The 288,358-nt window shown below is 45.6% G+C and overlaps 6 protein-coding genes and 1 long non-coding RNA gene across 7 annotated transcripts; 4 read left to right on the forward strand and 3 right to left on the reverse strand.

Annotated features, from left to right (window-relative positions):
• Positions 1–17,625: 17,625 nt before the first annotated feature.
• LOC141078135 (uncharacterized) lies at positions 17,626–29,667 on the reverse strand (the record flags this gene model as incomplete). Its single annotated transcript, XM_073564967.1, has 6 exons — positions 29,632–29,667; positions 18,612–18,761; positions 18,303–18,482; positions 18,096–18,219; positions 17,915–18,012; positions 17,626–17,716 (listed from the first exon to the last, which is right to left on the reverse strand). Coding segments are annotated over exons 1-6 (679 nt in total), but the record flags the coding sequence as incomplete, so codon positions are not given.
• Positions 29,666–221,808, forward strand: LOC141078137 (uncharacterized). The gene is made up of 15 exons (XM_073564968.1): positions 29,666–29,677; positions 31,947–32,096; positions 32,226–32,405; positions 32,488–32,611; positions 32,695–32,792; positions 151,787–151,936; positions 152,066–152,245; positions 152,329–152,452; positions 152,536–152,633; positions 205,280–205,429; positions 205,559–205,738; positions 205,821–205,944; positions 206,028–206,125; positions 206,324–206,414; positions 220,753–221,808. The coding sequence occupies exons 1-15, from the start codon at positions 29,666–29,668 to the stop codon at positions 221,601–221,603; spliced, it is 2,610 nt and encodes an 869-aa protein (XP_073421069.1). The 3' UTR covers positions 221,604–221,808.
• LOC141078141 (uncharacterized) lies at positions 33,433–40,182 on the forward strand. Its single transcript, XM_073564972.1, has 2 exons — positions 33,433–33,482; positions 39,181–40,182. Exons 1-2 carry the CDS (start codon positions 33,433–33,435, stop codon positions 40,127–40,129), a joined length of 999 nt encoding a protein of 332 aa, XP_073421073.1. The 3' UTR covers positions 40,130–40,182.
• On the reverse strand, positions 90,922–91,764 carry LOC141078134 (uncharacterized). Its single transcript, XR_012227664.1, has 4 exons — positions 91,594–91,764; positions 91,390–91,511; positions 91,209–91,306; positions 90,922–91,010 (listed from the first exon to the last, which is right to left on the reverse strand). It is a non-coding gene; the product is annotated as an uncharacterized lncRNA (long non-coding RNA).
• LOC141078139 (uncharacterized) lies at positions 127,264–135,405 on the reverse strand. Its single transcript, XM_073564970.1, has 6 exons — positions 135,262–135,405; positions 134,953–135,132; positions 134,747–134,870; positions 134,566–134,663; positions 134,277–134,367; positions 127,264–129,312 (listed from the first exon to the last, which is right to left on the reverse strand). The coding sequence occupies exons 1-6, from the start codon at positions 135,337–135,339 to the stop codon at positions 127,439–127,441; spliced, it is 2,445 nt and encodes an 814-aa protein (XP_073421071.1). The 5' UTR covers positions 135,340–135,405; the 3' UTR covers positions 127,264–127,438.
• Positions 152,843–160,695, forward strand: LOC141078140 (uncharacterized). The gene is made up of 2 exons (XM_073564971.1): positions 152,843–152,922; positions 158,765–160,695. Exon 2 carries the CDS (start codon positions 158,917–158,919, stop codon positions 159,871–159,873), a length of 957 nt encoding a protein of 318 aa, XP_073421072.1. The 5' UTR covers positions 152,843–152,922; positions 158,765–158,916; the 3' UTR covers positions 159,874–160,695.
• Positions 221,809–228,230: 6,422 nt separating the features above from the next.
• Positions 228,231–251,866, forward strand: LOC141078138 (uncharacterized). The gene is made up of 2 exons (XM_073564969.1): positions 228,231–228,272; positions 250,337–251,866. Exons 1-2 carry the CDS (start codon positions 228,231–228,233, stop codon positions 251,480–251,482), a joined length of 1,188 nt encoding a protein of 395 aa, XP_073421070.1. The 3' UTR covers positions 251,483–251,866.
• The last annotated feature ends 36,492 nt before the right edge of the window (positions 251,867–288,358 follow it).

Genomic DNA, 288,358 nt, shown 5'->3' on the forward strand with positions numbered 1-288,358 from the left:
ATGAGACTTCTGCACCTCTCGACAGGTATTTTGGCCCACTCTTCAAGAGCAAACTGCTCCAGTTGTCTCATGTTTGAAAGTTGCCTTTTCCAGATGACATGTTTCAGCTCTTTCCAAAGATGCTCATTAGGATTTAGGTCAGAGCTCATAGAAGACCAATTCAGAATAGTCCAATGTTTTCCTCTTAGCCATTCTTGCGTGTTTTTAGCTGTGTATTGTGTGTCATTATCCTGTTGCAAGACCCATGACCTGCGACTGACACCCGCTTTCTGACACTGGGCAGCACATTTCTCTCTTGAATCCCTTGATAGTCTTGAGATTTCATTGTACCCTGCAGATTCTAGACACCCTGTGCCAGATGCAGCAAAGCAGCCCCAGAATGTAACAGAGTCTCCTCCATGTTTCATAGTAGGGACAGTGTTCTTTTTGTGATATGCTTCATTTTTCCATCTGAGAACATAGAGCTGATGTGCCTTGCCATAAAGTTCCATTTTTGTCTTATCTGTCCATAGGACATTCTCCCAAAAGCTTTGTAGCTTGTCAACATGTAGTTTGGCAAATTCCAGTCTGTTTTTTATGATTTTTTTTCAACAATGGTGTCATCCTTGGTCATCTCCCATGAAGTCCACTTTGGCTCATACCACGATGGATGGTGTGATCTGACACTGATGTTCCTTGAGCTTGAAGTTCACCTTTAATCTGTTTACAAGTTTTTCTGGGCTATATTACCATTCATATTATGTCTCTTTGATTTGTCATCAATTTTCCTCCTGCAGCCACGTCCAGGGAGGTTGGCTACAGTCCTATGGCGCTTATGGGTCGCCCTCCCAGGGCTGTGGGGTACTCCGTACCGGGCCGATGTCAGGGGGATGTGTCACAGCAGCAGTGACCCGGTCCGTGGCCCTGGGCGCCCAATAGTGGGGTGGTTGTTGTAGTGATTTATGTGAATAGTTTGTGACGCTACCTGTGGTGTTCGGCAAGTATGGTGTTAAGCCGACGCTGCATGCAGATCCTCTGGGACTGATGGTGTGTGCAGCATAGATGGAGCAGCTCCCCACAGGTGGAGCTGTAGTCCCAGCGCAGTGTAGATGCTGGTGCCCAGATGTAGCAGGGCTGAGTGTGTTGGCTCAGGATGAATGGAGGACATCAGAGATTGTAGTTCCAAGGCTTTACTCACAGTCTGTAGTGCACCCAGGTGCCTGCCTCCGCACTGTGTCCTCTTGGTCAGAGACTCAGTCAACCTCCAGGCAAGATGGAATGCTCTTTTCCAACACTCCGCCAACATGTGCCTTCCTGAACGTCTCCTCTATCGCGCCTTTAATTGTGAAGTACTCCTGTCCTAAGTTACTCTGAAGTGCCTCTGTCCCGGGTTCCTAAGACCCTTTTTGTATGACAGACAGCTGTAGCCTGATCAGGGATCCTCTACTCCGAGGTCCTGGCTCTCTGCATCCGTGTTGCTGTTGTGTCCCAAGTCTATGATGGGAGTAGTGCATTTACAGCCCACTACTCCACCGGTGACTGCTGCAGAACCATAAGTGTTCGTACAACCTCAGGGACCAGGCCCCGGCCTTGCGCTGGAACCTATAGGCTGGGTTCTCTCTCTCTATCCCACGTCCTCTCTGTTCCCTTCTCCTTCGTTCCGTACTTTATCCTTCTTTCTTATGGAAACTGCAGTTACAGGTTGTATACTATGAGTTATTTTTAATGGTTTCAACACTCCAATTAATTAATACCAACTATTGATATAGTTTCAATCAGTTATACTCAGCTCTTTGAACCTTCCTAGAAGGTCATTGAAAATTGTTTCAAGGAGATGTTCAAATTGTCCAAGCAGAGCAAACAACTGGCTTATACTTATCTACCAACAAAGGACCTTCATTGCCATAATTAGATTATCTTGTGCTCCGAAGCCCCTCCTCCAGTTTGCTGTATTTCTGCCATGTGGCACATAGGATGCCCCCTCCTCTAGCTTCTTGTATTATATACTGGTTAAAACAGGTATTGAGGGGAAGTGTTTATAGCCAATGGACAATAGACTTGTGACATCATTCCCCACATGGTGGGGCTGGACACACCTTTTAGCTGGACATTTTAAAAGAACTAGGACACATGTGCTCAATCTCTCTCGGGCTCATGGAGGATGACTGGTCGACATCTATCTGAATAATGTAACGTATGAATAATGCTTGTTTCTGATTAATGCATTTGTATTTATAGTTTTATATTGTTTATTATTTAATCTTATCATTTATTAAGTAAATCAATTTAGTAAATTCAATTCTTGTGTGAGCATTTTCTTATTCATCACAATCCATTGGAACCCTTTACAATACAAATTGATGTCAGAAGCGGGATTGTTTTGAATAAAAATGTTTGCAAAATTGAATAAGTTTGTTAAGAGTAGGAAAGCAGTTGAGAGTAGTGTCAGATCTTTGCCAGAATGGGTGTTACCAGGAAAGTGGACTGAAATGGCACAGGAATGTAACAAGTATATGGAGGGACAGCAGTTATCAAATCCCCAGGAAGTGGCTGCAAAATTTGATCTCTCAAGGTATGATGCAAAAGAGCAGAAAGCTGCAGCAGCCGTTGGATGGATTTTTGTGCAAGTGTCCCAAAGATTACAGGAGGAGATAGACACCTTGCGTTTAGAGCTGCATACAGCTATAGAGCAAAGGATTAGCTTGCAATCAGCCTTGAGAGACCAAATGAAGCAGCATGACAATATGCAAAGGAATTTTGAAGCTTATGTAATGAAAAATGTGAATAAGAATAGGCGCAGGAGGAGACAGCGGCCAGTGTCAGATATTCATACTGCACAGATTAGAACCATGATTGCACGTGAGAAATGGTCAGATTTGCTAGAATGGGATGGCTGTGAGACAAATGAGGAAGAAAAGCAAGCCAGACCGATTGTGACTACTAAAACTAGGAGAGAAGTCACACAGCGTAGTGGAGATAGGATGGATGCAGGAAACGCAGCTACAGGAGCAGAAGCTTCAATGACTGAAGAAACTAGGAATTATACAGCAGGAGAATTATCAGAATTAGCTACTAGGTACAGGCAGCAAGCAGGAGAACCTTTGTTAGCATGGATTCTCAGATTATGGGATCAGGGAGCCGATACTATAATTTTGAACCGTCTTGAGGCAATAGGACTTTGTAGTATTTGTACTGATCCTATGGTACATCTAAAAATGAGACGTGCAAGGGACACTACAGAGACTTTCTCTTTGCTGCATTTGGTGAGGGATTCTGTGGCACAAGTGTATGACTCTCCCATGGAATTAATACCACAGACACGATGGGAGACTTGCAGATGGAGTTCAGAGATTGATAGAAATCGCAGGTATAGGTGGCATAACTCGCAATCCTTTGCCAGACCTGAATGATCACTTTGCTGTTGTTGAGGATTGGAAGGGACCAGATGCTGCAATATTGACAGTATTGATGAAGAATAAGTGCATAGAAGGTGCCCCAGCGTCATACAAAGCCCCATTGTTCACTATGTTCAGTGCACTTATGGGAAATTCCACTACTGTCTACACAGCATGCAATTTAATCTCCCAGCTATCTGCTCTAGAGAGAGCAAAAGTATCAAACAATAGTACAGTAAAGAGAGTAGATCAAGAAAGGAGAAAAGAGGATGATGCCCAAATTAGAAAGAGCAGGACGGAGTTGTTTTGTGACCTGATAGCTAGTGGGTTTCCATTCCAGGAGATAGATGGGATCTCTACAAGTGACCTGTTGAGGAGATGGCAAGATCTGAGGAGAAAAGGTAAATTGCAACTTGCCAGACCCAAGAGGGTGGCGACAAATGAGATATACGGGTTGGAAAGATAGAGGTGGGACACCAGATGGAGGCATGCAAAGCCCCCACTGTAACCGCCCCTTGCACTCTTCCAATACCATGGCATACTACACCCCCTGCCAAGATTCCCTCATGGACCAATTATAAAGGTAATTGAATATCCCTGAAAATTGTTGTTTGAACAGTTTTGCCATTTTTTGATGTCTAATGATGTTTGTTTTCATTCTAGAGTTTTTTAGAGAATTACTCCTGTGAGCATACTGTGACGTATGCGCTGGCTGATATATGATGATAAATACTCTTGTGAGCATACTGTGATGTATGCGCTGGCTGATCTATGAATTGGGTTTGGTCTTGGTGATGCATAAATGTGCATTCCTCACCTGAGGGTTTGTAATAGACCTTGATGATTTAAAAGGCAAAAGACCACAGCAGATATAAGATGATTCTGTATGTGGGAGCCATGTGAGAGGAACATACAAGGCAAAGAGGGAGTGGCAGTACAGACAATGAATGTAAGACTGACCTAAAGTTAGATGACTGATAATATACTGGGGGGTTGACAAGATAAATAGATGACTTATTTGTACTAAGTGTTTGTCTTTGTCACTGTATGTGCTTTGTGTATTTGTCATGGATATCCCTTGATTAAAATTGGTTCACAGCCAAAGAAAAATCCACGTGGTGTTTTTTATTTTTATTTTTATTTGGTATATTTTTATGAGCTCATTTTCTGAATTCATTCTTGGTTTTTAAAGGAATTGTTTTTCCTCTTTTCAGTCATTTGGATTGGGGGGTGGGGGGTGTAATTAACCTTTTGTTTGTTTGCAGGAGTGAAAGAAGAAACCTTGTCCATTTAATTAACATGTAAATACAGTGCACAGTAAATTGTTCATTCCTGCAGTAGTGAAAAAGGAGTCCATCTGCCTAATATAAGATTATATTTTATGACTTATTTTTGAGTTTTAACATTTTTTATTTTTTTTTGGGAGCTCCCGTGCAAATTGGGTTTGAAGAATATATATGTTAAATGATTTCAATGAATGCTAGTTTGTTAATGTCTTGATATAGCTTTGTTCACCTACACCTGAGTCATGCAATGCAAATGTGTGGGCACCCAAAGTGTTTGTCTATATGTAAATGAGAATCTCTTCTGCTTACTGAATGAGTGCATTAGGTTTAGCCAGAGTGTGTGTTGATGTAATGTGTATATTATGAAAAAATAATAATTTGTTAGAATTGGGTTAATAGCGAATTGGTTTGGGTTCGGTTTTCCTTAACATGTAATTGTTCTGATTCTGATTAGTAGTAACATTATTTTGTGATCTCCATGAACATAATTGCACTGGTAATTATGATCATCGTTCTTATGCAAATGTGATTGACATGAATTTGATGTGTTTGATCAGTGTATAAGTCCATACACATGATATATATTTTATGTAGTATTATTATCTAGAGTAGAAATATTTGCTACAGTAGAAAATTTCAAAGGTCATTCTGGGCACAATTAATTTGGACCAACAAACCTACGGTAACTTTGTTTGATTCATTTGATCAAGGGGTGGAAAACAAGCCACCAGGACTGAGCTATTTTGGACTGTTGCTTTGGACTGAGTTAGCTCTGCCAAGACTTTGGAACTTTCAAGTATGATTGTGAACTTCACTTTCCCTCAGTGCAGGTTGTGTCTTGTGTGTAGACTGAAGATGTCCAATTGAGCGCTGAGACTGAGCCCAGATGATGCTGAACCGTCAGCCAGGGTGAATCCTCATGACTGACAGCTGATGCATATGGCATATAAAGTGAGGCCCTAAACAGCTGCAGCAATAGAAGATGAAAGGTACTCTTATGCTCAGCCATGGACACCTGCACTCCCCTCACCCATTGCTTTGGAGAAACGAGGGGTTAATGTCATGAAGGGCAGGGACAGATTGCTCTTTAAAGTCTGTTCTTTTGCTAACCAGGGAAAGTAGTGAAGTCACCCCAAAGTGATGAGGGCATAATAATCCCCGTGCTTTCCCTGCAACAGAGACCCATTTAAAAATTGTGGTCAAGAAGATCCGAAGAAAGAAGATTTCTACAGACATTTGATATTTCATTACCTGTTGGTCCAATGTTGTTTTTGTTTTGATTTTTTCCGTTTTAAGCCCAGGATGTTATTTTTTACCAAGCGGTTTTCTATTGGTAGCAAATAAATAAATATATATATATGATCAATGAAAATAATGATAAATGGTATAGTTTAGTGACAGGTTAATTAATTAAAGTGATTGAAACCAAGGGGTGGAATGTATACTATGATTTATTTTTAATGGTTTCAACACTCCAATTAATTAATACCAACTATTGATATAGTTTCAATCAGTTATACTATATTCAGCTCTTTGAACCTTCCTAGAAGGTCTCTGAAACTTGTTTCAACCAGATGGTCAAATTGTCCAAGCAGAACAAATAACTGGCTTACACTTATCTACCAACAAAGGACCTTCATTGCCATAATTAGATTGGGTGTGTTAACTTTCCCCATGGATTGTCAACTGGTGAAATCTCATCTATTTGGCCTCAGGGGGTCGTCTCACTGGCATCCAAGGATAGATACTGTTTAAGTCTCACATTTACTTTGGGACATCAAAGGCTTGAGAGAAGTTTTTACATATAAAAGGAGGGTACTGATTAGCAGAGGGAGAGAGAGACACAGGGAGAGACACAGAGAATAGAGATGGGACAGACCAGAGAGAGGACATGGAGATGAGAATATATGAATAATGTAACGTATGAATAATGCTTGTTTCTGATTAATGCATATGTATTTATAGTTTTATATTGTTTATTATTTAATCTTATCACTTATTAAGTAAATCAATTTAGTAAATTCAATTCTTGTGTGAGCATTTTCTTATTCATCACAATCCATTGGAACCCTTACAATACAGGGTGCCAATACTTTTGTCTGGCCCATTTTTGGAGTTTTGTGTGAAATGATCAATGTTTTGCTTTTTGCTTTATTCTCTTTTGTGTTTTTTCATTTAAGACAAATTAAATGAAGATAATAATACCAAAGAATTTGTGTTTGCAATCATTTTCAGGAAGAAACTGAGTATTATCTGACAGAATTGCAGGGGTGTCAATACTTTTGGCCATGACTGTATAGGCATATAATATAAATGTATACACATATGCCAGTCCCCAATAATGGGTGACAGAAAAGTGATTCAGGCTTAAAGAAAAATCCAAACTATAGATCAAAAAAATTGGAAAAAAGGCAAAAGAAGGGATTCAAATAAAACAATTAAAATTGATCTGTTCATTGAGGCCTTTAGGTGTTACAGTATCCAAGTAGAATATCCACTTAGCCTCACGTTGCAACAGCAATTGATCCCAATTGCCGCCTCTTTGTGGTTTAGAGACCCTATCAATGGCAGTAAAAGAAAGGTATGAAATCTGCCCCTCATGCATACCATGAATATGCCTTGAGATTGGAGTGTCCCTCTTATGTGTTATGTCTCCCACATGTTCGCCAATTCTCCTCTTAAATTCTCGAATCGTTTTTCCCACGTACTCCAATCCGCGCTTACAAGTGACTTTATAAATAACACCTTTAGTACTGCAATTCATGAAATGTCTAATAACATAATTTTTCCCGGTCACATTGCTTACAAAAGTCTTACTCACACCAATATGCGAACATGCTACACAATGGCCGCATTTAAAACAGCCCATGACGTCACTGTGGAGCCATGTTCTATTTACTGAAGGTGAAAAATGACTACGCACCAGTCTATCCTTCAAGGAGCGTGCTTTCCTATATGTGATCATAGGCGAATCACTCAAAAACGGAGAAATGTTATTATCCATCTGTAAAATAGACCAATGCTTTTTTATGATATTTCTTACAGGAATTGCACCATTGTCATATGTTGTGATGAATCTGAGGATATCACTATCCGGGGGCTTCCCATTGTCTGTAGTCAATAAATCACAACGTCTGCTTTCCTTAGCGCCTTGATAGGCCTGCTTCAACACATGCTTGGGGTAGCCCCTATTCAAAAATCTATCCCTCAAATCCCCAGCCTGTAACTCAAAACTAGATGTCTCAGAACAATTTCTGCGAATTCTGAGATATTGTCCCTTAGGGATTGCTTTCTTAAGGTGTTGAGGATGATGACTACCCCGGTGTAATAGGGAATTGGTAGATGTGGGTTTCCTATAGGTAGAAGTCCCTATCTCCCCTTTCTCGTTCTTCTCAATCAATATATCCAGAAAGGGCAGTCTCCATGTCTCAATGACTGAAGTGAAAAACAGGCCTATATCATTGTGGTTAAGAGCCACAACAAATTCATTAAATTCCTCAACGGAGCCTCTTCAAACAATAAAAATGTCGTCTATGTACCGCGTCCACAATTCAGGGACACGGCACACAGACGACGCCCCATGCTCATCACCACCAAAAACCAGAATCTCCTCCCACCAGCCGAGGAGGAGATTCGCATATGCCGGGGCACAAGGGCTCCCCATAGCGGTCCCCCCTCAGCTGGTGGTACACCTTATGGTTAAAGACAAAAAAATTCCTAGTAAGACAAAATCGAAAGAGTTGCAGGACAAAAAGGTTATGTTCTCGGTATTGACATCCTCTCGTATTCAAAAAATATGCCACTGCCTCCAAGCCATGTGTGTGCGGAATAGATGAGTATAATGCTTCAACATCAATACTTGCAAGATAGGCCTCAGGATCAATGGTTAGCCTGGGGATCAGTTAATGGTTAGCATGTAAGGGAATTGACAGGGTATTGTCTTCCCATCGCTACCTTCCTGTTGGTATACAGAGTATCCCTGGTGACTCCTGACCGTCTGCATAAACCGGTGAGATTGTTCCTTTTTTGAAATCTCGTTCCTTTTTTGAAATCTCGTTTATGAAAGGCTATGAAGCTGTGGTCTGGCCTTTAAAAAATATACATGTGTATACATGTGCAATTGGCTATAGCATTGTGCTACCTTTTCATTCATGCTGTATCCATTATATAGGTTGTTCTCTGTTTTATCAGTTACATTCTATATCCCTTATGTGATGCGTTTGGGTGCTTGCAAATATCCTCTGAGGATCACCCATTTATCTTGCATCTTTTTTTAAATTCACTTGTGGGTGACATTATTTTTGGTATTTTTTAATTGGTATATTAAAAGTTACATTTTATCTCATTTGCTGCTTTACATTGTAAATTTGGATGGGAAATAATTCTCATTTCGGATTGATATTGGCTTTGCTTTATTTGATCACTCTAACCGTCAAAAAGTTTTTTCTAATATCTAATCTGTGTCTCCTCCCATTCAGTTTCATCCCATTGCTTCTAGTCTTTCCTTGTGCAAATGAGAATACAGATGATCCTTCTACAATGTGACAGCCCTTTAGATATTTGTAGACAGTTATTAAGTCTCCTCTCAGTCTTCTCTTTTGCAAGCTAAACATTCCCAAATCCTGCAACCTTTCCTCATAAGACAGGGTTTGCAGACCGGTCACCATTCTGGTCGCTCTTTTCTGAACTTGCTCCAATATGTTGATGTCTTTTTTAAAATGTGGCGCCCAAAACTGGACACAATATTCCAGATGAGGTCTGACCAAAGAGGAGTAGAGGGCAATAATGACTTCACATGATCTAGACTGTATGCTTCTGTTAATACATCCTAGAATTGCATTTGCCTCTTTTGCTGCTGCATCACACTGTTGACTCATATTCAGTCTGTGATCTATTAGTATACCCAAGACTTTTTCACATGAGCTGTTGCTTAGCCCTATTCCTCCCATTCTTTATATGCTTTTTTCATTTTTATTGCCCACATGTAGTACTTTGCATTTTTCCCTGTTAAAAACCATTCTGTTAGTTGCTGCCCACTGCTCCAATTTATTTATATCTTTTTGAATCCTCTCTCTCTCTTCTCTAGTATTAGCTATCCCTCCTAGCTTTGTGTCATCAGCAAATTTAATCAGTTTACCCTCAATTCCTTCATAAAAATCGTTGATAATGATGTTGAACAATACAGGGCCCAGGACAGAGCCCTGTGGTACCCCACTTGAGACATTCTTCCAACTGGATGTGCAGTCATTTACGACTACTCTTTGGGTCCGATCACTAAGCCAGTTATAAATCCACCTAACAGTTGCCTTTCGTGCTGATCAGGAACCCTACGCACCTTATAACCAGGGCTGGCGTTAGGGGCAGGCAGACCAGGCATCTGCCTAGGGCACCCGTTCCACCAGGGGCCCCCAGCTAGCAGCACATCACACAGACGCTATGGGGCCTGTGAGGCAGGGGAGCCCGCCAGCTGCCAGCACTGACCCCCCGCCACCACCACACTGAACTATACCGGCATCTATTGGTACAGTTCAAAGCAATGCTGGAGGAGAGAGTGTTAGCTGATGCTCCCTCTCCCATCATTCCCCGCTCTGCCTCTGACACTGCGGGTGCACGATGATGTCATCGTGCACTCACTGTGTGCCAGGCAGCGCATCGGCAGCTGCTGAGACAAGAGCCAGGAGCAGCGCAGGCATGAGAGGTGAGGATAGTGTTTTTTTTACTATAACAGTGACTACTGGACTTTGGGGCCATTCTCGGGGGGGGGAAAGATATGGGCTGTGCTATATACTATGCAGGCTGTGTTACATACTGTGCGTGCTGTGTTACATACTATGCGGGCTGTGCTATATACTATGCTGGCTGTGCTATATACTATGAGGGCTTTGCTATATACTATGCAGGCTGTTCTATATACTATGAGGGCTGTGCTATATGGGCAGTGCTATATACTATGCGGGCTGTGCTATACACTATGTGGGCTGGGTTATATATGTGGGCTGGGTTATATACTATTGGTGGGTATATTATATTCTATGGGGGGAGGCTGTGTTATATACTATGGGCGGTATATTTTAATCTATGGGGAAGCTGTGTTATATACTATGAGGGGCTGTATTTTATTCTATGGGGGGGCTACATTATTTACTATATGGAGGAGGGCTGTTTTATATTCTATGGGGGGCTACATTATATTCTATTGGGGCTGTATTAGATTTTATGAGGGAGGATGGCATCATCCTCTTTGAAGGAGCTACATTATATTCTATGGGGAGGTGGGCTGTATTATATTCTATTTGGGGCTACATTATATTCTATGGGGTGCTGTATTATATTTATATTCTATGAGGGGTGATTGCATCATACTCTATAAGGGGGCTACATTATACTATATGAGGGGGGCTGCATTTTTTTCTATGGGGGTTACATTATACTCTGTGGGGTGGCTGCATTATGCTCTATGGGGTGGCTGCATTATACTGTATGTGGGCTGCATTACACTGTATCAAGGACTATGGGGAATACATTATGCTATATGAAGAACTATGGGGTGCATTATACTATGGAAGTGAATTTTACTACATAGATGACTATGGTGGTGTATTATACTATATGGAGCACTATGAGGACTGAGGAGGACTGAGCAGTGTATTTTAGTATATGGAGGACTATGAGGAGTGTATTATACTATATGGAGGACTATGAGGAGTGTATTATACTATATGGAGGACTATGGGGAGTGTATTATACTATATGGAGGACTATGGGGAGTGTATTATACTATATGGAGGACTATGGGGTGTGCATTTTACAATATGGAGGACTGTGGTGCACATTATAATATATGGCGGACTATGGGGTGTATTATACTTTACAAGCAAAATGCTGCATATTCATCGAGTGATTGGATTGTTTATGCCGGAAGAAAAATCATTGTTCTCAGCAGCAAATCGCCGGTGTAAACTGTAGATGTGCTGCTGATAACATGATACTGTCTGGGGACAGATTCATCTAATAGTGATTGTTCTGTCCCCATCATTCTTTCTCAGACGGTGGAAAGAGGCCGGGAAACAAGTGTGGAACGATTTCTATATTGACGATCACAATCATTTAGCGTCCTGAACTCAGCGAATGTAACTACAACCGAAATGCTTCTCTGTGATGTGCAATATGTGAGCATTTGGGCCCCATTTTACACTTTGCCTAGGGCCCCACTTTGCCTAAAACTGGCCCTGCTTATAAAGAGGGGATTCTGGCGCACAACGCTTCCTGTGACCCCTGACCTCATCGAGACCTGATTGGTTCAGGTCCTGATGACATCAGCCTCACACCAGCCAATGAGACAAATCACTAGAAAAGTTTGTTGTAGCAGCGAACTTTCCCGGGTGATCTGCCCCATAAAAACGCAGTTTCTCCTCAGATCTCCTGTCAGTGACAGATTAGAGGAGAATCAGTGTTACAAGTGCTGCTGCCAACAGCTGTGTCAGGCTAGTTTCACACTTGCTTTTTTTTGCAGCGCGTTTTTCCCGCAAAAAAACGCATTGAAAAACGCATACAAAAGCATACAACTGCTGCGTTTTTTTCAAGCATTTTTATGAGCATGCATGAAAAAAACGCAGCGTTTTTAAGCGTTTGTATGCGTTTTTAGTGCGTTTTTACCGCGTTTGCGTTTTTTTCCAACATTAGGTGGCCACTCACACTAACCCAAACCATGACTTTACTAACCCTAACCCTGACCCTAACCCTAACCCTGACCCTGACCCTAACCCTAACCCTTAACCAAACCATACTTAACCCTAACCCTGACCCTAACACTAACCCTTAACCAAACCATACTTAACCCTAACCCTGACCCTAACCCTGACCCTAACCCTAACCCTTAACCAAACCATACTTAACCCTAACCCTAACCCTGACCCTAACCCTAAACCAAACCATACTTAACCCTAACCCTGACCCTAACCCTAACCCTTAACCAAACCATACTTAACCCTAACCCTAACCCTGACCCTAACCCTTAACCAAACCATACTTAACCCTAACCCTGACCCTAACCCTAACCCTGACCCTAACCCTTAACCAAACCATACTTAACCCTAACCCTAACCCTGACCCTAACCCTTAACCAAACCATACTTAACCCTAACCCTGACCCTAACCCTTAACCAAACCATACTTAACCTTAACCCTAACCCTGACCCTAACCCTAACCCTGACCCTAACCCTTAACCAAACCATACTTAACCCTAACCCTGACCCTAACCCTAACCCTAAACCCCCTTAACTAACCCTAACTTTACCCAAACCCCTAAATTCCATTGTCTAAACTAATGGTAAAAAAAAAACGCATGTGCAAAAAAACGCATACATAAGCATGCCAATGCGCACATATGCTCACCATAGACTTATAATGGGTGTCTTGCTGTAAAAAAACGCATTGCGCGCGCATGCGTTTTTTTGAGGCAAATCGGACGCACAAAAAATGCAACAAGTTGCATTTTGTGCGCCCGAGCGCATACCGCAAAAAAACGCATGCGCGGTAAAACGCGTACAAACGCATGTGTATGCGCACATAAGCGCATCCCATGCAAAGTATAGGAAAAAAAAACGCATGCGCTATTTAGCGCTAAATTACCGCGAAAAAAAACGCAAATGTGAAACCAGCCTAAGTCAGCGATTGTGCTATAAAGTAACAATACAGATAAGGCAGGTTAGGGTTAGTGCTATAGTTAGGGTTAGTGTTGGGCCTAAAGAATTAGGCTTTTCTCAAATGTTTCCCCAATAATTTGGTCACGTCAATCACGTCGTAGTTTTCTATTTCCGGTAAAAAAAATAAAAATAAATAAAATGGCCCGTCAGTATTATAGTGCAGAGGAGGCTCAGGCTGGTTTCACACTTGCGTTTTTTTGTGCTGCTTTTTAGCCCCAAAAAACGCATGCATTTTTTCTCCTATACTTTAACATGGGTGCGCATACATATACTCACGTACGCGTTTGTATGCGCATGCGTTTTTTTGCAGTGTGCGCTCGGGCGCACAAAATGCATCCTGTTACATTTTTTGTGCGTCCGACTTGCCCCCAAAAAACGCATACGCACGCAATGCGCTTTTTTACAGAAAAACACCCATTGTAATGCGCACGTATGCGCAAAAAAACTCATGCAGTTTTTTTCAAAAAAATGCACCAAAACCCACAAAAAAACGCAAGTGTGAAAGTACCTTATGCACTTTTATGTTCTGACAGCGAAGAAAGTGCAGGGTCAGATGGAGATGCGGATTTCGAGGGCTTTAGTATTTTTATCCTGAGCTCGATCCACACAGATGCCACAAGGGCCACTGCAGACCCACAGGGATCCACTACTCCAAACCCTGTGTCTGTCACTGACTACAACAAATATATGGGGGTGTGGACCTTAGGGATCAGGTTCTACAGCCATACCAGGTATCAAGAAAATCATATATCTGGTATAAAAAGTTAGTCATGTATTTGTTTCAGGTGGCCACATATAATTCTTTTGTGTTATACAAAAAAGCCGGAAATGCAGATACTTTCCTTGATTATCAGGAAAAGGTCACTGAAAATCTTGTTTTTGAAAATTCTGTCCCCGCCAATCCTTTAGAATGTGAAGATGTGAGAAGACTCACTGAGCGACATTTTATTGCACTCATCCCAGTAACTGAGACAAGAAAGATCCCCCAGAGAAGATGTCATGTATGTTCCTATAGGGGAATGAGGCATGATACCCGCTATTATTACCCACAATGCCCATCACTGCCAGCCTTATGCCTCCATGACGGCTTTACAATCTTCCACACAGAACCACGTTTTTGAACTGTTTTGACATTCAAGTATTTGGTTTATTTAGTGACAGACACATTTCAGTAGAGCTGACTTAACAATTTCCGGGGGTAGGTGGGGGGAGGTCTCCAGAGACACAAGCTGGGCACAATATATTGGGCACTACAATGATATTTTTGCAATTTTTGCTCCAAAACTTCCACTACGAGTTTCTGGAAATCCTCCATGTAGTGAAAATGGTCACTATAATAATAATCTTTATTTTTTATATAGTGCTAACATATTCCGCAGCGCTTTACATTTTGCACACATTATCATCACTGTCCCCGATGGGGCTCACAATCTAAATTCCCTATCAGTATGTCTTTAGAATGTGGGAGGAAACCAGAGTACCCGGAGGAAACCCACGCAAACACGGGGAGAACATACAAACTCCTTACAGATGTTGTCATTGGTGAGCCACCGTGCCGCCCCCTGTCCATAGATAAATTCCCAGAGGGGTGTCATTTCCAAAATGGGGTCACTTTAGGGGGGATTCTGTTGTTCTGGCACTTAGCGGCTCTCCAAAGTGCCATAACAGCAGAATCCCCCCTGAAGTGACCCCATTTTGGAAATGACACCCCTCTGTGAATTCATCTATGAGTGTAGTGACCATTTACCTATCTACCTACTTTCCTATGTAACATCTGGGGGTAAAACAACATTTTACTGGTAAAAATGTAATTATTTTGTCTTCACTGCCCAATGGTATAATTTTCTATGGAACAGCTGTGGTGTCAGTATGCTCACTGCACCACTAGAAGAATTCATTCAGGGAAATATTTGGTAAAATGCAGTCACTTTTGGGGCTTATGCTGTTCTGGCACCTCAGGGGCTCTGACAATGTGACATGTCAACCACAAACAATTCCAGCAAAATCTGCTCTCCAATACAGCGCTCCTTCCCTTCCAAGCTCTGCCATGCGCCCAAACAGTGGTTTACCCCCATATATGGGGTGTCAGAATACTCAGGTCGAATTTCACAACAACTTTTGGGGTCCAATTTCTCCTGCTACACTTTGAAAAAAAAATGGAGGGCAAAAGGATCATTTTTTGTGGAAAAAATATGATTTTTTATTTTCTCGGCTCTACGTAATTAACTTCTGTGAAGCACTTGGTTGTTCAAAGTGCCCACCACACATTTCCTTGGGGTGGGGGTTTAGTTTTCAAAATGGGGTTACTTGTTGGGGGGGTTTCCACTGTTTAGACTCGTGGCTATTTTGAGATTTAGAAAAAAATGAAATCCAGCAAAATGTCACCGGCGATGGCGGCACCTGTGCAGTAGTATCTATAAGTAAGAGATAGAGGCTACTGCACAGGGGCCGCTGGTGTCATTTTGCTGGATGTGATTTTTTTTCTAAGCCTCACAATAGCCACAATATTATAGGCATTATCACCAATAATATCAATGCTATTATATGCATTATGTAATAATGGGGGCAGGTCAGTGAGGGGTCAGCGACCTGTCATAAGCCAATACAGATGAATATGTAATCAGAGCACCACATAAAGCCCCGCCCACAGCCCCGCCCCAGAGCACGAGAATCTCATTACTGAAAACTACAAATACAGATTACACAACAGTAAACCAGAGTTGCCCTCATTTATGGTGGACCATTGGAGCTACTATGGATCCTGAGCAGAAGATTAGAGAAAATAATATTGCTCCCCATTTCAGGAGAGATTGTGCAGTAATCTGAATTCCTTAGGATCAAAAACAATGTAATGTATGACGTGGAGTGACTCCAAGACACCAGGGCTGGAGCCAACACATCTCCTGCAGGCGGGAATAAATGTATATTACAGCCATCAGCCACGCACAGCTTAGAGATCTATCAGGGCACAGGTGGAATGTTTGTCCTGGAGATTATCACAATCCTCCCTGAAGTTAGTTGGTTTTAATACAAATTGAAAAGTCAGGATAAAGGGAAACTCTGCTGTTATTGGACAGAAATTGTGTCTTTCCCTCATCCTTCAAACATGCCTCAATCACACCCATCCTCATAAAGCCCTCCCTTGATCCATCCTCTGTGTCTAACTATCGCCCGATATCTCTCCTCCCTTACGCCTCAAAACTACTGGAACAGCATGTATATCTTGAACTGTCCTCCCACCTCTCCTTCTGTTCCCTCTTTGACCGGTTACATTCTGGCTTCCGACCGCATCACTCAACTGAAACTGCCCTAACTAAAGTCACTAATGACTTACTAACTGCCAAGAGCAAGCGACACTACTCTGTCCTCCTTCTCCTGGACCTGTCTTCTGCCTTCAACACCGTGGACCATTCCCTCCTGCTACAGATTCTCTCATTTCTTGGCATCACAGACTTGGCCCTATCCTGGATCGTGTTGCATTTTGGTGTGCTCGGCGCACCCTCAAAAGGACGCATGCGCCAGCAAACGCATACCTGCGCATGGCCTGCGTACCCAATGCTAAAGATAGGGTACGCAGGTCACATGCAGCGTCTTGCGCCCATAGGCGGAGCAGCCGGGAGGAGGCGCGGCCTGGGTTGGAGCTTAGGGGCGGCCGTGCGCAGACCGACGCAGGTCAGTGAAACGCTAGTGTGAAACTAGCCTAAGTCAGTTCTATACCAAAATGGCGTCTGTGTCTTCAGACAATACCCTGGAAGGAATCCTTGGAATGCAGAAGCTGAGATACTGGATACCATATATGGAAGTGAAGCTGAAATGGACCTATCATAGACTGACAGTGGTTACTCAAAAGATTGTGTGACACCCATTTCCTGTCTCTTTGTCTTGAGAATAAACTTCAGTTGTGTGCAAGCCTTTACTGAGAAAGGAGTAGACATCTAACTCTGTGTTCAGTGTGACTCTTTAAGCGTGCACTCGGCCTATATTGGGTCAGGTACAAGCAATCATATAGATCTTGCTTTAAGGGATCACCCTCACACTAATACCAGGGGGTAGGTGGATCCTCCAGGTGGAAAGTTCTATAGAAAAGGGCTTTCAATGCCCAAAGTCATTTGAACAGTTTTGGGTGGAGGAGAATGTTGTGGTCTAGAGGCAAAATGGTGATCATGGTAATACGGCCGGACTACACCACCGATAAAGCAGCCACAGCCGGTGACTGAGAGGAATCTGTGACTTCTCTGCATTCAGTGGTTACTACTCACCTGGGTAGTCATATGTGGGAATCTCCTCTTTATACCACTCATCACCCCTCACATATGTCTCTGTAGTATTAATATGGGTCAGATCTTCACCCTGAAACAAATATTGTAAAAGTCACAGACAGATGGAGAAGTCCCATCTATGATCAGCTCTAATCCTGCCATCTCCACCGTTCTCATTACACAAGTATAAAACATATAATACTGGTGGATAAAACAAGACTGAGCCCAAGACCTTCACAGCCGTCTACACATCATAGGGGAGATCTCCTGACACCTTCTCTCCATCTACCTGATGATCCTGAGGAGCACTGGGATCTTCTTGGTTACAGTCCTGTGGAAGAAGAGGACGGGGACATCTCTCTGGGGTTGTCCTCTTACTGGATAGATCTGGAGGAAACACATACAGGGACTGAATTCATTCTCTACATACAGATAATTATAGGCTGTGTGTATTTAGTCCTGTCTATTACCTGGTGATGTGAGGGGCTGGGGAACCTCCATTATGACGTCCTTGTACAGATCTCTGTGTCCTTCTAAATACTCCCACTCCTCCATGGAGAAATAGACAGCGACATCCTGACACCTTATAGGAACCTGACACATACAATGATACCGTCATCCCCCCGATCCCTTCATAGTGTTACTGTATAATGTCCCAGCATTCCCAGCAGTGTCACCTCTCCAGTCAGCAGCTCAATCATCTTGTAGATGAGTTCTAGGATCTTCTGGTCATTGATGTCCTCATGGATCAGGGGGTGAGGTGGAGGCCCCGTGATTGGGCTCAGGGGTCTTCCACATCCCTCAGACACAGGGTCCTGACAGCGATCACTAGAGGTCTTCTTCACCACTGTGTAATCCTGGTTATGGAGAGACACATTAATAAATCTCACTACAGACATTCCCAGAGTCCTCACCTCTCCAGTTCTGTCCATCTGTTATTCCCATAGATAAGAATGATGTAATGTGACGTCATCAGAATCTCTCACCTCTCCAGTGAGACGGAAGAGGATCTCTAGGGTGAGGTGTAACATCCTCTCCGCCATCTTGTCTCTGTCCATATCCATCCTTGATGGGGAAATCAGGAAAATTCTCTTCTGTAGAAGATCTTCACTGAGAGGATCCGATATTGTAGAGACCTGAATGAGAAGAAGATGATCCGATGTAACATCATAAGAATCCTGTGTAATAATACAATTACTGGAGATAATAAGGGAAACATATGAGGAGATTTATTATCTTACAGGGTTTAGTTTTCTCCCCTGACATCTACTAATAAAACCTATATATTTAGGCCACAGACAACAAGCAGTTTCCTCCTCGGAGTCGGCAGCTGAACACGTTCCTCATAGACTCATCTTCCATAACGCTAATTCTCCTCTCATTACCGACACTGGAATCGGCTTTAGCAATACTGCAGGAGATATTCATTACACGCGACATGAGAAATAACTCCTTCATGATGAGGACGACATCTTCATCTTAAGACTTAAGACTTCTCCCGTGCTGCACCAATCCTCTGGAATGCTCTACCCCAAGATATTAGGACCATCCACAATTTGCATAGTTTTAGGCGCTCGCTCAAAACACATTTGTTCAGAGCGGCCTATCACATTCAGTAATCAAAGTCATGTTTGTGTGTGTGTAGCCCATTCACTATCTCCATCTAACCCCCACCCCCTGAAGATGGCTGGACCGTCATTGTAAATACATCATTGTAAATACAAACCTGTGCTTTGTATCTCCCCCACCTCATTGTAGATTGTAAGCTCCACGAGCAGGGTCGTCTTATTTCGCTTTAATTATTGTATTGTTAACGTTGTTACTTATGACTGTTGTGTTTGAAACTGTTCAACTGTAAAGCGCTGCGGAATATGTTGGCGCTATATAAATAAAGATTATTATTATTATTATTATTATTATTCATCTTCTACTACGGCTCTAGAGACAGATTTAGCCAGAGTCGGTCACTGCCTCCATCCCCACCGGCCGTCTATATGAAGGTTTCCCGTCTTCCCCGCACTGGAATCTTCTATCTATATGTAATATATGGGTACAACCCCAAGAACACAGTGGGGGAAACATCATACTTTGGGGGGGCTTTTCTGTAAAGGGGACAGGACAACTGCAACGTATTGAAGGAAGGATGGATGGGGTCTTGTATCGGGAGATTTTGGCCAACAACCTCCTTCTCTCAGTAACAGCATTGAAGATGGGTGGAGGCTGGGTCTTAGAATAGAACAACGACTCGAAACACAGAGACAGGGAAACTAAGGAAAGAATAACACAGGGACCGAAAGGGTTAATAGGACTCACAGGAGGAACCAGCCCAGAAAGCAGAAGGTCCAGGAGCGTCAGCCATATATATGACTGCTCTGTGCACACAGGACCTGTGATGAGGTCACAGGAGGGGAGGAGTCAGGGGTCACATGATCAGGGGCCTCAGTGTGTGCAGGACTCTGCTGTGCTGGTTGTCATGGTGCTGGATGAGGGGAAGTTTCTGTGTGGGGTCAGGAGGGGTTTACAGGGTGGATGTAGCAGTGCCGTGTGTGTACGAGGTGTACGGAGCGGAGCCGTGTGTGTACGAGGTGTACGGAGCGGAGCCGTGTGTGTACGAGGTGTATGGAGCGGAGCCGTGTGTGTACGAGGTGTACGGTGCGGAGCCGAGTGTGTACGAGGTGTACGGAGTGGAGCCGCGTGTGTACGAGGTGTACGGAGGGGAGCCGCGTGTGTACGAGGTGTACGGAGTGGAGCCGTGTGTGTACGAGGTGTACGGAGCGAAGCGTGTGTGTACGAGGTATACGGAGCGGAGCCGTGTGTGTACGAGGTGTACGGAGCGGAGCCGTGTGTGTACGAGGTGTACGGAGCGGAGCCGTGTGTGTACGAGGTGTGTGGAGCGGAGCCGTGTGTGTACGAGGTGTACGGAGCGGAGCCGAGTGTGTACGAGGTGTACGGAGTGGAGCCGCGTGTGTACGAGGTGTACGGAGGGGAGCCGCGTGTGTACGAGGTGTACGGAGTGGAGCCGTGTGTGTACGAGGTGTACGGAGCGAAGCGTGTGTGTACGAGGTATACGGAGCGGAGCCGTGTGTGTACGAGGTGTACGGAGCGGAGCCGTGTGTGTACGAGGTGTACGGAGCGGAGCCGTGTGTGTACGAGGTGTACGGAGCGGAGCCGTGTGTGTACGAGGTGTACGGAGCGGAGCCGTGTGTGTACGAGGTGTACGGAGCGGAGCCGTGTGTGTACGAGGTGTACGGAGCGGAGCCGTGTGTGTATGAGGTGTAAGGAGCGGAGCTGTGTGTGTATGAGGTGTAAGGAGCGGAGCCGTGTGTGTATGAGGTGTAAGCGGAGCCGTGTGTGTACGAGGTGTACGGAGCGGAGCCGTGTGTGTACGAGGTGTACGGAGCAGAGCTGTGTGTGTACGAGGTGTACGGTGCGAAGCCGCGTGTGCACGAGGTGTACGGATCGAATCCGCCTGTGTACGAGGTGTACGGAGTGGAGCCGTGTGTGTACGAGGTGTACGGAGCGGAGCCGCGTGTGTACGAGGTGTATGGAGCGGAGCCGCGTGTGTACGAGGTGTACGGAGCGGAGCCGCGTGTGTACGAGGTGTACGGAGCGGAGCCGTGTGTGTACGAGGTGTATGGAGCGGAGCTGTGTGTGTACGAGGTGTACGGAGCGGAGCCGCGTTTGTGTGGACCCCTCTGTGTACTCCCAGCTTCGGTCGCAGACGCCTCTGTGTATGCTGTATAAGCCCATATACCCCCAGCTCCTGTCGCAGACCCCGCATCTCACACTGTATACATCCGTATACCCCCAGCTTCGGTCGCAGACACCTGTGTACGCTGTATACACCTGTATACCCCCAGCTTCGCTCACAGACCCCGCGTCTCTCACACTGTATACACCCGTATACCCCCAGCTTCAGTCTCAGACCCCTGTGTGTATGCTGTATACACCTGTATACCCACAGCTTCGGTCCCAGACCCCTCTGTGTACTCTGTATACACCCGTATGCCACCAACTTCAGTCGCAGACCACTCTGTGTACACTGTATACACCCGTATACCCCCAGCTTCGGTCACAGACCCCTGTGTTCACTGTATACACCTGTATATCCCCAGCTTTGGTCGCAGACCCCTGTGTACACTGTATACACCCGTATACCCCCAGGTTCGGTTGCAGACCCCTGTGTATGCTGTATACACCTGTATACCCCCAGCTTTAGTCACAGACCCCCCTGTGTGCGCTGTATACACCCGTATACCCCCAACTTCAGTCGCAGACCCCTCTGTGTACGCTGTATGCACCCATATACACCCAGCTTCGGTCTTAGACCCCTCCGTGTATGCTGTATACACCCGTATATCCCCAGCTTCGGTCGCAGACCCCTGTGTACGCTGTATACACCCGTATACCCCCAGCTTCAGTCGCAAACCCCTGTGTATGCTGTATACACCCGTATATCCCCAGCTTCAGTCGCAAACCCCTGTGTATGCTGTATACACCCGTATACCCCCAGCTTCGGTCGCAGACCCCTGTGTACTCTGTATACACCCGTATAACCCCAGCTTTGGTCGCAGACCCCTGTGTACTCTGTATACACCCGTATACCCCCAGCTTCAGTCGCAAACCCCTGTGTATGCTGTATACACCCGTATAACCCCAGCTTTGGTCGCAGACCCCTGTGTACTCTGTATACACCCGTATACCCCCAGCTTCAGTCGCAAACCCCTGTGTATGCTGTATACACCCATATACCCCCAGCTTCGGTCACAGACCCCGCACATCTCACACTGTAGAACTGACGCCGGACACACACGGTAAAACTGCGGTCGTCGGTCTCTCATCTCTCGCACTTATACTGATAACATAAGATGGAGTCAGACGAACCCTCCTACAAAACGTGAAAACAAAGTCATTACTACAGGACTGTGTGAGAAAGGGATTTATTCTACAAGAAACGCTGGGGCCACAAATGAGAATAACATAATGTCGTTCATCTTCTCTTTCACCATAGATATTGACAGTGAGGGCGACTTCCACTTTACCGCAATGTGGATTTTAGTGGCCATACATAAGTAGTTTACTAGCTTCTGAAAGCTTTCTGGAAGCCGGGAAGGCCTGGTTCCCAGTGAAAGGGTAGAAGGTTCCAGACCAACCGGTCAACCATACATCTGTGCTATCAGAAGCTTCACCTTCTCCCAAAGCCCAGAAACCACCGTACAAGACCACCAAATATGTCTCATGTCACCAGATATTCCACAGCCCCAAAACAGTCTCCCGAGATTTTAGGAAAAATGCTGTGAATTTTTTCCGGTACATAATAGACTCTGTCCAATAGTTTTAAGGAGGTCTCCACAAGGGAAGTCTGGTGACTACCTTCTGATAGGGTATCACAGCTACGATACCATTCATCAATTGACTGTTCAAACCCCAGATCCTCCTCCCACTGTAACATATACTTCAATTTTTTATCATTTTGTGGAGAATTTATAGCATAGTAGATCAATGAGATCGTTCCCCTGCCCAAAGGGTCATTTAGACATTTTTTTTCAAAACTGGTTGCCCTGAGAGTAGTACCGCTCGGGAGGATCTGCTTTGCAAAGTGGAAGATCTGGTTCAAGCGCATTACCTCCCTAACTGGAGGTTCAAATATTTGAACAAATTCCTGTCTGTCAAGTAAGATATTAAATGGGGACACAAATGTTGAAGTATATGAATACCTTTCAGCTTCCACCAAGAAAAAAATTGTGGCTCAAGGCCTGGTGGGAACATGGGGTTTTGTAATATAGCTGTCAGGGGAGAAGGGCTTGATTGTAAGTTATATTTAAACCGGACTTTCCTCCAAAGAAGCAACGAGTGGACTGTAAAAGGAGCCACATTCATTAACCCCAGTGGAAGTCGGTCTGTGGTCCACATTAGGCCTGATAAAGAGAATGGTTTGGAGAGAAATGATTCCAGAATAACCCATCTCGGACTATTGGGATATGAACACGCACTTATTAATGGAGCAATCTGTGCCGACTTGTAATAAAGTGTAAAATTAGGGAGGGATAAACCCCCTTCTTTTCTGTGACGGAACATAAGGTTTTGCACAATTCTGGGTTGTTTTCCTAGCCAAAGAAACTTAGACATCGTAGAGTGTAAATGAGTGAACGTTCTGGCTGGTACCATAATTGGGAGGGACCTAAATAGATATAAGAAGCGAGGCAGTGACACCATTTTTAATGCCTGTATTCTGCCGAGCCAGGATAACTTTGAGGAAGCCCATCTATCCAGGTCCCTCTGGAAGTTTTGGATCAGTGGAGTGTAATTCCACCGAAACAGAGGTGACCTGTTGGCTGTTAAGTTGATACCCAGATATGTTAGATAATGTTCTTTGTGTATAAACCCAAAATGGGAGGCTATATTAGTTTGCTCTGTCTTAGGAAAATTTACAAATAATGCTTCGGGTTTATCAATGTTAATCTTTAACCCTGAGATCTTCGTGAAGGTGGGAAAACAAGTGAGGGAGTGTAGTGTGGGGACGTATTAATGTTAGCAGGAGATCATCCGCAAAGAGGCTGACTTTATATTGGTCTCCCATATTCTCAGGGCCCAGGATATTCTGATCTCTCCTTATTGCTTCCACAATGGGTTCCATTGCAAGTGCAAAAAGATCCGGAGATAGAGGACAGCCCTGCCTGGTACCCTCTGAATATTAATTGGAGGGGGATGTGGTGACGGGAGTTTTACATAAGCGATAGGGCTATCATATAACAATTGGAGGCACTTTATAAGTTTAGGGGAGAATCCGACTTCCGATAGAACCGTAAAAAGATATGTCCAGGACGCCGAATCGAAAGCCCTCTCAATATCTAATGCAAGCAGGAGAAGTCGCTTTCGTTGTAGGTTAGTTGTATGAATAATATTTAACGCTCTCCTAATATTATCTGGGGCCTGTCGCGCTGGTATAAAACCAACCTGATCCCGATGGATGAGGTGAGGGAGGATTTTATTGATCCTGTTAGTCACAATGGATGTAAAGATTTTGAAGTCAATGTATAAGAGGGATATAGGTCTATAATTTGTTGTGAGATGATCTTTCTTAGGATTAGGGATTACGGTTACATGCGCCACGTAGAACTCAGGGGGCAGCTGTGAGCCATTTAGTAGTGAATTACAGAGGTTTTTATATGTGGTGTCAGCACATCGCTGCATTTTTTATAATATATTGCTGTAAGACCATCCGGTCCCGGGGCCTTTCCTTTTTTTAGTTTTTTGAGTGTTGAAACTATTTCCTCCTCAGAGATGTGTAAATGGAGTTGTTGTGCCGCGGACTCAGTCAGGTTAGGTAGATGTAGTGTGTGAAGGAATGACTCCAGTAGTGAGGGGGGGGTGATTGTGGGGGCGAATACAAACTCTGGGAGTATTCATTATAAGTGCTATACATAACATCAGGGTGGGCTGAGATCTGACCCTTAGGGTCTTTTATAGAGGAGATTATATTCAGTGTGTTATGATTGAGTCACCGTAGGAGGCAAAAACAGAAATGCTCGCTAAGTCCAGAAAAACCAGAGAGATTGGCAGCTATCGGATTGCAGACCCCTGATCCTATCACAACAACTAACAGTAGCCGTGGGGGGTTCCTGCGATGCCCTAGACCCCTCGATCACAGCCGGAGAATTAAATAGGCCTAAAGAAAGAAAGGGGAAATCTAAACTGCCCCAGAGCAGACCCCAAAGCAATAGGCAGCCCCCAACATATAATGACGGTGAAGCAAGATGAAAACACTAACACAGACAGAAAGATAGACTGAGCAAAGACGGGGCCCAAGCTAACTAGATAGGAAAGGACAGGAAGGCTGCTGTCTGCAATCCGTGAAAAACCCTATGAAAGTAAGAGCCAACAGACTGACAGTGAAAAAGGCCCTGAAGACGCTAGGCTTCAAAAAAGCTATGTCAGTACTCAGGAATATTCTGAAGACAGAGCAATCGGCAAAAGGAGATTCAGCTCACCCCAGCAGGGAATGGCAGAATCCAGAAAAGCAAGGAAAACAAAAACAAAACACAAATGCTAACAGGCAAAGCAGAAAACTTAGCTTTAGAGGAGCAGGAAACAGACTGGTGTCCTAGAAGTCCACAGAGAAATCACCCGCAGGGCAGAAGGGTGTCGGCAGCCTTATATCCAGTCCGTGACTCCACTCAGCCAGTCATCCTCATTAGGCTCAGGTGCCTGATAATCAGGCTCATTACCTTCCTTTACCAGAATAGGGAGTTCACCAGACCTCAGTGACGAAGGGGAAAATGAACTCACAACACAGTGACTCTCTCATTCTGAGCTTACGAGCTAGCATCTTATTAGGCTTATTGGCATGGTGATAAAACGCGGCTTTACTCCAAGTTAGCGCCTCTCCGTTCTGGTGGTGAGAATGGCGTCTAATTGTCATTTCATGTCTTGTATTTGTGCAGATAAGTATAGGGGTGAAGAGCGCTGATTGGCCAATTCTAACTCCTGCAGTTTCTCCTCCAGTCTGGGCTGTAATTCAGACCTTTCTTCTTCCTGTTGGCCGATAACTTAATCACAGAACCGGGAATAGATTTTCTGTGCTCGAGTCACATTGCTCCAAGTGAGGCCTCCTCCGCTGTGTGAGTTTAGGGGAAATTTGTTATATCTTTTCTTATAGCGGTTACATTAGAGATTTGGGCATTTTAGCTCCTGGTGTGGAGTCGATAGCACAATCATATGCCGCCATATAGTAGACGGCCGGTAACTGGGGAGAATTCCCTCCTGTGTGGGGTCTATTTCCCTCCAGAGAAATCACACGTTACATTCCACACATAACACTGTGTAGAGAAGGCGGCGCGGGGTAATTGTGCCAGTAGTGAGGGGCAAATAATGGCGGGAATGTCACTGAGGAGAAGGCTCCATGGAGGTCTGCACTCCGGAGATCATGTGACCCCTGACTCCTCCCCTCCTGTGACCTCATCACAGGTCCTGTGCACAGAGCAGCCATATATGTGGAGTGCGACTCTGCAGGTTAGTGATGGGCAGTCCAGCTCTTCTGGCTCCTTTCCCCACTTTTATCCCTCCTGTCCCTTCACTATAAAGCCTGGGCCTCATTATACAGCTGTACAGGGGTCTAGTGAAGGCTTTTTAGCCCTTTCCTCAGACTGTAGCTCCTGGGCACAGGCCCTCACTCCTGTCCCTTCACTATAAAGCCTGGGCCTCATTATACAGCTGTACAGGGGTCTAGTGAAGGCTTTTTAGCCCTTTCCTCAGACTGTAGCTCCTGGGAACAGGCCCTCACTCCTGTCCCTTCACTATAAAGCCTGGGCCTCATTATACAGCTGTACAGGGGTCTAGTGAAGGCTTTTTAGCCCTTTCCTCAGACTGTAGCTCCTGGGAACAGTCCCTCACTCCTGTCCCTTCACTATAAAGCCTGGGCCTCATTATACAGCTGTACAGGGGTCTAGTGAAGGCTTTTTAGCCCTTTCCTCAGACTGTAGCTCCTGGGAACAGGCTCTCACTCCTATCCCTTTACTATAAAGCCTGAGCCTCATTATACAGCTGTACAGGGGGCTAGTGAAGGCTTTTTAGCCCTTTCCTCAGTCTGTAGCTCCTGGGAACAGGCCCTCACTCCTGTCCCTTCACTATAAAGCCTGGGCCTCATTATACAGCTGCACAGGGGTCTAGTGAAGGCTTTTTAGCCCTTTCCTCAGTCTGTAGCTCCTGGGCACAGGCCCTCACTCCTGTCTCTTCACTATAAAGCCTGGGCCTCATTATACAGCTGTACAGGGGTCTAGTGAAGGCTTTTTAGCCCTTTCCTCAGACTGTAGCTCCTGGGAACAGGCCCTCACTCCTGTCCCTTCACTATAAAGCGTGGACCTCATTATACAGCTGTACAGGGGTCTAGTGAAGGCTTTTTAGCCCTTTCCTCAGTCTGTAGCTCCTGGGAACAGTCCCTCACTCCTGTCTCTTCACTATAAAGCCTGGGCCTCATTATACAGCTGTACAGGGGTCTAGTGAAGGCTTTTTAGCCCTTTCCTCAGACTGTAGCTCCTGGGCACAGGCCCTCACTCCTGTCCCTTCACTGTAAAGCCTGGGCCTCATTATACAGCTGTGCAGGGGTCTAGTGAAGGCTTTTTAGCCCTTTCCTCAGACTGTAGCTCCTGGGAACAGGCCCTCACTCCTGTCTCTTCACTATAAAGCCTGGGTCTCATTATACAGCTGTACAGGGGTCTAGTGAAGGCTTTTTAGCCCTTTCCTCAGACTGTAGCTCCTTGGAACAGGCCCTCACTCCTGTCCCTTCACTATAAAGCCTGGGCCTCATTATACAGATGTACAGGGGTCTAGTGAAGGCTTTTTAGCCCTTTCCTCAGACTGTAGCTCCTGGTCACCATGTGATCTCACCATAACCCTAACAAGCTAATTAAGGTGTGAAATCTTGATCAAAATTATCTCAGTACACAAATCTCTAAAGGTGCCCAAAGTTTTGCATCGCCCTTTTTCCTTTTTGCAATTATGAAATTGTAAAAAAGTCTATATATATTTTTTATTATTATTTTTGCCTAAAATACAAAGGCCATGTGTCATCTTAGAGGTTCGGCCTTTTAGAGATCATTTCATCTTCATCTTACTGCTGCTCACAATAACGGTCATTTTGACCCGGGGCGCAAACACTTTTACATGCCGCTGTCAATGCTTCATCCCACTGGTGCTCAATATTTAATAGGGTCTTACTATTAAACTTAATGAAAAGTTCGGTGAATTTCTTTGAGCTGTTATTACTAGAGATGAGCGAATATCCTCGGAGAAGTTGTTATTGGCTAATATCACTTACCGAATAGCTGCATCGGGACCCCGGATCCCTGGAGCGCTCCCGATAATCAGCTGCATGTGTCGCCCTCCATGCAGGTGCTGTGACTATCACACAGCGCGACACACGCAGCTGATTATCGGGAGCGCTCCAGCACACTGAGTCCTGCACACACTGAGGCCCCTGATCATGTGACCCCTGACTCCTCCCCTCCTGTGACCTCATCACAGGTCCTGTGCACAGAGCAGTCATATATGTGGCGGACACTCCTGGACCTTCTGCTTTCTGGGCCGGTTCCTCCTGTGAGTCCTATTAACCCTTTCGCCCCCTGTATTCTCCTTTCTGACAGGAGAATATCTGAATTCGGACAGTGTGACAGGAATATAAGCAATGTGGAAGGAAAAAATGACAATTTTACTTTTTTCCTCACAAAAATGTGACTTTAGCCCCAGAATTGGTAGCGTAACAATTCCTTATTTCCCCCACTGTAGTTTGTAGACTCCATATACAGATCCCTTAAGTGCAAAAAGAGCTGAATTCCCCACTTAAGTTATTGCATTTTGGAAATTGCCCCCACTGGGAATTTATCTCCAGGTAAAGGCACAATTGTGTCTCCATGGGGGTTGTGCTCACAGCCCAACATCGTGTGGCCTCCAAAGAAATGCCACCCCGCACCATTACTGACCACTGCCAAACCGGTCATGCTGAAGGATGTTGCAGGCAGCAGATCGCTCTCCACGGCGTCTCCAGACTCTGTCACGTCTGTCACATGTGCTCAGTGTGAACCTGCTTCCATCTGTGAAGAGCACAGGGCGCCAGTGGTGAATTTGCCAATCCTGGTGTTCTGTGACAAATGCCAAGTGTCCTGTACAGTGTTGGGCTGTGAGCACAACCCCCATCTGTGGACGTCAGGACCTCAGACCATCCTCATGGACTCAGTTTCTAACCGTTTGTGCAGACACATGAACAATTCTGGCCTACTGAAGATCATTTTGCACGGCTCTGACAGTGCTCCTCCTGTTTCTCCTTGCACAAAGGTGGAGGTAGCGGTCCTGCTGCTGGGTTGTTGCCCTCATACGGCCCCCTCCACATCTCCTGGTGTACTGGCCTGTCTCCTGGTTCCACCTCCAGCCTCTGGACACTACGCTGACAGACACAGCAAACCTTCTTGCCACAGCTCGCATTGATGTGCCATCCTGGATGAGCTGCACTACCTGAGCCACTTGTGTTAGTTGTAGAGTCCGTGTCATGCTACCACGAGTATGAAAGCACAACCAACATTCAAAAGTGACCAAAACATCAGCCAGAAAGCATTGGTACCGAGATGTGGTCTGTGGTCCCCACCTGCAGAACCACTCCTTTATTGAGGGTGTCTTGATAATTGCCAATAATTTCCATCTGTTGTCTATTCCATTTGCACAACATCATGTGAAATTGATTGTCAATCAGTGTTGCTTCCTAAGTGGACAGTTTGATTTCACAGAAGTTTGATTTACTTGGAGTTATATTCTGTTGTTTAAGTGTTCCCTTTATTTTTTTGAACAGTGTATATAGATAGATAGATTTTTTTTTCTTTACATTGGAGGGTCCAATTCCAGCTATTGCTGTCGGATCTGTAAACCCCTCTGATCAGTGCGATCACACATAACATACAAGCCTCTGATGGCTCCGGTGATGCCCTGTACTACTGTAGTGCCGTGTATCATCACTGCCTGTCAGTGTAATACTAACGGCCCCATACACATGAGATCAGAGTTGGCTGAACGGTCATTTGGCAGACGGCGATCTCTCCCAACTCCCCCATACACACAAATATTCCAGCTTTCCTGTGGTCTGTATGAGAGAGTCGCCTCCAGACTCCTCTAGAGGAGGATTATCTACAGGAAGAACAAACGGATAATCCTCTGAAATTCAGGATGCCAGATCCTTCTCTGCCCTGACATCATCTGTCGGGAGGCCCCCAAATACATTATATGGTTGGCCAAACCCCCCGAAATCAGTGCTTTCATGGAACTTTAGTCTAATGTGTATGGGGGCGTTATAAGGTAACTTATTGGACGCTGCCTCTGGCCCGGCCTAATAGACCTTCATACATTGCAGCCCAGACCCCATTATTAGGCATGTAAGTATCATAGTAACTAGGCCGCCCCATACTATCGAGTACTTGGAGGCGGGGGGCATTCAGCCAAACTCTGTCACACCTTCTTAGATGCCATATTTGCTTTTCACAGCAGCAAGGGGTTAAACTGCCAGGGTTTTTGTTGCAGCCTCATCTGTGCCGTCCCTGCGGTGTACATCTATGTTCTGGGGACGAAAAGAATTAATTTGCAAAAAAATTGTTTCACTTGTTGAAATATAGTAAAATGTGTCTTCTGCTTTTTCCATGTTATTTTCTTCTTGCAAGAATTTTTGGAGCCAATTTTCTTTAGAAACATTTTAATATCGGCTTTTTCTGGAGTTTTTCTTGTAATATAGGAAAGCCTAAGGCCAGAAATAATCCCCATAAATCACTGTACATGGAGACTTTGGGATCAGATCATTTCTGTCCATTGTGTTTGTGGAAACAAAAAATCTTTTCTAAAAGCCTCAAACTTCTGTGTGTGACTCAGAGCTGAGATCTAACGTGATGGAAGATTCCAGTGCGGGGAAGACGGGAAACCTTCATATAGACGGCCGGTGGGGATGGAGGCAGTGACCGACTCTGGCCAAATCTGTCTCTAGAGCCGTAGTAGAAGATGAATAATAATAATAATAATAATAATAATAATAATCTTTATTTATATAGCGCCAACATATTCCGCAGCGCTTTACAGTTGAACAGTTTCAAACACAACAGTCATAAGTAACAACGTTAACAATACAATAATTAAAGCGAAATAAGACGACCCTGCTCGTGGAGCTTACAATCTACAATGAGGTGGGGGAGATACAAAGCACAGGTTTGTATTTACAATGATGTATTTACAATGACGGTCCAGCCATCTTCAGGGGGTGGGGGTTAGATGGAGATAGTGAATGGGCTACACACACACAAACATGACTTTGATTACTGAATGTGATAGGCCGCTCTGAACAAATGTGTTTTGAGCGAGCGCCTAAAACTATGCAAATTGTGGATGGTCCTAATATCTTGGGGTAGAGCATTCCAGAGGATTGGTGCAGCACGGGAGAAGTCTTAAGTCTTAAGATGAAGATGTCGTCCTCATCATGAAGGAGTTATTTCTCATGTCGCGTGTAATGAATATCTCCTGCAGTATTGCTAAAGCCGATTCCAGTGTCGGTAATGAGAGGAGAATTAGCGTTATGGAAGATGAGTCTATGAGGAACGTGTTCAGCTGCCGACTCCGAGGAGGAAACTGCTTGTTGTCTGTGGCCTAAATATATAGGTTTTATTAGTAGATGTCAGGGAAGAAAACTAAACCCTGTAAGATAATAAATCTCCTCATATGTTTCCCTTATTATCTCCAGTAATTGTATTATTACACAGGATTCTTATGATGTTACATCGGATCATCTTCTTCTCATTCAGGTCTCTACAATATCGGATCCTCTCAGTGAAGATCTTCTACAGAAGAGAATTTTCCTGATTTACCCATCAAGGATGGATATGGATAGAGACAAGATGGCGGAGAGGATGTTACACCTCACCCTAGAGATCCTCTTCCGTCTCACTGGAGAGGTGAGAGATTCTGATGACGTCACATTACATCATTCTTAGCTATGGGAATAACAGATGGACAGAACTGGAGAGGTGAGGACTCTGGAAATGTCTGTAGTGAGATTTATTAATGTGTCTCTCCATAACCAGGATTACACAGTGGTGAAGAAGACCTCTAGTGATCGCTGTCAGGACCCTGTGTCTGAGGGATGTGGAAGACCCCTGAGCCCAATCACGGGGCCTCCACCTCACCCCCTGATCCATGAGGACATCAATGACCAGAAGATCCTAGAACTCATCTACAAGATGATGGAGCTCCTGACTGGAGAGGTGACACTGCTGGGAATGCTGGGACATTATACAGTAACACTATGAAGGGATCGGGGGATGATGGTATCATTGTATGTGTCAGGTTCCTATAAGGTGTCAGGATGTCGCTGTCTATTTCTCCATGGAGGAGTGGGAGTATTTAGAAGGACACAGAGATCTGTACAAGAACGTCATAATGGAGGTTCCCCAGCCCCTCACATCACCAGGTAATAGACAGGACTAAATACACACGGCCTATAATTATCTGTATATAGAGAATGAATTCAGTCCCTGTATGTGTTTCCTCCAGATGTGTCCAGTAAGAGGACAACACCAGAGAGATGTCCCCGTCCTCTTCTTCCACAGGACTGTAACCAAGAAGATCCCAGTGCTCCTCAGGATCATCAGGTAGATGGAGAGAAGGTGTCAGGAGATCTCCCCTATGATGTGTAGACGGCTGTGAAGGTCTTGTGCTCAGTCTTGTGTTATCCACCAGTATTATATTTTTTATACTTGTGTAATGAGAACGGTGGAGATGGCAGGATTAGAGCTGATCATAGATGGGACTTCTCCATCTGTCTGTGACTTTTACAATATTTGTTTCAGGGTGAAGATCTGACCCATATTAATACTACAGAGACATATGTGAGGGGTGATGAGTGGTGTAAAGAGGAGATTCCCACATATGACTGCCCAGGTGAGTAGTAACCACTGAATGCAGAGAAGTCACAGATTCCTCTCAGTCACCGGCTGTGGCTGCTTTATCGGTGGTGTAGTCCGGCCGTATTACCATGATCACCATTTTGCCTCTAGACCACAACATTCTCCTCCACCCAAAACTGTTCAAATGACTTTGGGCATTGAAAGCCCTTTTCTATAGAACTTACAACCTGGAGGATCCACCTACCCCCTGGTATTAGATACCAGGAGAAGCAAAGGAGCACGCAGTCATTTTAATATAAAAAATATCAAAATCATTTTATTAAATACCAATAGTACAAAAACACCACTATCTCCTCCTTGATAAAGCGGCGGGGGACGTCGCGAAATGCGTGTCGGGGGTTCCAACGCTTGGCTCTCCTCTCCTTCCCCTCCCTGGTAAGTTGCCGTTCTTGATCTCTCTGCAGCCTTGGGGGAATTTTCCTTATGATACACTTGTACTGTGTCCTTATAGCAGGTATCACATATTCAGGGGAATTTGTAGTTATATTCTGCGCTGCCGCAAGAAAGTATTCCAGGAGATCGATGTCAAAGATTCACAGTGGTTTATTCTACGCGTTTTGGTGGTCTCATGCCCCCTTCATCAGGAAATACCACACAGTATGTACAGGCATCACACGTATATATAGTTGAGACAGGATGCTGGGATTCAAAAAAACGAGCGCCAACAGATCAGATGACACAGTGTCAAAGTTCATAGTCGTTATAGGGTTAATGGTTCACATGGCTTGTACCACATAAAAATGTACAATAAAACAATTATTAACTGAGGACATAAATGGTGTATTCATTTATAGAGACAAATTCAATTAACAAGAAAAGAAAAAGATAAAAAGAGAGAGAGTGAAAAAATGCCGACTTTCACTGAGTGGATAAGAACTCATACTAAAATGAACCTTCAAGCGTGGAAGCGGACACCTTACATATGGACTGAACGATGGAACAGGGTAAACTTACTTATTTTTGGAAAGTCCAATGAAATCGTTATATTAGATGTGAAAAACCTTCCACGCTTGAGGGTGTGAGGGTGATCCCTTAAAGCGAGATCTATATGATTGCTTGTACCTGACCCAATATAGGCCGAGTGCGCGCTTAAAGAGTCACACTGAACACAGAGTTAGATGTCTACTCCTTTCTCAGCAAAGGCTTGCACACAACTGAAGTTTATTCTCAAGACAAAGAGACAGGAAATGGGTGTCACACAATCTCCTGAGTAGCCAGTGTCAGTCTATGATAGGTCCATTTCAGCTTCACTTCCATATATGGTATCCAGTATCTCAGCTTCTGCATTCCAAGGATTCCTTCCAGGGTGTTGAAGACACAGACGCCATCTTGGTACACCATATCTGAACTGACTTATATAAGGGTTAATAATTGATTTCATTAGCCATTCTGTCCTTCACATTAGGAGACGCTGACCGTTACCTGCCCAGATCTGTAACTATAAAGCCAAATGACAGCGTACGTAGAATGTGCTGACAAGATAGAAAATCACTTGAAGAAAAATCTTATGCTGGGCCTGTAAGAGAAAGCGGAGGGTAATGATGCTGTTGGCTTCCTAGTTCCCTGAGATCTTATCGGATGAATCGTCTCTCCCTTCTGTGCTGCTGAATGTCTCATGGTCCCTACAAGACCAGGTCCAGTCTTTCTGGCCAAACTTCCCTTTTATGAGCGACACCAGTAAATGTGCAGTGAGGCCAAGTGTGAATTTCTGTCCAATAACAGCAGAGTTTCCCTTTATCCTGACTTTTCAATTTGTATTAAAACCAACTAACTTCAAGGAGGATTGTGATAATCTCCAGGACAAACATTCCACCTGTGCCATGATAGATCTCTAAGCCGTGCGTGGCTGATGGCTGTAATATACATTTATTCCCGCCTGCAGGAGATGTGTTGGCTCCAGCCCTGGTGTCATGGAGTCACTCCACGTCATAAATTACATTGTTTCTGATCCTAAGGAATTCAGATTACTGCACAATCTCTCCTGAAATGGGGAGCAATATTATTTTCTCTAATCTTCTGCTCAGGATCCATAGTAGCTCCAATGGTCCACCATAAATGAGGGCAACTCTGGTTTACTGTTGTGTAATCTGTATTTGTAGTTTTCAGTAATGAGATTCTCGTGCTCTGGGGTGGGGCTGTGGGTGGGGCTGTGGGCGGGGCTTTCTGTGGTGCTCTGATTACATATTCATCTGTATTGGCTTATGACAGGTCGCTGACCCCTCACTGACCTGCCCCCATTATTACATAATGCATATAATAGCATTGATATTATTGTTGATAATGCCTATAATATTGTGGCTATTGTGGGGTTAGGCCGGGGTCACACTGGAGAGGAATACGGCCGAGTGAGAGGCACTAAAAGCACGCATTAGACACGGACCAATGATTCTCTATGGGGTCCCTCGCACCAGCCGTATATTTCTCATCCGTATTCTACGCTCCGTGCCAATCACAGCATGCTGCGATTGTCAGCGTACTACGGCCGTAATACGCCAATGCAAGTCTATGGGTGCGCAAAAAATACGGATTACACACGGACCACACATGTGACTTGCGAGAAATACGCACCCGGTGTCTTTTAGAAAAGCCGGCAATTCAGTGCGCGATACAGTAAAATCACACTGACAGGTTTAATAAAGAAATGAAAGAATAGATATAGACACATAGAATACATTATATATATATATATACACACATGTCATTGAGACACACACATATATATATATATGCATTCTATGAGTATATATCTATTCTTTGGTTTCTGTTAGAAACCCTGTCATAGGGCTCCATTATATGTCCATTTTGCAAGCCTGCGAGAAAATCTCACCATACGGATGCCATACGGATTACATACGGATGCTTACATGCGCAAAATACGCGACCACACCTTGATTACAGATGACATACGGAGCACTATTTAGGGGTCATTCATCCGTATTACTCATGTAAAATACTGACCGTATTTTGCGTCGGTTAGTGTGACCCCGGCCTTAGAAAAAAAATACATCCAGCAAAATGTCACCAGCGGCCCCTGTCCAGTAGCCTCTGTCTCTTACTTATAGACGCTACTGTGCAGGCGCCGCCATCACCGGTGACATTTTGCTGGATGTAATTTTTTTCTAAGCCTCACAACATATTGTGCCCAGCTTGTGTCTCTGGACACCTCTAACCCCACCTACACCTGGAAATTGTTAAAGGGAATCTGTCCCCCTTTTTTGAGATATCCTATAATGATATCTTTCAATTGTGTGTCACATAAGGATTCTCTTAGTACTTTTGCTTCCCCCTGATCCCGCACCTTTCATGCATAAATACCTTGTTTATATCGGTTCAGATGTATGTAAACTGCCGCTGTCCGGTCCGCTGGGCGGGGCTTATTCACCTGCTCCCCCCTCCCTGTCTTGCTCTACACAAAAAGAAATGTGTAGAGCAAGACAGGGAGGGGGGAGCAGGTGAATAAGCCCTGCCCAGCGGACCGGACAGCGGCAGTTTACATACATCTGAACCGATATAAACAAGGTATTTATGCATGAAAGGTGCGGGATCAGGGGGAAGCAAAAGTACTAAGAGAATCCTTATGTGACACACAATTGAAAGATATCATTATATGATATCTCATAAAAGGGGGACAGATTCCCTTTAAGTCAGCTCTACTCAAATGTGTCTGTCACTAAATAAACCAAATGCTTGAATGTCAAAACAGTTCAAAAACGTGGTTCTGTGTGGAAGATTGTAAAGCCGTCATGGAGGCATAAGGCTGGCAGTGATGGGCATTGTGGGTAATAATAGCGGGGATCATGCCTCATTCCTCTCTAGGAACATACACGACATCTTCTCTGGGGGTTCTTTCTTGTTTCAGTTACTGGGATGAGTGCAATAAAATGTCGCTCAGTGAGTCTTCTCACATCTTCAGATTCTAAAGGATTGGCGGGGACAAAATTTTCAAAAACAAGATTTTCAGTGACCTTTTCCTGATAATCAAGGAAAGTGTCTGCATTTCCGGCTTTTTTGTATAACACAAAAGAATTATATGTGGCCACCTGAAACAAATACATGACTAACTCTTTATACCAGATATATGATTTTCTTGATACCTGGTATGGCTGTAGAACCTGATCTGCAAGGTCCACACCCCATATATTTGTTGTAGTCAATGACTAAAAACAGGTTTTGGAGTAGTGGATCCCTGTTGGTCTGCAGTGGCCCTTGTGGCATCTGTGTGGATCGAGCTCAGGATAAAAATATCTTTTTTATCCTTATACTTAAGGACAAGCAGCTCTCCATTGTGTAAAGCCCCTGACTGCCCCTTTCAGAACTTTTTTTTGACCAATGATCGTGGAAACCCGTGATGGTTTTTGCGAATGGTCCCACAAGCCCCTATGTTATGTTCAACCAAACTTTTAATTAGGGGTATACTGGTGTAGTAGTTGTCAACATACAGATTGTAGCCTTCTTGTAAAAATGGAGTTATCAGCTCCCAAACGATTTTTCCAGATGTCCCCAGATAAGTAGGGCATCCTGGTGGGTTTAGTTGGCTACCTTTCCCCTCATACATGCGAAAAGCTTTCATAACAGGTCCTAAGAAGAACAGAAGAAAACATAGGGGTGGCTTGAACAGGGTGGTTGGACCAATAGGACCGAAGGCTCGTTTTTTAACAAGCCCATAGCGAATGTAAGTCCTAAAATGTTTTCATTTCTAGGACATTAGTTGGTGTCCATAAATGTGACCTAGCATAATAGGATCGTGGATTCTGGCTGATGAATTGGGACACATATGAATTTGTAGGACAATATGCTCTAGCAAGCTATCTGTAATAAACAAATTAAAAAAATAATTGGTGCAAATTTTTCCACCTCCACATTTATACCAGGAATGGCATTAAAATTAGGGATGAATGGAGTAGCCGAATCCGAAGCCTCCCATCTGGGAAATGCTACATCAAGAAGCAAAGCCCCTTGGACATTGGTGTGCGCCAATTCACGAGCACTAGGGACAGCGCTAGTACTGGGCATTGTTCCCTGAGTTGGAGACATTTCTCCAGAAGCGCTATTTGTCCTTCTTGTTGTACTGGTCCTTGTGTGTGAGGATGGACCAGAATCACTGCTCATTTCTGAGCTATCACTGTCGCTGCTACTAAAGCCCTCGAAATCCACATCCCCATCTGACACTGCACTTTCTTCACTGTCAGAACATAAAAGTGCATAAGCCTCCTCTGCACTATAATACTGACGGGACATTTTATTCGTTTTTATTTTTTTTTCCTGGAAATAGAAAACTCTGACATGACTGATGTGACCAAATTATTGGGGAGACAATTGAGAAAAGCAAAATTCTTTAGCCTAACCCTAACTTTAGAATAAACCCTAACCCTAACTTTAGCATAACAGTAACCCTAACTATAGCATTAACTCTAACCTGCCTTATCTGTTTTTCCATTGACAAATGATGGACCTGAGTGGGGACTTGTTTTTTGTGAGATGAGAATTGGTATTATTTTCGCCTACATAACATTGATTGGTTTCTTTTTATTCGATATTTGGGAGGCAGAATGAACCAACAGTTGAACACCGCACACTACTGGCTCATCCAACAAGGTTTTCTATTAGACTGTGAACTGTCATTGTCTTGGTAAATAATTAAACTTTTTTACATAGCTTGCCATTTTTATGGACAGTTTAAGTAGAAATGTTCAAAAATATAAAACTCAAGGATATTTTATTAAAAATAATTGTGTTTTTATCTTAGCAGATGACTGTACCAGGAGATCAGAGGGACAGCTGACATCTTCAATTTTTAAATCTGATGATCTTGAGATCCTACAAGACACAACTGAAGTGATTGCTATTACTCCAGATATATCATCAAATATTCACAGCAAAGATCTGTCATCTGATCCTATGAAACAGGTCCCATCTCCTGATTCATTACTGACTACTAAGGAAAATCAAAGTCACAAAAGAGGCAATAAAAAACACACTGCTCCTAAAGCAAAGAAGTCATTTTCATGCTCAGAATGTGAGAAATGTTTTGCACATAAATCACATTTTGTTAGACACCATAGAACTCACACAGGGGAGAAGCCTTTTCATGTTCAGAATGTGGGAAGTGTTTTGCACGTAAATCACTGCTTGTTACTCACCATAGAACTCACACAGGGGAGAAGCCTTTTTCATGTTCAGAATGTGGGAAGTGTTTTGCACATAAATCACTGCTTGTTACTCACCATAGAACTCACACAGGGGAGAAGCCTTTTTCATGTTCAGAATGTGGGAAGTATTTTGCACGTAAATCACTGCTTGTTACTCACCATAGAACTCACACAGGTGAGAAGCCTTTTTCATGTTCAGAATGTGGGAAATGTTTTGCACGTAAATCAAATTTTGTTATTCACCATAGAACGCACACAGGGGAGAAGCCTTTTTCCTGTTCAGAATGTGGGAAATGTTTTAATGAGAAATCTAATTTTGTTACACACCACAGAATGCACACAGGGGAGAAGCCTTTTTCCTGTTCAGAATGTGGGAAATGTTTTAATGAGAAATCTCATTTTGTTACACACCACAGAACGCACACAGGGGAGAAGCCTTTTTCCTGTTCAGAATGTGGGAAATGTTTTAATGAGAAATCAAATTTGGTTAATCACCATAGAACTCACACAGGGGAGAAGCCTTTTTCCTGTTCAGAATGTGGGAAATATTTTAGCCGGAAAATGATTCTTGTTAGACATCAGAGAACTCACACGGGGGAGAAGCCTTTTAAATGTTCAGAATGTGGGAAATGTTTTAACTGGAAGCAAAGTTTGGTTGATCACCATAGAACTCACACAGGAGAGAAGCCTTTTTCCTGTTCAGAATGTGGGAAATGTTTTAACCGGAAAGGGAATCTTGATGAACACCAAAGAACCCACACAGGAGAGAAGCCTTTTTCCTGTTCAGAATGTGGGAAATATTTTAACCGGAAAGCGCTTCTTGTTAGACATCAGAGCAGTCACACAGGGGAGAAGCCTTTTTCATTTTCTTAATGTGGGAAATATTTTACTAGGAAATCAACTGTTAATAAATATCAGAGACGTCACATAGGGGAGAAGCCTTTTTTATGTTCATAATGTTGGAATAGTTTTAACCAAAATTGAATCTTCTTAAATGGGTTGTTTCTTGTCATTCCTCATGTTTGCTAAAAAAAGGATAAAACTAAACTTTATTAATTCCAAATGTGAATCTATACCCATAATTGACCCCCTGAAGGTTAGTCAGTAGGTGACCAATAGAAAAAGCATGTACCCCACATCTCAGTATATAGGGTGAGGTGACGTATATACACTCACTCTCCAAGACTCTCATTTCAACGGGTTTCATCGTCCTCACAAAAGGCGACTCATCAGGAGACTGTTTAATATTGACCTGTATTCAAGCGAGACTAGACAAAAAGACTAAAATCATTTATCATGTTATCCGAAACAGTCAGAAAACTAGCCACATATTGGCAGATCGCAGGCTTCAAACTGTATAATTTGTAAGTTTATAAGCCCCTCCAGTGTCAGGAATAGATAGTATGTGACAATACACTATAATTGTTGTTTTTCTCCTATAGGGACTGCCCTAGTTTGGTAATGTAACTGCTGTTAATTAGTAGTGCAGACAAATTGTCCTAGACTAAACTCAGTTTTCAGACTGCCCAATATGTACCACTCAGGGAAAACTTACCTGCTCCAAAGATCATTAGCAGCTTATAACTAATGGCCATGCTGCGGTCTGTCAGGGAATGAGTGCAATATTATTATAAAGACTAGGGATATGTGCAACCATAATGTCTGGGAGATCTGTGCCATTATTTAGTATGAATATGGAAATTATCTCTGAAAGTAAAGTGTTCCCTGAGTGGTATATAAGGTATTTTCACATACTATCTATTCCTGATACTGGAGTGGCTTATAAACTTACGAAGTATATACACTGCTCAGAAAATTAAAGGGAACACTTAAACAACAGAATATAACTCCAAGTAAATCAAACTTCTGCAAAATCAAACTGTCCACTTAGGAAGCAACACTGACTGACAATCAATTTCACATGCTGTTGTGCAAATGGAATAGACAACAGATGGAAATTATTGGCAATTATCAAGACACCCTCAATAAAGGAGTGGTTCTGCAGGTGGGGACCACAGACCACATCTCGGTACCAATTCTTTCTGGCTGATGTTTTGGTCACTTTTGAATGTTGGTTGTGCTTTCACACTCGTGGTAACATGAGACGGACTCTACAACCCACACAAGTGGCTCAGGTAGTGCAGCTCATCCAGGATGGCGCATCAATGCGAGCTGTGGCAAGAAGGTTTGCTGTGTCTGTCAGCGTAGTGTCTAGAAGCTGAAGGCGCTACCAGGAGACAGGCCAGTACACCGGGAGATGTGGAGGGTGCTGTAGGAGGGCAACAACCCAGCAGCAGGACCGTTACCTCAGCCTTTGTGCAAGGAGGAACAGGAGGAGCACTGCCAAAGCCCTGCAAAATGACCTCCAGCAGGCCACAAATGTGCATGTGTCTGCACAAATGGTTAAAAAACAACTCCATGAGGATGGTCTGAGTGCCTGACGTCCACAGATGGGAGTTGTGCTCACAGCCCAATACCGTGCAAGACGCTTGGCATTTGCCACAGAACACCAGGATTGGCAAATCCGCCACTGGTGCCCTGTGCTCTTCACAGATGAAAGCAGGTTCACACTGAGCACATGTGACAGACGTGGCAGAGTCTGGAGATGCTGTGGAGAGCGATCTGCTGTCTGCAACATCCTTCAGCATGACCGCTTTGGCAGTAGGTCAGTAATGGTGTGGGGTGGCATTCCTTTGGAGGGCCGCACAGTGTTGGGCTGTGAGCACAACCCCCATCTGTGGATGTCGGGCACTCAGACCATCCTCATGGAGTTGGTTTCTAACCGTTTGTATAGACACATGCACATTTGTGGCCTGCTGAAGATCATTTTGCAGGGCTCTGGCAGTGCTCCTCCTGTTCCTCCTTGCACAAAGGCTGAGGTAGTGGTCCTGCTGCTGGGTTGTTGCCCTCCTACGGCCCCTTCCATGTCTCCTGGTGTACTGGCCTGTCTCCTGGTAGTGCCTCCAGTCTCTGGACACTACGCTGACAGACACAGCAAACCTTCTTGCCACAGCTCCCATTAATGTGCCATCCTGGATGAGCTGCACTACCTGAGCCACTTGTGTGGGTTGTAGAGTCTGTCACATGCTACCACGAGTGTGAAAGCACAACCAACATTCAAAAGTGACCAAAACATCAGCCAGAAAGCATTGGTACTAAGATGTGGCCTGTGGTCCCCACCTGCAGAACCACTCCTTTATTGAGGGTGCCTTGATAATTGCCGATAATTTACATCTGTTGTCTATTCCATTTGCACAACAGCATGTGAAATTGATTGTCAATCAGTATTGCTTCCTAAGTGGACAGTTTGATTTCACAGAAGTTTGATTTACTTGGAGTTATATTCTGTTGTTTAAGTGTTCCCTTTATTTTTTTGAACAGTGTACTTTGCAGAGGTCATTTTCACACCTTCAGGAACCTTAAAGGGCCCTACCAGCTGTTTCCCCATGATTTCGGCCCAAAACTTGACTCCTCCACCTCCTTGCTGATGTCGCAGCCTTGTTGGGACATGGTGGCCATCCACCAACTATCCACCACTCCATCCATCTGGACCATCCAGGGTTGCTCGACAGTCATCAGTAAACAAGACTGTTTGAAAATTAGTCTTCATGTATGTCTGGGCCCACTGCAACCGTTTCTGCTTGTGAGCACTGTTTAGGGGTGGCTGAATAGTAGGTTTATGCACCACAGCAAGCCTTTGAAGGAACCTACACCTTAAGTTTCGAGGGACTCCAGAGGCACCAGCAGCTTCAAATATCTGTTTGCTCTTTTGTAATAGCTAGCCGACCCCAGACTTCAAACTATATACTTTGTACATTTATAAGCCCCTCCAGTGTCAGGAATAGATAGTATGGGAAAATACCGTATATACCGCTCAGGGAACACTTACCTTTCAGAGATAATTTCCATATTCATACTAAATAATGGCACAGATCTCCCAGACATTATGACTGCACATATCCCTAGTCTTTATAACAATATTGCACTCATTCCCTGACAGACCGCAGCATGGCCATTAGTTAGAAGCTGCTAATGATCTTTGGAGCAGGTAAGTTTTCCCTGAGTCGTACATATTGGGCCGCCTGAAAACTGAGTTTAGTCTAGGACAATTTGTCTGCACTACTAATTAACAGCAGTTACATTACCAAGCTAGGGCAGTCGCTATAGGAGAAAATCACAAGAATTATACTGTATTTTCATATACTATCTATTCCTGACACGAGTGGCTTATAAACTTGCGAAGTATATAGTTTGAGGTCTGGGGTCTGCCAATATGTGGCTAGTTTTCTGACTGTTTTGAATAAAATGATACATGAATTTAGGGTTTTCTTCGTCTAGTTCCGCTTGGATATAGTTCAATATTTAATAGTCTCCTGATGAATGAATGAATCCAATGAATATTGATTTCTCTTAAGTAGCGGCACACGTGACCGCCGGCAGCAGCATGAAGCCGTTGGCTGACACTGCGCGCTACTGAAGAGCAATGAATACTCTCCACGATCTCCGATGAACAGTCCCGGTGACTACTCCAGCACCTGTGCTCTGCTTGGGAGCAGTGCATGACGTCCCTGCCATGTGCTGCTTACAATCATAAAGCAGTTGCTGGCAACGGAGCAGGATGCCGTGAGGGAGCGCCGGGTAGGTAAGTGTAAATTTTTTTTAATGTTTTCTGGTGGGGCCATGTATACGAGAATAGGGGTGGGGGCAATAGGGATGGGGCCGTATATACTAGGATGAGATGGGGAACCCAGCATACCAGGATAGGAATGGGGCCATGCATACTAGTATAGGGATGAGGGCGATCATTCCTGCCAGGATAGGGATGAGGGGGCCATGCATACTAGGATAGGGATGAGGCATCCATGCATACCAGGATAGGGATGAGGGGGCCATGCATACTAGGATAGGGATGAGGGATCCATGTACACCAGGGTAGGAATGAGATGACCATGTGTATCAGGATGGGGGTGAGGGGACCATATATACCAGGATAAGGCACACTGTATTAGGTACAGAATTGACCACATTGTTTGCTTTATTTTTTTTTTCCTAATTTCCTGCACTAGAACCTAGGTGTGTCTTATACTCCAAAAAATACGGTATATATATCTTTTTTTTTTCTCAGTGAACTCCTTCCTCATGTTTGGCCTCATTAAAATAACAACACTTATACTCCGCTGGTGTGCCGGCTCCACTTCAGCGGTGTGGAGACTCACTGTCTTGGGGCTTATGTGAGGTTCTCACATCACACGAGCCCTGCACCCAATCAGCGGCAGCTTCACTGTTCCTTCGGACGTATTGAACATGAAGCCAGGGCTGCGGCTGCTCTCTGACGGCCTCATGATGCTTGATTTGTCCGAAAGTGGGGACATTGATGTCAGCGCTGATTGGGCACAGGGCTCACATGACGTAAAAACCTCAAAAGAGCCAAGAACACAAGTGCCGACACCACTTAGACGGTGCCAGAATTGGAAGTTTGTGTAAGTGTTTTTATTTTAACAGGACCAAACATGAGGAATGAGAAGGGGTTGTCCAACTAGTTGTCAACCTTTTTATCAAAAATCCCACACAGGGAAAAGTCATTATTATACCTAGATCATGAGAAATGAATTACAGGAAAATCGTATTTTGTTGACCTTCAAAAATAACTCAGACAGGGAGAACCTATATATATTATTCACAAATTGTACAAAAACATGATGCACGCGGCGTGCGTTCAAGATGGAATATTATATGGGAGTTTTATAGGATAAATTCAAGGTGAGAATATTATATGGGAGTTTTATAGAATAAACCAAATACCAGCAGAAAATAAACGACCCAAAACAAACATTTATCAGTAAAAATAACTCAACTTTATTAGGTAAAGTATAAAAGAATTGCACCATTTTCTGATACTTGTCGCGTCTCCATTTTTCATGATCTTGGGTTGGGTGAAGGTTTATTTTTTGTGTGCCGAGCTGACTATTTTAATGGATACCATTTTGATGCAGATACGATTTTGTGATCGCCCGTTATTGCATTTTAATGCTATGTTGCAGCGATCAAAAAAACACTATAAGACGCACCAGACCATAAGACGCACCCCAAATTTTCAGAAGGAAAATAGAGAAAAAAATAAAAATGTGTCAAATGGGGGTCCGTCTTACAGTCCGAATTCAGCTTACCAGGGAAGCGATCCGGCACGGGTGGAGGAGTGGTCACAGGGGTCATTCAGTGGTCCAGGCTGGTACGGTGGTGGCGGCTCTGTGCTGGGGCAGTTGGGCTGTGCTGGGGCAGGTTCGTTGTGCTGGGGCTCGTGGGCTTTGCTGCGGCAGGTGGTCTGTGCTGGGGCATCTGTGCTGTGCTGGGGCAGGTGGGCTGTGCTGGGGCAGGTGAGCTGTGCTGGGGAAGCTGGGCTGTGCTGGCGTAGGTGGGCACAGTAGTGTGGTGCTGGTGGCGGGCTGTGCTCCGGTGCAGTGGCGGCGGCTCCGATGCAGGAGCATCGGCTCCGCCGGCATGTCTTCAAAGCCCGGAGGCCCCGTCAAATCCATTGCGGGCTGCTGCCATGTTGCGGTGGCCCCCGGGAACATGGACGCCGGGAAGATGGCCGCCGGTCCTGGGACGGCGCATGCTCAGGTTCAGATCTCGTCCCGAGATCTCGGGAGACAAGATTCAAATCTTGGCAACGAGATCTGAACCTGAGCATGCGCCATCCCCGGATCGGCGGCCATCTTCCCGGCGTCCATGTTCCTGGGCTTTGAGGAAATGTCGGCGGAGCCCCCCACGGAGCACAGAGAGCCGCTGCCACTGCACCGGAGCACAGCCCGCCACCACACCACAGAGCCCTGCACCAGCCTCCAGCCATGATCGGAGGTTAGTATATTGCGACCATAAGACACACCACCCATTTTCTCCCAAAATTTTTTGGGAAAAAAGTGCGTCTAATGGTCCGAAAAATACGGTAATTCTGGCATTTGGGCTTTTTCTCGTTACGCCGTTTAGCGATTGGTTTAATTCTTTTTTCAAATTGATAGATCAAGCGATTCTGAATGCGGTGATACCAAATATGTATATGTTTTATTTTCTTTGTATTGTTTTAGTTTGAATGGGGGCGAAAGGGGGTGATTTGAACTTTTATATTTTTTTATATTTTTAAAAACAATTTTTTATCTTTTGGCATTGTGAAGACATACAGCATTGTTCCTTAATTAACCAGACGACTATTTTTTAGCAAACGAAGAATAATAGAATGTTATCTGTATGTTGGCTTTAAATTTAAGTGTTGATTTCTAGTTGGTCAGGAAAACAGACTTTTGTTTGTGTAAGCCAGTAATATTGACTTTTATTGTGCACTTATCCTTGATCACTAGTGATGAATGCTGATATGCTAATTATGCATTGTGTTATGGAGCCAGTTTGTTGACTTCTAAAGCAGAGAGGGAAAAACTATGCAAATAGTTTAAATAATCAAGTAATGCTACTTGATCTCATCTCCATTCTTACCCTTTATGGAAATACTGAATGAGGGACACTTGTTAAGTCTAAAAATAGGTTACAGGCCTCTGTATAAAGAGACTGAGAGAGAGAAACAGCCAGAGAGATTCTGCCAAGACATCTATACATCCAAAGGACAAGAGACAGGACAGCAGCCACAACATCATCACAATGGACATGGATCTATCATTCTATAGGAAACAACCTAGGGGTTTTCAGCCTCGGTTGGAAGAATACAAGATCTGCTCCATTGACCATCACTGAACCATGAATACGTTTGGAGCCAGGTTGTGATCCTCAGATCAATTGACCTTGTACCTTGTATGGACTCAATGGACTGTCATCTTCGTACACTTGTTGTTACCTCCTCTCTGTGTGCGTGCCACAGGTGGAGTAACCGACTCTGGAAGATGAAGCCAGGTTGTGATCCTCAGTAGATATGAGCGACTTTGCCTTTTTTTGAGTCGAGTTGGGTTTCGCGAAACCCGACTTTCGCAAAAGTCGGGTCGAACGAAATCGTCCGACTATAGTGAAAAGTCGGGGGTCCGACTGAAACACGAAACCCAATGTAAGTCAATGGGGAAGAACAGTCGGCAGTGAGAGGAGGACAGGAAACACACCTACAGTGCCCAACATTGAAAACAATGAAATAATTCTCGCTAGGGAATCCCTGTACTAGTCTGGACTCCTCGTCGTCCCCATCTTCCATCTCACTGCACTTGGCTGTTTAGGCAGAGGGCGTACAGACGTGATGTCATTGCGCTCTCTGATCAGAATATCACTGTCAGGAAACGCGGAAGACGTCATGGCGGTGGAGCAGGGAGAGGTAAGTATTTCAACCTTGCAACTGCTGTGATCCTGAACAAGCAGGGGGCCCACTCGTTGGCACTGGCACAGGGTGCCTGATAGTACGGTAGTGTGTCTGACGGCGGGTGGGCCGAACCTGCACTTTCATCTGCAGCTTTCTCTTTGTCACCGTGTAAGGTGGAACAGTATATGGGAAGGGTAACCAGTTTCATCAGGGTCAGATTCAGGCTGTGTAGAGTGCGAGGGGAATGTAGTGGTCTGGGTCAATGTACCAGCAGAATCATCGAGCAGTGGCTGGGCATCAGTGCACTTGTGTCGCCCCCAGGAGTACGGTCGCCACAGTGGCATTACCTTCCTCCTAGGGAGTGTGATGTCATGCTTGGGAGCAACGAAGGATCTCTCTAGCAGGTTAACTGATTGGGCGGCGTTATTCCCACGAGTCACGACCCTCCAAACAGCGTCCATGAAGGCAAAGTGTTTGTTTTACGTGGCCAGTATGGTTGCAAAGCTGAACCTTAAAGGAATGACCAGAAGGGCACCACCAGGAGTGGAGCCTGCGGCGTAATTTGACTCAACACGGGCAACCTCAACCATCCAGCAACCGAAAAGATGCACACATTGCAAGCTTAATTCCGTTAATGAACGAGACTCCGTCATGCCCCCGCGGTCCACGTCCAGCTTACTAGAGGGACACGCGAGGCTCTGGCACGTGAGATTGGCCAATAACTGGTGTGTCATGCCCTTACATGTCCATGGCTGCATGTGCGCTACACTGAAAGGGCCAGCGTGTGTCGCTTACAGGTGCAGATAACCCGCTGAACAACGTTAGTGATGGGGATCTGGGATTACAATTATTACCCGCGAACGATGATTTCCCAGTAAGTGCAGGCCCAGTATGGATTACACGTAATTGCACAAAGGTGAGAAAGGGTACCGTATCACCGGATAACATGTATGGATAGCATAGTTTACACATTCAAAATATATGTGTATAGATCAGGAGGCAGGCTCAGACGGTGTCAGGCCCAGTATGGATTTGACAGGCCAGACTACACAGCGGAGGAGCAGGGAGAGGTAAAGACTGCAAATGCTGGGGCCCTGCCCAAGCAAGGGGGGCAATGGCAATCGCACGGTTTCGTGCGCTAGGTAGTGACCCCGGCCTTGGCGGGGGGGGGAGGCAGAAAAGTTAGGGATGTTTACAAAGTGGCATATGTTGATGTTGGACATTCAGCTGATGCAAAAGGCGAAATTGGTCAAGTCCCAGGAAGAGGAGGACCAAAGCAAGCCATTTTTCTGTCAACCTATGTGTCATCAGGGGAAGGTGGGACAAAATCCTTGGAAACCCATGAATGGTTCATTTTAATGAAGGTTAGATCATCCACATTTTGGGTCGACAGACGGGTCCTCTTTTCTGTCAGGATTGATCCAGCAGCACTGAAGACTCTTTCCGATAGCACACTTGCAGCTGGGCAAGCGAGCTCCTGTAGCGCATATTGTGCCAATTCAGGCCAGGTGTCCAGTTTAGCGGCCCAATAGTCAAAGGGGAATGACCTGTGAGGGAGAACATCGACATGGGAGGAAAAGTAGTTTGTAACCATAGTTGACAAGTGCTGTCTCCTGTCACTTTCCATCGATGCAGTATTACCATTCGTGTGAGCGGGACTTGAAAAATCAGTCCACAACTGAAACCCCTGTCTCCAACTCCACTTCTGATGTGTGCACCACAAACACCTCTTCCAAGTTGCCCCTGGCCCCTACGGCTCGTGTGAGAACCATCACCGCTGCTGTGTGCTGGGAATGCCTCAACCAACCGGTTTACCAGAGTAGCTTGTTTGTTAGCCAATATTAGGTCAAGGTTCTCCTGTGGCATGATGTTTTGGAATTTGCCTTTATAGCGTGGATCCAGGATGCTGGCCAACCAGTAGTCGTCATCGTTCATCATTTTGGCAATGCGGGGGTCCCTTTTTAGGATCTGCAAGGCATAATCTGACATGTGGGCCAAAGTTCCCAGTGTCAATGATGCAGTGCAACTGCTTGGTGGAGGAGCACTTTCTGGCAAATCCACATCCCTCCTGTCACGCACAAACCCTGTACCAGACCTTGCCACGCCAACATTTTCTCTGGACACAAGAGAAGCATCCTTCTCCCCTAAATAATCATCCCCATCATCACCCTCCTCCTCCTCTTCTTCCTCCACCTCGTCCAGGAGAGGTCCCGGAGCAGACAATGGCTGACTGTCATCAAGGATTTCCTCCTCCTCTTCCTCTTCGTCAACCTTGGCTGCAGACGCCTGCTCCTTAATGTGCGTCAAAGTTTGCATGAGCAGACGCATAAGTGGGATGCTCATGCTTATGATGGCGTCGTCTGCGCTTACCAGCCGTGTGCATTCCTCAAAACACTGAAGGACTTTACAGAGGTCTTTCAGCTTTGACCACTGCACACCTGTCAACTCCATGTCTGCCCTCAAAGTGCCTGTCCGGGTATGCTCCCACAAATGCATTACGGCCTGCCTCTGTTCGCACAGCCGCTCAACCATGTGCAGGGTGGAGTTCCACCTTGTTGCAACGTCGATAATTAGCCGGTGCTTGGGAAGGTGTAGCAATCGCTGCAGCTTCTGCATACGACTGGATTGTACGGACGACCGGCGGATGTGCGAGCACAGTTTTCGAACCTTCTGGAGCAGGCCTGTTAACTCTGGATAATTATTGAGGAAGCACTGCACCACCAGGTTCAAGGTGTGAGTCAAGCAAGGTATGTGTCTGAGTTTTGAAAGGGCTATGGCAGCCACAAAATTCTGGCCGTTATCGCTGACTACCTTGCCTGCCTCAAGATGTAGACTGCCCAGCCATGACTCAGTTTGTTGCTGAAAGTAGTCGGCCAGTACCTCCGCGGTGTGTCTGTCGCCCAAACACATCATCTTCAACACAGCCTGCTGACACTTTCCACTAGCTGATCGATAGGGGGACACCTTGTGTGCAACACTGGCAGCTGCGGATGGAGTGCTGCTGCGACTCTGGGGACGAGCTTTCGCTTCTAGAGGAGTAGGAGGAGGAGGGTGGAATGCCTACAGCCAACTGTTTCCTATACCGTGGGCTAGGCAGCACAGTCCCACCACCGCTGTCCCCTGTGGACCCTGCATCCACCACATTAACCCAGTGCACAGTGATGGACACGTAACGGCCCTGGCCATGCCTACTGGACCATGCATCAGTTGTGAGGTGCACCTTTCCACTCACTGATTGCTTGAGTGCATGGACAATGCCGTCCTTCACATGAAGGTGGAGGGCTCGGATGGCTTTGCGAGAAAAGAAGTGGTGACTGGGTAGTTCATAGCGTGGTACTGCGTAGGCCATGAGTTCGAGGAAAGCTGCGCTTTCCACCAACCGATAGGGCATCGTCTCTAACGAGATTAGTTTGGCAATGTGGGCGTTCAAACCAAGTGTACGCGGATGAGAGGATGAGTACTTTCTTGTCCTACTCATAGTCTCTGGCAGGGTGAGCTGGACTTGAGAGATGCCTATGGTGGAACTAGCGGTGGACAGGGCGGACTGAGAGAGGGTTGATTATGGTGATGGAGTTGGTGTTCTTTCTGATGGCCTAGATTCAGTCTTTCGTTGATATAACATTGTGATTCCCTGACAACTTTGGCCTTGCAACGACACCTCAACATTTGCTGCTGTGCTAACCGGTGGGCTTACAGTGGGGGAAACAATGTAGCGTTGCTGACTACCTTCTTTGGGAGCATTTGCACATGTGGTACTTGAGGTTTGGTGTTCCGTCCACGCTTGCAAGTGCATGGTGGTTAAATGTCTAAGCATGCAACTGGTATTCAAATTTTTCAGATTTTTCCCTCGGCTAAAGGTCTTTGCGCACTTCTTACAGATAACCTTGGCCTGATCATTAGGATTTTGTTCAAAAAAGTGCCACACTGCACTCTTCCTACTATGGAAGACATTTTGCGTCCTTGCACGCTGTGCTATTTTGACCGTCTGGCCAAGCAGTCCAGCAACTTTTTGGCTTTTTGTAACCCGTTTTTGGACTGCTCCGTGCCTGCCAGATAACAGCTGTTGCGATGTCGATGCCTGCTGCGGATGCTCCTCCTCCTCTTTGGAGCTATTGGCAGCGGCACCCTCTTCCCCCAATGGATGCCAATCTGGGTCAACAACTGGGTCATCCATCACCTCCTCTTCAATGTCATGTGCACCTTCCTCTGTGTCACCGTGTACGGTGGTATAGTATGCGGGAAGGGGCACCTGAGTTTCATCAGGGTCAGAATCTGGCACAGTACACTGCGAGGACAATGTCGTGCTCTGAGTGAATGTACCAGCAGAATCATCTATCAGTGGCTGTGCATCAGTGCACTCCATGTCAGATTCATCTTGGCCTGGGTAATTCACCATTTCACTTGATAACCCAGGCATGGTATGTGAAAACAGCTCCATGGAGTAATCTGTTGTGTGGCCTGCCGCATCCTTCAATTTTGGTTGGGGTGAAGGACACAAAGAAAGGTGTGGTTCATGACCATGAGCCTCCAAAAAGGACTCAGTGCTTTTATTTTTTAAAAGTTCAGAAGAGGAGGCAATAGAGCTGGAGGCCGAGTCAGCAATCTAGGTCAAAACTTGTTCCAGAAGCTCCGGCTTTAAAAGCGGTTTACCTACTCCCAGAACAGGGAGCCTTCGAGGTCTTGTGGAGCCAGACGATGACGCAGGCTTAACACCTCCTGCATTAGGTGTTATTTTGCTTTTGCCACTACCAGCAGATCCAACACCATCATTAACAGCTGGCAACCCCTGCCCACTAACACAGCCTCTTATACCACACTTCCTCATTTTTTTGAAAAATGTACCCACAATTCCACCAACGATATGGAACTGTAAAACAAGGTACAAGGTGTATATAGGACAGGGGAGAATTTAATTTTCCTACCACTTCTGGACACTGATGTATTGTGTCAGGCCCAGTGTATATCACACCGCTGTATGACAGGCTGAATTTGGCAGGTGTGAAAAATTTTATATGGGACGGGAGAAATGGAATGTCCCATATAAGGAAACACTTAGCTAACCTAAATGAATTCAAGTCTCCAGGTCCAGATGAATTACACCCCAGAGTACTGAAGGAGATAGCAGAAGAAATTTTTGAACCCCTCTCCATAATCTTTGAAAATTCTTGGAGAACAGGAGAAGTGCCAGAAGACTGGAGAAGAGCAAATGTTGTTCCTATCTTCAAAAAGGGGAAGAAGGTGGACCCAGGCAACTATAGGCCGGTGAGTCTGACTTCTATACCAGGAAAGATCTTTGAACAAATTATTAAACAACATGTACAGTGCCTACAAGTAGTATTCAACCCCCTGCAGATTTAGCAGGTTTACACATTCGGAATTAACTTGGCATGGTGACATTTGGACTGTAGATCAGCCTGGAAGTGTGAAATGCACTGCAGCAAAAAAGAATGTTATTTCTTTGTTTAATTTTTTTTTAAATTGTGAAAAGTTTATTCAGAGGGTCATTTATTATTCAACCCCTCAAACCACCAGAATTCTGTTTGGTTCCCCTAAAGTATTAAGAAGTATTTCAGGCATAAAGAACAATGAGCTTCACGTCTTTGGATTAATTATCCCTTTTTCCAGCCTTTTCTGACTATTTAAGACCCTCCCCAAACTTGTGAACAGCACTCATATATGGTCAACATGGGAAAGACAAAGGAGCATTCCAAGGCCATCAGAGACAAGATCGTGGAGGGTCACAAGGCTGGCAAGGGGTACAAAACCCTTTCCAAGAAGTTGGGCCTACCTGTCTCCACTGTTGGGAGCATCATCCGGAAGTGGAAGGCTTATGGAACTACTGTTAGCCTTCCACGGCCTGGACAGCCTTTGAAAGTTTCCTCCCGTGCCGAGGCCAGGCTTGTCCGAAGAGTCAAGGCTAACCCAAGGACAACAAGGAAGGAGCTCCGGGAAGATCTCATGTCAGTGGGGACATTGGTTTCAGTCAATACCATAAGTAACGTACTCCACCGCAATGGTCTCCGTTCCAGACGAGCCCGTAAGGTACCTTTACTTTCAAAGCGTCATGTCAAGGCTCGTCTACAGTTTGCTCATGATCACTTGGAGGACTCTGAGACAGACTGGTTCAAGGTTCTCTGGTCTGATGAGACCAAGATCGAGATCTTTGGTGCCAACCACACACGTGACGTTTGGAGACTGGATGGCACTGCATACGACCCCAAGAATACCTTCCCTACAGTCAAGCATGGTGGTGGCAGCATCATGCTGTGGGGCTGTTTCTCAGCCAAGGGGCCTGGCCATCTGGTCCGCATCCATGGGAAGATGGATAGCACGGCCTACCTGGAGATTTTGGCCAAGAACCTCCGCTCCTCCATCAAGAATCTTAAGATGGGTCGTCATTTCATCTTCCAACAAGACAACGACCCAAAGCACACAGCCAAGAAAACCAAGGCCTGGTTCGAGAGGGAAAAAATCAAGGTGTTGCAGTGGCTTAGTCAGTCTCCTGACCTTAACCCAATTGAAAACTTGTGGAAGGAGCTCAAGATTAAAGTCCACATGAGACACCCAAAGAACCTAGATAACTTGGAGAAGATCTGCATGGAGGAGTGGGCCAAGATAACTCCAGAGACCTGTGCCGGCCTAATCAGGTCTTATAAAAGACGATTATTAGCTGTAATTGCAAACAAGGGTTATTCCACAAAATATTAAACCTAGGGGTTGAATAATAATTGACCCACACTTTTATGTTTAAAATGTATTAAAATTTAACTGAGCCACATAATTTTTTGTTTTTTAAGATTTATGCATCTGTTAATAAATCCTGCTCTTGTTTGAAGTTTGAAGCTCTAACTTATTTGCATCTTATCAAACCTGCTAAATCTGCAGGGGGTTGAATACTACTTGTAGGCACTGTATGTCAATACCTGGATAAGAATGAAGTGATTAAACAGAGTCAGCATGGGTTTCTAACTAATAAGTCATGTCAGACTAACTTAATTTCCTTCTATGACGGTATCACTGATTGGGTGGATCAAGGAAATGCTGTAGATATAGTATATCTTGACTTCAGCAAAGCATTTGACAAAGTCTCTCATACAATCCTTATTGAAAAAATGACTAAGTATGGAATGGACAAGGCAACTGTTAGGTGGATTCATAACTGGCTTAGTGATCGGACCCAAAGAGTGGTCGTAAATGGCTGCACATCCAGTTGGAAGAATGTCTCAAGTGGGGTACCACAGGGCTCTGTCCTGGGCCCTGTATTGTTCAACATCTTTATCAACGATTTAGATGAAGGAATTGAGGGTAAACTGATTAAATTTGCTGATGACACAAAGCTAGGAGGGATGGCTAATACTAGAGAAGAGAGAGAGAGGATTCAAAAAGATTTAAATAAACTGGAGAAGTGGGCAGCAACTAACAGAATGGTTTTTAACAGGGAGAAATGCAAAGTACTACATCTGGGCAATAAAAATGAAAAAAGCATATATAGAATGGGAGGAATAGGGCTAAGTGACAGCACATGTGAAAAAGACTTGGGTATACTAATAGATCACAGACTGAATATGAGTCAACAGTGTGATGCAGCAGCAAAAAAGGCAAATGCAATTCTAGGATGTATTAACAGAAGCATACAGTCTAGATCACGTGAAGTCATTATTTCCCTCTACTCCTCTTTGGTCAGACCTCATCTGGAATATTGTGTCCAGTTTTGGGCACCACATTTTAAAAAAGACATCAACAAACTGGAGCAAGTTCAGAAAAGAGCGACCAGAATGGTGACCGGTCTGCAAACCCTGTCTTATGAGGAAAGGTTGCAGGATTTGGGAATGTTTAGTTTGCAAAAGAGAAGACTGAGAGGAGACTTAATAGCTGTCTACAAATATCTAAAGGGCTGTCACATTGTAGAAGGATCAACTTTATTCTCATTTGCACAAGGAAAGACTAGAAGCAATGGGATGAAACTGAATGGGAAGAGACACAGATTAGATATTAGAAAAAACTTTTTGACAGTTAGAGTGATCAATGAGTGGAACAGGCTGCCACGAGAAGTGGTGAGTTCTCCTTCAATGGAAGTCTTCAAACAGAGGCTGGACAGACATCTGACTGGGATGATTTAGCGAATCCTGCTTTGAGCAGGGGGTTGGACCAGATGGCCCAGGAGGTCCCTTCCAACTCTACAATTCTATGATTCTATACACACTTCTGGACACTGATGTATTGTGTCAGGCCCAGTGTATATCACACCGCTGTATGACAGGCTGAATTTGGCTGGTGTGTAAAATGTGATATAGGACGGGAGAAATGGAATGTCCTTACACGCTTCTGGACACTGATGTATTGTGTCACGCCCAGTGTATATCACACCGCTGTATGACAGGCTGAATTTGGCTGGTGTGTAAAATGTGATTTAGGACAGGAGAAATGGAATGTCCTTACACACTTCTGGACACTGATGTATTGTGTCAGGCCCAGTGTATAACACACTGCTGTATGACAGGCTGAATTTGGCTGGTGTGTAAAATGTGATATAGGACGGGAGAAATGGAATGTCCTTACACACTTATGGACACTGATGTATTGTGTCAGGCCCAGTGTATATCACACCGCTGTATGACAGGCTGAATTTGGCAGGTGTGAAAAATGTAATATAGGACAGGGTAGGATTGGAATCTCCCTAGAATGTAGGTCTGTAAGAACGGAACAACTCCTCGACTTATCCTTACAGAGTCACACACTTAGCTTCAATTTTGCCGTGATAACAGTCGTTACACGGTACTGAGAGAGCAGCGTGCACGTACACCGCTGTCCGGTGTATGGTAAATTGTCAAGCTCTGTGTTTTTGTATACGGACTGACACACGCTGTCTCTCTATAGTTTTGAATGTAATCAAACAGCAAATAGACTAGACTGTTTGAAAAACAGACAAAACTATAAGGTGTAGGTCTGTAAGAACAGAACAACTCCTCGACTTATCCTTACAGAGTCACACACTTAGCATCACTGTGGCCGTGATAACAGCCATTACACGGTACTGTGTGAGGAGCGTACACCGCTGTACGGTGTGAAAAAATGCACGCTCAGTATCTCACCAGGACAAAAAAAAAAGGATTGCTTTTAAAAAAGCAGTTTGCAGAGCAGTGTGAAACCAGCAATGCAGCTATCAGGTAGCCTTATAAGGCAACCTAACAACCAACAGAGCTGATCCACCAAAATAAAGCCTCCCCTTGCACTGCACAGTGACTGGTGTGTTGTACAGGCAAAATCGCTAGCAGCAGCAGCTGATTTTTTATCTTCTTCCCTGCCTAATGCTCTCCCTACAGAATCTGCAGCAGCAGCAGCTAGCCCTATACTGAGATCAGCAGAAGTAAGATGGCGGTCGGCGTGCACGCCCTTTTATACCCCCTGTGACGCCCCCCAAAGCAAGCCAATCACTTGCATGCCCTTCTCAAAGATGGTGGGGACCACTGCCTATGTCATCACATTGTCCACAGTGTCCGTTCTTCCTCACTGGCTGAAAAAGGGCGCTGAAGCATCTTTTGAAATGCGACTTTGGCGCTAAAGTCGCCGACCTCGTGGCCGACCTCACGCTGAGGTCGGGTTTCGTTTCATGAAACCCGACTTTGGCGAAAGTCGGCGACTTTTGAATTTTTTTGACCTGTTTCGCTCAACTCTAATCCTCGGATAAACTGGCCTTGTATGGACTGTCATCTTCCTACACTTGTCGTTACCTCCTCTCTGTGTGTGCCACAGATAGGGTAGTGACCCTGGAAAATCTGTAGTCACAGCTGCTATTATCCTGGAGAGTCAGTGGAAGGGTGTGACTCTGTAATGTGCCCCATCTTGGGTATTTTACTGGGACTGTTCTATGTGTTATCTGCCTGTTCTGTGGTACAATAAAGCATTGCCCATACTTTTACCCTCACCCTGTGTTGTCTGAGTAGCGTTTTGCCAATGTTAATAGGAGAGCGGGAGTTCGGCGGGATGATCCCTGGTCCATGCAGTTTTGGCTAGCGGGCGGCGCTCATAGCATTCCGGCAGTGACAAGCATAGAGGTCTGCTGGAGATTTCTGGTTGTCATGCCAACCCATTGGTGACCCATGATCCTTTGATCGGGTCACCAATGGGTGGGATTTCTGACTCGCTTGCTGGAAGTGTGCATTAAATGCCGCTGTCAGAGGCTGTTAGGGGCAAATGGCAGATGTTCAAAACAGCTGATGTGCCGAAAAAGATGTGATCTCACCGCCGGAGCCCGCATCAAAGGGAGGAAGTACATTTACACCCGATGTCAGAAATGGGTTAAAGGGGATTGTTTTTTACAAGGACAGAATTGGTAATCAATAGTGTTGAGCGATACCATCCGATACCCTAAAATATCGGAGCGGATGGTATCGGGTATCGCCGATTCCGATACCGGAAGTCCCATTCAAGTCTATGGGACTTCCAGTATCGGATTAAGAAAAACCCGTTTCTCTCCTTGTACAGCCTCTCGGGGGGGTGTACGGACCTTCCGGGGGTCTGTGCCGACTACCCGGGGGTCTGTGCGGACTGCCGGTGGTCTGTGCCGGCCTGCCGGTGGTCTGTACCGACTGTCCGGGTGTCTGTGCAGGCTGCGGGGGGCTGTGCCGGCCTGCCGGTGGTCTGTACCGACTGTCCGGGTGTCTGTGCAGGCTGCGGGGGGCTGTGCCGGCCTGACGGTGGTCTGTACCGACTGCCCGGGGGTCTGTGCGGACTGCCGGGGGGCTGTGCCAGCCTGCCGGTGGTCTGTACCGACTGTCCGGGGGTCTGAGCGGACTGCCGGGGGTCTGTACCGGCCTGCCGGGACGCTGTGCCGGCCTGCCGGTGGTCTGTACCGACTGTCCGGCGGTCTGTGCAGGCTGCGGGGGTCTGTACCGGCCTGCCGGGGGGCTGTGCCGGCCTGCCGGTGGTCTGTACCGACTGTCCGGGGGTCTGAGCGGACTGCCGGGGGTCTGTACCGGCCTGCCGGGGGGCTGTGCCAGCCTGCCGGGGAGCTGTGCCAACTGTCCGGGGGTCTGTGCCGACTGCCCGGGGGGTCTGTACGGACTGCTGGGGGTCTGTACCGACTGTCCGGGAGTCTGAGCGGACTGCCGGGGGTCTGTACCGGCCTGCCGGGGGGCTGTGCCGATTGTCCGGGGGTCTGTGCAGGCTGTGGAGGTCTGTGCAGGCATCGTCCAATGGGACTACAAGTCCCATCGGGCGATGCCTGCTACCATGACGGTGATTGACACACTAGCCAATGATGGGACAGTAGTAGTCCCATCATCTGGCCTATGTGTTGAATGTAAGAAAAAAAAAAATACATACTACATGCTACATACATTTTACATACATGCTACATACATGCAACATATATACTACATGCATGCAACATACATTCTGCATATATACCACATGCATGCAACATGCATACTACATATATACCACATATATACTACATGCATGCAACATGCATACTACATATATACCACATATACCGGGGGGCTGTACCGACTGCCCGGGGGTCTGTGCGGACTGCCGGTGGTCTGTACCGACTGTCCGGGTGTCTGTGCAGGCTGCGGGGGGCTGTGCTGACCTGCCGGTGGTCTGTACCGACTGCCCGGGGGTCTGTGTGGACTGCCGGGGGGCTGTGCCGGCCTGCCGGTGGTCTGTACCGACTGCCCGGGGGTCTGTGCGGACTGCCGGGGGGCTGTGCCGGCCTGCCGGTGGTCTGTGACAGTAGTAGTCCCATCATCCGGCCTATGTGTTGAATGCAAGAAAAAAATAAATAAATACATACTACATGCTACATACATACTACATACATGCTACATATATACTACATGCATGCAACATACATACATACTGCATATATACCACATGCATGCAACATGCATACTACATACAGTCATGGCCAAAAGTTTAGAGAATGACACAAATATTATATTTTCACATGATCTGCTGGCCTCTGGTTTTTATGTGTGTTTGTCAGATGTTTTTATCACATACAGAAATATAATTGCAATCACATTATGAGTAGCAAAAGGTTATATTGACAGAATGAGTTAATGCAGCAAGTCAATATTTGCAGTGTTGACCCTTCTTCTTCAGGACCTCTGCAATTCTCCCTGGCATGCTCTCAATCAACTTCTGGATCAAATCCTGACTGATCGCAGTCCATTCTTGCAAAATCAATGCTTTTATTTTGTCTGAATTTGAAGGTTTTTGTTTGTCCACCCGTCTCTTGATGATTGACCAAAAGTTCTCAATGGGATTAAGATCAGGGGAGTTTCCAGGCCATGGTCCCAAAATCTCTATGTTTTGTTCCCTGAGCCATTTAGTTATCACTAGTGTTGAGCGATACCGTCCGATACTTAAAAGTATCGGATCGGAATGGATCGGCCGATCTAAAAAAAATATCGGGTATCGCCGATTCCGATACCGGAAGTCCCATTCAAGTCTATGGGACTTGGGGTATCGGAATAAGAAAAACCCTATTTTTGCCTTGTACAGCCTCTCTGGGGTCTGTACGGGCCTTTCCGGGGTCTGTGCCGGCCTGCCGGGGGTCTGTGCCGACTGCCCGGGGGTCTGTGCAGGCTCCGGGGGTCTGTGCCGACTGCCCGGGGGTCTGTGCGGCCTGCCGGGGGGCTGTGCCGGCCTGCCGGGGGGCTGTGCCGGCTTGCCGGTGGTCTGTGCAGGCTCCGGGGGTCTGTGCCGGCCTGCCGGTGGTCTGTGCAGGCTCCGGGGGTCTGTGCAGGCATCGTCCGATGGGACTACAAGTCCCATCGGGCGATGCCTGCTACCATGACAGTGATTGACACATTAGCTAATGATGGGACAGTAGTAGTCCCATCATCCGGCTAATGTGTTGAATGTAAAAAAAAAATAAAATTACATGCTATATACATGCAACATACATGCTACATACATACAACATGCATACTACATATATACTACATGTAACATACATGCTACATACATGCTACATACATAATACATATATACTACATGCATGCAACATACATACAACATATATACTACATGCATGCAACATGCATACTACATATATACTGCATATATACTACATGCATGCAACATACATATATACTACATACAATACATACATATAGACATGAGAAACTGGGTCTGAGCAGAAAAAGTAAATTAATGTGCATGCAAAATGTAATTGCATATGAACACATGACCTTTACACAGAGAAAACCAAAAGCAAAACATAAAACAAATATCCTGGAATAAAAAAGTAAAAAAGTAAAAAAATATATTGCAAAAATTGCATGAAGGTAGTAATAATAGTAATAATAAGGGTATTTAGTTAACATTATTTTGATCAAAATAATGTAGAAGCCATCCCGCCACGTCACGGCAACCCTTGTGGGACAGTCCTAACTCTTGTATTTAAAACCAGTTTCTCATTTGTTTCATTGTGCATTCTGTGCATATAAGGGTGTGACCGCCCTGTTTCTGAGTTGGAAAATCCATCCTGTCTGGCCTATACTATTACTGGTGGTTCAGTCCCTCTGTCCTTGTTCACATTTACGTCACTTGACAAGTGGAAAGGTTTTAAATACAAGAGTTAGGACTGTCCCACAAGGGTTGCCGTGACGTGGCGGGATGGCTTCTACATTATTTTGATCAAAATTATGTTAACTAAATACCCTTATTATTACTATTATTACTACCTTCATGCAATTTTTGCAATATATTTTTTTACTTTTTTACTCCAGGATATTTGTTTTGTGTTTTGCTTTTGGTTTTATACATATAGACATACAGTACATATAACATAGAGTACATACTCACCGTCACTTGTCACTTTGATCCCCGAAGCCATTGTCGCCTGAGGAGTAAATATCAAAATAAAAAAACACCAATATACTTACCCCGATCCGCAGAAGTCCACGAGGGTCCCACGTCCATCTTGCGTGGAGAACAGCAGCATCAGCTGATGCTACCGTTCTCTACCAGCTCCAGGAATACAATGACGGAAGGTAGGTATCCTTCCGCACTGTATTCCTCCACCACTGTAAAAAAATAAGTCCCCAGTCTCACTTTATGCCATTGCTGCGTGGGAATTTCTCACGCAGCAATGGCATAAAGTTAGACTAAGGACTTTTTTTTTTTACAGTGGTGGAGGAATACAGTGCGGAAGGATACCTACCTTCCGTCATTGTATTCCTGGAGCTGGTAGAGAACGGTAGCATCAGCTGATGCTGTTGTTCTCCACGCAAGATCGTCGTGGGACCCTCGTGGACTTCTGCGGATCGGGGTAAGTATATTGGTGTTTTTTTATTTTAATATTTATTCCTCAGGCGACAATGGTTTCGGGGATCAAAGTGACAAGTGACGGTGAGTATGTACTCTATGTTATATGTACTGTATGTCTATATGTATGTATTGTATGTAGTATATATGTATGTTGCATGCATGTAGTATATATGCAGTATATATGTCGTATGTATGTTGCATGCATGTAGTATATATGTATTATGTATGTAGTATGTATGTAGTATGTATGTAGCATGTAGTATGTATGTAGCATGTATGTAGTATGTAGCATGTATGTAGTATGCATGTAGTATGTAGCATGTATGTAGTATGTATGTTGCATGTAGTATATATGTAGTATGTATGTTACATGTAGAATATATGTAGTATGCATGTTGTATGTATGTAGCATGTATGTTGCATGTATGTAGCATGTAAATTTTTTTTTTTTTTTTTTACATTCAACACATTAGCCGGATGATGGGACTACTACTGTCCCATCATTGGCTAATGTGTCAATCACTGTCATGGTAGCAGGCATCGCCCGATGGGACTTGTAGTCCCATCGGACGATGCCTGCACAGACCCCCAGAGCCTGCACAGACCACCGGAGCCTGCACAGACCCCCGGACAGTCGGCACAGACCACCGGCAGGCCGGCACAGCCCCCCGGCAGGCCGGTACAGACCCCCGGACAGTCGGCACAGCCCCCCCCGAAGGCCCGAACTGATGGCGCATCATGATGCGCACAGACAGCGCATCATGATGACGTCATTTCGGCAGCCAATCAGAGCCACAAAAGTGGCTCATTGCATTTTGGACTTCCGATTCCGGTATCCGATACGAAAAAAGTATCGGTACTCGGTATCAGAATTCCGATACGGCAAATATTGGCCGATACCCGATACTTGCGGTATCGGAAAGCTCAACACTAGTTATCACCTTTGCTTTATGGCAAGGTGCGCCATCATGTTGAAAAAGGCATTGTTGATCGCCAAACTGCTCTTGGGCGGTTGGGAGAAGTTGCTTTTGGAGGACATTCTGGTACCATTCTTTATTCATGGCTGTGTTTTTAGGCAAGACTGAGAGAGAGCCCATTCCCTTGGCTGAGAAGCAACCCCACACATGAATGGTTTCAGGATGCTTGACAGTTGGCATGAGACAAGACTGGTGGTAGTGCTCACCTGGTCTTCTCCGAATAAGCCGTTTTCCAGATGTCCCAAACAATCGAAAAGGGGATTCATCAGAGAAAATGACTTTACCCCAGTCCTTAGCAGTCCACTCCCTGTACCTCTTGCAGAATATCAGTCTGTCCATTATGTTTTTCCTGGAGAGAAGTGGCTTCTTTGCTGCCCTCCTTGAGACCAGGCCTTGCTCCAAGAGTCTCCGCCTCACAGTGTGTGCAGATGCACTCACACCTGCCTGCTGCCATTCCTGAGCAAGCTCTGCACTGCTGGTAGCCCAATCCCGCAGCTGAAACACTTTTAAGAGACGGTCCTGGCACTTGCTGGTCTTTCTTGGGTGCCCTGGAGCCTTTTTGGCAACAAGGGAACCTCTCTCCTTGAAGTTCTTGATGATGCGATAGATTGTTGACTGAGGTGCAATCTTTCTAGCTGCGATACTCTTCCCTGTTAGGCCATTTTTGTGCAGTGCAATGATGACTGCACGTGTTTCTTTAGAGATAACCATGGTTAACAGAAGAGAAACAATGATGCCAAGCACCAGCCTCCTTTTAAAGTGTCCAGTGGTGTCATTCTTACTTAATCATGACAGATTGATCTCCAGCCCTGTCCTCATCAACACCCACACCTGTGTTAATGGAGCAATCACTGAAACGATGTTAGCTGGTCCTTTTAAGGCAGGGCTGCAATGATGCTGAAATGTGTTTTGGGGATAAAGTTCATTTTCTAGGCAAATATTGACTTTGAGAATAAAAGGACAATGAGTCCAGAGCTACAAACAAGGTGAAAAACTTTATTGAGGCAACAAAGGAGAACAGGACAATACATGAAAGGATTAAAAATGTATGGTAAACAAACAAGTGTCAAGAGATAGCCAGATGCAAACAAAACTCCTGTGCAGCAATAACAAATGACTACAATGGGTGAATAGCGTAGCTGGCATTATGCACTAAACACAGGGCAGAACACATGTGTGCAGAGAAGTGTAGTAGTATGCATGTTGCATGCATGTAGTATATATGTGGTATATATGTAGTATGCATGTTGCATGCATGTAGTATATATGTTGTATGTATGTATGTAGTATATATGTGGTATATATGTAGTATGCATGTTGCATGTAGTATATATGTAGTATATATGTATGTTGCATGTATGTAGTATATATGTGGTATATATGTAGTATGCATGTTGCATGCATGTAGTATATATGTTGTATGTATGTATGTAGCATGCATGTAGTATATATGTGGTATTTATGTAGTATGCATGTTGCATGCATGTAGTATATATGTAGTATATTTGTATGTTGCATGCATGTGGTATATATGTGGTATTTATGTAGTATGCATGTTGCATGTAGTATATATGTAGTATATATGTAGTATATTTGTATGTTGCATGCATGTAGTATATATGTGGTATATATGTAGTATGCATGTTGCATGCATGTGGTATATATGCAGTATGTATGTATGTTGCATGCATGTAGTATATATGTTGCATGTATGTAGCATGTATGTAGTATGTATGTAGCATGTATTTTTTTTTTTCTTACATTCAACACATAGGCCGGATGATGGGACTACTACTGTCCCATCATTGGCTAATGTGTCAGTCACCGTCATGGTAGCAGGCATAACCCGATGGGACTTGTAGTCCCATCAGACGATGCCTGCACAGACCCCCGCAGCCTGCACAGACCCCCGGACAGTCGGCACAGCCCACCGGCAGGCCAGCACATCCCCCCGGCAGGCCGGCACAGCCCCCCGGCAGGCCGGTACAGACCCCCGCAGCCTGCACAGACCCCCGGACAGTCGGTACAGACCACCGGCAGGCCGGCACAGCCCCCCGGCAGGCCGGTACAGACCCCCGCAGCCTGCACAGACCCCCGGACAGTCGGTACAGACCACCGGCAGGCCGGCACAGCCCCCCGGCAGGCCGGTACAGACCCCCGCAGCCTGCACAGACCCCCGGACAGTCGGTACAGACCACCGGCAGGCCGGTACAGACCCCCGCAGCCTGCACAGACCCCCGGACAGTCGGTACAGACCACCGGCAGGCCGGCACAGCCCCCCGGCAGGCCGGTACAGACCCCCGCAGCCTGCACAGACCCCCGGACAGTTGGTACAGACCACCGGCAGGCCGGTACAGACCCCCGGGCAGTCGGCACAGACCCCCGGACAGTCGGCACAGAACCCCGATATATGTGGTATATATGTAGTATGCATGTTGCATGCATGTAGTATATATGCAGTATGTATTTATGTTGCATGTATGTAGCATGTATGTATATATGTAGTATGTATGCAGCATGTAGTATGTATTTTTTTTTTTTTTTACATTCAACACATAGGCCGGATGATGGGACTACTACTGTCCCATCATTGGCTAATGTGTCAATCACCGTCATGGTAGCAGGCATCGCCCAATGGGACTTGTAGTTCCATCGGACGATGCCTGCACAGACCCCCGCAGCCTGCACAGCCCCCCGGACAGTCGGCACAGCCCCCCGGCAGGCCGGTACAGACCACTGGCAGGCCGGTACAGACCCCCGGACAGTCGGTACAGACCACCGGCAGGCCGGCACAGCCCCCCAGCAGGCCGATACAGACCCCCGGCAATCCGCTTAGACCCCCGGAGAGTCGGTACAGACCACCGGCAGGCCGGCACAGCCCCCCCGGCAGGCTGGTACAGACCCCCGCAGCCTGCACAGACCCCCGGACAGTCGGTACAGACCACCGGCAGGCCGGCACAGCCCCCCGGCAGGCTGGCACAGACCCCCGGGCAGTCGGCACAGACCCCCGGACAGTCGGCACAGCCCCCCGGTATATGTGGTATATATGTAGTATGCATGTAGTATATATGTGGTATATATGTAGTATGCATGTTGCATGCATGTGGTATATATGCAGTATGTATGTATGTTGCATGCATGTAGTATATATGTTGCATGTATGTAGCATATAGTATGTATGTAGTATGTATGTAGCATGTAGTATGTAAGTAGTAGGTATTTTTTTTTTTTACATTCAACACATAGGCCGGATGATGGGACTACTACTGTCCCATCATTGGCTAATGTGTCAATCACCGTCATGGTAGCAGGCATCGCCCGATGGGACTTGTAGTCCCATCGGACGATGCCTGCACAGACCCCTGCAGCCTGCACAGACCCCCGGACAGTCGGCACAGCCCCCCGGCAGGCCAGCACAGCCCCCCGGCAGGCCGGTACAGACCCCCGGCAGTCCGCAAAGACCCCCGGGCAGTTGGCACAGACCCCCGGACAGTCGGCACAGCCCCCCCGGCAGTCCGCTCAGACCCCCGGACAGTCGGTACAGACCTCCGCAGCCTGACAGACCCCCGGACAGTCCGTACAGACCACCGGCAGGCCGGCACAGCCCCCCGGCAGGCCGGTACAGACCCCCGGCAGGCCGGTACAGACCCCCGGGCAGTCGGCACAGCCCCCTGGTATATGTGGTATATATGTAGCATGCATGTTGCATGCATGTAGTATATATGTGGTATATATGTAGTATGTATGTATGTTGCATGTATGTATGTAGCATGTAGTATGTATGTAGTATGTATATATATTTTTTTTTTTTTTTTTACATTCAACACATTAGCCGGATGATGGGACTACTACTGTCCCATCATTGGCTAATGTGTCAACCACCGTCATGGTAGCAGGCATCGCCCGATGGGACTTGTAGTCCCATCGGACGATGCCTGCACAGACCCCCGCAGCCTGCACAGCCCCCCGGACAGTCGCCCCCGTTACAGACCACCGGCAGGCCGGTACAGATCCCCCCGGCAGGCCGCTCGGACCCCCGGACAGTCGGTACAGACCACCGGCAGGCCGGCACAGCCCCCCCGGCAGGCCGGTACAGACCCCCGGCAATCCGCTCAGACCCCCGGAGAGTCGGTACAGACCACCGGCAGGCCGGCACAGCCCCCCCGGCAGGCCGGTACAGACCCCCGCAGCCTGCACAGACGCCCGGACAGTCGGTACAGACCACCGGCAGGCCGGCACAGCGTCCCGGGAGGCCGGTACAGACCCCCGGCAGTCCGCTCAGACCCCCGGACAGTCGGTACAGACCACCGGCAGGCCGGTACAGATCCCCCCCGGCAGGCTGCTCGGACCCCCGGACAGTCGGTACAGACCACCGGCAGGCCGGCACAGCCCCCCGGCAGGCCGGTACAGACCCACGGCAGTGCGCACAGACCCCCGGGCAGTCGGCACAGACCCCCGGCAGGCCGGTACAGAACCCCGGGCAATCGGCATAGACCCCCCCCGGAAGGCCCGAACTGACAGCGCATCATGATGCGCACAGACCGCGCATCATGATGATGTCATTTCGGCAGCCAATCAAAGCCACAGCAGTGGCTCTTTGCATTATGGGAACTTCCGATTCCGATATCCGATATTTGCAGTATCGGAATGCTCAACACTAGTAATCAATCATGTATACATACAAATAATTACAGAAATCCACAGCTTCTAATGTTATAGTATATAGTTAAGACCAGAAAATATAATTTGTGTAAATCATGTGTAGATATAAAAATGCAGGCAAATGTCAAATGTAGCTCCATCTAGTGGCCATGTGCAGAAGTGCCATCATAGAGTAACATGTATCCTAAGAGAGCGTCACTATCAAGGGGGAGATGAGATAAGTGCACCGTATTTACTGAGTGTAAGATAAATCCATACATAGATATATGTAACCGGATTGTAGATCTATCACTGGATATCAGTGTATAAGGGGAATAGATCCTGTGCACTTATAGATGAATAGCTTATATAATGAGAGGACACAGAGCAAAGGGTATAAATAGTGAGAGAATAAAGAGCTGACAGCGCATTACATCCCTGGAGTACAAATAGGAGATATAAAGTGCAGCCAGTGCTATATGGGATATCCCAGGAATACAGCACAGCCCATATAGTGTAAAGGAGGAACCATCCTAACAAGAGATGGAGATTACAGATCCTACAGACGACATGCCGGGAGTGTACAGAGAAAGATGGCAGAGTCACCACTATTCCCTCTTACCGGCGTTTCGCCCCGTCAGCTTCCTCAGAGGGTACGGATAAGTGTTTCCAACACACCAAGGTCCTGCACTAATCCAGGCAAGGGGAGTAGCTCTGGGGTAAAGTGGGGGTGCTCCTAAAGGAAATGGGGCTGTTCCACAGTCACATCTTCCCCAGTGAAGCAGGAGGATCAGGATGAAAACCTGTTGGTAAGACCAAGATGAATAATGCTGCATAGAGCTATCTGGTAGCGATCAGTCAGGTAAAGTGATAGTGAGGGGGGTCCGGAAACAAAACAATGCAGGTGAAAAGAGCCAAATGTGACCCCACCGAGTGACCAGTGAGAGTGCAACTGTGCAACGGGTAAGAAAAGAGAATAAACAGTGATATGGTAAAGATATAAAGAGAAAAGCAGCTTAATAACAGTGATGATAATAAAATCTATGGGAAGTGTTTGTGGTGAAGTGTATACACTCCTAGAAATGTTTCCTCTACAATATAGAGATATAAATGATCAGTATTAGGACGTGTAACAAAGAGGAATCTGTTATTATATAGAGAGAATGTAAAGAAACCACTGGAGCCATAGGCGGAGGAGGACATGACTTGGGGATGGGTGGACCTTTACTCCTGCAGCTTTTTTGGTATAGTGGTGTAGATTGTTAAGCACGAGGGATGTTGCTTTAACCCCTTAGTGTCCAATGATGGACACAGTCCGTCATCAGACATCTCCCCTGCTTTGATGAGGGCTCCGGCACTGAGCACGCATCAAAGCCGGGACATGTCAGCTGTTATGAACAGCTGACATGTGCCCTCAATAGGCGCGAGCAGAATCGCCGTCCGCCCGCACCTATTAACTAGTTAAATGCCGCTGTCAAAGCTGACAGCGGGCATTTAAATAGCATTTCCGGCCGCCGGGCCGGAAATGACGTCATCGCCGACCCCCGTCACGTGATCGGGGGTCGGCGTCATGTTGCCTGGACAACCATAGAGGTCTCTATGAGACCTCTATGGTTGTTCCAGGCATATGGCTTTCAGCGCCACCCGGTGGTCGGCGCTGAAAGCACAGCAGTAAATCTGCTATATATGGGCGATCTGCTCATCGCCCATATGTAGCAGAGCCAATCGGGTTGTGCATGCTTCTTGAAGCATGCCAAAAGTAAAAAAAAAAAAAAAAGTTTAAAAATAAAAAAAATTAAAAAAACCTAAAAGTTCAAATCACCCCCCTTTCGCCCCAATCAAAATAAAACAGTAAAAAAAAAAAATCCCACATACACATATTAGGTATCACCGCGTTCAGAATCGCCCGATCTATCAATAAAAAAAGCATTAACCCGATCGCTAAACGGCGTAGCGAGAAAAAAATTAAAAACGCCAGAATTACGTTTTTTTGGTCACCAAGACATTGCATTAAAATACAATAACGGGCGATCAAAAGAACGTATCTGCACAAAAGTTGTATCATTAAAAACATCAGTCTGGCACGGAAAAAATAAGCCCTCATCCAACCCCAGATCATGAAAAATGGAGACGCTATGGGTCTCGGAAAATTGCGCAATTTTTTTTTTTTTTTTAGCAAACTTTGGAATTTTTTTTCACCACTTAGATAAAAGAGGACATAGACATGTTTGGTGTCTATGAACTCGTAATGACCTGGAGAATCATAATGGCAGGTGAGATTTAGCATCTAGTGAACCTAACAAAAAAGCCAAGCAAAAAACAAGTGTGGGATTGCACTTTTTTTGCAATTTCACCGCACTTGGAATTTTTTTCCCGTTTTCAAGTACACGACATGGTAAAACCAATGATGTCATTTAAAAGTACAACTCGTCCCGCAAAAAATAAGCCCTCACACGGCCATATAGACAGAAAAATAAAAAAGTTATGGCTCTGGAAAGAAGGGGAGGGAAAAATGAAAATGCAAAACCAAAAATACCCCTGGTCATTAAGGGGTTAAGAGTAAGAAGCCCAGTATGTCTGTGCCTGGGGGTCACTGTGAGGAGGGTGAGATTATATAGAGCAGGAAATCTGTGTCTCCCTCTTTCTTGCACAGGATGAACAGGAGGAAGCATGTCTGCAGTGTCAGGGAGTATAATACTGGGGTCATCACCTCACATTACAGCTGATAGGAGCACAGTCACCTCAGACATCATGTACTAGTGTAGTATCAGCTCCTACATCATGTATGGGATCACTATTACCTCAGAAATTCATGTAGCTGCCATGTCCCTCATGTGCACGCTACATTTTCCTCACAGACTGTGAGACAACTTCCATGTGACCTCCCTGCAGACATGTTTGATATACTACTCTGCATTCACCTCAGACATTGTGTAGTGTGTACTAGTGTAGTATCAGCTCCTACATCATATCTGGGATCAAGATTACCTCAGAAATTCATGTAGCGGCCATGTTCCCTCACTTATTGCAGAGGCAGCTCTTGTGTTTGCTCCCTGCAGACATTGCTGATATCCCACATTACTGCTGTATTATACAGAGTCTTCATGAGTTCTGGGTTTATGTATGATAGGACAGAGCAGGGACGCAGTGTCTGCCATTACTATGGTGGAGCTGGGCAGTCCCATGTATTAGAGACACTGGTGAGAGGAGCAGTCGGGGGATGGTATATGTGTGATGTGAGAGGCTGCACTTCATGTCAGTGCACTGTATACTGACCCTGCTGTGTGCGGATTATCCCCCCTTCCCAGGAGTCTGATGATCTGTATGAGACCTCATCTCTGTTACACACTGTGAGGCTGGGTGTGCAGATCCTGTGTAACCAGGTCACTCACTATATGTGGTATCTGTGTAAAGGCTCCATCCCTGTGCTGTATACTTCACCTGTACCACAGGTCTGTATACATGATATCACTCCTCACTGTGCTGTATACGGATCATGCTGGGTATAGACATCCTGTGTCTCCAGGTCATGTTCCTGGCTGTACATATAATCTGCACATGACTTCCAGCTTAGTGCTTGATTTCTGTAGCTATTGCTGCCTTTAGTCCTCCCCCTCGTATGTTGCATGATCAGAGTATACCCACCAAGAGCTTATTGTATATTACCTAAGATGGTGGATGGAACAGGCCTGAATGGATTATGTTTTATCATGTGTAAAATAAATAATCGGGGAGTAACTCGGCACATTTGAGTGGGCACTAATAACTCAGCACATGGCGGGCAGTGAGTGGGCACTAATAAATCAGCACATGGCGGGCAGTGAGTGGGCACTAATAACTCAGCACATGGCGGGCAGTGAGGGGGCACTAATAACTCCTCACACGGCGGGCAGTGAGTGTGCACTAATAACTCAGCACACGGCGGGCAGTGAGGGGGCACTAATAACTCAGCACATGGCGGCCAGTGAGGGGGCACTAATAACTCAGCACATGGCGGGCAGTGAGTGGGCACTAATAACTCCGCACATGGCGGGCAGTGAGGGGGCACTAATAACTCAGCACACGGCGTGCAGTGAGTGGGCACTAATAACTCAGCACATGGCGGGCAGTGAGTGGGCACTAATAACTCAGCACATGGCGGGCAGTGAGTGGGCACTAATAACTCAGCACACGGCGTGCAGTGAGTAGGCACTAATAACTCAGCACATGGCGGGCAGTGAGTGGGCACTAATAACTCCGCACATGGTGGGCAGTGAGTGGGCACTAATAACTCAGCACACAGCGTGCAGTGAGTGGGCACTAATAACTCAGCACATGGCGGGCAGCGAGTGGGCACTAATAACTCAGCACACAGCGTGCAGTGAGTGGGCACTAATAACTCAGCACATGGCGGGCAGTGAGTGGGCACTAATAACTCAGCACACGGCATGCAGTGAGTGGGCACTAATAACTCAGCACATGGCGGGCAGTGAGGGGGCACTAATAACTCCTCACATGGCAGGCAGTGAGTGGGCACTAATAACTCAGCACACGGCGTGCAGTGAGTGGGCACTAATAACTCAGCACATGGCGGGCAGTGAGTGGGCACTAATAACTCCACACATGGCGGGCAGTGAGGGGGCACTAATAACTCCGCACATGGCGGGCAGTGAGTGGGCACTAATAACTCCGCACATGGTGGGCAGTGAGTGGGCACTAATAACTCAGCACACAGCGTGCAGTGAGTGGGCACTAATAACTCAGCACATGGCGGGCAGTGAGTGGGCACTAATAACTCAGCACACGGCATGCAGTGAGTGGGCACTAATAACTCAGCACATGGCGGGCAGTGAGGGGGCACTAATAACTCCTCACATGGCAGGCAGTGAGTGGGCACTAATAACTCAGCACACGGCGTGCAGTGAGTGGGCACTAATAACTCAGCACATGGCGGGCAGTGAGTGGGCACTAATAACTCCGCACATGGCGGGCAGTGAGGGGGCACTAATAACTCAGCACATGGTGGGCAGTGAGTGGGCACTAATAACTCAGCACATGGCGGGCAGTGAGTGGGCACTAATAACTCAGCACACGGCGGGCAGTGAGTGGGCACTAATAACTCAGCACATGGCGGGCAGTGAGTGGGCACTAATAACTCCGCACATGGCGGGCAGTGAGGGGGCACTAATAACTCCGCACATGGCGGGCAGTGAGGGGGCACTAATAACTCAGCACATGGCGGGCAGTGAGTGGGCACTAATAACTCAGCACACGGCGGGCAGTGAGTGGGCACTAATAACTCCGCACATGGCGGGCAGTGAGGGGGCACTAATAACTCAGCACATGGCGGGCAGTGAGTGGGCACTAATAACTCCTCACATGGCGGGCAGTGAGTGGGCACTCCTAGTGTGAAGCGGCACATTGCTCTGGAGGACACCTCATGGGCCCAGTCTTCAGCCCTGTCTCTCGTCTATTGTAATTTTATGTAGTAGAGTGACTGGGATACAGAACTTGCAGTTTTCTGCTCACACACCTATGGCTGCAGGCAGCTTATATTAGACCTACATACAGTGGGGCAAAAAAGTATTTAGTCAGTCAGCAATAGTGCAAGTTCCACCACTTAAAAAGATGAGAGGCGTCTGTAATTTACATCATAGGTAGACCTCAACTATGGGAGACAAACTGAGAAAAAAAAATCCAGAAAATCACATTGTCTGTTTTTTTTTCATTTTATTTGCATTTTATGGTGGAAAATAAGTATTTGGTCAGAAACAAAATTTCATCTCAATACTTTGTGATATATCCTTTGTTGGCAATGACAGAGGTCAAACGTTTTCTGTAAGTCTTCACAAGGTTGCCACACACTGTTGTTGGTATGTTGGCCCATTCCTCCATGCAGATCTCCTCTAGAGCAGTGATATTTTTGGCTTTTCGCTTGGCAACACGGACCTCACTTATCTCACATCTTGTGCAGTTGGAGGGGTCCTTGAAGTTGGTTAAATATGGTCTTGGGGATCTATTGGGATATGGTTTCCTCCTTTTGGAATTTAATATGGTTCTGGATCTGGTGAAAGGTGGAGGGGAGTTTTGGCAAGGGTTTGTCGGATCCCTAGGAAATTGAAGTGAACATTGGAACCCTTGTGGTTATGGTGCTCCCGAGCCAGTGGGGTAACGGCTGGGAGTAATTGTTGGTACATTTTATGTTCACTTTATGTTTGGTAATCACCAGATTTTTGGGAGCTTCAAGGACTCCTACCAGCCTGTTAATATTATTTATGTTTGATGTTTTATGGTGTGTTTGTTTTAATAAAGGTGTGAATAATAATTATATTAAAAAAAAAAAAAAGGGGGATCAGTGTATACCTACCAAGTGCTTATTTTATATTACTTAGGATGGCGGATAGCACAGGCCTGAGTGGATTACCTGGAGCCTGGTGGTTGGGGGGGTCCTTGAAGTTGGTTAGAAATTGGTCTTGGGATCCATTGGGATACGGATTCCTCTTTTTGGAAGTTAATATGGGTCTGGACCTGGTGAAAGGTGGAGGGGAGTTTCGGCAAGAGTTTGTCGGATCCCCAGGAAATTCAAGTGAACATTGGAACCCTTGTGGCTATGGTGCTCCCGAGCCAGTGGGGTAACGGCTGGGAGTAATTGTTTTTATGTTTGGTAATCACCAGATTTGGGAGCTTCAAGGACTCCCCCCAGTGTGTTAATGTTATTTATGCTTTGATGTTTATTTTATGTATATTTTAATAAGAACATGAATTAAAAAAAAACAAACAGTTATTTGTTTTCCTTTTAGTGGGTCCTTGGAATTTATTTATAAATTGGTCAGTAGGGGTGTAACCATATTAAGTATGAACCTCTGGGGTGGGGTTCTTGGAGTTGACGCTGAATCAGCGAAAAGGAATTGGAAGTTAAAATTCTGGATCTGGCTTTTGGTTACGGCTCTGGACGGGTAACTCTGGACGGGGTGTTACCCGGGAGCTTTTAGTGGTTGGACTTCCCAGAACGGGATGTTTGGTGCCCTCGAGCTGGTGGTTTACGGCTGAGGGTAACGTGGATTTTTAAGTTCTTGTGTTTTGCCAAATATTTAGCCAGAATTTTTGGGGCTCCAAGAACCCTCCCCTCATGTCTTTTAAGATTGTGTATTTAATACTTATTGTAAATGTTTGTTATTTGTTAATAAACTGGCCGCTGACCCCCCCTGGGTTTGGAAGGGTAACCATTTCAGGTATGGCACCCTGGTTTTGAGGGGTAATCATCTCAGGTATGGCCCCCTGGTGTGGAGGGTAACCATCTCATGTATGACCGCCTGGTGTGGAGGGGGTAACCATCTCGGGTATGGCCCCCTGATATGAAGGGGTGACCATCACGGTATGGCCCCCTTGTCTCCAGAAGCATTTATATTTTATAGGACCCTGTTAGGGTAAAGTCCCTGGGGTCATGGCAATCATATTTTGCATGCCTACAGAAGAAATTGGCTCCTCTGAGCCAGGAACAGCGGCTGGAGGGGAGAAGAGAACAAGGTTGTCGTCTGGACAATGCAGTTATCTAGTGCATGAAACTGAAGAGCAATGTACCTAATCTGTGTGCCCTTGAGTCAGTGGGAGTGACTAAGGCTGTGTGCACACGTTGCGGTTTTAACGCTGCGGAACCGCAGCGGTTTCCGCAACAAGGTACAGTACCATTAAAGTTAAAACGCAGCATGTCAATTATTTCTGCGATTCCGCAGCAGTTCTGCACCCATAGACTTGTATAGAGTCTTTACAATCTGCAGCAAATTCGGCATATGTGCGGTTTTTGCTGCGGATTTGGGTGTCAAAACTGCTGCATAGGGAAGTGATGTCAGGCGGGAGGAAGTGTGTGGGCGGAGTGTAGAGTAGGGAAAAAGCAGGAAGTCGCTATCATGGAAGGCTACCGTCGCATGGGGATCGATGTGGGGCGTCTGATCGATTTGGTATGTATGCATGTATGTATGTTTGTGTGTCTGTCTGTAGTGTGCGTCAGTCTGTGTGCGTCAGTCCCCATGCCCCACAATTGTGCTCAGTCGCCGTATGGGCCTGCTACCCCCATCCGGCTATAGGATGGGGGAGTAGTCCCTGCAGTGACCGAGCACAATTGTGCATGTAAAAAACAAAAAACAAAAGTACAATGCATGTAACATTACACACATGTAACACATGACATACAACATAAAACATACATTACATACTCACCATACAGCACATGTTGTTCCCCGAAGCCATCGTTCCCCTACAATAAAATGAAAAAAATAAACAAAATCTATACTCCCTGTCCGCAGAAATCCATAATCGATTGTCCCACGGCGATCTCTTCTGTCCTCGGGCGATGCACTAGCAGGAGCGGTGCTCCTGCAGTGTATCGCCGAGTTTCCCGGTGTTCGGCGGCTCCGGGACCTCGCTTTACGGCCCTCTTGCTGCGTGTGAAGTTTCCCACGCAGCAGTGCCGTAAAGGAGGTTACTTGAGTCACTGAACTCAGGTAAACTCTGGGCACATGCGCAGTAACACACTGCAGGAGCAGAGCTCCTGTCAGTGTGTTTCTGCAGGCATGGAGAATGGTCACATCACCTGATGTGACCGTTCTCCATGTCAGATCATCGTGGGACACTCGTTTTATGGACTGCGACGGAACGGTAGGTATAGAATTGGTTTGTTGTTTTATTTTTTCTCTAGGTTGATCGAGGGCGTCACATAGGATTGCGCGCAAAATACATTTTTGGTCAAAAAAACTTTTATTTCATTAAAAAAAATTTTAAAATGTGTCTGTTTTTTTTCTCAAACTTTCACTATGGGCTTAATAATGGATCGGCGTCTTATTGACGCTTCTCCATTATTAACCGGGGTTAATGACACCTGTCAATCAAAGGTGGCATTAACCCCTTTATTACCCCACATCCCGCCGCCGCGCCGCGGGAGTGGGAAGAGAGGGGCTCCCAAATCTGGTGATTATAGATGCGCCATTTCTGGGGCGGCTGCGGGCTCATATTTGTAGCCGGGGGGGGGCAATATCCATGACCCCTTCCTTGGCTATGAATATGAGCCCGCAGCTGTCTGCGTAGCCTTTCTGGGCCCAAAATATGGGGGAACCCCACGTCATTTTTTTTGGGGGGGTCTCCCTTTTTTTGGAGCCAGAGAGGCTACGCAGACAGCTGCGGGCCCATATTCGTAGGCTGGGAAAGGGGACATGGATATTAACCCCTTCCCAGGTTGTAAATATCAGCCCGAAGTTGTCTGCTTAGCCTTTCTGGGCCCAAAATATGGGGGACCCCCACGTCATTTTTTGGGGGGGGGTCTCCCTTTTTTTTGGAGCCAGAGAGGCTACGCAGACAGCTGTGGGCCCATATTCGTAGGCTGGGAAAGGGGACATGGATATTAACCCCTTCCCAGGTTGTAAATATCAGCCCGCAGTTGTCTGCTTAGCCTTTCTGGGCCCAAAATATGTGGGACCCCCACGTCATTTTTTTTGGGGGGGTCTCCCTTTTTTTTGGAGCCAGAGAGGCTACGCAGACAGCTGCGGGCTCATATTCGTAGGCTGGGAAAGGGGACATGGATATTAACCCTTTCTAAGGCTGTAAATATTGTCCTGCTTGTTTTTTCTTTTTTTTCTGGCCCTCTCTTTTTTCTTTTTTTTTCCTTACAATTATTTTTATTGATGTTGGGGTTATTTGCTTTTGAACAGTTTATGATTTAATATGGATCTGCGTCTTATTGACGCTTATCCATTCTTAACCGTGCCTAATGTCACCTATCAGAAAAGGTGACATTAAGCCCTACTTTACCACATATCCCGCCGCTACATGGTAGTGGGAAGAGAGTGGCTAGGCCCAAGTATTTCCGCATCTTATAGATGCGGACTTTCTTTGGCAGAGACGGACTCATATGTACATGCGGGGGGGGGGGGGGGATCAAGATCCATCCATATGCAAACATCGGTGGCATATCTAGAGCATGGCAGAATGCTGTAGATAATCCTCTGATGGCGGTACAGGCAGGTGATTGTACTCAAAATCGGTGTCATATTCCCTAAATTTAAAATATTAACTTTTGTGTTGGTTACAGCATGTTAACACATTACTGTCTATACATTTTAGGTCCGGGACTATCCAGCTGTCTGGGACCAGGCAGAGGAGACCTACAAGGACCGATATTATAGGGACCTGTTCTGCAAAAAAATTTGCCGCCAGATGTTTCCCGACTGGGATCAATTTACGAATGCCGTACAGTCTCAAATTGGTAATTTGCAAACTTTTTATGATGTCTAATATAATATATATGTATTCGAAAATGTACTCAAGTTTTTCTTTTTGTTTGTTCTGTAGAGAAAGATCTCAAGCAGCATTGGCGGTCGGTAAGGGACCGTTTTACCAAGTTTCTGGTTAACTGTTCCAAAAGTGGATCATCGCCAAGCAAGAGGCACTTTCCCTTTTTTGAAGAACTCCAGTTTGTTATATCAAGCAGGAATGTGCGGAGGTATTTTTTTGAAAAAGCCCCCAAAAAACTTGTAATGTGTTTAGCCATGTGTACAGTAAAAATTGGGTGCGTTGCGTAATTAACGCTGCGTCATGTTACATCGTTCAATTGCCAGGATACAGATGTTCCAGGACATTAAGTGTATTTCCGTAAATGCTTTCAACACTATGCGTCCAAAGATGTAGGGATGAGGCCTTCGTAGCACGACATGTTGCACGTTTATTGTACACCGCAGCATGTCTAGCTAGCTTGCGTAGGAGTTCTTGCTACGCAAGCTAAGTTTAAACGTCAAATTATAGCATCATGTTATTTGTCATGTCTTCATTGAAAACAGGCTTTATTACCACGGTGCAAGAAAAATGGAGCAGCACTTTTCGATGAGTGGGATGTTGGCTGTGTCCAAAGTGTAGCTTCTATGCCGCAAGGCTACATACCATGCTAATGTATTTTATTTTTTCTTTCCAGCACTCAAGGGAACATTGAACCGTCTAAACAGACCGGACAAGAGTCAGAAGATGGAGCAGGATCCTCTGGAGCTGGGGAGATCTGTTCACCAAGTGTCGAACCACCTTCTGCCATTGCCACATGCTCTGCATCTGATGAAACATCTGCAACACCAGCTGCAGGAACATCTGGTTCGGCAGAACCTGTTGTTCGACGCCAACCTGCCTGTCCGGTGGCAGGAGAGCCGACAAAAAAAAAAAACAAAAAAAAAAATGAAGATCCTACTGTCAAGGCAGCGACGGATACTCTGGAGTTGATTAAAAAATCCATTTCAGAGGACCAGTATGATTTCTTTGCGCTGCAAATTGCAAGCCAAACTCGATCATTGCCACCGGACAGGCAGTCAATTTTCATGAGTGTGGTCCAGATGTCCCTAACGGCTCTAGAGGACCCTGCTCCGATCTTCAACTATGAACAGATTTGGACGGGGCTTTTTGGCCTATTCAGGGCCAGACAACAAGGCCCGCAACCTCCAGCCCCTGTGCGCCAAGACAGTGAACACCACATCTTCACCCAGCAGTTGCAGGCAGCGGGAGACTCCACATCAGATTGCAGGCCTGGGTATGGCTATTACCCCCAGTACTACAACTTAAATTAAAGTTATCTTTTTGTTTTATCAGTTTTTGTTCTGTTGTTCTGAAATGGACTCATTTGTGTCCACAATGTTTTTTGAAATTGAAAAAAAAGAGGTTGACATGTTTGTCAAATGGTATTTATCCATAAATAAATTTATACGTTTCCAAAATTATTTTGTTGTCCTTCTTGCTCCTTCCTATGATCTGTCTTTTCCAGTCTCTATGCTCTACCTTACGTTATGCTTATTTGTCGTAGACTCTGCTCTGTTCTTCAGATTACGTTCCCTAGCTATTGTACCTTGCCTGTGTTCCTTGTGTACTTTTTGTGTATGCTTTTGAAGGCACGTGCATTTTCACTTTCAACTTTTGGAACAAGCTTTGCCGTGACGTCTTGCACGCGTCTTCTGTACCTTAGCCCTACGTTGTCGCTGTGCCCTCCTCTATGTGCCTCAGCCGGGTTTTCCATGCTTTCTTGCACCCACAGTGTTTCTCGCACTGTGCATTTTGTGCTTCTTTATCAGAAGGCTTTTTTCGCTTATTGCTACCTTTAATGTCTGTTGTGTTCTGATCTGTATGAGCTGCGTTGAAACCTTTCGTGTTGTCCGTACCCACCTGTTACTGCCTATGTTCTACTCTTTGCCCAGAAACCTGCCCCTGGCATGTGTCTCTTCAGGACGTTGTGTTGAATCCTGCCTTACACCATGTCTTGAACTGACGCACCTCCTTGAATGAACCCTTGAACCCTGGCTTGCCTGCCAGATGCACGTAGTCTGGCGTTGGCTGACATAGGTCCGGAGAGTGATGACTGCGGCCTGATGTCCGGAGATGATGTCCGGACCGGTTGATCGTTGCCAGATGTCAGGAGTCATATGCCACCTAACCCTTGTCTGAACCCAGGCGTGCCACCTAGCATAACATGCCTTGGATGTTGGCGTGCAGTCGCACGCACCTTGATGTGTATCACTTTGTCCTCATCATTAAGTATTTTCACAGTTGTTACCCTTAATACAAGCTTTAATGAAGAGAATAATAATCTTTAATAATAATCTTTATTTTTAGATAGCGGAAACATATTCCACAGAGCATACAGTTTGCACACATTATCATCACTGTCCCCAATGGGGCTCACAATCTAGATTACCTATCAGTATGTCTTTGGAATGTGGGAGGAAACCGTAGAAGCCGGAGGAAACCCACGCAAACAGGTGGAGAACATGCAAACTCATTGCAGATGTTGGCCTTGGTGGGATTCGAACCCAGGAGTCCAGCGCTGCAATGCTACAGTGCTATCCACTGAACCACTGTGCTGCCCTGTGTCCACACTAGGTCTTGTCTTGTATGATGCACATACTCTTTTGTCAGACACACTTGTGTCTTCCTTGAGCCGGCCTTCTAGTTACAGCAGTCATAGTGCCTCACACAACTTTTATTGCCCCTGAGACACTCCATGTATTGGTGGTGGTTCCTCACAGTGTCAGCTCTCCCTGGTTGAGTGTGTGCCACAACCTAGATCGTCAACAGCAAAAGAGACCGTCATATTAACCTTAAACTATGGGATGTGTCTAAGTACATGTGTGAGTACGTGTGTAAGTACGTGTGTGTGAGTGCATGTGAAGTTCATGTGTATGTGTGTGTGAGTACGTGTGTGTGAGTGCATGTGAAGTACGTGTGTGAGTACGTGCGTACGTGTGTGTGTGAGTGCATGTGAAGTACGTGTGTGAGTACGTGCGTACGTGTGTGTGTGAGTGCATGTGAAGTACGTGTGTGAGTATGTGCATATGTGTGTGTGAGTACGTGTGTGTGAGTGCATGTGAAGTACGTGTGTGAGTACGTGTGTATGTGTGTGAGTACGTGTGTGTGAGTGCATGTGAAGTACGTGTGTGAGTACGTGCGTACGTGTGTGTGTGTGAGTGCATGTGAAGTACGTGTGTGAGTACGTGCGTACATGTGTGTGTGAGTGCATGTGAAGTATGTGTGTGTGTACGTGTGTGTGTGACTGCATGTGAAGCACGTGTGTGAGTGCATGTGAAGTGTGTGAGTACGTGCATATGTGTGTGTGAGTACGTGTGTGAGTGCATGTGAAGTACATGTGTGAGTACGTGCGTACATGTGTGTGTGTGTGAGTGCATGTGAAGTACGTGTGTGAGTGCATGTGAAGTAAGTGTGTGAGTACGTGCATATGTGTGTGTGAGTACGTGTGTGAGTGCATGTGAAGTACATGTGTGAGTACGTGCGTATATGTGTGTGTGTGAGTGCATGTGAAGTACGTGTGTGAGTACGTGTGTGTGAGTACGTGTGTGTGAGTCCATGTGAAGTACGTGTGAGTACGTGCGTACGTGTGTGTGAGTGCATGTGAAGTGTGTGAGTACGTGTGTATGTGTGTGAGTGCATGTGAAGTACATCTGTGAGTACGTGCGTACGTGTGTGTGAGTGAGTGCATGTGAAGTACGTGTGTGAGTACGTGCGCATGTGTGTGTGAGTGCATGTGAAGTACGTGTGTGAGTACGTGTATGTGTGTGAGTACGTGTGTGTGAGTCCATGTGAAGTACGTGTGTGAGTACGTGCATACGTGTGTGTGAGTGCATGTGAGGTGTGTGAGTACGTGTGTATGTGTGTGTGAGTACGTGTGTGTGAGTGCATGTGAAGTACGTGTGTGAGTACGTGCGTACGTGTGTGTGAGTGCATGTGAAGTACGTTTGTGAGTATGTACGTACGTGTGTGTGAGTGCATGTGAAGTACGTGTGTGAGTACGTGCGTACGTGTGTGTGTGAGTGCATGTGAAGTACGTTTGTGAGTATGTACGTACGTGTATGTGTGTGTGAGTGCATGTGAAGTACATGTGTGAGTACGTGCGTACGTGTGAGTGCATGTGAAGTACGTGTGTGAGTACGTGCGTACGTGTGTGAGTGCATGTGAAGTACGTGTGTGAGTACGTGTGTATGTGTGTGTGAGTACGTGTGTCTGAGTCCATGTGAAGTATGTGTGAGTACGTGCATACGTGTGTGTGAGTGCATGTGAAGTGTGTGAGTACGTGTGTATGTGTGTGAGTACGTGTGTGTGAGTGCATGTGAAGTACGTGTGTGAGTACGTGCGTACGTGTGTGTGTGAGTGCATGTGAAGTATGTGTGTGAGTACGTGCGTACGTGTGTGTGTGTGTGACTGCATGTGAAGCACATGTGTGAGTGCATGTGAAGTGTGTGAGTACGTGCATATGTGTGTGAGTACGTGTGTGTGAGTGCATGTGAAGTACGTGTGTGAGTACGTGCGTACGTGTGTGAGTGCATGTGAAGTGTGTGAGTACGTGTGTATGTGAGTACGTGTGTGTGAGAGCATGTGAAGTACGTGTTTCTAAGTACATGTGTGAGTACGTGTGTATGTGTGTGTGTGAGTACATGTTAAGTACGTGTGTGAGTACATCTTTGAGTACGTGTAATGTGAGTATGTGTGTGTACATGCGTCTGACTATATTTAGCAAAGCAAAATTGCAAACAAAAGGGTTGGACCAGGAAATTATCCTTTTTTTTTTGTTCAAACAAGTCTACTTGTAAAACTTTATTGATATGATGCTGTTGAAAACGCAGACAATTCCAGATTCCAAAAACGCAGCTAAAAACGCATGTTTTCCACAGCAAAACCGCATCAAAACCGCATCAAAACCGCACCTGCGGTTTCTGCCAGCATATGCGGTTTTTAGTGCGGAAAAAAACGCGGGATAATCCGCAACGTGTGCACATAGCCTTAGGTTGTTTCCTATAGAATGATAGATCCGTGTCTCTTGTGATGATGTTGTGGCTGCTGTCCTGTCTCTTGTCCTTTGGATGTATAAAAGTCAATATTACCGGCTTACACAAACAAAAGTCTGTTTTCTTGACCAACTAGAAATCAACACTTACATTTAAAGCCAACATACAGATAACATTCTATTATTCTTCGTTTGCTAAAAAATACTCATCTGGTTAATTAAGATACAATGCTGTATGTCTTCACAATGCCAAAAGTAAAAAAAAGTTTTAAAAAATATTAAAAAAATATATAAGTTCAAATCCCTCCCCTTTCGCCCCTTTCAAAATAAAACAATAAAAAAATCAAACATACACATATTTGTTATAGCCGCGTTCAGAATCGCCCGATCTATCAGTATAAAAAAGAATTAACCCGATCGCTAAACGGCGTAGCGAGGAAAAATGTCAAAACGCCAGAATTACTTTTTTTGGTCGCCGCAACATTGCATTAAAATGCAATAAAGGATGACCAAAAGATCATATCTGCAGAAAAATGGTCTTCATTAATAACGTCAGCTCGGCACACAAAAAATAAGCCTTCATCCAACCCGAGATCATGAAAAATGGAGAAGCGACGGGTATCGGAAAATGGCGCAATTCTTTTTTACTTTACCTAATAAAGAGGAGTTATTTTTACTGATACAGTGGGTACGGAAAGTATTCAGACCCCTTTAAATTTTTCACTCTTTGTTTCATTGCAGCCATTTGGTAAATTCAAATTCATACTATCTATTCCTGACACTGGAGGGGCTTATAAACTTCCGAAGTATATAGTTTGAGGTCTGCGATCTGCCAATATGTGGCTAGTTTTCTGACTGTTTCGGATAACATGATACATGATTTTAGTTTTTTATTTAGTCTCGTTTGAATATAGGTCAATATTAAATAGTGTCTTGATGAGTCGTCTTTGGTGAGGACGATGAAACCCGTAGAGATGAGAGGCTTGGAGAGCGAGTGTGTATATGTCACCTCAACCTATATACTGAACGGTGGGGTACATGTTTTTTCTATTAGTCACCTTCTGACTGACTAACCTTCAGGGGGCGAATTATGGGTATAGTTTTATATTTGGAATTAATAAGGTTTAGTTTTATCCTTTTGTCAGCAAAGATGAGGGATAACAAGAGACAACCCATTTAAGAAGATTCAATTTTTGTTAAAATTATTCAAACATGAACATAAAAAAGGCTTCTCCCCTATGTGACGTCTCTGATGTTTATTAACAGTTGATTTCCAAGTAAAATATTTGCCACATTAAGAAAATGAAAATGGCTTCTCCTCTGTGTGACTGCTCTGATGTCTAACAAGAAGCACTTTCTGTTTAAAACATTTCCCACATTCTGAACAGGAAATAGGCTTCTCCCCTGTGTGAGTTCTCTGTGGGTAACAAAATTTGATTTCTGTGCAAAACATTTCCCACATTCTAAACATGAAAAAGGCTTCTCCCCTGTGTGGATTCTCTGGTGCTTAACACAATCTGATTTATTGTTAAAACATTTCCCACATTCTGAACAGGAAAAAGGCTTCTTTGCTTTAGGAGCAGTTTGTTTTTTATTGCCTTTTTGGCGAATTTGATTTTCCTGTATCTTTGGATCTTTGCTGTAAATGGATGATGATGTATCTGGAGTAATAGCAATCACTTCAGTTGTATCTTGTAGGATCTCAAGATCATCAGATTTAAAAATTGAAGATGTCAGCTGTCCCTCTGATCTCCTGGTACAGTCATCTGAAAAGATAAAAAAACAATTATTTTTTAATAAAATATCCTTGAGTTTTATATTTTTGAACATTTCTACTTAGCTTGCCATTTTTATGGACAGTTTATGTAAAAAACTTTAATTATTTACCAAGACAATGACAGTTCACAGTCTAATAGAAAACCTTGTTGGATGAGCCAGTAGTGTGCGGTGTTCAACTGTTGGTTCATTCTGCCTCCCAAATATCGAATAAAAAGAAACCAATCAATGTTATGTAGGCGAAAATAATACCAATTCTCATCTCACAAAAACAAGTCCCCACTCAGGTCCATCACCTGTCAATGGAAAAACAGAGGTTCCCGCACTATTAGTGGCTCAAAGGCTGCTGAAAAGCAACAAGGTTTCTATAAACCAATCCAGCAAAATCCGCTCTCACTTCTGAGTCTTGCAGTGTGCGCAAACAACATTTAGGATCCCTGTATTTAGCAATATTATAGTGAGAAGAACCCACTTAATTTGCGGTGTCTCCTGGAGCACAATCTGGGCACTATGTGCTGGGTAAGAAAATGGCAAATGTGTAATTTTCACTCTCCAACATCCACTGCGTGTTAATTTCCAGAAAGTGGCTGTGGAGTCAAAATATTAACTCCTCCTAAGGATTATAACCCTCAGTGAATTAATTTATAAAATGGAATCACTTTATGGGGATTTTGACTATTCTGGTTTTCTGTCATTTAGTTATATTAGGGCTTCTGCATATGGTGTGTCCAATCTCATCTGGGATCTGTTCCTGCTGTCCAGCTGGAGTAATCTGCTCCCTACTTCAGCCAATTGGAACGTACCACACCCTACTAAAGCGCAAAGCACATGGCCGGAATCTGCCAGATACAGCGCTGTTCTCCTCTGGTTCAGTCCTCTGTGCTCAGCTTGCGGCTTGTGTATCTGTTTCCTGCTGTGACCGTGGCCCGTTTACTGACTACTCTTGTGTCTTCTGATTCTGTCCTTCTGGTTCTGAACCAGCTACCTGACTATTCTTCTTGCCATCTAACACCACAGAATAGCAGGTAACACCATGGGCCAAGCCTAGGGGTCCCTGTGTAAGTCCAGATCCATGTAATGGTGTTAAAGGGCGATGAGCAAGGCAATCCTTGGGATATGGAAAGCAGAGAAGATAGAGCCAAGCATGTTCATGGTGGACATCTTTTGAGCTGCCAGGTGACCATGAACAGTGCTCCCAATACATTGTGTCTGCAAACTATTCCAGCTAGATCTGCATTCATATAGCTAAATGGCGCTCCTTCCCTTCTGAACACTGCCATGTGCCCAGACAGTAGTGTACAACCGTATGTAGGGTATAGTGCGAAGCTCGAAAATAATTTGTAAGATCCATTTGTTTTCTATTATCCTTTGTGAATAATTTATCACCACATAAAGTGACACACGTCAAATATTAATAATGGGGCCTGATTAAGAACTACTGAAATGATCAAACTCCACAGTCTCCATCAGTAATAAATGAGTAACTAGTGGTGAAACCTCTCTGGGGTAATTCGCGTATGGATCTCGGAGACTTCACAATCTATACTATCGTAAGCTCCAATATTTTCTGTCAGATGAGTTTCAAGAAATGTTAGGCATTTAAAGAGAACTGTGTATAAGGCCGGATTCACCTTGTCACATGTGTGACAACAGTGTGCAGCATCAGTACCACATGGACAGCCGGCAAGGAATAAGCACTACGGTAAGTGCTGTTCCCCGGTGGCGTGTGCTGAAGACGCTCTCATCATTCTCCCCTGCTCTGTCGGCGGGGAGAATGATGAGAGTTATATTAAGGTCAGAATGATGACAGCAGGTGGGGGCTTTTGGGAGTATTACTCTCATCATCCTACACCTGCTGCTAAGAACAGTGACAGCAGGAGCGGATGATGGGAGTATTCCTCACCCGCAACTTGTGCTATAACTAAAAAAATAAATGAAAAAACGGCGTGGGTCCCGCTGTATTTTCAATAACCAGTCTGGCAAAACTCACAACTGGGGGCTGAAACCCTCAACTGTCAGCTTCAGCAAGGCTGGTTATCAAGAAAAGAGGTTTCCCCACACTGTTTTATTAATTATTTAAATAAATAGTTTAAAACAACGACGTGTGTGCCCAACATTTTTGACAACCAGCCTTGCTAAAGCTGAAAACTGGGGGCTTGAGTTTTCAGACTTGTAAGGGGCCATGGATATTGACCTCCCAGCCTAAAAATAGCAGCCCGCAGCTGCCCAGAAAAAGCACATCTATTAGATGCGCCAATTCTTGCCCTTTTCCCGGCTCTTCCCACTTGCCCTGTAGTGGTGGCAAGTGGGGTTGATGTCAACCTTGTATTGTCAGGTGACATCAAGCCCACGGCTTAGTAATAGAGAGACATCTATAAGACACCTCTCCATTACTAATCCTAGAGTTATATGGTAAATAAAGACACAGCCAGAATAAAGTCTTTTATTAGAAATAAAACAAAACACAGATTTTGTTTTTTACTAAAAAATAACACAGAGAATTCTCACGGTGATCTGCTGTGAAGTCACTTAGCTTGAACTGTGGTGACCTCATCACTGACTTTTTCCCACGGTCCTGAGGTCACTGCAGTTCAGCCTGGCTGGAAAACTCGATGATGTCACTGCTGGTCAATGGTCAATGTTGCGCTTGCAGCAGCTCATTCACCAGTGGTTCTCTGCCTGCATGGTCACATCTTGGCACCGTCCAGGTTGAAAACTAATTACCGCCAGACATGGATTACGGCGTGGAACAGAGCGACAGACAGGTATGGTATATTGTTGTTTTATTTTATTATTACTACAGGAGAACGAGCTCTTCGGTGGAAATAGGCGTTAGGTGAGTATAACGGTGTTTGATATTTTTAAATAAAAAGGAAAACTGTTTAGTTTTATTTCTAATAAAAGACCTTATTCTGGCTGTGTCTTTATTTTCCGTGTAACCAGGGCCGGACTGGGAGTGAAATTCAGCCCTGGCATTTGTAAGACCACAGGCCCACGTCTTGTACCCTCTGTAATCTTGCTCTCTAGATCGTCTAATACAGGTCAGCGGCCTACAATCACAATGTTTAGTGTTGTGATCTGCAGGGCTGACAGCCACTGAATTATGGCCACTTTAGATGAGCCGATAATCATGAAATGTGGGATTGTAAGAGCGCGGCTTCCTGATTATCGGCTCATTTCAATAGGTCAGTAATCACCTGATGGAAGGAAAAATGATTATTAGTCACGGCTTAAAAATCCAGGTTCTTGGTGGCACATTGCTCGGGGTAAACAGGACATGCGCTCCTGAGAACAGGACAGTCTACGTGCACAGAACATATTACCAGTCGCTGTGTGCACAGAGAAGTGCGTCCTCCTGTGTGAACAGGCCGTAGAGGCCACTGACTGACGTGTATATGGCTGGTCGGTGGTCGTGGACATGCTGGAGCACAGTAATGACCGGATGTCTCAGTCAGACGGCCGTTTCTCACGTCCATGTTCTCTCTGTGGTTTTCATTAGTTCTCTCCCATTATAGTCTATGGTGCTGCTCACAGGCTCATGTTCTTTGAGACTGTGTCTCCCCAATAAAAATCAGAGACATTTTCGTTTTTTATCGTTGTCACAGACACAATCCCCTCCACAAGTCTCTGAACCTGCGCCGATCACAGACCCCACATAGATCGCCCCAGTGCACACTCTGCGCGGATTAACACTGTAATGTATAGGAGAAGATTTTCATTCATTTAGTTTTTTCAAACGTGAAAATCACTAAAGTTCGAGTCTGGGGGCCGCACCCATCACCGGCCCATGTGTAGTGACTCATTAACCAGTTTATCGCTGCCTTGCCTTCCTTATAGAAGCAGCAGAGACTGGACAGATGGTTTTCATGCTGGGATGCCTGTATTTTGTGGCTGCAGAACCAAGGTAAGGGGATGTGCACACATCTTTGTCAGGCGGATTGAAAAAGCGCCACAAACCTGCCGCTAAACATGAACTTAGTGCACGGCAATGGAAAACCACATTGCTGTACCCGCTCCATCTGTTACGTCTTTTATCTGCTTCAGTGCTTGGAAACTGAGGCCATTAATACAAGTAGCACATTCTGTCACCTGCAACTATAATAGAAACTATCGAGAAAAGACGCCGGTGGCACAAAAGACATGGCGCCTTCAGGTAAAAGACCGGAGACACTTTCCTGAAGCAGCTCTGCCCCCGGAAATAAAACTGTGTGCACATACCCTAGTTCTCCACAAGGAGAAATGATACTTCTAGGATATCGGTCAGACGCCTCTCACACAGACAAACCAGATCTCACACTTTGCACTGATGAGGGGCAGTACCCCGAAACACAGTGTCTGCAAATTGAGATTCTGGCTTGGCTTTTATCCTAAGTCATGTAACAAGGCTCGTTAAAGGGTCGACCTTGACTTCTAGGATTGCTACCTCCAATAGGTGGCACTAGAGTTCTAGTTCTCTTCCTCTCTGGAGACAATTTGCATAATTAGCATATTCTAGTTACAAACACTAGGCTACAGCATCCGGCAAACGCTGAGTACAAGAATCATTCTAAGGCCGGGGTCACACTAGGGTGTGTGATGCGAGAAACAACACCCGGCACTGCCCCCGGCACTCGGAGCGGAGCGTGCGGCTACATGGATTTCTAAGGGCCAATGCAGACGGCCATATATATTCTCTGATCTGAGAGAATCGGCCAATTATACTGTACAGCTGACACTTGGATCAGGATCTGACCCGAGTGTCAGCACAGTGTGGTCCGATTGTCTAGGATGAGAAAATCAGAGAACACTGAGGAAAAGATGGAGAACAAACTCTTCTCCATTGTGTCATCGGAGTGCAGTCCGGTGTTTTCCACGCACTCATTGTATTGCATTACTGAGCGTGATCGGAATATCATACGTTACCAATATATAACATATAACGTATGTTCCAACCCCATGGATAGAGACAAACACCTTGGTCGCCTCAGAAAGACCTTTTTGAGTCAGGGCTACCATCCAAGAACAATAGAAAACCAAATTACAAGAGCCACCAGAATGTCAAGGAATCACCTGCTACATTACAAAGCTAAAGAAGAGAATAACCGGGAGCCTCTAGTGGTCACCTACAACCCAAATCTGGAGGTGCTAAGGGGAGCGGCACGGAAATTACAACCTTTACTTTACCTTCATTTTTCCAGACACCCCACTGCTGTGTTTTAGGCAGCCCCCAAATTTAAGAAGCGTCATTGTCAGAAGCTCCCTGTCCTCCCCAACAGCTGCAGGAACCTTTCCTTGCAACCAGAAAAAAATGTAAAACCTGTCCATTTATATGACCACGGACAAGATAAAGATCCCCAACTCACATCAGGACTACAAGATCCCAGGTACTCTCAGCTGCATCACAATGGGGGTCTGTATGTGGGAGAGACCGGGCAAACACTGAGAACAGTTACTAACTTTTGACAGTTAGAGTGATCAATGAGTGGAACAGGCTGCCACGAGAAGTGGTGAGTTCTCCTTCAATGGAAGTCTTCAAACAGAGGCTGGACAGACATCTGACTGGGATGATTTAGCGAATCCTGCTTTGAGCAGGGGGTTGGACCAGATGGCCCAGGAGGTCCCTTCCAACTCTACGATTCTATGATTCTATGAACAAGGATGAATTCTCATCACCACACAATAAGAGAAAAAAGAAGGGATCTACCTGTGGCAAAACATTTTTGTATCCCCGGTCATAGCATGATGGACATTAAATTACTTGTATTAAATAGTAACTTCAACTCTCAGAGAGACAGGCGGGTCTGGGAGTATAAATTTATGACAACTTTTGACACACTCAGTGCAGGAATGAATGTGTCGCTTAAATTTATGTCTTTTACATCAATTAAGGAATTTGCTCTTCAGAACTTCTGGGGTCATCACACAACACAGAACTAGACCCCAATCAGAGGGCAATAAAACCTTCACACTCCTAATCTATAAACTGTTCCAATATTTATGTTTATCCCTCTCCCATAATGACAATTCTGCTAAATGTCACTTGTCTTATCTATTGTTATTTTTGTGCTGTTTTGTGTATAAATATGTGATTTTTCAGATGTTGCATTAGTCTAGCCTGATGAGGAGACCTGAGTAATCTCGAAAGCTTGCACTGTACTACCACCTTTTCAGTTAGCCATTAAAAGGTATCAACCACTGAGGACTCTCAATTCTAAATATTCTTTTATATACTGGCTAACAAGGTACAAAGATATATATCTTCCCTGTATCAAAGTCATTTGAACAGTTTTGGGTGGAGGAGAATGTTGTGATCTAGAGGCAAAATGGTGATCATGGTAATACGGCCGGACTACACCACCGATAAAGCAGCCACAGCCGGTGACTGAGAGGAATCTGTGACTTCTCTGCACTTAATGGTTACTACTCACCTGGGTAGTCATATGTGGGAATCTCCTCTTTACACCACTCATCACCCCTCACATATGTCTCTGTAGTATTAATATGGGTCAGATCTTCACCCTGAAACAAATATTGTAAAAGTCACCGACAGATGGAGAAGTCCCATCTATGATCAGCTCTAATCCTGCCATCTCCACCGTTCTCATTACACAGATATAAAACATATAATACTGGTGGATAAAACAAGACTGAGCACAAGACCTTCACAGCCGTCTACACATCACAGGGGAGATCTCCTGACACCTTCTCTCCATCTACCTGATGATCCTGAGGAGCACTGGGATCTTCTTGTTTACAGTCCTGTGGAAGAAGAGGACGGGGACATCTCTCTGGTATTGTCCTCTTACTGGATAGATCTGGAGGAAACACATACAGGGACTGAATTCATTCTCTACATACAGATAATTATAGGCCGTGTGTATTTAGTCCTGTCTATTACCTGGTGATGTGAGGGGCTGGGGAACCTCCATTATGACGTTCTTGTACAGATCTGTGTCCTTCTAAATACTCCCACTCCTCCATGGAGAAATAGACAGCGACATCCTGACACCTTGTAGGAACCTGACACATACAATGATACCGTCATCCCCTGATCCCTTCATAGTGTTACTGTATGATGTCCCAGCATTCCCAGCAGTGTCACCTCTCCAGTCAGCAGCTCAATCATCTTGTAGATGAGTTCTAGGATCTTCTGGTCATTGATGTCCTCATGGATCAGGGGGTGAGGTGGAGGCCCTGTGATTGGGCTCAGGGGTCTTCCCCATCCCTCAGACACAGGGTCCTGACAGCGATCACTAGAGGTCTTCACCACTGTGTAATCCTGGTTATGGAGACACATTAATAAATCTCACTCCAGACATTTCCAGAGTCCTCACCTCTCCAGTTCTGTCCATCCGTTATTCCCATAGATAAGAATGATGTAATGTGACGTCATCAGAATCTCTCACCTCTCCAGTGAGACGGAAGAGGATCTCTAGGGTGAGGTGTAACATCCTCTCCGCCATCTTGTCTCTGTCCATATCCATCCTTGATGGGTAAATCAGGAAAATTCTCTTCTGTAGAAGATCTTCACTGAGAGGATCCGATATTGTAGAGACCTGAATGAGAAGAAGATGATCCGATGTAACATCATAAGAATCCTGTGTAATAATACAATTACTGGAGATAATAAGGGAAACATATGAGGAGATTTATTATCTTACAGGGTTTAGTTTTCTCCCCTGACATCCATTATTTATTTATTTATTTATAATCTTTATTTATATAGCGCCAACATATTCCGCAGCGCTTTACAGTTTAACAGTTTCAAAACACAAGTCATAAGTAACAACGCTAACAATACAATAATTAAAGCAAAATAAGACGAAATAAGACGACCCTGCTCGTGAGAGCGTACAATCTACAATGAGGTGAGGGAGATACAGAGTACAGGTGTGTATTTACAATGGTGTATTTACAATGAAGGTCCAGCCATCTTGCGGGAGTGAAGGATGGATGGAGATAGTGAATGGGCTACACACGCACACTTACACAGAGAATGACTTTGATTAGTGAATGTGATAGGCCGCTCTGAACAGGTGTGTTTTGAGGGAGCGCCTAAAACTATGCAAATTGTGGATAGTCCTGATTTCTTGGGGTAGAGCATTCCAGAGGATAGGAGCAGCACGGGAGAAGTCTTGGAGTCGGGAGTGGGAGGTACGGATTAGTGCAGAGGTTAGTCGAAAGTCGTTTGCAGAGCGCAGCGATCGGCTAGGCCGATAGACAGAAATGAGAGAAGAGATGTAAGGGGGTGCCGCACTGTGGAGAGCTTTGTGGGTGAGAACAAGTACTTTGAAATGGATCCTATAATGAATGGGCAGCCAATGTAAGGACTGGCGAAGAGCGGACGCGTCCGAGTACCGATTACCCAGATGGACGATCCTGGCTGCTGCATTGAGTATGGACTGGAGAGGGGATAATCGAGTGACGGGGAGGCCAATTAATAGAGCGTTGCAGTAATCCAGGCGAGAGTGGATCAATGCAACAGTGAGGGTTTTTGTTGTTTCCATAGTGAGAAAAGGGCGGATTCTAGAGATGTTCTTTAGGTGTAAGCGGCAAGAGCGGGCAAGGGATTGTATATGGGATGTAAAGGAGAGATTGGTGTCAAACATAACACCCAGACAGCGCACCTGCTGCCGGGGTGTTATTGTGGTACCACCCACGGAGAAGGAAATGTCAGATTTAGGGAGGTTAGTAGACGGCGGGAGCAGAAGAAGTTCAGTTTTGGAGAGGTTGAGTTTCAGATAGAGAGCGGACATGATATTGGAGACTGCGGACAGTCACTGGCGTTCTGTAGTACAGCGGGGGTAAGGTCGGGGGAGGACGTGTATAGTTGTGTGTCATCAGCATAAAGATGGTACTGAAAGCCAAATCTGCTGATGGTCTGTCCAATTGGGGCCGTGTAGAGAGAGAAAAGAAGGGGGCCAAGGACTGAGCCCTGAGGTACCCCGACAGCAAGAGGAAGAGGAGATGACGTGGAGCCAGAGAACAAAACACTGAAGGGGCGGTCAGAGAGATAGGAAGAGAACCAGGAGAGTGCAGTGTCCTTAATGCCTAGTGACTGGAGCCTAGAGAGTAGGAGATGGTGGTCAACAGTATCGAAAGCTGCAGATAGGTCAAGAAGAATGAGCAGAGAGTGGTCACCGTTACGTTTTGCTGTCAGAAGGTCATTGGTCACTTTGATGAGTGCAGTTTCAGTCGAATATAGGGGGCGGAAGCCGGACTGTGAAGGGTCTAGAAGGGAGTGAATGGAGAGGTAACGGGTAAGGCAGGAATAAACTAGGCGCTCCAAAAGTTTAGAGATGAAGGGGAGATTGGAGACTGGTCTGTAGTTGTTTGTGCAGGATGGGTGAGAGACTGGAGGAGATGTGAGGGAATGGGGTCGGTAGTGCATGTAGTCGGACGAGAAGAAGAGAGGAGTCTGGAGACTTCTTCTTCTGTTATGGGATCAAATGTGGAGAGTGAGCCAGGGGAGATGTAGGAAGGGATGGGAGTCACAGCACTTGGTGGTTGGGAGCAGATTTCTTGACGGATATTATCTATTTTTTCTGTAAAGTGGGAGGCCAGGTCATCAGCACAAATGTCTGTGATAGGGGCTTGTGCTTTTGGCCTGAGGAGGGAGTGAAAAGTGTCAAAAAGTTTCTTGGGGTTGTTGGCTAGTGAGGAGATCAGGGTGGTGAAGTAGGTCTGTTTGGCAAGGTGAAGGGCAGCGTTATAGGTTCTTAACATAAATTTGAAGTGGATGAAGTCTTCTGGTGTGCGGGTTTTTCTCCATAGGCGTTCAGCACTCCTGGAGCATCGCTGGAGAAGTTGAGTTTGCGATGTGAGCCAGGGCTCTTTTACTCTGTGTTTGGAGGTTCTGAGGGTGAGGGGAGCTACTTGGTCAAGGGTGCTTCTAAGCCAGATTAGGACAGGAAAGAGAGGAGATTGGGGACAGAGATGAGTGTAGGGAATCTGAAAGTGTCTGAGGGTTAATAGCTTGTAGATTTCTGACTGTGTGGTAGGTAGGAATGAGCTGGGGTGGGCGAGGATTTGTGAGCGTGAAGGAGAGAATGTTGTGGTCAGAGAGTGGAAGCGGTGAGTTGTTTAGGTGGGAGATTGAACAGAGCCGGCAGAAGACCAGATCAAGGGTGTTACCGTCCTTATGTGTCTCAGAGGTTGAAAGCTGTGAGAGGCCTAGAGAGGTTGTTAGTGATAGAAGCTGGGATGCAGATGTGGAATTAGGGCTGTTAATGGGGATGTTGAAGTCTCCCAGGATGAGGGTTGGTAGTTCTGAGGACATGAAGTGTGGCAGCCAGGCTGAAAAGTGGTCAAGGAAGAGGGTGGGTGAGCCTGGGGGCCGGTATATGACCGCTACCCTGAGGGAGAGGGGACGGAAGAGCCTGATGGTGTGGACCTCAAAAGAAGGGAATAAGAGTGATGGGACTGGGGGGATGACCTGGAAAGTGCATTGTGGGGACAGGAGTATGCCAACTCCACCACCAGGTCTGTTTGTGGGTCTCGGGGAGTGAGAGAATTGTAAGCCACCGTAGGAAATGGCAGCAGGAGAGACAGTGTCAGAATCCTGAATCCAGGTTTCAGTGAGGGCCAACAGATTAAGAGAGTTGTTCAGAAAGTAGTTGTGTAGGAAAGGAAGCTTGTTACAAGCAGGCCGTGGATTCCAGAGGGCACAATTAAAAGATTGAGATGAGGGAGTGCAAGTAATGTTAATCAGATTATTGTGGTTTCGATATGAGGTAGGGTAGGGGTCGAGGTTGGGGGATGGTGGACCAGGGTTGGGGGAGATGTCCCCTGAAATCAGTAGGAGAAGGAAGATAAAGAGCCAATAGTTGTTGGAATTGTAAGTAGTTTTTTTCTGCGATGTGTTTGGGCAAGATGGGCTGAGGTTTCTCAGGAAGGTGAGGAGTGTGTGGGAGCTGTACATGGGAGAGGGAAGTATAGAGGGGCTGATGTGTATGAGTCGTGATGGAGGGGGGATAGGGTGATGAATGTGGATGGCAAGGGAACACAGGAGGATAAAAATAAAGCACATGGTTAAAGGGGAAGGCAAGGTGTGGGTTACCTGACTCCTGCCCTGACTAACTGCCATGTATAACTGCTGTTTTGCTGGATGCTTATCTTCTGTGATGCTTTGCTTATGGGATGCTTGCGTGCTGTACCCCACACTGCGTGCTTCCCCTTAGCAACTACTACATATATAGGCCACACTACAGGGTCAAGAGAGAGGGATTGTGGGAGATGGTTGGGTATAATTTGGCAGCTGGGGCCAGCACACCAGGGGATGGTTAGATGATCAAAGGCACTAGACCAAGATGTGGCAAAATGCTATAGCACCTTCCACCTGATAAGATCTAGAAAGGCCCCAGTCACAGATCTAAAGCAGAAAGTATTACATACAGTGCAACAAATGAATTATACCAAAGCTTTAGCAAGCACATTTAAATATGTAGCAAAATGGTCAAGCAGCAGAAGTATGGAGTTGTACCATTTGGATATATTACAGCAGAGAAATAGAGGCAGCAGAGGTGGGAAGTTGTATCATTCAGGCTGCTTGCTGGCAGTGAATGGAGTAAATACATGCAGGGTGGCTCAGTTGATTACCATTTGGATATATTACAGCAGAGAAATAGAGGCAGCAGAGGTGGGAAGTTGTATCATTCAGGCTGCTTGCTGGCAGTGAATGGAGTAAATACATGCAGGGTGGCTCAGTTGATTACCATTTGGATATATTACAGCAGAGAAATAGAGGCAGCAGAGGTGGGAAGTTGTATCATTCAGGCTGCTTGCTGGCAGTGAATGGAGTAAATACATGCAGGGTGGCTCAGTTGATTACCTGTGTGAAGAGAGAAGATGAATGTTAATTCCATGCCATGTATAACTGCCGTTTTGCTGGATGCTTATCTTCTGTGATGCTTTGCTTATGGGATGCTTGCGTGCTGTACCCCACACTGCGTTGCGACATCTACTAATAAAACCTATATATTTAGGCCACAGACAACAAGCAGTTTCCTCCTCGGAGTCGGCAGCTGAACACGTTCCTCATAGACTCATCTTCCATAACGCTAATTCTCGTCTCATTACCGACACTGGAATCGGCATTAGCAATACTGCAGGAGATATTCATTACACGCGACATGAGAAATAACTCCTTCATGATGAGGACGACATCTTCATCTTCTACTGCGGCTCTAGAGACAGATTTGGCCAGAGTTGGTCACTGCCTCCATCCCCACCGGCCGTCTATATGGAGGTTTCCCGTCTTCCCCGCACTGGAATCTTCTATCACGTTAGATCTCAGCTCTGAGTCACACACAGAAGTTTGAGGCTTTTCTGGAAGAACAGGACAGGAGAGATCTGAGGCCGATGTCTCCATGTACAGGGTTTCCCCTCGGGATAAGAGTCCTGGGGGGTTTTACTCGGTAACGTGGACGCTGGACAAACGTCACCATCAATTCCCATCAGAGTGAAGGAACATCGCTCCTCTATTCAGCTCTATGGATCCAGGATGAAATCCACTGCGGCCCCTGCAAGAAAAGAGCGAAGTCTGGTGAGACCCCCGAGGCCGGAGATTTCTACAGCTGCTCTGCGCACAGGACCTGTGATGAGGTCACAGGAGGGGAGGAGTCAGAGGTCACATGATCAGGGGCCTCAGTGTGTGCAGGACTCTGCTGTGCTGGTTGCCATGGTGCTGGATGAGGGGAAGTTTCTGTGTGGGGTCAGGAGGGGTTTACAGGGTGGATGTAGCAGAGCCGTGTGTGTACGAGGTGTGTGTACGAGGTGTACGGAGCGGAGCCGCGTGTGTACGAGGTGTACGGAGCGGAGCCGCGTGTGTACGAGGTGTACGGAGCGGAGCCGCGTGTGTACGAGGTGTATGGAGCGGAGCCGCGTGTGTACGAGGTGTACGGAGTGGAGCCGCGTGTGTACGAGGTGTACGGAGCGGAGCCGCGTGTGTACGAGGTGTACGGAGCGGAGCCGCGTGTGTACGAGGTGTACGGAGCGGAGCCGTGTGTGTACGAGGTGTACGGAGCGGAGCCGTGTGTGTACGAGGTGTACGGAGCGGAGCCGTGTGTGTACGACACGGGTGTATCAGCGGACGGAGGGACGGGACACACTGCCGGCACATGGCTATCACAGGCACAGTTGGGGCTTATCTTAGTTATCCCACCGCTGGCACCATGTGACCAAAATATCCAGCAAGCTACTCTCGCTCTACAATTTGCCGCAGGGGGAGTTTAATTTGGAAGCCCCACCACTGCTATCAATCTTCCAAGTACTGCGGGATTTATGTATATCCCACTTTCTCAGTTCCACTTTGGAACTCGCAGCTCTCCGGCGCCCCCCTTACCCTCAGGTCAGTCAGGGAACTGCACCTAGGATAATTAGTCGCCGGACGGGCTGCCTGTTGTGAACCGGCAATCAGGCTTCTGCAGTAAGGGAATTATCAATGCTGTGGCCGCAGCCCCTCATTCAGCAATATAAGACCCTTCTAAACTGCCAGCAAGCCGCAATAGCCGTACACAACGCGCTGCCACCAGTTACGGTTACTTAATTCACAGTGTTAAATTAAGAGGGTCCGTGGCAAACCCCTTGAATTAGTAGCGATTATCTATCAAAGGCGTATAGTTCGATTCTTAGAGCATGGAGACAAATCTAAATAATTAAATCATTTATTTTCCGAAAGAGGACAGTGATTACAGATAAAAGTTGCTATAAAATTGAGACATAAAATAGGTACAGTACAGATATAAAATAAAAGGATTAAAAGGGTAGAAAGTCACACTCACATGTGGTCAGTTGGCATCCCATGTGGCTTTAAGGGGGGTGAAGGCGGAGCTGCACTTCTCTGCTCATCTGCGGGTCTTTCTAGCTCGACGACTTGAGCTGTTCTGCTCTGGTTTTGTCCAGGGAATGCTTTATAGACTTGCTATGTGACATCACGGAGAGATGCATGCTGGGTTAATCCCACCTCTCCCTTTTGGATGTAGAATTACACTAGAAAACTTATACTTATCATAACTCCATGGGGGCAGCCCGCACAGACACATATAGGGCATCATTGGTTGTGATTTGTTGAGTACAATGATTCAAGACCAAATATGCAGTAGTTCTGATACACTGTTTAGAAGGAACCCATATTTCAGGTTCTGTAAGTCTGAGAATTACGCCACAGGCGCCGTAAGGACGCCGGGATCGCGAAGATCACAAAAATATGATTGTTATAGCTCTGCTGGGTATGGTTTTCGTAATATGACTTATTTTTATGTTTCCCATATACCGGCATACAGCCTGTGTTTTTCCGAACAAAGGGATCCCTTCCCCCTGCTCTTCGAGAGGAAGTTGGTTTAAGGTTTCAGAGCTAGCCCAGGCAGGGGGGCACTGGTCAGTGTGTGAGTGAGCCATGGGCGAAAAGAGGAGGGGGGGCTGCATGAGCTGACAGCCTGCATTGTATATCACACCTCCCCCCTTAAGAGGGCGCTAAGGAGGCATTACCTCTCGGTAATCGGCCATGCGCACCTCCGCGGGTTCGCCCCGGCGGGACAACCCATCGGCATTGCCGTTTTCACTGCCCTTCCTGTGTTTTACAGTAAAGTCGTACTGTTGAAGGGCAAGGCTCCAGCGGAGCGATCTTCCATTGGTTCCGGACACTGTGTGCAACCAGCTCAGAGGGTTGTGGTCAGTTACCACCGTGAAGGCGCGCCCGTACAGGTAGGGCTGCAAACGCTGCAGTGCCCACACCATGGCCAGACACTCCTTCTCGATGGTCGAGTATGCCACTTCCCTCGGCAAAAGTTTCTGGCTCAGATACAACACGGGGTGCTCTTGGTCCCCCGAGTCGACCTGGCTAAGCACAGCACCGAGGCCAAACTCGCTGGCGTCGGTCTGTACCAGAAACGGGCGACTGCTGTCGACTGCTCTCAACACTGGAGAGTTGCACAGGGCTACTTTCAGAGCTTGGAAAGCCGCCTCACAGTCATCTGTCCAGTTGACTGTTTGGGGTAGCCTCTGCTTGGTGAGGTCAGTCAAGGGTTTGGCAAGGGCGCTATAGTCCTGTACGAACCGCCTATAGTACCCTGCAGTGCCCAAGAAGGACTTCACCTGTTTCTTGGTCCTGGGGGTGGGCCAGGACACGATTGCGTCCACTTTTCCTGGCTCCGGACTCATGGAACCCCCGCCTACCCGGTGCCCCAGGTAGTGGACCTTGTGCATGCCTATCTGGCACTTCCCCGGCTTGATGGTCAGGCCTGCCTGGTGAAGACACTTGAGCACCTCCTGGAGGTGCTGAAGGTGTTCCTCCCAGGTGGAACTGAAGACGGCAATATCGTCTAAATACGCCACCGCGTACTCCTCCAGTCCCCGAAGCAGGTGGTTGACCATCCGCTGGAAAGTGGCAGGGGCATTCTTCATGCCGAAGGGCATGACCGTGGACTCGTACAGTCCAAAGGGGGTGATAAAGGCGGATTTCTCCTGCGCCTCAGGGCTCAGGGGAATCTGCCAGTATCCCCGACTCAAATCCATGATGGATATGTACTTGGCTTTTGTCAACCGCTCGAGCAGATCCTCGATGCGCGGCATTGGGTGGGCATCAGAGGTTGTGATGGCGTTGAGCCCCCTGTAGTCCACGCAGAACCACGTGGTTCGATCCTTTTTAGGCACGAGGACTACAGGTGAAGCCCACGCACTTTTTGACCGTCGAATCACCCCCAGCCTTAACATCTCATCGATCTCTTGGCGCATGACTTGTTGCACCGCTTCAGAGATCCGATAGGGTGTTCACCGTAATGGGGCGTGATTCCCGGTGTCCACCTCATGAACCGCTAACTCCGTCCTCCCCGGTTGGTTGGTGAACACGGCCCGGAAGGGTTCCAGGATGGCCATCAACTGCAACCACTGGGATACGGTTAGGGAACCACTTATCTCCATGTCCTCAATGGACCCATCGGCCTTGGCCTGGGCCAGTATGTCCAGGAGGGGATCTTCCTCCCCATCCTCTGGCAGATTGCAGACCGGTAGGATGCAAGCTTCACGTTCGTAGTGCGCCTTCAGCATGTTGACGTGAAAGGCCTTGCGCCTACCCCGAGCATGGTCAAGCGTGACCACGTAGGTGACCGGGTTGAGCTGTTGGTGGATGACGTACGGGCCTTCCCAGGCTGCCTGAAGCTTATCCGTTGGTACTGGGACCAGCACCCACACCTTTTGACCCACATGGTAGGTCCGCTCCCGGGCGTTCTGGTCGTACCAGCGCTTCTGGTCAGCCTGAGCCTGCGTCATGTTGTCATGCACCAACTGCGTCAAGGTCTGCATCTTGTCACGGAAGCGCATGACATAATCCACGATGGACACTTCTGTGGGGTTTGGCTCATCTTCCCAGGATTCTCTTATCAACCCAAGGGGTCCCCGGACTTGCCTGCCATACAGGAGCTCGAAGGGGGAGAACCCGGTCGAGGCCTGCGGAACTTCTCTGTAAGCGAACAGCAGGTGTGGGAGGTACCGCTCCCAGTCGCACCCTTGGGTCTCAACCAGTATGCGGAGCATCTGTTTGAGGGTACCGTTGAAGCGTTCACACAAACCATTAGTCTGTGGGTGATACGGACTCGATACCAGGTGCGTCACCTGCATTTTCTCACAGAGAGCCTCCATTAGGCGAGACATGAATTGGGGCCCTTGATCGGTAAGCATCTCCCTGGGAAATCCTACCCTTGAAAAGATGGTCACCAGTGCGTCAGCCACCTTATCTGCCCTGGTTGAATACAGAGCTACTGCCTCTGGGTACCGGGTAGCGTAGTCTACCACGGTGAGAATGTAGCACTTTCCGGAGCTGCTGGGGACGGCCAGCGGGCCTACGATGTCCACCGCGATTCTCTGGAGAGGCTCCTCTATCACCGGCAAAGGAATAAGGGGAGCCTTAAGAGCAGGCCCCGCCTTACCCACTTTTTGACAGGTGGCACAGGAGCGGCAGTAGTGTGTTACATCTGTCCCCATCTTGGGCCAATAGAAGTGTTGAGACAGCCGTGCCTTTGTTTTGCCGATCCCCAAGTGTCCAGCCAGTGGAATCTCATGGGCAATCCGCAACAACGCAGTTCTGAACTGATAGGGGACGACCAGCTGTCTTTCCCTCAACCACTCCTTTTTAGGATCTCCGGGTACTGTCTCCCGGTACAACCTTCCTCGTTCCCAGAACACCCTCTCCTTAACAGACTCGGAGGTGGGCGTCTCGGCGAGACCTCTCAATTTCTCCAGGCTGGCATCTGAGTCTGAGTGCAGAGCAGCCTGGAACTCCATGCTGGAGGCTGCCAGAAGTGACGTCAGGGTCCCCTCTTTACTGGGACCCCCTGGAACCGGCTCTGGGTTCACCTCTGGTTCAGTCTCTCCTGTAGCAGCAGAGGGTCCAGAAGACAGTGCGTTACCTGCGATCTGGGCACTCTGACTGCGTGTGACAGCTGCTATGTATGCTGTCTCCCTGGGGATTTCTACAGACCCACCAGCCGGTGCTGCCCTGGGCTCTACCTCCCCATCCACCCCCAACACTTCAGGAGCAGTGCAACTTATGGGCCAGTTACCTTCCTCGGTGGCACTGGTCAGCTGCATGGCATTACCTTCCTCATGGTCCCCATGCACCTCCCCATTTCCTTGAGCACCGTTGCTTGCTCCTGCCAGGGGTTCCTCAGCCGTCTCACTCCGCAGAGTGGCCGGGCTGAGCACTTCGGTACCTGTGGACACATCTACCGCTTCAAAGAAAGGGTTAACGGGTTCAGTCAGCACAGATACATCAACATCATCATCATCCTTCCTAGGAGAAGAATGTTTATCAGTTTGCTTTTGTACATTCACATCAGCATCAGCATCATACCTGGGGAAAGAATGGTTGTTAGTTGCATCAATACTCATCAAGGCATTAGCAGGTAACACATTCAGTTTCCCCTCATCATCATCATCATCAGGGTTAACGTTACCCTTATTATCAGTTTGGGGAAGGGTGTCAGGGACGTAGTATGCAACCATCCGCCCCAAGTCAGTCCCCAATAAAACATCAGTGGGCAGGTTTTCAGACACTCCCACCTCCCTCAACCCGCTCCCGGCACCCCAGTCAAGAAAAACTCGTGCCACTGGCAAGGGACAACGGGTGCCTCCAATCCCGGTGACAGTCAGGGTTTTCCCCTCAACAAACTCTTCAGGGGCCGCCAGTCCAGGACGGATGAGGGTTTGTTCAGCCCCGGTGTCCTTGAGGCCTGTAGCAAGACGGGCCCCCACCTGAACAGGTTGAACGTTGTCGTCAGCCCTCCCAACCACACCTCCCACCAAAAGAACAGAGGCGTTGGGCCCGGGGACCTTGGCTGGGGGGTTCTTCGGCCTATCCGGACAGGTGTAAGAGAAGTGACCAGGCCGCTTGCAGTGGTGACACAGGCGACTGTCAGTAGCCGGCCTGTTGTTGGCAACAGGGACTGGGCCTCCGGAGGGACGGCTAGCTGGGGCACTGGGGTTGGTTGCCGGCTTACCCCCTCTCCAGCTGGTGGTGACTGTCCTCCGCGTCTCGGGCTTCCGGTTGGCCTCGTAGTTGTCAGCGATCTGCGCCGTTTTGTCCGCGTTCGTTGGTTCGTGGTCCAGGATGAACTGTCGGACCTCAGCTGGGCAGAGATGCAGGAACTTGGTCTTTGATCATCAGGTCCCGTAGCTGCTCAAAGGATTCAACGGACAGTCCATGGATCCACTGGTCAAAGTGGGTCCTGAGTCCTTGCACCACATCACTATAGCTATCGTGTGGGCCACGTTGGAGGTGACGGAACTTCTTTCGGTATACCTCAGGTGTCAGCCGGTATTTGGCGATCAGCGCCTGCTTTATGGCGTCATTGTCGTCATCGGCTTCTGGCGGAAGAGAAGCAAATGCCTCCAGGGCTTTGCCTTTTAGCCCTGGGGTCAAGTACCTTGCCCATTGGTCTCTAGGCAGCTGGTACTGTCTGCAGGCTTTCTCAAAGGCTCGCAGAAATGTGTCCAAGGCCCCGTCCTTTTCCATCACGGGAAAATGCTCTGTCCGGGGTTTAGGAGTCTGGACGCTGCTGGGCTCACTGGTTCGGGCTGTGGGGGCATTCCACCCTTGTCGGAGCATCTCCAGCTCATGTGCCCTCTGAGCTTCTGCTTGGCGCTCAGCTCTCTCAGCCTCCCGCTTGGCTCGCTGCTCTGCTCTCTCTCGAGCTTGCTGGATCAGCGCCAGACGTCCATCACGGTCTTCGGCAGGGAGTGCGTCCAAGGCCACTTGCAGGTAGGGGTCCAGCGTGCTCTGATTGAATGTGGGGCCAGCGCTCATGAGTGGAGCCTCTGCTGCAGCCCCATTGCCACTTGGGCCAACTTCTGCGCTCGCTGGATTCTGGTCGTTGTCCAGCTGCACTAGAGCAGCGATCATTTGAGCTCTGTTTTTGTTCGTGGCGTCAAGGCCTTGGTACGTGCATAACCCTGCAAGAACTTCCTTTGTCTGCCGGTTGTACCAAGGTTCTCCTTTTGCCGCCATGGTTGCCAAATAAAAGATAGAAAAGAAAAAATGGAGAAAAAGGGAGGGAATACTTGCAAGTACACACTAATGTCTCAGGACTAGTAACCATTGAGTCTGTTCTCCAAAACCTATGATGCAGGATTCGCGCAGGAACCGTGCAGGTTTTTAGTGAGAGGAATGATTGCTCAAACCAAATCACTAATGCTCTAGGATTATCCCACCGCTGCCACCAATATGTGACGAACAGCCCACTGCCGTTCGTCCAAATACGGGCGACTAACGGGGGTCCCGCTGCCACCAAAATGCGACGGACAGCGGACCCCTGTGTCACTACTATGTCACAGTCCCACCACTGACACGGGTGTATCAGCGGACGGAGGGACGGGACACACTGCCGGCACACGGCTATCACAGGCACAGTTGGGGCTTATCTTAGTTATCCCACCGCTGGCACCATGTGACCAAAATATCCAGCAAGCTACTCTCGCTCTACAATTTTCCGCAGGGGGAGTTTAATTTGGATGCCCCACCACTGCTATCAATCTTCCAAGTACTGCAGGGATTTATGTATATCCCACTTTCTCAGTTCCACTTTGGAACTCGCAGCTCTCCGGCACCCCCCTTACCCTCAGGTCAGTCGGGGAACTGCACCTAGGATAATTAGTCGCCGGACGGGCTGCCTGTTGTGAACCGGCAATCAGGCTTCTGCAGTAAGGGAATTATCAATGCTGTGGCCGCAGCCCCTCATTCAGCAATATAAGACCCTTCTAAACTGCCAGCAAGCCGCAATAGTCGTACACAACGTGCTGCCACTAGTCACGGTTACTTAATTCACAGTGTTAAATTAAGAGGGTCCGTGGCAAACCCCTTGAATTAGTAGCGATTATCTATCAAAGGCGTATAGTTCGATTCTTAGAGCATGGAGACAGATCTAAATAATTATATCATTTATTTTCCGAAAGAGGACAGTGATTACAGATAAAAGTTGCTATAAAATTGAGACATAAAATAGGTACAGTACAGATATAAAATAAAAGGATTAAAAGGGTAGAAAGTCACACTCACATGTGGTCAGTTGGCATCCCATGTGGCTTTAAGGGGGGTGAAGGCAGAGCTGCACTTCTCCGCTCATCTGCAGGTCTTTCTAGCTCGACGACTTGAGCTGTTCTGCTCTGGTTTTGTCCAGGGAATGCTTTATAGACTTGCTATGTGACATCACGGAGAGATGCATGCTGGGTTAATCCCACCTCTCCCTTTTGGATGTAGAATTACACTAGAAAACTTATACTAATCATAACTCCGTGGGGGCAGCCCGCACAGACACATATAGGGCATCATTGGTTGTGATTTGTTGAGTACAATGATTCAAGACCAAATATGCAGTAGTTCTGATACACCGTTTAGAAGGAACCCATATTTCAGGTTCTGTAAGTCTGAGAATTACGCCACAGGCGACGTAAGGACGCCGGGATCGCGAAGATCACAAAAATATGATTGTTATATCTCTGCTGGGTATGGTTTTCGTAATATGACTTATTTTTATGTTTCCCATATACCGGCATACAGCCTGTGTTTTTCCGAACAAAGGGATCCCTTCCCCCTGCTCTTCGAGAGGAAGTTGGTTTAAGGTTTCAGAGCTAGCCCAGGCAGGGGGGCACTGGTCAGTGTGTGAGTGAGCCATGGGCGAAAAGAGGAGGGGGGGCTGCATGAGCTGACAGCCAGCATTGTATATCACAGTGTGTACAAGGTGTATGGAGCGGAGCCATGTGTGTACGAGGTATACGGAGCAGAGCCATGTGTGTATGAGGTGTACGGAGCGGAGCCATGTGTGTACGAGGTGTACGGAGCGGAGCCGTGTGTGTACGAGGTGTATGGAGCGGAGCCATGTGTGTACTAGGTGTACGGAGCGAAGCCGAGTGTGTACGAGGTGTACGGAGCGGAGCCATGTGTGTACGAGGTATACGGAGCAGAGCCGTGTGTGTACGAGGTGTACGGAGCTGAGCCGTGTGTGTACGAGGTGTACGGAGCGGAGCCATGTGTGTACGAGATGTACACCCGTATACCCCCAGCTTTGGTCACAGACCCCGCGTCTCTCACAATGTAGACACACACGGTAAAACTGCGGTCATAATAAACCCGGACAGCACATGTACAGCACATGTACAGCACACGGACGGCACATGTACAGCACATGTACAGCACACGGACGGCACATGTACAGCACACGGACGGCACATGTACAGCACACGGACAGCACATGTACAGCACACAGACGGCACATATACAGCACATGGACAGCACATGTACAGCACACGGATGGCACATGTACAGCACACGGACGGCACGTTTACATGGACCCATAGACTTGTTTTGGCCCTTTGTCATCTGTGCCGATGGGGAAACACGGACATGAGAGCAGCACCGTAGGTCAAATAGGGGACATGTGGCATCTGTGAAAAACATGACAGGTCGTGTGAAGGGGCCGTACAGTCACATAATAGAAAACATTAGCAGACTTACCGTCTTTTTCTACATCCTACCTCACAAACAGCAGAATAAAAAGTGGTTAATAACAAGTCCTACATGTCCCCCAAACTACTCTGCTAAATCCCCTCTGGCTCCGTGGCCGATGGTTCGGGGGCCCTGATGGTTATTATTCACTTTGCATCTATAATATAAGGTGAAGCCACAAGACCCCTGCAGACCAGTGCTGAGGCTGACGGAGACCCCCGGAGCCACAAGACCACTGCAGCCCAGCGCTGAGACTGACGGAGACCCCCAGAGCCACAAGACCACTGCAGCCCAGTACAGAGACTGACGGAGACCCCCGGAGCCACAAGACCCCTGCAGCCTAGTGCTAAGACTGTCAGAGACCCCCAGAGCCACAAGACCCCAGCAGCCCAGTGCTGAGATTGGCAGAGACCCCCAGAGCCACAAGACCACTGCAGCCCAATGCTGAGACTGGCAGAGACCCCCCGGAGCCACAAGACCACTGCAGCCCAGTGCAGAGACTGACGGAGACCCCCGGAGCCACAAGACCACTGCAGCCCAGTATAGATACTGACGGAGACCCCCGGAGCCACAAGACCCCTGCAGCCTAGTATAGATACTGACGGAGACCCCCGGAGCCACAAGACCCCTGCAGCCTAGTGCTAAGACTGGCAGAGACCACCAGAGCCACAAGACCCTTGCAGACCAGTGCTGAGACTGGCAGAGACGCCCCCCACCGAAGCCACAAGACCACTGCAGCCCAGTGCTGAGACTGAGGGAGACCCCCGGAGCCACAAGACCACTGCAGCCCAGTACAGAGACTGACGGAGACCCCCAGAGCCACAAGACCCCTGCAGCCTAGTGCTAAGACTGCCTGAGACCCCCAGAGCCACAAGATCCCTGCAGCCCTGTACTGAGACTGGCAGAAACCCCCAGAGCCACAAGACCACTGCAGCCCAGTGCTGAGACTGACGGAGACCCCCGGAGCCACAAGACCACTGCAGCCCAGTGTAGAGACTGAAGGAGACCCCTGGAGCCACAAGACCCCTGCAGCCTAGTCCTAAGACTGGCAGAGACCCCAGAGCCACAAGACCCCTGCAGCCCAGTGCTGAGACTGGCAGAGACCCCCAGAGCCACAAGACCACTGCAGCCCAGTGCTGAGACTGGCAGAGACCCCCCGGAGCCACTAGACCCCTGCAGCCTGGTGCTAAGACTTACGGAGACCCACGGAGCCACAAGACCTCTGCAGCCTAGTGCTAAGACTGATGGAAATCCCCGGAGCCACAAGACCCCTGCAGCCCAGCGCTGAGACTCGCAGAGACCCCCAGAGCCACAAGACCACTGTACCCAGTGCGAAGACTGGCAGAGACCCCTGGAGCCACAAGATCACTGGAGCCCAGTGCTGAGACTAGCAGAGACCCCAGAGCCAAGACCCTTGCAGCCCAGTGCTGAGACTGATGGAGACTCCCGGAGCCACAAGACCACTGCAGCCCAGTGCTACGACTGGCAGAGACCTCCAGAGCCACAAGACCCCTGCAGCCCAGTGCAGAGACTGAAGGAGACCCCCGGAGCCACAAGAACACTGCAGCCCAGTATAGATACTGACGGAGACCCCCAGAGCCACAAGACCCCTGCAGCCTAGTATAGATACTGACGGAGACCCCCGGAGCCACAAGACCCCTGCAGCCTAGTGCGAAGCCTGGCAGAGACCACCAGAGCCACAAGACTCCTGCAGTCCAGTGCTGAGACTGTGTGTTCCTTGCACATACATGCAGGCTGGCCATGGATTCAGTGCTGAGACTGGCAGAGACCCCCCCCGAAGCCACAAGACCACTGCAGCCCAGTGCTGAGACTGACGGAGACATCCGGAGCCACAAGACCACTGCAGCCCAGTATAGAGACTGACGTAGACGCCCGGAGCCACAAGACCCCTGCAGCCTAGTGCTAAGACTGCCAGAGACCTCCAGAGCCACAAGACCCCTGCAGCCCTGTACTGAGACTGGCAGAGACCCCCAGAGCCACAAGACCACTGCAGCCGAGTGCTGAGATTGGCAGAGACCCCCCCGAGCCACAAGACCACTGCAGCCCAATGCTGAGACTGACAGAGACCCCCGGAGCCACAAGACCACTGCAGCCCAGTGCAGAGACTGAAGGAGACCCCTGGAGTCACAAGACCCCTGCAGCCTAGTGCTAAGACTGATGGAAATCCCCGGAGCCACAAGACCCCTGCAGCCAAGTGATGAGATTGGCAGAGACCCCCCCGAGCCACAAGACCACTGCAGCCCAATGCTGAGACTGACAGAGACCCCCGGAGCCACAAGACCACTGCAGCCCAGTGCAGAGACTGAAGGAGACACCTGGAGTCACAAGACCCCTGCAGCCTAGTGCTAAGACTGATGGAAATCCCCGGAGCCACAAGACCCCTGCAGCCCAGTGCTGAGACTCGCAGAGACCCCCAGATCCACAAGACCACTGCAGCTCAGCACTGAGACTGGCAGACAAGCCCGGAGCCACAAGACCACTGTACCCAGTGCTAAGACTGGCAGAGACCCCTGGAGCCACAAGGTCACTGGAGCCCAGTGCTGAGACTAGCAGAGACCCCAGAGCCAAGACACCTGCAGCCCAGTGCTGAGACTGATGGAGATTCCCGGAGCCACAAGACCACTGCATCCCAGTGCTATGACTAGCAGAGACCTCCAGAGCCACAAGACCCCTGCAGCCCAGTGCTGAGACTGATGGAGATCCCCGGAGCCACAAGACCCCTGCAGCCCAGTGCTGAGACTCGCAGAGAACCCCGGAGCCACAAGACCACTGGAGCCAAGTGCTAAGACTGACAGAGACCCCCGGAGCCACAAGACACCTGCAGCCTAGTGCTAAAACTGGTAGAGACCCCAGAGCCACAAGACCCCTGCAGCCCAGTGCTGAGACTGGCAGAGAACCACAGAGCCAGACCACTGCAGCCCAGTGCTGAGATTGGCAGAGACCCCCGGAGCCACTAGACCCCTGCAGCCTAGTGCTAAGACTGACAGAGACCCCCGGAGCCACAAGACCCCTGTAGCCCAGTGCTGAGAATTGCAGAGACCCCCAGAGCCACAAGACCACTGCAGCCCAGCACTGAGACTGGCAGAGAAGCCCGGAGCCACAAGACCACTATACCCAGTTCTAAGACTGGCAGAGACCCCTGGAGCCACATGATCAGTGGAGCCCAGTGCTGAGACTAGCAGAGACCCCAGAGCCAAGACCCCTGCAGCCCAGTGCTGAGACTGATGGAGACTCCCGGAGCCACAAGACCACTGCAGCCCAGTGCTACGACTGGCAGAGACCTCCAGAGCCACAAGACCCCTGCAGCCCAGTGCAGAGACTGAAGGAGACCCCTGGAGCCACAAGACCACAGCAGCCCAGTATAGATACTGACGGAGACCCCCGGAGCCACAAGACCCCTGCAGCCTAGTATAGATACTGACGGAGACCCCCGGAGCCACAAGACCCCTGCAGCCTAGTGTTAAGACTGGCAGAGACCACCAGAGCCACAAGACCCCTGCAGACCAGTGCTGAGACTGGCAGAGACGCCCCCCCCGAAGCCACAAGACCACTGCAGCCCAGTGCTGAGACTGAGGGAGACCCCCGGAGCCACAAGACCACTGCAGCCCAGTACAGAGACTGACGGAGACCTCCAGAGCCACAAGACCCCTGCAGCCCTGTACTGAGACTGGCAGAGACCCCCAGAGCCACAAGACCACTGCAGCCGAGTGCTGAGATTGGCAGAGACCCCCCCGAGCCACAAGACCACTGCAGCCCAATGCTGAGACTGACAGAGACCCCCGGAGCCACAAGACCACTGCAGCCCAGTGCAGAGACTGAAGGAGACCCCTGGAGTCACAAGACCCCTGCAGCCTAGTGCTAAGACTGATGGAAATCCCCGGAGCCACAAGACCCCTGCAGCCAAGTGATGAGATTGGCAGAGACCCCCCCGAGCCACAAGACCACTGCAGCCCAATGCTGAGACTGACAGAGACCCCCGGAGCCACAAGACCACTGCAGCCCAGTGCAGAGACTGAAGGAGACCCCTGGAGTCACAAGACCCCTGCAGCCTAGTGCTAAGACTGATGGAAATCCCCGGAGCCACAAGACCCCTGCAGCCCAGTGCTGAGACTCGCAGAGACCCCCAGATCCACAAGACCACTGCAGCTCAGCACTGAGACTGGCAGACAAGCCCGGAGCCACAAGACCACTGTACCCAGTGCTAAGACTGGCAGAGACCCCTGGAGCCACAAGGTCACTGGAGCCCAGTGCTGAGACTAGCAGAGACCCCAGAGCCAAGACACCTGCAGCCCAGTGCTGAGACTGATGGAGATTCCCGGAGCCACAAGACCACTGCATCCCAGTGCTATGACTAGCAGAGACCTCCAGAGCCACAAGACCCCTGCAGCCCAGTGCTGAGACTGATGGAGATCCCCGGAGCCACAAGACCCCTGCAGCCCAGTGCTGAGACTCGCAGAGAACCCCGGAGCCACAAGACCACTGGAGCCAAGTGCTAAGACTGACAGAGACCCCCGGAGACACAACAACATTGCTGCCCAGTGCTAAGACTGACGGAGACCCACGGAACCACAAAAATACTGCAGCCCAGTGCTGAGACTGGCGGAGACCCCCGGAGCCACAAGACACCTGCAGCCTAGTGCTAAAACTGGTAGAGACCCCAGAGCCACAAGACCCCTGCAGCCCAGTGCTGAGACTGGCAGAGAACCACAGAGCCAGACCACTGCAGCCCAGTGCTGAGATTGGCAGAGACCCCCGGAGCCACTAGACCCCTGCAGCCTAGTGCTAAGACTGACAGAGACCCCCGGAGCCACAAGACCCCTGTAGCCCAGTGCTGAGAATTGCAGAGACCCCCAGAGCCACAAGACCACTGCAGCCCAGCACTGAGACTGGCAGAGAAGCCCGGAGCCACAAGACCACTATACCCAGTTCTAAGACTGGCAGAGACCCCTGGAGCCACATGATCAGTGGAGCCCAGTGCTGAGACTAGCAGAGACCCCAGAGCCAAGACCCCTGCAGCCCAGTGCTGAGACTGATGGAGACTCCCGGAGCCACAAGACCACTGCAGCCCAGTGCTACGACTGGCAGAGACCTCCAGAGCCACAAGACCCCTGCAGCCCAGTGCAGAGACTGAAGGAGACCCCTGGAGCCACAAGACCACTGCAGCCCAGTATAGATACTGACGGAGATCCCTGGAGCCACAAGACCCCTGCAGCCTAGTATAGATACTGACAGAGACCCTCGGAGCCACACAACCCCTGCAGCCTAGTGCTAAGATGTGGCTCTGTGGTCTCTGCCAGTCTTAGCACTGGGCTGCAGGGCTCTTGTGGCTCTGGGGTCTCTGCCAAAGACCCCTGCAGCCCAGTGCTGAGACTGACAGAGACCCCCAGAGCCACAAGACCACTGCAACCCAGTGCTGAGACTGGCAGAGACCCCCCGGAGCCACTAGACCCCTGCAGCCCAGTGCTAAGACTGACGGAGACCCCCGGAGCCACAAGACCTCTGCAGCCCAGTGCTAAGACTGATGGAAATCCCCAGAGCCACAAGACCCCTGCAGCCCAGCGCTGAGACTCGCAGAGACCCCCGGAGCCACAAGACCCCTGCAGCCCAGTGCTAAGACTGGCAGAGACCCCTGGAGCCACAAGATCACTGGAGCCCAGTGCTGAGACTAGCAGAGACCCCAGAGCCAAGACCCCTGCAGCCCAGTGCTGAGACTGATGGAGACTCCCGGAGCCACAAGACCACTGCAGCACAGTGCTACGACTGGCAGAGACCTCCAGAGCCACAAGACCACTGCAGCCCAGTGCTGAGACTGATGGAGACCCCCGGAGCCACAAGAACACTGCAGCCCAGTGCTGAGACTGGCGGAGACCCCTGGAGCCACAAGACCACTGCAGCCCAGTGCTAAGACTGTCAGAGACCCACGGAGCCACAAGAACACTGCAGCCCAGTGCTGAGACTGGCGGAGACCCCCGGAGCCACAAGACCACTGCAGCCCAGTGCAGAGACTGAAGGAGACCCCTGGAGCCACAAAACCCCTGCAGCCTAGTGCTAAGACTGGCAGAAACCCCAGAGCCACAAGACCCCTCCAGCCCAGTGCTGAGATTGATGGAGACCCCCGGAGCCACAAGACCCCTGCAGCCCAGTGCTGAGATTGATGGAGACCCCCGGAGCCACAAGACCTCTGCAGCCCAGTGCTAAGACTGATGGAAATCCCCAGAGCCACAAGACCCCTGCAGCCCAGCGCTGAGACTCGCAGAGACCCCCGGAGCCACAAGACCCCTGCAGCCCAGTGCTAAGACTGGCAGAGACCCCTGGAGCCACAAGATCACTGGAGCCCAGTGCTGAGACTAGCAGAGACCCCCGGAGCCAAGACCCCTGCAGCCCAGTGCTGAGACTGATGGAGACTCCCGGAGCCACAAGACCACTGCAGCACAGTGCTACGACTGGCAGAGACCTCCAGAGCCACAAGACCACTGCATCCCAGTGCTGAGACTGATGGAGACCCCCGGAGCCACAAGAACACTGCAGCCCAGTGCTGAGACTGGCGGAGACCCCCGGAGCCACAAGACCACTGCAGCCCAGTGCTAAGACTGTCGGAGACCCACGGAGCCACAAGAACACTGCAGCCCAGTGCTGAGACTGGCGGAGACCCCCGGAGCCACAAGACCACTGCAGCCCAGTGCAGAGACTGAAGGAGACCCCTGGAGCCACAAAACCCCTGCAGCCTAGTGCTAAGACTGGCAGAAACCCCAGAGCCACAAGACCCCTGCAGCCCAGTGCTGAGATTGATGGAGACCCCCGGAGCCACAAGACCCCTGCAGCCCAGTGCTGAGACTCGCAGAGAACCCCGGCGCCACAAGACCATTGGAGCCAAGTGCTGAAACTGACAGAGACCCCAGGAGACACAAGAACATTGCAGCCCAGTGCTAAGACTGACGGACACCCACGGAGCCACAAGAACATTGCAGCCCAGTGCTGAGACTGGCGGAGACCCCCGAAGCCAGTCAAAGTGCTCACCACACATCTAGATAAGTTCCTTGGGGGGTCTAGTTTCCAAAATGGTGTCATTTGTGGGGGGTTTCCACTGTTTTGGTACATCAGGGGTTTTCCAATCGCGACATGGTGTCCGATCTCAATTCCAGCCAAAAACGTGAAATGGTGCTGCTTCCCTTCCGAGCTCTGCCATGCGCCCAAATAGTGGTCTACCCCCACATGTGGGGTATCAGCGTACTCAGGACAAATTGCACAATAACTTTTAGGGTCCTGTTACCCTTGGGAATATACAAATTGGTGAAAAGATCATTTTTGTGGAAAAAATATGATTTTTTTAATTGTACCGCTGTACGTTATAAACTTGTCAGAGACACCGCACTGCACTTGCTCATAGAGCCAGTGCACGTGTCCTGAGTACAGAAGCAGTGCTAAGAGTTACCTGGGGAGCAGGGCAGCAGAGGTGACCAGGCGTGCTTCAGGCTAATAGTGTCAGGGTCCAGTCAGCACTGGAAAGTAAAGATGCATAGGACCTGCGGACACTGAAACTGAATAGTCTGCACGGGACCTATGGTCATGTGACTGCAAGGGGGCGGGGCTTAGCGTCCTGTATTCAGATAGGACAGGACACCATACAACAACTCAGAGTCAGGCAAAACAGAGGTCACAGCAGTACGGGCAAACGAGGTACAGGAGGGACAAACAGACGGGTAGTCAGACAAAGCCAAAGGTCATACACAAGAGGACGACGTGGTACCAAGGGGACGAGCAGAGAGAAGTCGGGTCACAAGCAGAGAGTCATACACGAGAGGTAGCGCAGTACAAGAGGGTCAGGCAGAACTCGTAACAGGGACAGAACCAGATCACAACCGAACAAGCAAGCAAGTTATCAGGCACAAGGCACACGTATACAAGAGGTCACTTAACTCAGCCGAGGGCAGGAGTATAACTGACACCGGACCCAGGTCCAGTGAGCACTAAATAGCCTCCTGCTGCCAGAGAGAGGCAGCACAATTAACCCATAGTATAACCAGGACGGGTCAAAGCGAAATCCCGTCCTGGATCATGACAGTACCCTCCTCTCAATGGGGGGCCACCGGACCCCCAGGTCTCTCAGGGTACTTGGCGTGAAAGGCTCGGATCAACCGATCCGCATGAACTGATTGAGCAGGAACCCACGAGTGTTCCTCAAGACCATAGCCCTTCCAATGTATCAGATACTGAAGGGCGCGACGGACCAACCTGGAGTCGACAATTCGTTCCACCTCGTACTCAGCCTGCCCATCTACCAGAAGCGGTGTCGGGGAAGATGATGATCCCTCCCCACTGGACCTCACAGGTTTCAAAAGGGCCTTATGGAAAACATTAGGGATCCTTAGAGATGGCGGAAGACTCAACCGAAAAGCCACCGGGTTAACTGCTTCGGTAATTACATAGGGACCTATAAACTTGGGTCCAAGCTTCGCAGAGGGGACCTTGAGCCTTATATTTTTGGTGGATAACCATACCTTATCTCCGACCTGAAACACTGGACCCACGGATCGTTTTTTGTCCGCAAAAAATTTAAATTTGTCCTGGGCCTTCGTAATGTTATTCTGGACCTCCCGCCATACCTCCCCCAACCGCTGGATCGTCTCGTCCGCCCCAGGACACCCAGAATTCAAGCGGGAAAATTCTCCAAAATGAGGATGAAACCCATAATTGCAAAAAAAAGGAGATGTACCCGTAGACTGGTTAGTGCGGTTGTTAAATGCAAACTCAGCCAATGGTAACACAGAACACCAATCATCCTGCCGGGCTGAGGTCAAACAACGCAGAATTTGCTCCAGAGACTGATTGGTCCGCTCAGTCTGCCCATTAGTCTCTGGATGGTAGGCGGATGAAAAGGACAGACCAATACCCAACCTCCTACAAAAAGCTCTCCAAAATCTGGACACAAATTGCACTCCCCTATCAGACACCACATTCAGGGGTACCCCATGCAACCGCACCACATGCTCCACAAACAATCTGGACAATGTTTCCGCATTAGGTAGAGCTGCCAAAGGTACAAAATGTGCCTGCTTACTAAACCTGTCCACTACGACCCAGACCACGGTATTACCCTTGGAAGGGGGAAGGTTGGTGATGAAATCCATGGACAGATGAGTCCATGGTCTCTCAGGAATTGGCAGTGGTACCAATTCCCCGGCCGGCCGGTTATGGGGAGTTTTCGCACGGGCACAAACCTCACATGCAGACACATACTCCCCAACATCAGAGGCTAAAGAAGACCACCAGAATATTCTAGCAATGGCCTTCCGGGTCGCTGAGATCCCTGGATGTCCACCCAGAACTGAGTCATGGAACTCCTGGAGGACCTTGAGACGAAACTGAGCTGGCACAAAAAGTTTATCCAACGGCTTAGCTGGAGGTGCAAGAGCCTGGGCTTCTCGAATCTCCCGTTCCAACACATTAGAAACCTCTGCCACTACCACCCCAGGCTGAAGAATGGAGGATGGAGGTTCCGGGTGGGACACCGGATCAAGACCGCGTGACAATGCATCCGCTCTGATATTCTTGGATCCTGGTCGAAAAGTGATCGAGAAGTTGAATCGGGAAAAAAAAAGTGACCATCTAGCCTGTCTGGGAGTCAACCTTTTAGCTGACTCAATGTAAGCTAGGTTTTTGTGGTCCGTGATTACCGTTATAGGATGAACAGCCCCCTCCAAAAAATGCCTCCATTCTGAAAAAGCCAATTTTACGGCCAGAAGTTCCCGATTCCCCACTGTCACATTCACGTGTGTCAGGACGCAGATGATACCGCAAGGCGAACCCACAACACACGTGACCCTGGATACAACGCCTCCAGTGGGGCGAATTTAAATAATAGCACGTGCAGGTGGATACGCCGCCACCACCTGGCGAATTTAGGAATTACACGTTAACATATACATTTCTGGAAACACTGCCTCCAGTACGGCGAATTTAAATAATAAGGGGGGAACCTGGGAAACTTTAACAATGGTGGGTCCTGCGATAGGGAATGGGGACATAGAGACCTCCTGCACTCCCCTGAGCCAGTGTCCCTGAACTCCTCACATTCCCTAAACAGGCTCCGAACCTGTCGCCGCACGCGTGCCTCAAAACCCTGGCTCGCCCTGCGCCTAAACCCTCACTAGGGAATAGGTCGGTGCAGAGACTAATCCCACCACTGCACTAATAACACACATGAGGAAAGAGACAATACAGGGGAAACACCACTTAGCTTTGCTCTGTTGCGTACGCTCCTAGCAACAGAGCCCACCACCTGTGTGCATCTTCTCCTCCACCCTGATCCATCACCATAACCGGATCCATCACCATCGTGCAGCCTGGGAGCTGAGTCCATCACTACTTGCAGCAGTCCAGTACACAGAGTCCCAAGATGAGTCCAGCCTCTGCCAAGAATCCAAGCATGCTCGAGTCCAGTTCTCAGCAACCAAGTCGAACATGCTGAGTGCAACTCTCTTCCAAGTCGCCACTCCTCTAAGCCATGCCCACACTTCCCGCCGACACCATAAACTGCGACTCCACCAGGCCATGCCAGTCCTTCCTGCAGACACCATTAGCTGGCACTCGTTCTCTCTGGCTGACTGCGCAGGACTCCTATCCAGCTCCATCCTTCCACCAGGCTCTCCAACAACTAAGCAAGGAATATCACCAGCCATGAGTGAACACCCTGAGACCCATTTATAGAGTCCCACACCTGAACCATAATTAAGTGCAACCTAACCTAAGGTGCAATACCACTAACCACCACCGGGGACAGTCAAAACACCTTTGAACTTAACCAAAGTAAAAAAAGTTCACTTTGTGCTTTTAATACCGCCAGATCCAACACTGGATCATGACACCCACATCATAGTTTCTCTCCGCAGGGGAGAACTTCTTTGAGAAAAAGGCGCAAGGTCTTAAATTGGTCAAAGTGGCGGGTCCCTGGGACAATACCGCCCCCACCCCCACCTTTGAGGCGTCTACCTCAACAATAAATGGTTCAGAGGGGTCCGGCGGTTGGATAAGAACCGGGGCCGACATGAAACATTTTTTCAAAAACTGAAATGCCGCTACCGCTGCGGTTGACCAATTCTTGATATCGGCCCCCTTTTGAGTCATGTCTGTGAGGGGTTTAACCACCTGTGAGAACCCCCTTATAAATTTCCGATAATAATTAGCGAACCCTAGGAAACGTTGCAGACCCTTCAAATCACACGGTTGAACCCACTCGAGAATGGCCTGCACCTTATTAGGATCCATGCGATACCCTTCAGCAGACACGATGAACCCCAGAAAGGACAGTTCCTGAACAAAAAATAAACATTTTTCAAGTTTAGCAAACAGACAGTTCTCCCTGAGCCTTTGGAGAACTGCCCGAACATGACCAATGTGAGTCTGTTTATCAGGCGAGTAGATTAAAATGTCATCCAAATACACCACCATAAAACGTCCAATCAAATCGGAGAACACATGATTTATGAAATTTTGGAAGACCGCTGGAGCGTTGGTCAGGCCGAAGGGCATGACCAAATTTTCAAACAACCCTTCAGTAGTGAAAAAAGCAGTTTTCCATTCATCTCCGTCCCGGACTCGGATAAGGTTATACGCTCCCCGTAGATCTAATTTCGAAAACCACTTAGCTCCGGACAACTGATTGTATAAATCAGGAATAAGTGGAAGGGGATAAGTATTCCTCACAGTTATTTTATTTAACTCACGAAAATCGAGGCATGGGCGCAAACCACCGTCTTTTTTTTTTACAAAAAAGAACCCTGCCGCCACAGGAGAAACAGAAGGACGAATATGTCCCTTACGGAGGCTCTCGGAAATATATTCCTTCATCGCAGCCCGTTCCGGACCCGAGAGGTTATACAGGCGGGCTTTGGGCAATTTAGCACCTGGAACCAGGTCAATGGCACAATCAAATGGGCGGTGTGGTGGTAAAACCTCAGCCTCTTTTTCGGAGATAACGTCAGTATAATCTATCAGGCACTCCGGAATGCCTTCTAGACCCACGGACGACACAGACACAGAAACAAGACATTTCTCAGAGCAATAGGGACCCCATTTAACAATGTCCCGAGATTCCCAATTAATCACAGGCAGGGCCGGACTGGGACTAAAATTCAGCCCTGGCATTTGAAGTTACACAGGCCCACTAGTCACATGGTGACTATATAATATCTTTGTACACTTGTAGTTTACAAGAAGTGAGAGGAGATTAACACGACTATATAACATATAGTCATAGCTGTGCCCAGTATTTCAGCTCAGTCCTATTTATTGCTTTTAGGTACAGTACTCCTCCCAAATCTCTGTCCCCTTTTGTATGCACGGTGACAGAATTCCTGGCAGAACTGCTCTCTATTGGGCAACCAGACCCCCTGGTCATAGCCGCCCCTATCATACCTCCCAACTTTTGAAGAAGGGAAAGACGGACAAAGATTGCGGCGGGCTGCGCGCGCCGCTGCAAATTTTGGCCACGCCCAGCCACACCCATTTCACAACTAGTCACACACATGTGCACACCTAATCGCACCCATTTAGCACTGCTGATCACACTGACTGGTACTGAGGGCACAGTGGCTGGCATTATGGGCACACTGACTGGCACTAAGGAAGAGAGAAAACAGAGAGAGAAAAAAGAAAACAGAGAAAGCGAGAAAGAAAGGGGAAAGAAAGAAAGAACAGTGAGAGACAAAGAAAGAACAGAGAGAGACAGAGAAAGAACAGAGAGAGAAAGAAAGAGGGGAAAGAAAGAAAGAACAGAGAGAGACAGAGAAAGAACAGAGAGAGAAAGAAAGAAGTAAAGAAAAGAAAGAAAGAACAGAGAGAAAGAGAGGAAAGAAAAAGAAAGAAAGAGGGGAAGAAAGAACAGAGAGAAAGAAAGAACAGAGAGAGAAAGAAAAAGAGAGAAAGAAATAAAGAAAGATTCTACAAAGATACTATAGCAGCCCGGCTCCCATTGTAGTGCCCACCTGAGCCTCCCGGTGCAGGACCTATCATGATCCGCTCACATGGCCGGCATCCCCGATTCCAAGGCGATCCTGCTGTCTGCGCTGTCGGAGGAGGACACGGTGATGGATCTGAAGCATTCCTAGTTCCGTCACAATCTCCTCAAGAAATTATCTCATTTCCGGTCAGCTTCCAGCACATCACTTCAGGTGGAACGTCATGTGTGTCTTTTAAAATGCTCCTCGGGGCTCCGCCGTGTACTCCTGTGTCCGTGGGAAAAGCCCGCTTTGTATGCTTTGTACACACTTGGCTCCGCTCCGTACATCCCGTACACATATGGCTCCACTCCATACACACACGGCTCCACTCTGTCCACCTCGTACACACGTGGCTCCTCTCCGTACACCTCGTACACACGGCTCCTCTCCGTACACCTCGTACACGCGCAGCTCCTCTCCGTACACCTCGCACACGCGCAACATGTTCTCTTTGCTGCTCCATTTGGGGTGGTGGTGGTGCTGATGGTGCTGCAGTGGTCTCCTGCCATCTCCTGCGCCTGGTTGCTGTCTTGGGTGGCATGTTGGGTGTGGCTGAGGGTCCCACTGTCATGCTTTTATATATGTGTCTTGTGGGCAGAGCTACTGAGCATGCTCAGACCCAAAAAACCGGATCCGGCGCATTGCGGCGCTCATAGGCTTTCATTGTGTGAAAAAGACAAAAAACGTTACAGTAGCCGTTTTTTACAGACGCCGGATTGCGACACATTGCCGGATCCAGCGAAAACCGGATGAAACGCATGGCCATCCGGCCCGATCCGGCGCTAATGCAAGTCAATGGGGGGAAAACCGGACCCGGCATTGCAGTCAGAAGTAAAATACAACAGTGCACTTATAATATCTGAGTGCTTACTTTATGATTCATAGCTGTTCATCTGTTCCCCCAACAAATGATTTCAGTGATAAAAACTGACATCCTGCCAAGTTTGAACAAGGTCTACTACTTCCCGGATGCCTCTTCTGCACAGTACAAACATAAGAAAACTTTATAAATGCCTGCCATCACAAGAAAGATTTTGGAGTGGAAGCTGAATTGCCCTTTTTTGCCACAGGTCATGACAAATGTGTATGTGATGATTTAGGATGCCCCGTGAAACGTTTTGTAGCTCGGGCTAGCCACCAGAGGACATATTCAGACCAAATCTTATCTCCCTTGCAGCTTTTCAACTGGAGGGAGAAAATTATTCCTAACATCCAGATCATGTAGTGTACAAACCAGGACTATGAAGAAGAGGAGAGTTTGTTAAAAGATTGATTTCTGTAAGCAGAGCCCATCAGAGAGACCCAGCAATACTGGACTGTCATCCCAGGTAAGTGAAAAAGAAAAAATAACAATGAATTTATCATTCAACAGTGACGTCCATGAAGGGATTGAAGGTGGCTGTCACGGCCCCGGGTTCCACTTACCTTGTTGCACGCGCTTCCTGACATGTCCCCACGCCCGGCCTCCGGCTCCCTCGGCGTCGGGCGCCTGCGCACTGCCTCCCTCCTGGTGCGCAGCCCCCTGGGTAGTATGACACGCTGGCCCCGCCTCCAACATGGCGGCACCCAGTGCTACTTATGCCCGGCGTCTGGACAGGTAAGACGCCTGTTCTACTAATGCGGTGACGCTGTCTCATAGCGTTCTCTGTGTTACAGGCCCCTTCTACCCTGCCTCTGTCTGTGCAGTGTCCCTGGTCTTAAGTACCTCTATTCTTACCTCTGCCTTCGCTGTGTGCTGTATCTTCAGTTCCCTCTCCCTTTGCCTCCACCTGCGCTGCCTCCGACAGCTCTCCCTCTGCACTCTTGCTATACGGTACCCTCTGTTGGTCCTTACTCCTTCCCTGTCCTGCTCCTTCCATCCTCCCGTTTTGTGTTTTATCAGTACTTCTGCTTTTGCAGCCTCCAGCTATTGCCACCCGCTGCGCTCCGGTCCTGCGCTCCGCCTGTTCTCCACGGCCTCTGTGTTCCCCTGGGCTCCCTGTACGGATTCGCCTGTGCCTCCTCTCCTGTCTAAGCCCAGTCGTCCCTTTGGTTCCGGCTGTCGCGGTTCTATCCCCTGGGGGTCTACCCCTAACACTCCCTGTATAGGGGGTGGTTCTCACCTGGACGCTCGCCCTTAGGGGCTCTGGAGCCGTGACCCAGAGGGTCCACTTCCGGGTTGTCTCTGCATTCCTCTTGCTACAGCAACCGTAACAGGTTGCTGATCCCGCTGGAGCCACGGCTGCCCAAAAAGATTTGGTTTTCCTTCAGGAAAACCAGATGCGTTGATGTCCTTTATGAAAACTATGGACTCGCGTCTTTCCGCTCTCCAATCCTCTGACCGTGGTAACGCTGCCCAGTTGGCTGGCTTACAGCAAGAATTGGCGCAGCAGCGTGATACCCAGTCACGTATCCTCAGCTATATGGCTTCAATAGACGGTCGGTTGCTTGCCTTGCAGTCGGCCGCCTCTGCTCCTCCTGCTGCGGGTTCCCATCCTCCTCCGCAGTTGGCCAAACCACCCCGGTATAGCGGTGACGCCAAATTATGCCGGGGTTTTCTAAATCAGTGCCGTCTTCATTTTGAATTACTGCCCCAGCAGTACCCCACAGACCGAGCCAAAGTGGCCTTCATCATCTCTCACCTAGAGGGGGACGCTCTGGCTTGGGTCAATCCCCTCTGGGAGCGTGATGACCCTGTGGTTTCCCAGTTATCTGTATTTATGGACACTTTCCGTCGGGTTTTTGACGAACTGGGTCGATTAGCCTCCACCACTGAGGCTTTGTTTAGCCTCTGCCAAGGTTCCCTAACCGTGGGCCAGTACGCCATACAGTTCAGGACCCTGTCCGCCGACTTAGGTTGGAATAACGAGGCGTTGGTGGACGCTTTCTGGCGAGGTCTCTCGAGTCATATTAAAGATGAGCTCACTGGTCGTGATACCCCTACAGCTCTGGAGGATTTGATTTCCCTGGCCACACGGATAGATCTCCAGTTTCAGGAACGGGCCAGGGAGAGAAGGGTTTCTCGTCCTTTATCTTCTCTTTGCAGACCACCCAGTTCCCGACCCAGGATCCTCTTCTCTGCCTCTGCTCCCTAACCTATGCAGGTGGACTGCCTGAAGCTCTCTGACCAGCGTTGTAGGGAGAGAACCCTCCAGGGTCTTTGTTTCTACTGCGGTAGCGGCTCCCATTTGCTCCAAACTTGTCCTGACCGTCCAGAAAACTCCTCCACCTAGGCCAGGTAAGAGAGGCCTTCCTGGGTGTTTGTGATACCTCTCTACCCCTCACTTTGTCTGTCCTCTTGCATGTTGATGGGAAGCGGGCTTCTCTGGTGGCCTATGTGGACTCGGGTGCTGCCGGAAATTTTATTAGGCTTGAGGAGGTCAACAAATTTTCTGTTCCTGTGAGGCCCTTAGAGAACCCTCAAAGTCTCACTTCCGCAGATGGTCGACCCCTGCTAGAGACAGTTACCCATGTCACTCATGAGGTAGAGTTGCAGGTAGGAGCCCTGCACAAGGAGAAAATTATGTTTTATGTCTTGGCAGGTCTTTCCCATCCAATCCTACTCGGTCTCCCTTGGCTGGGCTCCACGAGCCCACCTTAGATTGGCATAGCGGCAACGTCTTGCGCTGGGGGGGTCTTTTCAGGCTCGGTGCCTGCTGCCGCTGCATCCCGTGGGTACCCCTCTTCCTTCTCCTGTTCTCTTCGGATTACCGTCGGCTTATAGTGCCTTTGTGGATGTTTTTGATAAGAAACATCTAGTCAGTATAGTCTAGATTATAGTCTAGAGATTATACAGTCTAGTGTGCATGGGGAGTGTGTCATCACAGACACTTGGATGAGTAAGCATGGCCAAGGGGGTCACATCTCGCTGACTGGGCACTGGGTGACTCTACTGGCTGTGGGGACAGGTACTGCTCCACAAGTCTTGGAATCCCCAAGGCTTGCAGGACAAACCTCTACATTTAACACTTCCTCCACTGCTTTTGCCTCCTCTATCACTTTTAGGGCCTCCACCTGTGCCCTCAACCTCTGCCTTAATGAGACACGCGTTCCAAGTGCGGAGCAGATCCCCACCACCTCCGTACTGCACAGCCAGGGCTCTCTGCAATCAGGCAGTCTTAAAATTGATATGTCTTGGAGATTGCAGTCATACAGCTGAAGAGTTGTGGACAGTTCTCCAGGCTCAGTTTGATCAATGGCTGTCTCCGCTGAACCTGCATGCAGGGAAGGTGATAAGGGTGCAAACTTGGTGGCGGCCCTACGGCAAGGCAAGCCCACACACGTGCCTTGCATGGCTCATGTCCTCAACTTGGTGGTATAGCGTATTCTCCACCACTATTCTGGCCTGGGTGAACTGCTCAAGAAGGCACGTAAGCTGTGTTCTCATTTCTGCCATTCACACCCCTCTCCTCATCGACTTGCAGTGGAATTCCACTCTGCACGATGGAGCGACTGTGGCAGCAGCAACAAGTCCTGACGCAGTATGTCATGTCATATAGCCTAGGCCAACGCCGTATGGACCTGGTGCATGTCACATTTACAGAGTGCGCACAGATTAAGTACTTCTGCACCCTTCTGCACAGTTTAAAAATGGCTACTGAGATAGTTATCACTGATGCCTCCATCATCAGCATCACTATTCTGGTCATCTATATGCTGGAGAAGACATTGAATAGCTTGCGGGAAGAGATGGTGGTCCCAGAAGAAGAGGAGGAAGCAGAGGAGGATGCAGAAGGGATAATACTGTCTCTAAGTTCAAGACTGTCGCAACACAGGTGGGTGCCAAGGGAGGGTGGATTACTGTGATCGAGGGGGGGTGATAACAGACAAGCTGTTATGGAAGGTGCAAGATCCGAGGAACAAATGGAGGAGAAAGAGGTGATGGGCGAGTAACTGTCAGATGAAGAGGATAATACTCCCCTCTCTGTTATTCGTGGTTGGTGGGATGGGACGGAGGAAACGAGCCTCATTGTTACCCAGTCACCAACACAGCATGGGCTTGGACCTCATGGTAGAGCCCTACATACGAGTGCCTTCTTGCTGCACTATATGCAACATGATGCCTGTATAGTTATGATTAGGAATAATGCTGACTACTGGGTTGCCACTTTATTAGATCCACGTTATAAAACCAAATTTTGCCACATGATCCCTGCCCTAGAAAGGGAACAGGGAATGCTGGAGTATTGAAACACGCTTTTACACAACCTTAAGAGAGCTTTTCCCTAAGACAGCAGTGAAGCACACAGTTCGAATCGCGGTTGTTGACTTCCAACCTCCGGACCATCAATTCTTCAACGCCAAAATATTAGCAGCAGCAGCAGTAGTGGAAGTAGAAGAAGCAATTTCTGTGAGTCCTTTGACACTTTTTTAGGCCAACGCATGACGTGGGTTACTTGCTTACATATTTTGGCCAAAATATTAACTAATACCTCTCATATTTTTTATATGTGTTTTTTGCACTTTATTTTTCAGGGTGCAGTTGGGCCCATTCAGTCTTGTAAACTGTGGTGTCTGTTCACATTGGATGCATTTGGATGGCACTAGACAGCCCGCCTGATCTAATAGTATGGGCGTAACTAATAGGCTGTTAGCCTGGATGATGTGCATTCCCATTGTGTGAACAGCGCCGCATACAAGTCTTCATTGTGCATTAATATACCAAGCAACCGCCCCTCCATACATTGGTAGGTTGTGAGCGGTTATCTCATCGGTATTCTTGCACCTGTGTTGCCCTCATCCTAACTATATGGGCCCACTCACCCTGACAGTGCATTTGTTTGGAGGTCTGGGCAGGTCGGCATCTCTGTCTTTTTGCTGTTTTTGAACATTTGACATTTGCCTGAATTTTTATATCTACACATGATTTACACAAATTATATTTTCTTGTGGTAACTCTATACTATTTAACATTAGAAGCTGTGTATTTTTGTAATTATTTGTATGTATACATGATTGATTACCACTTCTGTCTCTGTAAAAACAATCCCCTTTAACCCCTTTCTGACATCGGGTGTAACTGTACGCTGATGTCGGACTCCCTCCTTTTGATGCGGGATCTGGCGCTGAGCCCACATCTTTTCTCGCACATGATGGGCCAGAAATCCCGCACATCGGTGACCCTGTCACGTGATCACGAGTCACCGATAGGTTGGCATGCCAACCAGAGGTCTCCAGCAGACCTCTATGGTTGTCACTGCCGGATCCTATGAGTGCTGCCCAGTGGTTGGCGCTCATAGCAAGTGAGCAACTCTGCTACATGCAGGTGATCTGATCATTGCCTGCATGTAGCAGAACCGATCGGGTTATAGCAGCTTCTAGCCTCCCATTGAGACTATTGAAGCATGCCTGTGGAGACATGGGGTGGTCAGCGCACACCCCGGTCCGCTGGCCGAAACAACATGGATCAGGGATCATTCCACCGAATGCAGGCTCTCCCTTTAACATGGGCATAACGCTACTCAGACAACACACAGTGAGGGTAATGCAGTGTGGCAATGCTTTATTGTACCACAAAACAGGCAGATAACACATAGAACAGTCCCAGCAAAATACCCAACAGAGTGCACATTACAGAGTCTCACCCTTCCGCTGATTTGCTCCAGGGGTCGCTACCCCACCTGTGGCACACACAGAGAGGAGGTAACAACAAGCGTAGGAAGATGACAATCCATTCAGTCCATACAAGCTAAAAAAGGCCAGTTGATCCGAGGATCACAACCTGGCTTCTCCAAACGTATCCATGGTTCAGCGATGGTCAGTGGAGCAGATCTGTATTCTTCCAACCAAGGCTGAAAACCCCTAGGTTGTTTCCTGTAGAATGATAGATCCATGTCCCTCGTGATGTAAAAACTATACGAAGTATAAAGTTTGAAGTCTGGGATCTGCCGATATGTGGCTAGTTTTCTGTTTCAGATAACATGATTTTAATTTTTTTTTGTCCAGTCGCGCTTGAATATAGATCAATATTAAATAGTCTCCTGATGACGCCTTTGGTGAGGACAATGAAACCCATAGAAATAAGAGGCTTGGAGAGTGAGTGTATATGTCACCTCACCCTATATACTGAGATGTGGGGTATATGTTTTTTTCTATTAGTCACCTTCTGACTAACCTGCAGGGGGCGAATTATGGGTATAGTTTTATATTTGGAATTAATAAAGTTTAGTTTTATCCTATTTTCATCATACATGAGGAATGACAAGAGACAACCCATTTAAGAAAGTTCAATTTTGGTTAAAACTATTCCAACATTATGAACATAAAAAAGGCTTCTCCCCTATGTGACGCTTCTGATGTTTATTAACAGCTGATTTCCAAGTAAAATATTGACTATATTAAGAAAATCAAAAAGGCTTCTCCCCTGTGTAACTGCTCTGATGTCTAACAAGAAGCGCTTTCCGGTTAAAATATTTCCCACATTCTGAACAGGAAAAAGGCTTCTCCCCTGTGTGAGTTTTATGGTGATTAACCAAATCTGATTTCTGGTTAAAACATTTCCCACATTCTGAACAGGAAAAAGGCTTCTCCCCTGTGTAAGTTCTCTGTTGAGGTGGCTCAGTCGCTAGCACTGCAGCCTTGTAGTGCTGTAGTCCTGGGTTCAACTCCCATCTAGGACAACATCTGCAAGGAGTTTGTATGTTCTCCCCGTGTTTGCGAGGGTTTCCTCCCACATTCAAAAGACATACTGATAGGGAATTTACATTGTGAGCCCCATTGGGGCCAGTGATGATAATGTGTGCAAACTGTAAAGGGCTGCGGAATAGGTTAGTGCTATATAAAAAGAAAGATTATTATTAGTAGTAAGATTCCATTTCTGTTAAAACATTTCCCACATTATGAACAGGAAAAATGGCTTCTCTGATGTGATCAAGATTTATTTTCAATTAAACATGAAGGAAGTTTCTCCCCTGTGTGAGTTATTTGGTGTGGAACAAGACTCCCTTTCTGGTTAAAAATTATTCCACATCCTGAACATGAAAAAGGCTTCTCCCCTGGTGAGTTCTCTGGTGCCTAACACAATCTGATTTATTGCAAAAACATTTCCCACATTCTGAACATGAAAAAGGCTTCTCCCCTGTGTGGGTTCTCTGGTGGGTAACAAAATTTGATTTGTACGGAAAATATTTCCCGCATTCTGAACATGAAAAAGGTTTCTCCCCTGTGTGTGTTCTCTGGTGATTAACAAAATGTGATTTATGTGCAAAATATTTCCCACATTCTGAACAGGAAAAAGGCTTCTCCCCTGTGTGAATTCTCTGGTGAGTAACAAAATGTGACTTATGTGCAAAACATTTCCCACATTCTGAACAGGAAAAAGACTTCTCCCCTGTGTGAGTTTTATGGTGATTAACCAATTCTGATTTATGGTTAAAACATTTCCCACATTCTGAACAGGAAAAAGGATTCTCCCCTGTGTGAGTTCTATGGTGATAAACCAATTGTGATTTCCAGTTAAAACATTTCCCACATTCTGAACAGGAAAAAGGCTTCTCCCCTGTGTGAGTTCTTTGGTGTCTAACAAATTGTGATTTAAGTGCAAAACATTTCCCACATTCTGAACAGGAAAAAGGCTTTTCCCCTGTGTGAGTTCTATGGTGATTAACCAAATCTGATTTCTGGTTAAAACATTTCCCACATTCTGAACAGGAAAAAGGCTTCTCCCCTGTGTGAGCTCTATGGTGATTAACCAAATCTGATATCTGGTTAAAACATTTCCCACATTCAGAACAGGAAAAAGGCTTCTCCCCTGTGTGAGTTCTATGGTGATTAACCAAATTTGATTTCCGGTTAAAACATTTCCCACATTCTGAACAGGAAAAAGGCTTCTCCCCTGTGTGAGTTCTTTGGTGTCTAACAAATTGTGATTTAAGTGCAAAACATTTCCCACATTCTGAACAGGAAAAAGGCTTTTCCCCTGTGTGAGTTCTATGGTGATTAACCAAATCTGATTTCTGGTTAAAACATTTCCCACATTCTGAACAGGAAAAAGGCTTTTCCCCTGTGTGAGTTCTATGGTGATTAACCAAATCTGATTTCTGGTTAAAACATTTCCCACATTCAGAACAGGAAAAAGGCTTCTCCCCTGTGTGAGTTCTATGGTGATTAACCAAATTTGATTTCCAGTTAAAACATTTCCCACATTTAGAACAGGAAAAAGGCTTCTCCCCTGTGTGAGTTCTCTGGTGAGTAACAAAATGTGATTTCTGTATAAAACATTTCCCACATTCTGAACAGGAAAAAGGCTTCTCCCCTGTGTGAGTTCTATGGTGATTAACAAAATTTGATTTCCGGTTAAAACATTTCCCACATTCTGAACAGGAAAAAGGCTTCTCTCCTGTGTGAGTTCTCTGGTGAGTAACAAAATGTGATCTCTGTATAAAACATTTCCCACATTCTGAACAGGAAAAAGGCTTCTCCCCTGTGTGAGTTCTATGGTGATTAACCAAATCTGATTTCTGTATAAAACATTTCCCACATTCTGAACAGGAAAAAGGTTTCTCCCCTGTGTGAGTTCTATGGTGATAAACCAAATCTGATTTCCATGTAAAACACTTCCCACATTCTGAACATGAGAATGACTTCTCTGCTTTAGTAGCAGTTTGTTTTTTATTGCCTTTTTTGTGACATTGCTTTCCCTTATTACTCAGTAATGAATCAGAAGATGGGACCTGTTTCATAAGATCAGATGACAAATCTTTGCTATGAATGGATGATGATATATCTGGAGTAATAGCAATCACTTCAGTTGTATCTTGTAGGATCTCAAGATCATCAGATTTAAAAATTGAAGATGTCAACTGTCCCTCTGATCTCCTGGTACAGTCATCTGCTAAGATAAAAAAACAATTATTATTTATTACTAAAATATCCTTTAGTTTTATATTTTTGAACATTTCTACTTAAATTGTCCATAAAAATGGCAAACTATGTAAAAGCTTTAATTATTTACCAAGACAATGACAGTTCACAGTGTAATAGAAAACCTTGTTGGATGAGCCAGTAGTGTGTGGTGTTCAACTGTTTGTTCATTCTGCCTCTCAAATATCGAATACAAAGAAACCAATCAATGTTATGTAGGCGAAAATAATACCAATTCTCATCTCACAAAAAACAAGTCCCCACTCAGGTCCATCATCTGTCATTGGAAAAACAGAGGTTCCCACACTAATAGTGGCTCAAAGGCTGTTGAAAAGCAACAAGGTTTCTATAAACCAATCCAGCAAAATCCGCTCTCACTTCGGAGTCTTGCAGTGTGCGCAAACAACATTTAGGATCCCTGTATTTAGCAATATTATAGTGAGAAGAATCCACTTAATTTGCGGTGTCTCCTGGAGCACAATCTGGGCACTATGTGCTGGGTAATAAAATGGCAAATGTGTAATTTTCACTCCAACATCCACTGCATGTTAATTTCCGGAAAGTTGCTGTGGAGTCAAATTATTCACTCCTCCTACACACATGGTCAAAATTGTTGGTACCCGTTGTTTAATGAAACCCACAATGGTCACAGAAATAACTTTAATCTTACAAAAGTAATAATAATTAAAAAATCTATGAAAATGAACAACTGAAAGTCAGACATTGCTTTTCAGCCATGCTTCCACAAAATTAAAAAAAAAATAAAACTCATGAAATAGGCCTGGACAGAAATGATTGTACCCTTAACTAAAATATTTTATTGCACAACCTTTGGAGGCAATTGTTGAAATAAAATGATTCCTGTAGCTGTCAATGAGACTTCTGCTCCTCTCGACAGGTATTTTGGCCCACTCTTCAAGAGCAACTACTTCAGTTGTCTCATGTTTGAAGGTTGCCTTTTCCAGACGGCATGTTTCAGCTCTTTCCAAAGATGCTCATTAGGATTTAGGTCAGGGCTCATAGAAGGCCACTTCAGAATAGTCCAATATTTTCCTCTCAGCCATTCTTGCGTGTTTTTAGCTGTGTATTGTGTGTCATTATCCTGTTGCAAGACCCATGACCTGCGACTGAGACCAAGCTTTCTGACATTGGGCAGCACATTTCTCTCTAGAATCCCTTGATAGTCTTGAGATTTCATTGTACGATGGAGATTCTAGACACCCTGTGCCAGATGCAGCAAAGCAGCCCCAGAACGTAACAGAGTCTCCTCCATGTTTCACAGTAGGGACAGTGTTCTTTTTGTGATATGCCTCATTTTTCCATCTGAGAACATAGAGCTGACGTGCCTTGCCAGAAAGTTCCATTTTTGTCTCATCTGTCCATAGGACATTCTCCCAGAGGCTTTGTAGCTTGTCAACATGTAGTTTAGCAAATTCCAGTCTGATTTTTTTTCAACAATGGTGTCCTCCTTGGTCGTCTCCCATGAAGTCCACTTTGGCTCATAGAACGACGGATGGTGTGATCTGACACTGATGTTCCTTGAGCTTCAAGTTCACCTTTAATCTGTTTACAAGTTTTTCTGGGCTCTTTTGTTACCATTCATATTATCCGTCTCTTTGATTTGTCATCAATTTTCCTCCTGCGGCCACGTCCAGGGAGGTTGGGTACAGTCCTATGGATATTAAATTTCTGAATAATATGTGCAACTTTAGTCACAAGAACATGAAGCTGCTTGGAGATGGTCTTATAACTTTTACCTGTAACATGTTTGTCTATAATTTTCTTTCTAATCTCCTGAGACAACTCTTTCCTTCGCTTCCTCTGGTCCATGTTGAGTGTGATACACACCATGTCACCACACACCACAGTGAGTATCTGTAGCCTCTATACAGGCCACTCACTGATTCCAGGATTGAAGACACCTGTGATGCTAATTAGTGGACACACCGCGATTTACACATTCTGTGGAAGCCTGGTTGAAAAGCAATGTCTGACTTTCATTTGTTCATTTTCATAGATTTTTTATTTATTATTACTTTTGTGAGATTCAAGTTATTTCTGTGACCATTGTGGGTTTTTCTGTCATTAAACGAGGGATACCAACAATTTTGACCCCGTGTGTATAGATTACAACCCTCAGGGAATTAATTTATAAAATGGAATCACTTTATGGGGATTTCGACTATTCTGGTTTTCTGTCATTTAGTTATATTAGGGCTTCTGCATATGGTGTGTCCAATCTCATCTGGGACCTGTTCCTGCTGTCCAGCTGGAGTAATCTGCTTCCTACTTCAGCCAATTGGATAGTACCACACCCTACTAAAGCGCAAAGCACATGGCCGGAATCTGCCAGATACAGCGCTGTTCTCCTCTGGTTCAGTCCTCTGTGCTCAGCTTGCGGATTGTGTATTTATCCCCTGTTGTGACCGTGGCCCGTTTACTGACTACTCTTGTGTCTTCTGGTTCTGTATTCTGTCCTTCTGGTTCTGACCCAGCTACCTGACTATTCTTCTTGCCATCTAACACTACAGAATAGCAAGTCCAAGCCTAGGGGTCCCAGTGTAAGTCCAGATCCATGTAAGGGTGTTAAAGGGCGATGAGCAAGGCAATCCCTGGGATATGGAAAGCAGAGAAGATAGAGCCAAGAAAGCTCAAAAGATGTCCACCATGAACAGCCAGGTGACCATGAACAGTGCTCCCAATACATTGTGTCTGCAAACTATTCCAGCTAGATCTGCATTCAAATAGCTAAATGGCGCTCCTTCCCTTCTGAACACTGCCATGTGACCAGACAGTACAGTATAATCGTATATAGAGTATAGTGCGAAGCTGGAAAATAATTTGTAAGATCCATCTGTTTTCTATTATCCTTTGTGAAGAATTCCAAACTTACCACCACATAAAGTGACACACGTCAGATATTAATAATGGGGCCTGATTAAGAACACAAAACTGGCTGCGGGAAGAGGTTAAATCAGAGGATTTTGGACACTACTGTAATCAAACACTGTGACTATAGACAATAACATCTACTGAAATGATCAAACTCCACAGTCTCCATCAGTAATAAATGAGCAGCTAGTGGTGAAACCTCTCTGGGGTAATTAGAGTATGGGGCTCGGTGACCTCACAATCTAAACTATCGTAAGCTCCAATATTTTCTGTCAGATGAGTTTCAAGAAGAAATATTACACATTTAAAGAGAACTGTGTATAATAGTACAGAGCTGAGATGTCTTAAAGGGAACCTGTCAGCAGGATTGTGCTCAGTAACCTACAGACACTGTCAGGTCAGCGCCGTTATACTGATTACAATGATACCTGGTGATGAAATCCGTCTTGTGGTTGTTGTGTAATCTGTATTTGTAGTTTTCAGTTAATGATATTCTCGTGCTCGGGGGCGGGGCTGTGGGCGGGGCTTTGTTGTGCTCTGATTACATATTCATCTGTATTAGCTTATGACAGGTCGCTGACCCCTCACTGTGAAAATGAGGGGCAATACCCCGAAACAGCTGTCTGTGGATGGATACCATGTTTTGGCATAGGTGGTTTCCTTCATTGGAGACTGCCCTTCCCGTGGTTGTTCCTTCCTGGGGAAAGACCTGGCTAGTCATTGCTTGTGTTGAGAAACATGTGATGGTGTCTCCGCGGCTTCTGTTTTGCATGTTTTGCATATTTCCCATAAGGGATGGGGGCAGTGCTCTAGAATCACTGCGTTGAGAAACACGTGATCGTGTCTCTGCAGTGTCGGATGTTGATCTCCATGAGTTCATTCATCCTCATTGTCAGTCTTTTACTAGGCATTGCTCCTACCAGCCAGTTTCCTACTCCACACTGATGAGGGGCAATACACCAAAACAGCTGTCTGTGGATGGATACCATGTTTTGGCATAGGTGGTTTCCTTCATTGGAGACTGCCCTTCCCGTGGTTGTTCCTTCCGGGGAAAGACCTGGCTGGTCATTGCTGACCCCTCACTGACCTGCCCCCCATTATTACATAATGCATATAATAGCATTGATATTATTGTTGATAATGCCTATAATATTGTGGCTATTGTGAGGCTTAGAAAAATTACATCCAGCAAAATGACACCAGTGGCGCCTGCGCAGTAGCCTCTATCTCTTACGTATAGATACTACTGCGCAGGCGCCGACATCGCCAGTGACATTTTGCTAGATGTAATACAGATGAATATGTAATTAGAGCACCACATAAAGCACATATTTTTCTACAAGTGATTTTCTATCTTGTCAGCACATTCTATGTACGCTGTCATTTGGCTTTATAGTTACAGATCTGGGCAGGTAACGGTCAGCGTCTCCTAATGTGAAGGAGAGAATGGCTACTGAAATCAATTATTAAACCTTATATAAGTCAGTTCAGATATGGTGTACCAAGATGGCGTCTGTGTCTTCAGACAACACCCTGGAAGGAATCCTTGGAATGCAGAAGCTGAGATACTGGATACCATATATGGAAGTGAAGCTGAAATGGACCTATCATAGACTGACACTGGCTACTCAGGAGATTGTGTGACACCCATCTCCTGTCTCTTTGTCTTGAGAATAAACTTCAGTTGTGTGCAAGCCTTTGCTGAGAAAGGAGTAGACATCTAACTCTGCGTTCGGTATGACTCTTTAAGCGTGCACTCGGCCTATGTTGGGTCAGTACAAGCAATCATATTGATCTTGCTTTAAGGGATCACCCTCACACTAATACCAGGGGGTAGGTGGATCCTCCAGGTCGTAAGTTCTATAGAAAAGGGCTTTCAATGCCCAAAGTCATTTGAACAGTTTTGGGTGGAGGATAATGTTGTGGTCTAGACGCAAAATGGTGATCATGGTAATACGGCCGGACTACACCACCGATAAAGCAGCCACAGCCGGTGACTGAGAGGAATCTGTGACTTCTCTGCATTCAGTGGTTACTACTCACCTGGGTAGTCATATGTGGGAATCTCCTCTTTACACCGCTCATCATCTCTCACATATGTCTCTGTAGTATTAATATGGGTCAGATCTTCACCCTGAAACAGATATTGTAAAAGTCACCGACAGATGGAGAAGTCCCATCTATGATCAGCTCTAATCCTGCCATCTCCACCGCTCTCATTACACAAGTATAAAACATATAATACTGGTGGATAAAACAAGACTGAGCACAAGACCTTCACAGCTGTCTACACATCATAGGGGAGATCTCCTGACACCTTCTCTCCATCTACCTGATGATCCTGAGGAGCACTGGGATCTTCTTGGTTATAGTCCTGTGGAAGAAGAGGACGGGGACATCTCTCTGGTGTTGTCCTCTTACTGGATAGATCTGGAGGAAACACATACAGGGACTGAATTCATTCTCTACATACAGATAATTATAGGCCATGTGTATTTAGTCCTGTCTATTACCTGGAGATGTGAGGGGCTGGGGAACCTCCATTATGACGTCCTTGTACAGATCTCTGTGTCCTTCTAAATACTCCCACTCCTCCATGGAGAAATAGACAGCGACATCCTGACACCTTATAGGAACCTGACACATACAATGATACCGTCATCCCCCGATCCCTTCATAGTGTTACTGTATAATGTCCCAGCATTCCCAGCAGTGTCACCTGTCCAGTCAGCAGCTCAGTCATCTTGTAGATGAGTTCTAGGATCTTCTGGTCATTGATGTCCTCATGGATCAGGGGGTGAGATGGAGGCCCCGTGATTGGGCTCAGGGGTCTTCCACATCTCTCAGACACAGGGTCCTGACAGCGATCACTAGAGGTCTTCTTCACCACTGTGTAATCCTGGTAATGGAGAGACATATTAATAAATCTCACTACAGACATTTCCAGAGTCCTCACCTCTCCAGTTCTGTCCATCTGTTATTCCCATAGATAAGAATGATGTAATGTGACGTCATCAGACTCTCTCACCTCTCCAGTGAGATGGAAGAGGATCTCTAGGGTGAGGTGTAACATCCTCTCCGCCATCTTTTCTCTGTCCATATCCATCCTTGATGGGTAAATCAGGAAAATTCTCTTCTGTAGAAGATCTTCACTGAGAGGATCCGATATTGTAGAGACCTGAATGAGAAGAAGATGATCCGATGTAACATCATAAGAATCCTGTGTAATAATACAATTACTGGAGATAATAAGGGAAACATAGGAGGAGATTTATTATCTTACAGGGTTTAGTTTTCTCCCCTGACATCTACTAATAAAACCTATATATTTAGGCCACAGACAACAAGCAGTTTCCTCCTCGGAGTCGGCAGCTGAACACGTTCCTCATAGACTCATCTTCCATAACGCTAATTCTCGTCTCATTACCGACACTGGAATCGGCATTAGCAATACTGCAGGAGATATTCATTACACGCGACATGAGAAATAACTCCTTCATGATGAGGACGACATCTTCATCTTCTACTGTGGCTCTAGAGACAGATGTGGCCAGAGTCGGTCACTGACTCCATCCCCACCGGCCGTCTATATGAAGGTTTCCCGTCTTCCCCGCACTGGAATCTTCTCGTTAGATCTCAGCTCTGAGTCACACACAGAAGTTTGAGGCTTTTAGAAAAGATTTTTTGTTTCCAAAATCACAACGGACAGAAATGATCTGATCCCAAAGTCTCCATGTACAGTGATTTATGGGGTTTATTTCTGGCCTTAGGCTTTCCTTTATTACAAGAAAAACTCCAGAAAAAGCCGACATTAAAATGTTTCTAAAGAAAAAGTGGCTCCAACAATTCTTGTAAGAAGAAAAAAATATGCAAAAAGCAGAAGACACATTTTATAATTTTTAACATGTTAAACATTTATTAAAAAGAAATGAATCTTTTTGTGCCCCAGAACATAGATGTACACCGCAGGGACGGCACAGAGGAGGCTGCAACAAATCCCTGACAGTTTAACCACTTGCTGCTGTGAAAAGCAAACATGGCATCTAAGAAGGTGTGACAGAGTTTGGCTGAATGCCCCCCGCCCCCAAGTACTCGATAGTATGGGGCGGCCTAGTTACTCCAATACTTACATGCCTAATAATGGGGTCTGGGCTGCAATGTATGAAGGTCTATTAGGCCGGGCCAGAGGCAGCATCCAATAAGTTACCTTATAACGCCCCCATACACATTAGACTAAAGTTCCATGAAAGCACTGATTTCGGGGGGTTTGGCCGACCATATAATGTATTTGGGGGCCTCCCGACAGATGATGTCAGGACAGAGAAGGATCTGACATCCTGAATTTCAGAGGATTATCCGTTTGTTCTTCCTGTAGATAATCCTCCTCTAGAGGAGTCTGGAGGCGACTCTCTCATACAGACCACAGGAAAGCTGGAATATTTGTGTGTATGGGGGAGTCGGGAGAGATCGCCGTCTGCCAAATGACCGTTCAGCCAACTCTGATCTCATGTGTATGGGGCCGTTAGTATTACACTGACAGGCAGTGATGATACACGGCACTACAGTAGTACAGGGCATCACCGGAGCCATCAGAGGCTTGTATGTTGTGTGATCGCACTGATCAGAGGGGTTTAAAAAAGGTTTAAAGTGGAAAAAATATCACAGTTTCACCAACAAGAAATATCCATCACTATATGGAAAGCAGAGTCACTGCACAATGTTAGTTACGTCACGTCCATAACTACTTTATTATACTCTATTATCCTGTACACAGTGGAGTAGATAGAAATCACAGATCCCACAGCAATAGCTGGAATTGGACCATCCAACGTAAAGAACAAAAAATCTCTCTCTCTATATACACTGTTCAAAAAAATAAAGGGAACACTTAAACAACAGAATATGACTCCAAGTAAATCAAACTTCTGTGAAATCAAACTGTCCACTTAGGAAGCAACACTGACTGACAATCAATTTCACATGCTGTTGTGCAAATGGAATAGACAACAGATGGAAATTATTGGCAATTATCAAGACACCCTCAGTAAAGGAGTGGTTCTGCAGGTGGGGACCACAGACCACATTTCAGTACCAATGCTTTCTGGCTGATGTTTTGGTCACTTTTGAATGTTGGTTGTGCTTTCACACTCGTGGTAGCATGAGACGGACTCTACAACCCACACAAGTGGCTCAGGTAGTGCAGCTCATCCAGGATGGCACATCAATGCGAGCTGTGGCAAGAAGGTTTGTTGTGTCTGTCAGCGTAGTGTCCAGAGGCTGGAGGCACTAACAGGAGACAGGCCAGTACACCAGGAGATGTGGAGGGGGTCGTAGGAGGGCATCAACCAACCCAGCAGCAGGACCGCTACCTCCACCTTTATGCAAGGAGGAACAGGAGGAACACTGCCAGAGCCCTGCAAAATGATCTTCAGCAGGCCACAAATGTGCATGTGTCTGCACAAACGGTTAGAAACTGATTCCATGAGGATGGTCTGAGGGCCCGACGTCCACAGATGGGGGTTGTGCTCACAGCCCAACACCGTACAGGACACTTGGCATTTGCCACAGAACACCAGGATTGGCAAATTCACCACTGGCACCCTGTGCTCTTCACAGATAAAAGCAGGTTCACACTGAGCACATGTGACAGACGTGACAGAGTCTGGAGACGCCGTGGAGAGCGATCTGCTGCCTGCAACATCCTTCAGCATGACCGGTTTGGCAGTGGTCAGTAATGGTGTGGGGTGGCATTTCTTTGGAGGCCACACGATGTTGGGCTGTGAGCACAACCCCCATGGAGACACAATTGTGCCTTTACCTGGAGATAAATTCCCAGTGGGGGCAATTTCCAAAATGCAATAACTTAAGTGGGGAATTCAACTCTTTTCGTACTTAAGGGATCTGTATATGGAGTCTACAAACTACAGTGGGGAAAATAAGGATTTGTTACGCTGCCAATTTTGGGGTAAAGTCACATTTTTGTGAGGAAATAAAGCAAAATTGTCATTTTTTCCTTCCACATTGCTTATATTCCTGTCACACTATCCGAATTCAGATATTGTCCTGTCAGAAAGGAGAATACAGGGAGCGAAAGGGTTAATAGGACTCACAGGAGGAACCGGCCCAGAAAGCAGAAGATCCAGGAGTGTCCGCCACATATATGACTGCTCTGTGTGCACAGGACCTGTGATGAGGTCACAGGAGGGGAGGAGTCAGGGGTCACATGATCAGGGCCCTCAGTGTGTGCAGGACTCAGTGTGCTGGAGCGCTCCCGATAATCAGCTGCGTGTGTCATGCTGTGTGATAGTCACAGCACCTGCATGGAGGGCGACACATGCAGCTGATTATCGGGAGCGCTCCAGGGATCCGGGGTCCCGATGCAGCTATTCGGTAAGGCATGTTTCACACATCAGTTTTTTGTTCAGTCAAAATCCGCTAAAATGGCGGATAGCGGATCCGTTCCTGTACTGACCACAACGTTTGTCACCGGACCGTTATTTTAACGGATCCGTCAAAGGAAGAATTTTAAAGGAACCGCTGCACGGGGAAGGGGGGAAGGAGAGAGAGAGCGAGAGAAATTTTTCAGCCGCCAGAACAGAGTTTAGGGTTAAATTTCCGGCTGAGTGAAGTCTTTCGGGCATGCGCAGTGAGAAGTGCAGATCCTGCCGCCCGAAAAAACGTTGCATGGTCCGTTCGGGCTTTATTCTCATTTGCACAAGGAAAGACTAGAAGCAATGGGATGAAACTGAATGGGAGGAGACACAGATTAGATATTAGAAAAAACTTTTTGACAGTTAGAGTGATCAATGAGTGGAACAGGCTGCCACGAGAAGTGGTGAGTTCTCCTTCAATGGAAGTCTTCAAACAGAGGCTGGACAGACATCTGACTGGGATGATTTAGCGAATCCTGCTTTGAGCAGGGGGTTGGACCAGATGGCCCAGGAGGTCCCTTCCAACTCTACGATTCTATGATTCTATGTCGGCGGACTTCAAAATTTTGGTGGATCCGCAAAAAGACGGATCCATCGGATGGCCATCTGTCAAGATCCACCGGTAATGCAACTCAATGGGAAGAAAAATGACGGATCCGGTTTTTTTTGCAAAACAGCGGACTTTGACTGATGGACACAAACGGATGTGTGAAAACAGGCCTAAGTGATATTAGCCAATAACAACTTCTCCGACGATATTCGCTCATCTCTAGTAATAACAGATCAAAGGAATTCACCGAACTTTTCATTAAGTTTAATAGCGAGACCCTATTAAATATTGAGCACCAGCGGGATGAAGCATTGACAGCGGCATGTAAAAGTGTGGGCGCCCCGGGTCAAAATGACTGTTATTGTGAGCAGTAGTAAGATGAAGATGAAATGATCTCTAAAAGGCCGAACCTCTAAGATAACACATGGCCTTTGTATTTTAGGCAAAAATAATAATAAAACATATACAGTATATATATATATATATATATATATATATATAGACTTTTTTACAATTTCATAATTGCAAAAAGGAAAAAAGGGCGATGCAAAACTTTGGGCACCCTTGGAGATTTGTGTACTGAGATAATTTTGACCAAGGTTTCACATCTTAATTAGCTTGTTAGGGTTATGTGAGATCACATGGTGACCAAGAGCTACAGTCTGAGGAAAGGGCTAAAAAGCCTTCACTAGACCCCTGTACAGCTGTATAATGAGGCCCAGGCTTTATAGTGAAGGGACAGGAGTGAGGGCCTGTTCCCAGGTGCTACAGTCTGAGGAAAGGGCTAAAAAGCCTTCACTAGACCCCTATACAGCTGTATAATGAGGCCCAGGCTTTATAGTGAAGGGACAGGAGTGAGGACCTGTTCCCAGGAGCTACAGTCTGAGGAAAGGGCTAAAAAGCCTTCACTAGACCCCTGTACAGCTGTATAATGAGGCCCAGGCTTTATAGTGAAGGGACAGGAGTGAGGGCCTGTTCCCAGGAGCTACAGTCTGAGAAAAGGGCTGAAAAGCCTTCACTAGACCCCTGTACAGCTGTATAATGAGGCCCAGGCTTTATAGTGAAGGGACAGGAGTGAGGGTCTGTGCCCAGGAGCTACAGTCTGAGGAAAGGGCTAAAAAGCCTTCACTAGACCCCTGTACAGCTGTATAATGAGGTCCAGGCTTTATAGTGAAGGGACAGGAGTGAGGGTCTGTGCCCAGGAGCTACAGTCTGAGGAAAGGGCTAAAAAGCCTTCACTAGACCCCTGTACAGCTGTATAATGAGGTCCAGGCTTTATAGTGAAGGGACAGGAGTGAGGGTCTGTGCCCAGGAGCTACAGTCTGAGGAAAGGGCTAAAAAGCCTTCACTAGACCCCTGTACAACTGTATAATGAGGCCCAGGCTTTATAGTGAAGGGACAGGAGTGAGGGCCTGATCCCAGGAGCTACAGTCTGAGGAAAGGGCTAAAAAGCATTCACTAGACCCCTGTACAGCTGTATAATGAGGCCCAGGCTTTATAGTGAAGGGACAGGAGTGAGGGCCTGTTCCCAGGAGCTACAGTCTGAGGAAAGGGCTAAAAAGCGTTCAATAGACCCCTGTACAGCTGTATAATGAGGCCCAGGCTTTATAGTGAAGGGACAGGAGTGAGGGCCTGTTCCCAGGAGCTACAGTCTGAGGAAAGGGCTAAAAAGCCTTCACTAGACCCCTGTACAGCTGTATAATGAGGCCCAGGCTTTATAGTGAAGGGACAAGAGTGAGGGCCTGTTCCCAGGAGCTACAGTCTGAGGAAAGGGCTAAAAAGCCTTCACTAGACCCCTGTACAGCTGTATAATGAGACCTAGGCTTTATAGTGAAGGGACAAGAGTGAGGGCCTGTTCCCAGGAGCTACAGTCTGAGGAAAGGGCTGAAAAGCCTTCACTAGACCTCTGTACAGCTGTATAATGAGGCCCAGGCTTTATAGTGAAGGGACAGGAGTGAGGGTCTGTGCCCAGGAGCTACAGTCTGAGGAAAGGGGCTAAAAAGCCTTCACTAGACCCCTGTACAGCTGTATAATGAGGCCCAGGCTTTATAGTGAAGGGACAGGAGGGATAAAACTGGGGAAAGGAGCCAGAAGAGCCGGACTGCCCATCACTAACCTGCAGAGCCGCACTCCACATATATGGCTGCTCTGTGCACAGGACCTGTGATGAGGTCACAGGAGGGGAGGAGTCAGGGGTCACATGATCTCCGGAGTGCAGACCTCCATGGAGCCTTCTCCTCAGTCAGTGACATTCCCGCCATTATTTGCCCCTCACTACTGGCACAATTACTCCGCGCCGCCTTCTCTACACAGTGTTATGTGTGGAATGTAACGTGTGAATTCTCTGGAGGGAAATAGACCCCACACATGAGGGAATTATCCCTAGTTACCGGCCGTCTACTATATGGCGGCATATGATTGTGCTATCGACTCCACACCAGGAGCTAAAATGCCCAAATCTCTAATGTAACCGCTATAAGAGAAGATATAACAAATTTCCCCTAAACTCACACAGCGGAGGAGGCCTCACTTGGAGCAATGTGACTCGCGCACAGAAAATCTATTCCCGGTTCTGTGATTAAGTTATCGGCCGACAGGAAGAAGAAAGGTCTGAATTACAGCCCAGACTGGAGGAGAAACTGCAGGAGTCAGAATTGGCCAATCAGCGCTCTTCACCCCTATACTTATCTACACAAATACAAGATATGAAATGACAATTAGACGCCATTCTCACCACCAGAACGGAGAGGCGCTAACTTGGAGTAAAGCCGCGTTTTATCACCATGCCAATAAGCCTAATAAGATGCCGCTCGTAAGCTCAGAATGAGAGAGTCACTGCATATAATCTCCTCTATAAAAGACCCTAAGGGTCAGACCTCAGCCCACCCCGATGTCATGTATAGCACTTATAATGAATACTCCCAGAGTTTGTATTCGCCCCCACAATCACCCCCCTCACTACTGGAGTCATTCCTTCACACCCTACATCTACCTAACCTGATTGAGTCCGCGGCACAACAACTCCATTTACACATCTCTGAGGAGGAAATAGTTTCAACACTCAAAAAACTAAAAAGAGGAAAGGCCCCGGGGCCGGATGGTCTTACAGCAATATATTATAAAAAATGCAGCGATGTGCTGACACCACATATAAAAACCTCTGTAATTCACTACTAAATGGCTCACAGCTGCCCCCTGAGCTCTACGTGGCGCATGTAACCGTAATCCCTAATCCTAAGAAAGATCATCTCACCACAAATTATAGACCTATAACCCTCTTATACATTGACTTCAAAATCTTTACATCCATTGTGACTAACAGGATCAATCCTCCCTCACCTCATCCATCGGGATCAGGTTGGTTTTATACCAGCGCGACAGGCCCCAGATAATATTAGGAGAGCGTTAAATATTATTCATACAACTAACCTACAGCGAAAGCGACTTCTCCTGCTTGCATTAGATATTGAGACGGCTTTCGATTCGGTGTCCTGGACATATCTCTTTACGGTTCTATCTGAAGTCGGATTCTCCCCTAAACTTATAAAGTGCCTCCAATTGTTATATGATAGCCCTATCGCTTATGTAAAACTCCCGTCACCACATCCCCCTCCAATTAATATTCAGAGGGTACCAGGCAGGGCGGTCCTCTATCTCCGGATCTTTTTGCACTTGCAATGGATCCCATTGTGGAAGCAATAAGGAGAGATCAGAATATCCTGGGCCCTGAGAATATGGGAGACCAATATAAAGTCAGCCTCTTTGCGGATGATCTCCTGCTAACATTAATACGTCCCCACACTACACTCCCTCACTTGTTTTCTCTCCTTCACGAATTTGAGAAGATCTCAGGGTTAAAGTTTAACATTGATAAATCCAAAGCATTATTTGTACATTTTCCTAAGACAGAGCAAACTAATATAGCCTCCCATTTTGGGTTTATAGACAAAGAACATTATCTAACATATCTGGGTATCAACTTAACAGCCAACAGGTCAACTCTGTTTAGGTGGAATTACACTCCACTGATCCAAAACTTCCAGAGGCACCTGGATAGATGGGCTTCCTCAAAGTTATCCTGACCCGGCAGAACACATGCATTAAAAATGGTGTCACGGCCTCGCTTCTTATATCTATTTAGGTCCCTCCCAATTATGGTACCAGCCAGAATGTTCACTCATTTACACTCTACGATGTCTAAGTTTCTTTGGCTCAGAAAACAACCCAGAATTGTGCAAAAACTGATGTTCCATCACAGAAAAGAAGGGGGTTTATCCCTCCCTAATTTTACACTTTATTACAAGTCGGCACAAATAAGTGCGTGTTCATATCCCAATAGTCCGAGATGGGTTATTCTGGAATCATTTCTCTCCAAACCATTCTCTTTATCAGGCCTAATGTGGACCACAGACCGACTTCCACAGGGGTTAATGAATGTGGCTCCTTTTACAGTCCTCTCGTTGCTTCTTTGGAGGTAAGTCCGGTTAAATATAACTTACAATCAAGCCCTTCTCCCCTGACAGCTATATTACAAAACCCCATGTTCCCGCCAGGCCTTGAGCCACAAATTTTTTCTTGGTGGTAGCTGAAAGGTATTCATATACTTAAACATTTGTGTTCCCCATTTAATATCTTACTTGACACACAGGAATTTGTTAAAAAATTTGAACCTCCAGTTAGGGAGGTAATGCGACTGAACCAGATCTTCCACGTTGCAAAGCAGATCCTCCCGAGCGGTACTACTCTCAGGGCAACGAGTTTTGAAAATAAATGTTTAAATGACCCTTTGGGCAGGGGAACGATCTCATTGATCTACTATGCTATAAATTCTTCACAAAATGATAAAAAAATTGAAGTATACAGTATGTTACAGTGGGAGGAGGATTTGAGGTTTGAACAGTCAATTGATGAATGGTATCGTAGCTGTGACACCCTATCAAGAGGTAGTCACCAGACTTCCCTTCTTGAGACGTATGTGGTACAGTAAAGGGTTTTTTTACTGGATGTGAGATACATTTCTCCAAGCAGGTTAATGTTTGGCTGGGTTTTTCCCTAAAGACAGGACCTGCAATGATGTCATGGTCACGTGATCAGCCCATGTGATATTTACCTCACTTGTAGGAGGGGTTATGGGCTATGTAATGGAGGTTGGTGTTTGGCACATGGTGAGTGTGTGTCTGGAAGTTACAGGAGCTTGGCTAGACTTAGCATGAACTTGTATACAGGATCCCCATGCTGCAGGACTATAGCAGGAAGACTCTCAACAACCCTGGGAATGGCACCTGGCGGATGCCGCAAACCTGGAAGCCACTTAGTTAAGCCCATCCCGTGCAAGGGGTGAGTCTGGGACCAGTGGTTCTCCAAGCTGGAGTATATTTATGTTTTTCCTTACTTTCTGTTAATCTCCTGTTTGCAATGTGACATTAAACTTGGACTTTAAGCCTGTGTGTTGCCTCGTTACTGCAGCCCTGCCATTACCTACAAGAGTGATTCCCTACAATTGGTGGAGAATGCGGGCAAACGCAGTGAGGCCAGGCTGTTTTTCTTATTTTTGATTTGTACCCCAGCCTATGTCCTGGGTGAAACGAATGGCACAGACCCAGGCGGGGAACTTTCCAGAAATGGAGGCCACGGTAAAATCGCTCATAGAGGCCATGCGACAGCAGCAGCAGGTTATGCAGCAGCAGGCTACACAGCAGAAGCAGGCTATGCAGCAGCAGCAGGAGGTCATGCGGCAACAGCAGCAGGAGGCCATGCGACAGCAGGCTATTCAGCAGCAGGCTATGCAGCAGCAGCAGGAAACCAATCAGACATTGATACAGCATATCACGACAGCGCAGACAAAAGGAACTAACCGGGGAATCTATGATGTCCTGAAAGTGGTTCGTACAGCGGTTTTCAAAATGGAGAAGTCAGACGATGTGGAGGCGTACCTGGAGATGTTCGAAGGAGTCGCTGAGAGAGAAGCTACCCCGGACCAGTGGGCAGAAATCTTCACTCCGTTTCTAGCCCCAGGACCTTTGAAAGTGTATCAGGACCTACCCACGCAGCAAAGAGCGGACTACACGGTCGTCAAGGGTCGTCAAGGCACGTCTTGGGGTAAATGTGTTAGTTCAGGCGCAGCGGGTACACCAGTGGGAGTTTACCCCCTCCAAGCTGGCTCGGTCCCAGTATTACGACCTGATGCACCTGTTGCGAAAGTGGTTGCAGCCTGAGGTGTTGTCCCCCACGGCCATGCTGGACCACATAGTGACTGATAAGTTTTGGAGGGCATTGCCCCCCCCTCCAGACATGGGTCAGACAGGCATCCCCTACTAATGCCATGCAGATGATAGACCTCACAGAAAGAGCTACAGGGAGGGACTCCCCAGAAGGTAACAGGAAGATTCCCTAAGTCTCCACCCTTTGTTCGGTGAACGGAGCCCAGGAAGGCAGCTCAGGACTTATCTGGGGAAGTAAGGAAGGAGCCTCATAATCATATGAGAGCTTATTGCCCCCACCTGGCTGAGCCCATGGACACAAACTTTGGGTACCGCCAATCTCACTATGCCGAACCAATGTGTGCAATGGGCACCCCGAAAGGTCCCAATATGGAACATTTGTGTCGGGTTGAAATGGAAGGCACCCCGGCTGTGGCCCTATTGGACTCAGGGAGTCTTATAACCCTGGTACGAGCCAGCTGGATACAAACCAGAGAGTATACGGGTCGGAAAATAGGGGTGTTGTGTATATGGGGACTTAAAAGACTATCCCACCACACTAGTGGTGATAAACACACCAGCGGGAAGGCAGTGCCACAAGGTGAGGGTTGTGACTAATCTGCACTATGAAGTGATAATTGGAAGAGACTTTCCTTTAGTATCTGTGATGTGTTCATCTGTTGTCCCACCCACGGAGCAACTGCCAGCACCAGAGGCAACCAGGTTACATTCTCCAGAAGTAGGGCATGAACCTGGTGGCCCGGAGGAAGAAGTGCTGGCGGTAGGGGTAACCTTCCCTTCGGTGGAGGAGTGGAAGAATTCTCCCATAGAAGTATTGGCTGGAGAGGTGGAAGACTTCCCGCCAGGACCCGAGTTGTCAGACTTGAATGTAACAGGTGATAATTTTGGTACGGTGCAACTCCGAGACCCTACTTTGGCCCGGGCCAGAGAAAATTAACTGTTTGTTAATGGGGAACCTCAACAATCTGGGGCAGCTACAGTGTTGCCACGCTTTGAGCTGAACCAAGATTTGTTGTAACAAGTGGAGAAAATACGTGGGGAAATGGTAGAACAGTTACTGGTACCTCAGGCATATCGTAGGCTGGTAATGGACTTAGCGCATGCACATGTACTTGGGGGCATTTGGGCCAAAAGAAAACCCTAGACCAAATTCTGCAGCGGTTCTACTGGCTAGGGGTCCTTGAAGAAGTTAAACGGTACTGTAATTCCTGTCCAGTGTGCCAGGTAAGCAGTCCCCAGCCTCACTTTCGGAGTCCCTTTCGGAGTCCCTTGGTGCCTTTACCAATCATAGAGGTACCCTTCGAAAGAGTGGCAATGGATCTGGTCGGGCCTCTCAATAAGTCGGCAAAGGGACACCAACACATCTTGGTAGTTCTAGATTATGCTACCTGATATCCTGAGGCCATTCCTCTGCGCCACACATCAGCTAAGCTTATAACAAAGTAACTCATGGGTATGTTTTCGTGGGTGGGAATTCCTCAATAAATTAATAACAGAACAAGGAACCCCCTTTATTTAAAAAATTATGAAGGAACTCTGCCGTTTGCTAAATGTTAAACAGTTGCGCACATCGGTCTATCATCTCCAAACAGATGGTCTGGTAGAAAGAGTCAATAAGACGCTGAAGAACATGTTAAAAAAAGCAGTTTCCAAAGATGGGAAGGACTGGGATCTCTTATTGCCATATTTGTTGTTTGCAGTGCGGGAGGTGCCTCAGGCATCTACGGGGTTCTCGCCCTATGAACACTTGTACGGCAGACATCCACGGGGCTTACTCGATATAGCCAAAGAGGCCTGGGAGAACCAACCTACCCGCCACAAAAGTGTGATAGAACATGTTGCAAAAATGCAAGACAGAATGGAGACAGTCCTATACTTAGTCCGGGAACATATAGAGGCAGCACAACAGTCACAGAGTCGGGTCTATAACCGGGAGGCTCGGGTAAGAACCTTTAGCCCTGGGGATCGGGTGTAGGTACTTGTGGCTACTGTAGATAGCAAATTTCTTGCAAGGTGGCAGGGACCCTACGAGATCATTGAAAGGGTGGGGCCAATAGAAAACAAGGTACACCAGCCAGGACGGAGAAAGCCAGAACAGGTTTACCATGTAAATTTGCTTAAACCATGGAAAGATAGGGAAAGCCTTGGTGGGGATAGTCTGCTGCCTTCGTTTCAGATGGAGAAGGCTCCATCACCTCGGGGCAAGGCAGGAGAAGCCAAACCCGCAGTCAAAATTGCAGACTCTTTGTCTCCTAGACAATTTCAGGAGGTCCGGGAGGTCATTAGTCTAAATACAGATGTCTTTTCGGAGCTCCCCAGACGCACCTCCCTAATCCAACATGACATTGTCACGGAGCCACAGGTCAAAGTCCGACTAAAGCCATATCGGGTGCCTGATGCCCAGCGACAAGCCATCTCGGAAGAGGTAAAGACTATGCTACAGTTAGGGGTCATAGAAGAGTCCCAAAGTGAGTGGGCCAGTCCAATAGTCCTAATATCCAAGCCTGATGGGTCGCTAAGATTCTGTAATGATGTTAGAAAACTTAATGACATATCAAAGTTTGTCGCCTACCCTATGCCTTGGGTTGACGAGTTGATAGAGCGATTTTGGCAGGCACGGTATTTTACAACTCTGGACCTCACAAATGGTTATTGGCAGGTACCTCTAACAGAGGCGGCGAAGGAAAAAACGGCTTTTGTAACACCCGAGGGGCTGTTCCAGTATAAGGTGTTACCCTTTGGATTGCATGGCGCACCAGCAACGTTCCAGCGATTAATGGATATTGTTCTCTGTCCCCATCGCCGTTATGCCTCAGCCTATCTAGACGATATTATTGTGTACGGCACTGACTGGGAAAGTCACTTAGACTCTCTGCGACAAGCAGGGCTAACTGCCAACCCAAAGAAGTGTTCCATAGGGTTGGAGGAAGCTCGGTACTTGGGTTACGTCATTGGGAGAGTTCTCAAGCCTCAAGTAAACAAAGTGGAGGCAATTCAGAACTGGCCCCGTCCCCTCACAACAAAACAGGTAAAAGCCTTTTTAGGTTTGGTGGGATATTACAGGCGGTTCATTCCCAACTTTGCAACCCTGTCTGCGCCTTTAACAGACTGCTTAAAAGGGAGGAAATCTGTGATGGTCCACTGGAATGATCAGTTAGAGGAGGCCTTTACAAAGTTAAAAGGGATACTGTGTGGTACACCAGTCCTGATCACTCCAAATTTCAAAAAAGAGTTTGTTGTGCAGACGGATGCCTCTGAGATAGGGCTCGGGGCCGTCCTGTCCCAGTAGGAAGAGCATCCCGTTAGTTTCCTAAGCCGGAAGCTTACCCCAGCTGAAACTAGGTACAGTATTGTGGAGAGAGAGTGACTGGCCATTAAGTGGGCACTGGAGTCATTGTGCTACTATTTGCTGGGGAGAACATTTCGGTTGGTGACAGATCATTCACCTCTTACGTGGATGAGTCAAGCTAATGAGAGGAATGCCCGAGTCACCAGGTGGTTCTTGTCCCTGCAGAATTTTAAATTTTCAGTAGAACATCGGACAGGCAGACTACAGGGGAATGCAGATGCCGTGTCCAGAGTTCACTGTATGTCATGTGTCCACCCCCTTAGGGTTGAACATAGGAGGGAGGTATGTGGTACAGTAAAGGGTGTTTTATTGGATGGGAGATACATTTCTCCCAGCAGATTAATGTTTGGCCGGGTTTTTCCCTAAAGACAGGACCTGCGATGATGTCATGGTCACGTGATCATCAGCCCATGTGATGTTTACCTCACTTGTAGGAGGGGTTATGGGCTATGTAATGGAGGTTGGTGTTTGGCACAAGGTGAGTGTGTGTCTGGAAGTGACAGGACCTTGGCTGGACTTAGCCTGAACACGTACACAGGATTCCCGTGCTGCAGGACCAGAGCAGCAAGACTCTCAACAACCCTGGGAATGGCATCTGGCGGTTGCCACGGACCTGTCAGCCACTTAGTTAAGCCCGTCTCGTGCAAGTGGTGAGTCTGGGACCAGTGGTTCTCCCAGCTGGAGTATATTTCTGTTTTTCCTTACTTTCTGTTAATCTGCTGTTTACAACGTGACATTAAAACACTGAAATTGGACTTTAAGCCTGTGTGTTGCCTCGTTACTGCAGCCCTGCCACTACCTACAAGAGCGAATCCCTACACCTCCTTAAAACTATTGTACAGAGTCTATTATGTACCGGAAAAAATTCACAGCATTTTTCCTAGAATCTCGGGAGACTGTTTTAGGGGCTGTGGAATATCTGGTGACATGAGACATATTTGGTGGTCTTGTACGGTGGTTTCTGGGCTTTGGGAGAAGGTGAAGCGTCTGATAGCACAGATGTATGGTGGACCGGTTGATCTGGAACCTTTTACCCTTTTACTGGGAACCAGGCCTTCCCGGCTTCCAGAAAGATTTCAGAAGCTAGTAAACTACTTATGTATGGCCACTAAAATCCACATTGTGGCAAAGTGGAAGTCGCCCTCACTGCCAATATCTATGGTGAAAGAGAAGATGAACGACATTATGTTACTCTCATTTGTGGCCCCAGCGTTTCTTGTAGAATAAATCCCTTTCTCACACAGTCCTGTAGTAATGACTTTGTTCTCACGTTTTGTAGGAGGGTTCGTCTGACTCCATCTTATGTTATCAGTATAAGTGCGAGAGATGAGAGACCGACGACCGCAGTTTTACCGTGTGCGTCCGGCGTCAGTTCTACAGTGTGAGAGATGCGGGGTCTGTGACTGAAGCTGGGGGTATACGGGTGTATACAGCATACACAGGGGGGTCTGTGACCGAGGCTGGGGGTATACGGGTGTATACAGTGTACACACAGGGGTCTGTGACCGAAGCTGGGGGTATACGGGTGTATACAGCATACACGGAGGGGTCTGTGACAGAAGCTGGGTGTATACGGGTGTATACAGCATACACAGGGGGGTCCGTGACCGAAGCTGGGGGTATACGGGTGTATACAGTGTACACAGAGAGGTCTGTGACCGAAGCTGGGGGTATACGGGTGTATACAGCATACACAGGGGTCTGCGACCAAAGCTGGGGGTATACGGGTGTATACAGCATACACAGGGGTGTGTGACCAAAACTGGGAATATACGAGTGTATACAGAGTAAACAGGAGTCTGCGACCGAAGCTGGGGGTATATGGGTATATACAGTGTACACTGAGGGGTCTGTTACCGAAGCTGGAGATATACGGGTGTATACAGCATACACTGAGGGGTCTGCGACCGAAGCTGGGGGTGTACAGAGTAGACAGAGGGGTCCACACAAACGTGGTTTCGCTCCGTACACCTCGTACACACACGGCTCCGCTCCGTACACCTCGTACACACGCAGCTCTGCTACATCCACCCTGTAAACCCCTCCTGACCCCACACATAAACTTCCCCTCATCCAGCACCATGACAACCAGCACAGCAGAGTCCTGCACACACTGAGGCCCCTGATCATGTGACCCCTGACTCCTCCCCTCCTGTGACCTCATCACAGGTCCTGTGCGCACAGAGCAGCTGTAGAAATCTCCGGCCTCGGGGGTCTCACCAGACTTCGCTCTTTTCTTGCAGGGGCCGCAGTGGATTTCATCCTGGATCCATAGAGCTGAATAGAGGAGCGATGTTCCTTCACTCTGATGGGAATTGATGGTGACGTTTGTCCAACATCCACGTTACTGAGTAAATCCCCCCAGGACTGCAGCCGGTAAAGACCCCGATATCCACAGGTGTCCCCTCTAATTGGGGGAAAGGGATAGAAAAGCCTCTTATCCCGAGGGGAAACCCTGTACATGGAGACATCGGCCTCAGATCTCTCCTGTCCTGTTCTTCCAGAAAAGCCTCAAACTTCTGTGTGTGACTCAGAGCTGAGATCTAACGGGAGAGAAGATTCCAGTGCGGGGAAGACGGGAAACCTTCATATAGACGGCCGGTGGGGATGGAGGCAGTGACCGACTCTGGCCACATCTGTCTCTAGAGCCGCAGTAGAAGATGAAGATGTCGTCCTCATCATGAAGGAGTTATTTCTCATGTCGCGTGTAATGAATCTCTCCTGCAGTATTGCTAATGCCGATTCCAGTGTCGGTAATGAGACGAGAATTAGCGTTATGGAAGATGAGTCTATGAGGAACGTGTTCAGCTGCCGACTCCGAGGAGGAAACTGCTTGTTGTCTGTGGCCTAAATATATAGGTTTTATTAGTAGATGTCAGGGGAGAAAACTAAACCCTGTAAGATAATAAATCTCCTCATATGTTTCCCTTATTATCTCCAGTAATTGTATTATTACACAGGATTCTTATGATGTTACATCGGATCATCTTCTTCTCATTCAGGTCTCTACAATATCGGATCCTCTCAGTGAAGATCTTCTACAGAAGAGAATTTTCCTGATTTACCCATCAAGGATGGATATGGACAGAGACAAGATGGCGGAGAGGATGTTACACCTCACCCTAGAGATCCTCTTCCGTCTCACTGGAGAGGTGAGAGATTCTGATGACGTCACATTACATCATTCTTATCTATGGGAATAACAGATGGACAGAACTGGAGAGGTGAGGACTCTGGAAATGTCTGTAGTGAGATTTATTACTGTGTCTCTCCATAACCAGGATTACACAGTGGTGAAGAAGACCTCTAGTGATCGCTGTCAGGACCCTGTGTCTGAGGGATGGGGAAGACCCCTGAGCCCAATCACGGGGCCTCCACTTCACCCCCTGATCCATGAGGACATCAATGACCAGAAGATCCTAGAACTCACCTACAAGATGATTGAGCTGCTGACTGGAGAGGTGACACTGCTGGGAATGCTGGGACATTATATAGTAACACTATGAAGGGATCGGGAGGATGACGGTATCATTGTATGTGTCAGGTTCCTATAAGGTGTCAGGATGTCGCTGTCTATTTCTCTATGGAGGAGTGGGAGTATTTAGAAGGACACAGAGATCTGTACAAGAACGTCATAATGGAGGTTCCCCAGCCCCTCACATCACCAGGTAATAGACAGGACTAAATACACACGGCCTATAATTATCTGTATGTAGAGAATGAATTCAGTCCCTGTATGTGTTTCTTCCAGATCTATCCAGTAAGAGGACAACACCAGAGAGATGTCCCCGTCCTCTTCTTCCACAGGACTGGAAACAAGAAGATCCCAGTGCTCCTCAGGATCATCAGGTAGATGGAGAGAAGGTGTCAGGAGAACTCCCCTATGATGTGTAGACGGCTGTGAAGGTCTTGTGCTCAGTCTTGTTTTATCCACCAGTATTATATGTTTTATACTTGTGTGATGAGAACGGTGGAGATGGCAGGATTAGAGCTGATCATAGATGGGACTTCTCCATCTGTCGGTGACTTTTACAATATTTGTTTCAGGGTGAAGATCTGACCCATATTAATACTACAGACACATATGTGAGGGGTGATGAGCGGTGTAAAGAGGAGATTCCCACATATGACTACCCAGGTGAGTAGTAACCACTGAATGCAGAGAAGTCACAGATTCCTCTCAGTCACCGGCTGTGGCTGCTTTATCGGTGGTGTAGTCCGGCCGTATTACCATGATCACCATTTTGTCTCTAGACCACAACATTCTCCTCCACCCAAAACTGTTCACATGACTTTGGGCAGTGAAAGCCCTTTTCTATAGAACTTACAACCAATTACGTTGTTTCTGATCCTAAGGAATTCAGATTACTGCACAATCTCTCCTGAAATGGGAGCAATATTATTTTCTCTAATCTTCTGCTCAGGATCCATAGTAGCTCCAATGGTCCACCATAAATGAGGGCAACTCTGGTTTACTGTTGTGTAATCTGTATTTGTAGTTTTCAGTGAATGAGATTCTCGTGCTCTGGGGCGGGGCTGTGGGTGGGGCTGTGGGCAGGGCTTTATGTGGTGCTCTGATTACATATTCATCTGTATTGGCCTATGACAGGTCGCTGACCCCTCACTGACCTGCCCCCATTATTACATAATGCATGTAATAGCATTGATATTATTGGTGATAATGCCTATAATATTGTGGCTATTGTGAGGCTTAGAAAGAAATTACATCCAGTAAAATGTCACCGGTGATGGCGGCGCCTGCGCAGTAGCCTCTATATCAACTATATCAATTTTTTTTTTCATTAGGAAGTTATAAGGGTTAAAAGTTGACCAGCGATTTCTCATTTTTACAACAAAATTTACAAAACCATTTTTTTAGGGACCACCTCACATTTGAAGTGAGTTTGGGGGTCAATATGACAGAAAATACCCAAAAGTGACACCATTCTAAAAACTGCACCCCTCCAGGTGCTCAAAACCACATTCAAGAAGCTAATTAACCCTTCCGGTGCTTCACAGGAATGAATGGAATATGGAAGGAAAAAATAAACATTTACTTTACTTTTCCATTAGACCTATTTTTTTTTTTTCACTTTCGCCAGGGTAAAAAGAGAAAATGGACTATACATTTTGTTTTGCAATTTCTCCTGAGAATGCTGATACCTCATATGTGGGGGAAATCTACTGTTTGGGCGCGCGGCAGGGCTCAGAAGGGAAGGCGCGCCATTTGATTTTTTGAATGTAAAATCTACTGTAATAATTAGCGGTTGCCATGTTGCGTTTGAAGAGCCCCTGATGTGTGTAACCAGTGGAAACCCCCAACAAGTGACCCCATTTTGGAAACTAGACCCTTTAGGGAACTTATCCAGATGTGTGTTGAGCACCTTGAACCCATAGGTGCTTCACAGAAGTTTATAACATGGCGCCATGCAAATAAAAAAATAATAATATTTTTCACAAATCTTTAGCTCCATATTTTGCATTTTCATAAGGGGAACAGGAGAAATTGCTCCATACAATTTGTTGTGCAATTTCTCCTGAGCTCGCCGATACCCCATATGTGGGAGAATACTACTGTTTGGGCGCATGGCAGAGCTTGGAAGGGAAGGAGCGACATATTGGAGAGCAGATTTTGCTGGAAGTGTTTGTGGGTGACATGTCACATTGTCAGAGCCCCTGAGGTGCCAGAACAGCATAAGCCCCCAAAAGTGACTGCATTTTACCAAATACTTCCCTGAATGAATTCTTCCAGTGGTGCAGTGAGCATACTGACCCCACAGCTGTTCCATAGAAAATTATACCTTTGGACAGTGAAGAAAAAATAATTACTGTATTTTTCGGACTATAAGACGCACCCCAAATTTTCAAAAGGAAAATAGGGGAGAAAAATGTGCATAATGGGGGTCCGTCTTACATCCGAATTCAGCTTACCGGTGGTCCAGGCTGGTGCGGTGGCCTCCAGAAACTCCCATTCCAGGCTGGTGTGGCAGCAGTGCTCTGTGCTTGGGTGGAAGTGCTCTGCGCTGGGTCGGCAGCGCTGCACCTGTGGCGGCGGCAGCGCTCTGTGCTGGGGCAGCGGCACTCTGTGCTGCGTGGGGGGCTTTTCAGCCATTTTGTCAAAGCCTTAGGCCCCTGCAGCTCCATTGATGTGATGGCCTCCGGGAGAATGGCAGCTGGGGGCGGCACATGCTCAGATTTAGATCTCGGCAACGAGATCTCGGGGCAAGATCTGAATCTGAGCATTCGCCGTTCACAGCGGCCATTTTTCTGGAGACCACCGCATCACAGCAATGGAACTGTGTGGGTCTCTGGACTTTGACAAAATTCCAGTGGAGCCCTCCAGGAAGCACAGAGCGCCGCCGCCACAGCATTTGTAAGTATATTCCTACTATAAGACGCATCCCCATTTCCCCACAAAATTTTTTGGCAAAAAGTGCGTCTTATAGTCCTAAAAATATGGTACATTTTTATCACTAAAATGTTGTTTTAACCCCAGATATTACATTGGAAATTAGGTAGATAGGTAAATGGTCACTACACCCATAGATGAATTCACAGAGGAGTGTCATTTCTAATTCCCAGAGGGGTGTCATTTCTAAAATGGGGTCACTTCAGGAGGATTCTGCTGTTGTGGCACTTTGGAGAGACGCTAAGTGCCAGAACAAGAGAATCCCCCTGAAGTGACCCCATTTTGGAAATGACACCCCTCTGGGAATTCATCTATGGATATAGTGACCATTTTCACTACATGGATGATTTCCAGAAACACGTAGTGGAAGTTTCAGAGCAAAAATTGCAAAAATGTCATTGTAGTGCCCAATATATTGTGCCCAGCTTGTGTCTCTGGAGACCTCCCCCCACCTACCCCCGGAAATTGTTAAGTCAGCTCTACTCAAATGTGTCTGTCACTAAATAAACCAAATGCTTGAATGGCAAAACAGTTCAAAAATGTGGTTCTGTGTGGAAGATTGTAAAGCCGTCATGGAGGCATAAGGCTGGCAGTGATGGGCATTGTGGGTAATAATAGCGGGGATCATGCCTCATTCCTCTCTAGGAACATACACGACATCTTCTCTGGGGGTTCTTTCTTGTTTCAGTTACTGGGATGAGTGCAATAAAATGTCGCTCAGTGAGTCTTCTCACATCTTCAGATTCTAAAGGATTGTCAGGGACAAAATTTTCAAAAACAAGATTTTCAGTGACCTTTTCCTGATAATCAAGGAAAGTATCTGCATTTCTGGCTTTTTTGTATAACACAAAATAATTATATGTGGCCACCTGAAACAAATACATGACTAACTTTTTATACCAGATCTATGATTTTCTTGATACCTGGTATGGCTGTAGAACCTGATCTGCAAGGTCCACACCCCCATATATTTGTTGTAGTCAATGACAGACACAGGTTTTGGAGTATTGGATCCCTGTTGGTCTGCAGTGGTCCTTGTGGCATCTGTGTGGATCGAGCTCAGGATAAAAATATTTTTTTTATCCTTATACTTAATGGCAAGCAGCTCTCCATTGTGTAAAGCCCCTGACTGCCCCTTTCGGAAATTTTCTTTGACCAATCATTGTGGAACCCCCTGATGGTTTTTGCGACTGGTCCCACAAGCCCCTATGTTATGTTCAACCAGACTTTTAAATAGGGGTATGCTGGTGTAGTAGTTGTCAACATACAGATTGTAGCCGTTTTGTAAAAAAAAAAGGCTCAAAACCATTTTCCAGACGTACCCCAATAAGTAGGGCCTCCTGGTGGGTTTAGTTCGCTGTCTTTCCCCTCATAAATGTGAAAAGCTGATGTGTATCCGGTTGAACTCTCGCACATTTTATAGAGCTTTATTCCGAACCTTGCCCTCTTAAAAGGAATAAATTGCTTGAGGTGTAGTCTTCCCTTGAATTTTACAAGGGACTCATCAATGGAAATGTTTTCTGTTCGGGTGTAGAGCTTTAAGAACTTTTCTGTCAAGTTTCCGATGATGGGTCTGACTTTGAATAGTCTGTCGTGTTCTGGGGCATTTCTGGGCAGGCACTGACTATTGTGATTAAAATGCCAAAACCTCATGAGCATCTCATAACGGGTCCTAGGAAGAACGGCAGGAAACATAGGGGTGGCTTGGACAGGCCGGTTGGACAAATAGGACCGAATGCTCGTTTTTTAACAAGCCCCATAGTGAATGTAAGACCTAAAAATGTTTTCATTTCTAGGATATTAGTTGGTGTCCATAAATTTGACCTAGCATAATAGGATTGTGGATTCTGGCTGATGAATTGGGACACATCTGGGAAATGCTACATCAAGAGGCAAAACCCTTGGACATTGGTGTGCGCCAATTCACGAGCACTAGGGACAGCGCTAGTACTGGGCATTGTTCCCTGAGTTGGAGACATTTCTCCAGAAGCGCTATTTGTCCTTCTTGTTGTACTGGTCCTTGTGTGTGAGGATGGACCAGAATCACTGCTCATTTCTGAGTTATCACTGTCGCTGCTACTAAAGCCCTCGAAATCCACATCGTCATCTGACACTGCACTTTCTTCACTGTCAGAACATAAAAGTGTATAAGCCTCCTCTGCGCTATAATACTGACGGGCCATTTCATTCATTTTTTTTTTTTTCCTGGAAATAGAAAACATTGACGTGACCAAATTATTGGGGAGACAATTGAGAAATGCCTAATTCTTTAGCATAACCCTAACTTTAGAATAAACACTAACTTTAGTCCCAACACTAACCCTAACTATAGCACTAACCCTAACCTGCCTTATCTGTATTGTTACTTTATAGCACAATCGCTGACTGGCACAGCTGTTAGCAGCAGCACTTGTAACACTGTTTCTCCTTTAATCTCTCACTGACAGGAGATCTGAAGAGAAACAGCGTTTTTATGGGGCAGATCGCCCGGGAAAGTTCACTGCTACAACAAACTTTCCTAGTGATTTGTCTCATTGGCTGATGTGATACTGATGTCATAAGGACCTGTACCGATCAGGTCTCAATGAAGTAGGAGGTCACAGGAAGCATTTTGGGGTGGAATCCCCTAGTTATAAGGTACGTGGGGTCCCGATGAGCACAAAACTGCCGACCGTAGACAAACGACTGCGCTGCACAAAGTCCTGCTAGCGCCGGCGTTTATCTACCATTGGCGGTCATGAACCGATTACGTTAAGGCCTATTTCATGAGTTTTAATTGTTTAAAAATTCTGTGGAAGCATGGCTGAAAAGCAATGTCAGACTTTCATTTGTTCATTGTCATAGATTTTTGATTTATTTCTACTTTTGTCAGATTAAAGTTCTGTGACCATTGTGGGTTTATCTGTCATTAAACGAGGGGTACCAACAATTTAGACCACGTGTGTAGGAGGAGTGAGTATTTTGACTCCACAGCCACTTTCTGGAAATTAACACGCAGTGGATGTTGGAGTGAAAATTACACATCTGCCATTTTATTACCCAGCACATAGTGCCCAGATTGTGCTCCAGGAGACACACACCAAAAATTAAGTGGGTTCTTCTCACTATAATATTGCTGAATACAGGGATCCTAAATGTTGTTTGCGCACACTGCAAGACTCCGAAGTGAGAGCGGATTTTGCTGGATTGGTTTATAGAAACTCTGTTGCTTTTCAGCAGCCTTTGAGCCACTAATAGTGTGGGAACCTCTGTTTTTCCATTGACAGATGATGGACCTGAGTGGGGACTTGTTTTTTTTGAGATGAGAATTGGTATTATTTTCGCCTACGTAACACTGATTGGTTTCTTTTTATTTGATATTTGGGAGGCAGAATGAACAAACAGTTGAACACTACACACTACTGGTTCATCCAACAAGGTTTTCTATTAGACTGTGAACTGTCATTGTCTTGGTAATTAATTAAAGTTTTTTACATAGCTTGCCATTTTTATGGACAGTTTAAGTAGAAACGTTCAAAGATATAAAACTCAAGGATATTTTATTAAAAATAATTGTTTTATTTTATTTTAGCAAATGACTGCATCAGGAGATCAGAGGGACAGCTGACATCTTCAACTTTTAAATCTGATGATCTTGAGATCCTACAAGATACAACTGAAGTGATTGCCATTACTCCAGATATACCATCATCTATTCACAGCAAAGATCTGTCATCTGATCCTATGAAACAGGTCCCATCTTGTGATTCATTACTGACTACTAAGAAAAATCAAAGTCACAAAAGAGGCAATATAAAACAAACTGCTCCTAAAGCAAAGAAGTCTTTTTCCTGTTCAGAATGTGGGAAATGTTTTAAACAGAAATGGAATCTTGATATACACCAAAGAACTCACACAGGAGTGAAGCCTTTTTCCTGTTCAGAATGTGGGAAATGTTTTAACCGGAAAGGGAATCTTAATGAACACCAAAGAACTCACACAGGAGAGAAGCCTTTTTCCTGTTCTAAATGTGGGAAATGTTTTGCACATAAATCACTGCTTGTTACTCACCATAGAGCTCACACAGGGGAGAAGCCTTTTTCCTGTTCAGAATGTGGGAAATGTTTTGCACGTAAATCACTGCTTGTTACTCACCATAGAACTCACACAGGGGAGAAGCCTTTTTCCTGTTCAGATTGTGAGAAATGTTTTAAACAGAAATGGGATCTTGATATACACCAAAGAACTCACACAGGAAAGAAGCCTTTTTCCTGTTCAGAATGTGGGAAATGTTTTAAACAGAAATGGAATCTTGATATACACCAAAGAACTCACACAGGAGAAAAGCCTTTTTCCTGTTCAGAATGTGGGAAATCTTTTAACCAGAAAGGGAATCTTAATGAACACCAAAGAACTCACACAGGAGAGAAACCTTTTTCCTGTTCTAAATGTGGGAAATGTTTTGCACATAAATCAGTGCTTGTTACTCACCATAGAGCTCACACAGGTGAGAAGCCTTTTTCCTGTTCAGAATGTGGGAAATGTTTTGCACGTAAATCACTGCTTGTTACTCACCATAGAACTCACACAGGGGAGAAGCCTTTTTCCTGTTCAGATTGTGGGAAATATTTTAACTGGAAAGCGCTTCTTGTTAGACATCAGAGCAGTCACACAGAGGAGAAGCCTTTTTCATTTTCTTAATGTGGGAAATATTTTACTTGGAAATCAACTGTTAATAAACATCAGAGACGTCACATAAAGAAGAAGCCTTTTTTATGTTCATAATGTTGATATAGTTTTAACGGCGAGTACTCTGGCAGCTGTGCTCTGCTTGTGAGCAACGCATTATGTCCCTGCCATGTGCTGCTTACAAGCATAAAGCAGTTGCTGGTATCAGAGCAGGATTCAGCAAGGGAGTGCCGGGTAGGTAAGTGTAATGCTTTTTTTTAAAGTTTTGTGATGGGGCCATGGATACCAGGATGGGGGCCAATTATAAGGATTGAGCTATGCATTCCAGGACTGGAATGGGGGGCCAGTCATACCCGAATAGTGATGGTGCCCTGCATACCAGGATAAGGATGGGGGCCATGCATACTACGATGAGATGGGGCACTGCATACCAGGAGCGGGATGGGGCCAATCATGCCAGAATAGGGATGGGACCCTGCATACTAGGACAAGATGGGGGCCCTGCATACCAGGATAAGGATGAGGACCATGCATACTATGACAAAATGGGAGCTCTGCATACCAGGATAAGGATGGGGCCATGCATACTAGGATAGGGATGAGGGATCTATGTATACCAAGGTAGGGATGAGGGGGCCATGTGTTATGAATGAGTCACCGGAGGAGGAAAAAACAAAACTGCAAGCTAAGTCCAGAAAACCGGAGAGGTTGGTAGCTAGCGGATTGCAGACCCCTGAGCCTATTCACAACAACTAACAGTAGCCGTGGAGCGTTCCTACGGTGGTCCTAGACGCCTCTTCATAGCTGGAGAACTAAATAAGCCTAAAGAAAGAAAGGGGAAATCTAAACTGCCCCAGAGCAGACCCCAAAGCAATAGCCCCCAACATGTATTGTCAGTGAAAACAGATGAAAACACAAACACAGACAGAAAGACAGGCAGAGCAAACAATGGGGCCCAACTAACTAGATAGGAAAGCACAGAAAAGATGCTGGCTGCAATCCGCAAAAACCCTACCAAAAATGTCTCAACACGTCTGATAGGAAAAACGGCCCTGAAGTCACTAGACTTCAAAATCCCTATATCAGCACTCCGATATATTCTGAAGACAGAGCAAAAGAGATTTGACCGATCAGGGACAAAAATGGAAATTCAGCAGAGCCCCAGCCGGGGCTGGCAGAACACAAAACTAAGCAAATCAGACAAAATCTCATGGAACAATAACAGAGCAAAACTTAGCTTTTGGAGACAGGAACTGAACTGGAGGCCAGAGCTCAGAGCAGAGAAATCACCAGCAACCCTACAAGGCTGCCTTATATCCACTCAGAGATTCCGGATGTCCAATCGCAATCCACCTATTCAGGTGACAGGTTTCTCCCATCCAAATCAGTTTCACCACCTCCTTTCACCAGTAGAGGGAGTTCATCGGACATCAAAGGTGAACGAGAAAATGAGCTCACAACAGTACCTCCCCCTTGAGGAGGGGTCACCGAACCCTCATCCACGCCACCAGGCCAATCAGGATGGGCCTGATGAAAAGCACAAACCAATCTTTCGGCATGAATATCAGATGCAGAGACCCAAGAATTATCCTCCTGGCCATAACCCTTCCACTTAACCAAATACTGGAGTCTCCATCTAGTCAGACGAGAATCCAGTATCTTCTCAACCTCATATTCCACATTACCTTCAACCAATACAGGGTCAGGAGGTGCCACCACAGGAACTACTGGCTCGACAAACCTCTTCAACAGAGACTTATGAAACACGTTATGGATCTTAAATGTAACAGGAAGAGCCAATCGAAAAGAGACCGGATTAAGAATCTCCAAAATCTTGTAAGGTCCAATAAATCTAGGTTTCAACTTTGGAGAAGCCACCTTCATAGAGATATTCTTTGATGACAACCAAACCATATCACCCACCTTAAACCGTGGTCCAATGGTCCTATGCCGGTTGGAAAACCGCTGGGCCTTTTCCTGGGAGAGAGACAACTTATCCACCACTTGGTCCCAAATCTGGTGCATTCTCTCAACCACAGTGTCAACACCTGGACAGGCAGAAGACTCCACCTGCCCTGAAGAGAATAGAGGATGAAACCCAAAGTTACAAAAAAAAAGGTGACATCAAAGTTGCAGAACTATCTCTATTATTTAAAGCAAATTCGGCCAAGGTCAAAAATGAGACCCAATCATCCTGATCAGCAGAGATAAAACATCTCAAATAAGACTCCAAAGTCTGGTTTGTTCTCTCTGTCTGCCCATTGGTCTGAGGGTGAAACGCAGTGGAGAAGGACAACTGAATTCCCAGCTTGGATCAAAAAGTCCTCCAAAATCTAGAGACAAACTAAACTCCTCTGTCAGATATAATGTTTTCAGGAATCCCATGCAAGCGATCCACCTGTTGCAAAAACAAGGGCACCTACTCTGAGGAAGATGGCAACTTAGGGAGTGGTACAAGATGGACCATCTTAGGGAATCTATCACAAATCACCCAGATAACAGTCATTCTCTGAGAGACAGGCAAATCAGAAATAAAATCCATTGAAATATGGGTCCATGGCCTCCTGGGCACTGGCAAAGGCATCAACAACCCACTAGAGCGAGAGCAAGGTTTAGACCGGGACTAAGTCCCACAGGACAGCACAAAATTCCTGATATCAAGAGATAATGCGGGCCACCAAAAAGACCGACTCACCAGATCTCTAGTACCAAAAATACCTGGTTGACCAGCCAATGCGAAGCAATGAACTTCAGACATTACTCTCTTCCTCCACTGGTCAGGAACATACAATTTTCCAATGGGACAACGCTCAGGTTTGTCCTCCTGAAACTCTTCCAGAGCACGTCTCAAATCGGGCGAGATGGCAGTAAGAACTACCCCCTCACCTAAGTTGGTAGCAGGCCTGGTCACAATAGGAGAATCAGCAAAGAAACTCCTAGAGAGGGCGTCTGCCTTGACATTCTTAGCGCCCAGAAGAAAAGAGACCACAGAATCAAAACGTGTGAAAAACAAGGCCCACCTAGCCTGTCTAGGATTCAAGCATTTGGCTGACTCAAGGTAAATCAAATTCTTGTGGTCAGTGAGGACCACGACTTGATGTCTAGCTCCCTCCAACCAATGTCTCCACTCCTCAAATGCCCATTTCATGGCTAACAGTTCCCGATTCCCCACATCATAGTTGCGTTCAGATGGGGAGAACTTTCGGGAAAAGAAAGCACAGGGATTCATTTTAGATGTTACCGGATCTTTTTGGGACAAAACAGCTCCTGCACCAATCTCAGAAGCGTCCACTGTTATGATTGAGTCACCGTAGGAGGCAGACACAAAAATAGAAGCTACGTCCAGAAAACCAGAGAAGTTGGCAACTATCAGATTGCAGACCCCTGAACCTATCAACACAACTAGCAGTAGCCGTGGGGGGTTCCTACGATGCCCTAGACCCCTCGATCACAGCCGGAGCGCTAAATAGCCTAAAGACCGAAAAGGAAATCTAAACTGCCCCAGAGCAGACCCCAAAGTAAAAGGCAGCCCCCAACATATAATGACGGTGAAGCAAGATGAAAAAACACTCACACAGTTAGAAAGATAGGCTGAGCAAACGATGGGGCCCAAGCTAGCTAAACAGAACAGGAAAGGAAGGTTGCTGTCTGCAATCTGCCAAAACCCTATCAAAGACATAAGCCATCAAGCTGATATGAAAAAGACCCTGAAGCAGCTAGGCTTCAAAAACTAAATCAGCACTCAGGTATTTTCAGAAGACAGAGCTAAAGGAATTCAGCACACCCCAGCAGGGAAAGGCAGAAATCCAGAAAAACAAAGCAAAACAAAGTCTAAGCACAAATGCAAAAAGCCGAGCAGAAAACTTAGCTTTAGAGGAGCAGGAATTCAGACTGGTCTCCAAGGATCCCACAGAGAAATCACCCGCAGGGCAGAAGGGCGTCGGCAGCCTTATATCCAGTCAGTAACTCCACTCAGCCAGTCATCATCATCAGACTCAGGTGTTTGATAATCAGGCTCACTACCTTTCTTTACCAGAAGAGGGAGTTCCTCGGGCCTCAGTAGTGAAGGGGAAAATGAACTCACAACAGTACCTCCCCCTTGAGGAGGGGTCACCGAACCCTCAACCATGCCACCAGGGCGATCAGGGTGAGCCCGATGAAAGGCACGCACCAATCTTTTGGCATGAATATCAGAGGCAGAGACCCAGGAATTATCCTCCTGACCATAACCCTTCCACTTAACCAAATACTGGAGTCTCCGTCTAGCCAGACGGGAATCCAGTACTTTCTCTACCTCATATTCCATGTTACCTTCAACCAATACAGGGTCTGGAGGTGCCACCCCCGGAACAACAGGTTCAACAAACCTCTTCAAAAAAGATTTATGGAACACATTATGGATTTTAAATGTGACAGGAAGAGCCGAACGAAAAGAGACCGGATTAATAATCTCCAAAATCTTGTAAGGTCCAATAAATCTAGGCTTAAACTTATGAGAAGCCACCTTCATAGCAATATTTTTTGATGATAACCACACCATATCACCAACCTTAAACGGGGGACCAATGGTCCTATGTTGGTTGGAAAACCGCTGGGCCTTTTCCTGGGAGAGAGATAACTTATCCACCACTTGGTCCCAGATCTGGTGCATTCTCTCCAGCACAGTATCAACACCTGGGCAGGCAGAGGGCTCCACCTGCCCTGAAGAAAATCGAGGATGAAACCCAAAGTTACAAAAAAAAGGTGACATCAAAGGGGCAGAACTAGCTCTATTATTTAAAGCAAATTCGGCCAAGGGCAAAAATGAAACCCAATCATCCTGATCAGCAGAAATAAAACATCTCAAATATGACTCCAAGGTCTGGTTTGTTTTCTCTGTCTGCCCATTGGTCTGAGGGTGAAAAGCAGAGGAGAAGGACAACTGAATTCCCAGCTTGGAACAGAAAGTTCTCCAAAATCTAGACACAAACTGGACTCCTCTGTCAGATACAATGTTCTCAGGAATCCCGTGCAAGCGAACCACCTGTTGTAAAAACAGGGGCACCAACTCAGAGGAAGACGGAAACTTAGGGAGTGGTACAAGATGAACCATCTTAGAGAACCTATCACAAATCACCCAAATAACAGTCATCCTTTGAGAGACAGGCATATCAGAGATGAAATCCATTGAAATATGGGTCCATGGCCTCTTGGGGACAGGCAAAGGCATCAACAACCCACTAGAGCGAGAACATGATTTAGACCAGGAGCACGTCCCACAGGACTGCACAAAATTCCTGACATCACGAGACAAGGAGGGCCACCAAAAAGACCGACTCACCAGATCTCTAGTACCAAAAATACCTGGATGACCAGCCAAAGCAGAGCAATGAACTTCAGACATCACTCTCTTCTTCCACTGGTCAGGAACATACAACTTTCCACTGGGACAACGCTCAGGTTTGTCCTCCTGGAACTCTTCCAGAGCACGTCTCAAATCGGGCGAGATGGCAGAAAGAACTACCCCTTCGCCTAAGATGGTAGCAGGCTTGGTCACCACAGGAGAATCAGCAAAGAAGCTCCTAGAGAGCGCGTCTGCCTTGACATTCTTAGTTCCAGGAAGAAAAGAAACCACAAAATCAAAACGTGTAAAAAACAAGGCCCACCTAGCCTGTCTAGGTTTCAAGTGCTTAGCCGACTCTAGGTAAATCAAATTCTTGTGGTCAGTGAGGACCACGACTTGATGCTTAGCTCCCTCCAACCAATGTCTCCACTCCTCAAATGCCCATTTCATGGCCAACAGTTTCCGATTCCCCACATCATAGTTACGTTCAGATGGAGAGAACTTTCGGGAAAAGAAAGCACAGGGATTCATTTTAGATGTTACAGGATCCTTTTGGGACAAAACAGCTCCTGCACCAATCTCAGAAGCATCCACCTCTACCTGGAACGGAAGTGAGACATCAGGTTGCCGCAAAACCAGGGCGGAGGTGAATCTTCGCTTCAGCTCCTGAAAGGAAGAAACAGCCTCCGGAGACCAATTTAACACATCAGAACCCTTCTTAGTCAAATCAGTCAATGGCTTGGCAATACTAGAAAATTTTGCTATAAATTTCCGATAAAAATTAGCAAAACCCAAAACTTCTGGAGGGCCTTCAAAGAAGTGGGCTGAACCCAATCGTAAATGGCCTGTACCTTGGCCGGGTCCATTTCAATAGTTGACGGGGACAAAATAAATCCCCCCAAAAAAATCCTCTGTACTCCAAAAAGGCAATTAGATCCTTTGACATACAGGGAATTCTCCCTCAAGATCCGGAACACAGTCCGAATATGTTCCACATGAGAATCCCAATCCTTGGAGAAGATCAAAATATCATCCAGATAGATAATCAAAAATTTATAGACAAAATCTCGGAAAATATCGTTCATGAAGCACTGGAAGACAGAAGGGGCATTAGTGAGCCCAAAAGGCATCACCAGGTACTCAAAATGTCCCTCCGGAGTATTAAACGCCGCCTTCCATTCATCCCCATGCTTAATGCGAATAAGATTATACGCCCCCCTGAGGTCAAGCTTGGTAAACCAGCAAGCACCTTTAACTCTGGAGAATAGATCAGAAATCAGGGGTAACGGATACTGATATTTAACAGTAATTTTGTTGAGGGCACGATAATCAATACAAGGTCTTAATGATCCATCCTTTTTGGCTACAAAAAAAAACCCGGCACCTAAGGGTGACGAGGATGGTCTAATATGACCCTTCTCCAACGCCTCCTTAATATAGGATCGCATAGCCTCGTGCTCGGGTACAGATAAATTGAAGAGCCGACCCTTGGGAAATTTACACCCCGGGCTCAGTTCAATTGCACAGTCATAACTCCTATGAGGAGGCAGAGACGCAGACTCATTCTCACTAAATACATCATAAAAGTCCGCCAAATAATCAGGAACATCATGCGACTGAGGAGAGGTGGAAAACACCGGAGCCTGACTAAAGGCACACCGACAACCCCAACTCACCACAGACACAGATTTCCAATTCAAAACTGGATTATGAATTTGTAACCAGGGAAACCCCAGAACAATAGTATCATGCAGATTATGCAACACCAAAAATCTGCAATTTTCTTGATGGTCTGGGGCGACCCGCATTACCACCTGGGTCCAAAACTGAGGTTTATTTTTAGCCAAAGGAGTAGCATCAATCCCCCTCAAAGGGATAGGCGTCTGCAGAGGTGTCATCGGAAATCCACAACGTTTAGCAAAATCCAAGTCCATTAGGTTTAGGGCTGCTCCCGAATCCACAAAAGCCTTGGCGGAAAATGTGGACAGGGAGCAGATCAGAGTATTAGCCAGAAGAAACTTAGGTTGAACACCACCAACAGAAAACGTGTGTGCCAAGCGTTTCTCTCGTTTAGGACAGACAGAAATAATATGCGAGGCATCTCCACAGAAAAAACACAACTTATTACGCCTTCTGAACTCCTGACGCTGCTCTCTGGAAAAAACTCTATCACATTGCATAGGTTCAGACATTTGTTCAACAGGTGGCAACACCTCTCGTGCAGCTTTGCGTTCGCGCAAACGCCGATCAACCTGAATGGCTAATGACATAGAATCGTCAAGACCAGAGGGAACAGGAAATCCCACCATAGTATCTTTTACGGCTTCTGACAACCCCTTAAGAGAGCAGCCAAGGCATTATCATTCCAGGTAGTAAGTACTGCCCACTTTCGGAATTTTTGACAGTACAATTCTGCAGAATCACGACCCTGGTTCAATGCCAGCAGGGTCTTTTCAGCCTGATCAATGGCATTAGGTTCATCATACAACAACCCCAAGGCCTGAAAAAATGCGTTCACATTAGTCAGAATAGGATCATCTGGTTTCAAAGAAAACGCCCAATCCTGGGGATCGCCACGCAGCAAAGAGATGACAATTTTAACCTGCTGCACGGAGCTCCCTGACGAGTTAGGCTTCAAGGCAAAAAATAATTTACAATTATTTTTGAAATTCAAAAATTTAGACCGATCCCCAAAAAATACATCAGGTGTAGGAATCTTTGGTTCAGCAGCATGTGAACGAGCAAGGTAGGCGGAAATTCCCCGCACTTCCGCAGCGAGCTGCTCCACACGATCAGACAATTGCTTTATCTCCATTGAGAGAAAAAAATTCCCCCTACGGCCTCAGAGATATAGAGGAAAAAATATACACACTTTTTTGTTTTTTTTTATACAATTCTTTCCTGCTATTGAGTACCCTGGATCTGCGGTATGGCGGGTGATTCTGTTATGATTGAGTCACCGTAGGAGGCAGACACAAAAATAGAAGCTACGTCCAGAAAACCAGAGAAGTTGGCAACTATCAGATTGCAGACCCCTGAACCTATCAACACAACTAGCAGTAGCCGTGGGGGGTTCCTACGATGCCCTAGACCCCTCGATCACAGCCGGAGCGCTAAATAGCCTAAAGACAGAAAAGGAAATCTAAACTGCCCCAGAGCAGGCCCCAAAGTAAAAGGCAGCCCCCAACATATAATGACGGTGAAGCAAGATGAAAAAACACTCACACAGATAGAAAGATAGGCTGAGCAAACGATGGGGCCCAAGCTAGCTAAACAGAACAGGAAAGGAAGGTTGCAGTCTGCAATCTGCCAAAACCCTATCAAAGACATAAGCCAACAAGCTGATATGAAAAAGACCCTGAAGCAGCTAGGCTTCAAAAACTAAATCAGCACTCAGGTATTTTCAGAAGACAGAGCTAAAGGAATTCAGCACACCCCAGCAGGGAAAGGCAGAAATCCAGAAAAACAAAGCAAAACAAAGTCTAAGCACAAATGCAAAAAGCCGAGCAGAAAACAGCTTTAGAGGAGCAGGAATTCAGACTGGTCTCCAAGGATCCCACAGAGAAATCACCCGCAGGGCAGAAGGGCGTCGGCAGCCTTATATCCAGTCAGTAACTCCACTCAGCCAGTCATCATCATCAGACTCAGGTGTTTGATAATCAGGCTCACTACCTTTCTTTACCAGAAGAGGGAGTTCCTCGGGCCTCAGTAGTGAAGGGGAAAATGAACTCACAACAGTCCACCTCTACCTGAAACGGGAGTGAGACATCAGGTTGCCGCAAAACCGGAGCAGAAGTGAACCTCCGCTTCAGCTCCTGAAAGGAAGAAACAACCTCTGGAGACCAATTCAGCACATCAGCACCCTTCTTAGTCAAATCAGTCAATGGTTTGGCAATACCTGAAAAATTAGCTATAAATTTACGATAAAAATTAGCAAAACCCAAAAACTTCTGGAGGGCCTTCAAAGAAGTGGGCTGAACCCAATCATAAATGGCCTGTACCTTGGCCGGGTCCATTTCAGTAGTTGAAGGAGACAAAATAAATCCCAAAAATGAAATCCTCTGTACACCAAAAAGGCATTTCGACACCTTAACATACAGGGAATTCTCCCTCAAAATCCGGAACACAGTCCAAACATGTTCCACACGAGAATCCCAATCCCTGGAAAAGATCAAAATATCATCCAGATAGATGATCAAAAATTTATCCACAAAGTCCCGGAAAATATCATTCATGAAGCACTGGAAGACAGAAGGGGCATTAGTGAGCCCAAAAGTGATCACCAGGTACTCAAAATGTCCCTCCGGAGTATTAAACGCCGTCTTCCATTCATCCCCATGCTTAATGCGAATAAGATTATATGCCCCCCTGAGGTCAAGCTTGGTAAACCAGCAAGCACCTTTAACTCTGGAGAATAGATCAGAAATCAGGGGTAACGGATACTGATATTTAACAGTAATTTTGTTGAGGGAACGATAGTCAATACAAGGCCTTATTGAACCATCTTTCTTGGCCACGAAAAAAAACCCAGCACCCAAGGGTGAAGAGGATGGTCTAATATGACCCTTCTCCAACGACTCCTTAATATAAGATCGCATAGCCTCATGCTCGGGTACAGATAAATTGAAAAGTCGACCCTTGGGAAATTTAAACCCAGGGCTCAGCTCAATTGCACAGTCATAACTCCTATGAGGAGGCAAAGACGCAGACTTATTCTCACTAAATACGTCATAAAAATCAGCCAAATAGTCAGGAACATCATGCGACTGGGGAGAGGTGGAGAAAACAGGACACTGACAACCCCAACTCACCACAGACACAGATTTCCAATCCAAAACTGGATTATGGATTTGCAACCAGGGAAACCCCAGAACAATGGTATCATGCAAATTATGCAACACCAAAAATCTGCAATTTTCTTGATGGTCTGGGGCGACCCGCATTACCACCTGGGTCCAAGACTGAGGTTTATTCTTCGCCAAAGGAGTAGCATCAATACCCCTCAAAGGGATAGGTGTATGCAGAGGTGTCATAGGAAACCCACAATGTTTAGCAAAATCCAAGTCCATCAGGTTCAGAGCCGCTCCTGAATCCACAAAAGCCTTAGCGGAAAATGTGGACAGGGAGCAGATCAGAGTAATTGCCAGAAGAAACTTAGGTTGTACAACACCCACAGCAAATGTGTGTGCAAAACGTTTCTCTCCTTTAGGGCAGACAGAAATATTATGAGAGGCATCTCCACAGAAAAAACACAGCTTATTACGCCTTCTGAACTCCTGACGTTGCGCCCTAGACAAAACTCTATCACATTGCATAGGTTCAGACATTTGTTCAACAGGTGGCAACATTTCTCGTGTAATTTTACATTCACGTAAACGCCGATCAACCTGAATGGCTAATGACTAGAGTTGAGCGACTTTTGGTTTTTTAGGGTCGAGTTTCGTTTCGTGAAACCCGACTTTTCCAAAAGTCGGGTCGAGCAAGATCGTCCGATTATAGGGAAAAGTCGGGGTCGTCCCGAAACACGAAACCCAATGTAAGTCAATGGGGAATAAAAGTCGGCAGTGAGAGGAGGACAGGAAACACACCTACAGTGCCCATTTGAATGCCAAAAGCATCAATTCTTCTTACTTAAGCTTGTCAACCTTAATTAACTTCATAATACAAGTTACGCACTGAAAAATGGGGGTTATTTGGCTAAAGTTGTGGGGGGGGAGGACTGGCTGCAGGTTTTCATGTGCCCTGGGCGAAAGAGCGCCCCTGTCATGGTCACGTGTGTCGGGACGCAGATGATACCGCAAGGCGGACCCATAACACATGTGACCCTGGATACACCGCCTCCAGTGGGGCGCATTTAAATAATAAAACGTGCAGGTGGATACGCCGCCTCCACCCGGCGAATTTAGGTATTACACATTATACATACAATAATCAAATAACGGGGGAACCTGGGAAACTTTAACAATGGTGGGCCCTGCGATAGGGAATGGGGACATGGAGACCTCCTAAGCTCCCCTGAGCCAGTGTCCCTGCACTCCTTACATTCCCTAAACAGGCTCCGCACCTGTCGCCGCATGCGTACCTTAACGCCCTTGCTCACCCTGACCCTAAACCCTCACTAGGGAATGGGTCGGTGCGGAGACTAATCCCACCACTGCACTAATAACACACATGAGGAAAGAGACAATACAGGGAAACACCACTTAGCTTTGCTCTGTTGCGTGCGCTCCTAGCAACAGAGCCCTCCACCTGAGTGCATCTTCTCCTCCACCCGGATCCATCACCATAACAGGATCCTTCACCTTAGTGCAACCTTGGAGCAGAGTCCAACACCAGTTGCAGCTGCTTAGTACCAGAGTCCCAAGGAAGTGTTCAGCTTCTGCCACGAAGTCAAGCATGCTTGAGTCCAGCTCAGCGGCCAAGTCCCACATGGTGAGTGCCACTCTCCATAGTAGCCACTCCACCAGACCATGCAGACACTTCCCGCTGACTCCATCACTGCGACCCCACCACGCCATGCGAGCCCTTCGTCCAGACACCATAGCTGCAACACGTCCCCCCTGGCTAAGCTGCGCAGGACTCCTCACCAGCTCCATCCTTCCTCCAGGCCCTCCAAACCAGAGTGAAACACAAACTCACAATATCACAGGCAGTGATTACACACCCCTAGCACACCTTTATAGGGTGTCACACCTGATCCCTAATTAAGTGCACAAAAACCTAAAGTGCGATACCGCTAACCACCACCGGGGACAGTCAAGACACCTTGTAACTTTCCAAAGTAAAAAAAGTTCACCCAGTGCAATCTAAAACTGTCAGATCATGACAGCCCCTTTAACACATACCACAACTCATCATGCTCCGATACGGCAGAGAAATAGCGGTATAGTACAATGAAAAATACCTCACTTTTTACATCTCATGACGAGGCCCATCTATTTCTCCATACAGAATCATTGGTACAATATAATGTTTGAAACAGTATATGATGAGCTCCACATAATGCTACAGTATATGTTGGTCCCCATGGATGAAGCTCCACTGTCTTATGGGCCCAAATAATGCTCCAAACATAATGGGCCCCATTTCTAATGCTCTAGTGTATAATGGGCCCTGTAAATGCTGCTCCAGTGTCTGATGTCCACCTTTGGAATGTTCCAGTGTATGGTGGGCCCCATCTATCATTCTCCAGAGTATAGTGCTCCCCAAAAATTGCTGTCCCAACATTTAAAACAATCAAATAAGTCTCCTCGCTAGGGAATCCCTGTACTTGTCTGGACTCCTCGTCGTCCCCATCTTCCATCTCACTGCACAGTATTTCAACTTTGCAAGTGCTGTGATCCTGAGCAAGCAGGGGGGGCCCACTCGTTGGCGACGGCACTGGCACAGGGCCCCTGATAGTACGGTGGTGTGTCTGATGGCGGGTGGGCCGAACCTGCACTTTCATCTGCAGCTTCCTCTTTGTCACCGTGTAAGATGGAACTGTATATGGGAAGGGTAACCTGAGTTTCATCAGTGTCAGATTCAGGTCATGTAGCATGCGAGGGGAATGTAGTGGTCTGGGTCAATGTACCAGCAGATTCATCGAGCAGTGGCTGGGCATCAGTGCACTTGTGTCGCCCCCAGGAGTACGGTCGCCACAGTGGCATTACCTTCTTCCTAGGGAGTGTGATGTCATGCTTGGGAGCAACGAAGGATCTTTCTAGCAGGTTAACTGATTGGGCGGCGTTATTCCCACGAGTCATGACCCTCCAAACAGCGTTCATGAAGGCAAAGTGTTTGTTTTACGTGGGCAGTATGGTTGCAAAGCTGAACCTTAAAGGAATGTCCAGAAGGGCACCACCAGGAGTGGAGCCTACGGTTAAATTCGACTCCACCTGGGAAACCTCAACCATGCCAGCTACAGAACAGATGCACACATTGCAAGCTTAATTCCGTTAACGAACGAGACTCCGTCATGCCCCGCGGTCCGAGTCCGGCTTACTAGAGGGACACGTGAGGCTCTGGCACATGAGATTGGCCAATAACTGGTGTGTCATGCCCTTACATGTCCGTGGCTGCATGTGCGCTACACTGAAAAGGCCAGCGTTTGTCGCTTACAGGTGCAGATAACCCGCTGAACAACGTTAGTGATGGGGATCACTGATTACAATTAGGGATGGGCGAATCCTGAAATACTTGGAATCGCTAGACTGTAACGAGTCCGAGTCGGAAACTTGCTATTCGTTGCAAGTCTAGCGAGTCCAATGTTAATGAATGGGGATACGAGTATTGCAGCGATTCCTGTGCTGGGAGAGAGAGAGATTGATATTACTACAAGCAATCCTAGTTTCTTAGCGATTTTGTGTCCCCCTGCTGACACAAAATCGCTAAGAAACTAGAATTGCTTGTATTAAACTCTGAAAAAAAAAAAAATAGGAGTCTTAGCGATTTTGTGTCCCCCTGCTGACTAGTGTTTAGCTTTCCGATTGGCTGCCGAAATGACGTCATCATGATGCGCTGTCTGTGCGCATCATGATGCGCCATCAGTTCGGGCCTTCGAGGGGGCTGTGCCGACTGTCCGGGGGTCTGTACCGGCCTGCCGGTGGTCTGTGCCGGCCTGCCGGTGGTCTGTGCAGGCTCCGGTGGTCTGTGCCGGCCTGCCGGGGGGCTGTGCAGGCTCCGGTGGTCTGTGCCGGCCTGCCGGGGGGCTGTGCAGGCTCCGGTGGTCTGTGCCGGCCTGCCGGGGGGCTGTGCCGGCCTGCCGGGGGGCTGTGCCGGCCTGCCGGTGGTCTGTGCAGGCTCCGGGGGGCTGTGCCGGCCTGCCGGGGGGCTGTGCCGGCCTGCCGGTGGTCTGTGCAGGCTTCGGGGGTCTGTGCAGTCATCGTCCGATGGGACTACAAGTCCCATCGGGCGATGCCTGCTACCATGACAGTGATTGACACATTAGCCAATGATGGGACAGTAGTAGTCCCATCATCCGGCTAATGTGTTGAATGTAAAAAAAAAAAAAAAAAAATTACATGCTACATACATGCTACATACATACAACATGCATACTACATATATACTACATGCAACATACATACTACATATATACTACATGCAACATACATACTACATATATACTACATGTAACATACATACTACATATATACTACATGCTACATACATGCAACATACATACTACATACATGCTGCATACTACATGCATACTACATACATACTGCATACAACATATATACTACATATACTACATGTAACATACATACACTCTACATGCTACATACATGCAACATACTACATACATGCTACATACATGCAACATACATACTACATACATGCTACATACAACATATATACTACATATATACTATATATACTACATGCTACATACATACACACTACATGCTACATACATGCAACATACATACTACATACATGCAACATACATACTACATACATACTACATACTATATGCATACTACATACATACTACATACATACAACATATATACTATATATACTACATGTAACATACATACTACATATATACTACATGCAACATACATACTACATACATGCTACATACATACTACATACATGCTGCATACTACATGCATACTACATACATACTACATACAACATATATACTACATATACTACATGTAACATACATACATGCTACATACATGCAACATACTACATACATGCTACATACATGCAACATACATACTACATACATGCTACATACATACAACATATATACTACATATATACTATATATACTACATGCTACATACATACACACTACATGCTACATACATGCAACATACATACTACATACATGCAACATACATACTACATACATACTACATACTATATGCATACTACATACATACTACATACATACAACATATATACTATATATACTACATGCAACATACATACTACATATATACTACATGCAACATACATACTACATACATGCTACATGCATACTACATACATAAACTACATGCATGCAACATGCATCCTACATATATACTGCATATATACTACATGCATGCAACATACATATATACTACATACAATACATACATATAGACATACAGTACATATAACATAGAGTACATACTCACCGTGACTTGTCACTTTGATCCCCGAAGCCATGGTCACCTGAGGGTTAAATATCAAAATAAAAAAACACCAATATACTTACCCCGATCCGCAGAAGTCCACGAGGGTCCCACGTCGATCTTGCGTGGAGAACAGCAGCATCAGCTGATGCTACCGTTCTCTACCAGCTCCAGGAATACAATGAAGGAAGGTAGGTATCCTTCCGCACTGTATTCCTCCACCACTTTAAAAAAAAAAAAGTCCCTAGTCTCACTTTATGCCATTGCTGCGTGGGAATTTCCCATGCAGCAATGGCATAAAGTGAGACTAGGGACTTTTTTTTTACAGTGGTGGAGGAATACAGTGCGGAAGGATACCTACCTTCCGTCATTGTATTCCTGGAGCTGGTAGAGAACGGTAGCATCAGCTGATGCTGCTGTTCTCCACGCAAGATCGACGTGGGACCCTCGTGGACTTCTGCGGATCGGGGTAAGTATATTGGTGTTTTTTTATTTTGATTTTTAACCCTCAGTTGACCATGGCTTCGGGGATCAAAGTGACAAGTGACGGTGAGTATGTACTCTATGTTATATGTACTGTATGTCTATATGTATGTATTGTATGTAGTATATATGTATGTTGCATGCATGTAGTATATATGCAGTATATATGTAGTATGCATGTTGCATGCATGTAGTGTATGTATGTAGTATGCATGTAGCATGTATGTAGTATGTATGTTGCATGTAGTATATATGTAGTATGTATGTTGCATGTAGTATATATGTAGTATGTATGTTACATGTAGTATATATAGTATATATGTAGTATATATGTTGTATGTATGTAGTATGTATGTAGTATGCATGTAGTATATAGCATGTATGTTGCATGTATGTAGCATGTAGTATATATGTAGTATGTATGTTACATGTAGTATATGTAGTATGTATGTAGTATGTATGTAGTATGTATGTAGCATGTAGTATATATGTAGTATGTATGTTACATGTAGTATATGTAGTATGTATGTAGTATGTATGTAGCATGTAGTATATATGTAGTATGTATGTTACATGTAGTATATGTAGTATGTATGTAGTATGTATGTAGCATGTAGTATATATGTAGTATGTATGTTACATGTAGTATGTTTGTAGTATGTATGTAGCATGTAGTATATATGTAGTATGTATGTTACATGTAGTATATGTAGTATGTATGTAGTATGTATGTTGCATGCATGTAGTATGTAGTATGTATGTCGCATGTAGTATATATGTAGTATGCATGTTGTATGTATGTAGCATGTATGTAGCATGTAATTTTTTTTTAATTTTTTTTTTACATTCAACACATTAGCCGGATGATGGGACTACTACTGTCCCATCATTGGCTAATGTGTCAATCACTGTCATGGTAGCAGGCATCGCCCGATGGGACTTGTAGTCCCATCGGACGATGCCTGCACAGACCCCCGGAGCCTGCACAGCCCCCCGGCAGGCCGGCACAGCCCCCCGGCAGGCCGGCACAGCCCCCCGGAGCCTGCACAGCCCCGGCAGGCCGGCACAGCCCCCCGGCAGGCCGGCACAGACCACCGGAGCCTGCATAGACCACCGGCAGGCCGGCACAGCCCCCCGGCAGGCCGGCACAGACCACCGGAGCCTGCATAGACCACCGGCAGGCGGGCACAGCCCCCCCGAAGGCCCGAACTGACGGCGCATCATGATGCGCACAGACAGCGCATCATGATGACGTCTTTTCGGCAGCCAATCGGAAAGCTCAACACTAGTCAGCAGGGGGACACAAAATCGCTAAGACTCCTATTTTTTTTCAGAGTTTAATACAAGCAATCTAGTTTCTTAGCGATTTTGTGTCAGCAGGGGGACACAAAATCGCTAAGAAACTAGGATTGCTTGAATTAAACTCTGAAAAAACTAGGATTGCCATTGATTTGTATTGGACTCGTTACTGTGCGAGTAATCGCTTGGAAACTCGCAGAGTACCGACTCCTGCGAGTCCCCTACTACTCGCAGAGTAACGAGTCCTAACGAGTAGATTCGCCCATCCCTAATTACAATTATTACCCGCGAACAATGATTTCCCAGTAAGTGCAGGTCAACCGCAGTTCCGGAATTAGGCCTAACCGTCATTCCTGAAAAAATGAAAAACTTACGTGTGCAAACCACAGGTGCTGTAGCTTGCTTAACAGCTCGCCAGCCGTTCTCACGCCCAGTATGGATTACACGTGATTGCACAAAGGTGAGAAAGGGTACCGTATCCCCAGATAACATGTATGGATAGCGTACACATTCAAAATATATGTCTATACATCAGGAGGCAGGCTCAGACGGTGTTAGGCCCAGTATGGATTGCACGTGATTGCACAAAGGTTAGAAAGGGTACCGTTTCCCCGGATAACATGTATGGATAGCGTACACATTCAAAATATATGTCAATACATCAGGAGGCAGGCTCAGACGGTGTTAGGCCCAGTATGGATTGCACATGATTGCACAAAGGTTAGAAAGGGTACCGTATCCCCAGATAACATGTATGGATAGCGTACACATTCAAAATATATGTCTATACATCAGGAGGCAGGCTCAGACGGTGTTAGGCCCAGTATGGATTGCACGTGATTGCACAAAGGTTAGAAAGGGTACCGTATCCCCAGATAACATGTATGGATAGCGTACACATTCAAAATATATGTCTATACATCAGGAGGCAGGCTCAGACGGTGTTAGGCCCAGTATGGATTGCACGTGATTGCACAAAGGTTAGAAAGGGTACTGTATCCCCAGATAACATGTATGGATAGCATACACATTCAAAATATATGTCTATACATCAGGAGGCAGGCTCAGACGGTGTTAGGCCCAGTATGGATTGCACGTGATTGCACAAAGGTTAGAAAGGGTTCCGTATCCCCAGATAACATGTATGGATAGCGTACACATTCAAAATATATGTCTGTACATCAGGAGGCAGGCTCAGACGGTGTCAGGCACAGTATGGATTGCACGTGATTGCACAAAGGTTAGAAAGGGTACCGTATCCCCAGATAACATGTATGGATAGCGTACACATTCAAAATATATGTCTATACATCAGGAGGCAGGCTCAGACGGTGTCAGGCACAGTATGGATTTGACGGCCCAGACTACACAGCGGAGGAGCAGGGAGAGGTAAAGATTGCAAATGCTGGGTCCCTGCCCAAGCAAGGGGGGCCCACTCGTGGGCGTCGGTACTGGCACTGGGCCCCTCATAGTACGGCGGTGTGTCTGACGGCGGGTGTGCACCACCACCGTCAGAGACACTTGATTGCACTATAAAGGACCCTGTGCCAGTGCCCGCGCCCAAGAGTCGGCCTACCCACCTGTCCAGGGCAACGGCACTCGCACGGTGTCGTGCGCTAGGTGGTGACCCCGGCCATGGGGGGGGGAGGCAGCACAGTTAGGGAGTTTTAGAAAGTGGCATATGTTGATGTTGGACATTCAGCTGATGCAAAATGTGAAATAGGTCAAGTCCCAGGAAGAGGTGGACCAAAGCAAGCCATTTTTCTGTCACCCTATGTGTCATCAGGGGAAGGTGGGACAAAATCCTTGGAAACCCATGCGTGGTTCATTTTAATGAAGGTTAGATCATCCACATTTTGGGTTGACAGACAGGTCCTTTTTTCTGTCAGGATTGATCCAGCTGCACTGAAGACTCTTTCCGATAGCACACTTGCAGCTGGGCAAGCGAGCTCCTGTAAGGCATATTGTGCCAATTCAGGCCAGTTGTCCAGTTTAGCGGCCCAATAGTCAAAGGGGAATGACCTGTGTGGGAGAACATCGATATGGGAGGAAAAGTAGTTTGTAACCATAGTTGACAACTGCTGTCTCCTGTCACTTTCCATCGATGCAGTATTACCAGTTGTGTGAGCGGTACTTGAAAAATCAGTCCACAACATTGTCATGAAACCCCTGTCTCCAACGCCACTTCTGCTGTGTGCACCACGAACACCTCTGCCAAGCTGCCCCCGGCCCGTACGGCTCGTGTGAGAACCATCACCGCTGCTGTGTGCTGGAAATGCCTCAAGCAACCGATTTACCAGAGTTGCTTGTTTATTAGCCAATATTAGTTCAAGGTTCTCCTGTGGCATGATGTTTTGTAATTTGCCTTTATAGCGTGGATCCAGGATGCTGGCCAACCAGTAGTCGTCATCGTTCATCATTTTGGCAATGCGGGGGTCCCTTTTTAGGATCTGCAAGGCATAATCTGACATGTGGGCCAATGTTCCCGGTGTCAATGATGCACTGCGAGTGCTGGTTGGAGGAGCACTTTCTGGCAAATCCACATCCCTCCAGTCACGCACAAACCCTGTACCAGACCTTGCCACGCCAACATTTTCACTTGCCCCACGAGATGCATCCTCCTCCCCTAAGTAATCATCCCCATCATCCTCCTCCTCCTCCTCTTCTTCCTCCACCTCGTCCAGGAGAGGTCCCTGAGCAGACAATGGCTGAATGTCATCAAGGATTCCCTCCTCCTCTTCCTCCTCATCAACATTGGCTGCAGACGCCTGCTCCTTAAGGTGCGTCAAAGTTTGCATGAGCAGACGCATAAGTGGGATGCTCATGCTTAGGATGGCGTCGTCTGCGCTTACCAGCCGTGTGCATTCCTCAAAACACTGAAGGACTTTACAGAGGTCTTTCAGCTTCGACCACTGCACACCTGTCAACTCCATGTCTGCTCTCAAAGTGCCTGGCCGTGTATCCTCCCACAAATGCATTATGGCCTGCCTCTGCTCGCACAGCCGCTCCACCATGTGCAGGGTGGAGTTCCACCTTGTTACAATGTCGATAATGAGGCGGTGGTTGGGAAGGTGGAGCAATCGCTGCAGCTTCTGCATACGAACGGAGTGTACAGGCGACCGGCGGATGTGCGCGCACAGTCTTCGCACCTTCTGGAGCAGGGCTGTTAATTCCGGATAATTTTTGAGGAAGCACTGCACCACCAGGTTCAAGGTGTGAGCCAAGCAAGGTATATGGCTGAGTTTTGAAAGGGCTATGGCTGCCACAAAATTACGGCCGTTATCACTAACTACCTTGCCTGCCTCAAGATGTACACTGCCCAGCCATGACTCAGTTTGTCGCTTCAAGTACTCGGCCAGCACCTCGGCGGTGTGTCTGTTGCCCAAACACATCATCTGCAACACAGCCTGCTGACGCTTTCCACTAGCTGCTCGATAGGGGGACACATCGTGTGCAACAGTGGCAGCTGCAGATGGAGTGCTCGTACGACTGCGCTCTGTGGACGAGCTTTCGCTTCTGGAGGAGGAGGAGGAGGAGGGTCGAACGCCTACAGCCAACTGTTTCCTATACCGTGGGCTAGGCAGCACTGTCCCACCACCGCTGTCCCCTGTGGACCCTGCATCCACCACATTAACCCAGTGCGCAGTGATGGACACGTAACGGCCCTGGCCATGCCGACTGGACCATGCATCAGTTGTGAGGTGCACCTTTCCGCTCACTGACTGCTTGAGTGCATGGACAATGCGGTCTTTCACATGATGGTGGAGGGCTGGGATGGCTTTGCGAGAGAAGAAGTGGCGACTGGGTAGGTCATAGCGTGGTACTGCATAGGCCATGACTTCGCGGAAAGCTGTGCTTTCCACCAACCGAAAGGGCATCATCTCAAACGAGATTAGTTTGGCAATGTGGGCGTTCAAACCCAGTGTACGCGGATGAGAGACTGAGTACTTTCTTGACCTACTCATAGTGTCTGGGAGGGTGAGCTGGACTTGAGAGCTGCATATGGTGGAAGTAGCGGTGGACAGGGCGGACTGAGAGAGGGTTGATGATGGTGATGGAGTTGGTGTTCTTTCTGATGGCCTAGAATAAGTCTTTCGTTGATATAACAGTGGGATTCCCTGACTGCTGTGGCCTTGCAACGACACCTCAACATTTGCTGCTGTGCTAACCGGTGGGCTTACAGTGGGGGAAGCAATGTAGCGTTGCTGACTACCTTCGTTGTGATCAGTTGCACATGTGGCACTTGAGGTTTGGTGTTGTGTCCACGCTTGCAAGTGCATGCTGGTTAAATGTCTAAGCATGCAACTGGTATTCAAATTTTTCAGATTTTTCCCTCGGCTAAAGGTCTTTGCGCACTTCTTACAGATAACCTTGGCCTGATCATGAGGATTTTGGTCAAAAAAGTGCCACACTGCACTCTTCCTACTTTGGCAGACATTTTGCGGCCTAGCACGCTGTGATCTTTTGACCCTCTGGACAAGCTGTCCAGCAACTCTTTTGATGTTTGGAACCTGTCTTTGGAGTGCTCCGGGCCTGCCAGATAACAGCTGTTGCGATGTCGATGTCTGCTGTGGATGCTCCTCATCTGAGCTATTGGAAGCAGCACCCTCTTCCCCCAATGGATGCCAATCTGGGTCAACAACTGGGTCATCCATCACCTCCTCTTCTATGTCATGTGCACCTTCCTCTGTGTCACCGTGTATGGTGGTATTGTGTGCGGGAAGGGGCACCTGAGTCTCATCAGGGTCAGAATCTGGCTCTGTACACTGCGAGGACAATGTAGTGCTCTGAGTGAATGTACCAGCAGAATCATCCATCAGCGACTGTGCATCAGTGCACTCCATGTCAGATTCATCTTGGCCTGGGTAATTCACCATTTGACTTGATAATCCAGGCATGGTATGTGAAAACAGCTCCATGGAGTAATCAGTAGTATGGCCTGCGTCATCCTTCAATCTTGGTTGGGGTGAAGGACACAAGGAAAGGTGTGGTTCATGAACATGAGCCTCCAATGACGACTCAGTGCTTTTACTTTTTACAACTGAAGAAGAGGAGGCGATAGAGCTGGAGGCTGAGTCAGCAATGTAAGACAAAACTTTTTCCTGATGCTCTGGCTTTAAAAGCGGTTTGCCAACTCCTAGAAAACTAAGCGTTCGAGGCCTTATGTAGCCAGACGATGACGCAGGCTCAACACCTCCTGGATTCGGTCCTATTTTGCTCTTGCCACTACCATCAGATCCACCACCAACACCATCATTACCAGCTGCCAACCCCCGCCCAATTCCACGGCCTCTTCCACCAGCCTTCCTCATTTTTGGTAGAAATGTAGACAAATCCAACAAACTATATAGTAATGTAAAACAAGGTACAAGGTGTCTATAGGACAGGGGAGATTTTGAATTTCTGCAGACACTTGTGGACACTGGACACTTTTGGATTGTGTGAGGCCCACTGATATCTGAGCGCTATGTCACAGGCTCGATGGCACAGCTGTGACAAAAGTGACGAGAGGATAAGGGAGATTTTGAATTTCTGCAGACACTTGTGGACACTGGACACTTTTGGATTGTGTGAGGGCCACTGATATCTGAGCGCTATGTCACAGGCTCGATGGCACAGCTGTGACAAAAGTGACGAGAGGATAAGGGAGATTTTGAATTTCTGCACACACTTGTGGACACTGGACACTTTTGGATTGTGTGAGGCCCAATGAATATCTGAGCGCTATGTGACAGGCTCGATGGCACAGCTGTGACAAAAGTGACGTGAGGATAAGGGAGATTTTGAATTTCTGCACACGCTTGTGGACACTGGACACTTTTGGATTGTGTGAGACCCAATGAATATCTGAGCGCTATGTGACAGGCTCGATGGCACAGCTGTGACCAAAGTGACTAGAGGATAAGGGAGATTTTGAATTTCTGCACACACTTGTGGACACTGGACACTTTTGGATTGTGTGAGGCCCAATGAATATCTGAGTGCTATGTGACAGGCTCGATGGCACAGCTGTGACCAAAGTGACTAGAGGATAAGGGAGATTTTGAATTTCTGCACACACTTGTGGACACTGGACACTTTTGGATTGTGTGAGGCCCAATGAATATCTGAGCGCTATGTGACAGGCTCGATGGCACAGCTGTGACCAAAGTGACTAGAGGATAAGGGAGATTTTGAATTTCTGCAGACACTTGTGGACACTGGACACTTTTGGATTGTGTGAGGGCCACTGATATCTGAGCGCTATGTCACAGGCTCGATGGCACAGCTGTGACAAAAGTGACGAGAGGATAAGGGAGATTTTGAATTTCTGCAGACACTTGTGGACACTGGACACTTTTGGATTGTGTGAGGCCCACTGATATCTGAGCGCTATATCACAGGCTCGATGGCACAGCTGTGACAAAAGTGACTAGAGGATAAGGGAGATTGGATTGCTTTTAAAAAAGCAGTTTGCAGAGCAGTGGGTAAACAGCAATGCCAGCCTGTCAGGAAGCCTTAAAAGGCAGCCCAACAACCAACACCACTGATACACCACAATATAGCCTCCCCTTGCACTGCACACACAGTGACTGGTGTGTTGTGCAGGCCAAATCGCTAGCAGCAGAAGCAGTTTTTTTGTCTTCTTCCCTGCCTAACGCTCTCCCTACAGAATCAGCAGCAACCTCTCCCTATACTGAGATCGGCAGAAGTAAGATGGCGGTCGGCGTGCACGCCCTTTTATATCCCCTGTGACGCCCACCAAAGCAAGCCAATCACTTGCATGCCCTTCTGAAAGATGGTGGTGACCCCTGCCTATGTCATCACGTTGCCCACAGTGTCCGTGGATCCTGATTGGCTGAAAAAGAGCGCAAAACAAACTTTTGAAACGCGACTTTGGCGCGTAAGTCGCCGACCTCATGGCCGACCTCATCCTAGGGTCGGGTTTCGTTTCATGAAACCTGACTTTGCCAAAAGTCGGCGACTTTTGAAATTTTTCGACCCGTTTCGCTCAACTCTACTAATGACATAGAATTGCCAAGACCAGAGGGAACAGGAAATCCCACCATAGTATCTTTTACGGTTTCTGACAAACCCTTCCGAAAGAGAGCTGCCAAGGCACCATCATTCCAGGTAGTAAGGACCGCCCACGTTCGGAATTTTTGACAGTACAACTCTGCAGAATCCCGACCCTGGCTCAGTGCCAACAGGGCTTTTTCAGCTTGATCAATAGCATTAGGTTCATCATACAACAACCCCAAGGATTGAAAAAATGTGTCCACATTAGTTAGAATAGGATCATCAGGTGTCAAAGAAAACGCACAATCCTGGGGATCGCCGCGCAGCAAAGAGATGATAATTTTAACCTGCTGCGCAGAGCTCCCCGATGAACTAGGCTTCAAGGCAAGAAATAATTTACAATTATGCTTAAAATTCAAAAATTTAGACCGATCCCCAAAAAACACATCAGGAGTAGGAATCTTTGGTTCAGCAGCATGTGAATGAGCAAGATAGGCAGAAATTCCCCGCACTTCAGCAGCGAGCTGCTCCACACGATCAGACAATTGCTTAATCTCCATTAAGAAAAAATTCCTCCTACAGCCCCAGAGAAAAAGAGGAAAAAATATACATTAAAAAAAAAATTCTGACACTTTTTTTTTTTTTTTACAATTCCGTCCTGCAATTGAGTACCCTAGAATCTGCGGTATGGCTGGTGATTCTGTTATGAATGAGTCACCGGAGGAGGAAAAAACAAAAATGCAAGCTAAGTCCAGAAAACCGGAGAGGTTGGTAGCTAGCGGATTGCAGACCCCTGATCCTTTTCACAACAACTAACAGTAGCCGTGGAGCATTCCTACGGTGGTCCTAGACGCCTCTTCACATCCAGAGAACTAAATAAGCCTAAAGAAAGAAAGGGGCAATCTAAACTGCCCCAGAGCAGACCCCAAAGCAATAGACAGCCCCCAACATGTATTGTCGGTGAAAACAGATGAAAACACAAACACAGACAGAAAGACAGGCAGAGCAAACGATGGGGCCTGACTAACTAGATAGGAAAGGACAGAAAAGATGCTGGCTGCAATCCGCAAAAACCCTACCAAAAATGTCCCAACACGTCTGATAGGAAAAACGGCCCTGAAGTCACTAGACTTCAAAATCCCTATCTCAGCACTCCGATATATTCTGAAGACAGAGCAAAAGAGATTTAACGGATCAGGGACAAAAATGGAAATTCAGCAGAGCCCCAGCCGGGGCTGGCAGAACACAAAACTAAGCAAATCAAACGAAATCTCATGGAACAATAAGAGCAAAACTTAACTTTAGAAGACAGTAACTGAACTGGAGGCCAGAGCTCAGATCAGAGAAATCACCAGCAACCCTACAGGGCGTCGGCTGCCTTATATCCACTCAGAGATTCCAGATGTCCAATCGCAATCCACCTGTTCAGGTGACAGGTTTCTCCCATTCAAATCAGTTTCACCACCTCCTTTCACCAGCAGAGGGAGTTCATCGGACATCAAAGGTGAACGAGAAAATGAGCTCACAACAGCCATGTGTATCAGAATAGGGATGAGGGGACCATATATACCAGGATAGGGGATATTAAGTACAGAATTAACCACATTTTTTGCTTCAATTTTTTTTTCCTAATTTCCTGTAAAACCTAGGTGTGTCTTATAGTGCAAAAAATATGGTATATATATATATTTTTTCCTCAGTGAGCTCATTCCTCACGTTTAGAAAGAACACAGTGAGCACAACTCAAGATGGTGCTAAGGTTAGGTTCCCAAACCGTTAAAGCAACAAATATGAACCTAGCACTCAACTTAAAGGTATTTGTAAGGCAGTTTATTGTAGTACACGAAAAAAGACGTTTCGGTCAATTTGACCTTCTTCAGTAACGTGTGGTATATAGATTGTGTAGAGCTTATAGGCATCTATCAGAAAGGACGATGGTGCTTTAGGCATTGAGGAGAATGATCTCTCTAAGGTAATGAGCTTGTCAGTATATAGGAGAGGGGCAAATGTGCCTCCAGATGCGGTGTCCACCGCATTCCTCACGTTTGGCCTCATTAAAATAAAAACACTCCTACTCCGCTGGCGTGCCGGCTCCACTTCAGTGGTGTAGAGACTCACTGTCCCGGGGCTTATGTGATGTTGTCACATCACACGAGCCCTGCACCCAATCAGCGGCAGCTTCACTGTTCCTTCCTTCGGACATATTGAACATGAACAGGAAGCCAGGGCTGCGGCTGCTCTCTGATGGCCTCATGATGCTTGATTTGTCCGAAGGTGGGGACAGTGATGCAAGCGCCGATTGGGCACAGGGATCACATGACGTAAAAACCTCAAGAGACCCCAGAAAGCAAGTACCAACAACCTTTTTTAACATCAAAAATCCCACACAGGGAAAAGTCATTATTATACCTAGAGTGTGAGAAATGAATTACAGGAAAATCGTATTTTGTTGACCTTCAAAAATAACTCAGACGGGGAGAACCTATATATATTATTCACAGATTGTACAAAAACATGATGCACGTGGCGTGCGTTCAAGGGAGGAATATTATATGGGAGTTTTATAGGATAAATTCAAGGTGAGAATATTATATGGGAGTTTTATAGGATAAATTCAAGGTGAGAATATTATATGGGAGTTTTATAGGATAAATTCAAGGTGAGAATATTATATGGGAGTTTTATAGGATAAATTCAAGGTGAGAATATTATATGGGAGTTTTATAGGATAAATTAAAGGTGAGAATATTATATGGGAGTTTTATAGGATAAACCAAATACCAACAGAAAATAAACGACCCAAAACAAACATTTATCAGTAAAAATGACTCCTCTTTATTAGGTAAAGTATGAAAGAATTGCGCCATTTTCCGATACCAGTCGCATCTTCATTTTTCATGATCTTGGGTTGGGTGAAGACTTATTTTTTGTGTGCCGAGCTGACGCTTTTAATGATACCATTTTGGTGCAGATATGATCTTCTGATCGCCTGTTATTGTATTTTAATGCAATAGTGTGGCGACCAAAAAAACTTAATTCTGGCATTTTTTTTACGTTTTTTCTCATTACGCCGTTTAATGATTGGGTTAATTCTTTTTTTATGTTGATAGATCGGGTGATTCTGAATGCAGCAATACCAAATATGTATATTTTTTTATTGTTTTATTTTAAATGGGGCAAAAGGGGGAATTTGAACTTTCATATTTTGTTTTAACTTTTTTAATATTTTTAAAAACATTTTTTTTTACTTTTGGCATTGTGAAGACATACAGCATTGTTCCTTAATTAACCAGACGACTATTTTTTAGCAAACGAAGAATAATAGAATGTTATCTGTATGTTGGCTTTAAATTTAAGTGTTTAATTTCTAGTTGGTCAAGAAAACAGACTTTTGTGTGTGTAAGCCGGTAATATTGACTTTTATTGTGCGCTTATCCTTGATCACTAGTGATGATTGCTGATATGCTAATTATGCATTGTGTTATGGAGCCAGTTTGTTGACTTCTAAAGCAGAGAGGGAAAAACTATGTAAATAGTTTAAATAATCAAGTAATGCTACTTGATCTCATCTCCATTCTTACCCTTTATGTAAATACTGAATGAGGGACACTTGTTAAGTCTAAAAATAGGTTACAGGCCTCTGTTTAAAGAGACTGAGAGAGAGAAACAGCCAGAGAGATTCTGCCAAGACATCCATACATCCCAAAAGGACCAGAGACAGGACGGCAGCCATTTACATCATGGCTCCATTACGAGGGACACGGGTCTATCATTCTATAGGAAATAACCTAGGGATTTTCAGCCTCGGTTGGAACAATACAGATCTGCTCCATTGACCATTGCTGAACCATGGATATGTTTAGAGAAGCCAGGTTGTGATCCTCGGATCAACTGGCCTTGCACCTTGTATGGACTCAATGGACTGTCATCTTCCTACACTTGTTGTTACCCCATCTCTGTGTGCGTGCCACAGGTGGAGTAGTTGACAGCTGACATGTGCCTGAAAAGATGTGGGCTCAGCGACGGAGCCCACATCAAAGGAAGGGAGTCCGACATTGGCGTACATTTATGCCCAATATCAGGAAGGGATTAAAGGGGATTGTTTTTACAGAGACAGAAGTGGTAATCAATCATGTATACATACAGATAGTTGCAAAAATACACAGCTTCTAATGGTAAATAGTATAGAGTTACCACAAGAAAATATAATTTGTGTAAACCATGTGTAGATATAAAAATGCAGGCAAATGTCAAATGTTTTAGCTCCACAAATAATTAAGAGTGGTGTAAGGTATGAAAGTGTGGTGTACTTAATTATTTGTACCAACTGTCCAACTGGGGGTCTGTATGTGGGAGAGACAGGGCAAAAACTTAGAACAGGGATGAATTCTGACAACTACACAATAAGAGAAAAAAGAATAGATCTACCTGTGGCAAAACATTTTTGCAGCCCTGATCACAGCACCATGGACATGAAATTACTTGTATTAAAAAGGTAACTTCAAATCTCAGAGAAACAGAAGGATCTGGGAGTATAAACTCATGAAAGCCTTTGACACTCTCAATGCAGAAATGAATGTGTCACATGGATTTATGTCTTTTTATATAAATTAAGGAATTTTCTTCTCAGACCTTGTTGGGTATCACAACACAGAACCAGACCCCTACCAGGGGACAATAAAACTTTCACACTCATAATCTATGAACTGTTCCAATATTTATGGCCACCACTGTTTATCCCTCTCCCATAATGATAGTTCTACTTCACGTCATTTGTCTTACCTATTGTATTATGTCTGTGCTATGTGATTCTTCAGATTTTGTATTATTCTATGCCTGAAGAGACCTGAGTAGTCTGGAAAGCTTGCAATGTGTTACCATATTTTCAGTTAGCCATTAACCCCTTTACCCCCAAGGGTGGTTTGCACGTTAATGCCCGGGCCAATTTTTACAATTCTGACCACTGTCCCTTTATGAGATAATAACTCTGGAACGCTTCCATGGATCCCGGTGATTCTGACATTGTTTTCTCATGACATATTTTACTTCATGTTAGTGGTAAAATTTCTTTGACATGATTTGCGTTTATTTGTGAAAAAAATGGAAATTTGGTGGAAAATTTAGCAATTTTCCAATTTTGAATTTTCATGCCCATTAATCACACAGATATGTCACACAAAAGACTTAATAACATTTCCCACATGTCTACTTTACATCATCACAATTTTGGTAACCATAAGGTTTAGGAAGTTATAAGGGTTAGAAGTTGACCAGCGATTTCTCATTTCTACAACACCATTTTTTTTAGGGACCACATCACATTTGAAGTCACTTTGAGGGGACTATATGATAGAAAATACCCAAAAGTGATACCATTTTGAAAACTGCACCCCTCAAGGTGCTCAAAACCACATGTCAGAAGTTTATTAACCCTTCTGGTGCTTCACAGGAATTTTTGGAATGTTTTAAAAAAAAAAATGAACATTTAACTTTTATTCATAAAAACATTACTTCAGATCCAATTATGTTTTTTCCCCAAGGGTAACAGGAAAATTTGGACTGCAAAAGTTATTGTGCAATTTGTCCTGAGTACACTGATATCTGATATGTGGGGGTAAACCACTGTTTGGGCGCATGGTAGAGCTCGGAAGGGAAGGAGTGCCGTTTGACTTTTTCAACACAAAATTGGCTGGAATTGAGATTGGACCCTATGTTGTGTTTGGATAGCCCCTGATGTGCCTAAACAGTGGAAACCCCTACAAGTGACCCCTTTTTGGAAAATACACCCCCAAGGAACTTATCTAAATGTGTGATATGAACTTTGAACGCCCAGGTGTTTCACTAAAGTTTATAGCGTCTGGGCGTGAAAATATAAAAATAATTTTTTCTAAAAACATGATTTTTAGTCTCCAATATTTTATTTTCCCAAGGGCAACAGTAGAAATTGGACCCCAAAAGTTGTCCAATTTCTCCTGAGTACACTGATGCACCATATGTGGCAGAAAAGTACTGTATGGGTGCACATTGGGGCTCAGAAGGGAAGTAGTGATGTTTTAGAATGCAGACTTTGATGGAATGGTCTGCCCGTGTCATGTCGCGTTTGGAGAGCCCCTGATGTGCCTAAACAGTGGAAACCCCCCACAAGTGACCCCATTTGGGAAACTAGACCCCCCCAGGGAACTTATCTAGATGTGTGGTGAGCACTTTGAACCTCAAATGCTTCACAGAAGTTTATAACATAGAGCCATAAAAGTAAAAAATATTTTTTTCCACAAAAATGATCTTTTCTAAGCCAATTTTTTATTTTCTCAAGGGTAACAGAAGAAATTGGACCCCAAGAGTTATTGTGCAAATTGTCCTGAGTATGCTGATACCCCATATGTGGGGGTAAACCACTGTTTAGGTGCATGGCAGAGCTCAGAAGGGAATGAGCGCTAGATTTTACTGTTATGGTTTGCAGGTGCCATGACACACTGGGAGAGCCCATGAGGTGCCAGAACAGCAGAACCCCCTATAAGTGACCCCATTTTATGAATTACACCTCTCAATGAATTCATTTAGGGTTTGCAGTGATCATATAGACATCATAGGTGTGTCACAGAATTTTATACCATTGGGCAGCCATGCGGAGAGACTCGGGAGGAACGGAGCGCTATTTGCCTATTCAAGTGAATGGGTCTGTGCACATGTCAGTGTGTTTCCACGGACCATGTGTCCATGAGCAAAACACGCTGACGTCGATTTTGAATGTCAGCGTGGGCCAGCATACGTGCACACATAAAACACATGGATGTCATTCATGTGACACGCATTGGCACCGGGGAAGAAGCGTTACAGTAAGCGCTGTTCCCCCGTGCCAGGTGCTGAACATGACTCTCATCATTCTCCCCTTGTGCCGATCGCCAGCACAGCACCAGTACCTGAAATATCAGGACATGTGAATGAGGTGTTATAGCTGGTTTTTACGTTTGGCAACTGTCACAAATTAAAAGATGCTTTTCATTGTAAAAATAGTTTTTGCATCACCACATTTTGAGAGCTATAATTTTTTGACATTTTTTTATCGCTTTTTATTCTGATTTTTGGATGCAGAATGAACAAAAACCATCAATTCATGAATTTCTTTTGGGGGGGGGGGCGTTTATACCGTTCCAGGTGTGGTAAAATTGATAAAGCAGTTTTATTCTTCGGGTCAGTACGATTACAGCAATACCTCATTTATATCATTTTTCATGTTTATACAATAAAAACTATTTTATATAAAAAAAATAATTATTTTTTCATCGCTTTTTTCTGAGAGCTATAACTTTTTTATTTTTCCACTGATGACACTGTATGGGGGCTTTTTTTTGCGGGACAAGATGACGTTTTCAGCGGTACCATGTTTATTTATTGTTCACGTGTTTTTCCACTTTTTGCTTGGCGGTATGATGACAAAGCATTGTTTTTTGCCTTTGCTTTTATGTTGTTCACTAAAGGGGTTACCTAGTGGAACAGTTTTATAGGTTGGGTCGTTATGGACGTGGCAATACCAAATATGTGTACTTTTACTGTTTAGATTTTTTTAAATTCAAATATTTATTTAATGTTAGAATAAATATTGACTTTTTTATTATTATTATTATTATTATTATTATTATTTTTATATTTTTACAATTAGTTACATGTTTTTTTCATTTCATTCTATCTTTTACACTTTGTCCCACTATGGGACAGTCATTTTTTGCAGGCTGATCGCTTCTATGGCAGGCAGATGAAGCAGCATCCCCATGCTATAGAACAGGGGTGGGGAACCTTCTTTCTTCCAAGGGCCATTTGGATATTTATACCATCCTTCGGGGGCTGTACAAGCTCCGCCCACAAAGTACATCCTGACTCTGGCACTGGTTTCATGACTTAATCTTTCATTGTATGCCCTTCAATGTTCAGTAGTGAACACTGCGTGTGTGTGCTCACAGAGCAAGAAGAAATTAATGAGCTTGTGGCAATCAAAATACAGCTCCCTGCCCAAGAATGCGGTCCCTGAGAATCTGCTCGGGGGCCTGATAAAAGGTCATCGAGGGCCGTAAATGGCCCTGGGGCCTGAGGTTCCCCACCCCTGCTATAGAAGCTGTCAGCGCTGCACTCAGTGCCCTGACACTGAGAGACTGCCTGACTTGCACTGCGCATGACCAGGAAGTTTTTTAGCTCTGGTCATGGCAACATCAGGTTACCATGGCAGTGATCGCGACTTCGCGTCACGTTGTAGGGTCTCCAATCCAAAGGCAGAGGGACTGTCAGCCTGCTCCTGGAATGCTGTGATCGTGTTCGATTGCAGTATTTTTGGGGTTAAAATGGCAGGAGCGGTATATGACTGCTCCTGGCACTTAGTGCTGGGTGTCAGCTGTGAGAATCAGCTGACACCCGGCCGCACACCACCTGTGTGCGGCCGATCGCCGAGACGTACTATTCCGTCAATGGTCAAATTGGCCCAGGGCACATGGACGGAATAGTACGTCTGATGTCAGAAAGGGGTTAAACACAATACCACCCCTCTTATTTATTGTATTATGCTGCATTAGAAACTAAATAATTACGGCATGATGAAAATCAGCTTAAAGTTTCATGGAGCAATGTCTACCTTTCCCTCTTACCCCCCTTAGTTCGTATGATCCCTATTTTTGTGCTTCAGTTTTCCTTGGTTTTTCCTCTTCTCTAGGAGCCAAGTCATATGTGACGCCCCTATCACCGACTCTATGGTCTCTGCGCTGACTGTAGGACTTGTAGCTGTTTAACATTTAATAAAAATTCATTGGTTATAAAGAAGCTGTCCGGTTGAGTTATGAAACGAGCCGTGTCCTCCTGATTCTCCCCTTCTGAATTCAGATCTGACAATGACAATTTTACTTGTCCCTTGTTTCTACGATATCTACAAGTTTTCCTTTTACCGCTACATGTTATTGATACATAAAAGTTTCAGGACTCGGAAACATTATTTTTGCAAATATAAAGATGCGTGATATTTTGTTAGGCCAATTGTCTGATACTTAGAGGAAGCTTAGCAGCAATTCCAATATCTAAGACATATCTAAACACTATTACGGATTACACACAGTCACAGAAATTGCATTATAAGCTGTGGCCCTCATTCAGTGACAGCTCTTTTTCTTGTCTCTTGTACTCCTGCACCGGGTCATCTCTTACAATGGTCCAACGTTATCTACAAGCATTGATGGATTCCATTGTCCCTGATCTCTTTTTTCCATAGGTGCAATATCTTGGTGAAATCTCTCACCGTGCTCATCGCTCACGACTTCACAGTTTGGTTGAAAAATGTCTTGATGCGAATGTAAGAAATGAATCTTTAAGGACATGTACAGCCAAGATCCTGACACAGTGCGGAAAATAAGTATTTGATACGCTGCCGATTTTGCAAGTTTTCCCTCCTACAAAGAATGGAGAAGTCTGTAATATTTATCACAGGTACACTTCAACGGTGACAGAAAATCTAAAAATAAAAAAAACCAGAAAATCACATTGTATGATTTTAAAATAATGAAATTGCATGTTATTGCATGAAATAAGTATATGATCATCGACCAACCACCAAGAATTCAGACTCTCTCAGACCTGTTAGTTTTTCTTTAAAAAGCCCTTCTACTCTGCTGTGGCCTGTATTAATTGCAACCGGTTTGAAATTGTTATCTGTATAGAAGACACCTTTCCAGATAATCAGTCACATGCCATCCTCTCCACCATGGCCAAGACCAAAGAGCTGTCTAAGGGCACCAGGGACAAAATTGTAGACCTGCACAAGGCTGGGGTGGGCTGCAGCACAATAGGCAAGCAGATTGGTGAGAAGGTAACAATTGTTGACAAAATTATTAGAAAATGGAAGAAACACAAGTTGACTGTCAGTCTTCTTCGGTCTGGGGCTACATGCAAGATCTCATCTCGTGGGGTAAGGAAGATTCTGCGAAAGGTCAGAAATCAGCCCAGAACTACATGGTAAGACTTGGTCAATGACCTGAAGAGAGCTGGGATCACAGGACCGGGCCTGCTCAGGAAGTGTGCATAGCTAATCAGCTACCTAGTGTTCACTGGTGGATACAGACTGACCTGCAGGTAGCCGCCAGGTACCACTCCTGGGCAGAACCCAATATTGCAGCTGCAGACCCCAGGGTTCAGGTTCGCTGACACTGAATAGGGATACGTCTCTGTTCAGACTAGTAAGTTCTGGTACCTCTACAGAACGGTTACTGACACTGATTAGGGCAAGGTTAAGACACTCTGGTCTATGATACTGGAACAGGGTTTGGCCGAACATAGACCAGATGACAATGTTCAGGCACTGGCCACTCATGGACAAGCTTCAAGCACTGACCACTCCGGGAATGAGATTCAGGCCCTGGCCTTTCTGGATCCAGGGGACTACGGACACAGGACTTGCCACATCGGCATGAGTTTCAGACACTGGCTGCTCTGGGACCAGGGGATGATGGATTCAGGACTAGCCACACTGAGGCAAGGAATACAGGTTTAGGACACTGGCCGAACCAGGACCAGGGGACCTCATAACTCACTAGTAGTACACCTTACTGACTAATGATTCTACACGTTGCATGGCGAATCCCTAAGGGAGAGGGAGTCTTTTATATAGGATGACTCCCAGCAATTAGCTGGAAGCCATCTTCCAGGTGTAGTAATTATACTAAATATCTCTGAGCAACAAGCTAAGAGTATTTAGTATATACTTGCTCTGCCCCTTTAAGAATGGGGGAGTGCGCGCATGTGTGTACTAGGTGCATCGCTTGGAGCTGCGGCTTTCACACAACCAGGAAGCAGGAGAACACTGAGGATTGTGCCGAGGGTCTGAGGCAGTAAGCTAGCATCCCACCATGCAGGGGTGCCGGTAATAGAGCTACAAGCACACTATGCCATCATGGATTAAAATCTTCCAGGGCACGCAAGGTCCTGCTACTCACACCAGCATATGTCAAGGCCCATTAGAAGTTTGCCATTAGCCATCTGGATGATCCAGAGGAGGCAAGGGAGAATGTCACTTGGTCAGATAAGACCAAAATAGAACTTTGTGCTATCATCACCACCCGCCATGTTTGGAGGAAGAAGAAGGATGAGTGCAAATCCAAGAACACCGTCCCAACCATGAAGCACGGTGGGGGGAAACATCATACTTAAGGGGTGTCTTACTGCAAAACAGACACGATGACTTCACTGTATTTAAGGGAGGATGGATGGGTCAAGGATCGCAAGATTTTAGCCAAAAACCTCCTCCCTCAGTTGGAACATTGAAAGTGTGTCGTGGCTGGGTCTTCCAGCATGGCAATGACCCAAAACACATAGCAAGAGGAACTAAGAAGCATTTCAAGGTCCTGGAGTGGCCTAGCCAGTCTCTAATCCTGAACCCAATAGAAAATCTTTGGAGGGAGCTTAAAATCAATGTTGCCCAGTGACAGCCCAGAAACCTGAAGGATTAGGAGAAGATCTGTATGGAAGTATGGGCCAAAATCCCTGCTGCAGTGTGTGCAAACTTGGTCAGAACTACAGGAAACGTCTGACCTCTGTAATTACAAACAAAGGTTTCTGTACCAAATATTAAAACAGTTATCCACTACCCTAATTTCATTTTGTATTCATTAATCTTACTATTATGTGCCAGTAATGCCTCCATACTCTTATTATAGTAATATATACCTTTATAAGGCAGATAGCCTCACTTGGTGTCTGCCAGATGCAGCTCTAATGTTTATCAATCACTTCTTGTCCCCCGGCGTACTGCGCTCTAATACTACAAGCTCCGCTATGCGTTGCAGTGGCCTGTGAGCCAGCACTTAGCACGCCTTCTCCATTTTCCACACAAACTCCTCCCTGCCTCCTCACCATCACATATATATATATATATACACACATGCTGTATATATGTATACATAGACATATGCATACACATTTCCTATTCTTTGGCATGTTTGTCACACATGTATCAGATCACCAAACAAATGTAAATATTAGCCAATGATAACACAAAATGCAGTTTTTTAATGAAGATCTTTATTATATAGGGAAAAAGAAATCCAAACCTCCAGGGCCCTGTGTGAAAAAGTGATTGCCCCTAAACCTTATAACTGGTTGGGCCACTCTTAGCAGCAACAACTGCAATCAAGCGCTTGCAATAACTGGCAGTGAGTTTCTGGAGGAATTTTGGCCACTCATCTTAGTAGAATTTCCGAGCATGGACCGCCTTTTTAAGGTAATGACACAACAGCTTCTCAATTGCATAGCTCCCAACCATCCCAGATTCAGCTGGACTGTCATGTCACATCTCAGCTGTTCTCCCAACCTCTATATTCCTCTCTCCAATGTTTTCAATGCTCCTGTAGCTCTTCCTGCTTGGAGGGATTGGCCGCTTCTCTGCTTAGTGCATAAATTAGATTATATATTCACTTCCTCTCCCTTCAGTGATTGGTCTCCCCAGGAGTATGAGCTTCCATCTCAGTCTCCACAGGATGCTGCTTTACCAGTGAGCCACAGCTCACAATGCTGGAGATGGGAGAATTTGGTCATATTGACCGCTATATTGCCAGCAATGAACTCAGAAGCAGAGTATACATAACCATAGCAATACATTGTGTATAAGAATGCTTTTTATGGTGCCTGTATACTGAGGGGAAGAAAAATATATATTTTTGTTCCTATAAAAGTATTAAAAATAATAAGCAATTACAAAAATGTATTTTTTTATGTTACACTCCCAGATCCCAAACCCACAGCCTCAACATTACTGACAGGCACTGTAAGCTGCTGAGCCACAAGCTCCAGTGAAGTGATTGCAGGATTGTGTGCACTTGATCCATATTCCAGGCTCTGACTACAGGCAGATTATTCTGATAGAAATACACTGCTGTGTACAATGGATGTTTCTGTATTCTAGAGGAGAATGAGAGATTTTTTCATCCTATAAAATTACTAATAATAATGAAAAACACTTGATAATGAAAAAAAATGTCATTTTAATGCGTTTTTTAAATAATAAGCATCACAGATCAGTGAATAACCCGGACATAGTTGTGCCAATATAACAGTAATGACCCGCAGAACACAGCGATCAGATTATTTACAGGAATCGGTAAATTACGGGAGAAACAAAATGGCGTAATGCGGAGGACGTGTTCACACGTAGCGTAAATGCTGTGTTCTTCCTTCTGTAAATGTCTGACCCAGATGACGTAGTGACAATCTTCCCTGATTATTGCGCGTTTGCTGCGTTTCTTCTTTTTTGCATTTCCCCCATATTTGATGTTATTTGGCAGATATGAAGCCGCATTTAACACTTGTTTATTAGTACAGAGAAGCTTTGATTCTGCGCTTATAAATGTGACGGCGGTTTTCTCTTCACACATTTTTTCTCTAAATACGTTTTTTTCAGAAAAAGCCTATAAAGGGAAAATGCATCAAAGCCCCAGAGGTCCGCAGGGTCTTTAGGCCACAGAGAGCGCAGATTTCATGGAATCACGCCCACTTTGCTATGAAGTTTAGACCGTGTTCACATGTAGAGTAAACGCTGCGTATTTTCTGCTGCGTTTAATTGTCCAAGCAAAGTGGATGAGATTTCATGAGAACTGCGGCGCTATCAGACTCCAACACTCAGTATCTTCCATGATGTAACAGTCAGGATTCCTCTAGATTCTCGTCTCTCCGCCTGGTTACAGCTGTTCTTCCTTTCTCCCCTTTTCTTTCCTCGCCTTTCCCATTCCTTCTCTTCCCCTCCTGCCTCTTAAATGTTTTATATATAAGGTATTATATGTGTCCCGTAACCCCTTTCCCGGCCTATCCGGTGCAGACCAATCTTTTTCATTTTCTTTCTATCCCTTTCATTTTTCCTTTTTCCCCATGTTTCCTTAACCCCTTCATGACCGTACTAGTACGGTGCAGGTAGCTTCTCTCCCTTTGATGTCGGCTCCGGTGGTGAGCCCGCATCTTTCCCAGCACACGTCAGCTCAAGTGAGGTATTCTGCTACATACAGGTGATCTGATCATCGCCTGTATGTAGCAGAGCCGATCGCGTTATGGCAGCTTCTAGTCTCCCATGGAAACTATTGAAGCAGGCCAAAAGTAAAAAAAAAGTTTTTAAAAATATAAAAAAATATAAAAGTTTAAATCCCCCCCCTTTCACCTCACTCAAAATAAAACAATAGAAAAACCAAACATACACAAATTAGGTATCGCCGCATTCAGAATCGCCCGATCTATCAATAAAAAAAAGGAACAACCCGATCACTAGACGGTGTAGTGAGAAAAAAAGGCAAAATGCCAGAATTAAGGTTTTTTGGTCACTGCGACATTGAATTAAAATGCAATAACGGATGATGAAAAGATCGTATCTGCACCAACATGGGATCAATAAAAACATCAGCTCAGCGCGCAAACAATAAGCCCTCACCCAACCCAAGATCATGAAAAATGGAGACGCTACAGGCCTCAGAAAATGGCACGTTTTTTTTCCAACAAATTTTGGATTTTTTTTCACCACTTAAAAAAAAAAGAACTGAGACCTGTTCGGTGTCTATGACCTTGTAATGACTTGGAGAATCATAATGGCAGGGCAGTCTTAGCATTTGGTGAATATGGTAGAAAGTAAATCCCAAAAAAATTTTTGGCGTTACACTTTTTTTGCAATTTCACCGCACTTGGAATTTTTTCCCATTTTTGAGTACACGATATGGTGAAACCAATGATGTCGTTCCAAAGCACAACTTGTCCCGCAAAAACAAGCCCTCACATGGCCATACTGACAGAAATATAAAAAAGTTATGGCTGTGGGAAGAAGGGGAGCGGAAAACAGAAACGCAAAAACGAAAAAGGGCAAGGTCTCTAAGGGGTTAAAAACCATATTTTTCCTTCCCCATTCTCCTCCTTAACCCTTTCTCCCCTTTATTCTGCCTCTCTCTTTCATGACTTTACATTTCTCTTTTTTGCTGTTGTTTGGTTCTTCTCTGTATTACTTGGTATTTATAATCTGTCTCCCCTTTTTTCTTTACCCCATTTATGTAAATAAATCCTTAATAAAAACTACTTTACCATAAAAGGCGCCCGCTGAGCGCCCAAGGCACGCGGCTGATCTGTGCCGATTTGGGGCAATTTTCTCTGTAATAAAATTGCAGGTAAAAAACTGCAGAAACTTTATTAAGTGCAGAATCAAAGCATTTCTGTCCTCTAAAAAGCGCATTAAAACCGCGGCTTCACATCTGCACCAAGAACGCATCAAATAAGGGGGAGAACATCGTTATTGTAGATGGTGCGGATCCTGCAGAAAACAAAAAACACCGTATTTCTGAAGTGTGTGAACACGGCCTTACAGACACAAATAAGCCGGATGTCGTATAGTGACGCTACATAAAGAGGAGAACGTTCTGGAGGCTCCGACTGTGAATGATGGCACAAAAAATAATCCCCAGGTCCCACGCACGCTGGACCAGAGAGCCATGAATCCACCTGCTCATCTCTAGTCCCAACTGTCCCGGATACAGCAGTCAGTCCCAGAATTGGGTCTACGTCCTGCAGTCTCAGGCGTCTGCTGAATTTCCCTCACTACCAGCGTCCCTCTGATAACTCCTCCTGCTGGGGGAGAAAGCAGTGGTAAATGGCCGTGGATTAGGGTGAGGCCGGGGTCACACTAGAGAGGAATACGGACGAGTGAGAGGCGTTAAAATCATGCATTACACACGGACAAATGATTCTCTATGGGGCAGCTCCCATCAGCCATATATTTCTCGTCCGTATTCTACGCTCCGTGCCAATTGCAGCATGCTGCGAGTGTCAGCGTACTACGCCCGTAGTACGCCAATGCAAGTCTATGGGAGCGCTAAAAATACGCATTACACACGGACCACACATGTGACTAGTGAGAAATACGCACCCGGTGTCTTGTAGAAAAGCCGGCAATTCAGTGCGCTATACAGTAAAATCACACTGACAGGTTTAATAAAGAAACGAAAGAATAGATATATACACATAGAATACATATATATATACAGACATGTCATTGAGACACATATATATATATATTTATATTTCACAAAGTTCTTCTTAGCAGAATAGCCGCTAATTCAATTGCCGGCTTTTGTCATATCATTCCCCAACCCGACATGAAATGACACATGGTTACATACAGTAAACCATTTAATTTCATGTTTTTTTATATGTCTTTCATTAGTAATTAGATGAGGGTTGATGTGTAAAATTTGGGAGGTGTAGGTCTTAATTTAAGGGGTTAATTCGTTGTAAAAAAAAGTGTGGGCTCCCACGGTAATTTGTCAATGTGGGAGCCCACGCATTTTTTTTACAACGAATTAACCCCTTAAATTGAGACCTACACCTCCCAAATTTTACACATCATCCCTCATCTAATTACTAATGAAAGACATATAAAAAAACATGAAATTAAATGGTTTACTGTATGTAACCATGTGTCATTTCATGTCGGGCTGGGGAATGATATGACAAAAGCCGGCAATTGAATTAGCGGCTATTCTGCTATGAAGAACTCTGTGAAATATAAATATATATATATATATGTGTCTCAATGACATGTATATATATGTATTCTATGTGTCTATATCTATTCTTTGGTTTCTGTTAGAAACCCTGTCGTAGGGCTCCATTATATGTCCATTTTGCAAGCCGGCGAGAAAATCTCAGCATACGGATGGCATATGGATTACATACGGATGCTGACATGCGCAAAATACGCGACCTCACCTTGCTTACGGATGACATACGGAGCACTGTTTAGGGGTTATTCATCTGTATTACGCATGTAAACTATGGACCGTATTTTGTGTCGGTTAGTGTGACCCCGGCCTGAGGCCAAAAGTTGCTGCTATGCGCCGCATGCTCTGTGCCTCTATCTGTGCTTCAAAAGTTGTGAGGTGTGCACAGTTACTTGGTGTAACACTGGTGGATGTGCACCCACTGCAACATCAGCCAGGCTTACCTACACACACGGCTCCGCTCCGTACACCACGTACACACATGGCTCCGCTCAGTACACCACGTACACACATGGCTCTGCTCTTTACACCTCGTACACACGGCTCCGGTCCGTACACCTCGTACACACAGGGCTCCACTCCGTACACCTTATACACACACGGCTCCGCTCCGTACACCTCGTACACACAGGGCTCCACTCCGTACACCTTATACACACACGGCTCTGCTACGTACACCCTCGGCTCTGCTCCGTACACCTCGTACACACGTGGCTCTGCTCCGTACACCTCGTACACACACAGCTCTGCTTAGTACACCTCGTACACACACGGCTCCGCTCCGTACACCCCGTACACACGCGGCTCTGCTTCATACACCTTGTACACACGCAGCTCTGCTTCATACACCTTGTACACACACGGCTCCGCTCCATACACCTCATATAAACGTGGCTCTGCTATGCACACACCTGGCTCCGCTCAGTACACCTCGTACACACACAGCTCTGCTCCATACACTCCGTACACACACGGCTCCGCTCCGTACACATCATACACACACGGCTCCGCTCCGTACACCTCGTACACACGCGGCTCTGCTCCGTACACCTCGTATGCACGTGGCTTTGCTACGTACACACCTGGCTCCGCTCCGTACACCTCATACACACACGGCTCCGCTCCGTACACATCATACACACACGGCTCCGCTCCGTACACCTCGTAAACTCACGGCTCTGCTCCGTACACCTCGTACACACAGGGCTCCGCTCCGTACACCTCGTACACACACGGCTCCGCTCCGTACACCTTATACACACACGGCTCCGCTCCGTACACCTCTTACACACAGGGCTCCACTCCGTACACCTTATACACACACGGCTCTGCTCCGTACACCCACGGCTCTGCTCCGTACACCTCGTACACACGTGGCTCTGCTCCGTACACCTCGTACACACACAGCTCTGCTTAGTACACCTCGTACACACACGGCTCCGCTCCGTACACCACGTACACACGCGGCTCTGCTTCATACACCTTGTACACACGCAGCTCTGCTTCATACACCTTGTACACACACGGCTCCGCTCCATTCACCTCATATAAACGTGGCTCTGCTATGCACACACCTGGCTCCGCTCCGTACACCTCGTACACACACAGCTCTGCTCCATACACTCCGTACACACGCGGCTCCGCTCCGTACACATCATACACACACGGCTCCGCTCCGTACACCTCGTACACACGCGGCTCTGCTCCGTACACCTCGTATGCACGTGGTTCTGCTACGTACACACCTGGCTCCGCTCCGTACACCTCATACACACACGGCTCCGCTCCGTACACATCATACACACACGGCTCCGCTCCGTACACCTCGTAAACTCACGGCTCTGCTCCGTACACCTCGTACACACAGGGCTCCGCTCCGTACACCTCGTACACACGGCTCCTCTCCGGACACCTCGTACACACACGGCACCGCTCCGTACACCTCGTACACACACGGCTCCGCTCCGTACACCTCGTACACACGGCACCGCTCCGTACACCTCGTACACACACGGCTCCGCTCCGTACACCTCGTACACACACGGCTCCACTCCGTACACCTCGTACACACACGGCTCCACTCCTTACACCTCGTACACACACGGCTCCACTCCGTACACCTCGTACACACACAGCTCCGCTCCATACACATCGTACACACGAGGCTCCGCTCCGTACACCTCGTACACACACGGCTCCGCTCCGTACACCTCGTACACACGCGGCTCTGCTCAGTACACCTCGCACACACACGGCTCCGCTCCGTACACCTCGTACACACACGGCTCCGCTCCGTACACCTCGTACACACACGGCACCGCTCCGTACACCTCGTACACACACGGCTCCGCTCCGTACACCTCGTACACACACGGCTCCACTCCGTACACCTCGTACACACACAGCTCCGCTTCATACACATCGTACACACAGGGCTCCGCTCCGTACACCTCGTACACACACGGCTCCGCTCCGTACACCTCGTACACACACAGCTCAGCTCCGTACACCTCGTACACACACGGCTCCGCTCCGTACACCTCGTACACACGCGGCTCCGCTCCGTACACCTCGTACACACACGGCTCCACTCCGTACACCTCGTACACACACGGCTCCGCTCCGTACACCTCGCACACACACGGCTCCGCTCCGTACACCTCATACACACTCGGCTCCGCTCCGTACACCTCATACACACACGGCTCCGCTCCGTACACCTCGTACACACACGGCTCCGCTCCGTACACCTCGTACACACACGGCTCCGCTCCGTACACCTCGTACACACACGGCTCCGTACACCTCGTACACACACGGCTCCGCTCCGTACACCTTGTACACACACGGCTCTGCTCCGTACACCTTGTACACACACGGCTCTGCTACATCCCCCCTGTAAACCCCTCCTGACCCCACACAGAAACTTCCCCTCATCCAGCACCATGACAACCAGCACAGCAGAGTCCTGCACACACTGAGGCCCCTGATCATGTGACCCCTGACTCCTCCCCTCCTGTGACCTCATCACAGGTCCTGTGCACAGAGCAGCCATATATGTGGCAGACACTCCTGGACCTTCTGCTTTCTGGGTGGGTTCCTCCTGTGAGTCCTATTAACCCTTTCGCTCCCTGTCTTCTCCTTTCTGACAGGACAATCTCTGAATTCGGACAGTGTGACAGGAATTTCAGCAATGTGGAAGGAAGAAATGACAATTTTACTGTTTTCCTCACAGAAATGTGACTTTCCCCCCAAATGTATCATTGTCCTAAAGGTGACAGGAGCGCTGAGGCCGCATAGTGCGCCGTGTCTCCTGAGGGCCGATACCCCACAGGCTCGGGAGGGAAGGGGCGCCATTGTGGCTGGGATAGACGGCGGACGCCGTGTGACCTGTGAAGAGCTCTGACACCAGAACAGCAGAGACCCCACAAGTGGCCCCATGTTACCCCCTCCACCTCTGGGGGGCTCATCTAGGGGGCAGGGAGGATTATTAACCCTCAGGGGGTCACAGAATTGTGTAACATTGAGCGGAGGAATGAAATGTTCCCACTAAAATGTCGCTCTGTCCCCAAGTCTGTAATTATCACACGGGAGAAGAGGAGAAAACAGAAACCACTTGTTCCACAATTTCCCCTGAGCGCCGATACCCCATAAGGGGCCGGACACTCCTCAGGAGGGAAGGAGCGCCGTCTGACCGGGCAGAGTCTGCTCTTATGGTGTTAGGGGGTCACATTATCAGAGCCCCCAATAAGAGGCGCCATGTTACACCGGCCACCTCTCAATTACTCATCTGTGTCCCAGAATTTTATACCATTGGGCGATGAGGAAAAAATAATTACATTTTACCACAAATAAATAGTTTTCTCCCCAGAGCAGCCATAGAAGCTGTCAGTGCTGAGAGAGAGACTGGATTGTTACAGCTGCCTGAAGAAGGAGCCGCTGTGCTCTGCAAGCTGCAAACATACTATTATCTGGTTATAAAGGCGTCACTCCGAGAATAGTTATATCATCATTGGGCAGAAAAGTCTTCACATCCATCTTGTAATATAGGAAAGTCTAAGGCCAGAAATAATCCCCATAAATCACTGTACATGGAGACTTTGGGATCAGATCATTTCTGTCCGTTGTGTTTGTGGAAACTAAAAATCTTTTCTAAAAGCCTCAAACTTCTGTGTGTGACTCAGAGCTGAGATCTAACGTGATAGAAGATTCCAGTGCGGGGAAGACGGGAAACCTTCATATAGACGGCCGGTGGGGATGGAGGCAGTGACCGACTCTGGCCACATCTGTCTCTAGAGCCGCAGTAGAAGATGAAGATGTCGTCCTCATCATGAAGGAGTTATTTCTCATGTCGCGTGTAATGAATATCTCCTGCAGTATTGCTAATGCCGATTCCAGTGTCGGTAATGAGACGAGAATTAGCGTTATGGAAGATGAGTCTATGAGGAACGTGTTCAGCTGCCGACTCCGAGGAGGAAACTGCTTGTTGTCTGTGGCCTAAATATATAGGTTTTATTAGTAGATGTCAGGGAAGAAAACTAAACCCTGTAAGATAATAAATCTCCTCATATGTTTCCCTTATTATCTCCAGTAATTGTATTATTACACAGGATTCTTATGATGTTACATCGGATCATCTTCTCAATCAGGTCTCTACAATATCGGATCCTCTCAGTGAAGATCTTCTACAGAAGAGAATTTTCCTGATTTACCCATCAAGGATGGATATGGACAGAGACAAGATGGCGGAGAGGATGTTACACCTCACCCTAGAGATCCTCTTCCGTCTCACTGGAGAGGTGAGAGATTCTGATGACGTCACATTACATCATTCTTATCTATGGGAATAACAGATGGACAGAACTGGAGAGGTGAGGACTCTGGAAATGTCTGGAGTGAGATTTATTAATGTGTCTCTCCATAACCAGGATTACACAGTGCTGAAGAAGACCTCTAGTGATCGCTGTCAGGACCCTGTGTCTGAGGGATGGGGAAGACCCCTGAGCCCAATCACGAGGCCTCCACCTCACCCCCTGATCCATGAGGACATCAATGACCAGAAGATCCTAGAACTCATCTACAAGATGATTGAGCTGCTGACTGGAGAGGTGACACTGCTGGGAATGCTGGGACATTATACAGTAACACTATGAAGGGATCGGGGGATGACGGTATCATTGTATGTGTCAGGTTCCTATAAGGTGTCAGGATGTCGCTGTCTATTTCTCCATGGAGGAGTGGGAGTATGTAGAAGGACACAGAGATCTGTACAAGAACGTCATAATGGAGGTTCCCCAGCCCCTCACATCACCAGGTAATAGACAGGACTAAATACACACGGCCTATAATTATCTGTATGTAGAGAATGAATTCAGTTCCTGTATGTGTTTCCTCCAGATCTATCCAGTAAGAAGACAACACCAGAGAGATGTCCCCGTCCTCTTCTTCCACAGGACTGTAACCAAGAAGATCCCAGTGCTCCTCAGGATCATCAGGTAGATGGAGAGAAGGTGTCAGGAGATCTCCCCTATGATGTGTAGACGGCTGTGAAGGTCTTGTGCTCAGTCTTGCTGTATCTACCAGTATTATATGTTTTATACTTGTGTAATGAGAACGGTGGAGATGGCAGGATTAGAGCTGATCATAGATGGGACTTCTCCATCTGTCGGTGACTTTTACAATATTTGTTTCAGGGTGAAGATCTGACCCATATTAACACTACAGAGACATATGTTAGAGATGATGAGCGGTGTAAAGAGGAGATTCCCACACATGACCACCCAGGTGAGTAGTAACCACTGAATGCAGAGAAGTCACAGATTCTTCTCGGTCACCGGCTGTGGCTGCTTTATCGGTGGTGTAGTCCGGCTGTATTACCATGATCACCATTTTTTCTCTACAACACATTTTCCTTCACCCAAAACTGTTCAAATGACTTTGGGCATTGAAAGCCCTTTTCTATAGAACTAATTACAACCTGGAGGATCCACCTACTCCCTGGAAGTCAAATGACAGCGTACGTAGAATGTGCTGACAGGTTAGAAAATCACTTGAAGAAGAATCTTATGCTGGGCCTGTAAGAGAAAGCGGAGGGTAATGATGCTGTTGGCTTCCTAGAACCCTGAGATCTTATCGGATGAATCTTCTCTCCCTTCTCTGCTGCTGAATATCTCATGGTCTCTACAAGACCAGGTCCAGTCTTTCTGGTCAAACTTTGCTTTTATGAGCGACAACATTAAATCTGCAGTGAGGCCAAGTGTTAATTTCTGTACAATAACTAATCTCCCTTTATCCTCATTTTTCAACTAAACTACCGTAATTTTCAGACTATAAGATGCTTGAAGAAAATGGGGGGGTGTCTTATTATCCGGATGTACCGGCTCTGGCTGTGGTGGGTAGGTGGGGGAACGGCATCGGCGGAGCAGCGGGTCACAGGAGGCTGGAGCAGGTGGCTGCGGCTAACTCCTGTTTCCGCTGCTAAAGAGAAATGAATATTCACTGCATTCCACGCCAATGGGCTTGGAGAGCAATGGATATTCATTTCTCTTTAATAATAGTATCTTGATCTGATTACCCCCCAACCCCGGTCTTGGTATGCATGGCCTCATCCTTATAATTGGCACACCCCCCCCATCCCTATCCTGGTATGCATGGCTCCATCAGAAATCATGAAAAATACAAACCATTACACTTACCTACCCCGCGCTCCCTCGCGTCCTGCTCCGGTGCCAGCAACTGCTATATGCTTGTAAGCAGCACATGGCAGGGATGTCATGTGCTGCTCACAAGCAGAGCACAGATGCCAGGACTGTGCACATAAAGGGCAGTGAGTATTCTTTGCTCTTCAGTAGCACACAGTGTCAGCCACCGGCTTCCTGCTGCTACCGGCGATCACGTGTGCCGCTACTTAAGAGAAATAAATATTCATGAATACTCACTGTTCTCAGCGCTGCTTACAAGCATAAAGCAGTTGCTGGCACTGGGGCAGGAAGCTGCAAGGGAGCGCCGTATAGGTAAGTGTAATGGTTTGTTTTTTTAATGTTTTCTGATGGGGCCATGCATACCAGGATAGGAATGGGGGTGGGGGCCACTTATAAGTGTGGGGCCCTGCATACCAGGACAAGATGGGGCTGTAGGTTACCAGCAGGTGCGATGGATGCAGTAACGAGCAGGAGGCAGAGCAAGTGTTAACGGGTGTCTTTATGTAACCAGAGAAAAAGATAACAACGCTTTCTCCACGCAGGGAGTTAATATATACAAGATGCACAGAAGTATTGCGCGGACAAATACGTAGGGTTCAACTTATCAGACTCTGTCATCTGGAGGGAGGTAGTTGGAAGATCCCACGATGGCGCTGCAGACGGCGCGTCACATTGAGGAAGGGGTCCTGGATGTACCGGAGGCACTGTCTCTTAGCGGTGAAGAAGAGTCTAGGACCTTTTGGTGGGCTGCTGTATGTCCGGGTACCGGTGGCTGTTGTTTCAGCGGATGAGGCGGAGGGTTCCGGTATCAAGGCCGCAGCCGCGGCTGTAATGTCAAAGTCTCCGACGGGAGCCATGCACTCTACACTGTCAGCTGTCAAGCGTTGCACAGTACGGTCAGTGCTTCCTGCCTGTGGTCGCGTAGGGTCGACGTCCGGCAGCGGTAAGCGGTCACTGGTGCTGTTGCTGGATGTTGGGGGTGCGCACTCAAGCACAGTCTGCCATCAGTAGTGTTACCCGCAGGTAGGGAGCAAACCTTCCCCTGCTGCACCTCCTGTCTTCCGGCCAGAGACCCCAGGTTCCCGCGCACCCCCCTTTTTATATCAGACCCGCCCTGCAGCAAAGGTCACAGGTCTGTCCCGCTCATGTTCTCTGTCCCCCTTCAACACTAGTGGCAATCCCAATGGTATCGGCCCAGAGACACTGTTGCCTTTATTGTTCCGGTCCTTCCTCCTACATCCCCCCACTCTTTTTGCTCGCCATTCCACGGGTGAAGATTTGCGGGGAGCGTTAGAAAACTTTCACCTTCTCTGGATTCGCTTCTGCCATACGAATTAGTCTTGCTTATAACGTTCGGGGGGGTTGCCAGCTGTTGACCATTCGGAGCGTCTTAAGCTGGGAGGAGTAGTGGAGCTCTCTGGGGAGGTGGAATCCGAAGGTATGATGGGGGATCCAGAGATGTACTCTTCTGGAGGGCCGTCACTTGGTGTGAGGACGTCCTCTTCCTCTTTTTCTTCTAGAACTGCTAGAGTCGGCTCCAGGGCCTCAGGAACCTCCTTTGGTCAAATCGGGTCTCTAGACTTCGTAACAGGGTCTCTGGATTTCGTAAACAGGTCCCTCAGAACTGACTCGTCACTTCACCCGATAAGGTTCCTTCTCCCAACGGTGTTCCAGTTTGTTTTGAGGACATTTCTCTCTCACCAGTACTCGATCTCCTACTTGAAGCTCAGCTGCCTGGCAAGGGGCCTGACTGAGTGTTCTAGCTCCCGTAGTCTTGTTTGCACCAGCCGATGCAGTGTCTGTAAACAATGCCGGTGATCTCTCCAGTCCTCTCCTGGACTGGATATTTTTCTTCAGGATCCAACTCCAGCTCGGTGATCTCTTTTCCTTCACGACTGAACAGCAGGGTGTAGCCAGTAACTCGATGTACACAATTATTGTACACCCAAACCAGTTCGGAGACATATTCAGGACAACGGGCTTTTCGGTCTTCCTCTAGGGTTCGAAGCATTTGAATCAGAGTCCGATTGAATCTCTCACAAGCTGCGGGTGGTACGGGTTGTCTGAGACATGTCTATGCCATACAGACGATGCAACTGCTCCATTATCTTCCCCAAGAAGCAGATACCTCGATCCGAATGAATCCATTTGGGACAGCCGTAGATCTGAATAAAATTCTTACAGATGGCGTAAGCGGCGGACTCTGCGGTTTGGTGACGAGTGGGAGTCACCACGGCAAACTGTGTGAAGTCGTCACCCTGGTGAGCTGGGCCAATGGTGTGATAATCTATCATCCGGAGTTCCAGGGGGCGGATGTCACTATGGTTTGGCCAGGAGCCCTTTGCTCAGGCGGCTTCGCCAGTTCACACTGCCGGCATTTCCTGCAGGCCTTCTCAACCTCTGTCCGCAGTCGAGGGTGGTAGATGAATCATTGTAACCACCGGAAAGTTTACTCCGGGCCAAAATGTGCTCCTCCTTCATGTGCTTCACGGGCAATTTCAGGAAGTAGGGTTTCAGGTGTTACTACTTGCCATGTGGCAGCCAGCTCCGTCTGGAGCTGTATCTTCCGATATAATAGCCCGTTCTTCATCTGCGGTCACTCCCACTGGCGAAGAATCCAGAGGGTTCCGGGGGAGAGAGCACCCCTCTGGGCTGTACTGGGAAGTCTTCCTTGAGTTACACACCATCGCAGTAGGGTGAGCTCCATATTTTTCTGCTGTAACTGAACCCATTTGTCCCTAGACAGCCCCAAAATGCCTTCCGTTGTCTTAGCTCGCAGCTGTTCCTGCGTCGCCACTACAGTCCTGGCGGGCTCCATGAAACATGGAATCTCTTCATTTTCCAACTCCTCATCTCTGCTCAGTCCGGGGGCAGAATGGCGGATACTGGAAAGAGAGTCGGCATGGCTGTTCTCCACTCCTCTCTTGTAGGCGATTTTATACCTAAATTGGCCATTCTGGCCACCCATCGCTGTTCTCATGCCCATAATTTGGCATTTTCTAGATGCGCCAATGGGTTGAAGTCCATGCGTACTATGACTTCGACAAATATTCCGCAAACCTCTCCGTCATAGCCCACACCAACGCGAGCAGCTCCAACTTAAAGGAGCTGTAGTTGTCAGGATTACGTTTGGAATCGTGAAAGGACCGACTAGCGTATGCGATCACCATCTCTCGTCTGCCCTGCACCTGAGACAACACAGCTCCCAGTCCGCGCAAACTCCCATCAGTGTGGAGAATAAACGGTTGAGTAAATTCCGTGTAAGCCAAGACGGGCTTCGCTTAATGCCTTCTTGAGATCTTGAAAAGTCTTCTCTTGCGGTTCTTGCCAGTGGATCTTCCAACTCTTTGCACTGGACGGTGCCCCTTTCAATAAATCCAGCAGTGGCTGGGCTCGGTGGGCAAAGTTCTTCACAAATCGACGGTAGTATTCTGTCAAGCCAAAGAATGCATGAACATCCTTCACCATTTCTGGAGTAGGCCAGTCCTGTATGACTGCGATCTTTCCCGTGATGGCCTCACGCCTTCTGCTGAGACTACATGCCCCAGGTACTTGATCTGGGTATGAAATAGATGGCATTTCTGTGGCTTTACTTTTAATCCGTGTTTCTGGAGACGACTGAGTATCTGCTCTCTGCGTCATAGATGTTCTTCAAATGAAGCCGCATACACAATAATAATAATAATCTTTATTTTTATATAGCGCTAACATATTCCGCAGCGCTTTACAGTTTGCACACATTATCATGATGTCATCCAGGTAGATCAAGGTAGCTTCAAAGTTCAGGTCACCCAGGCATCTCTCCATCAGCCGTTGGAACGTCCCGGGGGCATCGGCCAAGCCGAAGGGCATTCGATTGAACTGAAATAACCCCATGGGTAGTATGAAAACTGTCTTTGCCCGATCCTGATCTGACATGGGCACCTGCCAGTATCCGCTGGCCAGGTCGAGCGTGGAGAAGTACTTTGCTCTTCCTAGAGCAGACAGGGACTCTTTAATGCAGGGAAGCGGATATGAATCCCTTATGGTACAGGCATTAAGCTTTCGATAATCCACGCAGAAACGCAGAGTGCCGTCCTTTTTCCTCACTAGAAAGATTGGAACTGCCCATAGGCTTTGCTCTCTCGGTTGACAACCTTTTGCAACATCTGTCCCAACATCGTCTTCACCTCCTGATACAGCTGTGGGGGAATTTGCTGGTAACGTTCCCCAATGGGTGCGGAGTCTCCAGTTGGAATTTCGTGAGTAATGGCCTTGGTACAACCGAAATCATCCTCATGACGGGCAAACACCTCTCTATATCGTCCCAAGAAGTTTTTTACTTGCTGCACCTGAGACGGAGTGAGCTCCGAGAGCTCAGCCCGCATCTGCTCCAGGATTACTTGCCCCTCTAGGGTAGGTTCCGGCTCTGTAGCCATGGTTAAAATCACTGTCACTGTCTAGGGGTTCCCCCAACAAGCTTCCAGTTGCAGTATCTGGGAGGGCAGAATGTCTTCAGTCAAACCCATTACCTTGGCCACTTCACTTTGGGGCCACAAGGTGATATCTCGATCTTCTAGGTTTACACACCGAACGGGAACAGCCCCGCCTCTTACTGTAGCCAAAGAGCAGGCTACCAAGAATCCCGAGGGTAACTGCTCCGAGAAAGAAGGCTCAATCTGTATCTCCACCCCTTCCAAGGGAATGCGACCCCAGACGGGCAGAGAGATTAATGTTTGTCCGGGTAGTAACACGAGCTTCGCTGACGAGGGTGCAATCACTTTCCCCAGCACTTCTCCCTCTCGGCACGACTTCTGTGCTTGGGCTACCCGCACCAGCTGTTGGAAGATTTTCCTCTGAGGGGGGTGTGGGAGCTCCATTGCTTCAGGATTTCTTGGGAGGGCTCATTGAAAAGGAGACTTCCGAACTTTTTTAGCATATACATCCCTAACGTGACTGTATGTTCATGGGTCTCCTCCCCTTGAGTCAGCACCACACCCCTCCGTCCTAGGTCTTTGCGACAGAGAGAAATCTGCATCCAAGCTACCCCTGCAACCGGGATTGGCAACCATCAATTTTATCACGGTTCCCCATTCAGGTCTCATAGCTTCAGGGAAGTGTTGCCAGAAATAGGCCTCAGGCATGGTAGTCACTTGGGACACTGTATCCACCAAACATTGCGCAGCACGCCCCTCGAATTCTGCCCAGATCAGCGGGCACGTAGACACTAAATTTGTGGCACTTCCACTACTCCCCCGTATCTGTTCTGGCTCCTAAGCAGAGTCCCCCCAGCTCAGAGCCCTCTAGTTTAACGGGCAGCGATATTGGTTTCTCCCTCGCCATGGACATTTTCGTGTCAGGTGTCCTGTTTCCCCATATTCATAACAGGTGAGGGGTCGCTGTTGTCGGTACATTCTGGAATCATGGCAGGGCTCTGCCCCAAAGCGAGTCACAGCAGCTTCAGCCTTTCTCTTAACTTCCGCCAACTCTCCTTTTATGTCCTGCAGTTCTTTTCTCATTTCTTCAAACCGTTGGGGCTTGGCCACCGCACTCACAGATGCTTCAGTGCACTGAGCCTTCCCCACTGGGACTGCCACCCCCTGCTCCTGCTCCCGTGTGCGCGCCTCACTCCCTATTTTGGAAAACGTCTGGTGAGGATTCACCCGTACTCGCTCCCGCAAGGCCTGCTTTGTCAGGGTATCACGCAGTCCAGTCACTAAGAGGTCTCGCAAAGTTACGTCTATGGGGCCCACTCCCACCCTGTTCTTTCTAACAGTGGCGGTATTAAGTTCTTGCAGAGCATTCATATGTTGGGTCACAGTTTCACCTTCCCTCTGTATACGGCTGAATAGGTGAGTCCTCAGTTCCTCTACATCAGTTGGGTCCCCATGAGTCTCCTCTAGGATCTGCAGAACCTTGCCGAAGGTATCGCGTTACCTAGGGATCCGTAAAATTACCGAGTCCCGGGCTTCCACATCTAAGGTCATAATGGCCACCTCAGCCTCTAAAGCAGGGGTCATCGGGTGCATTCTCATCATGCCCCGTATCTGCTTGGTCCAGCTCCGCAGCATGGTGTTACTACCGGTGTACTTTGGCAGATTATTCAGCATGGCCCCCAATGATATCCTGGACCTTGGGTCGTCCCCAACTCCTTGGTCTGCCGCCACCGTGCTGGTAGACTGCATCCTGCCAACTAAGCCAATTGTAGGTTACTAGCAGGTGCATTGGATGCAGTGACTAACGGGGAAGAGCAAGTGTTAATGGGTGTCTTTTTATAACCAGAGAAAAAGATAACAACGCTTTCTCCACGCAGGGAGTTAATATATACAAGATGCACAGAAGTATTGCGCAGACAAATATGTGGAAGTTCAATATTATGCAGTGACAGCTTGACTTCAGCTGTCAACAGTGGTAACAACAAAAAAAGAATTGCTAACGGCGGGAGAGGAAAAAATGTAGGGTTCAACTTATCAGACTCTGTCGTCCGAAGGGAGGTGGTTGGAAGATTCCACGATGGCGCCGCAGACGGCGCGTCACATTGAGGAAGCGATCCTGGATGTACCGGAGGCACTGTCTCTTAGCGGTGAAGAAGAGTCCGGGACCTTTTGGTGGGCTGCTCTGTGTCCGGGTACCGGTGGCTGTTGTTTCAGCGGATGAGGCGGAGGGTTCTGGTATTAAGGCCGCAGCCGTGGATGTAAATCAAAGTCTCCGACGGGAGCCATGCACTCTACACTGTTTGCTGTCAAGCGTTGCACAGTACGGTCAGCGCTTCCTGCCTGCGGTTGCGTAGGGTCGGTGTCTGGCAGCGGTAAGCGGTCACTGGTGCTGTTGCTGGATGTTGGGGGGTGCACCCTCAAGCGCAGTCTGTTGTCAGTAGTGTTACCTGCAGGGAGGGAGTCAGTGTCATAAGCAAATACAGATTAATATGTACGCAGAGCACCACATAAGGCCCAGCCCACAGCCCAAACCACAGCCCCGCCCCAGAGCACGAGAATCTCCTTAACGGAAAACTACAAATACAGATTAAACAATAACCAGCCGGCAGCTGCTTGAAAAAGGCACATCTATTAGATGCTCCAATTCCGATGCTTTGCCCGGATCTTCCCACTTGCCCTGTAGTGGTGGCACGTGGGGTTCATATTTAGAGGGTTGATGTCACCTTTGTATTGTCAGGTGACATCAAGCCCATGGCTTAGTAATGGAAAGGTGTCTATCCATTACTAACCCCATAGTTACATGGTAAATAAACACACAGTCAGAATAAAGTATTTTATTAAACTGTGTTCCAAATTATTATGCAAAAAGAGTTTAGGAGTGATAAGGTTAGAATTTTTTTGTTTGTCATTTAAACTCATTGATGGTGATGTGTGTCAGGGCTCTTTATATCACTGAAAGCAATTGCAGATACCTGTGCAAATCAGGTGTGTCCAAATAAAGGCAAGACTACTTAAGAAGGCTGTTCCACATTATTAAGCAGCCTACATTTTTTGCCAAAATGGGAAAGAAAAAGGATGTGTCGGCTGCTGAGAAGCAACAAATTGTGGAGTATTTAGGTCAAGTCCTGACTACAATCAACATTGCCAAGACACTTCATTGTGATCATCGCACAATCAAGAAGTATGTAGCGGATTCCCAGCACACACGTGTGCGTGCTGAAAAGGAAAAATTGAGGACTCTTTCCAACAGGCAATTGCGTCAGGTTAAAAGAGCAGCTGCAAAAATGCCTTGTCATAGCAGCAGACAAATTTTTGAAGCTGCTGGTGCCTCCAACGCCAAACAACAAGATGCAGGGTCCTTCAGAGGTTTGCAGCTGTGCGTAAGCCATCCTGTCGACCACCTCTATCCACTGCACACAAGCAGAAATGGCTCCAGTGGTGTGATGTACAATGTCTGTGAGGTATGGGGTTTTGTCCACAAAATATGATGTTTTCTGTTGTAACTTTCCAGAAAGATCCGGCAGATATGACAATCCAGGCTGCTAGCTCTGCAGCTTCATCCCTCCTCCCTTCACACACACACAGAGCAGTGCCACCCCCCCTCCTCTACAGCCTGTGTTCGTCACATATTGGTGGCAGCGGTGGGATAACTAAGATAAGCCCCACTGCGCCTGTGATAGCCGTGTGCCGGCATTGTGTCACGCCCCTCCGTCCGCTGATACACCGGTGTCAGTGGTGGGATTGTGACATAGTGGTGACACAGGGTCCGCTGTCCGTCGCATTTTGGTGGCAGCGGGACCCCCGTTAGTGTCGCCCGTAAGTGGACGAACGGCGGTGGGCTGTTCGTCACATATTGGTGGCAGCGGCGGGATACGAACCCACGCCTCCAGAGAGACTGGAGGAGTACGCAGTGGCGTACTTAGACGATATTGCCGTCTTCAGTTCCACCTTGGAGAAACACCTCCAGCACCTCCAGGAGGTGCTCAAGCATCTTCACCAGGCAGGCCTGACCATCAAGCCGGGGAAGTGCCAGATAGGCATGCACAAGGTCCACTACCTGGGGCACCGGGTAGGCGGGGGTTCCATGAGTCCGGAGCCAGAAAAAGTGGACGCAATCGTGTCCTGGCCCACCCCCAGGACCAAGAAACAGGTGAAGTCCTTCTTGGGCACTGCAGGGTACTATAGGCGGTTCGTACAGGACTATAGCGCCCTTGCCAAACCCTTGACTGACCTCACCAAGCAGAGGCTACCCCAAACAGTCAACTGGACAGATGACTGTGAGGCGGCTTTCCAAGCTTTGAAAGCAGCCCTGTGCAACTCTCCAGTGTTGAGAGCAGTCAACAGCAGTCGCCCGTTTCTGGTACAGACCGACGCCAGCGAGTTTGGCCTCGGTTCTGTGCTTAGCCAGGTCGACTCGGGAGACCAAGAACACCCCGTGTTGTGCCTGAGCCGGAAACTTTTGCCGAGGGAAGTGGCATACTCGACCATCGAGAAGGAGTGTCTGGCCATGGTGTGGGCACTGCAGCGTTTGCAGCCCTACCTGTACGGGCGTGCCTTCACGGTGGTAACTGACCACAACCCTCTGAGCTGGTTGCACACAGTGTCCGGAACCAATGGAAGGTTGCTCCGCTGGAGCCTTGCCCTTCAACAGTACGACTTCACTGTAAAACACAGGAAGGGCAGTGAAAACGGCAATGCCGATGGGTTGTCCCGCCAGGGCGAACCCGCTGAGGTGCGCATGGCCGATTACCGAGAGGTAATGCCTCCTTAGCGCCCTCTTAAGGGGGGAGGTGTGATGTACAATGTCTGTGAGGTATGGGGTTTTGTCCACAAAATATGATGTTTTCTGTTGTAACTTTCCAGAAAGATCCGGCAGATATGACAATCCAGGCTGCTAGCTCTGCAGCTTCATCCCTCCTCCCTTCACACACACACAGAGCAGTGCCACCCCCCCTCCTCTACAGCCTGTGTTCGTCACAAGTGGGCCAAACGATACATGAAGATTGACTTCCACACTGTTCTGTTCACCGATGAGTGCCGTGCAACGCTCGATGGTCCAGATGGATGGAGTGTAGGATGGCTGGTTGATGGACACCCCATGAAAACACGGATAAGGTGCCAACAAGGAGGAGGTGGAGTAATGTTTTGGGCTGGAATCATGGGGAGAGAGATTGTCGGCCCCTTTAGGATCCCTGAAGGGGTAAAGATGAACTCCATAATCTGTTATGAATGAGTCACCAAGGAGAAAAAAACAAAAAGCAAGCTAAGCCCAGAAAACCAGAGAGGTTGGTAACTAGCGGATTGCAGACCCCTGATCCTATCCACACAACTAGCAGTAGCCATGGAGCGTGCCTACGGTGGTCCTAGGCGCCTCGTCACGGCTGGAGAACTAAATAAGCCTAAAGAAAGAAAGGGAAAATCTAAACTGCCCCAGAGCAGACCCCAAAGCAATAGACAGCCCCCAACATGTATTGTCGGTGAAATAAGATGAAAACACAAACACAGCACTTCCTGTCATGGTTCAAGAGGAAGAACTGTGCTTTCCGCTGCAAGATCATTTTCATGCATGATAATGCACCGTCTCATGCTGCAAATAACACATTTGCATCTCTGGCTGCTATGGGCATAAAAGAGGACAAACTTATGGTGCGGCCACCATCTTCCCTTGACCTCAACCCCATTGAGAACCTCTGGAGAATCGTCAAAAGGAGTGTCTATGATGGCGGGAGGCAGCTCACATCTAAGCAACAGCTCTGGGAGGGGATTCTGTCCACATGCAAAACAATTGAAGCACAAACCATCCAAAAACTGACAAATTCAATGGACGGGAGAGTTCAGAAGCTTCTTTCGAACAAGGGGTCCTATGTGCAAATGTCACATCACCTAGAATAAAGTTTTGACTTGAAAACTGTTTGATTTCATTTTGTAATAAGCTGATAATGCTTATAATTTCACAAATCACCATTTTTTTGCTGAAAATAAAAATAAAAAGGTTGAAAACTCTGCTGTGCATAATAATTTGGAACATGCATTTTGAGTGTTTATTATTTTAAAAAATATACTGTTTTCATAGGCAGTTTGTTCAAAAACATTGCAATTATACTAGAATAGTAGATGACTGGAAAATAACAATGACTGCAATTCATACAGGTAATTTAGAGAAAATATGAGGAAATATTTTTTGCATAATAATTTGGAACACTGTGTAGAAATAAAACAAAACAGTTTTCCTTTTTCAAAAATAACAAACACAGTTATCCTCAACTAACATCTAAGTGGGAAGAGCCGGGCAAAGCGCCAAAATGGGTGCATCTAATAGATGTGCCTTTTCCGGGCAGCTGCGGGCTGCTATTTTTAGGCTGGGGGGGCAATATCCATGGCCCCTTACAAGCCTGAGAATACCAGCCCCCAGTTGTCTTGTCTGCTGTAGCAAGGCTGATTGTCAAAAATGGGGGGACTCCATGCCGTTTTTTAAAATTATTTATTTAAATAGTTAAAAAAAAAACAGTGTCAGGAGCCCTCTATTCTTGATAACCAGCCTTGCTGAAGCTGACAGCTGAGGATTGCAGCCCCCAGTTGTGAGTTTTCCAGATTGGTTATAGAAAATACAAGGGAACCCACACCGTTTTTTTCATTCATTTATTTAGTTATAGCGCCGGCGGTGGGTGAGGAATACTCCCATCATCCGCTCCTGCTGTCACTGTTCTTAGCCGCAGGTGTAGATTGATGGGAGTAATAGTCCCAAAAGCCCCCACCTGCTGTCATCATTCTGACTTTTATATAACTCTCATCATTCCCCCCGCCGGCAGATCAGGGGAGAATGATGAGAGTGTCTTCAGCACCCACCGCCGGGGAACAGCGCTTACTGTAGCGCTTCTTCCCTGCCGGCCGTCCATGTGATACTGATGCTGCACTCGGGCGGGACATGGTTGTCACACGTGTGCCACAAGTATTACACACATGTACATCTCCGGTACAGGAAATATCAGGACGTGTGAAACCGGCCTTATACACAGTTCTCTTTAAATGCCTAATATTTCTTCTTGAAACTCATCTGACAGAAAATATTGAAGCTTAGGGTAGTATAGATTGTGAAGTCTCCGAGCCCCATACTCTAATTACACCAGAGAGGTTTCATCACTAGTTACTCATTTATTACTGATGGAGACTGTTGAGTTTGATCATTTCAGTAGTTCCTAATCAGGCCCCATTATTAATATCTGACGTGTGTCACTTTATGTGGTGGCAAGTTTGGAATTCTTCACAAAGGATAATAGAAAACAAATGGATCTTACAAATTATTTTCCAGCTTCACCCTATACTCTGTATACTGTTGTACACTACTGTCTGGGCACATGGCAGTGTTCAGAAGGGAAGGAGCGCCATTTAGCTATATGAAGGCAGATCTAGCTGGAATAGTTTGCAGACACAATGTATTGGGAGTATAATGAAAAAAGAGTAACCAGCTCACCTGTCCCGGCTAATAGTGGTGCATGGAAGCTCGGATTTCAGTCAAGCCAAACGTGAGATACATCCAAAGAAAAAAGGGGGGTTTCCAGCTTCCAAATGTATAAAAAATGTATTAAGGGCATAAGAACAGAGATAAACGGACATGCCCCATAATGGCGGAAAGCAGAGCAACGCATTTCAAACAATACGTTCTTTTTCAAGCTCAAAAAGAATGTATTGTTTGAAACGCTTTGCTCTGCTTTCCGCCATTATGGGGCATGTCCGTTTATCTCTCTTCTTATGCCTTTAATACATTTTTTTGTACATTTGGAAGCTGGAAACACCCTTTTTTTTTCTTTGAATGTATTGGGAGCACTGTTCATGGTCACCTGGCAGCTCAAAAGATGTCCACCATGAACACCCTCTGCTTTCCATATCCCAAGGATTGCCTTGCTCATCTAACACCATTACATGGATCTGGACTTACACAGGGACCTTTAGGATTGGACCATGGTGTTACCTGCTATTCTGTGGTGTTCGATGGCGAGAAGAATAGTCAGGTAGCTGGGTCAGAACCAGAAGGACAGAATACAGAATCAGAAGACACAAGAGTAGTCAGTAGACGGGCCACGGTCACAACAGGAAACAAATACACAAGCCGCAAGCTGAGCACAGAGGACTGAACCAGAGGAGAACAGCGCTGTATCTGGCAGATTCCGGCCATGTGCTTTGCGCTTTAGTAGGGTGTGGTACTTTCCAATTGGCTGAAGTAGGGAGCAGATTACTCCAGCTGGACAGCAGGAACAGATCCTGGATGAGATTGGACACACCATATGCATATGCCCTAATATAACTAAATGACAGGAAACAAGAACAGTCGAAATCCCATAAAGTGATTCCATTTTATAAATTAATTCACTGAGGGTTATAATCCTTAGCAGGAGTGAACATTTTGGCTCCACAGCCACTTATCGGAAATTAACACTCAGTGGATGTTGGAGAGTGATAATTAGACATTTGCCATTTTATTACCCAGCACATAGTGCCCAGATTGTGCTCCAGGAGACACCGCAAATTAAGTGGATTCTTCTCACTATAATATTGCTAAATACAGGGATCCTAAATGTTGTTTGCGCACACTGCAAGACTCCGAAGTGAGAGCGGATTTTGCTGGATTGGTTTATAGAAACCTTGTTGCTTTTCAACAGCCTTTGAGCCACTAATAGTGTGGGAACCTCTTTTTCCATTGACAGATGATGGACCTGAGTGGGGACTTGTTTTTTGTGAGATGAGAATTGGTATTATTTTCACCTACATAACATTGATTGGTTTCTTTTTATTCGATATTTGGGAGGCAGAATGAACAAACAGTTGAACACCACACACTACTGGTTCATCCAACAAGGTTTTCTATTAGACTGTGAACTGTCATTGTCTTGGTAAATAATTAAAGTTTTTACATAGCTTGCCATTTTTATGGACAGTTTAAGTAGAAATGTTCAAAAATATAAAACTCAACGATATTTTATTAAAATAATTTTTTTTTGGTCTTAGCAGATGACTGTACCAGGAGATCAGAGGGACAGCTGACATCTTCAACTTTTAAATCTGATGATCTTAAGATCCTACAAGATACAACTGAAGTGATTGCTATTACTCCAGATATATCATCATCCATTCACAGCAAAGATCTGTCATCTGATCCTATGAAACAGGTCCCATCTTCTGATTCATTACCGACTACTAAGGAAAATCAAAGTCACAAAAGAGGCATTAAAAAACAAACTGCTCCTAAAGCAAAGAAGTCATTTTCATGTTCAGAATGTGGGAAATGTTTTACATGGAAATCAAATTTTATTACTCACCAGAGAATTCACACAGGAGCGAAACCTTTTTACTGTTCAGAATGTGGGAAAAATTTTGCACATAAATCAAATTTTGTTAACCACCAGAGAACTCACACAGGGGAGAAGCCTTTTTCCTGTTCAGAATGTGGGAAGTATTTTACATGGAAATCGCGTTTTGTTACTCACCAGAGAACTCACACAGAGGAGAAGCCTTTTTCATGTTCAGAATGTGGGAAATGTTTTGCACAGAAATCACATTTTGTTATCCACCAAAGAACTCACACAGGGGAGAAGCCTTTTTCCTGTTCAGAATGTGGGATATGTTTTAACAATAAATCAGATTGTGTTAAGCACCAGAGAATCCACACAGGGGAGAAGCCTTTTTCATGTTCAGAATGTGGGAAATGTTTTAACAATAAATCAGATTGCGTTAAGCACCAGAGAACTCACACAGGGGAGAAGCCTTTTTCATGTTCAGAATGTGGGAAATGTTTTAGCAAGAAATCAAATTGTGTTAGGCACCAGAGAACTCACTCAGGGAAGAAGCCTTTTACATGTTAATGTGGGAAATGTTTTAACCAGAAAGCGCTTCTTGATCGTCATCAGAGCAGTCACACAGAGGAGAAACCTTTTTCATTTTCTTAATGTGGGAAATATTTTACTTGGAAATCAGCTGTTAATAAACATCAGAGATGTCACATAGGGGAGAATCCTTTTTATGTTCTTAATGTTGGAATAGTTTTCACTAAAATTAAATCTTCTTAAATGGGTTGTCTCTTGTCATTCCTCATGTTTGCTGACAAAAGGATAAAACTAAACTTCATTAATTCCAAGTGTAAAACTATACCCATAATTCACCCCCTGAAGGTTAGATAATAGGTGACTAATAGAAAAAACATGTACCCCACAGTTCAGTATATAGGGTGAGGTGACGTATACACGCTCACTCTCCAAGCCTCTCATTTCTACAGGTTTCATCGTCCTCACCAAAGACGACTCATCAAGAGACTATTTAATATTGACCTATATTCAAACGAGACTAAAGGAAAAAAAAACCCTAAATTCATGTATCATGTTATCCGAAACAGTCAGAAAACTAGCCACATATTGGCAGATCGCAGACCTTAAACTATATACTTCGTAAGTTTATAAGCCACTCCAGTGTGAGGAATAGATAGTATGAATTTGAATTTACCAAATGGCTGCAATGAAATAAAGAGTGAAAAATTTAAAGGAGTCTGAAATCTTCCCATACCCACTGTATCAGTAAAAATAACTTTGGGTGAAAGCTTATTTTTTGTGTGCCGAGCTGACATTTTTAATGGATGCCATTTTGGTGCAGATACGATTTTTTTGTCATCCTTTATTGCATTTTAATGAAATGTTGCAGCGGTCAAAAGTAGTAATTCTGGCGTTTTGACATTTTTTCTCATTACAATATTTAGAGATCGGGTTAATTATTTTTTATATTGATAGATCGGGCGATTCTGAACGCCGCTATGATAAATGTGTATGTTTGATTTTTTTATTGTTTTATTTTGAAAGGGGGGTGATTTGAACTTTATTTTTTTTAATATTTTTAAAAACTTTTTTTTACTTTTGGCATTGTGAAGACTTACAGCATTGTATCTTAATTAACCAGATGACTATTTGTTAGCAAACGAAGAATAATAGGATGTTATCTGTATGTTGGCTTTAAATTTAAGTGTTGATTTCTGGTTGGTCAAGAAAACAGACTTTTGTTTGTCAGCCGGTAATATTGACTTTTATTGTGCGCTTATCCTTAAACAGGGCTGGACTGGGACTAAAATTCAGCCCTGGCATTTGAAGTTACACAGGCCCACTAGTCACATGGTGACTATATAATATCTTTGTACACTTGTAGGTTACAAGAAGTGAGAGGAGAGTAACACAACTATATAACATGTAGTCACAGCTGTGCCCAGTATTTAAGCTCAGTCCTATTTATTGCTTTTAGGTACAGTACTCCTCCCAAAGCTCTGTTCCATTTTGTACACACGGTGACAGAATTCCTGACAGAACCGCTATCCATTGGGCAACCAGACCCCCTGGTCATAGCCGCCCCTATCATACCTCCCAACTTTTGAAGAAGGGAAAGAGGGACAAAAACTGTAAATTTTAGGCGACGCCCCGGCCACATCCATTTCGCAACTAGTCACACCCATGTCAACGCCCAACCGCACCCATTTAGCACTGCTGATCACACTGACTGGTACTGAGGGCACAGTGGCTGGCATTATGGGCACACTGACTGGCACTAAGGAAGAGAGAAAACAGAAAAAAGAAAACAGAAAGAAAGGAGAGCAAGAGAGGTAGAAAGAACAGAGAGAAAGAAGAAAGAACAGAGAGAAAGAAAGAAGCAAAGAAAAGAAAGAAAGAACAGAAAGAAAGAGAAAAGAAAAAGAAAGAAAGGGGAAAGAAAGAACAGTGAGAGAGAAAGAAAAAAGAAAGATTAGAGAGAAAGAACAGAGAGCGAGAAAGAAAATGAGGGAAAGACAGAACAGAGAATAAGAAAGAAAGAATAGAGAAAGAAAGAAAAAGAGAGAAATAAAGAAAAATTCTATAAAGATGCTATAGCAGCCTGGCTCCCATTGTAGTGCCCACCTGAGCCTCCCGATGCAGGACATATCATGATCCACTTACATGGCCGGCATCCCCGATTCCAAGGTGATCCTGCTGTCTGCGCTGTTGGAGGAGGGCATGGTGATGGATCTGAAGCATTCCTAGTGCCATCACAATTTCCTCATGAAATTATCTAATTTCCGGTCAGCTTCCAGCACATCACTTCCGATGGAACGTCATGTGTGAGTTTTAAAATGCTGCTCGGGGCTCTTGGCACTTGGCTCCTCTCCGTACAGTTGTGGCCAAAAGTATTGACACCCCTGCAATTCTGTCAGATAATACTCAGTTTCTTCCTGAAAATGATTGCAAACACAAATTCTTTGGTATTATTATCTTCATTTAATTTGTCTTAAATGAAAAAACACAAAAGAGAATGAAGCAAAAAGCAAAACATTGATCATTTCACACAAAACTCCAAAAATGGGCCAGACAAAAGTATTGGCACCCTCAGCCTAATACTTGGTTGCACAACCTTTAGACAAAATAACTGCGACCAACCGCTTCCGGTAACCATCAATGAGTTTCTTACAATGCTCTGCTGGAATTTTAGACCATTCTTCTTTGGCAAACTGCTCCAGGTCCCTGATATTAGAAGGGTGTCTTCTCCAAACTGCCATTTTTAGATCTCTCCACAGGTGTGCTATGGGATTCAGGTCTGGACTCATTGCTGGCTACCTTAGAAGTCTCCAGTGATTTCTCTCAAACCATTTTCTAGTGCTTTTTGAAGTGTGTTTTGGGTCATTGTTCTGCTGGAAGACCCATGACCTCTGAGGGAGACCCAGCTTTCTCACACTGGGCCCTACATTATGCTGCAAAATTTGTTGGTAGTCTTTAGACTTCATAATGTCATGCACACGGTCAAGCAGTCCAGTGCCAGAGGCAACAAAGCAACCCCAAAACATCAGGGAACCTCTGCCATGTTTGACTGTAGGCACCGTGGTTTTTTCTTTGAATGCCTCTTTTTTTTCCTGTAAACTCTATGTTGATGCCTTTGCCCAAAAAACTCTACTTTTGTCTCATCTGACCAGAGAACATTCTTCCAAAATGTTTTAGTCTTTTTCAGGTAAGTTTTGGCAAACTCCAGCCTGGCCTTTTTATGTCTCGGGGTAAGAAGTGGGGTCTTCCTGGGTCTCCTACCATACAGTCCCTTTTCATTCAGATGCTGATGGATAGTACGGGTTGACACTGTTGTACCCTCGGACTGCAGGGCAGCTTGAACTTGTTTGGATGTTAGTCGAGGTTCTTTATCCAACATCCGTACAATCTTGCGTTGAAATCTCTTGTCAATTTTTCTTTTCCGTCCACATCTAGGGAGGTTAGCCACAGTGCCATGGGCTTTAAACTTCTTGATGGCACTGCGCACGGTAGACACAGGAACATTCAGGTCTTTGGAGATGGACTTGTAGCCTTGAGATTGCTCATGCTTCCTCACAGTTTGGTTTCTCAAGTCCTCAGACAGTTCTTTGGTCTTCTTTCTTTTCTCCATGCTCAATGTGGTACACACAAGGACACAGGACAGAGGTTGAGTCAACTTTAATCCATGTCAACTGGCTGCAAGTGTGATTTAGTTATTGCCAACGCCTGTTAGGTGCCACAGGTAAGTTACAGGTGCTGTTAATTACACAAATTAGAGAAGCATCACATGATTTTTCGAACAGTGCCAATACTTTTGTCCACCCTCTTTTTTATGTTTGGTGTGGAATTATATCCAATTTGGCTTTAGGACAATTCTTTTTGTGTTTTTTTCATTTAAGGCAAATTAAATGAAGATAATAATACCAAAGAATTTGTGTTTGCAATCATTTTCAGGAAGAAACTAAGTATTATCTGACAGAATTGCAGGGGTGTCAATACTTTTGGCCACAACTATATATGCCATGCTTAGTAACTCTTTTCAGCTGATGTAATACATGGGTGTAATGCTTAGGTTGCTATCCTTATCGTACGTACAAAATAAAAAGTCATACCTTTACTTCTCTGGTAACGCAGATAAGGATAGCTAACAGCTAAGCATATTGTAAGTACTATTTTTGCAAACGTAGTAGTCTTGAACCCCCTTTTCGGCTCTTCTATTTAAACTCTTAAGAATCTGTATGGAGTCAGATGACTGCCCACAGCTGGTGTGGTTGTCAATCTTTCTCCATGCCGGCATGACAAATAAAGGATCTTACTTATTCAGGTCTGGACGATTTCTAATTGGAAGACTAAAACTCCACTGGCATTTGGTGCGTTGGCCGGGAAATCCAACACCTTTCCCTCACCGTTGAGCACTGTAAACCGTGCACGGGGGAGTCTGGAACTCCTTAAGTAAGTCCTCCACCTTGACATTAGGCGTCAACAGGGGCATTATCAGTTATACCGGACTGAAGGGAAGTGACGGATTTCGTATAGTCTAAGGATCTCTGGGAATCGTCTGTATCTGAATACAGGTAAGAACATTTAATAATTTTCATTATATTCGGTAACCTTGTTAATCCAGTATGAATGTTATTCTAGGAATTGAATGGGGACTGTGATTGTGGACTTTTCCAATTGGGGTTTGTGAGAGGCTCCTGTAAGTTGGAAGTTGTTTACATGCAATTGGGGTTATAAAACTCCTGTAAGTTGCGAAGCTCCATAGTGATTGGGGTTTGTTAATTCTTGTAAGATATTCTGTAGAATGGGTATAAAGCCAGTGTCCAGTGTGAGGCTACTGTGGAATAAAAAACTCTGTGTGAACGTTAAATTGATCTAGATGGGAGAATCGAGGGAGATTCTCGTCAGATTAAGGAATCCACTGGATTAACCTATAATAGAACCCAGTATAAGATGAATTTTTTTCGGTATTGTTTTGTCTTCTGTACTTTGTTGAATGTTGTTTCCTGGTAAGTGTGCTGTTTTGTCTGTCATTTAAAATTATAGAACTAAAACACCATAACTATATGGTTTATGTTACACATGAGACTCCTTGAATGTTCTCTTGAGTGAATGTATGAGAATTGGAATATAAAATCCTGACTGTATAGGGGAGTCCAGTAGGTGTGGTTAACAGTCATCTGTGGACTGGAGACAAATCATAGGTTGTTATAGTGGTATACATCACCTAGGTACACGCCACCTGATCCCCATAGAGAATATTCTATGTTGTTATGTTATATGTTTTTCTTTTAATAACATAAAAGAAAAGGAGAGTCCGCGCCGGTGGTGCTCTGAATACCTGATATTAAGAACGGGAATGTCTCTGGATATAAAGAGGCCGTGTCATTGGACTTTATCTCAGCACCTCAGGTCTAGGAGTATGAGGGAACTTTACTCTCTTGTCTTTTATGTCTCTGTGTATGTGTGTATGTCCAGTTCCTAACTGAAAATCGTGTTTGTACTGTTCAGAAGTCCTTGTGAGTATATGTATCTGTCATATCAGTGACCATAGCCCTTGGGGACTTTCATGTTTGTTACACTGTGTTGTCACACTCGCCCCTTACAGGCCTTCCTTGAATGGAGGTGGCACGATATAGAGGTACAAGCTGGTAAATACCTAGGACATAGTGTAATCAGTGAGGATTATTTAGATCCTGGATATTACTAGCAGTAATTGTATTGTTGCTATTGGTTTATTATCTTCTTGTTGACTTATGAATTCCACTGATATCTGTCAGATTTCTTATAAGTGGGTAGAAATCCATTGTGCTCCAGGGTTTATATTGTGTATAGTCCTCATCTTGTTTGTCTTTTGTGTTTAAGAATTTTATGTAACATCCTTATGGGACTTTGTCCCATATAGATATATATATATTTTAAGGTCTTGTCCTCATTATAAGGCAGGATTGTTATTGACCATTTCATCTGATGGCTGGAAAGTTATTAAGATTGTACCAAGAAGGTATCCCTGGAATGAAACCGGATATGGTCCTTTTTCATCAGGTATCCAGAGAGAACAGTCTTCAGATCAAATGTGCAATGTGTCCTTATTGGTAACTTATAGGCTTAACTCTTATATATTATAACAAATAGAGAGTAAAAATTCTATATCCCTGACATTGTCTTTTCAATCTTTAAAAACTAGGAGAAGGCACCACCCAGAGCACACAGTCCTGAGGTGGGGAGATAAGCTATGAACATGAGGATTGTTGTGGAATGTGGTTGTGGTTTTGAGATAAGAAAGGACCACTAGGAGACCCTGAATGTGTCCCTGACAGATGGGTTGTATTTTATGATAAACTTAGTTTCATAAAATGTGAACATTTGGTACAAGAAATGGAAAAGTGTAATGAGAGGAAACATTTAATTTGGCTAAAGTAGAAATACATTTAAAACACTGTATTTCCAGAAGTAACTCTCCTTGTGAGAAGCCATGAGGTCACTTTTCTTGTTGATTCAGGAGCCACTAGAACCTTAGAACATCCAGAAGAGATACCTACTATTGGACTGTCTGCTGCCTGCATAATAGTAAAAGGAGTGCATGGTAAGACACACAGAACTATTGTCTACGCCTGTGGAGACACCGGGCCCTCAGCACAGGTAAGAGTGCAATTACACAAATTATATCAATTGTGTGGGAGGGATATGATGCAAGCCCTGATCCCGGGAATACTTCCTACTGCTGCAGGAGTATAGGTAACATCCATGGCTGAGACAATGGTGCTCCAGGGGTATGGAGAATCCAGATACTATTACAGTCTAGATCTAATAACTGCAGGACCATCCTTTATTACTGAGTCCTTCATCAAGGAAGCAATAAAGGTACACAAATGTAGATGTTCACACACCTGAAGAACTACACTGCTCCATGTACTACAGGTATTTTAGGGGTCCTGATGTAAAATATGAGAATTTTCATGCTCTAGATTGTTCTTTGCACACCATATACTGGGATTATAAAGGGAACTGTGCCGTCAGTTGTAAACTGTCAGAACAAATTAAATTGTTGTTTTTGCTTTTTAGAGGCCTCGTGCCACATGTTTCCCTCTCCAGATGTGAAGGTAGATCATGGAATTCCTTGGTGATTTTGTTGGAGAGTGTAAGGAAAGTAACAATGGGAGGATTTGGGTGATGGCTCATTTTACAATACCAGACTGCAGGCATATTCACAAGTACTAAAGTGGAACACCATTTGTAAACCCAGTGTCCACCTGCAGCGAGGCAGGGGAACGAGTGAGAAATGCTGATCCTTTCCTAGAATTAGAGGAAGAATTGACCACATACCCAGAATCTTTGTGGTCCTCATGACCTGCAGATGTGGGATTGATAATAAGGGTGATTATATCCTGTCCCAGCTCACCTTGTAACACAACCTTGTTTCCAGTAGGGAGGGCGCCCCCATCTGTAAACGAGGCTGTGATAACAAGAGCCCCCACAGTGCCAGACCCCCATACTCTGCTGAATGACTGGAGGCTGGAACATAAGGTCTTTACAGTGATGTCTTCAGCCTCCTGGTACATCCAGATATCCAGGTTTGGTTTGTATTCACATATAAGGGGAGCAGGTATACATTCACCAGAATCCCACAAGGGTACTGTGAATCACCTACTATTGTTTTCCAGGTAAAATCGGCTAACCTAGCTCAATGTGAGTCACCAGAAGGGAGCCAGATGCTCTTATATGTGGATGACATGCTATTGGCATTAAAAAAAGAAAAAAAAATTTGGTAACCAAAGGGGTTATTTTTAAAGATGACCTATATGTATGAACTGCCCAGTGACCTCCTAAGATATGTCACAGTATTGAGCCATGGCATAAGCTATGTCTCAACAGGAGGGATGGTAGAGATCATATCTTAGGTATTTAGGATGTATGGCTTTACTAACTATTACAATTTTTTGTTTAATCTGCATTATTTATTCAAAAAATAATTCCTAAGGGAACCTGAGACCAGAGAGAGGACAATGTCCTCACCCTGAATACTTATTCCAACACATTCGTATGGATTTTATTGAACAAGTGTGAGGGAAAGAGTCCGGCCTTGTTATTATGGATGCTTTCAGCAGGTGGATTGAAGCTGTCCACCCTGATGCATTAATTTTACCGAAGGCCCTTCTAAAGGAAATCATACCCAGATTTGGGGTTCCAGAAAATATATAGTAAACTAAGTAATGTTATTATTACCTAAAACATTGTCAATTGAGTTGGGAAACCGCTGTGCCTGTCATCCTCAGTCAGCCGGACTGGTGGAGAGACACAGTGGGATCTTGAAAAATAGGTTGACAAAGACCATGCAGGAAACAGGAAAGATTGGTTGTACTGTCTCCTATTGGTTGTACTAAATATGTATGTCACACGGACATCAGTAGTGCTGACAGCCTTTGAAGTCATATACGGGAGACCTTTTCTGTTACCTCAACTAAAAACTCTTTAGAAGGATAGATGAGGAAGTTGGTTATACATTAGCAGAATATATGGCTAAGATATTAACTCACAAAGAAGTTTCTACTCGTAGTTTTGTTCCAGGAAACCCACTAACAAAACCTGAGATCGTGAAACCTGCAGACTGGGTCCTTGTGAAGGTGATAAAGAAGAGACACCAGCACCTTCCTAAGTGGGAAGGTCCTTACCAAGTCCTGTGGACTTCTCCTGCTGTGGTCAAGATTGCTGAGCGCAGTTCCTGGATCCATCTCTCACATTGTAAACTGGTCAGACAGGTAGGGACAGCGTAGGATCTGACTTGCTTGTCAAAGTCCAGCTACAAAGGGAGGTTTTCCACAAGGGAAAGCTTGTCTCAAACTGGTGAAGTCTCCCATTCATCCCCCTACCCGGACAAGACGGTCAGATCTAGGATGTGTACATCAGGGTTAGTCACATGTATATTCTTCGTGACCATAGTGATGGGAGAGTGGAGGGTAATAGACCCAGCAGGAGAGGAAAGTCCAGGGTGGTAGAATGGTTTCAGATTTAAGACTTTCAATCTTACTTTTGAAATCGGGCAGGAGGCCGCCATGTTAGTGGATTTCTGTCTGTTGTATATATGATGTAGAGACAGGGAACAAGCTGTGAAACTAGCAGAGTCTGATAAGTATGCTTGTGTTATGAGCTGTAATAGCAGAAGGGATGTATGTGTGTGACTGGAGTAATGCAGCATGGACAACTGCAGCCCGAGACTATAGGTATAAGCCTTATGGCTACATAGATTTAAAGCCTGATTCCCCAGTAGGAAAAAGGAGATCCCCTAACACAAATAAGAATAATTGTAATCAGCTACTGAGAACTTTTAAAAAACCCAAGATGAGGGACCAAAGGTTAGAAGAGCTGACATGTCAGGAACAGACCCAATATGATATTTCTACATAGATGTTCAGAATAATAGCATACATAGACCCAAGGAAGGTATGCCAGAGAGAATCCATAACAGAGTCCATAGGGTTCATAGTTAGATTGTCTAACCTAACTAATGAAGATAAACTAGCTCTAGAGAGAGGCTGTGAGGAGAAGAATGAATGGCTAGAATGACTTAACTACATTGCAAAAAGGTTTAAAAAATTAAGCTATATAGTAAAACTTATGTCTGCTCAGAAAGTGAAGGAAAATGTAAAATGTTATCATTTTTATATCCTCCACTTGAGAAACCGGATGTCCCACCACAGGTGATTGCTAATCCTGGTAACTATACTTGTTTTAGTCTTCCAGGGCATGGGAACGACTTCGGAGAGCTCCAAGGCGACTCTTGTAGAGAATGGATCATTGTCTCCCACAGGGCCAAGTACTCAGCCATATGGTCAGACCACACTACCCTGAGAGCGGATGTATGGTGGTTATGCGGTGATAAAAGCATAAGAGCCAGACTACCACATGGTTCCCGAGTGGATTGTGCAGTGGTCCAGCCAATCATGCCGTTCCACCTGTTGTCAACAGGGATATGGCCAAAGGTACGTAGTGGAAGAGACAGAAGCGTGAAACTCCGCAAGGATCCTTCCATTCTAGTATCTACATAGATGACATTGGAGTTCCCAGGGGAGTGACCACCGAGTACAAGGCTAGGATCCAGGTAGCAGCCGGGTGGGAATCCATAATTTGGTGGGCGATTATAAAAATGAATGTAGATTGGATAAATTACTTATACTATAACCAGCAGAGATTTGTTAATTATACCTGAGATGCAGTTAAAGGGACAGCTGAGCAATTAGGATCAACTCCTCTCATGGCTTGGTAGAATAGGATGGCATTAGACAAGTTAGTAGCAGAAAAGGGAGGTGAATATAAAATGTTTAGAGGATTTTGTTGCACCCTTTATCCCTGATACAGATCCTGATGGGAGTATCTCCAAAGCTCTTGATGGACTGACTGCCCTGTCTAATGAATTAGCAGAGAACTCTGGATATGACGACATATTCCTGGACTGAAGGATGGTTTGGGAAATGGTCCGGAGTATTCACTTCTGCGTTGACATCTCTTACCATCGTGGCCGGAGTGCTGATTGTTTGTGGACGCTGTGCTATTCTATGCATTAGAGGACTTGTTCAAAGACTGACTCTGCCATAACAAAACCTATGCATCAAGGAATGGAGACATCGGAATCCAACGAAAGAATGAAACTTTTTGGACTTAATGATAAATATACTGAACATATTAATCTCCCTCTAGATTATATGAAGATCTTATGTGAAATCTGACAAAAAGAAATCTGTCCCCAATGTGTACAGATAGATGATTTTATTACAAGATGAGGGAATGTTATAATAATTGTAATAAAGTTCTTTCTTATGTGTGCATGTGTATGTGTATATATATATATATGTGTATATATATACCCATGCGTGTATGTATGTATGAGTGTGTGTATGTGTATATATATATGTATGTATATATGTATCTATGCACATGACTGCATATATGCCATTTATTTTTGCTTAAGACTTTGAAACTCTTTTCAGCTGATGTAATACATGGGTGTTACTTTTGGGTGTTACTTTTTGTGAACGTTAGCAGGTTTCCTTGTCTTGCGTGACTACTCTGGTAGCGCAGATAACAATAGTAACAGCTAAGCAAATTGTATATGCCATTTCTGCAAACGCAATATGTTCCAACACCCTTTTGGCTTTGCTATTTAAACTCTTAAGAATATGTATTGAGTTAGACAGAGGACGGCCCACACCTGGTGTGGCTGTCATTCTCTCTCCATGCCGGCATGTCCAATAAAGAAGCATCTTACTTATTCAGGTCTGGACGATTTCTAATTGGAACATAGAAACTCCCATGACAAAAACTGCCCTTACTAAGGTCACCAATGACCTCTTAACCGCCAAGAGCAAGCAACACTACTCTGTCCTCCTCCTCCTGGACCTGTCGGCTGCCTTTGACACAGTGGACCATTCCCTATTATTACAGACCCTCTCATCCCTTGGCATCACAGACTTGGCCCTCTCCTGGATCTCATCATACCTAACAGACCGGACATTCAGCGTCTTCCACTCACACACCACCTCCTCACCTCGCCCCCTATCTGTCGGAGTCCCACAAGGTTCAGTCCTAGGACCCCTGCTCTTCTCCATTTACACCTTTGGCCTGGGACAGCTTATAGAATCTCATGGATTTCAGTATCATCTCTATGCTGATGACACACAGATCTACATCTCTGGACCAGACATCACCTCCCTACTAACCAGAATCCCTCAATGTCTGTCCACTATTTCATCCTTCTTCTCTGCTAGATTTCTGAAACTTAACATGGACAAAACAGAATTCATCATCTTTCCCCCATCTCACGTGACCCCCCCAACAAACCTATCCATTACAGTAAATGGCTGCCCACTCTCCCCAGTCAAACAAGCTCGCTGCCTCGGGGTAATCCTTGATGCTGATCTCTCCTTCAAACCGCATATCCAAACCCTTTCCACTTCCTGCCGACTTCAACTCAAAAATATTTCACGAATCCGTTCATTCCTCAACCAAAAATCTGCAAAAACCCTAGTCCATGCCCTCATAATCTCTCGCCTTGACTACTGCAACCTCCTGCTCTGTGGCCTCCCCTCGAACACTCTTGCACCCCTCCAATCTATTCTAAACTCTGCTGCCCGACTAATCCACCTGTCCCCCCCGCTATTCCCCAAGCTTCTCCCCTCTGTCAATCCCTTCACTGGTTCCCCATTGTCCAGAGACTCCAGTACAAAACCCTAACCATGACATACAAAGCCATCCACAACCTGACTCCTCCATACATCTGTGACCTCGTTTCCCGGTACTTTCCTGCAGGCAACCTCCGATCATCACAAGATCTTCTTCTCTACTCCCCTCTTATTTCCTCTTCCCACAATCGCATACAAGATTTCTCTCACGCATCACCCCTACTCTGGAACTCTCTACCACAACATATCAGACTCTCACCTACCATGGAAACCTTCAAAAAGAACCTGAAGACCCACCACTTCCGACAAGCCTATAACCTGCAGTAACCACCGATCGACCAAACCGCTGCATGACCAGCTCTACCCTCGCCTACTGTATTTTCACCCATCCCTTGTAGATTGTGAGCCTTCGCGGGCAGGGTCCTCTCTCCTCCTGTACCAGTTATGACTTGTATTGTTTAACATTATTGTACTTGTTTATATGTATACCCCTCCTTACATGTAAAGCGCCATGGAATAAATGGCGCTATAACAATAAATAATAATAATAATAGTATACCCCCAGCTTCGGGCATAGACTCCTCCGTGTATGCTGTATACACCCGTATACCCCCAGCTTCGGTCGCAGACCCCTGTGTACTCTGTATACACCCGTATACCCCCAGCTTCAGTCGCAAACCCCTGTGTATGCTGTATACACCCGTATAACCCCAGCTTCGGTCACAGACCCCTCTGTGTATGCTGTATACACCCGTATACCCCCAGCTTCGGGCATAGACTCCTCCGTGTATGCTGTATACACCCGTATACCCCCAGCTTCGGTCGCAGACCCCTGTGTACTCTGTATACACCCGTATACCCCCAGCTTCAGTCGCAAACCCCTGTGTATGCTGTATACACCCGTATAACCCCAGCTTCGGTCACAGACCCCTCTGTGTATGCTGTATACACCCGTATACCCCCAGCTTCAGGCACAGACCCCGCGTCTCACACTGTATACACCTGTATACTCCCAGCTTCAGTCTCAGACCCCTGTGTGCATGCTGTATACACCCGTATACCCCCAGGTTTGGTCACAGACCCCTCTGTGTATGCTGTATATACCCGTATATCCCCAGCTTCGGCCGCAGACCCCTGTGTATGCTGTATACACCCGTATACCCCCAACTTCGGTCGCAGACCCCTGTGTACTCTGTATACACCCGTATACCCCCAGCTTTAGTCACAGAACCCTGTGTATGCTGTATACACCCGTATACCCCCAGCTTCGGTCACAGACCCCTCTGTGTATGCTGTATACACCCATATACCCCCAGCTTCGGTCACAGACCCCGCGTCTCACACTGTATACACCTGTATATCCCCAGCTTCAGTCTCAGACCCCTGTGTGCATGCTGTATACACCCGTATACCCCCAGCTTTGGTCACAGACCACTCAGTGTATGCTGTATACACCCGTATACCCCCAGCTTCGGTCGCAGACCACTCTGTGTATGCTGTATACACCCATATACCCCCAGCTTCGGTCGCAGACACCTCTGTGTATGCTGCATACCCACAGCTTCAGTCTCAGACCCCTGTTTGTATGCTGTATACACCCATATACCCCCAGCTTCGGTCACACCCCTCTGTGTACGCTGTATACCCCCAGCTTCGGTCGCAGACCCCTCTGTGTACTCTGTATACACCCGTATGCCACCAACTTCGGTCGCAGACCACTCTGTGTACACTGTATACACCCGTATACCCCCAGCTTCGGTCACAGACCCCTGTGTTCACTGTATACACCTGTATATCCCCAGCTTTGGTCGCAGACCCCTGTGTACACTGTATACACCCGTATACCCCCAGGTTCGGTCGCAGACCCCTGTATACGCTGTATACACCTGTATACCCCCAGCTTTGGTCACAGACCCCCCTGTGTGCGCTGTATACACCCGTATACCCCCAACTTCAGTCGCAGACCCCTCTGTGTATGCTGTATACACCTGTATACCCCCAGCTTTGGTCACAGATCCCCTTATGTACGCTGTATGCACCCGTATATCCCCAGCTTCGGTCTTAGACCCCTCCGTGTATGCTGTATACACCCGTATATCCCCAGCTTTGGTTGCAGACACCTCTGTGTACGCTGTATGTACCTGTATACCCCTAGCTTCGGTTGCAGACTCGGTCGCAGACCTCTGTGTACGCTGTATACACGTGTATACCCCCAGCTTTGGTCACGGACCCCTCTGTGTACGCTGTATAGACTCGTATACCCCCAGCTTCGGGCATAGACCCCTCCGTGTATGCTGTGTACACCCGTATATCCCCAGCTTCGGTCGCAGACCCCTGTGTACGCTGTATACACCCGTATACCCCCAGCTTTGGTCGCAGACCCCTGTGTACTCTGTATACACCCGTATACCCCCAGCTTCAGTCACAAACCCCTGTGTATGCTGTATACACCCGTATACCCCCAGCTTCGGTCACAGACCCCACATATCTCACACTGTAGAACTAACGCCGGACACACACGGTAAAACTGCTGTCGTCGGTCTCTCATCTCTCGCACTTATACTGAAAACATAAGATGGAGTCAGACGAACCCTCCTACAAAACGTGAGAACAAAGTCATTACTACAGGACTGTGTGAGAAAGGGATTTATTCTACAAGAAACGCTGGGGCCACAAATGAGAATAACATAATGTCATTCATCTTCTCTTTCACCATAGATATTGACAGTGAGGGCGACTTCCACTTTGCCGCAATGTGGATTTTAGTGGCCGTACATAAGTAGTTTACTAGCTTCTGAAAGGTTTTTGGAAGCCGGGAAGGCCTGGTTCCCAGTAAAAGGGTAGAAGGTTCCAGAACAACCGGTCCACCATACATCTGTGCTATCAGACACTTCACCTTCTCCGAAAGCCCAGAAACCACCGTACAAGACCACCAAATATGTCTCATGTCACCAGATATTCCTCAGCCCCTAAAACAGTCTCCCGAGATTTTAGGAAAAATGCTGTGAATTTTTTCCGGTACATAATAAACTCTGTGCAATAGTTTTAAGGAGGTCTCCACAAGGGAAGTCTGGTGACTACCTCATGATAGGGTGTCATAGCTACGATACCATTCATCAATTGACTGTTCAAACCCCAGATCCTCCTCCCACTGTAACATATACTTCAATTTTTTATCATCTTGTGGAGAATTTATAGCATAGTAGATCAATGAGATCGTTCCCCTGCCCAAAGGGTCATTTAGACATTAATTTTCAAAACTGTTTGCCCTGAGAGTAGTACCGCTCGGGAGGATCTGCTTTGCAAAGTGGGAGATCTGGTTCAAGCGCATTACCTCCCTAACTGGAGGTTCAAATTTTTGAACAAATTCCTGTCTGTCAAGTAAGATATTAAATGAGGAACACAAATGTTTAAGTATATGAATACTTTTCAGCTTACACCAAGAAAAAATTTGTGGCTCAAGGCCTGGCGGGAACATGGGATTTTGTAATATAGCTGTCAGGGGAGAAGGGCTTGATTGTAAGTTATATTTAAACCGGACTTTCCTCCAAAGAAGCAACGAGTGGACTGTAAAAGGAGCCACATTCATTAACCCCCGTGGAAGTCGGTCTGTGGTCCACATTAGGCCTGATAAAGAGAATGGTTTGGAGAGAAATGATTCCAGAATAACCCATCTCGGACTATTGGGATATGAACACGCACTTATTAATGGAGCAATCTGTGCCGACTTGTAATAAAGTGTAAAATTAGGGAGGGATAAACCCCCTTCTTTACTGTGACAGAACATAAGCTTTTGCACAATTCTGGTTGTTTTCCTAGCCAAAGAAACTTAGACATCGTAGAGTGTAAATGAGTGAACGTTCTGGCTGGTACCATAATTGGGAGGGACCTAAATAGATATAAGAAGCGAGGCAGTGACACCATTTTTAATGCCTGTATTCTGCCGAGCCAGGATAACTTTGAGGGAGCCCATCTATCCAGGTCCCTCTGGAAGTTTTGGATCAGTGGAGTGTAATTCCACCTAAACAGAGGTGACCTGTTGGCTGTTAAGTTGATACCCAGATATGTTAGATAATGTTCTTTGTGTATAAACCCAAAATGGGAGGCTATATTAGTTTGCTCTGTCTTAGGAAAATTTACAAATAATGCTTCGGGTTTATCAATGTTAATCTTTAACCCTGAAATCTTCTCAAATTTGTGAAGGAGGGAAAACAAGTGAGGGAGTTTAGTGTGGGGACTTAATAATGTTAGCAGGAGATCATCCGCAAAGAGGCTGACTTTATATTGGTCTCCCATATTCTCAGGGCCCAGGATATTCTGATCTGTCCTTATTGCTTCCACAATGGGTTCCATTACAAGAGCAAAAAGATCCGGAGATAGAGGACAGCCCTGCCTGGTACCCTCTGAATATTAATTGGAGGGGGATGTGGTGACGGGAGTTTTACATAAGCGATAGGGCTATCATATAACAATTGGAGGCACTTTCTAAGTTTAGGGGAGAATCCGACTTCCGATAGAACCGTAAAGAGATATGTCCAGGACGCCGAATCGAAAGCCCTCTCAGTATCTAATGCAAGCAGGAGAAGTCGCTCTCGCTGTAGGTTAGTTGTATGAATAATATTTAACCCTCTCCTAATATTATCTGGGGCCTGTCGCGCGGGTATAAAACCAACCTGATCCTGATGGATGAGGTGAGGGAGGATTTTATTGATCCTGTCACAATGGATGTAAAGATTTTGAAGTCAATGTATAAGAGGGATATAGGTCTATAATTTGTGGTGAGATGATCTTTCTTAGGATTAGGGATTACGGTTACATGCGCCACGTAGAGCTCAGGGGGCAGCTGTGAGCCATTTAGTAGTGAATTACAGAGGTTTTTATATGTGGTGTCAGCACATCGCCGCATTTTTTATAATATATTGCTGTAAGACCATCCGGCCCCGGGGCCTTTCCTCTTTTTAGTTTTTTGAGTGATGAAACTATTTCCTCCTCAGAGATGTGTAAATGGAGTTGTTGTGCCGTGGACTCAGTCAGGTTAGGTAGATGTAGTGTGTGAAGGAATGACTCCAGTAGTGAGGGGGGTGATTGTGGGGGCGAATACAAACTCTGGGGGTATTCATTATAAGTGCTATACATGACATCGGGGTGGGCTGAGATCTGACCCTTAGGGTCTTTTATAGAGGAGATTATATGCAGTGACTCTCTCATTCTGAGCTTACGAGCGGCATCTTATTAGGCTTATTGGCTTGGTGATAAAACGCGGCTTTACTCCAAGTTAGCGCCTCTCCGTCCTGGTGGTGAGAATGGCGTCTAATTGTCATTTCCTATCTTGTATTTGTGTAGATAAGTATAGGGGTGAAGAGCGCTGATTGGCCAATTCTCACTCCTGCAGTTTCTCCTCCAGTCTGGGCTGTAATTCAGACCTTTCTTCTTCCTGTTGGCCGATAACTTAATCACAGAACCGGGAATAGATTTTCTGTGCTCGAGTCACATTGCTCCAAGTGAGGCCTCCTCCGCTGTGTGAGTTTAGGGGAAATTTGTTATATCTTCTCTTATAGCGGTTACATTAGAGATTTGGGCATTTTAGCTCCTGGTGTGGAGTCGATAGCACAATCATATGCCGCCATATAGTAGACGGCCGGTAACTGGTGATAATTCCCTCCTGTGTGGGGTCTGTTTCCCTCCAGAGAAATCACACGTTACATTCCACACATAACACTGTGTAGAGAAGGCGGCGCGGGGTAATTGTGCCAGTAGTGAGGGGCAAATAATGGCGGGAATGTCACTGACTGAGGAGAAGCCTCCATGTAGCGTCTCCACTCTGGAGATCATGTGACCCCTGACTCCTCCCCTCCTGTGACCTCATCACAGGTCCTGTGCACAGAGCAGCCATATATGTGGAGTGCGGCTCTGCAGGTTAGTGATGGGCAGTCCGGCTCTTCTGGCTCCTTTCCCCACTTTTCTCCCTCCTGTCCCTTCACTATAAAGCCTGGGCCTCATTATACAGCTGTACAGGGGTCTAGTGAAGGCTTTTAGCCCTTTCCTCAGACTGTAGCTCCTGGGCACAGGCCCTCACTCCTGTCCCTTCACTATAAAGCCTGGGCCTCATTATACAGCTGTACAGGGGTCTAGTGAAGGCTTTTTAGCCCTTTCCTCAGACTGTAGCTCCTGGGCACAGGCCCTCACTCCTGTCCCTTCACTATAAAGCCTGGGCCTCATTATACAGCTGTACAGGGGTCTAGTGAAGGCTTTTTAGCCCTTTCCTCAGTCTGTAGCTCCTGGGAACAGGCCGTCACTCCTGTCCCTTCACTATAAAGCCTGGGCCTCATTATACAGCTGTACAGGGGTCTAGTGAAGGCTTTTTAGCCCTTTCCTCAGACTGTAGCTCCTGGGCACAGGCCCTCACTCCTGTCCCTTCACTATAAAGCCTGGGCCTCATTATACAGCTGTACAGGGGTCTAGTGAAGGCTTTTTAGCCCTTTCCTCAGACTGTAGCTCCTGGGCACAGGCCCTCACTCCTGTCCCTTCACTATAAAGCCTGAGCCTCATTATACAGCTGTACAGGGGTCTAGTGAAGGCTTTTTAGCCCTTTCCTCAGACTGTAGCTCCTGGGAACAGGCCCTCACTCCTGTCCCTTCACTATAAAGCCTGGGCCTCATTATACAGCTGTACAGGGGTCTAGTGAAGGCTTTTTCGCCCTTTCCTCAGACTGTAGCTCCTGGGCACAGGCCCTCACTCCTGTCCCTTCACTATAAAGCCTGGGCCTCATTATACAGCTGTACAGGGTCTAGTGAAGGCTTTTTAGCCCTTTCCTCAGACTGTAGCTCCTGGTCACCATGTGATCTCACCATAACCCTAAAAAGATAATTAAGGTGTGTAATCTTGGTCAAAATTATCTCGGTACACAAATCTCCCAGGGTGCCCGAAGTTTTGCATCGCCCCTTTTTCCTTTTTGCAATTATGAAATTGTAAAAAAGTCTATATACATTTTTTATTAATATTTTTGCCTAAAATACAAAGGCCATGTGTCATCTTAGAGGTTCGGCCTTTTAGAGATCATTTCATCTTCATCTTACTACTGCTCACTATAACGGTCATTTTGACCCGGGGCGCCCACACTTTTACATGCCGCTGTCAATGATTCATCCCGCTGGTGCTCAATATTTAATAGGGTCTTACTATTAAACTTAATGAAAAGTTCAGTGAATTCCTTTGAGCTGTTATTACTAGAGATGAGTGAATATCGTCGGAGAAGTTGTTATTGGCTAATATCGCTTACCGAATATCTGCATTGGGACCCCGGATCCCTGGAGCGCTCCCGATAATCAGCTGCATGTGTCGCTCTCCATGCAGGTGCTGTGACTCTCACACAGCGCGACACACGCAGCTGATTATCGGGAGCGCTCCAGCACACTGAGTCCTGCACACACTGAGGCCCCTGATCATGTGACCCCTGACTCCTCCCCTCCTGTGACCTCATCACTGGTCCTGTGCGCACAGAGCAGTCATATATGTGGCAGACACTCCTGGATCTTCTGCTTTCTGGGCCGGTTCCTCCTGTGAGTCCTATTAACCCTTTTGCTCCCTGTTTTCTTCTTTCTGACAGGACAATATCTGAATTCGGATAGTGTGAGAGGAATATAAGCAATGTGGAAGGAAAAAATGACAATTTTACTTTTTTCCCTCACAAAAATGTGACTTTAGCCCCAGAATTGGCAGCGTGACAAATCCTTATTTTCCCCACTGTAGTTTGTAGACTCCATATACAGATCCCTTAAGTGCAAAAAGAGCTGAATTCCCCACTTAAGTTATTGCATTTTGGAAATTGCACCCCACTGGGAATTTATCTACAGGTAAAGGTGTGGGGAAGGTGACTTGACGGACAGACGTGACTGGTAGAAGGAGGGGACGGTTTGTGCACTAGTGACAGAGATTGACAGGTTAGAAAGTTAACAGCAGGGAAAGACAGAAAATGGAGTGCAGTACCGTGAAATGACCACAAGATGGCAGGGGAGAGTAGTACAGGACTTAACATCAGCTTAGGGCTTAGGAATCCGCTTAGTCATGGGGGGTGGGAAGATAGGAGCCCGGGTGGGAAATTCCCCTGTGAGAGAGGGGATAAATAGAAGAAGGCGGGGCTCCAGGAGAGTTTAGGCCCGGGAGGAGCTCAGAAAGACGGAGAAAGTGAGAAGGGCTCGGCCAGGGAGATGGACCAAGGAGAGACAGTCAGGGCCCTGACCCGACGGACTGCAGGACAGGCAAGGAGAAGAGGCAGCCAGGGGGGAGACCCTGACTCGATGTACCACAAGACAGACGAGGCCCCGGGGGTATCGATTGGAAGACGATCTCGGGCAGGTGAAGCGCTGGGGGTAGATTGGTCTAGGACAGCCCCCAGTGAAAGATCCGCGAGGTAAGTTACTGTGACTGGAGCTGAAGAATAGGTACCCGGGACTGGCAATACAGTGGTGTAAAGAAGCTGCGGTGCGTGTTTGGTGGTCGTCAGGAGGACGACAAATAAATCCGGAACTGTTACAAGTGGAAACTGTCTCCGTCTCGTCTTTGCCTCGTCTGGAAAGCAGTGGTCCACCCCCCTAGCCCGGCCCCCTACTACAAAGGCACAATTTTGTCTCCATGGGGGTTGTGCTCACAGCCCAACATCGTGCGGCCCTCCAAAGAAATGCCACCCCACACCATTACTGACCACTGCCAAACCGGTCATGCTGAAGGATGTTGCAGGCAGCAGATCGCTCTCCATGGTGTCTCCAGACTCTGTTACGTCTGTCACATGTGCTCAGTGTGAACCTTCTTCCATCTGTGAAGAGCACAGGGTGCCAGTGGCAAATTTGCCAATCCTGGTGTTCTGTGGCAAATGTCAAGCGTCCTATACGGTGTTGGGCTGTGAGTACAACCCCCATCTGTGGACGTCGGGCCCTCAGACCATCCTCATGGAGTCAGTTTCTAACCATTTGTGCAGACACATGAACATTTGTGGCCTGCTGAAGATCATTTTGCAGGGCTCTGGCAGTGCTCCTCCTGTTCCTCCTTGCAAAAAGTTGGAGGTAGTGGTCCTGGTGCTGGGTTGTTGCCCTTATACGGCCCCCTCCACATCTCCTGGTGTACAGGTCTGTCACCTGGTAGCACCTCCAGCCTCTGGACACTACGCTGACAGACACAGCAAACCTTCTTGCCACAGCTCGCATTGATGTGCCATCCTGGATGAGCTGCACTACCTGAGCCACTTGTGTGGGTTGTAGAGTCCGTCTCATATTACCATGAGTGTGAAAGCACAACCAACATTCAAAAGTGACCAAAACATCATCCATAAGCATTGGTACTGAGATGTGGTCTGTGGCCCCCACCTGCAGAACAACTCCTTTATTGAGGGCGTCTTGATAATTGCCAATAATTTCCATCTGTTGTCTATTCCATTTGCACAACAGCATGTGAAATTGATTGTCCATCAGTGTTGCTTCCTAAGTGGACAGTTTGATTTCACAGAAGTTTGATTTACTTGGAGTTATATTCTGTTGTTTAAGTGTTCCCTTTATTTTTTTGAACAGTGTATATAGATATTTTTTTTTTTCTTTACATTGGAGGGTCCAATTCCAGCTATTGCTGTGGGACCTGTGATTTCTATCTACTCCACTGTGTACAGGATAATAGAGTATAATAAAGTAGTTATGGCCGTGACGTAACTAACATTGTGCAGTGACTCTGCTTTCCATATAGTGATGGATGTTTCTTGTTGCTGAAACTGAGATATTTTTTCCACTTTAAACCTTTTTTAAACCCCTCTGATCAGTGCGATCACACAACATACAAGCCTCTGATGGCTCCGGTGAGGCCCTGTACTACTGTAGTGCCGTGTATCATCACTGCCTGTCAGTGTAATACTAACGGCCCCATACACATGAGATCAGAGTTGGCTGAACGGTCATTTGGCAGACGGCGATCTCTCCCGACTCCCCCATACACACAAATATTCCAGCTTTCCTGTGGTCTGTATGAGAGAGTCGCCTCCAGACTCCTCTAGAGGAGGATTATCTACAGGAAGAACAAACGGATTATCCTCTGAAATTCAGGATGTCAGATCCTACTCTGCCCTGACATCATCTGTCGGGAGGCCCCCAAATACATTATATGGTCGGCCAAACCCCCCGAAATCAGTGCTTTCATGGAACTTTAGTCTAATGTGTATGGGGGCGTTATAAGGTAACTTATTGGACGCTGCCTCTGGCCCGGCCTAATAGACCTTCATACATTGCAGCCCAGACCCCATTATTAGGCATGTAAGTATCAGAGTATCTAGGCCGCCCCATACTATCGAGTACTTGGAGGCGGGGGGCATTCAGCCAAATTCTGTCACACCTTCTTAGATGTCATGTTTGCTTTTCAGGGTTTTTGTTGAAGCCTCATCTGTGCCGTCCCTGCGGTGTACATCTATGTTCTGGGGCCCAAAAAGAATCATTTCTTTTTAATAAATGTTTAACATGTTAAAAATTATACAATGTGTCTTCTGCTTTTTGCTCTTTTTTTCTTCTTACAAGAATTGTTGGAGCCAATTTTCTTTAGAAACATTTTAATATCGGCTTTTTCTGGAGTTTTTCATGTAATATAGGAAAGCCTAAGTCCAGAAATAATCCCCATAAATCACTGTACATGGAGACTTTGGGATCAGATCATTTTTGTCCGTTGTGTTTGTGGAAACAAAAAATCTTTTCTAAAAGCCTCAAACTTCTGTGTGTGACTCAGAGCTGAGATCTAACGTGAGAGAAGATTCCAGTGCGGGGAAGACGCGAAACCTTCATATAGACGGCCGGTGGGGATGGAGGCAGTGACCGACTCTGGCCAAATCTGTCTCTAGAGCCGCAGTAGAAGATGAAGATGTCGTCCTCATCATGAAGGAGTTATTTCTCATGTCGCGTGTAATGAATATCTCCTGCAGTATTGCTAATGCCGATTCCAGTGTCGGTAATGAGACGAGAATTAGCGTTATGGAAGATGAGTCTATGAGGAACGTGTTCAGCTGCCGACTCCGAGGAGGAAACTGCTTGTTGTCTGTGGCCTAAATATATAGGTTTTATTAGTAGATGTCAGGGAAGAAAACTAAACCCTGTAAAATAATAAATCTCCTCATATGTTTCCCTTATTATCTCCAGTAATTGTATTATTACACAGGATTCTTATGCTGTTACATCGGATCATCTTCTTCTCATTCAGGTCTCTACAATATCGGATCCTCTCAGTGAAGATCTTCTACAGAAGAGAATTTTCCTGATTTACCCATCAAGGATGGATATGGACAGAGACAAGATGGCGGAGAGGATGTTACACCTCACCCTAGAGATCCTCTTCCATCTCACTGGAGAGGTGAGAGATTCTGATGACGTCACATTACATCATTCTTATCTATGGGAATAACAGATGGACAGAACTGGAGAGGTGAGGACTCTGGAAATGTCTGTAGTGAGATTTATTAATGTGTCTCTCCATAACCAGGATTACACAGTGGTGAAGAAGACCTCTAGTGATCGCTGTCAGGACCCTGTGTCTGAGGGATGGGGAAGACCCCTGAGCCCAATCACGGGGCCTCCACCTCACCCCCTGATCCATGAGGACATCAATGACCAGAAGATCCTAGACCTCATCTACAAGATGATTGAGCTGCTGACTGGAGAGGTGACACTGCTGGGAATGCTGGGACATTATACAGTAACACTATGAAGGGATCGGGGGATGACGGTATCATTGTATGTGTAAGGTTCCTATAAGGTGTCAGGATGTCGCTGTCTATTTCTCCATGGAGGAGTGGGAGTATTTAGAAGGACACAGAGATCTGTACAAGAGCGTCATAATGGAGGTTCCCCAGCCGCTCACATCACCAGGTAATAGACAGGACTAAATACACACGGCCTATAATTATCTGTATGTAGAGAATGAATTCAGTCCCTGTATGTGTTTCCTCCAGATCTATCCAGTAAGAGGACAACACCAGAGAGATGTCCCCGACCTCTTCTTCCACAGGACTGTAACCAAGAAGATCCCAGTGCTCCTCAGGATCATCAGGTAGATGGAGAGAAGGTGTCAGGAGATCTCCCCTATGATGTGTAGACGGCTGTGAAGGTCTTGTGCTCAGTCTTGTTTTATCCACCAGTATTATATGTTTTATACTTGTGTAATGAGAACGGTGGAGATGGCAGGATTAGAGCTGATCATAGATGGGACTTCTCCATCTGTCGGTGACTTTTACAATATTTGTTTCAGGGTGAAGATCTGACCCATATTAATACTACAGAGACATATGTGAGGGGTGATGAGTGGTGTAAAGAGGAGATTCCCACATATGACTACCCAGGTGAGTAGTAACCACTGAATGCAGAGAAGTCACAGATTCCTCTCAGTCACCGGCTGTGGCTGCTTTATCGGTGGTGTAGTCCGGCCGTATTACCATGATCACCATTTTGCCTCTAGACCACAACATTCTCCTCCACCCAAAACTGTTCACATGACTTTGGGCAGTGAAAGCCCTTTTCTATAGAACTTACAACCAATAACATTGATTTTGATCCTAAGGAATTCAGATTACTGCACAATCTCTCCTGAAATGGGGAGCAATATTATTTTCTCTAATCTTCTGCTCAGGATCCATAGTAGCTCCAATGGTCCACCATAAATGAGGGCAACTCTGGTTTACTGTTGTGTAATTTGTATTTGTAGTTTCCAGTTAATGAGATTCTCGTGCTCTGGGGCGGGGCTGTGGGCGGGGCTGTGGGTGGGGCTTTATGTGGTGCTCTGATTATATAGTCATCTGTATTGGCTTATGACAGGTCGCTGACCCCTCACTGACCTGCCCCCATTATTACATAATGCATATAATAGCATTGATATTATTGGTGATAATGCCTATAATATTGTGGCTATTGTGAGGCTTAGAAAAGAAAAATTGCATCCAGTAAAATGTCACCGGCGATGGCGGCGCCTGCGCAGTAGCCTCTATATCAACTATATCAAATTTTTTTTTCATTAGGAAGTTATAAGAGTTAAAAGTTGACCAGCGATTTCTCATTTTTACAACAAAATTTACAAAACCACTTTTTTTTAGGGACCACCTCACATTTGAAGTGAGGTTGGGGGTCAATATGACAGAAAATACCCAAAAGTGACACCATTCTAAAAACTGCACCCCTCAAGGGGCTCAAAACCACATTCAAGAAGTTTATTAACCCTTCCGGTGCTTCACAGGAATTAATGGAATGTGGAAGGAAAAAATAACCATTTACTTTTCTTTCACAAAATTTTTCCTTAAGACCTATTTTTTTTTTTTACATTTGCAAGGGTAACAGGAGAAAATGGACGATACATTTTGTTTTGCAACTTCTCCTGAGCATGCCAATACCCCATATTTGGGGAAATCTACTGTTTGGGCACACGGCAGGGCTCGAAAGGGAAGGCGCGCCATTTGACTTTTTGAATGTAAAATTTGCTGGAATAATTAGTGGTTGCTATGTTGTGTTTGGAGAGCCCCTGATGTACCTAGACAGTGGAAACCCCCAACAAGTGACCCCATTTTCGAAACTAGACCCTTTAGGGAACTTATCCAGATGTGTATTGAGCACCTTGAACCCACAGGTGCTTCACAGACGTTTATAGCGTAGAGCCGTGGAAATAAAAAAAAAAATTTATCCTAAATTTTTTTAGCTCAATATATATTTTAGTTTGTACTGAGTATGCAGACACCCCATATGTGGGGGTAAACCACTGTTTGGGTGCATGGCAGAGCTCGCAAGGGAAGGAGCGCCATATTAGAGTGCATATTTTGCTGGAATTGTTTGTGGGTGACATGTCACATCGTCAGAGCTCCTGAGGTGCCAGAACATCATAAGCCCCCAAAAGTGACTGCATTTTACCAAATACTTCCCTGAATGAATTCTTCTAGTGGTGCAGTGAGCATACTGACACCACAGCTGTTCCATAGAAAATTATACCATTGGGCAGTAAAGAAAAAATAATTATATTTTTACCACTAAAATGTTGTTTTAACCCCAGATTTTACATTGGAAAATAGGTAGATAGATAAATGGTCACTACACCCATAGATGAATTCGCAGAGGGGTGTCATTTCCAAAATGGAGTCACTTCAGGGGGGATTCTGCTGTTGTGGCACTTTGGAGAGCCGCTAAGTGCCAGAACAACAGAAAAATTGCAAAAATGTCATTGTAGTGCCCAATATATTGTGCCCAGCTTGTGTCTCTGGAGACCTCCCCCCACCTACCCCCGGAAATTGTTAAGTCAGCTCTACTCAAATGTGTCTATCACTAAATAAACCAAATGCTTGAATGTCAAAACAGTTCAAAAACGTGGTTCTGTGTGGAAGATTATAAAGCCGTCATGGAGGCATAAGGCTGGCAATGATGGGCATTGTGGGTAATAATAGCGGGGATCATGCCTCATTCCTCTCTAGGAACATACACGACATCTTCTCTGGGGGTTCTTTCTTGTTTCAGTTACTGGGATGAGTGCAATAAAATGTCGCTCAGTGAGTCTTCTGACATCTTCACATTCTAAAGGATTGGCGGGGACAAAATTTTCAAAAACAAGATTTTCAGTGACCTTTTCTTAATAATCAAGGAAAGTATCTGCATTTCCGGCTTTTTTGTATAACACAAAAGAATTATATGTGGCCACCTGAAACAAATACATGACTAACTTTTTATACCAGATATATGATTTTCTTGATACCTGGTATGGCTGTAGAACCTGATCTGCAAGGTCCACACCCCCATATATTTGTTGTAGTCAATGACAGACACAGGTTTTGGAGTAGTGGATCTCTGTTGGTCTGCAGTGGCCCTTGTGGCATCTGTGTGGATCGAGCTCAGGATAAAAATATCTTTTTTATCCTTATACTTAAGGGCAAGCAGCTCTCCATTGTGTAAAGCCCCTGACTGCCCCTTTCGGTACTTTTTGCTGACCAATGATTGTGGAGACCCCTGATGGTTTTTGCGAATGCTCTCACAAGCCCCTATGTTATGTTCAACCAGACTTTTAAATAGAGGTATACTGGTGTAGTAGTTGTCAACATATACATTGTAGCCTTTTTGTAAAAATGGAGTTATCAGCTCCCAAACGATTTTTCCAGATGTCCCCAGATAAGTAGGGCGTCTTTGTGGGTTTAGTTGGCCATCTTTCCTCTCATACATGCGAAAAGCTTTCATAATGGGTCCTAGGAAAAACGGCAGAAAACATAGGGGTGGCTTGAACAGGGCGGTTGGACCAATAGGACTGAATGCTCGTTTTTTAACAAGCCCCATAGCTAATGTACTGTAAGTCCTGAAAATGTTTTCATTTCTAGGATATTAGTTGGTGTCCATAAATGTGACCTAGCATAATAGGATCGTGGATTCTGGCTGATGAATTGGGATGCATATAAATTTGTAGGAAAATATGCTCTAGCAAGCTATCTGTCATAAATTAAAAAAAAAATTAATTGGTGCAAAATTTTCCACCTCCATATTTATACCAGGAATGGCATTAAAATTAGGGATGAATGGAGTAGCCGAATCTGAAGCCTCCCATCTGGGAAATGCTACATCAAGAGGCGAAGCCCCTTGGACATTGGTGTGCGCCAATTCCCGAGCACTAGGGACAGCGCTAGTACTGGGCATTGTTCCCTGAGTTGGAGACATTTCTCCAGAAGCGCTATTTGTCCTTCTTGTTGTACTGGTCCTTGTGTGTGAGGATGGACCAGAATCACTGCTCATTTCTGAGCTATCACTGTCACTGCTACTAAAGCCCTCAAAATCCACATCGCCATCTGACACTGCACTTTCTTCACTGTCAGAGCATAAAAGCGCATAAGCCTCCTCTGCTCTATAATACTGACCGGCCATTTTATTCATTTTTATTTTTTTTCTGGAAATAGAAAACTCTGACGTGACCAAATTATTGGGGAGACAATTGAGAAAAACCTAACCCTATCTTTAAAATAAACCCTAACTATAGCACTAACCCTAACCTGCCTTATCTGTTTTTCCATGGACAAATGATGGACCTGAGTGGGGACTTGTTTTTGTGAAGTGAGAACTGGTATTACTTTCGCCTACATAACATTGATTTATATTCAATATTTGGGAGGCAGAATGAACAGTTGAACACCACACACTACTGTTTCATCCAACAAGGTTTTCTATTAGACTGTGGACTGTCATTGTCTTGGTAAATAATTAAGGTTTTTTACATAGCTTGCCATTTTTATGGACAGTTTAAGTAGCAATGTTCAAAAATATAAAACTCAAGGATATTTTATTAAAAAAATTGTTTTTTACCTTAGCAGATGACTGTACCAGGAGATCAGAGGGACAGCTGACATCTTCAATTTTTAAATCTGATAATCTTGAGATCCTACAAGATTCAACTGAAGTGATTGATATTACTCCAGATATATTATCATCCATTCACAGCAAAGATCTGTCATCTGATCCTATGAAACAGGTCCCATCTTTTGATTCATTACCAACTACTAAGGAAAATCAAAGTCACAAAAGAGGCATTAAAAAACACACTGCTCCTAAAGCAAAGAAGTCATTTTCATGTTCAGAATGTGGGAAATGATTTAACAAGAAATCTCTTTTTGTTACTCACCAAAGAATTCACACAGGGAAGAAGCCTTTTTCATGTTCGGAATGTGGGAAATGTTTTAGCCGGAAAGCGATTCTTGTTAGACATCAGAGCATTCACACGGGGGAGAAGCCTTTTTCCTGTTCAGAATGTGGGAAATGTTTTAACTGGAAATCAGATTTGGTTAATCACCAGAGAATTCACACAGGGGAGAAACCTTTTTCATGCTCTGAATGTGGGAAATGTTTTAACCAGAAAGCGATTCTTGTTAGACATCAGAGCATTCACACGGGGGAGAAGCCTTTTTCCTGTTCAGAATGTGGGAAATGTTTTAACAATAAATCAGATTGTGTTAAGCACCAGAGATTCCACACAGGAGAGAAGCCTTTTTCCTGTTCAGAATGTGGGAAATGTTTTAACTGGAAATCACAATTTGTTAATCACCAGAGAACTCATACAGGGGAGAAGCCTTTTTCGTGTTCAGAATGTGGGAAAACTTTTAACCAGAAATGTCATCTTTTTAGTCACCAGAGAACTCACACAGGGGAGAAGCCTTTTTCCTGTTCAGAATGTGGGAAATGTTTTAACCGGAAATCATATTTGGTTGATCACCATAGAACTCACACAGGGGAGAAGCCTTTTTCGTGTTCAGATTGTGGGAAATGTTTTAACCAGAAATCACATTTGCTTGATCACCAGAGAACTCACACAGGGGAGAAGCCTTTTTCATGTTCAGAATGTGGGAAATGTTTTAACCGGAAATCATATTTGGTTGATCACCATAGAACTCACACAGGGGAGAAGCCTTTTTCGTGTTCAGATTGTGGGAAATGTTTTAACCAGAAATCACATTTGCTTGATCACCAGAGAACTCACACAGGGGAGAAGCCTTTTTCCTGTTCAGAATGTGGAAAATATTTTAGACTGAAAGTCAATCTTGTTCAGCACCAAAGAACTCACACAGGAGAGAAGCCTTTTTCCTGTTCAGAATGTGGAAAATATTTTAGACTGAAAGTCAATCTTGTTAAGCACCAAAGAACTCACACAGGGGAGAAGCCTTTTTCCTGTTCAGAATGTGGGAAATGTTTTAACCATAAAGGGAATCTTGTTAGGCACCAAAGAACTCACACAGGAGAGAAGCCTGTTTGATGTTCAGAATGTGGGAAATATTTTACTCAGAATTCAAGTCTTGTTACACATGAGAGAATTCACACAGCAGAGAAGCCATATTCATGTTAAGAATGTGGGAAATGTTTTAAATGGAAAATAGATCTTGATCGCCATCAAAGAACGCACACAGGGCAGAAGCCTTTTTTCCTGTTCAGAATGTGAGAAATGTTTTAACCGGAAAGCGATTCTTGTTAGACAACAGAGACCTCACACAAAGGAGAAGCCATTTTCATTTTCTTAATGTGGGAAATATTTTACTTGGAAATCAACTGTTAATAAACATCAGAGACGTCACATAGGGGAGAAGCCTTTTTTATGTTCATAGTGTTGGAATAGTTTTAACCAAAATTGAATCTTCTTAAATGGGTTGTCTCTTGTCATTTTTCATGTTTGCTGACAAAAGGATAAAACTTAACTTTATTAATTCCAAATGTAAAACTATACCCATAATTCACCCCCTGAAGATTAGTTAATAGGGGACTAATAGAAAAAACATGCACCCCACAGTTGAATACATAGAGTGAGGTGACTCACTGTCCAAGCCTCTCATTTCTACTGGTTTCATCGTCCTCACCAAAGGCGACTCATCAGAAGACTATTTAATATTGACCTACAGTATATTCAAGCGAGACTAGACAAAAAAATTAAAATAATGTATCATGTTATCCGAAACAGTCAGAAAACTAGCCACATATTGGCAGATCTCAGACCTCAGACTATATACTGTGTAAGTTTATAAGCCACTCCAGTGTCAGGAATAGATAGTATGTGACAATACAGTATAATTCTTGTGTTTTCTCCTATAGGGACTGCCCTAGTTTGGTAATGTAACAGCTGATAATTAGTAGTGCAGACAAATTGTCCTAGACTAAACTCAGTCTTCAGACGGCCCAATATGTACCACTCAGGGAAAACTTACCTGCTCCAAAGATCATTAGCAGCTTCTAACTAATGGCCATGCTGCGGTCTGTCAGGGAATGAGTGCAATATCGGTATAAAGACTAGGGATATGTGCAGTCATAATGTCTGGGGGATCTGTGCCATTATTTAGTATGAATATGGAAATTATCTCTGAAAGTTACGTGTTCCCTGAGCGGTATATACGGTATTTTCACATACTATCTATTCCTGACACTGGAGGGGCTTATAAACTTACACAGTATATAGTTTGAGGTCTGGGGTCGCCCAATATGTGGCTAGTTTTCTGACTGTTTTGGTTGACATGATTTTAGGGTTTTCTTCGTCTAGTCCCGCTTGAATATACTTCAGTATTAAATAGTCTCCTGATGAATGAATGAATGAATGATGAATCCAATGAATATATATTTCTCTTAAGTAGTGGCACACGTGACCGCCGGCAGCAGCAGGAAGCCGATGGCTGACACTGCGCGCTACTGAAGAGCAATGAATAGTCACCCCGGTCTCCAATGAACAGTCCCGGTAAGTACTCCAGCAGCTGTGCTCTGCTTGTGAGCAACGCATGACGTCCCTGCCATGTGCTGCTTACAAGCATAAAGCAGTTGCTGACACTGGAGCAGGACGCAGCGTGTGAGCGCCGGGTAGGTAAGTTTAATTTTTTTTTTTTTTTAAGTTTTCTGATGGTGCCATGCATACCAGGATGGGGGTGGGGGCAAATGGGATGGGGCCATGCATATTAATATAGGGATGAGGGCGATCATTCCTGCCAGGATAAGGATGAGTGATCCATGCATACCAGGATAGGGATGAGGGGGCCTTGTGTATCAGGATGGGGGTGAGACAACCATATATACCAGGATAAGGGATACTAAGTACAGAATTGACCACATTTTTTGCTTTAACCCCTTTACTCCCAAGGGTGGTTTGCATGTTAATGCCCGGTCCAATTTTTACAATTCTGACCACTGTCCCTTTATGAGGTAATAACTGGGGAATGCTTCCATTGATCCCAGTGATTCTGACATTGTTTTCTCGTGACATATTGTACTTCATGTTAGTGGTAAAATTTAATTCATATAACTTGCGTTTATTTGTGAAAAAAACAGAAATTTGGCGAAAATTTTGAAAATTTCGCAATTTTCCAACTTTGAATTTTTATGCTCTTAAATCACAGAGATACGGCACTCAACAAACTTAAGTAATATTTCCCACATGTCTACTTTACATCAACACAATTTGGAAACCAAATTTTTTTTTGTTAGGAAGTTATAAGGGTTAAAAGATGACCAGCGATTTCTCATTTTTGCAACACCATTTTATTTTTACGGACCACATCACATTTTAAGTCACTTTGAGGGGTCTATATGATAGAAAATACCTAAAAGTGACACCATTCTAAAAACTGCACCCCTCAAGGTGCTCAAAACCAGATTCAAGAAATTTATTAACCCTTCAGGAGCTTCACAGGAATTTTTTAAATATTTTTAAAAAAATGAACATTTAACTTTTTTCACAAAAAAAATTACTTCAGGTTCAATTTTTTTATTTTAGCAAGGGTAACAGGAGAAATTCAACTGGAAAAGTTATTTTGCAATTTGTCCTGAGTACGCCGATACCTGATATGTGGGGGGAACCACTCTTTTGGCTCATGGCAGAGCTCGGAAGGGAAGGAGCGCCGTTTGACTTTTTTTTTTTGCAAAATTGGCTGGAATTCAGATCGGATGCCATATCAAGTTTGGAAAGCCCCTTATGTGCCTAAACAGTGGAAACTCCCCACAAGTGACCCTATTTTGGAAACTAGACACCCCCAAGGAACTTATCTAGATATGTGGTGAGCACTTTGAACCCCCAAGGGCTTCACATAAGTTTATAACGTACAGCCGTACAGTTAAAAAATAATATTTTTTCCACAAAAATGATCTTTTCACCCCCAATTGTTATTTTCCCAAAAGTAACAGGACCCCAAAAGTTATTGTGCAATTTGTCGTGAGTACGCTGATACCCCATATGTGGGGGTAAGCGGCGCCATTTGACTTTTTTGGCTGGAATTGAGATCAGACGCCATGTTGTGTTTGGAGAGCACCTGATGTGCCTAAACAGTTGAAACCCCCAATTCTAACTCCAACCCTAACCCCAACACACCCCTAACCCTAATCTCAGCCTTAGCCCTAACGGGAAAATGGAAATTGTCACGATCCCACCGCTGCCACCAACATGTGACAATCCCACCGCTGACACCAATATGTCAGCAGGCGGAGGGATGTGACGCACTACCAGCACACGGCTATCACAGGCACAGTGGGGGCTTATCTTAGTTATCCCGCCACTGGCACCATGTGACAAAAATATACAGCAAGCTAATCTTGCCCTAGCAATTTATCGCAGGGGGGTTATTTTGGATGCCCCACCACCGCTAACAACCTTCCAAGAACTGTGGGGATTTATGGATATCCCACTTTCTCAGTTCCACTTTGGAACTCGCAGCTCTTCAGCGCCCCCTTACCCTCAGGTCAGTCAGGGAACTGCACCTATGATAATTAGTCGTCGGATGGGCTGCTTGGTGTGCACAGGCAATTAGACTACTGCAGTAAGGGAATTATCAAAGAGTTAATTAAGAGGGTCTGTAGCAAACCCCCAAATTAGTAGCGATGATCTAAAAAAGCACATAGTTCGTTTCTTAGAGCATGAAGGCAGACTGATAATTTTATGATTTATTCCCCAAAGAGGGCAGTGATTACATAGATAAAAAGTTGTTACAAAGGTGAGACATTAAATATGTACAAGGCAAATATAAAATAACAGGGATGATAGCAGAAAGTACACTTACATGTGCTTAGTTGGTATTAGGCAAACAATGTGCTAGGGGGAGGGGCAGCCAGCCAGCCACACATCCCCAGACATCTGCAGGTCTTTGCAGCATGAAAACTCCAGCTTAACTGAAGAATTTTAAGGGAGGAATATCTTATAGCCTAGGGTCGGTTACATCACGAAAGGAGCAGTCTAGAGAAGTTCAGCCCCCCTTTCTGCAAGTTGCAATTCAGCTGTAAAACTTATAATAACTATATCTTAACGAGGGAAGCTCGTATAAACTCACTGATGGTCTCATTTTTCTCAGTTTATCGAATCCAGTAAAACAACACCAAGCATGCCATGATATGGATACTCCATTTGGGAATAATCCATATCTCAGTTTCGGGAGGTTTTAGAACTTTGCAAGATCCACCGTAGCGAAGCCGGGTCTGCGCAGATCACAGAAATGTCTGTATAATTTTTCTGCCGCGACCGGAGCCCGTGCTAGCTTAGTTTAATATCTCTCATAATTTTATTCAGCCACATGTCTCAAACAAAGAAATGCTCTCCACTCCAGCTTAATTAACACTCCTTTCACTTAGCTGTGACAGGCCGATTTTCATCTGTGTGGAGCAAGGGAAGATTCTAGTGTTCCAGAACATCATATCTTACAGTAATATCTCACATAACATTACAGAAATAAATAAATTTTTAATTTTATTATTTTTCCCTAACTAAGGGGGTGATAAAAGGGGGTTTGATTTACTATATATGCCGGGTTTTTATGTTTGGCAGCTGTCGCACGCTAAAAGACGCTTTTTATTGTAAAAATAGTTTTTGCATCACCACATTTTGAGAGCTATAATTTTTCCATATTTTGACCGACCGAGTCATGTAACATAGTAACATAGTTATTAAGGTTGAAGGAAGACTTTAAGTCCATCTAGTTCAACCCATATCCTATCCTAACTTGCCCTAACATGTTGATCCAGAGGAAGGCAAAAAAAACCCATGTGGCAAACAGTAAGCTTCACATTGGGGAAAAAAATTCCTTCCCGACTCCACATACAGCAATCAGACTAGATCCCTGGATCAACACAATATTAAGGAAATTAGTGTATATACCCTGTAATATTATACTTTTCAAGAAAGGCATCCAGTCCCTTCTTAAATTTTAGTAGGGAATCACTCATTACAGCATCATATGGCAGAGAGTTCCATAGTCTCACTGCTCTTACAGTAAAGAATCCGCGTCTGTGAGTATGCTTAAACCTTTCCTCCAGAGGCACAGGATGCCCCCTTGTCCCCGTCACAGGTCTAAGAGTAAAAAGATCATTAGAAAAGTCTTTGTACTGTCCCCGCATATATTTATACATTGTAGTAAGATCACCCCTAAGCCTTCGATTCTCCAAACTAAATAACCCCAAGTGTAATAACCTGTCTTGGTATTGCAGACCCCCTAGTTCCCTAATAACCTTGGTCGTTCTTCTCTGCACCCGCTCCAGTTCAGCTATGTCTTTCTTATACACCGGAGACCAGAGCTGTACACAGTATTCTAAGTGTGGTCGCACTAGTGACTTATATAGAGGTAAAATTATGTTCTCCTCATGAGCATCTATGCCTCTTTTAATGCATCCCATTATTTTATTAGCCTTTGCAGCAGCTGCCTGACACTGGCCTCTAAATGTGAGTTTGTCATCCACCCATACACCCAGGTCGTTTTCAGTGACAGTTTTGCCCAGTGTTTTACAATTAAGCACATAATTATACATCTTATTCGTTCTACCCAAGTGCATGACCTTACATTTATCCCCATTAAAGCTCATTTGCCATTTATCAGCCCAAGCTTCTAGTTTACATAAATCTTCCTGTACTATAAAATTATCCTCCTCTGTATTGATTACCCTGCAGAGTTTAGTGTCATCTGCAAATATTGAAATTCTACTCTCTAAGCCCCCTACAAGGTCATTAATAAATAAGTTAAAAAGAAGCAGGCCCAAAACTGACCCCTGTGGTACCCCACTGCTAACCGTGACCCAGTCCGAGTGTGCTCCATTAATAACCACCCTTTGTTTCCTATCCCTGAGCCAGCTCTTAACCCACCTACACATATTTTCATTTTATGTATCAACCTTTTGTATGGCACCGTATCAAAAGCTTTTGAAAAGTCCATGTACACCACGTCCACTGCATTCCCTTGGTCCAGTCCGGAACTTACCTCTTTATAAAAGCTTATCAGATTAGTCTGACAGGAACGGTCCCTTGTAAAGCCAAGTTGATATTGGGTCATGAGGTTATTCTTCTCCAGATACTCCAGTATAGTATCTCTTAGAAAACCCTCCAGGATTTTACCCACAGTTGAGGTTAAACTCACTGGCCTATAATTTCCAAGTTCAGTTTTTGTCCCCTTTTTGAATATTGGCACCACATTTGCTATACGCCAGTCCTGTGATACAGACCCTGTTATTATGGAATCCTTAAAGATTAAAAATAATGGTCTATCTATGACTGTGCTTAATTCCTGCAGTAATCGGGGGTGTATCCCATCCGTGCACGGGGATTTGTCAATTTTACTGATTTTTAGACGCCGCCGTACTTCCTGCTGGGTTAAGCAGGTGACATTTAATGGAGAATTTTTATCCCTGATCATGTTATCAGTCATGGGATTTTCTTGAGTAAATACTGTTGAAAAAGTCATTTAGCATATTGGCTTTTTCCTCATCCTCATCCACTGTTTCACCCAGACTATTTTAAAGGGGACCAACACTATCATTTTTTAGCTTCTTACTATTTATGTAGTTAAGGAATATTTTGGGATTATTTTTACTTTCTCTGGCAATGAGTTGCTCTGTCTCAATCTTTGCTGTCTTGATTTGCTTATTACAGAATTTATTTAATCTTCTGTATTTAGTTAATGCCTCATCATTACCTACTTGCTTTAATTCTCTAAATGCTTTATTTTTGTCTCTTATTGCGCCCCCTACAGCTCTATTTAGCCATAGTGGTCTCCTCCTATTTCTTGCATGTTTATTCCCATATGGTATACCTTCGGCTTGGGACAGATCATAGAATCCCACGGTTTGCAGTATCACCTCTATGCCGATGACACGCAGATCTACCTATCTGGACCCAACGTCGCCTCCTTATTGAATGAAATCCCACAATGTCTGTCTGCTATCTCAGCCTTCTCTGCTCGCTTTCTCAAACTGAACATGGACAAAACAGAATTCATCATCTTTCCCCCATCTCGCTCAACCCCTCCACCAGACCTATCCATCAATGTCAAAGACTGCTCTCTTTCCCCAGTCCCGTACGCTCGGTGCCTTGGGGTGATCCTCGACTCTGCGCTCTCTTTCAAGCCACATATCCCAGCCCTCGCCTCCTCCTGCCGCCTCAAACTCAAAAATATTTCCCAGATCCGCTCATTCCTCAACCACAAAAACACTAGTGCATGCTCTTATCATCTCCTGCCTCAACTACTGCAACCTCCTACTCTCTGGCCTCCCCTCTAGCACTCTGTCTCCGCTCCTGTCCATCCTACACTCTGCTGCCTGACTAATCCACCTGTCTCCCCGCTATTCCCCAGCCTCCCCCCTATGCCAGGCCCTTCACTGGCTTCCTATCGCCCAGAGGCTCCAATTCAAAACCCTAACCGTGACATACAAAGCCATCCACAACCTGTCTCCTCCATACATCTGTGACATGGTCTCTAGGTACCTACCCGCATGCAACCTTCGATCATCTCAAGATCTCCTTCTCTACTAACCCCTTATCTCTTCTTCCCACAACCGCATACAAGACTTCTCCCGTGCTTCCCCCATACTCTGGAACTCCCTGCCGCAATACATCAGACTCTGACCATCAACGGAAACCTTCAAGAAGAACCTGAAGACCTACCTGTTCCAACAAGCCTACAGCCTGCAATGATCCTCGGTCTACTGAACCACAGCACGACCTGCTCTACCCTCTCCTACTGTATCCTCATCCATCCCTGTAGACTGTGAGCCCTCGCGGGTCCCCGCTCCTTATGTACTTGTGTGTCCCTTGTCTTGCACATGTTTGCTATACTTGTCTATATTTCCTCTTTTTACATGTAAAGCACCATGGAATAAATGCATAATAATAATAATATGGTATATATTGTGCACAGGTCCTATTCAGGATGCTAATAAATGTCTCCCATTTTCTTTGTGTATTTTTATGTCTCAGGATATCGTCCCAGTTAATTGCACTTAGATCATCTCTCATCCGTTGGAAATTTGCCTTCCTGAAGTTTAGTGTCCTTGTAACCCCTCTACTACACATATTATTAAGGCTATGTGCCCACGTAGCGATTTTTAAGCGTTTTTGCCGCGATTTTCGGCGCGAAAACGTTTAAAAATCGTGTACAGAACGCCCCCCATGCATTCCTATGGCATTCCGCACATGCTGTGCTAATGCTGCGCTTTTTTCCGCGGCGGAATCGCATCGTGGAAAAAATCGCAGCATGCTCATTCTTTTGTGCGGAATCGCAAAGAATTGCCACGATTCCGCACCCATAGGAATGCATGAGAACCGCTTACTTCCCACATGTGGCTATGCCCACCATGCGGGAAGTTAAGCATCTCATGTGCGGTTGGTACCCACGGTGTGGAGGAGAGGAAACTGTCCTCCAGGCCCTGGGTACCATACCCCTGTAAAAAAAAGAATAAAAAATCGGGGTATATTTACCTTCCGGCGTCCCGCGCTGCATTCCCGGCCTCAGCGTTCCCAGTAATGCCTTGCGGCAAGGCCCTGTACTGATGTAGTCTCGCGTGACTCTAGCGGTCTCGTGAGATCGCTATAGCAACGCGAGACTACGTCATCACAGGTCTCGCAAGGCATTACTGGGAACGCTGAGGCCCGGGAATGAAGCGCGGGACGCCGGAAAGTAAATATACCCCGATTTTTTTATTTTTTTTTAGCATTTTAACATCCTATCTTTTACTATTGATGCCGAATAGGCGGCCTCAATAGTAAAAACCTGGTCACACTTGTCAAACACTATGTTTGACGAGTGTGACCAACCTGTCAATCACTTTCCAAGCGATGCTTCAAATCGCTTGGAAAGTGCTTGAATATCGCACACGAAAATCGCGATCATAATCGCGGTGAAATCGCGCGGAAAAAAACGCGATTTCTGGGACAGAGTCCGGTTTTTAGTGAGCGTTTTAAAACGCTACGTGTGCCCACAGCCTAAAGGAAACATGAAAACTTATTATTTTGTGATCACTATTACCCCAGTGACCCCCAACCCTTACATTTGATCTGCGGTCTGGCCTGTTGGTTAATATTAGGTCTAGCAGTGCCCCCCTCTTGTTGGGTCCTGAACCAGTTGTGAAAGGTAATTGTCTCTCATAGTTGTCAGACACCTATCACCTTTGCTGGAACTGCAGGTTTCTGTTCCCCAATGTATTTCAGGGTAGTTGAAGTCCCCCATAATAATGACTTCTCCTTGAGTCGCAGCGTTATCTATTTGCTTTATGAGGATATTCTCTGTTGCTTCCATCATTTTTGGAGACTTATAACAAACCCCTATCACTAATTTACTATTTTCCCCCTCCCCTTATCTCCACCCACCGATTCCTGCCCTAAAAGGCATCTGCCCAGGTGATGAGTCGCCACATCTTTTCTTCCCTGTTTTGGCCCACTGCTATGATGCACAGTGGCTGTGGATAACGTGGGTTGCAGCGCTTTAACATTACGTGGCTGCTGAGCTGTCCGGGTCTATAGCCCATGTGGACACTTGGGCACCCTGGCCGGGTCTGACCTAACTTTCTAGAAACTCCTGTCTTACCACCCGGCAGCCCCTCCTACACTTCACCCTCTATAACCATCCTATCAACTATACCTAACAGAGCACACTAGTATGCCCCCATCTAGTGGTCCACAAATGAACTACACTTGCCCTTGTATATCATCAACATGTAAGGAAAAAGCCAGACAGCACTGCCAAAACTACTGCCGATATAAAGCTGTCATATCCATATTGCTGATAGAGGCTGAACCCCGTGATCTCGGGTGCTGGAACAGAAGACACAGTATATAAATCCACATGGAATAAAAGAAGACCATAGCACTCACCGATCCAGGTGAAAAAGTCTGCTTTATTTAGCAATCTACATGAAAACTTCATGGCCAGGAGGCTGGAGGGAGGAGTGAGCAAAATCTGACGACGTGCCTACTAGCACTTCAACGGGTCAGTGAGTAGAAGAATGTGACGTGGGAAATTATACCTTGCCACCTTTTTGCTCCTCCTTCTACAGCTGCTGCCATAATGACATGAAATACATAGACATTTAAAAACAATTAAAACCAAGTCACGAACGTGAAAACACACAGAAATTCACATAAATGTGTAGGGAAAAATCTTTTACACTATAATGTAGTTCATCAGATTCCATATATATACATTTATCTGCAAAACTATTTTACTATAAATCTTTATCACTGTCTTGCACACTGAATGGATAATCAAATTAGATATTAAATTAAACATTAATAACATGTAACCTAATTATACAAAAATTATGCGATCTAAATATAGCGATAATAATTAAAGAACAGACGTGATGACTAAAATATACTCAATGATATATCATATATGTTCTTAGTTATGGATACATGCCCTAATATTAATTATTATATTTAATCTTCCCTGTACATAATCTTCACATGATTATAATATTATCTACCATCTATACAAGCAAAATATTACTAAGGATACCGCAAACGATAAGTGACTATTATCAGGGAAAATTTGCTACAGAAAAATGGACATGTCCACCCTATCATTAAATCCTGTGGGGCCCATTGCATTAGTCTGCATAATCCACCTAGCCTCACGTCTTAGTAGAAGTTAGTGTAGGTCTCCCCCCTGTGGGGCAAATCCACTTTCTCCAAACCCGCAAATGCCAGAACATTCGGGTCCCCTGCATGTGCCTGTCTGACATGATGAATCAATCTCGGTACACCCTTATTCGACATGATAGATTTATAATGTTCCCTAAAACGGACATATAGTGACCGTGTGGTCTTCCCTATATAAAAGTATTTGCACGGGCAGAGCACTACATAAACGACATCATTCGTTTTACATGAGATAAACTCTGCAACAGAATGGCTTACAGCTCCCATGCAAATAATTTGGTCCGTTAAATGGAATTTGCAATAAGGGCAATGGCCACACTTATGGTTTCCTTTCGTTATGCCGGTGTGTAACCAATTCACACTATGCATCCCAATGCGATTTTTTACCAAGATGTCCCTTAATCTGGTGCTTCTACATGAAACAAGAGGTCCCCTTGCTACAATCTCAGCTGGTTCTTTGTCCCTTTCCCTTAGTTTACCCTTGTATATAAGAACTATATACTAAGGTGTCCTCTCTAATGTCCCCAAAAGAAAGCACCTTAGGCCTGTTTCACACTTCAGTTTTCTGTGTCAGTTAAAATCCGCCAAAAAGGCGGAAAAGCAGATCCGTTCCTAACTGATGTGAACGTATGCTACCGGATCCATTTTTTTGACGGATCCGTCGAATGACCAATTTTGCACTGCGTTCCAAATTATTATGCAAATTGAATTTAAGTGTCATAAAGATGTAATTTTTTGTTTTTCAAATAAACTCATAGATGGTATTGTGTATCAGGGCTCTTTGGATCACTGAAATCAATCTCAAATTCTTGTGATAATTAGTTTACCAGGTGAGCCCAATTAAAGGAAAACTACTTAAGAATAGAGTTGAGCGATACCGTCCGATACTTCAAAGTATCGTATCGGATGGTATCGGCCGATCTTTAAAAAAAGTATCGGTATCGCCGATTCCGATACTGGAAGTCCCATTCAAGTCTATGGGACTTCCGGTATCGGAATAAGAAAAACCCTTTCCTGCCCTTGTACAGCCTCTCTGGGGTCTGTACGGGCCTTTCGGGGGGCTGTGCCGGCCTGCCAGGGGGTCTGTGCAGGCTCCGGTGGTCTGTGCCGGCCTGCCGGTGGTCTGTGCAGGCTCCGGGGGGCTGTGCCGGCCTGCCGGGGGGCTGTGCCGGCCTGCCGGTGGTCTGTGCAGGCTCCGGGGGGCTGTGCCGGCCTGCCGGGGGGCTGTGCCGGCCTGCCGGTGGTCTGTGCAGGCTCCGGGGGTCTGTGCAGGCATGACAGTGATTGACACATTAGCCAATGATGGGACAGTAGTAGTCCCATCATCCGGCTAATGTGTTAAATGTAAAAAAAAAAAAAAATTACATGCTACATACATACAACATGCATACTACATACATGCTACATTCATACTACATACTACATACATGCTACATTCATACTACATGCAACATACATACTACATATATACTACATGCATGCTACATACATACTGCATGCTACATACATACCACATATATACTACATACATACTACATGCATGCTACATGCATGCTACATGCTACATACATAACACATATATACTACATGCATGCTACATACATACTACATGCTACATACTACATATATACTACATGCATGCTACATACTACATGCTACATACATACTACATATATACTACATGCATGCTACATACATACTACATGCTACATACATACTACATATATACTACATGCATGCTACATACATACTACATGCTACATACATACTACATATATACTACATGCATGCTACATACATACTGCATGCTACATACATACTACATACATACTACATGCTACATACATACCACATATATACTACATACATACAATACATTCATACAATACATACATAGACATACAGTACATATAACATAGAGTAACATACTTACCAATACTTGTCACATTGTTCCCCGAAGCCATTGTCTTTCCGGAATAAATATTAACATAACAAACCACAAAAATACTCACCCACGATCCGAAGCAGTCCACGAGTGTGTCCCACGACGATCTTGGGTAGAGAACGGCAGAATCAGATGATGCTGCCGTTCTCTACGGGCTGCAGGAATCCAATGACGGAAGGTAGGTATCCTTCCGCACTGTATTCCTCCGCCACTTAAAAAAAAAAAAAGTCCCTAGTCTCACTTTATGCCATTGCTGTGTGGGAAATTCCCACGCAGCAATGGCATAAAGTGAGACTAGGGACTTTTTTTTTTTTAAGTGGCGGAGGAATACAGTGCGGAAGGATACCTACCTTCCGTCATTGGATTCCTGCAGCCCGTAGAGAACGGCAGCATCATCTGATGCTGCAGTTCTCTACCCAAGATCGTCGTGGGACACACTCGTGGACTGCTTCGGATCGTGGGTGAGTATTTTTGTGGTTTGTTATGTTAATATTTATTCCGGAAAGACAATGGCTTCGGGGAACAATGTGACAAGTATTGGTAAGTATGTTACTCTATGTTATATGTACTGTATGTCTATGTATGTATTGTATGAATGTATTGTATGTATGTAGTATATATGTGGTATGTATGTAGCATGTAGTATGTATGTAGTATGTATGTAGCATGCATGTAGCATGTAGTATGTATGTAGCATGCATGTAGTATATATGTAGTATGTATGTAGCATGCATGTAGTATATATGTAGCATGTATGTAGTATGTATGTGGTATGTATGTAGCATGTAGTATGTATGTAGCATGCATGTAGTATATATGTAGTATGTATGTAGCATGTAGTATGTATGTAGTATGTATGTGGTATGTATGTAGCATGTAGTATGTATGTAGCATGCATGTAGTATATATGTAGTATGTAGTATGTATGTAGTATGTATGTGGTATGTATGTAGCATGTAGTATGTATGTAGCATGCATGTAGTATATATGTAGTATGTAGTATGTATGTAGTATGTATGTGGTATGTATGTAGCATGTAGTATGTATGTAGCATGCATGTAGTATGTATGTAGCATGCATGTAGCATGCATGTAGTATGTATGTAGCATGTATGTAGTATGTATGTAGTATGTATGTAGCATGCAGTATGTATGTAGCATGTATGTAGTATATATGTAGTATGTATGTAGCATGTAGTATGTATGTAGCATGCATGTAGTATATATGTAGTATGTATGTAGCATGCATGTAGTATGTATGTAGTATGTATGTAGTATGTATGTAGCATGCAGTATGTATGTAGCATGTATGTAGTATGTATGTAGTATATATGTAGTATGTATGTAGCATGCATGTAGTATGTATGTAGCATGTAGTATGTATGTAGCATGCATGTAGTATGTATGTAGCATGTATGTAGTATGTATGTAGTATATATGTAGTATGTATGTAGCATGTAGTATGTATGTAGCATGCATGTAGTATGTATGTAGTATTTTTTTTTTTTTTATTTTTTTTTTAACATTTAACACATTAGCCGGATGATGGGACTACTACTGTCCCATCATTGGCTAATGTGTCAATCACTGTCATGGTAGCAGGCATCGCCCGATGGGACTTGTAGTCCCATCGGACGATGCTTGCACAGACCCCCGGACATCAGCACAGCCCCCCGGCAGGCCGGCACAGCCCCCCGGCAGGCCGGTACAGACCCCCACAGGGTGCACAGACCACCGGCAGGCCGGCACAGCCCCCCGGCAGGCCGGCAGAGACCCCGGGCAGTCCACACAGCCCCCCGGCAGGCCGGCACAGCCCCCCGGCAGGCCGGCAGAGACCACCGGAAGGCCCGAAATGACGGCGCATCATGATGCGCACACACCGCGCATCATGATGACATCAGGCCGTCAATCAACTGAACTTCCGATTCCGATGCCGAATTCCGATATTGAAAAAATATCGGAAGTCGGTATCGGAATTCCGATACAGCAAGTATCGGCCGATACCCGATACTTGCGGTATCGGAATGCTCAACACTACTTAAGAATGATGTTCCACATTATTAAGCAGGGCACAGGTTTCAAGGAATTTAGGAAAGAAAAAGGATCTCTCTGCTGCTGAAAAGCATCAAATAGTGCAATGCCTTGGTCAAGAGATGAAAACATTAGATATTTCCCAAAAATTTAAACGTGACCATCGTACTGTTAAGAGATTTGTGGTTGATTCTGAGCACAGACATGTTTGTGCTGATAAAGGCAGAATGAGGAAGGTTTCTGCCAGGCAAGTTTATTGGATTAAGAGAGCAGCTGCTAAAAAGCCATTACAAACCAGCAAACAGATATTTAAAGCTGCTGGTGCCTCTGGAGTCCCTCGAACCTCATGGTGTAGGATCCTTCAAAGGCTTGCTCTGGTGCATAAACCTACTATTCGGCCACCCCTAAAAAGTGTTCACAAGCAGATATTGTAGCAGTGGGTCCAGACATACATGAAGACTATTTTTCATACAGTCTTGTTTACTGATGAGTGTCGAGCAACCCTGGATGGTCCAGATGGATTGTTGGTGGATGGCCACTATGTCCCAACAAGGCTGCGACTTCTGCAAGGAGGAGGAGGAGTCATGTTTTGGGCCGGAATCATGGGGAAACAGCTGGTAGGGCTCTTTAAGGTTCCTGAAGGTGTGAAAATGACCTCTGCAAAGTATATAGAGTTTCTGACTGACAGCTGTCTTCCATGGTATAAGAAGCAGAAATGTGCCTTCAGGAGCAAAATCCTCTTCATGCATGACCCTGCACCATGTCATGCTGCAAAGAATACCTCTGAGTCATTGACTGCTATAGGCATAAAAGGAGATAAACTCATGGTGTGGCCACCATCTTCCCCTGACCTCAACCCTGTAGAGAACCTTTGGAGTATCATCAAGCAAAAGATCTATGAGGGTGGGAGGCAGTTCACATCAAGACAGCAACTCTGGGAGGCTATTCCGACTTCATGCAAAGAAATCCAAGCAGAAACGCTCCAAAAACTCACAAGTTCAATGAATGCAAGAATTGTGAAGGTGATGTCACAGAAGGGTTCCTCTGTTACCATGTAACTTGGCCTGTTAGGATGTTTTGGAGTTAAATATCCATTTTGTTCAGTGAATGTGACCTCCTAAAGCTGCAAATTCCACAAATGAACATTTTCAGTTCTTTAAAACATATCAAATGTTTAGAAATTCTACTGTGCCTAATAATTTGGAACACTGCAATTTGAGTTTTTATTCATTTTGGAGATTATACTGTTATCATTGGGAGGTTTCTGCAATAAAACTTGATGTATACTCTAACCGGTGATGACTTTTATTAGAATGACTGTCATTTGTACCGACTATTTAGAAAATCATAGAAAAATATCATTTGCATAATAATTTGGAACACAGTGTAAAGGAACCGCTGCCCGGGGGGGGGGGGGGAGAGAAGAGAGAGAGAGAGAAATGATCTCAGGGTTAAATTTCCTCCTGACTTCATTCCTCCAGGCATGCGCTGTATAAAAATGCGGATCCTTCAGTTAAAAAAACATTGCAAGGTCCGTCCAGGCATCTCAGCGGATGCAAAAAAATTGACGGATCTGCAAAAAAACGGATCCAACGGATGGCCATCCATCAAGATCTGCCAGTAATGCAAGTCAATGGGGAAAAAAACGGATCCGCCCAAAAAAATGGCGGATCCATTTTTTTGCAAAAACGGCGGATTTTGACTGATGGCCAAAAACGGAAGTGTGAAACAGACCTTACTCTCCCTAAACTGTACATGAACATTAGTACACATCACAAAAGTTATATAGAATATTATGCTAAAGGAACACAACACAATATAATTCAGCTCTCTAAAGAATGGTAACACATATACTACTATTCAAAAGTTTAGGATCACGTAGAAATGTCCTAATTTTTGAAAGAAAAGCACAGTTTTTTTCCAATGAAGCTATCATTAAATGATTCAGAAATACACTCTATACATTATTAATGTGATAATTGACTATTCTAGCTGCAAACGTCTGGTTTGTAATTAAACTGATAGGACTTGATTTGTAAAGGCGCATACCTGTCTATATAAGACCTCACAGCTCACAGTGCATGTCACACCAAAATTTTCGGGTCACCCAGACAATTTTCTGTTTTCCATGAAAACTCATACTTTTATTAATTAAATGAGTTGCCAAATGAATTTAAAATCTAGTCCAGACATTGACAAGGCACAAAAAAAAAGATTTTTATTTGAAATAATAATTTTCTCTTTCAAATTTTGCTTTCGTCAAAGAATGCTCCCTTTGCAGCAATTCCAGCATTGCAGACCTTTGGCATTCTAGCAGTTAATTTGCTGAGGTAATCTGGAGAAATTTCACCCCATGCTTCCAGAAGCCCCTCCCACAAGTTGGTTTGGCTTGATGGGCACGTTTTGCGTACCATACGGTCAAGCTGCTCCCACAACAGCTAATTTCATCCTACAACAGGACAATGTCCCAAAGCACACCTCCAAATTATGCAAGAATTATTTAAGGAAGAAGCAGGCAGCTGGCATTCTATCTGTAATGGAGCGGCCAGCACAGTCACCAGATCTCAACCCCATTGAGCTGTTGTGGGAGCAGCTTGACCGTATGGTACGCAAAACGTGTCCATCAAGCCAAACCAACTTGTGGGAGGGGCTTCTGGAAGCATGGGGTGAAATTTCTCCAGATTACCTCAGCAAATTAACTGCTAGAATGCCAAAGGTCTGCAATGCTGGAATTGCTGCAAAGGGGGCATTCTTTGACGAAAGCAAAATTTGAAGGAGAAAAATATTATTTCAAATAAAAATCTTTTTTTTGTGCCTTGTCAATGTCTGGACTAGATTTTAAATTCATTTGGCAATTCATTTAATTAATAAAAGTATGAGTTTTCATGGAAAACAGAAAATTGTCTGGGTGACCCTAAAATTTTGAACGGTAGTGTAAGTGATAATACAAGAATGCTGTGGTATTTGAGTATACTGTGTGGCCGAGACCAGTTTGTGACATGCGTTCCACCATATCATTAGATGTGGAACGCATTATACACTCCACCATATTACCACTAGTGGTCCAGGCTGAAGTATATGTGGGTCTATATTTGGTGTGCGGCTCCTTCCGGTCCCGAGTGGAGTTCAGTGCGTTTCATTGTACGAGCGCATCTGGCTCATAGTACGCATGTACTGGTGCATTACTTCCAGGTCGTGGAAGAACCAGTATTTCTGGTCCAGAAGGTGTGACCGGTGCATGGTATCCGGTCTCGCGGAGACTTGGGTCTATAAAATGAGAGCCACCATTATAATAGAGTCCACACATTGGCACAAATTCTTCTAAAAGGTCAGTGTAATTGGTAGCTGATTCGAGCCCATCACCCTTTGAAATCCCCTGATGAACCCCTGTATCCATCCAAGAGAGGGAGGAAACGCGTCTGGATGGGATGCATGCATCTAGAAGCTAAGTTATAACCTCTATGTTGATACATGCTGTTGAACTTGCCTGAAGGCTCAGTGAGAGCTACTCAATGGTAGAACTAAGAAATATCTCTGATGTGTCATTGAGACATAAAGCACCCTAATATTGGATGTGGGGTGCACCTTTTTTTAGACATTATTTATTAAGGGTTAAGACATCCTGAACCTTATACATGTAAAATACTTCTTATGTGTCATTGTGACATCTCTACCTTTAACATGTGATTGGGAGTGTATCCTCATGTGAGGTGATTTATTAAGCGATATTATACCCCGGATATATTCAAATCTATTATATGTCATTGAGACATGATCTACTCTAACATTTCATTTGGAGTGTATTTTCTTGGGAGGTGGTCTATACATATAGTTTTGTGCTCACCCTAGAGGTATTGAAGACACAATATATACACAATATATATTAATATATGGTCATTTGAGTAAAATACTATACCCAAGCACTGGAGACATATTTGTTATCAATACATTACATCTACAGTAGGTTCAACACTTGGATAAAGCACTTAAGCACTTTTTAGGTGACAGTGATGGCTTGGTGAGGGATTTCCTTATAGGGTCAGACAGGGTCAGTGGACATTGAGCGGAGGCACCAGAACGCTTTCCCCTCGGGTTCCAAACTCCGCTGCCTGGTAGGGAAATGGTGTATTGTGGATCTGTTCATTTTTTTCTCATTAATGTGCACTCTGCACCCCATCTTGACTGAAAAAAAAGTAGAAATTTTTGCAAATTTATTAAAAAAGAAAAAACAAAATATCACATGGTAATAAGTATTCAGACCCTTTGCTCAGACACTCATATGGAAGGAGGTGGACTACTGTCAGAATCCGAACCCAACAGCTCTTGTGCATTACGTGGCAGCTTTTCCTTTTGAGCTATTCAGCTCGTTGGACAGTTCCTTGCTAACCAAGGTACTAGAACCTGTGTTGTTCCTGATTGTTTCCACTTTGTAATCCCTTAAATTGAACTCCCTACTTAAATCTGGCATTGCACTTCCTTCTTTGCGTGATTATTGAGCCTCACCCAAACTATACTGCTGCTCCCGTGTACCGACCTCTGGGTGATTCCTGACTACGCAACCTGCCAGTGGTGCCCCTAGTGGTTGCAATACCACTACTCCAACCCAAGTCATAACACTCATTAATATCCATGCAGTGAAGGGCTTCTTTTGAATCTTGAAAAACGTGCACAGTAGCTCCAGCTACCACCCTTAACTCAATATCATATTTCATCTCTCAGATGTTTTTGATATCAAAGAATGTGGCTCTTTATTTCTAAACTTCTATAGAATAATCTGGAAAGATGGAGACTTTGGATCCCTTAATCGTTAGATCTGAGTGATCTGTTGCCTGTCGCAGTATCATACCTCTGTCCCAGTAGTGTAAAATTTTAGCCAGCGCAGGTCTTGGTGGAATCCCAGGAGGAAGAGGATATGTCGGCACTCTATGAGGTCGTTCTACAGCCTACAAGGGGAGAGGATAAGGTATTAGGCCTGATTATTAATTTCAGCAAGTTTTCAAAAACAAAGAAAAACTATTGCCTGTAGCCAAGCCATCAGATACAATCAGATATGTTCCAACCGAATAGCCAAACACCTTGGTGACCTCGGAAATCTTTCGTAAATGCTGGCCCAGCCCACGATACCTCATGCAGGGCTGATTGCTGCAGTGCCATGCTACAGTGTGTACTGTGGGTGAATTGAGGCCACTTTCCTGATATCTGTTCCTTATTTGATGTGTTTTGGCAGATTTTGAGGCCATTAGAAGGTGTTGTGCATGCGTTTGCTTTTGCCTCCCATAGACTGAATAAATAGGCGATCGTAATCCGAACATTGAAATATTCGCTCATCTCTAATCCTAATTATCAATGTATATTGTAAACTATTACATTTAATCTTAACCCCTTTCTGCCATATGACGTACTATTCCGACCATGTGCCCTGGGACTTAATTCCCATGGACGGAATAGTACGTCATACGCGATCAGCCGCGCTCACGGGGGGGGGCTGATCGCGGCCGGGTGTCAGCTGATTATCACAGCCAACACCCGGCACTAAGTGCCAGGAGCGGTCATGGCCGCTCATGGCACTTTAACCCCCTGCACACTGCGATCAAACATGATCACAGCATTCCAGGAGCAGGCAGAAGAGCTGTCAGCTGTGACAGCCCCTCTGCCTATGGATTGGAGACCTGGCAGCATGACGCGGGGTCCCGAACGCTGCCATGGAGACCCGATGTCGTCACAATGACATCTGGGTCTCCACTGTTGAGAGACTTCCTGTCATGCGCAGTGATGACCAAGAAGTCTCTCAGGTCAATGTGCAACTTTGTGTAGCGCTGACCGCTTCTAGAATATGCAGATCTGCATGCTATAGAAGTGATAAGCCTGCACAAAATGAGTGTCCCATAGTGCGTAAAAGTGTAAAAGTAAGAATTAACTTAAATTTTTTTTTAAATAATTGTAAAAATATTTTAAAAAATAATTAAAAATAATAAAAAAATCAATATTTATTCAATCAATCAATAAATATTTAAATAAAAAATCTACACAATAAAAGTACACCGCGTACGTAACAACCCGCCCTATAACACTATCCCACTTGTTAACCCCTTTAGTGAACACCATAAAAAAGTTAAAAAAAAGGCTAAAAAAACAATGCTTTATCATACCGCCGAACAAAAGGTGGAATAACGTGTGATCAAAAAGATGGATATAAATAAACATAGTACCACTGAAAAGATCATCTTTCCCCGCCAAAATACGAGCCGCCACACAGCATCATCAGCGAAAAAATATAAGTTATAGCTCTCTGCTATGAGCTCATTTTCTGCTCCACCAGTTGAGAGTTCTCGTTCCGTTCTCCCTCTGGTGGTGACAGGAGGTAGTGAGGTTGGTTTAATTGGTAGTGATCTGCCACCTGGTGAGGAAGATAACGATTGGATCTCTGGAGTATCAGACTGGATATAAGACAGCCGACGCCCTATCCTGGTGCTGGTGATTCAGTCTGCTTCTCAGGTCTTGGACTCAGCTCTGTTCCAGTCTTCTCAAGTTAAGTTTGTTTTTGCTAATGTTCACACTTGCTCTTGTTGGTCAATTCAGTTTTTTGTGTGGTCAGCCAGTCCGGCTGGGCTATGCTGAATTTCCACTCTTATTTATCTGTATTTGCCAATTTGCCTTTTTTTTGTCCCTTATTAGATTGGCCTCTTTTTGCTCTGTCTCCGAATATTTCTGAGTGATGATATAGTGGGAGAAGTCTAGTGACTTCAGGGTTAATTTTGCTATCAGTTGTGTTGGACATTATTTTTGGTAGGGTTTTTGGCAGATTGCAGACAGTGGCTTTCCTTTCCTGTCCTTTCTAGTTAGTTTGGCCCCATCGTTTGCTCAGCCTATTTTCCTGCCTTTGTTTGTGTTTTCATCTTGTTTAACCGTCAATACATGTGGGGGGCTGTCTTTCCTTTGGGGTCTGCTCTGGGGCAGTTAGTTTTCCTCTTTTCCTGCTTTAGGCTTATTTAGCTCTCCGGTTGTGACGAGGCGTCTAGGACCACCGTAGGAACGCTCCACGACTGCTGCTAGTTGCGTGTTAGGATCAGGGGTCTGCAGTCTGTATAGTTACCAACCTCTTTGGTTTTCTGAGACTTAGCTTGTGTTGTTTTTTATTTCCTCCTCGGCGACCGATTCATAACAGCTCTCAAAATAAAGCAATGCAAAAATAATAATTTTTATATAAAATTGTTTTTATTGTAGAAAGTGCCAAAACATAAAGAAAATATGAATGAGGTATCGCTGTAATCATACTGACCCGAAGAATAAAGCTGCGTTATCAATTTTGCCGCACGCGGAATGGTATAAACGCTCCCCCCAAAGAAATTCATGAATTGCTGGTTTTTGTTTATTCTGCCTCATAAAAATCGAAATAAAAAGTGATAAAAAAAGTCATTTGCCCAAAAATGGTACCAATAAAAACGTCAACTCGTCCCGCAAAAAACAAGACCTCACATGACTCTGTGGGCCAAAGTATGGAAAAATTATCGCTCTCACAATGTGGTGATGCAAAAACTATCTTTTGAAACTAAAATCGTCTTTTAGCGTGCGACAGCTGCCAAACATAAAAACCCAGTATAAATAGTAAATCAAACCCCCCGTTATCACCCCCTTAGTTAGAGAAAAATAATAAAATAAAAAAAATTATTTATTTCCATTTTCCCATTAGGGTTAAAGTTAGGGTTAGGATTGAGATTAGGGTTAGGGGTGTGTTGAGGTTAGGGTTGGAGTTAGAATTGGGGGGGTTTCCACTGTTTAAGCACATCAGGGCTCTCCAAATGCGACATGGCGTCCGATCTCAATACCAATCAATTCTGCATTTAAAAAGTCAAACAGTGCTCCTTCACTTCCGAGCTCTGCTGTGTGCCCAAACAGTGATTTACCCCCACCTATAGGGTATCGGTGTACTCAGGACAAACTGCACAACAACTTCAGGCATCCAATTTCTCCTGTTACCCTTGTGAAAATAAAAAATTGGGGGCGAAAAGATCATTTTTGTGAAAAGAAATATGATTTTTTATTTTTATGGCTCTACTGTTGTGAGTTCATTTTTCCCTTCACCATTGAGGTCTGATGAACTCCCTCCTCTAGTGAAGGAAGGTAGTGAGACTGATTACCAAACACCTGGGCAGCTAGATGATGACTGGGTGGCTGGAATTGAGGACTGGATATAAGGCTGCCGATGCCCTTCTTCCTGGCTGGTGATTTTCCTGCTGGATTCTTGGAGACCAGTCTGATTCCTGCATCTCAAAGCTAAGTTTTTCTGCTCTGCTTTGTACTCTTCAGTTTTGTTTTTGTTTTGCCTTGTTTTTTGGGAGTTCTGCCATCCCTGGCCGGGGGTGAGCTGAATTCCAATTTTGTCTCTGATCTGTTGATATTTTGCTCTGTCTTCAGAATATACCTGAGTGCTGATATAGTCTTTTGAAGCCTAGCGACTTCAGGTCCTGTTTTTCCTATCAGTCGGTTGGCTCATTTTGATAGGGTTTTTGCGGATGGCAGACAGCAGCTTTCCTATCCTGTCCTATGTAGTTAGCTTGGGCCCCATCATTTGCTCAACCTATCTTTCTATCTGTGTTAGTGTTTTCATCTTGCTTCACCGTCATTATATGTTGGGGGCTGCCTATTGCTTTGGGGTCTGCTCTGGGGCAGTTTAGTTTTTCCCATTCTGTCTTTAGGCTATATAGTTCTCCGGCTGTGATCGAGGGGTCTAGGGCACCGTAGGAACCCCCCACGGCTACTGCTAGTTGTTGTTGATAGGTTCAGGGGTCTGCTATCCGATAGCTGCCAACCGCTCTGGTTTTTCTGGACTTAGCTGGTATTTTGTTTTTTCCTCCTTCGGTGACTCATCATAACAGAATCACCAGCCATACCGCAGATCCTAGGGTACTCAATAACAGGAGAGAATTGTAAAAAAAAAAAAAAAAAAAAAAAAAAAAAAGTGTCAGAATTTATTTTTTTTGTGTGCATATTTTTTCCTCTATATCTCTGAGGCCGTAGGGGGAATTTTTCTCTCAATGGAGATGAAGCAATTGTCTGATCGTGTGGAGCAGCTCGCTGCTGAAGTGCGGGGAATTTCCGCCTATCTTGCTCATTCACATGCTGCTGAACCAAAGATTCCTTCTCCTGATGTATTTTTGGGGGATCGGTCTAAATTCTTGAATTTCAAGAATAATTGTAAATTATTTTTTGCCTTGAAGCCTAACTCATCGGGGAACTCCACGCAGCAGGTTAAAATTGTCATCTCTTTGCTGCGCGGCGATCCCCAGGATTGGGCGTTTTCTTTGAAACCTGATGATGATCCTATTCTGAATAATGTGAACGCATTTTTTCAAGCCTTGGGGTTGTTGTATGATGAACCTAATGCTATTGATCAGGCTGAAAGGACCCTGTTGGCATTAAGCCAGGGTCGGGATTCGGCAGAGTTGTACTGTCAAAAATTCCGAAAGTGGGCGGTCCTTACTACCTGGAATAATGGTGCCTTGGCAGCCCTCTTTTGGAAGGGTTTGTCAGAAACTGTAAAAGATACTATGGTGGGATTTCCTGTTCCCTCTGGTCTTGACGATTCTATGTCATTAGCCATTCAGGTGGATCGGCGTTTACGTGAACGCAAAACTACACGAGAGATGTTACCCCCTGTTGAACAAATGTCTGAACCTATGCAATGTGATAGAGTTTTGTCTAGGGCGCAACGTCAGGAGTTCAGAAGGTGTAATAAGCTGTGTTTTTTTTTGTGGAGATGCCTTGCATATTATTTCTGTCTGCCCTAAACGAGAGAAACGTTGTGCACACACGTTTTCTGTGGGTGGTGTACAACCTAAGTTTCTTCTGGCAATTACTCTGATCTGCTCCTTATCCACATTTTCCGCTAAGGCTTTTGTGGATTCAAGAGCAGCTCTGAACCTGATGGACTTGGATTTTGCTAAACGTTGTGGATTTCCTATGACACCTCTGTGGACGCCTATCCCTTTGAGGGGTATTGATGCTACTCCTTTGGCAAAGAATAAACCTCAGTTTTGGACCCAGGTAGTAATGCGGGTCGCCCCAGACCATCAAGAAAATTGCAGATTTTTGGTGTTGCATAATTTGCATGATACCATTGTTCTGGGGTTTCCCTGGTTGCAAATCCATAATCCAGTTCTGGATTGGAAATCTTTGTCTGTGGTGAGTTGGGGTTGTCGGTGTGCCCTTAGTGATGCTCCTGTTTTCTCCACCTCTCCCCAGTCACATGATGTTCCTGACTATTTGACTGACTTTTATGATGTATTTAGTGAGAGTGAGTCTGCGTCTTTGCCTCCTCATAGGAGTTATGACTGTGCTATTGAGCTGAACCCAGGGTGTAAATTCCCCAAGGGTCGACTTTTCAATTTATCTGTACCCGAGCACGAGGCTATGCGATCCTATATTAAGGAGGCATTGGAGAAGGGTCATATTAGACCATCCTCTTCACCCTTAGGTGCTGGGTTTTTTTTTGTGGCTAAAAAGGATGGTTCATTAAGGCCTTGTATTGACTATCGTGCCCTCAACAAAATTACTGTTAAATATCAGTATCCATTGCCCCTGATTTCTGATCTATTCTCCAGAGTTAAAGGTGCTTGCTGGTTTACCAAGCTTGACCTCAGGGGGGCATATAATCTTATTCGCATTAAGCATGGGGATGAATGGAAGACTGCGTTTAATACTCCGGAGGGACATTTTGAGTACCTGGTGATGCCTTTTGGGCTCACTAATGCCCCTTCTGTCTTCCAGTGCTTGATGAACAATATATTCCGAGACTTTTTGGATAAATTTTTGATTATCTAACTGGATGATATTTTGATCTTCTCCAAGAATTGGGACTCTCATGTGGAACATGTTCGGACTGTGTTCCGGATTTTGAGGGAGAATTCCCTGTATGTCAAGGGATCGAAATGCCTTTTTGGGGTACAGAGGATTTCATTTTTGGGATTTATTTTGTCTCCGTCAACTATTGAAATGGACCCAGCCAAGGTACAGGCCATTTATGATTGGGTTCAGCCCACTTCTTTGAAGGCCCTCCAGAAGTTTTTGGGTTTTGCTAATTTTTATCGGAAATTTATAGCTAATTTTTCTGGTATTGCCAAGCCATTGATGGATTTGACTAGGAAGGGTGCTGATGTGCTGAATTGGTCTCTGGAGGCTGTTTCTTCCTTTCAGGAGCTGAAGCGAAGATTCACTTCTGCTCCGGTTTTGCGGCAACCTGATGTCTCACTCCCGTTTCTGGTGGAGGTGGATGCTTCTGAGATTGGTGCAGGAGCTGTTTTGTCCCAAAAAGATCCTGTGACATCTAAAATGAATCCTTGTGCTTTCTTTTCCCGAAAGTTCTCCCCATCCGAACGTAGCTATGATGTGGGGAATCGGGAACTGTTGGCCATGAAATAGGCATTTGAGGAGTGGAGACATTGGTTGGAGGGAGCCAAACACCAAGTCGTGGTCCTTACTGACCACAAGAATTTGATTTACCTGGAGTCGGCCAAGCGCTTGAATCCTAGACAGGCTAGGTGGGCCTTGTTTTTCACACGTTTTGATTTTGTGGTCTCTTTTCTTCCGGGCACTAAGAATGTCAAGGCAGACGCCCTCTCTAGGAGTTTCCTTGCTGATTCTCCTGTTGTGACTAAGCCTGCTACCATCTTAGGCGAGGGGGAAGTTCTTTCTGCCATCTTGCCCGATTTGAGACGTGCTCTGGAAGAGTTTCAGGAGGACAAACCTGAGCGTTGTCCCAGTGGAAAGTTGTATGTTCCTGACCAGTGGAGGAAGAGAGTGATGTCTGAAGTTCATTGCTCTACATTGGCTGGTCATCCAGGTATTTTTGGTACTAGAGATCTGGTGAGTCGATCTTTTTGGTGGCCCGCCTTGTCTCGTGATGTCAGGAATTTTGTGCAGTCCTGTGGGACTTGCTCCCAGTCTAAACCTTGTTCTCGCTCTAGTGGCTTGTTGATGCCTTTGCCGGTGCCCAGGAGGCCATGGACCCATATTTCAATGGATTTTATCTCTGATATGCCTGTCTCTCAGAGAATGACTGTTATTTGGGTGATTTGTGATAGATTCTCTAAGATGGTCCATCTTGTACCACTCCCTAAGTTGCCATCTTCCTCTGAGTTGGTGCCCTTGTTTTTGCAACAGGTGGTTCGCTTGCACGGGATTCCTGAGAACATTGTATCTGACAGAGGAGTTCAGTTTGTGTCTAGACTTTGGAGGACTTTCTGTTCCAAGCTGGGAATTCAGTTATCCTTCTCCTCTGCGTTTCACCCTCAGACCAATGGGCAGACGGAGAGAACAAACCAGACTTTGGAGTCGTATTTGAGATGTTTTATTTCTGCCGATCAGGATGATTGGGTTTCATTTTTGCCCTTGGCCGAATTTGCTTTAAATAATAGAGCTAGTTCTGCCACTTTGATGTCACCTTTTTTTTGTAACTTTGGTTTTCACCCTCGATTTTCTTCAGGGCAGGTGGAGCCTTCTGCCTGCCCAGGTGTTGACACTGTAGTGGAGAGAATGCACCAGATCTGGGACCAAGTAGTGGATAAGTTGTCTCTCTCCCAGGAAAAGGCCCAGCGGTTTTCCAACCGGCGTAGGACCGTTGGTCCCCGGTTTAAGGTGGGTGATATGGTTTGGTTGTCATCAAAAAATATCGCTATGAAGGTGGCTTCTCCTAAGTTTAAGTCTAGATTTATTGGACCTTACAAGGATTTTGGAGATTATTAATCCGGACTCTTTTCGGTTGGCTCTTCCTGTCACATTTAAAATTCATAATGTGTTTCATAAGTCCTTGTTTAAGAGGTTTGTTGAACCAGTAGTTCCTGTGGTGGCACCTACTGACCCTATATTGGTTGAAGGTAACATGGAATATGAGGTAGAGAAGATACTGGATTCCCTTCTGGCTAGACGGAGACTCCAGTATTTGGTTAAGTGGAAGGGTTATGGTCAGGAGGATAATTCCTGGGTCTCTGCCTCTGATATTCATGCCGAAAGATTGGTGCGTGCCTTTCATCGGGCTCACCCGGATCGCCCTGGTGGCATGGATGAGGGTTCGGTGACCCCTCCTCAACGGGGAGGTACTGTTGTGAGTTCATTTTTCCCTTCACCATTGAGGTCTGATGAACTCCCTCCTCTAGTGAAGGAAGGTAGTAAGACTGATTACCAAACACCTGGGCAGCTAGATGATGACTGGGTGGCTGGAATTGAGGACTGGATATAGGGCTGCCGACGCCCTTCTTCCTGGCTGGTGATTTTCCTGCTGGATTCTTGGAGACCAGTCTGATTCCTGCATCTCAAAGCTAAGTTTTTCTGCTCTGCTTTGTACTCTTCAGTTTTGTTTTTGTTTTGCCTTGTTTTTTGGGAGTTCTGCCATCCCTGGCCGGGGGTGAGCTGAATTCCATTTTTGTCTCTGATCTGTTGATATTTTGCTCTGTCTTCAGAATATACCTGAGTGCTGATATAGTCTTTTGAAGCCTAGCGACTTCAGGTCCTGTTTTTCCTATCAGTCGGTTGGCTCATTTTGATAGGGTTTTTGCGGATAGCAGACAGCAGCTTTCCTAACCTGTCCTATGTAGTTAGCTTGGGCCCCATCATTTGCTCAACCTATCTTTCTATCTGTGTTAGTGTTTTCATCTTGCTTCACCGTCATTATATGTTGGGGGCTGCCTATTGCTTTGGGGTCTGCTCTGGGGCAGTTTAGTTTTTCCCCATTCTGTCTTTAGGCTATATAGTTCTCCGGCTGTGATCGAGGGGTCTAGGGCACCGTAGGAACCCCCCACGGCTACTGCTAGTTGTTGTTGATAGGGTCAGGGGTCTGCTATCCGATAGCTGCCAACCTCTCTGGTTTTTCTGGACTTAGCTGGTATTTTGTTTTTTCCTCCTTCGGTGACTCATCATAACACTCTACGTTATAAACTTCTGTGAAGCACTTGGGGGTTCAAAGTGCTCACCACATATCTAGATAAGCTCCTTCGGGGATCTAGCTTCCAAAATGGGGTCACATGTGGGGGTTTCTACTGTTTAGGCACATCAGGGGCTCTGCAACGCAACATGACGCTCGCAGAACATTCCATCAAAGTCTGCATTCCAAAATGGCGCTCCTTCCCTTCCGTGCTCTCCCATGTGCCCAAACAGTGGTCCCCTCACATATGGGGTATCGGTGTACTCAGGACAAATTGAACAAAAACTTTGGGGGTCCAATTTCTCCTGTTACCCTTGGGAAAATAAAAAATATTGGGCTAAAAAAACATTTTTGAGGAAAAAATGATTTTTTATTTTTACTGCTCTGCGTTATAAGCTTCTGTGAGGTACGTGAGGGTTCAAAGTGCTCACCACACATCTGGATAAGTTCCTTAAGGGGTCTAGTTTCCAAAATGGTGTCACTTGTGGGGGGTTTCCACTGTTCAGGCACATCAGAGGCTCTCCAAATGCGACATGGCGTCCAATCTCAATTCCAGCCAATTCTGCACTGAAAAAGGCAAACGATGCTCCTTCCCTTATGAGCTCTGCTGTGTGCCCAAACAGTGGTTTACCCCCACATATGGGATATGGGCATACTCAGAACAAATTGGTAAACAACTTTGGGAGTCTAATTTCTCCTGTTACCTTTTTAAAAATAAAAATTTGGGGGCGAAAATATAATTTTTGTGGAAAAAAAATTATTTTTTATTTTCATGGCTCTACGTTATAAACTTCTGTGAAGCACTTAGAGGTTCAAAGTGCTCATCACACATCTAGATAAGTTCCTTAAGGGGTCTAGTTTCCAAAATGAGGTCACTTGTTGGGGGTTTCCACTGTTTAGGCACAACAGGGGCTCTCCGAACGCAACATAGCGTCCGATCTCAATTCCAGCAAATTCTGCTTTGAAAAAGTCTAACGGCGCTCATTCCCTTGCGAGCTCTGCCGTCTGCCCAAAAAGTGGTTTACCCCCACATTTGGGGTATCGGCACATTTATGAGAAATTACAAAACAAACGTTGTGGTTCATTTTCTCTTTTAACACTTGTGAAAATAAAAAAAATTGGTTCTGAAGTAAATTTTTTGTAAAAAAAAGTCAAATTTTTTTTTTTCCTTCCACATTGCTTCAGTTTCTGTGAAGCACGTAAAGGGTTAATAAACTTCTTTAATGTGGTTTTGAGCATCTTGAGGGGTCCAGTATTTAGAGTGGTGTCACTTTTGGGTATTTTCTATCATATACACCCCTCAAAATGACTTTAAATGTGAGGTGGTCCTTAAAAAAAGGGTTTTGCAAATTTTGTTGTAAAAATGAGAAATCGCTGGTCAACTTTTAACCCTTAGAACTTCCTAATAAAAAAATATTGTTTCCAAAATTGTGCTGATGTAAAGTAGACATGTGGGAAATGTAATTTAATACGAAATTTGTGTGACATATCTTTCTGATTTAAGGGCATAAAAATTTAAATTTTGAAAATTGCAAAATTTTCAAAATTTTTGCCATATTTTCATTCTTTTTATAAATAAACGCAAGTCATATCGAAGAAATTTTACCACTAAGATAAAGTACAATATGTCACGAATAAACAATGTCCGAATCACCAGGATCCGTTAAAGCGATCCAGAATTGTAAAAATTGGCCTGGTCATTAAGCTGCAAAATGGCTCTGTCACTAAGGGGTTAAAGAAAATATTTTTATGAGTGTATACACTTCACCACAAGCACTTTCCATAGATTTTATTACCATCACTGTTATTAAGCTGCTTTTCTCTTTATATCTTTACCATATCACTGTTTATTCTCTTTTCTTACCCGTTGCACAGTTGCACTCTCACTGGTCACTTGGTGGGGTCACATTTGGCTCTTTTCACCTGCATTGTTCTGTTTCCGGACCCCCTCACTATCACTTTACCTGATTGATCGCTACCAGATGGCTCTATGCAGCATTATTCATCTTGGTCTTACCAACAGGTTTTCATCCTGATCCTCCTGCTTCACTGGGATGCTGAACGCTCGCGTGGTGTGGACCCATCCGGTCTCCATGGCAACGAGACCATCCAGTGTCATTTCGGTGACGCCATCCAATCAGAGGTGTCCAGAGGCGAAGTTATCCAGGATGGCATGTGGCAGGTCATCTTGTCTTCAGCAGCTCATTGGGTCTACAGCACACAGCAGCTCGTCGGGTCTCCAGCAGGCAGCAGCGCGTCGGGTCTCCAGCAGACAGCAGCTCATCGGGTCTACAGCAGACAGCAGTTCATTGGGTCTCCAGCAGACAGCAGCTCGTCGGGTCTCCAGCAGGCAGCAGTTCGTCGGGTCTCCAGCAGGCAGCAGCGCGTCGGGTCTCCAGCAGACAGTTAGTCGGGTCTCCAGCAGGCAGCAGTTCGTCGGGTCTCCAGCAGGCAGCAGTTCATTGGGTCTACAGCAGACAGCAGTTCATTGGGTCTCCAGCAGACAGCAGCTCGTCGGGTCTCCATCAGGCAGCAGCGCGTCGGGTCTCCAGCAGACAGCAGCTCGTCGGGTCTCCAGCAGGCAGCAGCGCGTCGGGTCTCCAGCAGACAGCAGTTCGTCGGGTCTACAGCAGACAGCAGCTCATCGGGTCTACAGCAGACAGCAGCTCGTCGGGTCTCCAGCAGGCAGCAGTTCGTTGGGTCTCCATCAGGCAGCAGTTCATCGGTTCTCCATCAGGCAGCAGCTCATCAGGTCTCCAGGAGCTTCTCCGGTATCCTGTCCTGATCTCCTGCACCTCCTCCGGTAGGTGTGGTGTGACCATCTAAGACCTGTTATGCTGGAAGTGAACAGTACAGGATCCGGCATAATAGGGCTAGCGATAGAGTGTAAATGGAGCTCAGCGGATAGCGCTGGCCTCTAATAAAATGGTGCCTGGCCACAACTACAGCTGTGAATTGAGTGAGAGATAGGGTCGGTGTCCGACCGCTGTCTCCTATGCCCAGGGACTGCTGTATTTGATGATGGAAAGTGTCGTTCAGCAGCCATTACAGACCTGCAAGGTAAAATGGCAGCGCCCAGTGGCTGCACTAAAAGAGTAAAAAAATAAACATAACAGCGTCAAGCTTAGATGAAAACAGCTTTTTACATAATTTTCATTTTTATAATAAGTTATCAAAAATCACGGCACCTTCCCTTTAATCTCATCTCCCCCTTGATAGTGACACTCTCTTAGGATACATGTTACTCTATGATGGCACTTCTGCACACAGCCACTAGGTGGAGCTACATTTGACATTTGCCTGAATTTTTATCTCTACACATGGTTTACACAAATTATATTTTCTTGTGGTAACTCTATACTATTTACCATTAGAAGCTGTGTATTTCTGTAATTATCTGTATGTATACATGATTGATTACCACTTCTGTCTCTGTAAAAACAATCCCCTTTAACCCCTTTCCGACATCAGGGGTAAATGTATGTTGATGTCGGACTGTCCCATTTGATGTCGGCTCCAGCGCTGAGCCCACATCTTTTCTGGCACATGTCAGCAAGTGCGTTGGAAATCCCGCCCATCAGTGACCCCGTCACATGATCGCGGGTCACCAATGGGTTGGCATGACAACCAGAGGCCTCCAGCAGAAGTCTATGGTTGTCACTGCCGGAATGCTGAGCGCCGCCCGCTAGCTGAAAACGCATGGACCAGGGATCGTCCCACCAAACTCCCGCTCTCCTTATAATATGGGCAAAACGCTACTCAGACAACACAGGGTGAGGGTAACACAGTGTGGCCATGCTTTACTCTACCACAGAACAGGCAGATAACACATAGAACAGTCCCAGCACAGGACCCAAGATGGGGCACATTAGTGCTGCGGCGCTTAGTTACCCGCTGTTTACCTTGGATACCAGCGTCCTCGTTTGTCCTGACCGCTGGTGAGATCTGCCTGTTTGAGAGCTCACCAGGGATCCTGATCAGGTCGTATCGTTGTCGGGATCGCTGGTGCATCGTTTAGTGTAACGGGACCCTAAGAATGGAGATGAGATTATTATAGCATTACTTGATTATTTACACTATTTCCATAGTTTTTCCCTCTCTGCTTTAGAAGTCAACAAACTGGCTCCATAACACAATGTATAATTAGCATATCAGCAAACATCACCAGTGATCAAGGATAAGCGCACAATAAAAGTCAATATTACCGGCTTACACAAACAAAAGTCTGTTTTCTTGACCAACCAGAAATCAACACTTACATTTAAAGCCAACATACAGATAACATTCTATTATTCTTCGTTTGCTAAAAAATAGTCATCTGGTTAATTAAGATACAATGCTGTATGTCTTCACAATGCCAAAAGTAAAAAAAGTTTTTAAAAATATATAAAAAATATATAAAAGTTTAAATCACTGCCCTTTCGCCCCATTCAAAATAAAACAATAGAAAGAAAATAAAACATATATATATTTGGTATCACCGCGTTCAGAATCGCCCGATCTATCAATATAAAAAAAACATTTAAACCGATCGCTAAATGGCGTAACGAGAAAAAGCCAAAACACCAGAATTATGTTTTTTTGGTCGCCGCAACATTGCATTAAAATGCAATAACGGGCGATCAAAAGATCATATCTGCACCAAAATGGTCTCCATTAAAATCATCTGCTTGGCACACAAAAAATAATCCCAAACCCAACCCAAGATCATGAAAAATGGAGACGTGACGGGTATCGGAAAATGGCGCAATTCTTTCATACTTTACCTAATAAAGAGGAGTTATTTTTACTGATAAATGTTTGTTTTGGTCGTTTATTTTCTGTTGGCATTTGGTTTATCCTGTAAAACTCCCATATAATATTCTCACCTTGAATTTATCCTATAAAACTCCCACATAATATTCTCACCTTGAAGTTATCCTATAAAACTCCCATATAATATTCTCACCTTGAATTTATCCTATAAATCTCCCATATAATATTCTCACCTTGAATTTATCCTATAAAACTCCCATATAATATTCTCACCTTGAATTTATTCTATAAAACTCCCATATAATATTCTCGCCTTGAATTTATCCTATAAAACTCCCATATAATATTCTCACCTTGAATTTATTCTATTAAACTCCTATATAATATTCTCACCTTGAATTTATCCTATAAAACTCCTATATAATATTCTCACCTTGAATTTATCCTATAAAACTCCCATATAATATTCTCACCTTGAATTTATTCTATAAAACTCCCATATAATATTCTCACCTTGAATTTATCCTATAAAACTCCCATATAATATTCTCACCTTGAATTTATCCTATAAAACTCCCATATAATATTCTCACCTTGAAGTTATCCTATAAAACTCCCATATAATATTCTCACCTTGAATTTATCCTATAAAACTCCCATATAATATTCTCACCTTGAATTTATCCTATAAAACTCCCATATAATATTCTCACCTTGAATTTATCCTATAAATCTCCCATATAATATTCTCACCTTGAATTTATCTTATAAAACTCCCATATAATATTCTCACCTTGAATTTATCCTATAAAACTCCCATATAATATTCTCACCTTGAATTTATTCTATTAAACTCCTATATAATATTCTCACCTTGAATTTATCCTATAAAACTCCCATATAATATTCTCACCTTGAATTTATCCTATAAAACTCCCATATAATATTCTCACCTTGAATTTATTCTATTAAACTCCTATATAATATTCTCACCTTGAATTTATCTTATAAAACTCCCATATAATATTCTCACCTTGAATTTATCCTATAAATCTCCCATATAATATTCTCACCTTGAATTTATCTTATAAAACTCCCATATAATATTCTCACCTTGAATTTATCCTATAAAACTCCCATATAATATTCTCACCTTGAATTTATTCTATAAAACTCCTATATAATATTCTCACCTTGAATTTATCCTATAAATCTCCCATATAATATTCTCACCTTGAATTTATCCTATAAAACTCCCATATAATATTCTCACCTTGAATTTATCCTATAAAACTCCCATATAATATTCTCACCTTGAATTTATCCTATAAAACTCCCATATAATATTCTCACCTTGAATTTATCCTATAAATCTCCCATATAATATTCTCACCTTGAATTTATCTTATAAAACTCCCATATAATATTCTCACCTTGAATTTATCCTATAAATCTCCCATATAATATTCTCACCTTGAATTTATCCTATAAATCTCCCATATAATATTCTCACCTTGAATTTATCCTATAAAACTCCCATATAATATTCTCACCTTGAATTTATTCTATAAAACTCCCATATAATATTCTCACCTTGAATTTATCCTATAAAACTCCCATATAATATTCTCACCTTGAATTTATCCTATAAAACTCCCATATAATATTCTCACCTTGAAGTTATCCTATAAAACTCCCATATAATATTCTCATCTTGAATTTATCCTATAAAACTCCCATATAATATTCTCACCTTGAATTTATCCTATAAAACTCCCATATAATATTCTCACCTTGAATTTATCCTATAAATCTCCCATATAATATTCTCACCTTGAATTTATCTTATAAAACTCCCATATAATATTCTCACCTTGAATTTATCCTATAAAACTCCCATATAATATTCTCACCTTGAATTTATTCTATTAAACTCCTATATAATATTCTCACCTTGAATTTATCCTATAAAACTCCCATATAATATTCTCACCTTGAATTTATCCTATAAAACTCCCATATAATATTCTCACCTTGAATTTATTCTATTAAACTCCTATATAATATTCTCACCTTGAATTTATCCTATAAAACTCCCATATAATATTCTCACCTTGAATTTATCCTATAAAACTCCCATATAATATTCTCACCTTGAATTTATTCTATAAATCTCCCATATAATATTCTCACCTTGAATTTATCTTATAAAACTCCCATATAATATTCTCACCTTGAATTTATCCTATAAATCTCCCATATAATATTCTCACCTTGAATTTATCTTATAAAACTCCCATATAATATTCTCACCTTGAATTTATCCTATAAAACTCCCATATAATATTCTCACCTTGAATTTATTCTATAAAACTCCTATATAATATTCTCACCTTGAATTTATCCTACAAATCTCCCATATAATATTCTCACCTTGAATTTATCCTATAAAACTCCCATATAATATTCTCACCTTGAATTTATCCTATAAAACTCCCATATAATATTCTCAACTTGAATTTATCCTATAAAACTCCCATATAATATTCTCACCTTGAATTTATCCTATAAATCTCCCATATAATATTCTCACCTTGAATTTATCTTATAAAACTCCCATATAATATTCTCACCTTGAATTTATCCTATAAATCTCCCATATAATATTCTCACCTTGAATTTATCTTATAAAACTCCCATATAATATTCTCACCTTGAATTTATCCTATAAAACTCCCATATAATATTCTCACCTTGAATTTATTCTATTAAACTCCTATATAATATTCTCACCTTGAATTTATCCTATAAAACTCCCATATAATATTCTCACCTTGAATTTATCCTATAAAACTCCCATATAATATTCTCACCTTGAATTTATTCTATTAAACTCCTATATAATATTCTCACCTTGAATTTATCCTATAAAACTCCTATATAATATTCTCACCTTGAATTTATCCTATAAAACTCCCATATAATATTCTCACCTTGAATTTATTCTATAAAACTCCCATATAATATTCTCACCTTGAATTTATCCTATAAAAGTCCCATATAATATTCTCACCTTGAATTTATCCTATAAAACTCCCATATAATATTCTCACCTTGAAGTTATCCTATAAAACTCCCATATAATATTCTCACCTTGAAGTTATCCTATAAAACTCCCATATAATATTCTCACCTTGAATTTATCCTATAAAACTCCCATATAATATTCTCACCTTGAATTTATCCTATAAATCTCCCATATAATATTCTCACCTTGAATTTATCTTATAAAACTCCCATATAATATTCTCACCTTGAATTTATCCTATAAATCTCCCATATAATATTCTCACCTTGAATTTATCTTATAAAACTCCCATATAATATTCTCACCTTGAATTTATCCTATAAAACTCCCATATAATATTCTCACCTTGAATTTATTCTATAAAACTCCTATATAATATTCTCACCTTGAATTTATCCTATAAATCTCCCATATAATATTCTCACCTTGAATTTATCTTATAAAACTCCCATATAATATTCTCACCTTGAATTTATCCTATAAAACTCCCATATAATATTCTCACCTTGAATTTATCCTATAAAAC

The sequence above is a fragment of the Dendrobates tinctorius genome, unplaced genomic scaffold, assembly GCF_039654945.1.
Source record: "Dendrobates tinctorius isolate UK_male_01 unplaced genomic scaffold, ASM3965494v1 ptg000509l, whole genome shotgun sequence".
In the NCBI taxonomy this organism is placed as follows: Eukaryota; Metazoa; Chordata; class Amphibia; order Anura; family Dendrobatidae; genus Dendrobates; species Dendrobates tinctorius.

Coding starts and splice junctions, on each gene's coding strand:
- LOC141078141 (XM_073564972.1), top strand. CDS start 33,433: ATGCGTGTCGGGGGTTCCAACGCTTGGCTCTCCTCTCCTTCCCCTCCC. Junction 33,483..39,180: donor TCCTCTCCTTCCCCTCCCTG/GTAAGTTGCCGT, acceptor GAACTCACACAG/GGGAGAAGCCTTTTCATGTT.
- LOC141078140 (XM_073564971.1), top strand. CDS start 158,917: ATGAAACAGGTCCCATCTTGTGATTCATTACTGACTACTAAGAAAAAT.
- LOC141078137 (XM_073564968.1), top strand. Junction 205,430..205,558: donor TCTTCCGTCTCACTGGAGAG/GTGAGAGATTCT, acceptor CTCCATAACCAG/GATTACACAGTGCTGAAGAA. Junction 206,415..220,752: donor TCCCACACATGACCACCCAG/GTGAGTAGTAAC, acceptor TGGTCTTAGCAG/ATGACTGTACCAGGAGATCA.
- LOC141078138 (XM_073564969.1), top strand. CDS start 228,231: ATGCAAGCCCTGATCCCGGGAATACTTCCTACTGCTGCAGGA. Junction 228,273..250,336: donor TACTTCCTACTGCTGCAGGA/GTATAGGTAACA, acceptor TGATTTAACAAG/AAATCTCTTTTTGTTACTCA.
- LOC141078139 (XM_073564970.1), bottom strand. CDS start 135,339: ATGGATATGGACAGAGAAAAGATGGCGGAGAGGATGTTACACCTCACC. Junction 134,664..134,746: donor CCAGCCCCTCACATCTCCAG/GTAATAGACAGG, acceptor TGTTTCCTCCAG/ATCTATCCAGTAAGAGGACA. Junction 129,313..134,276: donor TCCCACATATGACTACCCAG/GTGAGTAGTAAC, acceptor TTTTTATCTTAG/CAGATGACTGTACCAGGAGA.